Source organism: Colias eurytheme, chromosome 11, assembly GCF_061535395.1.
Source record: "Colias eurytheme isolate Ceu_HAF_F1 chromosome 11, ilColEury1 Martin Lab GWU primary, whole genome shotgun sequence".
Lineage (NCBI taxonomy): Eukaryota > Metazoa > Arthropoda > Insecta > Lepidoptera > Pieridae > Colias > Colias eurytheme.
In genome coordinates this window covers 7,202,144-7,490,501 of record NC_142990.1, presented here as the reverse complement: position 1 = coordinate 7,490,501, position 288,358 = coordinate 7,202,144, and the positions used below count along the sequence as shown (strand labels likewise).

At 32.8% G+C, this 288,358-nt stretch overlaps 20 protein-coding genes and 3 long non-coding RNA genes across 49 annotated transcripts; 13 read left to right on the top strand and 10 right to left on the bottom strand.

Annotated features, from left to right (window-relative positions):
• Positions 1 to 6,272: 6,272 nt before the first annotated feature.
• On the top strand, positions 6,273 to 13,276 carry LOC149904713 (antichymotrypsin-2-like). The gene is made up of 9 exons (XM_090107572.1): positions 6,273 to 6,315; positions 10,122 to 10,219; positions 10,421 to 10,564; positions 11,082 to 11,285; positions 11,403 to 11,501; positions 11,959 to 12,099; positions 12,177 to 12,386; positions 12,494 to 12,641; positions 13,121 to 13,276. The coding sequence occupies exons 1-9, from the start codon at positions 6,294 to 6,296 to the stop codon at positions 13,240 to 13,242; spliced, it is 1,188 nt and encodes a 395-aa protein (XP_089963698.1). The 5' UTR covers positions 6,273 to 6,293; the 3' UTR covers positions 13,243 to 13,276.
• A 4,388-nt stretch (positions 13,277 to 17,664) lies between these two features.
• Positions 17,665 to 37,715, top strand: LOC149904712 (alaserpin-like). Of its 10 annotated transcripts, XR_016457287.1 has the most exons (11): positions 17,665 to 17,776; positions 20,706 to 20,800; positions 21,284 to 21,427; positions 21,579 to 21,782; positions 21,874 to 21,972; positions 22,355 to 22,495; positions 22,663 to 22,872; positions 22,988 to 23,135; positions 35,567 to 35,697; positions 36,382 to 36,500; positions 37,630 to 37,715. XR_016457287.1 is itself a non-coding variant. In XM_090107564.1 (10 exons), exons 1-9 carry the CDS (start codon positions 17,755 to 17,757, stop codon positions 35,695 to 35,697), a joined length of 1,194 nt encoding a protein of 397 aa, XP_089963690.1. In that variant the 5' UTR covers positions 17,665 to 17,754; the 3' UTR covers positions 37,630 to 37,715. The 10 variants fall into 10 exon arrangements, 9 of the variants coding, with proteins under 9 accessions (XP_089963690.1, XP_089963691.1, XP_089963693.1 ...); XM_090107564.1 differs by lacking the exon at positions 36,382 to 36,500; XM_090107565.1 differs by lacking the exons at positions 35,567 to 35,697; positions 36,382 to 36,500 and adding an exon at positions 31,207 to 31,334.
• A 24,770-nt stretch (positions 37,716 to 62,485) lies between these two features.
• Ogdh (oxoglutarate dehydrogenase Nc73EF) lies at positions 62,486 to 97,386 on the bottom strand. 5 transcript variants are annotated; one of them, XM_090107038.1, is made up of 24 exons: positions 97,243 to 97,386; positions 97,066 to 97,135; positions 95,718 to 95,840; positions 94,963 to 95,097; positions 91,840 to 91,990; positions 90,655 to 90,722; positions 86,416 to 86,548; positions 83,280 to 83,358; positions 82,718 to 82,894; positions 82,021 to 82,169; positions 80,098 to 80,183; positions 78,855 to 79,034; positions 78,139 to 78,319; positions 76,922 to 77,140; positions 76,117 to 76,310; positions 75,614 to 75,867; positions 75,114 to 75,226; positions 74,135 to 74,322; positions 73,401 to 73,494; positions 72,673 to 72,865; positions 71,960 to 72,097; positions 71,183 to 71,347; positions 68,624 to 68,719; positions 62,486 to 63,737 (listed from the first exon to the last, which is right to left on the bottom strand). In XM_090107038.1, exons 3-24 carry the CDS (start codon positions 95,802 to 95,804, stop codon positions 63,638 to 63,640), a joined length of 3,180 nt encoding a protein of 1,059 aa, XP_089963164.1. In that variant the 5' UTR covers positions 95,805 to 95,840; positions 97,066 to 97,135; positions 97,243 to 97,386; the 3' UTR covers positions 62,486 to 63,637. The 5 variants fall into 5 exon arrangements, with proteins under 5 accessions (XP_089963164.1, XP_089963165.1, XP_089963166.1 ...); XM_090107039.1 differs by lacking the exon at positions 86,416 to 86,548 and adding an exon at positions 88,165 to 88,282 and having other exon boundaries at positions 97,066 to 97,385; XM_090107040.1 differs by lacking the exon at positions 86,416 to 86,548 and adding an exon at positions 84,468 to 84,570 and having other exon boundaries at positions 97,066 to 97,385.
• Positions 67,035 to 68,143, bottom strand: LOC149904711 (uncharacterized). Its single transcript, XR_016457220.1, has 3 exons — positions 67,614 to 68,143; positions 67,426 to 67,487; positions 67,035 to 67,350 (listed from the first exon to the last, which is right to left on the bottom strand). It is a non-coding gene; the product is annotated as an uncharacterized LOC149904711 (long non-coding RNA).
• Positions 97,387 to 98,486: 1,100 nt separating the features above from the next.
• On the top strand, positions 98,487 to 100,492 carry LOC149904709 (uncharacterized). The gene is made up of 3 exons (XR_016457254.1): positions 98,487 to 99,015; positions 99,246 to 99,545; positions 100,050 to 100,492. It is a non-coding gene; the product is annotated as an uncharacterized LOC149904709 (long non-coding RNA).
• Positions 100,493 to 104,919: 4,427 nt separating this feature from the next.
• On the top strand, positions 104,920 to 115,893 carry MICU1 (Mitochondrial calcium uptake 1). Of its 2 annotated transcripts, XM_090107044.1 has the most exons (11): positions 104,920 to 105,061; positions 105,150 to 105,390; positions 105,636 to 105,768; positions 105,902 to 106,061; positions 106,763 to 106,800; positions 107,910 to 108,024; positions 110,533 to 110,693; positions 111,129 to 111,264; positions 111,418 to 111,523; positions 112,515 to 112,732; positions 115,569 to 115,893. In XM_090107044.1, the coding sequence occupies exons 2-11, from the start codon at positions 105,173 to 105,175 to the stop codon at positions 115,721 to 115,723; spliced, it is 1,440 nt and encodes a 479-aa protein (XP_089963170.1). In that variant the 5' UTR covers positions 104,920 to 105,061; positions 105,150 to 105,172; the 3' UTR covers positions 115,724 to 115,893. The 2 variants fall into 2 exon arrangements, with proteins under 2 accessions (XP_089963170.1, XP_089963171.1); XM_090107045.1 differs by lacking the exons at positions 104,920 to 105,061; positions 105,150 to 105,390; positions 105,636 to 105,768 and adding an exon at positions 106,521 to 106,680 and having other exon boundaries at positions 105,948 to 106,061.
• LOC149904708 (carbohydrate sulfotransferase 11) lies at positions 108,102 to 109,897 on the bottom strand. The gene is made up of 3 exons (XM_090107271.1): positions 109,188 to 109,897; positions 108,862 to 109,117; positions 108,102 to 108,784 (listed from the first exon to the last, which is right to left on the bottom strand). Exons 1-3 carry the CDS (start codon positions 109,386 to 109,388, stop codon positions 108,102 to 108,104), a joined length of 1,140 nt encoding a protein of 379 aa, XP_089963397.1. The 5' UTR covers positions 109,389 to 109,897.
• A 2,210-nt stretch (positions 115,894 to 118,103) lies between the features above and the next one.
• Positions 118,104 to 137,308, top strand: Zasp66 (PDZ_signaling and DUF4749 domain-containing protein Zasp66). Of its 6 annotated transcripts, XM_090106806.1 has the most exons (12): positions 118,104 to 118,258; positions 118,555 to 118,672; positions 123,539 to 123,687; positions 124,336 to 124,425; positions 125,599 to 125,679; positions 126,466 to 126,646; positions 131,754 to 131,900; positions 133,024 to 133,071; positions 133,747 to 133,835; positions 134,809 to 134,926; positions 136,022 to 136,087; positions 136,719 to 137,308. In XM_090106806.1, exons 2-12 carry the CDS (start codon positions 118,583 to 118,585, stop codon positions 136,803 to 136,805), a joined length of 1,146 nt encoding a protein of 381 aa, XP_089962932.1. In that variant the 5' UTR covers positions 118,104 to 118,258; positions 118,555 to 118,582; the 3' UTR covers positions 136,806 to 137,308. The 6 variants fall into 6 exon arrangements, 5 of the variants coding, with proteins under 5 accessions (XP_089962932.1, XP_089962931.1, XP_089962935.1 ...); XM_090106805.1 differs by lacking the exons at positions 118,104 to 118,258; positions 118,555 to 118,672 and adding an exon at positions 119,729 to 119,920; XR_016457205.1 differs by lacking the exons at positions 118,104 to 118,258; positions 118,555 to 118,672; positions 136,719 to 137,308 and adding an exon at positions 119,729 to 119,920 and having other exon boundaries at positions 134,398 to 134,926; positions 136,022 to 136,040.
• A 5,761-nt stretch (positions 137,309 to 143,069) lies between these two features.
• Positions 143,070 to 156,613, bottom strand: LOC149904705 (E3 ubiquitin-protein ligase MARCHF8-like). Of its 2 annotated transcripts, none has more exons than XM_090107187.1 (7): positions 156,136 to 156,613; positions 153,665 to 153,786; positions 152,185 to 152,329; positions 151,637 to 151,757; positions 149,189 to 149,368; positions 145,123 to 145,249; positions 143,070 to 144,749 (listed from the first exon to the last, which is right to left on the bottom strand). In XM_090107187.1, the coding sequence occupies exons 1-7, from the start codon at positions 156,335 to 156,337 to the stop codon at positions 144,558 to 144,560; spliced, it is 1,089 nt and encodes a 362-aa protein (XP_089963313.1). In that variant the 5' UTR covers positions 156,338 to 156,613; the 3' UTR covers positions 143,070 to 144,557. The 2 variants fall into 2 exon arrangements, with proteins under 2 accessions (XP_089963313.1, XP_089963314.1); XM_090107188.1 differs by having other exon boundaries at positions 144,612 to 144,749; positions 145,108 to 145,249.
• Positions 156,614 to 157,898: 1,285 nt separating this feature from the next.
• On the top strand, positions 157,899 to 164,902 carry LOC149904704 (uncharacterized). Of its 2 annotated transcripts, none has more exons than XM_090106859.1 (7): positions 157,899 to 158,150; positions 158,445 to 158,545; positions 159,650 to 159,725; positions 159,918 to 161,357; positions 161,505 to 161,600; positions 161,835 to 161,960; positions 163,992 to 164,902. In XM_090106859.1, exons 1-7 carry the CDS (start codon positions 158,043 to 158,045, stop codon positions 164,145 to 164,147), a joined length of 2,103 nt encoding a protein of 700 aa, XP_089962985.1. In that variant the 5' UTR covers positions 157,899 to 158,042; the 3' UTR covers positions 164,148 to 164,902. The 2 variants fall into 2 exon arrangements, with proteins under 2 accessions (XP_089962985.1, XP_089962984.1); XM_090106858.1 differs by lacking the exon at positions 161,835 to 161,960 and adding an exon at positions 162,116 to 162,535 and having other exon boundaries at positions 157,916 to 158,150; positions 163,992 to 164,129.
• A 1,215-nt stretch (positions 164,903 to 166,117) lies between these two features.
• LOC149904703 (uncharacterized) lies at positions 166,118 to 166,765 on the top strand. Its single transcript, XR_016457248.1, has 2 exons — positions 166,118 to 166,412; positions 166,589 to 166,765. It is a non-coding gene; the product is annotated as an uncharacterized LOC149904703 (long non-coding RNA).
• A 7,705-nt stretch (positions 166,766 to 174,470) lies between these two features.
• On the bottom strand, positions 174,471 to 211,496 carry Zasp52 (Z band alternatively spliced PDZ-motif protein 52). Its single transcript, XM_090107046.1, has 16 exons — positions 211,281 to 211,496; positions 200,552 to 200,656; positions 189,012 to 189,163; positions 188,076 to 188,250; positions 187,541 to 187,671; positions 187,347 to 187,438; positions 186,156 to 186,432; positions 185,063 to 185,251; positions 184,790 to 184,880; positions 182,194 to 182,353; positions 179,681 to 180,398; positions 177,593 to 178,594; positions 175,831 to 176,017; positions 175,623 to 175,743; positions 175,413 to 175,528; positions 174,471 to 174,682 (listed from the first exon to the last, which is right to left on the bottom strand). The coding sequence occupies exons 2-16, from the start codon at positions 200,654 to 200,656 to the stop codon at positions 174,605 to 174,607; spliced, it is 3,594 nt and encodes a 1,197-aa protein (XP_089963172.1). The 5' UTR covers positions 211,281 to 211,496; the 3' UTR covers positions 174,471 to 174,604.
• A 609-nt stretch (positions 211,497 to 212,105) lies between these two features.
• On the bottom strand, positions 212,106 to 222,587 carry Sec63 (translocation protein Sec63). The gene is made up of 12 exons (XM_090106949.1): positions 222,367 to 222,587; positions 221,809 to 222,140; positions 221,444 to 221,614; positions 220,699 to 220,905; positions 220,151 to 220,379; positions 218,784 to 219,077; positions 218,548 to 218,674; positions 218,149 to 218,408; positions 217,483 to 217,682; positions 216,441 to 216,606; positions 215,884 to 216,005; positions 212,106 to 212,259 (listed from the first exon to the last, which is right to left on the bottom strand). The coding sequence occupies exons 1-12, from the start codon at positions 222,488 to 222,490 to the stop codon at positions 212,209 to 212,211; spliced, it is 2,283 nt and encodes a 760-aa protein (XP_089963075.1). The 5' UTR covers positions 222,491 to 222,587; the 3' UTR covers positions 212,106 to 212,208.
• A 4,080-nt stretch (positions 222,588 to 226,667) lies between these two features.
• On the top strand, positions 226,668 to 227,686 carry MagR (Iron-sulfur cluster assembly 1 homolog MagR). 2 transcript variants are annotated; one of them, XM_090107209.1, is made up of 3 exons: positions 226,668 to 226,791; positions 226,977 to 227,268; positions 227,353 to 227,686. In XM_090107209.1, exons 2-3 carry the CDS (start codon positions 226,977 to 226,979, stop codon positions 227,454 to 227,456), a joined length of 396 nt encoding a protein of 131 aa, XP_089963335.1. In that variant the 5' UTR covers positions 226,668 to 226,791; the 3' UTR covers positions 227,457 to 227,686. The 2 variants fall into 2 exon arrangements, with proteins under 2 accessions (XP_089963335.1, XP_089963336.1); XM_090107210.1 differs by having other exon boundaries at positions 226,695 to 226,770.
• A 3,651-nt stretch (positions 227,687 to 231,337) lies between these two features.
• On the top strand, positions 231,338 to 241,222 carry Paip1 (Poly(A) binding protein interacting protein 1). Its single transcript, XM_090107283.1, has 8 exons — positions 231,338 to 231,621; positions 231,906 to 232,120; positions 233,428 to 233,580; positions 234,080 to 234,298; positions 235,298 to 235,402; positions 236,904 to 237,078; positions 239,065 to 239,188; positions 240,562 to 241,222. Exons 1-8 carry the CDS (start codon positions 231,510 to 231,512, stop codon positions 240,659 to 240,661), a joined length of 1,203 nt encoding a protein of 400 aa, XP_089963409.1. The 5' UTR covers positions 231,338 to 231,509; the 3' UTR covers positions 240,662 to 241,222.
• A 1,838-nt stretch (positions 241,223 to 243,060) lies between these two features.
• Positions 243,061 to 248,321, bottom strand: D2hgdh (D-2-hydroxyglutaric acid dehydrogenase). Its single transcript, XM_090107282.1, has 9 exons — positions 247,955 to 248,321; positions 247,312 to 247,459; positions 246,936 to 247,133; positions 246,331 to 246,524; positions 245,906 to 246,074; positions 245,665 to 245,794; positions 244,272 to 244,428; positions 243,890 to 244,055; positions 243,061 to 243,449 (listed from the first exon to the last, which is right to left on the bottom strand). Exons 1-9 carry the CDS (start codon positions 248,051 to 248,053, stop codon positions 243,196 to 243,198), a joined length of 1,515 nt encoding a protein of 504 aa, XP_089963408.1. The 5' UTR covers positions 248,054 to 248,321; the 3' UTR covers positions 243,061 to 243,195.
• A 1,793-nt stretch (positions 248,322 to 250,114) lies between these two features.
• Positions 250,115 to 251,843, top strand: LOC149904697 (ribosome biogenesis protein BRX1 homolog). 2 transcript variants are annotated; one of them, XM_090106795.1, is made up of 5 exons: positions 250,115 to 250,339; positions 250,433 to 250,709; positions 250,801 to 251,084; positions 251,169 to 251,406; positions 251,606 to 251,843. In XM_090106795.1, the coding sequence occupies exons 1-5, from the start codon at positions 250,217 to 250,219 to the stop codon at positions 251,803 to 251,805; spliced, it is 1,122 nt and encodes a 373-aa protein (XP_089962921.1). In that variant the 5' UTR covers positions 250,115 to 250,216; the 3' UTR covers positions 251,806 to 251,843. The 2 variants fall into 2 exon arrangements, with proteins under 2 accessions (XP_089962921.1, XP_089962920.1); XM_090106794.1 differs by having other exon boundaries at positions 250,116 to 250,339; positions 251,594 to 251,843.
• Positions 251,844 to 253,825: 1,982 nt separating this feature from the next.
• Positions 253,826 to 264,384, bottom strand: Ctl1 (choline transporter-like protein 1). Of its 3 annotated transcripts, none has more exons than XM_090106790.1 (12): positions 263,924 to 264,384; positions 263,293 to 263,827; positions 263,031 to 263,203; positions 262,847 to 262,906; positions 262,611 to 262,778; positions 262,399 to 262,534; positions 261,456 to 261,603; positions 260,534 to 260,674; positions 259,384 to 259,546; positions 258,824 to 259,045; positions 258,315 to 258,480; positions 253,826 to 254,961 (listed from the first exon to the last, which is right to left on the bottom strand). In XM_090106790.1, exons 1-11 carry the CDS (start codon positions 264,026 to 264,028, stop codon positions 258,319 to 258,321), a joined length of 2,013 nt encoding a protein of 670 aa, XP_089962916.1. In that variant the 5' UTR covers positions 264,029 to 264,384; the 3' UTR covers positions 253,826 to 254,961; positions 258,315 to 258,318. The 3 variants fall into 3 exon arrangements, with proteins under 3 accessions (XP_089962916.1, XP_089962919.1, XP_089962918.1); XM_090106793.1 differs by having other exon boundaries at positions 261,456 to 261,591; XM_090106792.1 differs by having other exon boundaries at positions 253,827 to 254,961; positions 258,326 to 258,480.
• A 3,487-nt stretch (positions 264,385 to 267,871) lies between these two features.
• mRpL55 (mitochondrial ribosomal protein L55) lies at positions 267,872 to 268,608 on the top strand. Its single transcript, XM_090106887.1, has 2 exons — positions 267,872 to 268,169; positions 268,396 to 268,608. Exons 1-2 carry the CDS (start codon positions 267,975 to 267,977, stop codon positions 268,540 to 268,542), a joined length of 342 nt encoding a protein of 113 aa, XP_089963013.1. The 5' UTR covers positions 267,872 to 267,974; the 3' UTR covers positions 268,543 to 268,608.
• A 1,185-nt stretch (positions 268,609 to 269,793) lies between these two features.
• Cchl (Cytochrome c heme lyase) lies at positions 269,794 to 272,143 on the top strand. The gene is made up of 5 exons (XM_090106886.1): positions 269,794 to 269,932; positions 270,048 to 270,267; positions 270,345 to 270,581; positions 270,804 to 270,928; positions 271,012 to 272,143. The coding sequence occupies exons 2-5, from the start codon at positions 270,097 to 270,099 to the stop codon at positions 271,247 to 271,249; spliced, it is 771 nt and encodes a 256-aa protein (XP_089963012.1). The 5' UTR covers positions 269,794 to 269,932; positions 270,048 to 270,096; the 3' UTR covers positions 271,250 to 272,143.
• A 126-nt stretch (positions 272,144 to 272,269) lies between these two features.
• LOC149904693 (BRISC and BRCA1-A complex member 2-like) lies at positions 272,270 to 274,528 on the bottom strand. Its single transcript, XM_090106885.1, has 7 exons — positions 274,141 to 274,528; positions 273,765 to 274,063; positions 273,266 to 273,441; positions 272,984 to 273,106; positions 272,808 to 272,871; positions 272,568 to 272,721; positions 272,270 to 272,487 (listed from the first exon to the last, which is right to left on the bottom strand). Exons 1-7 carry the CDS (start codon positions 274,223 to 274,225, stop codon positions 272,288 to 272,290), a joined length of 1,101 nt encoding a protein of 366 aa, XP_089963011.1. The 5' UTR covers positions 274,226 to 274,528; the 3' UTR covers positions 272,270 to 272,287.
• Positions 274,529 to 274,819: 291 nt separating this feature from the next.
• On the top strand, positions 274,820 to 280,605 carry LOC149904692 (uncharacterized). Its single transcript, XM_090107593.1, has 7 exons — positions 274,820 to 275,069; positions 275,137 to 275,234; positions 275,611 to 275,751; positions 275,946 to 276,123; positions 276,572 to 276,707; positions 278,735 to 278,964; positions 280,144 to 280,605. Exons 1-7 carry the CDS (start codon positions 274,985 to 274,987, stop codon positions 280,248 to 280,250), a joined length of 975 nt encoding a protein of 324 aa, XP_089963719.1. The 5' UTR covers positions 274,820 to 274,984; the 3' UTR covers positions 280,251 to 280,605.
• Positions 280,606 to 283,309: 2,704 nt separating this feature from the next.
• Positions 283,310 to 287,670, bottom strand: und (methionyl aminopeptidase und). Of its 2 annotated transcripts, none has more exons than XM_090107592.1 (8): positions 287,443 to 287,670; positions 287,010 to 287,201; positions 286,643 to 286,803; positions 286,299 to 286,473; positions 285,814 to 286,022; positions 285,270 to 285,360; positions 284,958 to 285,132; positions 283,310 to 284,356 (listed from the first exon to the last, which is right to left on the bottom strand). In XM_090107592.1, the coding sequence occupies exons 1-8, from the start codon at positions 287,579 to 287,581 to the stop codon at positions 284,104 to 284,106; spliced, it is 1,395 nt and encodes a 464-aa protein (XP_089963718.1). In that variant the 5' UTR covers positions 287,582 to 287,670; the 3' UTR covers positions 283,310 to 284,103. The 2 variants fall into 2 exon arrangements, with proteins under 2 accessions (XP_089963718.1, XP_089963717.1); XM_090107591.1 differs by having other exon boundaries at positions 287,010 to 287,204; positions 287,443 to 287,668.
• Between the last annotated feature and the right edge of the window lie 688 nt (positions 287,671 to 288,358).

Here is a 288,358-nt window from a genome sequence, read left to right as displayed (position 1 = left end):
TTAGGGAGCACTGCAGACAGGAGAAGTGAAATTGTACGCATAGCAATGAATGCTAAACGGAAAATTTAAGCGCACAGAGAGATTATTAAAAGGCTCCCAGGGAAATAATTTTGTATTCGAGTGGTAACTCGTACAACTCAACACTCTAAATATATGAATTTCCTTCTATAATACCACTATCAGACAGGGTAAAAGAAACATTTCTTCATTTGCAGCGCCGATGTAGTTGGCTAGTAACTTCTGTAACCCACATTTTCATTTGCTTTTTATTACCGAAGTAAGAACCAACTCACACAAATATAACATAAAAAAATAAACCTACAATAAAAATTCCTAATTAATGACCAACTAATTAATATTCTACACACTATCCTTTGCGAAAACCTGCGTATTACATTATGCTATAAATAATTATATGTTCTGCACGTCACATTTGTTCCACAGTTCCATTCTTCACGTCATAAACATACGGCTATGACAGCTCCATGTTGTCGCTGGCATGAAACCGACTTTGGACACATTAGTCACCATTACATATCACTGCACTAAAGCTGTTTGATTAGAAATGGAGTTGGCAGAACTATATCTATGTTGTGGTTAAATATAAACACAATGGTTTGGTTTCAGGGAGCAGGCGGTGAGAATTTTCCGTTTTTGGCTTACATGGAATTGTATCGAATAATTGCTTACTCAACTGAAAGCTGAAACTTTGAAAAACACAAATAAAAACCTTTATTTTTCAATTAGGATTGAATTTGACGCTATTGTTTAAACTGTTACCATTTTCTTACGATGTCTTTCCTGCTCGTATTTTGTCCTATTTATTATTGTTACAAAGAAAATTAATTAGCTTTTCCAATTTCTTAGTTAAATATCCACCGTAAATTATCGTCAACAAAGCCCATAACCAAACCTAATATGATAATTCATAACACAATAGAAGGAATGCCATTCTTTGACTGATCCTTTCTCCTATTCAAACAATTATTTTGATGAAAATTTCCCAAGAATGACGGACGGGCGACTGTTAATTCTATGAAACGGGGCGTTATATCGTTAGACGATTTAGTATTGTACCTTAAGGTCGACTTTATTAACAGAGTTTGGAATTTAATTAATCCTTTTCTCAACTTAATTAGATAAGACGTTATGAAGAAGTTTTGGTGGACTGGCCCTTTGGTATGAGAATTCTTATCGTTTACCCTTCTAAATTTTCGACCAACAAAATTTTGAATTAACTTCGTCTTATACATATATTTGTCATTTCCTTATGCTCTTGTGCTAAAAATCTTTCGAAATATAACTTCAAAATTTCAAGTTTCTTAGTCTTACTACTAGTCTGTGCTTGGGGATTGTATTATTTCATTAAGTCACTGACCTTGTTTTTATTTATCTACACTAATATTATAAAGAGGAAAACTTTGTTTGTTTGTTTGATTGTAATGAATAGGCTCATTAACTACTGGACCGATTTTGATGAAATTTGGCACAGATAATCTTTAGACCCTGAGAAATAACATAGGCTATCTTTTATTGCGAAATATGTACCACGGGCGAAGCCGGGGCGGACCGCTAGTATAAAATAAAATAAATCGCGCTATAAATCTGTTAAAATATGTTTAATTTATAAAGGTTTTTTTTATCATTTTGATAAATGTAATGTTCAGTGTTCACCACTTAGGTAAACCATCGATCAAGTGCATGTCATGTTAAATGCAATGTTCCGTCGCCGCTCATAAAAGTTATAATTAGTTATGGTCTAACTATGGGAGAACCTCAAAACATTGGTTTTAATTGAAAAAAAAATGTTGTGTGGTTTTATGAAACCACGGTAAAAGTGAAACTGTTCGAACGGTTCCGAACACTGCTTTGTGTAGCGCATGTCGCGTGTCGGCCGGCTGCCGAGTAGGTATACCAACTCGGCAGCCGCGATACACGCGACATGCGCTACACAGACCAAAAAGTTTGAGACGATGTAATAAAAGTTTCACTTTAATAATAATGAAAGAGTTTTTTAATGATGTTGTATGATAATGTATTGGGCAATAATATAAAATTAATAAAATTGGATGTTTGTTTTCATTAACTAGACTTTGAATAGGAAATAGGAACTGAAGATCTGAATTTAATGTTTTTAGTAAACCTTTTATATATGCGTGGAATTGTTTCTTTAATAATATATAATTTTAGTGAATCAAAATTTTATTTAAATTCATGGTTTACTGGTCATGGCTTAGTTTGCTAGTGTTAAGCATAGTTTATGCAAATCGGTAATGTTCAATGAGTTGACTCATAGGAACTTTTCACAGATATACCTTTCACCTTTGAGCTTGTACGTAACTTCCTTATAGTCCTTATAGAAGCTGTCGGTACAAAGAAAGATTTGTCGCCTTTTTATCTACAAATAGATCGGACAAACCCGTTTCAACCCTCCTAAATCTAGGTCAAACCAATTCAATCCAGAATTCAAATGACATGTTGTAATAGATTAAAATTGCAATTGTTCGTGGATGCATATAGATATTCAGAATATTCTAGAATATGAAAGGTGAAATTATAAGTAGCAAGAACAGCTATTAATCACTAGAATAGTACCTAATATTAAAATTTTAAACGAAAGCAAGCCAAGTCATGTGCATTGTCAAATAGAAATGAATATTTAACTTTGATCTTAAATATTATTTTCTTTATAATTATGTTTATTAATGAATGAACAGAAATAAACTTAATATTTTTCTTTTCATTAATATTTAGCCCACACTCTAACGCAAATGACTAAAAATATAACAAACTAATCAAATTGAGTTCAGTTTGAGTGTGTATAAATATTTTGTAAATGAACGGCCTACATACATTTCACAGCAATATTTAATTGCTATTGTTGATTCGCCACATGAAATCACATTTAAGATGCTTCATAATTGTTGATAATCGAACTGACGTAATTTTACTTATACACATAAAACATTTGTTGTTCGTTTCTAAACCCCTTGTAACATAATAATAAGTATAATACCTACCCTTACCTACCTATTACATAAATATCTTACCTAATTACAAAAGATTTTAATAAACGACATTTATACAAGGGAATAAAACATTAATGTCAAGTCGAAAATATTACCATTTTCGCAACCCTCGTTTCACATGTGTGATAGCCAATAATACAATAATTTATAAATGCAAAAGAAAATTGCACGGAAATTAAGCGTTTATTTAATGAGAAAAGCCGCACAACCCTCGCAAGCTTTACGTGACACGATCGAAAAATAATTTAAACTCACTCACAAGAAAAATAACCTCGTGTGACGCGATCAAGTACAGATGTGTTTCCAAATTAGCTTTATGCTCGAGTGGTTATATAATTTAACTGTTTAATAGTCAGAAAAATAAGAGATCGATTTACTGAGCTCTGAAATTGGAAACGCGTTCGTCAGAACCCGGAAATTATTGGCTCATGGGTTGGAAGCCGCGTCACGTGGACTCATTATCGTGTCTCGCGTCACGTAGCAGACTCGCTAGACGGGACTGTGAACTAAACAGAACTTAGCGCTTGTATTTGTGCTTGTAACAATAAGCTCAACGGTACTACCATCTGTTAGACAAAGCTTAGGTAGCGGCAAAGATTACACATGACATTACACGAAGTTTTACAAAGAGTATGACCTAAAATACATTTATTTTTGAATTGATGTCTAATTATACTAGAGTAGATAATTTTTGAAACAAAAAAAAATCGCAGTCGGATGAAACCCATTAGAAAAGGAGGGGAATATGATAAAAATGTAAGGAAAAATAAATTACGGTCAATCCGAGTTCGGGAAGCGGGAGGGGGGAGCTTTTAAGAGAAAAAAATGGTTTCTCTCGATTTCAGACAAAACTACAAGTCCTATAGAAAAAAGTTCAATGGCAAAGTTGTAGGCAATTAAAAGTTCTACAACTTTTGTATTCACAATTTTTTCACATAACCTAAAAATTTAGGTGAAAAATTCAAAAAACCAAGTTTTTGGTCTTTTATTTCTATCTACTTCCAAATTTATTTTTTTTCTACGAAATTTGGTGGAAACTTACTTTATTATGTCCCAAATACACTGTAATTTATTTGATTGAAAATATTTATTTTTTCGCCTTATTTTGAATGAATACCAAAAAAACAACCTAATTTTCAATCGAAAAGTCACCCGTCAAAATATCAGCTTTTTTCAAAAACTTGGGGTGCCTTTTATTCATTGAAATCTCTACTTTCATATGGTGTAAAAAAAATAAACACCACCATAGTAAATGTTCTCAGGAAATGCATACAAACAGTCTGAAAATTAGCTTTTACTAAATCAGGCACACTTCTCGAACTACCTGAAATGTTTTTATCGACATCATTTTGCTTTTGAATATGCTGTAAAATATAAAACTTAGAACAGATAATTATTTTTCTTTTGAAATATTACCGAAAAGCCGATACAAGAGAAGATATAGAGTTCAAGAAGTGTGCCTGATTTAGTAAAAGCTCATTATCACACTGTTTGTATGCATTTCCTGAGAACATTTACTATGGTGGTGTTTATTTTTTTTACACCATATGAAAGTAGAGATTTCAATGAATAAAAGGCACCCCAAGTTTTTGAAAAAAGCTGATATTTTGACGGGTGACTTTTCGATTGAAAATTAGGTTGTTTTTTTGGTATTAATTCAAAATAAGGCGAAAAAATAAATATTTTCAATCAAATAAATTACAGTGTATTTGGGACATAATAAAGTAAGTTTCCACCAAATTTCGTAGAAAAAAAATAAATTTTGAAGTAGATAGAAATAAAAGACCAAAAACTTGGTTTTTTGAATTTTTCACCTAAATTTTTAGGTTATGTGAAAAAATTGTGAATACAAAAGTTGTAGAACTTTTAATTACCTACAACTTTGCCATTGAACTTTTTTCTATAGGACTTGTAGTTTTGTCGGAAATCGAGAGAAACCATTTTTTTCTCTTAAAAGCTCCCCCCTCCCGCTTCCCGAACTCGGATTGACCGTAATTTATTTTTCCTTACATTTTTATCATATTCCCCTCTTTTTCTAATGGGTTTCATCCGACTGCGATTTTTTTTATCTTTTCATTATTTTCAAAGGCTTCTACCCCAGTCTATAATATACTCTTTTATCATACTTACTATTATTTAAAAATAAACATTCAAGCAATAATGGTATATTATGGAAGTTTGAACATATTTTCGTACACGGCTGGATTCTGAAAGGTAATGACGTATCTAATGGAGTCTTTGTTCAGAAATCTATTTCTGATCATTTTGATCAATTTTTCGCTCATCAATTTGGATTGAATAATATTTTGTCTTTGTTTTGCTTATTATGTATTTGTTATAACATGAGGTACTTAAAAAATACGGAGAAAAATTTTCTGCATTTTGCTAACGTGAAAATTTACGTGTAGTTACCTATTTTAAATTATTAATTATTTGATACATTTGTTCTATTCAATTAGTTTTGTATGTAGGTAATAAATCATAAGAAATAATTGGCTACGAAAGATATTATAATTACGAATACCAACTACCTTATAAGGTTCCGTAGCTATATATAATTAATATTAACTTCATTGGCAGGTAACAATAATCATAAATAAATCTAATAAATCTAATCAATGTTCTCAATCTGTGTTCTTACTTATTTAATGACTGAAAGCTCAAATAAATTTACAGATATAGCTATAATAAGCTATAATACTAGGCATTTTGTATATTATTTATGTTTATTTCCCATGCCTCACATCACAAAGTTGCATTCAAAAACTGTTTCATAAATTGCCATGTACACTTTTAATTAAATACTACAAATTCTCTCCTCTTTGGTAATGATTGTCTTGGCCGATTTAAGCTCATTCAGCCAATATCAAATGTGTCTGCGCCTGAGAATAAAGATGAGCAGAAACAACCTGATTCAGTAAGGTTTTAAAAGATTCTTTCAAAAGTTTACAAACCTTACAAAAAATTAATACACTATAATAATTATTAAGAAACACATACTAACACTGAATAGAGTTTTCTACCAAATATAAAATTTATAATTTCGTTCAACTACCTACGAACAATGAAAATCGTTTTAGAACAAAGTGTATTTTTTTCAAGCTATATTTCGCTAATTATACTTTTAAAATTTCCTAATGAACCCTGGAATAATGAACAATAGTACAATATTTTGTGGTATTTGTAATATTTATCGCTTTTAGAACTACAGTGTACAGAAATCGGTCAGTAGGTAACCGACGATTGATGGAGTCAATAGGCAAAATGAGGCTGACAATTTTTTATAGTAAGTGTACACTTTTCAGTTTTCAATGTAAGGCATTTTTATATATTACATACAGCTGCAGCGTTACGAACTTTAATAGAAATTATGTTTCATATTGACAGATTGAACAGATAGTTGTTAATTTTCTATTTAGAAAATTAATCTATTTAGATGGTGCGGGGTGTCCCAAGACACAAAACCGAAAGGATAAAATAAATAGTGGAATTCGCGGGTTCAAATAAGGTCTCGTGATCAATTTTTTTCTGTTCTTTAAAAATTTATAATTAAATCAAAGCAAAATGTATGCAATATTTTTAGAAGACAAGTTTAGTTTATAAATATCAGTGATTTTCTAAATTAGATTTCTTCTTCTATTTTACTTATTTTTTGTGGTGGACGAAATAAAATTAATCTATGATTGTTTTCTGCCAAAAGCGATCTGGATTATAATAAATACACAAAATTATTTAAGTCCCCTAGATAATGATTAGATAGCTCAAAGCGAAAAACCATTTAGGTAATATATTGTAGTCTAAAAATCCGTTTGTCTGTTTGTAGGTAGGTATGTTACGCTAACACTGTTTAACAAAGTACCGATAAAGATGAAGATGGATTGCGTAAAAAATTGGGATCGTTTAATTCAAAAATCGATCACAATGTTTCTATTCAACATCACGTGATTTTGCCTGTAATTGAACGAGCTTTACCAACCATACCAATAATAAAATTCTAATGCCAATTAATTTCAAATCTGTCTTTCTGTCTTTGAATGTATGCTCTTGAATACATATATTAGTCCATTGTAGTCGGTTATAATTTTATAGTATTCATACTTAGTAGATATGCTTTACGCAAACAAACAATGTACCTTATCTACAATAACACATTAAAGAAATTACTGTATTTATTACCCATGGCCGCACTCATTTATAAATCGTAAAAAGTCTTTAAAAAGTACCTAACATAATTATAAATTGCGTTTTAAATTATTGTAAAATCAATAACTAAACAATTTACCTAGGTATCCTAGGCCACATTGGGTTCAGTCACGTTACATTATAAACATTTTTAATCATTACAAGATGACCTGTTGAACTTCGTATCACCCGATACTTTTTATATGTCTTTCTGTTTATATGTTCCCGCTGAACAGCAGTTATTGATGTATAAAAAGATTATATATTGGTAGAATATAGCACCTTGACTTTATGAACAAGGATATAACCATCATTTATTTTCTCTCAACTGTTTCTATTTAAAAGGAAAATTGACAAATATTAATCAAATCGCTACATTAATAGCTAATTTGTAACCGAATGCAAATCGTAACTTTGGTAATTATTAATATATGCAGGATTATTATTAATATATACATAGTATAAAACAAAGTCGCTTTCTCTATCCCTATGTCCCTTTGTATGCTTAAGGCGTTACCCGGCAATTTCGACTATGTTCAACCTCTATAAAGTCTGGTACAACATAAAGCACAATACCGAAAAAAATATATAAAATAGGATGGTCTTTGATCTTTAATTGCTCGCGAGGACTTTTTTCCAAAGTTAATAGATTTCTAGAAAAAAAATAGTGCCGTGGTCATCGATTTTTCGCAAATACTCTATAAACTTCGTAACCTGCTGACTTAGAGCTCTGAAAATTTTATGTTTAATAAATTATCAGTTACACAACAGTCCCTGACGGGGATTTTTTTTTTCACTGATTAGTATCTATCTATATCTTTTTAAATACAAAATGCGAGGAAAAAAGAAGGTGCAGCGGGAGAGGTTTGAGATCCGTCAAGTATCCTCAAGGTTATTGCATGTAAAAGCCTTAAATCTTTAAAACTTCGCAACGGATTTTGATGCGGTTTCTTTTAATAGATAAAGTGATTCAAGAGGAAGGTTTTAGTATATAATTTATTAGGTTTTAGACAAAGCGGGCGAAGCCGCGGGCGATAAGCTAGTTTATAATAAAAGCTAAGTTAAAGTCAATTTATATTTTCAATTAGCACAACTTATTATTTTTCCATTATATAGAATAATGTTTTTATCTTTTAGAAAGATAAACCTTATCAACCACTTTAGTTTTGAATAACATACGACACCTATAAACACTATTATTATGATAGTGTTTTAGATAAATTGTATTTATCTAGAGAGCTTTTTTGAATAGGAAATATTTGTGTCACCTTCTCTCTTCATAAATTTATTTTTCTTCTCTCACTCATAAATTTAGGCATTTATACTTACATTTTTTTACTAAAGCAAATATTTTAAGGATTGATGTTATTTAATAAGAAAGCACTAGGCTAGTTTGTAGAAAGTTTCGATTTTATTTCGATTATTTTCTCTCAAAATATAATATTAGTATTCGTTATTCCATTAAGTAGGTAGTCAATAGTTAATCAATTAATTTAATTATTTTAGATTAAAATTCGTCCCTTCGATAATATCTAAATTAGACCTCGTTATTGACTACAAAATGTATATACCTACACAGACAACATAAATTGCAGCAGGCATTTATTGACGTATTTTCCAATACGTTATTTCTGTTATCTTTCAGAACAAGAATAAATAGGGCTAAAAATTCAAATATTTACAATCTGCAATTATGACTTAGTTATTGACTGAAGGACGTTTATTTTTAATAACACAATTACAAAATTCGTTACGCATGTACTATAATGGTCAACGTAAAATCGGTTACGTGAACCCATGAAAATACTAAATGCTATTGTATTTTTAATGTTATCAGTATCGGCAATTTAATTTCGACATAAAACGTGAAAAACATAATTTCATACTATTACCAACTTGTTTTCTTTTAATAAGTTCCAATGTTAAATTTTTTGATACTAACTATACCTAATCAATTTTTTTTTTCACATGTAAACAAAAATTGTCATTATGACTTTAAAAATATATTTGAAACAAAACATCCTCTCTATTAAATAAAGTATTACGCATAAATTGTTGACTGAAAAAACATGTTTCTTTTATATTTTACTAAAAAAAAAACTATGTTGTATAATAATTGAAAACAAAAAGAAATTTAAAAATACTTGTATATTATTGATTAACACTCACTTCTACATTTAATCTCAACTGATTAGTTAGAACAATCGTCCTCAGATATTACTTTTATAGTATGTACAATTAGCACTAAACATTTACCGAAGATGCGTCAAAGTCGTAAAACAACCACAACAATGCATGCTGATAAATTGTTATTTGACATCTACTAATGACTACAAGACTGATTTTAACTGTTAACTTGTATTATTATAGAACATGCCTACGTATTTCCTTGTGCAAAAAAGATACAAGTTCATTTAAAAAGTTAATTTTCAAATCTTTTGTTGAAAACATTTCTTAATTATCCCAAGATAGGTCCCTGTTGACATAAAAACGGCAAAACTTTCTCCCCTCAACCCGTTTTAATATAGATAAATTTAGATTCATATTTGCAAAATATGTTGTTTCTTTTTTATTTTATGAGCTAGATACTAGCTGTGCCACGCAGTTTTACCCGCAGTGCTCCGCTCCTGTTGGCTGTTGGTCTTTGCGTGATTATATAATATAGCCTAAAGCCTTCCTCGATAAAATAATGGGCTAACTAACACTGATTTTTTTAATCGGACCAGTAGTTCCTGGGATTAGCGCGTTCAAACAAACAAACTCTTCAGCTTTATAATAATTATAGTATAGATAGGAATATATTTCCTTTAAATATGTATGGAATATAAGTTGTGATACTTTTTCCTTAATTTCTTTATGCTCTATTTTTAAAAGCATTACGAGTACGAGTACCTATTCTTAATTTTACAGTGATTACCTTTGTGGCCCTAACAATAGCAAATGATGATGATGATCTATCTAGTATATTTGAAAGTGGGAACAAAAAATTCACAGGAAATATGCTATTTGTAAGTAAAGTTTAATAAATTTGTATAAGTACCTGATTTTATTACAAGAAGCAAAGGAGGTTCTCAGAATAAAATATCTGGTTTCTATAATTAAGTACACAGTTGGGAATGAGATATATACTAATAGTACATCTATTGCTTCTGATAAAATAAAATATTAGGTTATACAAATCACTCAATTATAAATCTTTATTAATACAGGAAGTGGTGAAAGCAAACCCACAGAAGAGTGCAGTCATATCAGCATACTCCGTACTGACTCCTTTAGCTCAGCTGGCTTTGGCTTCTGAAGGAGACTCTCATGATGAACTACTTGACATTATTGGCATGCCTGATGACGATGTTGTAAGTAAAACTCACAATATTGTGTTCAGTAACTTAGGGGATAAGTCTAGGATAAACATTAATCTTCAATTATTACATATTATTTTTCGATCGATCTCTAATCTAAATGCACGTAAAATCCTTAGATTGGTTATTGACATGGTTTCTTTAGAAAATGGATTGTTAAATGCATCTACGTTTGCTACTTTTGCATAAGGATTGATTATTTAATAATTATATAAAAACTAGCTTCCGCCCACGACTTTGTACGTGCATCCCCGTTTTTTCCCGTTCCCGCAAGAATTTCGGGAAATCCTTTCTTAGCGGATGCCTACGTCCTAACATCTACCTGCATGCCAAATTTCAGCCCGATACGTCCAGTAATTTGGGCTGTGCATTGATCACTATATCAGTCACCTTTGAGTTTTATGTATATAGATTGTAACTTTATTAAATTAAGTTTTATGAATGGCTCAATAAACTAATGTAAATCGTTGAATCTACATAACAATTAAGGGAACATAATATATTTTTAAAGGTTGCAGCAGTGTTTTCGCAAGCAGACGAGAACATAGCATTAGTAAAAGGCGTAGCACTGAAGAAAGCCAGTAAAGTATATGTTGCTCAAGATCTTCAGCTAAATGATGATTTCGCAAACGCCACAAGTGTACTTTTTAATTCCGAAATCGAAAATGTGGACTTCACTCAAAATGTGGAAGCCGCAAGAGAAATTAACTTATGGGTAAATTGAAACAATAATTAATATACATATAATTATGTACATAATATTATGTAAAGATTACGTATTTTTTATTTGTACGTTGGTATTGTAACTTCATTTAATTTTCATTTTTTACAGATTGAAAATCAAACAGATCACAAAATAAAGGATATGGTTAATCCAAATTCATTAAATAGTAACACACGTATAATGCTCGTCAACGCAATTTATTTTAAGGTAAATTTTAATTAAATTTTATATTGATCAATGCTTTGTGTTTTTGCCAGATATAGTTTGGTGATTATATGTATTTTTCTTCTGCCATATTTACATGATTTATCAATTTCAAACTTCCCAATATCTATTAAAACTATATTTTCGTTATCAGAAATCATTGTTCTTAATAACTTGTAGCTTTAATGCATTCCTTTGTTGAAGTGAAACTTCTTTATCGGGGTTGGAAAAAAATTTAGTGTAACATTTTTTCGTTACGCATGACATTTTTCCGTTACGCGCCATCTTTTCCTTATCCCTACCACGCGTGAAGTTGCATATAGTAAATTATTTTATGAAAAATAAGGTCATAAAGAAGTTTCACTTCTTACGTGTGTACGCTATAGTACACGCACACATTTTTTACACATAAGATTAATTTACTACTTATATTAATTAAATCATTTTTGAAAATGTAAAGGGTCAATGGAAAGAACAATTTGAAAAAGAATACACAACTGAGAAAGATTTTTATGTCACCAAGAAAAATACTATAAAAGTACCTATGATGAAACAATTAGCATACTTTAATTATACTGAAGACAAAACATTAAAAGCAAAGGTAAATAAATACCTATATTCCTTTACTTGTATGTAAATAAAATTCAAATTAACTTAAATAATTATGAATTTTTATAGGTTTTAGAAATGATGTACGTCGGAGGCGAGGCCTCTATGGTTATTGTTCTTCCGAATAAAATAAATGGTCTTACTAACGTAGTGAAGAAACTAAAAGACCCCAATGCTTTGAATAGGGCTCTCCAAACTACACAAAACGTTAAAGTCGATGTTCAAATTCCGAAATTTAAAATTGAAACAACGACGAATTTAAGAGATATATTGGAAAAAGTAAGTATTAAAAAATAATATTTGATTTTTTTAAACATACAATAAATTATCGCCTGTTTACTTAAAATAATTAGAAAGGGATATAAAATAATGATATTTAATTGCAGTTAGGTGTAAAGAAAATTTTCTCATCTGGAGAAGCTCAACTATCTAGACTATTGAAAGGAGACGACAGTACTGTATCTATTAATGATGCTGTACAAAAAGCTTACATTCAAGTTAATGAAGAGGGTTCTGAAGCAGCAGCCGCAAATAGTAATTTATTCCTTCATTTAATTCGTACTGACAAACTTGAATCAAATCAAATGAAATATATTTATATGCTCGTATATATAACTTCATTTAATTTTAGGGTGTTGTAGATACAATATTTTTTCTCACATATTATACTGATTATAATTGAACGCCCTTAACCTTAATTAATTACATATCAAAACCAAAAAATATGATTATTTAGTTATAAACAAGCCAATAGCCATACAATATCAGCATAAGTGAATGGTAATAAGTTTTTTTTTTTTTTAATGAAAGAAGGCAAACGAGCATGTGGATCGCCTGATGGTAAGCAATTCCACGGCTCATAGGCATCTACAGACGTGTCCGAAGATGTGTTTCCAAGTGAAAGGCCTATTCAAACGAGAGCGGTAGCAGATACCGCTCGCGCTCTAGTTTAAATAGGCCTCAAATGTGGCTTTAAAGATAACCTCAAATTTACAATGTATAATTTTTTTCAGAATTTCATTTATTCGACTCGTCTCTCTATAGCACTGTGAAGGATTTCAACGCCAACAGACCATTTTACTTTGAAATAAGGGCAAAAAACGTACCAATATTCAGTGGAGTTAAAGCCGATTAAGCATACGCCAAATCTCAATTGAAAAAAGTAGTAAATAAAAGTACCCACTATACAAAACAATGATTTTTTTTGCACGCCTCATAAGCGAAGCGTTGAGGTGGGTACTACTGTCACTTCGCGCAAAACATCTGATTTTTTTTAATTCTTCCTAATTAGTAATTGTTTAAAACAATGTAACTAAAACTGTTTCTAAATATAAAGGAACAGGAATAAATTGATCTCAAGCTTTGTGCTTTATTTGAGATACCAAGTTGATGCATCATGGTTGAGAGGCTCACATGTCTTAATTTTCATTATAAGTTTTTAAAATTCATTCCCCTTGCCGAAGTTTGACGAAATTACAGCCTTTTAACCAATAGTATCCCTGTAATAATATAATAATTTTATAATCATACACGATCGACAGTAAAAAAGAGTGTTAGTAAGTTACAAAAAATATTGTTATATTATGTAATTATTACGTAATATTATACCTACTTTCTAAGCTAGAATATATAATTAATATGATTGCTTGTTGCAAATTGTTTATATCTACTTGTCTACCTGAAGACCCGTAGACAAGGTCAATCACCTCCCTATGCATCAGTATACTGGTTTTATTAAACTTTTATTACTAAGCCATTTTAATACTAAGCAGGTAAGTCATATAAATGTAATTTATAGATTTTATTTTATTACTACTGAAGACCAGCACGTTGCACTTATAAAGCATAATATTATGCTTAGTTGTTACATAGTAGGTATAAAGAATGGTAGTTATCCTCTAATTAGCACTTATAAATAATTATCTTTCTTTTGTTCTCTTTTTTATCTTTTTGAAGTGAAACTTCTCTATGCGCGTGGAGAGTGAAAATTTAAGGTCGCGTCAGGAAGATCCCGTCATGTTAAGAGGGCGACGATTTTGGTATGTTTGAATCTTGCCAAAGAAGTTTCACTTCTGACACGTGTGCTCGGTACACACGCTCTATTTTTATTGCTTTTATCGAAGGGGTCGACACGGGTCAACAGATTATTATAAAATATTCGATATGCTTGTTAAACACGCGGTTAATAGATTGAGAATCTTCAAGGTAATCTTTTTAAAAGCTCAATATTTTTGCACACTGAATTTTGAATTGAATTGAAGAATTTCATAAAAAAACTAAGTAATAAAAAAGTAAAAACTTCCTATACCTAACTATTTTTTCATTCTTGATTCTAGCAATTAATATCAATCTTTTATATTTATTCATTTTTTCACGACTAGATGCAGATGCAAAATTATTATATATTTGTAACCTTTAAACTTAAGTTGTATACCATCCTTCGAAAATACCGGTTCAGTGAAACAGCTTAATTGTGCAACAAGCAGAGGCCAAATCCCATTTTAATTATATAGGAAAATAAACAAATATAGCAAAAAATAGCAGTTTGAACTATGAAAAATCGTATTTTTGTTGAAAATGATTCATTTCTAAATTCATTTTAGACTTGTTTTTTATATTTTACTAGCTTTCCACCCGCGGCTTCGCCCGCTTTGTCTAAAACATAATAAATTATATACTAAAACCTTCCTCTTGAATCACTCTATCTATAAAAAAAACTGCATCACAATCCGTTGCGTAGTTTTAAAGATTTAAGCATACATAGGGACATAGATAGGGACAGAGAAAGCGACTTTGTTTTATACTATGTAGTGACTATAACCCAAAGCTCCTTCACCACGGCCGCAAGTGAAAAAAAAAACCTATGAAACAGATCCACTAAAATGAGTTGTGTTATACCATCCAACATTATTACAACTGTAAGTAAATGTCGACGAACAACGAACTTCCAAATAGCCAGTCTTCATAGTCATAACAATTAATACCTAAAAAGCTAAAGGTCTTATTTCAAACTACAGAGATAACAAAGTTAAATCGATATCTCAATTAGTAAAATTTGCTGTCCATCATATAAACATACAAACATTTACTTGTTAAACAAAAAATCCCATACATTAAACACACACATGAACGCCAAAATAAACAATATTATAATTTCAGCTAAAATAGAACAGCAAATAACGCTTATGTGAAAAAAGCAAGCTGCCAATTAATTTGCTTATTACTTTATTCTTGGAATATAATATTATTATCACGTCCGAAAGTACGTTCCAACTTCCATCGAAGATTTTATCCTTCTCATATTAATAATACCATATAAATAAAGACTACATATTTATCAACAGTTCTGTTGAGAATTACATATTCCGTAATTAATCATACAATATAATATTGTAAGATGATTGTAAGTCTTTCATTTTTATCCGTCTTTGTTTATGCTTTCAATCGTGACCTGATAATACTAAAAGGAAAATAACTCGATGCAAATTAACTCTCAATATGAGGTTAAATATATTTATTGTGTAAATTCATATCGTAGTTCTAATCGTTCTAATCTAATTTTACGGTTTGGCTATTATAACCATGATTATGATATTATTACATCGAAGAATTTGTAGATTACAATGACATTACTATAGATATTCATGCTATTTACAAAAACTTAATTGAAGACTTACAGAACACATTCATTTTACATATTTTAAACAAAATTGTTCGCATTATGCATTGTTATATACAAAAAAATACGAAATGTGACAATTAAATCATGTATCTCTACATATATTTGCGATGTGGTTGGTGATGGTAATGACATAAAATCAAAATGTATTTTTATTTAACTTTACTTTACATTTTAAGCCAGAATGTATATTCAATTAAATTCAGAAACATGACAAAATTCCTGGAATCAGCTCCCAGTCTTACAATTATTTATTTGTCTTCGTTTCAACAACTATGATTTGTTGTTGTTGTTTTTCAAAAAAGGATTTTTTGCTTTCTATAAACTAGTTCGACCTGATCTCGGACCAACATCCTTTGTCGTTGTGGAGATAATGATCATAAACAAATATATACTCCTCAGTTGTCAAACTAGTTATTCGAAACGTTAAAGTAATGTACAACAACCGCATTGTGTTAAATCACGAATAAATTCAAATGATGAAAAATTACTTTTATGTCCTGTTATCCTCCCATATTAAAAGTATTTGTTTATGTTACAATACAAAAACACTAATAGTTTAGTGTCCTTTGTCTGAACAGGAGGTTGGCGATCGCTCCAAAAATAGAACCTACCATCTAAAATATCGTTTTATTATTTTATTAAGACACTCTGGACGAGTCCAGAGTAATCACATGAGAAATAATATAATACAATATCCTAGATTAATTTTTCAATCATAAAGGAGAAAATTATTTTAGTTATACTTAATATTATCCATACTTAATATTATAAATGCGAAAGTAACTATGTCTGTCTGTCTGTTACTCAATCACGCCTTAACTACTGAACCAATTTGCATGAAATTTGGTATAGATATATTTTGATACCCGAGAAAGGACATAGGATAGGTTTTATCCCGGAAATCCTACGGGAACGGAATCCGGAAATCCTACTTCGCCCGCGTTTTTCTTTGAAAACGCGGGCGAAGCCGCGGGCAGAAAGCTTGTAATTTATAAGGCTGAAAGTTTATTTTTGCCTGTTTGCGTGAGCGCGTCCACGCGAACGCGAACCACGGGTCCGATTTGAAAAATTATTTCACTGTTAGATAGTTCATTTATCATGGAAGGCCATAGACACCATCATGGTAATACCAATGGGAACGGAGCAATGCGGATCGAACGGCGCGGCGGGGCACAGCTATAGTGTAATAATAGAATGACACAAAAGTACTCCTCAGTGGACATACCATGTGATAGGATTAACGTTTCGATCATATTTTCCAATGTGAAATTCCAATACCTATTGTTTGACGCCCAACGATGTGGGCATGTGTTAAGTAGTATCAAATAAAATAATAATAACTGAAGATAAGCGTTTGAAAAATTTCCTCCTGAGTATTTTCTTTTAATCCTAAAAAAAAGAAACCTAAATTTCAGCAAACTTCTATAACTATTAATTATGGGTCCAGCAGCAAATAATCAATTCAATTCAATAGATACTGCATTTCTTAATGTATAAGACACAATTTAATGTTCACATGAACATGAACAAACTACTTATTTTAGCTTAATTAGTAGAAAATAAGATAAATCGTACAATGATTTATCCAAGAAGGATTTATCAAATTTTACGTGAACGATAACTAATGTCAATAACAATTATAAAGAAGTCTTATCAATTTAGGAAAATTGATTGAAGGGTCTCTTCACATTTGCTTGTATTAATACCAAACTGTTTGGACGGGATTTAATCGGTCATATAGTTTTAATTGCCCCGAGTTAAGACGTGCATATGTGAATAGTCCCTAAGATCTCGCATAATTTTATTTTAATTGGGACCGTGATATTTCTTTGAATTCCCCAATGACCCAAAGTCGAGATTGTTTACCGTGGCAACAATAACAACCGACTGTGAATTACTTAAGGCACATCACCTTCATGAAACTGGTTAGTGTGTGACCGGCGATTGAACGAGTCAACCGGCAAAATGAAGCTCACTATTTTTTATTGTAAGTCCACTATTTTATGTTATTTTCCTTGTGAATAATATTTAAATAATATTTTTTGGAAAAATACAAATTTATTTTCCTTAATGCTCTAGTATATTACCAATAATTTTGTACATATTCTTCGTTTCAAATTTCAATTACCTGCCTGTTGCTTTACATGGAATTTTATCAAAATATAGTATGCTAATTTCGAATTATATTTCTTTATGCGTGATATTGATTTCTTAGATTAATAATTAATTAATACTTAAAATACAAAACTTTCTTTCCTACCTTCATCAATAAAAAAATATAGGTAGGTACGTCATATTAATAATATCGATTTCATTGCATTAAATGCAATTTCTTTTCAACTCATACATATTTATTGGAGTTTTATCTTGAAAGTAGGTAGGTATATATTTAACTTCTTATCTCAATAAACAAAAGTATTCAAAGTTGTGGGTTTTTAAGCATCTAGTTATCGGTGAACTTGACCTTGACCCCTGATGGTAATCAATGCCGGCTATTAACTCGAATTACTTTGAATAAAAGAAATTAATTTCAACTATTGTATCGTTTATTTTTATATAAATCAGAAAATTAGTAACATTTTATCATATAAAATATTATTTATGTACATTTTATTTTTTATATTAAGTAAGAAAATAATAGTTAATTTCGTTTTACCTAAAATATTTAAGTAGGTATTTGTACTTTTTCCTAATGTTGTGTTTTTCTTAAAACGATTACATCGATCAAAACAAAACAAATAACCAAATCGATTGGGATATAATCGTATTATGTGAAACTAATGCACTGTAATTGTTTGTTATTGGAACCATTCAGATTTTTGAAGTGAAACTTCTTCAAAGGTTAAATTTTCAAGGATTTTGGTATCTTTGAATCTTGCCAATGAAGTTTCACTTCTGAAACGTATGTTCGGCACACTAAAATAATCAATAAATTTTTAATTATCTATATATTAAAACAAATCATTACTTAATGATCTAAGATCATAGCTAAGAACTGACAGAATGTTCAAAAGTACGTGATGTTCTATGAATATTAATTTATATTCCAGTGGGAATCTCCCTTCGAGTCATACCTAAGTAATTGCAATACATTTTCAACGTCACTATATTTATAAATCGATCCATTGTTCAATTTATTTCTATTAAAGAGACCTATAGGTTTTAGCCGACTTCCAAAAACGTTTTATCAATTCGGTTGTATTGTTTCTTTATTATTTTGCTTTAGAACTTCATCAGTATTCTACTCGCTATTGCGAAGTATTTTAAATGTGTTTTGTTGTCTCGTACAAATCACAGGAATTTAACTTTGGATTTTATGATGATATTGATTATATTAACTAATTCCATTTTTAATATTTACATCAGAATATAATGAACTATGGTTAGGGAGCCAGGTGCAAATTTGGTTAACTATTTCCTCTCAAGAGATAATTCGTCAGACGCATGAGAGTATAGTATTATAAAGCCTCGTGAACGTCAGCTGGCGCTCGGTTGGGGGGGTGAGCGGTTGTAGCCTCCCACGCACATAGGAAAAAAAATACATTCATTCATTCATTTCCTCTCAGCTAAAAATTTGTCAAATTGTAGCTAACCCAATATCTCAACGAAAAAAAATAGTCAGCTGGTTACAACATGGTGTATTATACGTCAGCTGGTGTCTTGAACATTAAAGTTAAATTTAAAGAAAAATTTATTTTCCGTTATTTCCTCTCAAACAAAAATTTACCTGATGATAGCTTATATGTAACTGTGGATAAATATATATGTCAGCTGGCTGTATCTTGGTGGAAAAGCCGTCAGCTGATACGGGAGGCTACAACCGCTCTTCCCCCCAACCGAGCTCCAGCTGACGTTCACGAGGCTTCATAATACTATACTTTGATGCATTTTACTAATTACCGCTTGAGAGGAACTTGGTCATAAAATCTGCTGCTGGCTCCCGGACCACTACTACTAAATGAACTACATACTTTCTTTTGAAGTATAGTAAGTAAGAGCTATCATCATTAAAATTTAAAATCATTGTTTAAAATATTACTATTTACGTTAAAATAACATAAATAGAAAACATACTAACAATAACTCCGTAACAAATAATCGCATAAAGATCTGAATAATAAATAACAACATTCAATACTTATATGTTTTATTATTGGTACTTCCCACGTATTTCCTTTAGTCTACGATTTATTTATTTTCAAATAAAATTACGATGATGCAATGTCGTTTAACCAAACAATACATCATCGCATCTAAGTACATAGTCGCTTTGGAAATCCCAGACATAAAAAGTGATAGAGGGAATTTTTTACCTCCTAGACCGGTTTAACATATTTAAAGTTCAATCGAAGTCAATTAATAAACTGTTTTTGTGTACCTTTTATCGAAAACGTTTATACATCTTCTACATGTCGTGTTTAAAATTTTAATGATGCACGAAAAAGCACCGGACTGATGATTCATGTTATTAATATGTTAAACAATTTTAATTTATCTATTCGTAAACACAGTGATATACATTTGAAATTAATTGTAGGTATGTGTGGCCTTTGGGAGTGTAGATATATATCTTTTACTTTTACGAACAAACTTAATGAATCCAGCGAGTACTATTCGGACAATATTGAAATAATTTGTACTGTTTTAAATTCTATTACATTAGACTATCACTTCAATAATTTATAATTAAAATACATAAAATTTGGTGCGATAAGCAATAAAATTAAATATGTAGTTGTAGTTCAATTAGATGTACTACAAATTATTTATAGAGCTCCACAAATAGTAAATACTATAGAAAACATTGTCAGATGAAATCCTAAAGGTAGTGTTTATATATACATATAAACACTACCTTTAATTATAACTGAAACTAAAAATTTCCTTACATTTCAACTCTTATGTTTATTTTTCAGTGATGACACTCGCTGTTATAGCACTAGGAGATAATACGGAATTATCCAGAACATTGAAAAATGGAAACGATCAATTCACAGCTAACATGTTCTCTGTAAGTTATATTATATCGATATGAATTTAAATCTAATGCATTTGAATGTGATTTGAATACATCTTAGTACCTAGCAATGCCCTTATTCTTTCATCTTAAAACATTGTTCAATTCGTCAACACAGAGCAAGCATCTGAAGCAATATCGCGTGCAAATTATCTGCATTATTGGCTAAGATACCATATTGAGGAAACAGGAACATTTAAGGCCAAAGGCATAAGTCATCTAACGTCTAATTCATTCAATATACCTTAGGAACGCCTCTGTTAATAGAACAAACTGATCAAGAAAAAACCAAACGAACAATGACTTTTGAATATCTAAAGATATATTTTTTTTATTGTACAATAGGGGAGTGCTTGACCACGATCTCACCTGATGGTAAGCTGAGCGTGCTTTCCTAGGATGTACCTGTTCACTCTACTCTTAAAAACCTCCATTATTATTAATAAAGTGATCAAATAACATTAACAACAATTTCAGGAAGTAGTAAAGGAGAAGCCAAATGAAAGTTTTGTAATGTCAGCATTCTCCGTGTTGACTCCCCTCGCTCAGCTGGCTTTGGCTTCTGAAGGAGAATCCCACGATGAATTGCTCAACGCTATCGGCATGCCCAACGACAATGTTGTGAGTAAAATTATAATAATAATATGAGAAAATCGTCAACAGGAAAATCCCGTAAGAAAACCGTAAATGATAATAATAACATCGACTGACCATGAATTTTTTAACGCTCATATCAATAATAATAAAAATAAACAACCTTTTCAATTTTCAGACGAAAGCAGTGTTTTCTCATTCCGATGACAGACTGAAATCGGTCAAGGGAGTTGAACTCAAAACTGCGAGTAAAATTTACATCGCACAAAATTACAAATTAAATGACAATTTTGCAGCTGTAACTCGTGATGTTTTCCACTCTGAAGTTCAAAACGTAAACTTCGTTGATAGTGGCCCAACTGCGAATGCGATTAATGCCTGGGTAATTGTGATAATATAATTGTTAAAGTATAATCCAATTTACGTACAAAAAATTTGTTTATCTATGATACCATATTGTTACTTCTTTACAGGTCGAAGACCAGACAAACCACAAAATAAAGAATCTCGTGGACCCTAACTCTTTAAGTTCTGATACTCGTGCATTGTTGGTCAATGCTATTTATTTCAAGGTATTTAATTTTAATTATGATAGAGACAATTTAATGGGTAATGTGATTGAATCAATCCATTATCAATCCATTACTGTGTTTACGATTACGATTTTTATTTATTATTGTATTAGTGCATACAATAATAAATTTAATTGAGTTTACTTTTGATATTTAACAATTCTATTTTAAGATAACCGAATTAAAAAAAAATATTGAAGAAATATGTTCAGTCTAGCTTATCACATTGAAAATAGACAAGACCCGCTATTTAGAACTATTTGAAATATATCCCTAGTGCATGTTTAAAACCATTTCGACCAAAGCAGTATTAGAAAAAAATTTCGATACTAAAATACCTTAAAAATGTCGTTTAATGAATTTACGAAATTTAAATATTCAGGGTCTCTGGAAAAGTCCCTTCAACAAACATGCAACGGCACCAAGAGATTTCCATGTAACCAAAGACAAGTCTGTTAAAGTTGATATGATGTACCAAAAAGGAGATTTCCAGTATGGTGAAAGTGACGAACTCAAAGCCCAGGTAAATAAAAATATTCATATTACATTATTCTTTGTCATTTATAAATATATAATTGTTATACCTAATTGAAAACAATCTTCCCATAAATAAATGTAACATGACAATTCATAATGTACAAACAATAGTACTTACACTGCCCAGGGTAATTTTATTTTTAAATATTTTAGATTTTGGAAATGTTCTATGAAGGAGAAGAAGCATCAATGGTATTGGTACTTCCAAATGAAGTAGACGGTATCAATGAATTGGAACAGAAATTAAAGGACCCTAATGTTTTGGACAAGGCCCTGAAAAACTTATACAAGACGGAAGTTGAAGTTCACATTCCTAAATTCAAAATTGAAACTACCACCGATCTTAAAAAGGTTTTGGAAAATGTAAGTATCGCTGGCCCATATATGTAGTGCGTACAATGTACATGGGAAATAAGAATTAAATTCTTTGTACCAGCCAAATTTAAATTTGTAATTATATTTGATAACTTTGTTGCAGATGGGCGTTAAGAGAGTTTTCTCTGCCAACACCGCTCGCCTTAGCAACCTCTTGGAAGGAACTGATAACGGTTTATATATTTCTGATGCTTTACAAAAGGCCTTTATTGAAGTGAATGAAGAAGGTGCTGAAGCAGCCGCTGCCAACGGTGAGTTTTGCTGTAAAAAAAACGATCATTAGTTTGAGATTATTGATAACCCAATAAACTCAAACATATAACTTTCGGCCATATTAATATCTACTTTTTAACTTTTTACAAATCTTATTAATTTGCGTTTTGCATTTGATAACCTTACCGTGTGATTAAGTTTATTTCTTCCTCTGTGAATAATTCAAACTGTACTAACTTCTATGCAAGAATAAGATATTCAAGAACTAAAATAATCACTGTTACGAAAGTTATAATTATTACTGTGATCTTCCTTCTTCATTTTGTAACAAAAGGTAAATACTATTCACAATATTTCTTTTACTTGTCTGTAAACTAACCTTTTTTGTTATTTTATTTTTCAATGTCTCATCTCTGGGCAGTATTTTTTAAATTAACTTAATAATACTGAGTGCACAAAATTAAAACATATCTATAACAAATAGAACTCAAAAATCATGTCGAACTTTGAGCCTTCTTGTTAGAGATTTCGTAAGTGATGTCAATAAGCCATTTTGGAACTTGTCGCTTCATATTTTCAGTATTCTTACCTCGGAAAGAAAGTTTCGTCATAACGCCAAATCAGAAAATCTTCTTCGCTAATCGACCATTTTATCTCGAAATTAGAGTTAGATCATCGCCAATTTTCTCTGGAGTAAAATATTAATTTTCCGGATTTAGGTATAGTTTTGATGCCTATTTTTATCATTTCCTTGGCATTCATTTCATACTTTTGGGCAGTATCGGGGCAGTATCGCTTCAAGTTTCAAATTATGGAATTAATGTAATGGCCTTTGGTTTCTTTGAGCATATAATTTTCAACTCTAACTCCTAACCTAACCTATTAAAAAGTAATAACAATATTATATTATACCATTAACGCGTAAGCCTAATTTATACCAGATTGTTTTGTTCAACACGAAAATTCTTATTAAAAGAATAAAATTGTATTCCTGGAATAACACCATAAATTCTAGCATTGAATTTGTGTGTTTAGCAATAAACAAGTCTGTTGACAAAGCTGTCGTTTCGCTGATTTTTACAATTTCGTCAAATAAATGTATTTCAGTTCCTTTGCGATCTTTCCAAATTGATTATATTTATAAATGAAGTAACTATTTAATTATTTAATTAATATATTTTTTCAGGTTTCTTTATTAATATGTTAATGCCAAACGTTAAACCACAGCCCAGGATATTTAAAGCTGATAGGCCATTTTATTTCGATATACGGTCTAAAGGATTGCTTTTATTCAATGGAATTAATGCTGGAATAAATAAACAATAAGATAATTATAATATTTGAAATGATGTTCATATTGCACATTGTTTAAAAATTAAACCTGAATACTTGTAATCGTTGTAACATATCAGTACACCAAATAAAGTATCTATCAATGTTCCAAGCTTTGCAAAAAAATGTATGAACTACATGAATTCCTATTTGACTTTTATTTCATTTAATTATAAAAATACTTAATTTTTACAAATATAAACATTGGTTTTAGCGTTTTCTGTCTATCAAAACCTTTTCCCTTCGAAATGCATGAACCTAAACAAGGAGTACTTAATTACTTTTAAAGTCAAAGCAATCAAAAACTGCGGTGTATCACAATATAGATACACAGACACAGACAGTATAGACAACCGGTAGGGAAACTTCATACAACACGTTCGAAATGACTCACACACACAAGTAAGCGTGTTTACGATAATCGTAAGGGTATTGTGACAATTGATAGATATAAGAATACCCACGAAACCGCCTCTGTAAATACTCTGCTCTTTTTGTTTTAAATTTCTATACGGTCATCATCTTAGATCATTAAAGGTCATCATCATCATAGCGACTTCATGCAAACTCTCAAAAATCAAGTAAATTAGAAATCTAAGTAAATGCTTCTTCAATATTTGTCTTGAAAAACAATTTACACTGACCATCTAGTTAAAAAGAAAGAACAATTATTATTATATTTATCATCATAAAAAAACAATCGTGTATACCTCTACATACACTCTTTGAATATCAACATCCATTTCTAATATGCTAAAATAATATTTGATATCAATGTGGTACTACGAAATGTTTGAATTTATGATAATTTTTAAAGAATAGAAAGTTGTACGAATTTAAATCCCTGTGTTAACTTGGAATTATACAAGGCTACAATATATAAGATGTTTTACGTTCATTAATCTATCCTCACCTCTCATGGTAGCATCCAACATAAATATATATACATACTATATTTACAAACAGTTACAAGAAAGGCTTCTTAATATTATATATTGAAGGGTTCTTCAATACAAAATACGAGTAAACAGTATAGGATGCTGCAAATGAAGTAGACTTAGCAAAGTCACTTCTCATTTCTAAGCTTCTTGTCATATAAGAGCGTACATTGCTAGAGATTTCAACGCGTTATCATTTGTTCCATAAAGAAGTACTTACATTCTCTTTATGGAAGCGTTCTGTCGTTAACAGCTAAATAAATAGCTTTGCATCCCGACAAAATAGGATAATACATGAATCTGGCTTTGTTGAGTATAAGTATACTTGTATACAATAATTTCATATAAAGTTGTCATTTTGTTCTTGAGTAAACTATTTATACTAAAATAGGAAAGGAATTAAATCCAATCAGCAAGCTCAAAAATTTTCCTGTTTTCTGTTTCCCAAATCTTCATCATAGATTTCATGTGCTATATATAACCTAAAAATATTGTCCAAGGAATAATATATAATAATAAATATTAAATAATTTTATTCGATGTAACCTCCAAAGTTTATAAAATTCAAGAAAGGAAAAAATAAAATATACGATATTATTAAATAAGGGACACAAAGTTCGGTAAAATCAAGGTCAGAGTATTAAGTTAACAATTAGGTAATCACATAATTAAATAAAGTAAATTTAATAAACCATGAATCTTGCTCTCTTTATTGTTATTGTTCCCGTTCTATATATAATCTTTACGAGACCCTGTTCAAATAAATATATACTTTCTGCATTCAAAATTGTAAAACTACTGGCCGTATATCACACTCATTTTGAGTTAAAGGTTAAATTTGTTTTAGCACAAAATTTATATTTTTTTCGTTATAATTGTAAACATGTAGACTGTACACTATCTGAAAGATTGATCAGTTATAACATCACAAGCACGAAACACTCACATAATTTGCCTACCAGCTAAATAATGGTGAATATAATGAAATCAAATATACATTTTATTTTTTATTTCCATTTTCAGAGTTTGGATTAGTTCTATTTTCACTTTCAAAAATCTTCCTTGCTGATCATCCGTTCCTATTTTATTTAAAAGGAAGCGACACAATTTTATTTAGTGGAGCCTATCACTCCTAGGTATTTATTAGCATTTCCATGTATGTAATGCATGCAGCAAATAAAGTATATATATATATAGATATATAATCTGCTTTTACATAATACTTATAATTATATATCATCTTCATAATAAAACTTCAATAAGTAAATATTAAAACAACTTATTACATTCGTATACTATAGGATCAATTTAAAAACGTAACTCCTATTTACTACGTCCAATTAATAAAAAATAACGGTAAGAGTAATCTTAATAAAATAACAGTTTTAAATTTTATAAAATATTCAATGAAACTGTATTAATAAAGAATTTATCTTTCGTATATTTTTTCGGCAAAACCTTCAAAAAAAGCTTCAAAAATATTCGATGCGTTTTCCCAGAATTAATATTTTATAAAATTACTCGATACATTTTTTCAAATTTTTCTTATCATTCACGTGGATGAAAAATATGGTAATAAATACAAAAAATATATTATTTTTATTTTATTTATACATATTATGTACATGCATTTAAAAGATATGGTAGAATTGTAGACAATATTGCTATGAATGCTTAAAGTTAATGCCGAGTAGTGTTAGTTGATAATATCACAGATAATATTATAATACTATACTAGTAATAATATGTTTGTTCGATTGCATGCTTCATTAAAAGGTTGTTAAAATATGAGTTCGGATTTTTTTCAGTCTTCGGTATCGTCGCAACAAGTCTTTTACTTAACGAGCCTCCTCCGAAGATCTTCCTCGCTGACAGACCATTTTACTTTGAAATCAGAACTGGTGGAGTCACATTATTTAACGGACTGCGAATTCAATAATATTTAAATTATCCCAGTGTTATGTACTAGACGATATTGTCTGACTTTTTAGTGAATAAACAACATCGAACAAACATTTGATACTATTATTTGACCTCACTCTCAAGTTTTTATTTTTTACGATTTTTTTTTATTTTGATGACTTGGCCTGACGAATTAAAAAAGATTACTTTTTAATAATCTCATTATATAATCTTAACGAATTTACCTAAAGGTATTATTGTTTTGTTTGATTGCAAACAAGCAGTACAAAGAACCTTATCCTAAATGCATATTATGGTACTTACTTAAATATATCAAGCATTTTTTATTTTATTTTTATTAATGTTTATTGTTTCCCCTTTAATGTACAAGACATATATATCTTTAAATTACTTTTTCAAACAGTTGTTTTTTATCAATTCATGTTGTAACGAATACAAAAAATTGATCTGAAAAAATGTTAAGGAGTTTGTATCTGCATAATAATATCCTACATGTGATTGTATTTTTCTTATTTACATTAAATTTACGAATAATAAATATTTAAGTTGATCATGTTATTTTTCAGAATTCGGAACTAGAAATGACTGTGACACTTGTTCTAAAACATTCTTGGTCAATCGTCCATTCCTTTTTTACTTGAAAGGATGTAAATACTTTTTATTCAATGGAGCTTTCTACTCCTAGGTATTAAAAATTAGTTTTTAAAATGCGATATGCATGGATATCTTTTTATTAATACTAGTTTACTCTGTCAGATATACAGTATCATAATTGATAATACTTATGTATTTCATAAAACTTTAATGCAATTGAATTGATGAAAAATAAATTAGTCTTTTCTTTAATAATGCTAGGGCAATAGGTAGTTAGTTGTAATCTAGTTTAACAATTATTATATTGCAAAATAATTTCCCTAACAGCTTATTATTATATTATTTTTATATTATAGAAGAAGGATTTTATCTTATTAATATTCACGTACAAAAAAATACGATAAAAGCAAAAACAATTAATAAAACAATTGAAATAATAATACTTTCATTTAATAAAATATACCTAGTGTAGTACTAATAATTTGTTTGCATGCACGCTGCAATTATTATTAAAATATTTATTTCTAAAACTAAAAGGTAATTTCTTTATGGCATGCACGATGCATTATTTATTATTTTATTTATTTTATGCACTAATAATTACTCAATACGCATACATTAACATTGTTTCGAAGTCATTTCATGATACATTAATAAAATGGAACTTATTCTTTCCTTGACAATGTAGTTGTTAAACAAATATATTACGCTCGTATAAATATTATTTATTTAATTTATATGCACATATAATATTGAATGTTCAATATTGTTTCAGCTTTCACTTTATACATTGACAGCATTATGATTGAACTCCCAAGGATTTTCATAGCTGATAGACCGTTTTACTACGAAATAAGAGCCGCTGGATTCAATTTATTCAATGGAATTAAATCTAATTAGAAAAATAATTTAATATAAAATACATGTGTAGCAAACATTTCGATATTGAACAAAATCAATACTCAGTAGTATTAAAGAGTAAGAATAATTAACAATAAAACTAAATAAATTGAATGACCATATAATGTTTCTATTGTAAACTTTTAAGATGTAAGCAAAATTATAAGACAAATAAAATGAAAATAAATCTACTCAAGACATTTTAATCACCCTCATTCCTATACAACCATTTTTCATATGAATGCAAATAATTTTCAAATTATAATAAAATGCCTTAAATGTTTTTCAAAACATTTAATTTCAATTATCTTAACATACGTTTTTAAACAACACAAAAATCTTCATCAAATACATAATATATAATTACATCATAAACCTATTTCATTAACTTTATGATGTAGAAAATGTCTTATTCAGAGAACACAATACAACTATGTTCTAGATACTATTAATTATTACACTTACATTAAATGGATTAACAATAGATTAATTGTATTACTGTAGTAACTACTCTACACCTAGACACAGAAATTCAATGCATTTCTAGCTGGCTGATTTGGGCCTATCTTACGTATAATAACTAATGAGTCGTGATCTTATCAAAGTATTCAATACAGTGCTCAAGTTAATAAACAATTTTTATGTAAAGTATCGACAGTTTTATAAATTATATCTTAATCCATCAGTCCTCGGAATCACAGACACAATAGAAAATCTATTGTGTCGCGCCCCGATCGGGCCTTACGGTGGTCAATGGGTTAAGAGACTTTGAAAAGATCATAACGTAAAAGCTCACTAAGCACATGCTATAGAGTCGCCTGTGCAGAAATTCAATTTACGAAAACGATATTGAAATTATGAAACCATTTAAACTTATTTAAACCAATAAGAAATAATTAATCAGAAAATTATACACCATCCTCAATAAATAAATTACTCAAGTAATGTTGAACACACATAAAGTTTTAAATAAATAATCGTAACGACACTTAAAAAGATATAACTCCAGCCATTCTTATAATACTTATTTTTTTCTACTCATTAAAGATGTAGCTTATTAATCCTAAAATAATTTCAAATCGATAGAGTGGTTTTTGAGTTTATTTGTTATACAAAACGATGTAATATAACGTTGTTTAAATCTCGTAGATATCCCAGAGATGAATACAGTTTTTCCTGTATACTAATACCTTGTTACTAATATAAATTATAATAATTTAATTATAATTTGTCACTGTTTTTTTTATACCTTTAATGTTCCAGATTTCGGAATCACCTATCTCTCGGCAGCGATCTCTCGTCCTAAAAGATTCAATGTAAATCGTCCCTTCCTATTTAGTTTGAAAGTAGGAGATGAAATTATATTTAACGGCGTCTACTTCAATTAGGTATCAATATAAAAATATATTTTTGCTCGCATGTTATTCGGAGTTAATAACCAAAAACTAATGCTCATAATTATTGCTTTTACGGGAAATTTGCTTATTTACTAACATTTAAGATTTTATAGGTTTTGAAATACAGTTCCTTATCTAATATGGAGTAATTTTAAATGCTTCTAAATTCTGCTCATGGAATAATAATCAAGGTTTTTTAAGGATTGTGTACTTTCTGTGTAAAATTGCAATTTGCTACATTAATTATATAATTATGTATTGCTTTGTTTATTTTTTGTTAGAACTTAAATCACTATTTAGCTATTTAGCTTTTTTGTTTTAATTTTTATACGTGAAATTTTATAGTAATAACGGTATTTATGCGTTTCAGATTCAGTTTTCACACCTATCAGCATTAGAAGTGTCTTCAAAATTATTTTATATCCGTCCCGATTATTAAAATAATAAACGACGAGTGAAGCTAATCCATTATATCAAGATAATGTAAATGACGATCAAATATTTAAATTAACGTTTGTAACACAAATAAAATAAGTTATTACATTGTTATACCTGTATTATGTTTTCAATTACAAAATAAATTTTACAAATATTTATGCTTGAGTGTTATTTTATTACACAACGTAGAAATAATAGATCCTTTTCATTACCTTACATTTTGTTTTGTTTTATTATGTTAGTTTGTATTTCATTTTATATTTTCTTTATTCGTGCGGTGCTATAGATAGATACCCTTATTCAGAATGGTGGTATAATTTGAGCTGTTTATAAAAACATTATACCAAGGACTTTGTAAGAATAATGAAGTCGACGCAAACCATATTTATTGCAGTATATTTCCGTCCAGCTGTGTTTCGTTAAAAATATATAGATATCCTACTTTATATTAGAACTTCTTTATATTAGAATAAGAGATCAGATAATTACTTTATGGATAATAATAGCACAGACTAATAATAATATACTACGTATACAAATAATAGTAATACGGAAAGTCTCCTTTAAAGGCATTTTTATGATTACAGTGTTTGCCATACGTAAGAAGATTATGGTCAAATATATTAATCCAAAAAGATTTGTAGCTGATCAGCCTTTTCTATTTTTCTTGAAAGTTGAAAATATACAAATATTCTCAGGGGTCTACACCGCTTAGGTATTTACCTATTTAAATCATCTATTGCATGCTGGCTGAGTCACTTACAGAATAAAATAATATTATTGCATGGTATTTAACACAATATCTGGAGAACATAGCTTTAGTCCCAAAGTTGCTTCGTGAACGTGCTTATGATAGGAAAATGATGTAATACTAAACTCCAATAATAATAAAACTCACACTCTTCTAATATTTAATATAAACTAAAGTCGTAATTGCGTAATATAACCGTTAATATCATGTTAATATACTAATATTATGAATTCGACTAACATAAAATAATAGTTTACTAAAACTATTGTACAGTTATTAAAAAAAGCAATCAATAAAACACACTAATCAATAATTTTAGTAACAAATAAAACACAATGTTTAAATTATTTTGGAAAATTTTCAGATATCAATATCGACTTCCGATTTGGCGGGTTTTCTGAAGTATTTATTGCAAACCATCCATTTATATTCCTTTTAAAAGTTGCTGAACTAGATACGCATGTGTTTATTGGAAAATATGCTGGATGACATACGCACGCAAATATACTAACTACACGAATACATTTGACACAACTATTCTAGACATGATCACCGTAATACAAGTTTTTTTGTTGAAAAATATGAAAAATACATTTGTCCTGATTAAAACGTATTAAACTGTGTTCGAATTGTTTATTTTTTTAGCTTTAATATAATATGTATTTATAATAAACTAATAAAAGAGAGATGGGATTTCGGCGTTATTCAATTTACATTCTTATAACTAGCATAAAATATAAGAATTAAATATTTATTCTTAATTTGTTTATACCTTTTAATTTGTAAATTTTATTATAAAGTATAGAATGGCGCCAACGCCACTTATGTATTTAATAAGCACATTTTAAATACTACTTTGATCTTATCCAAAAGGCCGAAATAATTCATGCATGTTATTAATATCACAAATAACACAAACAATGATCCAAATGGTGCTTGTTCTTTTTGAATTTGTATAATATATTGCAATATTTTAAAATATACATTTCAAATCGATTCGGGGACAAAATAGATATTGGGTAACTGCCAACAGGTAATAAATTTTTATTCCTTAAAGACAAATCGATGCCTCCTAAGTATACTGAGTCAACTAACAAATTTAGGTATTTTCATATTTTTATAAAAACGAACATGATAAATCGTGATCTAAACGTTCGTGTTAAAAAAAATTAAAAAAGTACAATAATTACTGAGATAATTTCACGTATACCAAATCAATTTCAACATCAGTTAAAATCGTACATCGTAAATTGATCTAAATGACATTGTACCAGTGTACGCGGGGCGTGAGAGGGGGTACACAATAAACTTGTATCGATATACAAGTTTATATCGGCTCAGTAGACTATGAATGGCGGCAAGTAAGCACACCATTTAAGATAATAATTGTTCTTTAACATGTTAAATTAATAATATTAACAGAATGCAATCAAACAGGGCGCGAAAATTTTAAAAATTTACATAGGAATCGATGATATTATGATGATTGATGACATGAATGAATGATATTATGGTTATTGTTTTTTATGACAACAGACAGCAAAGAGAGGCGCAAATGAAATTTCCAGCTGTGTTTTCAAGTTTAAAGAAGACACGGTGGGTAATGGTGTCAAAGATTTCCGGTTCAGGTCAGACAACTGTGGAGGCCAAAATAGAAACAGAATTATATTCTTAATCTTAATAATATATCTATAACAAACTTAGAACTAGCTAGTTCAAAGTTTGTTATATATTAGTCATAGCTTTCTATTAGTGGGTCCAAATGAAGGCGACAGTATGCAGGCTATAATTGAAATACAGACGAAAGACAGCTACAGCTTTTAGTTTTGCCAAATCCGATGAAAAGCCATACAAAGTTTAAAGTGTCTCACTCACTTTAAATCAAAGCTATAACTTATAAACAACTGGACAACTACCAATGATGGATCAAAAATGCCTTGGAATAAAGTAACAGAAGAACTAGTTTAAGCGGATTATCCATATAGGCTGTTTTGTAAAACGAGATACCAAGATGTTGTTACAAGTAGATAGATTGTGTAAAGATATCAAAATTCAAAAGCTACACGAAATAGAAAAGAGTTAAATATTGACGTAGATAATAATATTTCTTTAGCTTATCAGATACCCATTCCTGTGGACCAAAATAAGCACAAAGATTTGATGGATCTTTGTAAGACACTGGTAATTCCTAAAGAGTATCATTTATTTTATAATAATTTGATTTCAACGAACTCTAATGCAGCTAACGACAGCGATTCTGACTTATGATTATAGATATATGACTATAATTTGTTAAAATTTATATTTTTGAGTATTAGAAATGCCTTAGACTGTTACGTTATTAATTTATTTCTCTTTGATGATGGAACATTGTTAATTTGTTAAATGTTGATTTGTTTTTACTTGTAGCTTTTAGAATAGATTCTAATGGATCTAACGACTGATTTTTAATTTGTTAAGAACTAGAAATGTCTGGATTACTACGTCATTAATTTCGATAATTTTCATTATTGTTAAACGTAAGTTACCAAATGATATTTTTTAATAGCGTTTTGTTCACGTTGTAGCGTTTAGTAAAGCTATTATGTTAAAAAGATATTCCTACTTAATTATGGCTAAAAATACATTGTGATTCTTCAAAATGAGTTGTTGTTGGTTTCTTATTCATGTTCTTCTTCCTAGCTTTTATTAATCCCACACATCGAAAGGTATTATAAAAAAAGATTCCTAAAAATAAACCTCAGTAAATTACATTGGTCCAGTATACGTTGAGGTTTCAAATGTTAACTTTGCTAATTACTTTCCTAGTATAATGAGTCAAGTGACATAATTTCAGCATTTTATTATTTATTGAGATAAACAAACCCGAAACAAACAAAAGTAAAATTATATTAATAAAATGACAATCATTATTTCATGTGATTTTGGTGTTAACGATAGATTTTGATGAACAACGTACATAAATATAACTGGTAGTTAAACCATTTCACTATTGAGTCCCGCCGGCGTATACCCAGCCATCTACAAAAAAAGCCATTTAAAAACAAAAATCAGCAAAATCATTTTATACCAAAGGAAGGGCTTACAATTTTTATTAAAAAAACATTTACTTTGTTTCGAATTAATTTGATTTCATTAAAATATAAACGATTTGCCTTCAAATCACTCTCCTGTAAAATTACTAAAATGTCAGTTGACTCATTATACTTAGGAGGCATCGAAATTATCTTTACATGCAATTGCCTAATATATTTGCCTTTGCTAAATATTTTAACTCGCTTATAGCACGTTTAAAGTGTTTTATTTATTTAATGTTACAATATTATATAGTATCATCTATTTATGTTTTCAGATTTGTTTTTGTATTATTAATTTTCAATTAATATATCACATAAGAAATATGAATATTTCGGAGAAAAGGATCATGCGCCCAGATAATTTATAATCTTTAATTTTGCATGACCATTCTTTACAAAATATCAAATAATTAAAAATTTTACATTATATTTTAAAAATAAACGATACAATCAATATTTATGTGTTATTTTCTCGTGTGATGCTCCTATAAACAAACCTTTTCATTACCATATACTTACACCTTAGTATATAGATGTTATTACATACATGGTTGAATTAATGGTCGAATTATTCATGACAAATTACAGGGTGAAAAAACGCCTCCATGTATATTTGTACAGTCCTCGTGCGCAGGATTCAATGTCCTATAACAATGGCTAAAATAAACAGCTAATTTATTCAATGTCCTATAACAATGGCTAAAATAAACAGCTAATTTATACTGTGTGAATTCCGTGAAAGCTTTTCTGGTGCTGGTTTACTACCACTCCCGATACACAGATCCATCTACAAAAAAGAAGGGTGCGTGTTGCGTCTTTATCTTTAGCGTAGGTACATAAAAAATCCAATGTTATATTTTGTACATTTTATTGTCCTTCAACACATTGCAGCAATGCGTTGTATGGTGTGACATTTGTATGTTGATATTGAGAGCAAGCTAGGGCACTCTAGGAATTTAACCTGCCTCATACCTCATATCATTTTTATTTTTTACTTTACTCATAAATATTTACATTTGTAATAAGTACTTTTACAGTATTCCACCAAATACGAATAAATTGTGAAAACCACTTGTTTTTTTTTTCTTGAATATAAAATTGTTTATTTTTTCATTGCAGATGTTAGAGTGTACTATAGGTCTATGCGCCAGCACAAATTGCCACCAATAAGATTTATTGCAAATCGTCCTTTCCTATTTTACTTGAAAGCAAAAAAAAATACAATGTTTTCAGGAGGTTACCTCGCTTAGGTATTTTTGTATTTTAAATATATTCAATCGCATCTCACTTCGTCTTTTTAACAAACAATAAAATTAAATACGTATGCATGCTGAACTTAATGCTGAATGAAATAGATGGAAGCAAAAATCGACGTATTTCATTTATAACTGATAAAGTAAAGTTGTCTTTATGCATGAGAAGTGCTGTGCGCTACATTTGTGTACAGAATAGCATAGAAATGAAAAAAAAATGCCGAAAAAAACGATACGTATAAAAAATCGATAATAGCAAAAATTTATGTTAAAATATCATTTATGTCTGATAAAAGTTAGGAAAGTTGTATTTATGTATAAAAAATGCCCGTTAAATTAATGTCCTACGCAAATGTATATTTTCTCACAACAATGGTATTAGATTGTGTTATTAAATTAAATCTACATACCTACATATGCTGGGCTATCTTTTCTAGTTACTAGCTATACTAACGTATAAAACTACATTTCTACTACGCCATTGGGTTTATTAATTACTAGCGGTCCGCCCCGGCTTCGCCCGTGGTACATATTTACGTTTTCTCTACGTAAAAACCATCCTCGTACTTCAAGGAATACAATAAAAAAAGAATTATCGAAATCGGTTCAGCCGTTCTCGAGTTATGCGCTTACCAACACATTTTGCGATTCATTTTTATATATAAGATTTTGATGTTACAGAATTTATTGTCTTTGAAATGGCAATGACCTACAGTGAAAACACAGTAATTGCTGATCATCCGTTTCTGTTTTATTTGAAAACTGCTAATATAATCTTTAGCGGCACGTACTTCGGTTAGGTATTAATGTCTAATTAAATTATTAATAAGCATTTGGTTCATTTTGATACACACATTAATTGGTATATTACAGCCTATCATTATTGATCCTTGTTTTATATTGTACTAGCTGTGCCCAGCGGTTTCACCCTCATCGTATATGAATGTTATAATAATACTGGCGGTCCGCCCCGGCTTCGCCCGTGGTACATATGAAAAATAGATGTTGGCCGATTCTCAGACTTACCCGATATGCACAGAAAATTTCATGAGAATCGGTCCACCCGTTTCGGAGGAGTATGCAGACTAACATTGTGACACGAGAATTTTATATATCCATACTAATATTATAAATGCGAGTTCTGTCTGTCTGTCTGTCTGTTACTCAATCACGCCTAAACTACTGAACCAATTTGCATGAAATTTGGTATGGTGATATTTTGATACCCGAGAAAGGACATAGGCTACCTTTTATTGCGAAATATGTACCACGGGCGAAGCCGGGGCGGACCTCTAGTAAGATATATGTTTATAGTCTATACTTTTTAAAATACTATACTATACTTTTTTTTTTAATTTTGATTTACTCAATTTTATTCAATACAGATTAGCGCGTTCAAATAAACAAACTCTTCAACTAGGTATGTATCAGGTTTAAGTAGAGATTTATCCCCAGGTAAATTATATATCTATTATCCCCAGGTAAATTATATATAAATTTATAGGCAACGACCATTACAAATCCGCATGTTTAATGGGATTAAATTGTTATAATTAATTACTAATTTACAAAAATTTATGACATCCATCATGTAAGGCATTTTTTATGCATGTGCATGCTACTTATGCATGATTTTTTACACGTAAGTACTTTTTTTATTGATTTGTAATATTAAATTAATTGTTAATTCATTGTTATACTTAATTGTAGTTAAAATTGTAATGTTTATTTTATTACTATGTTTATGTCATAATTTGGTTTCAGCCAAAAACTGTAAATATTTTTTAACATTAGCCTTATAAAACTTAATGGAAAATAAGCTATAAACAATTTCACAGTTTTATTCAAGTTTTATCCCAGATGATATGTTTTATTAAGCTCTATAATGTATAAACTTTACACGATATTAATTTAATGTCAATTTTTCAGGTAACGAGTTCCTCGATCGACATATTTGTAACGATGTCTATGATATTATGAATGAAAATGAAATAAACATTGTACAATCAAAAAAATATTGTTTTATTTTTACCCCTATCTCATCTCAGCTAAATTCATTTATTCATTATATTCGTAGGCTTTTTCTAATTATATTAGGGAGTAGGATAATTATACTAATTCTAAAATTTAAATGAGTCCTTACTACTCTGATTTATACGTACATTTATGTTTTTAATCCTCCTGAACAGTTACAGTTAATCAATTGAAGATGATAATATTAAAATGATTTAGGTATTTAATTATGTATATTAATTATGGTTATAAAAATAATATGTTTTAGTGTCATTTACAAAAAAGGTCATCTAGCTATGTAGAGTTTTTTTATTTGATTCAAATTTTAAAGTGTAACATATTATGGCTTTTAACATCCGCTACAAAAGGCAAATAGAAGCGAAATGAATCGACTGGCTCCGACCAGTTACAGTACGGACTTCACATTATCCAAATGTAGACGTTACGCCACCAATTTGTTAAGCCATAGCGCTACGGAAACTAACTGATAGACTATGCTTTTGTGTCTTAATGAACGCTGTCAGAACGAACGGTGGTCCATGCCAAGATTAATGTGGCCCACCTTTCACCGCCCTTGTTATCTTTATGGCCATATTACTTTAGTGTGCCGTGATTTGCATTGTCTTTGGCGTTTTAATAGAATTTGTAGCGCTTTTGCGAAGACGCAAGGTGGAAAATACTTTATCGTGCAATTCCGTGCAAGCTACAACGTAATGAGCTAGATGCTTTTATCACCATCTATACTATGGTTTAGGGTTGAGTTTGCAAATGCGAATGTAGATTTTGAAGTAGAAAATATCACACAAACACAAGTGCGCTCTGCTTTATAATTATATAATTAAAAAGACGAAAATATGACAAAACCAAGCAATCCACAGACTTTCTAGCCAAGCCTCTCAAAGTGCCGACGCTACAAGTAACTATTCTCTAATCTGTGACGCTACCACCTATTAAATTGGAAAAGATATATTATTATTACATATATGTACGATAATTTCTTGTTATAACTAGTAGGTAATGTACAATCATAAAAACTCCGTAGTCGGTAGTATATTGTTTATCCCATAAATTGAAAGAGCGCGTCTCTAGTTTATTAAATTTCTGCACCGAAACTTTTTAATCACAATTTTGTAAAAATGTCATCTCAGCCAACTGTTTTCACAACAGATGAAGTTAACAATTTAAAGTTAGTTGAAGGTTAGTTGGTTTAAATTGCATCCACAATCTTGTATCTAAAATCTATTGTTAAGGCGCTACGTTAAAATTATTTTATTGTGTAGCTTGCGGCGCACAGACAAAGGTTATTACAATTATGCTTTTACTCCCTGGCTTCGCCCGAATACGGAATAAAATGTTCCCAGGACTTTCCAATTTCACGTTAAATGTTCTATGTACGAATCTATCGGCGTGAATTATTTTAATGAAACTGTGTACCTATTGTTCTGTTGTCGTTACCAAAATTCTAATTTTACGTGCATTTACCTCCCCAAACTTATTCACAAAGGGCCATAACTTGTGTATTTCAATAAACATGTTTAAATATAAATAATATTGTGAATATGTTAAAAAACAGACAAAGAAAAAAATAATTGTTTAGATTACGCCCAGACATCGTTAACAGTAATAAAGACAAGTATATATAATATATATATATATATTTTTAAACTATTCAAAATGTGTCTAGCTATTGAAACACATATGACATAACACATATAAATTAATTTACTCGACTCAAATGGATAATTAATAGATTAATAACAAAATACAATAACATCGTTAACTCAGTCTGATTACAGAGCGGATTTGTCTTTGATCCTAATTAACGCAGATAAAGTCGCGGCTAGACCAAATATACATATAACTATTTTATACAGGTAAGCTGTTATCATTCACACTTCTTATTTGTTTTTTCTTTTATTTAAAACTGAATCACACCTTCAAAATAAAAAATGTGGTAAGAGTAGTTAAATGTATTTTTTTATTAAGAACTAGGGAATCGTATGCTTTATATTTTTAAAATCTAATAATTGCTTCTTATAATAAGTGTCATTGAGTGACTTGGAGTAGGTACTCTGTAAATGGTACCATGCGTAGAAGATTACACCTTTTCCAGGCTAGAACAAAACAGGCACACACTAGAGGGAACAGAATTCAAATCCAAAACTAGATTATACAAAGCTCGACCGTGAAACAAAGTTATCATCGCCTGGACGAGAACACGAGTGAATACATAAATACCTTACATTAGTTAGTCGTCTAATGAAGACGTGAAATGTCCACGTTTATTTCAAAGAGTCGTTTTAAGCCTTTAACTTAGCTAGTTTAGTTATTCATTCTGTGGTATAGTTTCATGATGACATTTCTATATATTACGCATTGCATGTTTCTTCGTATTACATTTATTGAGGAGTTAGTTAAGTTTGAAATAGTTAAATTATTCATTTATAAATTCAATATATTCTGTAGTTAAAGCTTAATTCTTAAAGCATAAACATTAGGTACTTTATCTGTACACTATTGCACGACTCGGAGTGCTCTACGATCATAGAGTGACTTATATATTATGTCTACGATCAAAAAAAATTTTTTGCCTCAGTTCTACTTAATTAAATAAACGATTCTTCTATTTAATTAACTACTACGAACTTCTATTTAATTAAATAAACGATTAGCAATTTTAATATTTCATTAATTTAAAAATGTGGTAAGATAAGGTATAATTCGTCTTTATATAAGGGAACCAAATTTCCGCCCGCTTTGTTCGCGTCTTCAAATAAAAACCGGCATAGTTCCCGTTCCTGTGAGATTTCCAGGAAAAATATTTGCTGATGTCTGAATCTGGGTCTTCAGCTACCTACGTACCAAATTTTATTGTAACCGGTTCAGCAGTATTTGCGCGAAAGAGTAACAAACATCCATCCACCCATCCTCACAAACTTTCGAATTTATAATATTAGTAGGATACTAATTTAAATTTGCTGTTAACAGTACAAAACATTGGATTGTTAAACATTAATTTGTGAAACTTTAAACTTCTCTATTTTGTGTGAGCTCAAACCTAAGGGTCAACCCTTAAATTAATTTTACTTCAGATTGTCATCAAGTTTGTTCCCAGAGACATAATTATAACTCAGCACTCAGTTCTATCCACATTCTCAAGACTTCTATATCTCTTTGAAGTTTTGACATAAAAATATAATTATTTTATCTAATTAGGTATAAATCAATAAAAATTTAAACAGACATGACATGTTTTTTGGTTATATGAATATTATATATCTTTTCATAATACCGAAGATTTACTGTAAAAACTTGACTGATGATTTCAAATGAAACTTGCAATCACATATTATTTACTTACGTTCAATGTTCACCCAACATTCAGTATAGTCCCCTGGCAGATATTTGGAAGAGCTAGTTGCAATATAAGCTTGAATTAATAATCAATTGAAAAACTATGTAACTTCAATTGGTTAAAAGTATTTGAATTCACATTTTTATGGTCATATAAACAATAAAAAATATTGAATATTAACCTAGATACCATTTAAATAAACGTTCCAGGTGTGTTTGTATTAAGTGATCCGAATTTGTCATCGCTTTCACCTGTTGGGCAGGCAGGGCCTGTAATCTCGTGATTACAAGGGACGAGTGTTTACCCACATTAACTCTCGTAACAGAACGGTCTCATCTGTTTTTACCTTGGATCCATCTCTAATAATACTCTAGGCATGTTTGCATCTTAGAAATTAGCCTGAATTATTATTCACGGTCTGTGGCACACGATAGTTTTGAGAAATTAAGCCCTGTACTCAGATTATCAAATAGAACCTAGAAGTTTTACACAGACAAAATTATATCACGACACGACCATAGAATCACATTTTTTAAATGTTGTGAATAAACTTTTATTCATTTCATATGTTTTCCTTCCAAGAACTCACTTTATTTCCAGAGTTTGTAGTCGTTTTCTATAAATGATTAATTTCAAACCGAGTATTATTAGAAACAGAGGTGGTACTTACTTCTATTATGCAAAGTCACGTAGGAATTCAAGATCAGTTGTTATTATAGGACATTTAATTAACTTCCAGACTTCATTGGATAAGCTCAAAGACACGTGCATTCATTAACTACAGTCTACAAAGTTTCTTGTTTAAACTTAAAGATAATGAATCATCAATTAATGATTTTTTGATCAAAAGTATATAATTTTGTTTAAAAACAAAAAATCTAGTAGATAAATATAATCTTCATTCTGGTAACGATGTATATCGATTATTGTAAAAACATCAGCTACCAACATGAGCATAAAAAAACAACTTAAAATTTTAAAGAATTACTAGTGGTCCGCCCCGGCTTCGCCCGTGTTACCTACATGTTTAAACTATCCTATCTCTCAAGTTGAATCGAACTGCACATGGAGTGCGAATTTTATTATAATCGGTTTTTAAGAGTCCATTGAGGACAAACATTGTGACACGAGATTTATATATATTAAGATTAAAGCAAACGGACTGTATTATGTAAAATACTACCAAACTTAAACGCTTAAAAATTGTATACGTCCAATCCCATTACGCCAGCTGAAACAATCCAGAAAAGCTAAAATATGAATGACCCAGGAAATATTACGGCGCTACGTTCTGTGTTAATGCCCTGTTTCTACATCACAGTGTCATGAAGTGTATTGTGTTAAATCCGTAGCTAGTACACAAAATCCGAACAATACATGTGTCTATGAAAGTTGTTTGTTGTGAACAAAGGGGCAAAAGATTTCGCTGTATCCATAAAACATTAGCGTATGTTGTCCCTATAAAATGCCAGGCCCTTTGAATACAACCTTCTCATTCCTGCGTAGCTACCGCAAAATTACCTTCACACATTTACGCTTGCTGCTACGCAAGTACGACTCATAACATTAAATTTTCAATTCTCATTGCTTTGCTGTGCGACATTTGCCCCATTTAGTTTAACTGCATGGCATTAGAATCACAGGTTAGCGTTTAAAAATTGTAATATTTATAAGTGAGCATATAATTTAAAGCGAAAGTATGAAATAAAGTTGTAAAATCTCCAACGACATTGGGGTAATAGTAATGGATGAATCAAAACCTACTGAGCAGATTTTAAAATATGTTCTAATATCAATCTAGAGAGGCTTTGCTTTATAAGTCGAAAAGATTTTCATGATGACCATCAATCAGTTCTAACAACTAAGTACTTCAACAAGTTTGCAGCTGAAATGGCACTTCATTAATATTTTAAGTTTTATCTCTTGTTTGGCAGTTCGTAACGAACGTGCTCTTAATTTCGTATATTAACAAAACATACTCAAAATAATAAAATAACACACTGACAAACTATATTAAGTCAAATTATAAATGAAACAGTGTAAAGCGCAAGATAAATCATTGGTATTATGTATTACCTATCCTATTTCTCAAAAAGGTAATCAAACAAAATATAATGCTCTGTTCAATCGGTAAACCGGCAAAATGGAAGAAAAAATTTCATTTACCTAATCTCTCCCTCGTTATATTTTTATTATCTTATTAAACTGTCAGAAAGTTAAAGATTGTAACTTTGCTAAGAAAGATTTACGGTTTATTCGTTCCTTATTCATTTATATTTTACGATTTCATTTGTATATAAAGCTTAAGAGGTATCTTCTACATCAAACAAAATGTAGGATATTCAATATAAATGCTCTGAAAATGTGGAAGCGACGTCAAAGATTCATTGCCAATTAAACAGCTCCAAGCCATAAATAATAAACGAGTATTTAAAAGGCAAATGTTTTGATTCATACAAGGCACTGCAGTGAAATTTATTCAGTCAAAATAACGAGAATTTCCTAGAATGAAGAACCGTACTTGGAGGTATATATGCTTCTTAAGGCTAGATTTGGCTCTACCTTCTTGTTTAAAAAATTAAAGGGTTGACAAAAAAACGTACTGTAGATATTATTTTAACATTGTATTGTTAATTTTCGTTACTTATTTTTAAACGGTAGGTAAATGTGTTAGGATCGGACAATACCCTAAGCCTGAATCCATCTCTGATGAAAACCGTTTCAAATTTTCCCATCCCGGATTTAATTCCATTAACATTTAGTTTCATTTTAAATCGTTGTAATCTTTTGGTCATCAACTCGTTTTTATTGCGGCATGAATTTCCAATTTAACGTTAGAGGTAGTCGTAAATTTGGGAGGGCAAACCTACGGGACCTTTCGATTCCCCTTTCATTAAATCGATTATAGCGCCTCTGTTTGTGCTGCCTTTTATAGAGGTGAGGACTTTGATCACAAAATTGCTTTAAAAACAACAAATTAAGCCCGTCCCGCTTACTCAGGGCTCTTACATAAAACTAATTATAATGCGATAGGATAAATATTTACAGAGTATTATAATTACTTTGTGTTTGTTATCTAGGTGTAACTCCAAATACATGAGGGTTATTGCAACACGGAAAATTAATTAACATAATCTTCCAAGTCAAACCTTTGTAAAACTTTTAGATCTGTCTCTTATAGAAGCTAACAAATATACAATACATAAATATAAAATACTTAATTTTAATTGTACACGCCTAACTGATCCTAGGCACTGGGTAAGTTCAAGGTAGACTGTCCAAATAAAGAACCAAATGTGACGTAAATCTGGCTCTTTGCAAAATTAAACAGAGGGTGATGATAAAAACGTTTCACTGTTATACCTTACATTATCTAAACCCGAACAATTTGTCCTTATTCTGTCATAAAATTTCCAATCAAACAATCAATGTAAATAGGAATTAGTTACTTTGCAGACCAATCTAATTACTTAAATAGAAAATATAAATTTTATTTTATTATTGACTGAGGTGTTTTTAGTGAAAAAATGAACATTTGTTACGAGCATCTAGGAAAATTGGTGGGTCACCATATGTTGTGATCAATTGTTATTGATTATTGTTAAAATATCATAAAATAATGTATCTTTGATTGATATTCTGGCTTAAAGGAGAATGGGCAAATTGGGCCTGAAACTTGGGCTAAGACCAATACACACGAAATATTGTTTTTGTGATAGATCATTACACATACCTTACGAAAGTAATAAAATAAAAAAATATATCAACCGGGTTCTTGTACAGTCAAGGCAAAAAGTTTTATTTATTTGGCTATTATTTTGCGCACAATAACGGTGTTTATAATTCGAGTGAAGTAAGTATAAATCTAAATGGAGTGACTGAGTTTAACCACAAAAAACGTCTAACTACGTTAAATTATAATAAACACGGTATAGGTACCTGTTACAAAACATAATATTAGTGTATTTCGGTTATTAGAAGGCGTATTTGTAAGTGAAAGTGAATTGGAGTAACATAAAGATATTGTCATTGTCTTATAACAGTTATTTATTGCAAAAAAAATATACACAAAGAAATAAAACTTGATGTGACTGTACAAAAACCCGGTTGATTATTTTTTTATATATATTTTTCCCGTTATATAAGTGTTATGATCTATTATAAAAACAATATCTCATGTGTATTGGTCCAACTCAAGGGTTCAGGCCCAACTTCCATAGTAAAATGCCCATTCTCCTTTACCTATGTTCTTTGAAGAACATGTTATGTTCAGATAGCTTCTTGTGGAAATTTCCTATTAGGTGAATGACCGCGAGGTCGGCGCTATAAACAACAATCCACTTAAACATTCTTAAAACTTTGAAACTGAAAATTGTACGAGTCTCAATTTCAGGGTAATCTTGAAAACGGGCGTGTAATACCACTTCGGTATTCGAATAGTTTAGTTTAAAGTTCCCGCATAAAAATACCGGCCTAAGTCGGGATAATGCGACTTTATAGCTTAGTACCGCTAAAATATTCCAAGATATCCATTGGGCCGGAATATCAGAAGAAGAAATTTGCACAATTTAAAACATACAGGTAGATATTTCGCGGGACTAACATTTATTCCTTGTAAATTATTCATGAAGCCATGTCTCCGTAACGAGTCGGTTGAAGAGCAAGCCTACTGTCGATAATGAACTAACGTTTTTATTCAAACCATCCCTTTTAAATAAAATGGAAATACCGTTCGATTCCAAAATAACAAGAGCCAATTAGGAGCTACTTTACCCAATAATAATATGATACTTATTATGTATTAGTGCTGTAGGGATACAATAAAGTAATTGAAGTATTTCGTCTAGTTAATATATATTTACCTACCTAGTATGTATACCCGTGAATATATATGTTTAACACAGACAATGTAGAACGTAATGTTTAAGTAACAATAAAGATTTTTGTATTTTTTTGTACCTATAAACAACACGATGTTCTGGTGATATCTATATACTAATATTATAAAGAGGAAAGGTTTGTAATAATGTTTGTATGTATGTACGATTTCAAAAATTATTTCACCATTAGAAAGCTGCATCTGTACTGAGCAATATAGGCTATATTGCATTTTTTTTTTTAAATTGAGTTCCTTACCAAAAATTAGGGATGTAACGATACATGATTTTGCCGATACGATACCGATACCGATATTTGTAGTAATGTATCGGCGATACCGATACCGATACCGATATCGATGGCTTGGTAGAAAAATAAATAGTGAATTATGCATAAAAAGTTACCAACATTTAACAGAGACTCAACTGTTAATCGTATTCTTTTAAATAAAAATGCCAAATCAAAAAACAACAAAACCATTTATTTTAGTATTATTATTTTACAAAGTCAGTTAAACTTTAAGTAATACACATACAATCAGTACCTAATAAAAGTTTACTATTGGTAGTTTTTTCAGAAAACTAAGTGCGCACGCGCGGGCGGCCTTCCGCATCGTTCATTGGGCGCCGTTTTTTGAATTGTTTGGAATCGGTATCGGTTGTTTTATTATCGGCGATACCGATATATCGGCTTGCCGATTAATCGGCCGATATATCGGTATCCGTATCGGTATCGTTACATCCCTACCAAAAATGCAATAATGTAACCCAAGGTGTAAAAAATTCCTTAATAAAAATTCTGTCATCGCGTGCGCTGCGGAATCTATTCCTTGAAGTACGAGGTTCTTATGAAAAAAACACGTAAACATGTAGGTACCACGGGCGAAGCCGGGGCGGATCGCTTGTTTAAAATATATTCAACATAATCTCAACAAACTTTGTTGTAAACATTTTAACACATTCTCTTTCATTAATACCTACATAATTGACTAGTGTGAAAACTTTGTGAAGGGGATTACATAATTCTGTTTTCCATTAAGCTCAGAAAAGCCCCTTCAAAAACACAAAGTTTCTGTGTTCCAAGTCATACATCTCGGAGCAGATTTTGTAACTAATTAATTAAACAATAGACACGTATGGAAGACGCATTCAGAGAATGTACAACATGATTAGAATCTTGAAGAGCTTTGTCATTATAAATTTCTCAAAGTAGAGCTAGTATAATCGCATTCCTGTAACTTGGCCAAGCGTTTATCTCTTTTCAGCTTACAGTTCCTACCGTTCAATTAGATTTATAATTAAACATTACCTACTAAGAATATAATATGTATTGCTTAAGTAAAATAATTATATCTTAGATTTTTCAATACTAATCATTCATGAAGACACGAAATATTAATAATAACGAATTTCCATAATATTTTAATCGTAAAACGCTCGTTATTAAAAATACCAACTGGAACTGCTAAGTAAATTTTACAGCACCAAGTATTTTCATTATTTAAATAGAATGTCCATCTTATATTTGGGCAAATCGTAAAAAAATCTCGAGTTCTTTCAGTTTTACGATTGTCTGAAGTGATAAATTTAAATGGAAATTTTGCTATTAATTTTATTTATTTCAACTGTAACCAGTGATTGAATTCCCAAGGTTCGATGAAACGTAGAATTTTAAACACGTCTAAAGTTAGCGTTGTAAAGAGGTTATTTTAAAGACTGTTACACTAAGAAGAACGCCTTAATCACAGACTTAATCACACAATAAAGTTTACCAAGCTAACAAAATAGTGCAATCTAACGCTGTAAACAATAGTCCCACATCGGGTTCTCTTTCTAACGGATAGCTTCAATCTAAATTTAATTTCGAACTAAGCGCCCGTACTCTCCTTAATAGACTTTCCTGTTGAATTCTTTTCCACTACATTCAATCTCACTCGCTGCAAGTCACAGTAGCCTTAAGGACTTACACGCGATTAAAAGAACAAATTCGTTTTCTGTTACGGAGTAACACGTACTTGTTCGATACAATTTCCTTCTTTGAGGCTTTTATTTCTTTTGTCATGAACGACGCATTTCGCGATGCAACGCGCTTGCACATACCAACATAATATTATTAACAGAAGTTATAATATAATATTATAATTTATTAGTTATAATAAAACCAGGATCAAATAGTATTTTATGTTGTTTGATGTCGTTGAAAATTTAAATATTCGATTATTACAATTAAACAACCGGATGGATATAAGTTAACTATCTCAATACGACATCGCACAGGATAGTTATAGAAATGAAAAGTATCTTTTCAATGTCATATTAGAAACAGTAGATGCTAAAATCTTCTGACTATTTAATATTGTATGCAGCTACCCACAAAAAAATTGTCTTTGAGTGACTTTTCATCTCCTTTATTGCCTAGTTAGTAAGTCAAACAGAGACCAAGCACCCAAAAATGCAATAACAAATAAACATTTCAAGAACATAGTGGATACAATGCGATAAATGAAACCTACAAAGGAATGTTAAAGTTTCGCGTCTGAATACTTTATTTAAACGCCAACGATGTCGCCGTAACTATTTAAGAGCTGAAATCGTTCATGGCATGGCGGCGGGCAACGACCGAAACTAGCCGTTTAAAGAGTGCGATCCGAGGGACCATGGAGCCGACAGATTAAATTGTCTCACCCAAGTTACAATGGGAAACTACTCCGAACACGATTATCTTGTTATCTCTGTAGTTTATTCTCTTCGGTCTGTTTGAAGCCGTTTACACACGGCCTGTTGGTTTACGGTCCGGATAAGAATTGAGTTTGTATTGAATTATCGCACGAATACGTGTTTCAACTGTTTGTTGTATTTGAATAATAATTTAAGTGCGTTATAACAAATTATTGTATCAATTTACAATGGTGTACAGTACTCCAAAATTAATAATGCGCATGCAGATCTTCGCTAATTATCGTATTTCCAAAAACACCCGAATCACCCCGAATCATTGTATCGTAAGTGCCCTAAACAATGCACTTGCATCTTGCACCTTGTTTGAAAGAAATAGGAGTCAATTCAGAGTCGTACACAATCGAAAACAATTCGGGCGGTAGGTGACGGTAGCCTGTCAGTCAAAAAATTCAAAAATCCGTCAGTCGTCTTTATATATTGGTGATGACCGCACGTATTATCTATGTATGGAATTATATAGAGCTGCTGTTACATACCCTTCTTAGTTTTGTTTCAAAGTTGAATTTTCCGATAAAATGATTATTTACACAGGTAGCAGATAGCAGTGGGGAAAGTGATAGTTAATAAGAGCATAATGAAAGTTCTGATCCTTCTACGATATCAGAAATTGAGATAATCCCTGATTCTGTTATCCTTTGGATTGAGATTTTGATGATTAGATTTCTACAATTTAAATGTAAACCAGTATTTGAGAACCATTTTTGAAGTGAAAACTTCTTTAGCGGCGTTGGGTATAAAATCTTAAACTCGCGTCAGGACACGTGGCCTGATCGAAAAAGCGTAAGACGGATGTTTTTTTTTTAGCTCTTATATTCCATGCGTAAGACGGATACCATTCCAAAATATCAAACATGCTGAACGTTAATAATCAAGTTTTCACTTCTGCCGACACTCCCGGAGTGCAACCCGTCTTTTTTTAATATAAACTTTGTCTTATTTTAACCTTCCATACATCCATCATTACGCCAGCTTCAGTAAGACACTTTAATAGTTCTAAGTAGGTAAATAATTTTCCAAGTAGGTAAATCAATACAACAAATATATATTCGCAATCGTGTGGCTTATCCTCGCTATTAACTTACATTGAATTATCGAAACAAATTTCGTTACTTATCTCTTTTACCATAAAATCACAATAAAACTCATCATTCTAATAAACTATGCACGAAGATTAATGTATTAACATTTAACCACTCTATATACAATATACATATCATCTTCGGAGGCTCGGGGAATATGACAGTTGCCGAACAGTGGCGAATTTTTCTATGCGCATTATCAGTTTGGGAGTAGGTACTGTACAGTCATGTCTGAATGTGAATATGTTTGTAAAATTGCTTCTACATAGAAATTTATCATGCAATTAATAATATATGTCATTATAATTTAAGGGAATTAAATAATTAAATCTTTAAATAAATAGAAAGAACCTAGCTTACCTATAAAATTTCCAGGGGTTACGTTTCTTTATTTTTATTTCTTTATATTAACAGCAATTGTATTATTATTTTTCCATTATAAAATTCAGCTTTGAAGGAAATAAAATAAGAACTGAGGTCGCTTTGAACAAAATATGGCTCATGTGTACCAATGAATTTTTATTCTGAAACTTCTAAACTGTTCATTTATATATTATAAACAATATTTGAAAAGTTTTGAAAGGATATTTTAAAATATTTGCGTATAAATAGTAACTTTTAGCTTTATTTGTATAATATTCATAGTTTTTATTTACTAAAGCTGTTAGTGGCACCATTTAAATGCTTCAAAACCATTTCAACTATTTTTGTTTGTTTGATGGACATAGTTTTCACAAAATATTCAGTTGCCCGAGAAACAAATGACGAAAGTTTCTCAAATATTCCATTTACTGTTGAGTCAATTTTACTCTCAGCTTTCCAGCGATATTTTTTTGTAAAAACACTTTATTACCATTGATTTAAAAGGTTTCTAGTGGAAAGTTTTTTTTTTATTAAATAGTAAATTTAGAAATATAAATTTATAATATTCATTTTTATGATATATTCTCAGTGATATTTTGTTGAATTATGTATCTAAAGCAAAAGATATGAAAGTAATTACATTTAAATGACACGATTCTACGAACCAAGACTTAATATTATAGTTACTCTGGTGATCATTGAAGACTGGGTAACATCAAAAAAATGTTTTATCACTCGGTGCCACCATCAAAAGATGGTACCATGGCATTTGCTTAATTAATTTACCTAGAATGTAGAGCCATGTATATCTATCGATTGTCACAGCATCCGACGCGGTTACCTCCCGCATTATGCTATAAGATTTAAAACGGTGGACAGTATCGTATTATGCACTGCAAAGGGGACTGCAGTTATTTATTAGGGATCGGGGCAGTCGACGCGATCACTCTGTTGTCCCCGGCACCAGGCCAGCCTATAAATTGTGCCAATGCTCGCACTGCACTGCAGTCTCGTGGATTGTTTAATAAATGCAGAATCACTTTGGTAACACTTAACTAATCGGTTATAAAGACTAAGGACACGCCTACGTAACGTGTGTCTTAAATTTGTTGGTGTAATAAAGGGATTTATATCACAAATCGTAAAAAAAAGTTTGTGAATTTATAAATTAAAATTACTAGCTGCCCCGGCATACGTTGTTCTGCCTCTTATCACTTAAGGGTATGAAAAACATGTTGGCTGATTCTCAGAGATATGAGTGAATTTCGTGTTGGGTAGATCCCAACACGAAATTTCATGAGAATCGGACCAGCCGTTTCGGAGGAGTATGGTAACTAACATTGTAACTTCATAAAAGTATAACGATTGACCTCCCTAGCATTTTTTCATTACAATTTTCTAGCCCTTCACGAAAAACGCCATACCGTTTGTACCAATTTATATGAAACGTATAAAATAAAACATAAACTTCAATTTATATGAAACACATAAAACAATACTGCATGTATCGTATATTTTTTTCTATTTTGCGTATTTAATTATGAATCCCATAAATCATAGTTAGTTTGCAAGATAATTTATTTCACATTTATTTATTTATTTATTTATATACATGCATAGAATAATTATTAAGAAATGCGCCTTTAAAGTGAATTTCTTATTTCCTTAGAAATAAAAGCATTACACATTCAATGCGAACAGTAAGAATAAATCGTTACACTTTCTTGTATCTGCGCACTTAGCGCTTGGAACTACCGACCACTATATTTTATCGGCTTTGCCATAAATAGTGCGAAACTTAATGCAACTCGAAGTAAAGCGAGCTGAACCTTGCCGAGTGGAATATAAAATTAGTCACATGTTTATTATAATCAATTATGTGATTTGCTGCATAATTGTTTTTAGCCAAGAACAAATAACTAGGTACGAAGTGCCAAAAATATAACAAAATTATCTTTTGATACCATTTACATTTAGGTAGGTACCTAAATATCCTTTTTTGGTACTACTACTACTATATTGGTTCCTAAATATCCTTTTTTTATTTTTCAAATTCGAAAAAATGAGAATACGTCATGATCTAAATCTTTTTTATACCGAATAGGTACATTCACACAATATCCTTCTTTATTTTTTTCAACAATGTATTTTAATTAAAAAGAAACCTTTCAGGAATAATTATAAATTCTTCTTTAAAATCATTATGTTTAGATTTTACTAATATTAATATTATATTCACGGAGAGGATTACGAAATGGATTGGATGTTATTCGTTATCACTTGCCCCTTGCGGGTCGCTTCATTTGACATTGGGCAGACCTGCGTCACAGATACCGGCTGACACCGTAAATCCTTTACGTTTAACACTGGATATTAAATATTAATTGTAATTATTGTATTTATCAGTTTTTTTAAATAAGAAATAGGGAAATAAAAGAATGGTATTTACATATCGTTCTTTTGTTAAATATTTTATTGGAGGATGACTATAGGAGTATTATTTTAGTTTTATAATTCTGTGTTTTAAACAGATTTGTAGTTTTCGATAAAGTTTATAATGATAAATTCTATATAGTATAAGAATTGTTTAAAATTCGTAATTAAAATGAAAATAGATGAATATCTTAGTTAAAATGTAAAACAATATCAAGAGCACCACGAATTTTGCAGCCGAGATTTTTTGTTAGTCTTTTTCATTTAACACTGTGTTTGTTTATTACAAAGCATTTTAATATGGGTCACAGAAAAAACATACTAAGAGAACAAACTTGGCAATGTCACTAATGTTTTGGGCACGCTCCTCAATGATAATAGGCGCACCTAGATAGCGATTTTATTTTTATAGTCTGTACATATTTTCTTCAATTTAGTATCACTGTTAAACTGCATTATATTTGATTCAAATATCTGATTATTTTCTTTGCATTTAGAAGTGAATTCATATTTTTCTTAAATTCTTAATTTTCACTTGTAGGTAACGATTGACGATCAATCTCGAGGGTCAAAATATTATATGAACGCTGTACAATGCAGCATCTGCAAACCAATAAATGAATGAACGTTCAATTAAACCCTCGTTCGTCTGTTCTATTTTTTGATAGTCCGAATTCTCACAACAATACTATGGAACTCCGTAATATAATATGTAAAACTACAATAAACTGAGACGGACCCTATTTTCTTATTCACGCTTCTACATGAAAGACAACTGGGATTTGTGTACATTAATTAAACAGACCCGAAACGCTAGCCAATACACGAATAGTTTCTTAATAATTAATGGGTAAGTAACGGCAAGCCTGGAGCCCATAAAAATCCGTCTTGATGCGGCTCCATTTCAATACATACATGTAGGCTTACGTGTGGGAATAATTTATTCATTGGTCGGTAGCTCGGTTCTGTGGGAGGTGAAGGTAAATTTAGTGCAAGGACCGCTTTTAAATTTTCAAGAACAGAGTCGAGAACAAAGGACCGCCGCTCTCTATCAGGCGATAAAGAGAGCGAAATGTGTCCACTGCACAAGCGCATAGAACACATTTTATGGCTCCACTACACCGCAGCCACCTGTTCTCTTTTAGACAAGTCTTTAACTAATATAGACGACTTGGTAAAATGTTACTACGGGTCGCGAGTGCATGCTCACATGTAGAATAACTTTATTTAGAACTTGTGTCTATATATATTTTATTTAAGTAATGATTTCACAAAAACCTAAATTAAGAGGCCATAGATTTTCAGTTTTTACTAAAAAGTTTGTTTGCAAAAGGCCGGAAATTCGTAAATCGGAATGATGAAATTAAAAGTCGGCTTGTTTATTTTGTTTCATAACATTTGAAATATTGAAACAATGCTTTATAAAATTTAACTGAATTTTCTAGAATAATATTCGTATTTAATAATGTAAATGTATTTACAAATAACATGTTAACTCATTTTTAATGCGGATTAATGCAGTGTTTATTTAACATGATCAATCAACGCTAAGCTGTGGCCAAAAATATATACATTTAAAATATTAATAACGAAATTTCATTCGGCTTAAAGCAAATATTAAACATAATAAATACAGCAGTCACAGGAGTAGGTACAAAGAAATCTTACCGTGTTTTTACCGCAGGGAATTTACCTAGAAGTTGGGAGTGCTCTTATCTCTATACCTAAAAAGTCTGTCTCTAACCATTCATGAGCATGTCAGGCCATTGCTAATGTAGGATTTTGTGGCGCGAAAAAATCGTACAGAGGCTTAGAGCACTGTGCTGTTTTTGCGGTTTACCCCGACAGTTTCGAGTGCTCGAATAAGCTTAAATTGGTCGAGCATATAAGCCTTTTTGATTCTCCAACGTCATGTTATTTCAGTATTTACGGTACAAGTTAAGTTTTTTAGATTCTACATGTGAATATTTAAAAGTATTCTTGAAGTTTCTTAATCACCAGGACTTCAATAATTTCAAAAGAATTTAGGTATAATATTTTAATTGTTTTCTGTGTTTACCCAATTTTTCAACCTAGTTCGACTCTCTTTTATTTAACAAGTAGGATAAAAATATTCAAGTTTGTGTTCACCCTATAAATACCTACAACAAACTGCAAATACAATTCCAGTCTACCGAAGTATTTTGTCGTTCAAGTTAAACGAGACGTTACTCGAAGCCAAGGTTAAACCGTTCTCGCAAATTCGATTAAAACAACCATAAAAAAGTTGAAACCAAATTGTAGTTAAACTTATAGTAGCTTGTTGTTGCAAACTACTTTCTCTAGGTTATCTAACTTAGCCTCGTTCTTTCGAGGTAAGCCTTAAGGCTGGAGTACAAGGCACGGGCTTATTATAAAACCATGCAGACTTAACCACTTTGCGCCATTTAATGTCTTCAAAGTTCACGCGTTACTTAGGGATATAACATTTCTTATGGAGATCGTGATCTGAACCTATTCAGCTCTTTACTGCAAAGTCAAAACTAATAGTGGTTCCTGTAAAGTTTGTTTGAGATAGCTTGAACACTGGAAAAGGATACGCCACTTGAAAACCAAATGATATAAATTAGGGATGTTTACAGGGCGTATAAATTGAGAGAATGGCTGTTATTATTGATTATAATGTCCAAATGTTTTAGTATGTAGGTATCTTAAGGTAGGTATACTGTATTGGAATAATGATACACTAAGATAATAATTACCTAATCTGTAAAAAAAATATTTCTAACTTGGCAGATAATTTAAAATGAAGATTATTTCATCAAACATCACCTTTATGAAATTTTCCTGGTATCAGCAATTGTCCTGGCGCGTCTTATTAAGAATTATTAAATAAATCCGACCCACAATCCGACCCCTAATAGCGCTAGTATACCTACTGAAAAAAAACGTTAATTTTAATTAACTGCCAACGAGGACATTATTTTTGCACTAATTTATTTTCGGTTAGTCAATGTCGCTCTCAAACCGAGACATTCATTTAAAAAGTTTGAAATCGAATTAAATTCGCCCCTTTAACTGAACTCAATTTTCTTTCACGACTTCATTAAGCGAAGCCATTCCGGTGAGCCTCAGTAATGACCTCAAAGGGCGTTAAATCAAGATCGAAGGGCAAGATAAAAAGTAACTGAAATTTAATACTTTTATCAAATATCAGTTTTAATCTCATTTTTATTCGCGGATCGACCATTTGGTATAGTAATTACCTAAGCTTTAATTTCTACCTACCTACTTACAACAAAGCGCAACGGGAATACAAAAAGATCTCATATATTTTAATAAGCTGGGCTTCAGTGGGTGAATAAAATATAAATACATAACAAGTACACACATCCCGTGTGTTGGAAACATGCTACATCGTTGGAACATTAAAATCCTGCCAACGAGAGCGATAAATATAAAACTTTACTTCATTACAGTCCACGCGTAACATTGGAGTCTTCAATTTGGGAATTATCCTAAAACGATCTCTGAATAATTCAAACCTTGAATTATTGACGAGAAGCTCAAGGCACAATATCTACAAAGAGAATTTATGGTAATACGACTTAGTATCTATAAATATAAAATATTTAGGATTCTCACTTTGAAATGATACTGCCAAGAATTATCTAGCTCACTTCGTAAATTTGAATGATGTTATAAGAAAATTTTGACTCTACGTAATTAGTATCAACAATTTATTTCACTAGTTAATTCAACAGTTAATTATTTTAATTAAGGCCCGATTTTTCAATCCTTGGTTAAAACTTACCCGACCAATAAAGTATTACGCGATGATATTAAAATGTCACGTAAACTGTCTAATACGGGCAAAAATAATACATTTTTGAAATGGTAGTTTAATACGTTATTCAACGAATAAGTTTTAGCCAACGATTGAAAAATCAGCCCTAAGAATCAATGCTTCATTGCGCTTTAGGGAATTCATCAATTGAATTCTAGTCCATTCTATTGAGAGCACTAATCTAAAATATAAAAATGAATCGCAAAATTTGTTGGTAAGCGCATAACTCGAGAACGGGTGGACCGATTTCGATAATTCTTTTTTTATTATATTCCTTGAAGTACCAGGATGGTTCTTATGTAGAGAAAACATAAATATGTACCACGGGCGAAGCCGGGGCGGACCGCTAGTCTGTCATAAAATTACATTTATACATGTAATTTTAGTAAGATTCATCTGTCCGAAGAAATCAAATATAGGTATAAGTGCCTTTATCTAAAAACACTGATATAGTTCAATTAACAAAAATAATACGCACTGCATGGTTTTTATGTTTGGGCTGTAACTCAATTCCGGCCCATTCGGTGCAGGAACCGATATGAAACCAATACTGAATGAAAATTGACAATCAGTGATTTTGAACAATAGCCGTTTCGAAATGATACATGCATAGATGCGTTATTTGCCTAGTACACTATTGAATAAAGATTTATTTTTATGATAGAGATAACAAGGGAAACATATATCTGCGAAATAACTAATACGTTGAGAATTTTTTAAAGAACAAGAAAAAATCAATCACGAAGCTCTATAAAGCTAAATTAAAAATTTCTTGTGGTTAATCATTTAATGCCGCAAACGCTTAAATACTACCAATATAAAATGTAATGTTTAAGTCGGTGTTAACACTTAACACCCCGATTGTGTAATTAATTTAAGTTTAATTGACAACAGGTAATTTTATTATAAATACTTCATCATGAATATCTTCGATATTAACTATTATCACTATTAACAAACAAACTCAAATTATATGACATACGCCCGTAGCACACCTCCGCTGCAGAACTGTAACAGCGGAACCGCAGTAGTTTCGCTCCGTCTTGTCCCGTGTACGAGAAGCGGAACAGTAGCGAAACTGCCTGTTCTAACACATACATCTAACTATTATTTATCTCTTTCTTCGCGCGGTTTCGCCGATCTCTTCTAACGCCAGCCACACTACCGCGCTCACGCCGCTATTTGTTTGTGGTACCGCATTGTTTTCGCGCGTGTTTGTCAAAACCGACAAAAATAAAACGCGGAACTACATTGTTTTTGTAAAAGAGTATGTAAATCATCAAAACTCTGAGGGGTTATTCTAAAAATACATATGTATATGTATAGAAACGATCTTCATGGGACTCGAGTTCTTTACATAGTAGGTTTTCTCCTAATTTCTTTCTTTTTTTATTAATCTCATGCACCCAAATTCTACGAGTTTTATGTCTTTTCAAAGTTAAAGTCCACAATAATATTTCTTCTTCCTCTGACTCCGACAACGACGACATTTCGCTTCAATCGTTGCTTCTTGACCACATTCTTGACTGACTCGCATGAGGTTTCGCCGATGCCGGTTCCACTAATCAAACTACACTTGATCACAGCGGAATTCATCTAGCGGTTCCGCGGTCATGGTATCGCAGCGGAGGTGTGCTACGGGCGTAAACGAGAACAAAGCGATAAATTGGATTTGTATTTACTTCGTTTACTTACCGTGTTCGCTGTTCGCTGTTCGCTGTTCGCTGTTCGCTGTTCGCTGTTCGTTGTTCGCTGTTCGCGTACAACACAAACACAAACACAATTCGAACACGAATTCAAATTCAAATTCAAATTCACATTCACATTCAATTTCACATTCAACATTCACATTCAACATTCACATTCACATTCACTTTCACATTCACTTTCACATTCACGCTTGGCGAACGTTCATAATGCTACATCCACACGCTGGCTGTTTGTCACAAACACCGCAAACAGCAAACGAAGTCCCAAACACCAACCACAATCACCCAACACAAATAGCCATCCACATGCTTGGCGAACGTTCATAATTTTTATGCTCATGTACGAAATTAAACTTATTGACGTGTTCCTTAACTGCTGTAAAACTGCTGAAAAAACCTTTGTAAAACTCGGCGACATTATAACGCTGTAAATCCAAGTCCTTTGTTACTTAACTATGGATAAACGTCACAAGCAGGCTTTCATTCCTGTTAACGTTATGATTTTAGTATTAGAACTTTCTACTCCGTTTCAACTAAAAGGAAAATGAGAAATTTCCTGTTCATTACTTTAAAATATTACTGCCTCATTGTTTTAAGACTCATAATCGAATCATAAGAAATATTTTATCATTATTATGGCTTTATTGTTGTAATTATTAATACAGAATCGAATAATTGAAAAACGTTAGAAATTGTTCTTGCAATACAGGGTGTAATCGTCAAGTGTGCACAGGCGATTATTCCGTAATCCATATATCAAAAAACTTTAAACTGATATAGAAAGCCCTTTACTAATCGCCTGTGCACACAACGATTACACCCTGTATAGGGAAGGGGTTAAGTAGGTAAATTAAATCTTATTTGCACAATAAAAACTAAAACAAAACGTGCATTAAATTATATAAAGGTTCATGTTAATTATAAATAAAGTATTGTAAAGCACAGTTACTAATTAAAGCATAATATTGAACCAATCACGTATTATTTACTCATAACGCTGGCTGTAGTAGCTTTTTTTTTTCATCGCAGAGGATTAATGGGCACGGCTCGATGCGTTCACAAAGGCTTGCGTAGTCTTTTTATAAAGCTTTGAAAGCGCAACACGGCATTGTATTGTGATTTCAACCGCAATGTAGTAAATAATAAAAAAGCCATCTTCACCACAATTTTAACGGTACACTACTCACAATGTGCATTATGCAAAGCTAAGAGGCATTATCAAAGTGCTTTTGAAATTTTTAATGTGAGTTAAACGTATCCTGATTAGATTATGGTAAACTTTTATGAGGAACTATCTTCCTCATATAAATTATTAATTTTATGCGATGTTTAAATTATATGACAAATAAAATAAAAGGTACTCCACTTCTATGGCTCCATATAATACTTTGCTAAGCACGTACTTGTGAATACGGCAAACTGTGAAGATTAAAGATCGTACCTATCTTTCTAAGTATCTGTTTCGCACGCATGCTGCTTCCTATAAGAGAATGACTTCGCTAATGCAAACACCTTCGCGTTGATAGCTTGCAAGTAGAAAGTTTTCTACATAAAATCTTTTAGCATTAATGAAAGATATAATAGAGCTTGGTAATATAACGAAAATTACCTGAAATCCTTGCAAATCAGGAAGAAATGACTAATTATACATTAAATATAGGTATATTATTGAGTAAGTAGTTAAAAGAAATGTGTCTCTGATAATAAACAAACTTCACACAATATAAAAATTATATTTCTTTCTTTTCATTTTGTAAATTGTGGCAATAAATTATTTGGCAAAGATAAACAGTGCTGCACTCATCGTTTTACGGTTAGACTTAAATTTAAACCGCCATTTGAAAATATTAAAGACGCTTGGAAGCTTTAGAAAACAAAGGAGTCAGACGCGAGTGAAATAACAAAGTCCCTCACTAGGTAATACATCCTCGGATTATATTCTCCACGAAAGGCACGAATGATATTTCACATTGAAGTAAAATCATTTTGCAGAGAACACTTAGCAAATTCTATATTATGCAACATTTAACCAGGACAGACTTATACCTTTTTTACGATATGTAAAGGAATTGATAGAAACATAATATAAAGAATCTATTTTGTACGTAGATTGTAGATCGTAATGGTAGGTACTCTATCGAAAGTGACATAAGCTTACGTAGAACATTTAATTGGCTACGTAGTTAAGATTTTACAACAAATATCATTGAAAGCCCCCCCCCCCCCCCTATTAACGCGTTGGCTGTTTCAAACAAAAACTGAATGGCCCCGATCATACCCGTACGAATCGGTTTTTACTGAAAAGAGTATTCACAAAATCTGAAACTTTCCAAGCGTGCGCCAGGTATTTTTCAACCTTACATTTATTTTTAGCATAGGTATTTGTTACATATTATGATCGATATTATATGATATTTTTTGTGCTGTGAATGTGATTTTATTATGATAAAGCACCTGTCAAAGAAGAGATACTACTACATGTTATTATAATAATATAAATAAAATACTAAAAAAATAGTTTTTAAATATCTATAGACAATAGGTACCTATTTAAAAAGATTATCTAATAAATATGGTGAGAGCTTTTTGATGCTTTGTTGTTTTATTTATGATTATAGATTAATTGAAACGCAAAACAACAAACAAACAATTACAATTTAATAGATTAAAATAATATCCACAAAGTGAATTTTTCATAAGTTGCTAAAAAAATTATGGAAAACCTCCTATTAAACCTCCCTCAGCACTCAAACTTGACAAGGTTTCGAAAGTCCCACGAGTAATATAATATCTTGTTCAAAGAAGCAATAAAGTAAAAATTGATTAAAAATAAAAGCGTTTAAAATTGTGTTTGTGAAATATTGACTAGATAGATAGACCGTACATTATTAAATTCCATGTGGTTTTCTATGATAAATTGTTATAGTGAAAGCTCATACGAACTTTTTTTCAGTCGGAGAGTATACCTATGAGAAAATTTTTATTCGATTATTATCATTGGCGATACATGCGGATTTTCTTTACTTTTATTTATGACGAAAACAATAATTTATACAGCTAAATAAAAGTTTTTACTGTAAGTAAAGCCCTAACAAAAAGTTGAAAGCCATCTGGCCTAAATATAATCGTGGAATGGCGCGTTTGTTTTTACAAGCTTCTGAATGACGGTTGGAATGACGCGCAAAACGCACTCAGGGCAGATACAATCTCTAATCTTCGCGCCTTTCGCGTGGCCGGGGCGTTATCCAAACGGTTTATAAATAGAGTGTCGACTTCGCTTTGTAAGCTGAAATGAGACTACCGAAAGATAAGAATCTTGAAAGTGCTCCAAGCGTGTGGTGAGCCGAGTGCCCGTCAACGGGCTGATCTATTGCACTCATTATGTAATGTGAAGATGCCCCGCTTTGAGGCAACTCAACGATATACTATAAATAAAATTTAATTGTTATTTAGTACTAGCTTTCCGCCCGCGGCTTCGCCCGCGTTTTCAAAGAAAAACCCGTTCCCGTAGGATTTCCGGGATAAAACCTATCCTATGTCCTTTTTCGGGTATCAAAATATCTCTATACCAAATTTCATACAAATTGGTTCATTAGTTAAGGCGTGATTGAGTAACAGACAGACAGACAGAGTTACTTTCGCATTTATAATATTAGTATGGATTTTGAGAAACCAATTGTTTTCTCATTTGTAGATTATAATTTATTAAGTAGTGGGTTTCAGGGATTTTTAAGCTATTGCATAGTTATCGCGGGCCTTGAGCGCGGGGACCGAATCGAGAAATTCCGTAACGAAAAAACCTCACGCTCCCCACTCCGACAGGCTCGGAGGTGTGGCTTGAAGGCATGCTATGCAATAGCTTAACCGCGGCAATCCCCGAGTGCCACACGTCTTTTTTTATTCCTTTACGTATTCATACTTACAAAATATGTAATTGATGTAAGTATACTAGGGCATAATCATGGTCCTTGTATTATTAGATAATAATTATATTGCATTTGTTATAAAAACTAATAACACACACACACACACACACACATGCACATGAAAATATGTTTATACATATTTAAATCAATGAATAGTGACCCGATTGTTTTTAATTAGTTTACAAATCAAACTTGTTTGTTACTTGTATGTTTAAAATTAGGTAAACTTTGTAAACCTTTAATAACATGCATACATCGTTTTAACTGAGGTACCAGGACTTAGTTTCTTATTTCAACAGGAATTACGAAACGGGATATTTTGATGTCTACCATACTATGTGTATGAAGTATAATGGTATATTCCCTCGTTTATGTTTATGGCACTAAGATATTTAAAATAGTGCGTAATGAAATGTCAAATTTTACTTTAACCAAAAACTAAGGAGATAAAATAAAACCAGAAAATCCTTCGAATATATATTTATTTGTATAACTAGACAATCTAACGTACGTAGCAATAAATAGCTCAGGGACCTTTCAAACATAAGTCGTCCATCCAAAACTAGAACATCCTTTCACGCATCCCTTCAACCTGAGCATATTAAAAAATAGATAAAGGTTATTTAATAACAATAAAACAGTGCATATAATACATACGAAAAGTGCTACAAAGCCAGTGTATTTGTAATAGCAATAGTTCAAAAGTTACAAGGACGATTTAGATAGACGAATATTTATTACTACCTAAATTTCTACGTTCAGTTTAAGTAACGAGAGACAACGATTATTTTTATTTAAATAGAAAGATAATACGTTTGTTTGGTGTTATTCCTTACAGACAGCCGTGCCGCGGTAACTACGAGCGAATTAAACTATTATGCAAAGATGCAACCAGCTGCAAAATAAAATTCATTTGCACGCTCTACTCGTACGCTAATTCTAATTTTAGTTATATTTATATTGATAATACTATCTAATATCTTGATACAATATCGTCAGACGAGTGTATTTAATATTTATTATGTTACAACAATTCCAAGTTTCTAAACTAAAGTACCGCGATAATTTTATGTTATCACACGAGAGTGTTCTAAACAACGTATATTTTGTACGTGACTGCTCCTAGGTCATTTGCAATATCTAAAGTAATATCGGATACGTAACTTCGTCGCGGTCGTATATAATAACCTTCGACTATTGCAAAAACGTACGTAAGAGTACAATTTGTCAAAGGCAAAAAGACTACAATTTTTTTTTTAAATCTACACTACATTTATTTACATCGCAAAATAATCGAGAACAAATAAACGGGCACGGACACAACGAGATAACTAAATATTTTCAATATCGTTAAAATAAATAGTACCTATGAACAAATTACTCTACAGAAAAATAAATAAGAATTTACCTAAGTTATATGACTATAATTAAACAGAATTAATAAAAATACTGACAGTAAATAAAATTAATTGGATCATGAGATAAAAATTCGAATAATTTTACGTTCAGGTCGAGATGAATTTTAAAAACTTCAGTGATTTTATTTTATGCGGCAAACGATTGATTGTTTCGACGACGGTGGTTCGGGAAAACAGAAAATTTATGTATTTTATTCGTTTATAATACGCAGAATTCGTCGAGAAGATTCTTCAGCTCCTTGTTGTGGGCCGCCTTCGAGCCGGTGGCCGGAGACGCGGCGGTGGCGCGACCATTGTAGCTGTCAAACAATTCATACGTTAAAACAAATACAGAAAATTAAACACAAAACTGTCCAACAACATTTTTGAAGTGAAACTTCTTTATCGGGGTTGGAAAAAAATTTAGTGTAACATTTTTTCGTTACGCGTGACATTTTTCCGTTACGCGCCATCTTTTTCTTATCCTTACTACGCGTGATTCGACGTATTTCTGTATAGATGCATAGAGTAAATTATTTTTTGAAAAATAAGGTCATAAAGAAGTTTCCCTTCTTACGTGTGTACACTAGTACCTACACGCAAGCATTTTTTTTCTATAACATAATATTTTACTGTCACCTTTTCTATTATTTAAATATTAAATTACATCACAAAAAATAGATACCATGATACTTTAATGTCGTTTCAATTTTTCCATAAGGAAAGAAATCTTGAACAAAATGGATGGCTTATACACCTTTTTAGTTAGAAAATTTCGAGCTTAGTTAAACAAGTCTAATTTTAGTTACGTAAATACGAGAAACACCTTGAAACATTAAATCGCTCGAATGTCATAGAAGTTTACTCGAGTGAATTAGGCCAAAGTGCAAAGGTGTCCGCCGACCTGACCATTTAGGTATGTATACTGTATAGTTATGTAGGTAAAAGGTTATTCACACATTATAATTATAATGGACAATAGAATATACATAAATACTATTAAACTCCATTACAACGTGAGTCATATTTTCAGTAGCAATAGAAATTATAATGATAAATGAATGTTATACAGGGTGTACCAAAAAGTAGTGATGAACGGAAGCTGAGAGGTAGAGGACCTAGAGGGCTATCCGAATCACCCCCATGTATGTTATGCGATTTTTCGTATTTTCGGAGTTATGACGTTTTTTTCAATTTTTCACCTATCGCCGAGTACGATGATATTTTCACTCATGCTGACGTCAATGATTGCGGAAGATGCTTGATTTTTTTTGTGTGCTAAGCTGAAAGATAGGCCAATTCAGTTTGGTAACATTTACTATCGTTAGATCTTTGAATGGAATAAAAAAAAGAATTAAATGGCAAGAAAGATAAAATTACCCAGTATGTTCACCACTTCAAGGGCCCGTAAAAAAATAAAATCACATAAAAAAAGTTTTCCGTTTGACTTTTAAAAACTTGCTCTATCTATCAGATAGCTACCCTGAAAATTTCATTTAATTATTCAGAAAGCTTCAATCGAAAAATTTAAATCAAAATGTGGTAAGTGCAAAAATTGAATTTACTTGATGATCATTAAAACCAATAAATAGGTGTTTAATTACCAGAAATTTTTAAAATAACCCCGCTGTTGCTCAATGCAAGTGCGACATCACCGTAAAAAGTTGTCTTTTGAATGTCTGAATGCCCTTTTATCATTTTTAATGGTTTCTTCTGCTACTATGAATTTCCGGGTTATTTCGTCCAAATTGTGGCAGTCTCTCGTCTTAGTAGTATCCCCGAGGAAAAAAATCAATAGGGTTTATGTCCGGGGACCGTGCAGGCTAGGCTAAAGGGCAAAGATACCCTGAAAGATGGATTGGTCGTTGCAGCCTGCGCATGCGCCGGTGATGCCTGCCTTAAAGCCTGGCCTCCACGGTCCCTCGACCTAAACCCCATTGATTTGTTTCAATGAGAATACTAAAAAGACCTCGGCTACTTGAGAAAATGTCACAATTTGGACGAAATAACCCGGAAATTCATAGTAGCAGAAGAAACCATTAAAAATGATAAAAGGGCATTCAGACATTTAAAAGACAACTTTTTACGGTGATGTCGCACTTGCATTGAGCAACAGCGGGGTTATTTTAAAAATTTCTGGTAATTAAACATCTATTTATTGGTTTTAATGATCATCAAGTTAATTCAATTTTTGCACTTACCACATTTAGATTTAAATTTTTCGATTGAAGCCTTCTGAATAATTAAATGAAATTTTCAGGGTAGCTATCTGATAGATAGAGCAAGTTTTTAAAAGTCAAACGGAAAACTTTTTTTATGTGATTTTATTTTTTTACGGGCCCTTGAAGTGGTGAACATATTGGGTAATTTTATCTTTCTTGCCATTTAATTCTTTTATTTATTCCATTCAAAGATCTAGCGATAGTAAATGTTACCATACTGAATTGGCCTATCTTTCAGCTTAGCACACAAAAAAAATCAAGCATCTTCCGCAATCATTGACGTCAGCATGAGTGAAAATATCATCGTACTCGGCGATAGGTGAAAAATTGAAAAAAACGTCATAACTCCGAAAATACGAAAAATCGCATAACATACATGGGGGTGATTCGGATAGCCCTCTAGGTCCTCTACCTCTCAGCTTCCGTTCATCACTACTTTTTGGTACACCCTGTATAGTAAGTAGTTAAGTACCTTATATTGATCAGAAAATTAAAACGTAGCTTGCAGATGATAGCTTAATGTCTAACCGGTAAGCAAAAAATGTGATGACGATAATTGCACATATAAAGATGAAGTGATGAAATTACATGAAACATTAAGACGATACACAAAAAAAAATCCACTGCTTGGCGGGCGGAGTCTAATAGCTCGCTATCGCGAACGCGGGTGTGCGCGAAGTCATTCTTGCAAACTCGCCGCGCTGCCGCTGGCCGACTCGGGACAAACATGTATGGAGTCGTCATTCAGTTATAATATTGTTATACATTTATTTAATTGTTGATTTATTGGTTTTATTTTCTTGCTTATAAACAAATAATCTTCTTTTTAACAACTTCTTAGACATTATTAATAATTATTATTATTTAGTAATGTTTACTTTATTACAAAATAATACAGGTTATAATAGGTGCGGTCGGAATGATATTTTTTTAAATAAAAAAATTGTTTTAAAAAAAACACAAAATATATTGACGCATGTATTTATTTTTTGCACTCTATTATAATTGTAATTATTCATTACAAATAATCAAAATAAAATAGCCAGAACAAAGTTAGGCCCTGGTAGGGTAGGTAGGCAGGTACAGCAATGTGAGACGAACACTGGCTTATTTATACCAATAATAATGTATTATAAACATTAAATTAAGTTTACAACAAAAATACATAATATTAGCTAATGTGAAAACGAATCAACCAATCTCTCTCTCTCTCTCTCTCTCTCTCTTCAGCCTTTCTCCGTCCACTGTTGGACATAGGCCTCTCCTAAGGCACGCCATTTGGCTCGGTCTTCAGCTGTTCGCCGCCATTCTGTACCAGCAAATCGGTTCATGTGATTAGGAGGAGTGACTGCAGCGCCATCTTCCGGGCCCAATTGTGTTTCCAGAGCACCCAGGAACTCAATTTAATATACTTACACAAAATTTTTCGAAATGAAAACTCACATTACTATGTAAATATGAATATAAACCTGTTTTAGTACTAAGCAATTTCCCGCACAGGTGTAGTAAGTATAAATGAAATAAATATCAACATCAAATTCTTTATACAACATACTTATCTACCACCTACTAAGAAATGTAATTCTTGAAATTTTTTCGTATTTTTTTAAATATAATACTACTCCAATGAGCTCCTGTTCCATATTACATCCACCATACTTCCACTAAGTTCACCATGATTTTTTATTTCTTTGCACTTTGTTGCTTTTTGCTAAAAATGGAATCATGCGATAAAAAAAAGTAGAGCGTTGATAACATACATTTTTGACTGAATAAAGGTACTTACGAAGGAGTGGGTTCACATTGTGAACAATCAGTGGGTTTATTTTCCTTCTGGATTCCGGATTTCTGAAAAGATTATCTATGCTATAAATGAAAAAATCTTACACATTCGTTATGTACTTAAAATAGGGGTACATATCAAACATCGTCTATAATACAATTATCATCAAATTTAAAATAAAACCAACTTACTTCATTAATTTGTTCCAATTGTAAGCATTCTTTTTCCTCCAACCTTTATGTTTCTTCTTCTTATTTTCTTTATTGTCCCCATTTGTCTCATTTTGTCTTATCGTGTTGTCACCCTTTGTTACGATTGCGCGAGCGACACAAGTTCCCCGTGTGACGGCCGTAGCGGGAATGACTCGTGCAGCGATCGGGGTAGGAAGGTACAGGGCGGCTCTCGCTATATTGGCTGGTCGCGCGCTAATTTCAAGTATTTCTTGTTTATTTCAAAACCATCGCATATTTCAAAATTCTAAATCGGTAGACGTATAGGTTGTATATTTTATAGTTAATATCCAAAAAGTCGTAACTTTAAGTTTGTTATTTTGAAGATGCCAGAGATTAAAAAAAAATAACAATGACAACTTTGTATTTTTTTTCTATCGAGAAAATATCATGGAATCATGTTTCTAAAACGGTAGACGTATTGTGTTACTATTGAACTTTCTTGTCAAGAATTTCCATCACGACAACTTTAATAATATAAAAATTACGAAGGTTTAAAAAGGGCCGTAAATGTTAGAAAAATTAATTCATCACCTTAAAATGATAAATAAAAGCAAAAAACAACCGTTGTGCGTAAGCAGTGAGTCGCTTCTCGAAGAATTAACCTTTTGAGATACAAACATTTGCGTGTCCCAGTTCAAATTACTTGTAGTTTAATTAAACAGAAAGCAACACAACCATTCATCTTCATATATTATTTATAAACAAACAAAAATTGCATTATGACCAATTTTTGACCGACCCAAAACGTTGATTGACCGTGATCAACATTTTTTATTGCAACCAAATTTATCTAACACCAATTTCTTTGACCGACCCAAAACGACAAAAGGTTTTCAATTCGTATTGTGTTTATTTTTATTAATTTTTTTTTACTTAAATTTTCCACTGACAAACGACAAGAATACAAAATAAGACCACAGTTATGAAAACAAAGTGCGAAGCATCATTACAGGCGGTAATATCCTCACCTAATGACGCGCGGCACAGTCTCAGTGTGTGCGTCTGTCTGTTTGTCCTCACCGCCACCCAACAGTTGGCTAAACCACCCGCCCCCTTGTTTACGCCTGCAACCAATGGCCCTACGTTATGGTTGTGTGCTAGTTAGTAGCTAAATGATTAATCATGCATCTGTTATAGGTGATGTAGGATTTCAACTGCAAGCTACGTTTGTGTTATCGAAGTTCAAATTTTCTTTTTTTTTAAATAAAATTTCAATGGGAAGTATTATAGTCCGGGATCCATCGCCCATTTTTGCAAGTGAACTATCAAGCTAATTTTTCGTGAGTAGCTTTATTTTGATGAGATGCCCAATAATTTCATGTACGAAACTCTCGATTGTGGTAGCTTACAGAGGAAACAAGGATAAAATATTTTGATTTGATGGTTCTCAAATATTAATTACTAACTGAATGTTTTTTTGTTGTTCAATCTCAAGATAATTATCTAAATTATTCGAAAAAATATTTGTCCTACAAAATCTATGGTTTGATCAAAGAGTCCCCCTCTTTCCAATGTGTAGCGATAACGAAGTCATCACAAATGATTACTAACCAGCAGATTTTTTTTATTTTCACTTATTTAATACTTATATAATTCAACAGACATATTGTCCTACAAATTGCGTAATAAATATTTGAGAACCGTCAAATCAAAAATTTTTATCCTTGTTACCTCTGTAAGCTACCACAATCGAGAGTTTCGTACATGAAATTATTGGGCATCTCATCAAAATAAAGCTACTCACGAAAAATTAGCTTGATAGTTATCACTTGCAAAAATGGGCGATGGAGCCCGGACTATTATACTGATCGCTAGCATGTTGTCAACACTTTGCTCTTTGTCTTTATTTGCGTTAAGCTTGTATGCTTCAAGGCGTAAAAAACAATTGAATACTCGTCTCTATATAAATTAACCTAAAATCTTTGATGATATTGACCTATGGATATAATTTTCTGAATAAATGCTCTCAAGGTGCCGTATTTTCTTTATCGACCAAAATCGATATTTCTTACAACTCTTGCAGATTTTAAATAATAAATAATATACATATAATACATGCATATGTACATATATGCATTGCAATCGGTTGTTCCAAACAAAATACCTTACACGAAATAACTAAATACAGCTTTCTTTCCTTAGTGATTCTCAACTATTACTCTACTTAAATTCAACTCAACTATTACTCTACTTAATTACTCTATTTAAATATCTATGTAAGTATAATAATATTGTTTATTTTGTTTTATAATATATATATGCATATTATATCATGTACACAATATGTAGACGTATTTATAAATTTTTACGTTTATTGATAGGAACAGTTATAGATGTAATTTTATTTTATTATTAGTATTTATATAAATGTAGGACCTCGGAAATACGCGGGCAGACTGAAAATCAGCGCTGTTCGGGTGTTAGCCCACAGCATGGCTGAGTCTGTTCCGATTGCCTAATACGTGTTTACTTTTAAGTTAAGTTAGTCTAAGTTTTTGTTGGCAATAAAGCTTTTTTTCTTTCTTTCTTTCTTTCTTTACATCAAGCGCAATACCCACCTACCTCCATTTCACCTGTAGATATTCACATACAACAAAAACTAGATTCACAATCGCGCTCAAAAATTGTCCGAAGCAAAACTCTGCTTAGATTTGTATTAGAAGAGGCAGAGTTTTCTAAACAACGATATAATAGACTTTGAACCTTCCTGCCACGAAATATGATGTTAAACTCAATAACGATTGTAAGTCTACTCGTCTATAGTATGTCAATTCTCCTAAACAATCGTAATATTTTTAAAATATACGTATGTTACGTTCAAAGACTATGATAAACCAAGTAACAAGTAATGCTCATCATTGCCTGTGGCATATCTTCATTACAACAATGCGGTGTGAGCGTTTTCATTAGAGCCGCAACACAAATTTCGCGTTATTTCTCTTTTCTGTACCCACAACTCATTGCAGCTATTTTCTCGCTCAATGAGTGTTTTCGACGTTTGAGCCTAACATACAAACAAATACTGGGACGGGTACCTGAGTGTGCGCTGTGAGTTGTAGCTCAATGAGTGTTTTCGACGTTTGAGCCTAACATACAAACAAATACATTGACGGGTACCTGAGTGTGCGCTGTGAGTTGTAGCTCAATGAGTGTTTTCGACGTTTGAGCCTAACATACAAACAAATACATTGACGGGTACCTGAGTGTGCGCTGTGAGTTGTAGCTCAATGAGTGTTTTCGACGTTTGAGCCTAACATACAAACAAATACATTGACGGGTACCTGAGTGTGCGCTGTGAGTTGTAGCTCAATGAGTGTTTTCGACGTTTGAGCCTAACATACAAACAAATACATTGACGGGTACCTGAGTGTGCGCTGTGAGTTGTAGCTCAATGAGTGTTTTCGACGTTTGAGCCTAACATACAAACAAATACATTGACGGGTACCTGAGTGTGCGCTGTGAGTTGTAGCTCAATGAGTGTTTTCGACGTTTGAGCCTAACATACAAACAAATACATTGACGGGTACCTGAGTGTGCGCTGTCCACGCAGCAGCGTGCGGAAGCGCGGCTCGACGTAGCTCCAGGAGCCCATGTTCTTGTGCTCCTCCTGGCTCCACACCAGCTGCGCGTTCGGGTACTTCGCGATCTCGCTCTTCAGCTGGTCGTACGGGAACGGCGAGATTTGCTCGAGCCTGCACCAATGTTTACGTTTTTACTTTTATAACGTTAAAACGCTAATTGACCAAAAATTATTTAAATTAACATAAGGCGTTTAAATTAAATATATTATGGGAATGAACAATAAGTATAATAATAATTATTATTGTTCATTACTATAATATAGAGTTTGTTTCATTTATTTATAGGACAACTAGCTTTCCGTCCGCGGCTTCGCCCGCGTTTTCAAAGAAAAACCCGCATACTTCCCGTTCACGTGGGATTTCCAGGATAAAACCTATCCTATGTGTTAATCTAAGTTACCCTCTATATGTGTGCTTAATTTCATTGTAATCGGTTCAGTAGTATTTGCGTGAAAGAGTAACAAACACACACACATCCTCACAAACTTTCACATTTATAATATTAGTAGGACATACTAAAGTACATATTATTAGTTCTAGATTTTTTTTCTAATTTAATTCAAATTTTTCAACGGCTATAACATTATAATGTGTTCATTCAATAAAATATTTTAAGCTTTCAAGCTCCCCCCTTCATACATTATCTGTCTCTTTCTATAATGAAGGGACAAGAATTCATAACTATAGACTAAAAACTAAGACCAGTTAACACATTGCATGTACCTGACAATAGCGATGTCCTTCTCTAGTCCTCTATCGCGGCGCTCCTTGAGCAGGTCGTAGTACACTCTGCCGGAGCAGAAAGCGACCTTGCGGACCTTGTCCGGGTTCTCGGACGCCGGGCCTTCTTCGGGCAGCACTCTGTATACAACAAATTTATAATTTAGAATAATAATCAGAGCGAAAGTTTAATGTTTATAATGAAACACACCATATTAAGACATAGAAATCGCTAAAATTGGTATCTATATTTGTAAATACGTCTTGTAACAGTTGTATTGCCAACGTCTTATAGCAGTTGTATTGCCTACGTCTTGTGGTAGTTGTATTACCTACGTTTGTGTAGCAGTTGTATTGCCTACGTCTTGTAGCAGTTATATTATCTACGTCTTGTAGCAGTTGTATTGTCTACGTGTGTAGAAGTTGTGTTGCCTATGCGTGTGTAGCAGTTCGATTATTGAAGTGAAAACTCCTTTAGCGGCGTTGAGCACTTTTTCTGTAATGGGTATAAAATCTTAAACTCGCGTCAGGACACGTGACCTGATCGAAAAAGCGTAAGACGGATAGCATTCCAAAATATCAAACATGCTCAACGTTAATAATTAAGTTTTCACTTCTGACGGCACTTCCGGAGTGCAACCTGTCTTTTTTATGCTTAAATGTGTTTAGTGCCAAGTTCACATTGAAGTCGTGTTGTCTATATGTATGCGTGTTACCTCCTGAACGCCGTGCCTTCAGCCATCTCGTCGAAGGAGGACTTGCACTCGGGGTGGCGCAGCAGCGACTTGGGCGTCATCAGTATGAGCGGCTTGCGGAACGGCAGCGCGATCTGCCGCCGCAGGATGTGGAACAGCGACGCGGGCGTCGAGCAGTTCGCCACTATCCAGTTGCAGTCGTGGAGTTGACGCACTAACAAGGGATATGGATATTATTGTATGTGGAATTATTTCGTTTTTGACGTGATAACGTTTTTAAAATCGTTTTAGTCGGGTGACATGTTCAGAAACTTGTGTCACACCAAAACCTCACGAGCGCGATCGCAGGTATAACGAGAGAGAGACGGACCGATCTCCCGTCTCATCTCGAGCGCTGCCACCAATAAGACGTTATCACGTAAACATCTCGATCGTAAACCTACTTTACAAACAACCATTTTTTTTATAAATTACTAGGTACTAGGTACAAGCTGTTTCAGGCTTTAATCTAACTGCAAATCCGCATTAAGTAAAAGATAAAGAGAACAATAAATATTTATGTCAGTCTTGAAGACAAATGTACATAAATGTATAACTCTTATGATAAATAAGTTGAGTGAAAAATGAAAAAACTTTCGATCACTGTAAACATAAATATGTATATAAAAAACTAAAATATACCGAAAGACGATATTGGAAATTAATAGATTCAACGGTAAATAAGGTATTAGAACAAATTAATTGCATACCTTCATAATCGGGGCTTTCTGGTGGCATGTAGTCAGGGTCATCAGCACTCATCTGCAGGAAGCGCTCCAGGCGGGCCGACGAGTGTTCAGGTCCCTGTCATTCAATTAAAATTTGGTACATTAATTGCGGTAATAAATATTAAATTATATTATGTTCTAAACCGATTGAAAAGCGCTTCTGCAGGAAGTCTATTTGAATGTATAAATTTTAGATGTCAACTGTTTGCAATGGGAGTCCGTTAACCCGATGATCTTTCCGAGTGCCTTGGATATGCGTAAATGCATTCTTCACTCCAAAAAGTGTATAATATAATACATGTAAATTTAAATAATTTGCATGCTGTTAAATGACGGCTAAGCATGCTGTAAATGTAATAAGCATGTGCCATCTTTATATACGATATTTACTTGCAAATATCTCTTATCGTCTCTAGCACAGGTATATTCCTAGTTGAGCCAATCGTCGTGTCTAAATTGCTTTGTACTTATGTATTGTTTCCAAATAAAAGATTTGTAATTTTTTTAAGCTATCGCATAGCTTCTATCGCGGGCCTTGAGCTCGGGGACCGAATCCAGAAATTTAGTAACGAAAAACCTCACTCTCCCTTGAAGGCTTGAAGGCATATCATGCAATAGCTTTACCGCGGCAGTCCCTGAGTGCCACACGTCTTTTTATTTATTTATTATTTATAAATAAACGATTTATTAATTAAAAACCTAGTGTGTGCACCCACCATGCCCTCCATGCCGTGCGGCTGCAGCAGCACGATGCCGGACTGGCGCACCCACTTGGCCTGCCCGCTCGATATGAACTGGTCGATGATGCACTGCGCCACGTTGTTGAAGTCGCCGAACTGCGCCTCCCACAGCACCAGCGCGTTCGGGTTCGTCACTGAGTACCCCACCTCGAAGCCGAGCACGCCTTTGTGGAAAGAGAGACATAGGTTTAATCACAGATCACAGAAACTAAAGGGAGATATGGTTAGGGGGCGGGGCCGGTGTCGCAGCAATATGCCCAAAAAAAGAACAAGCTGTAGTGGTGCTGTATACGTACGTCACTTACAATCTAGTGTGCGAACGAATAGTCGCTCTCATATTTTTGTGTGATGACACGCACACAACGCGAAGTATTGTTTTGATTCTGTTTACTGCAGTTGTGTGCGTAAATTTGTAATGAGACACGGTTTCGTACTCAGCGCAAGCGATTGGCATCTCTCTAGATCTCTATGGGTTTAATGGATCGAAACTATAGGCTAGTAAATAACCATGAACATATCAGGAAGAGTAATGACAGACGAACATTAATATTAAAGAATCGAAAATATAGGCTAGCAATTAACAATGAACATATGAAGAAGAAGTAAACAAAATTCAGATATTTTTTATCAAACAATTTATTCATTACTTTTATCTTATGTAATAAATATGTACTCCAAAATTTATTTATTAACATATTTTTTATCATGTGTATATCAGACTACATATAACCAAAATGGAACGAAGGTACTTATAAGTGGTTTTTCTCAATAAGAGAGAGAGACAGACAGAGAAACACGTGAACGCCGCACGGCTTACAACTATAGCAAAAAGTGACGTTACAACTTTTGGTCTTAATTTTTACAGTCTAGTTCCCTTTCGCAACGCGCGTTAAGGAACTTTATCCCCAAAATCTGGATTATGCAATTCTTACGTGAATATCACAGCGAATCTTACCATATTCAGAAAGTGAACTGTTACACACGGTGTATGGAGCTTGGTCGGGGTAGAGATGCGCCAATGGGCAGTAGGTGGCCTTGTCTACCTTTTGGTGGTGGAGCACGTGATGTCTGCGAAATAAACAGATTATTTTTTGTATAATCATATTCAATGAATCCATAAGAGTTCTGTTATACATTGCGAAAATTAACCTTATTACACTGCAAACATTCAACATCAATTATTCCTATGCTATCTTGCAATTTAGGGCCGATTTTTCAATGCTTGGATAAAACTTATTCATCGAATAATGTATAAAACTACCATTTTAAAAACGTATTCTAATTGCCCGTATTTGACAATTTACGTGACATTTTAATATATCGTGTAATACTTTATTGGACGGATAAGTTTTATCCAAGCATTGAAAAATCGGCCCTTAGATTGATAGCATATCTAAAGTCATCTCCACTGTTAATAATCACAGAGCTATTGGAATTTTCATAAACTTAACACACCTGTGCGAAAACGTGCCTCTTTCAACGTCCTCTCCGGACAGTCTCACATGGATACCCTCCTTCAGCAACGAACCAAACGCCATAGCCTCAGCGAGGGCCCAGTCCACTGTACGCTTCTCGACCATCTCCATACGCGACTTGAGAATACGTAACAGACCCTTGTGGATCTCGAACTCGGCCGCGTTGGGAGGCGGGCTGGAGAAACGCTTGCCGATGTGCACTAGGGTCTCTTCGACCACGCCGGTTGGGGACATCTGCGGAAGTTAGTAGAGAATTATACTATGCAATGTTTATTAATGTCTACATGTGTGACTGATTCTAAACTATGCTAATGTCGAGCATTGTTTTAATCAGAATTTAGTTAGAATATATTATGTATTATATACCAGACATCTTATTAAACAGCAAAAATATGAAAAGATAACAGTAAATTTCATGTTGAATGAAAGAAAGAGATTAAATAAGCCGACATAAAAAATTTGCATATTTTAAATAATTCTTACCTTAAGTGGGTCCTTGCCCTCAAAGAATCCAGACCAGGGTGAGTCGAGCCAGTCCTTGTACTTGATGTGGGTCTCCTGTTTCGCCTGGTTGTACGCGTCTTCGCAGATCTTCTCATATTTGTCTTTTACATCCTTTACTTCCTCAGCGGTCACAACGCCCTCGGTGATCAGTTGGTCGGCATAAATTTCAAGAACTGAACAAAAAAAAATAGAAATAAAATTGACTGTCAGAAAATAACATTGGAGCTGGAAAAGAAGATATACCGTAATGTTCATAACTTAAAAGTCTTAATAGGTTGAAGCAATTTTGTTGTCTTTTATTATTTATAATTCACAGCTGGAAATTCCCATGCACCACATGAGATCTCTATTAATTTGATTCAGATAATTCTCATGCATGTGTGTTTTAAAATTTGATTCAAACATAACAACCAGTTTTGTGTTATCTCTTAAATAATAGCTACTTAATTTTATCTGCATCTGTACTTTTTAAGCTATTGCATAGCTTCTATCGCGGGCCTTGAACGCGGGGACCGAATCCAGAAATTCCGTAACGAAAAACCTCACGATCCCCACTCCGACGGGCTCGGAGGTGTGGCTTGAAGGCATAGCATGCAATAGCTTTACCGCGGCAGTCCCCGAGGGCCACATATATTTTTATTTATGTTTATTTATTTAGTCGTCAAAACGTACCAGGCTTATCACTAATAAATTAATAATTGGTACTGAATTGAATTTACATCTCTCCCACTATTTTTTTAAAGTCAATTATTTAAACGATAGTTAGATCACTTAAATCACGTACCGGGCTTAGTGTTCCGTATCTTCTGGTACATGAGCGGCTGCGTGAACATGGGCTCGTCGACCTCGTTGTGCCCGTTGCGGCGGTACGACACGATGTCGATGACCACGTCCTTGTGGAAGGTCGCGCGCCACTCCGCCGCCACGTTGCACACGTGCATCACCGCCTCCGGGTTGTCGCTGTTCACGTGGAATATGGGGGCGTTCACTACGCGCGCCACGTCTGCAAACATTCAATATACGGTTAATAAATAGATCACAGAGGTTGGATATAGAAAAATGCTTGCCGATGACAAACGTTGTCCATGATACCAGCATATTACTAATTAGTTTAACAGTTTCAAACCGATGGAAAAATAATGTAAGTACTATATATAGTCGTTTATAAGGCATACTCTTTCTCTCTTCTCACACATGAAACAGATTACATATGATGAACCAGCAAGCAAGACAAGGCTTTTCCAATTCAATTCAATTACCCAACTTTCGTATTGTCAATATGGAGCGTGTACAACAAATATACAACTTAAAAAACATCTTATCTATGTATGAAAAATAAATTACGATCGATTGGCATGATGTGAAAAACATTTTTATATGTTCTATTTATTAGCAGAATGTATCTAAGATACTATTTAGCATAAATCCTCAACCTAAGTAACTATATTCAGCAAATAAAGTTTGTAATCAATTCGTCTATAAGATGGAAAGATTAGGCAGTTGACATAAGAATTAGAGCCTGTTACGCCGCTTGCTGATATTGAAGCCTATTTTACGAACTAATCATGATCGAACGTAGTTTCTGTAGTCATGAAAAATCTTGATATTTTATTTATTGAAGTGAAACTTCTTTATCGGGGTTGTAAAAAAATTTAGTGTAACATTTTTTCGTTACGCCTGACATTTTTCCGTTACGCGCCATCTTTTTCTTATCCCTACCACGCGTGATTCGACGTATTTCTGTAAAGTTGCATATAGTAAATTATTTTTTGAAAAATAAGGTCATAAAGAAGTTACACTTCTTACGTATGTACACTAGTACATGCACACATTTTTTTTCCTACAAAACATACTCAACAACAACATTACCTTAAAATAATTTTGATGTATTAATGCAATTAAGCAACTACATATTATAACGTATTTATACATGCTATGGTCCTTATACAGTTACATAATATTAATAAATGTATTTGGATAATTGACAAAACGTCCACTTACCGGTACAATAAGCAGAGGAACGCGAGTGCCTAGGGTCCGTGGTGAATCCGATCTGGTTGTTGACTACAATATGAATGGTTCCGTGTGTAGTGTACGCTGGGAGGTCTGACAAGTGCATCGTTTCGAATACTACGCCCTGGCCGGCGAAGGCTGCGTCTCCGTGGAGAAGGATGGACATTACCTAGTATGGAAATAGTAACCTATTGTGAACATAGATTCAATTTTTAGAAATTAATAAGTTTATTAGTAACTAGCGGTCCGCCCCAGCTTCGCCCGTGGTACATATTTCGCAATAAAAGGTAGCCTATGTTCTTTCTCAGGGTCTAAAGATTATCTGTGCCAAATTTCATCAAAATCGGTCCAGTAGTTTATGCGTGAAAACCATACATACAAACTTTTCCTCTTTATAATATTAGTATAGATAAATAATAAAATATGAAACTTGGTGTAATTATCATAATTGTATCATAAATAATTGAGTGAAAATTAACATTTTGAAGCAATGAGAAAATTTTGTGTTTAGATTGTTATTATGGTTGTCGTTCTACATCGCTTTAATCGCATTTTCTTACTAATGGGGACAATAATTTGCTACTGAATAATTCAAATTCAAACTTTCAACAGAACAGTTTCTTTTTTGCTATTAATTGTTATCACCGTTTTAACTTATTAAGGAAATTAACCAGCCCTTTCTTTTACCCAAATCCCATACATACCTTCTTGCCCTCATTATCTCCCCTATAGAACTGTTCCGCCCTCGTCTTGCCCTGCACCACTGGGTCTACAGCCTCCAAGTGAGATGGGTTAGCGCACACAGCGAGACGAATGTTCTTGTTCGTCACGCGGTTGAGACGCTCGATGTACGTACCCAAATGGTATTTGACGTCACCAGAACCCTGAAATATGTATAGGGAAAAAATCGCTCGAAATGCTTGGAAATAATTATGTTGTATTGGATGAGATGGACTTGAATATAATAGGAAATTCATATGAACACAGAATTTTCCCGGCTATGAAGACAGAGCCGCGTTTTTAATTTTACCATTTTTGTAAACTCAATAAAGATTTATTATTTGCTTATCGTGCGTGAGCAGCTGAATGCGGGTTATGAAAGTGATTTGACATTTAAAATTCAGCAACTTAGAAATTAATAAAATAATAGATTGGAGAGTTTACGAATGTCAAGCGGCAATGTATTCTGTCTCGTTGTGATCATTTTAATTAATTTCAAAGGAGTTATTAAAGCAAAAATTTGGGTTTTCGTTCAATTCAACATTGCACAAGGTTGAATTTATATTTTTTTTTGGTTTTATGGCATTCAAATGCTTTATAAATATAAATTTATAAAGAATAGAAAAAATTCGATCACGAGGCGGGACTCGAACCCGCATCCTTTCGCGTCATTCCGGGAGGATGCCTAACCAACTCAGCCACTCGTGACCCGCCAGAGCAATCGAATTTATTCTATTCTTTCAGTTTTATGTGTCTGAAGGGACACACCGCGCGCCATCTATTGAGATGATTAACAACCATTTCAACCAATATGAAGCACTTTTCAGTGAATACAATATTGTAACGTGGAACACGACCTTTTTTTGTTAAATTTATATTTTTTTTTGGTTTTATGGCATTCAAATGCTTTATAAATATAAATTTCCTTTCGCGCCATTCCGGGGCGGATGCCGAAATTGCGGAAAGGAAATGCGGGTTCGAGTCTCGCCTCGTGATCGAATTTTTTCTATTCTTTATAAATTTATATTGCACAAGGTTTTTCACACATACGTAATCCGGTAAAAACTTGCCACTCCCACGACGTATTTATTGTATGCAAATAGATAAGCTATCATTGCATATAAAAACGTTATCGTCCAATTAATTATTTTATTTATGTAACAATAACAATGTATTCGCGATATACATATACATACATGGTTTTACCCAAAATCAAGTACAACTTACGTCATCCTCGGCTTCTAGACCGGCGAACTGTGTGAACAGCTGGTGTAGTGGCTTACGGCACACGTTAGCCAACACATTGAGACGTCCTAGAAAAACAAAACACATATGTAAATAGGCAAAGACATAGACATACCTTTATATGGCACTAAAAAATAGAAAAGAATTGATTTTGATGCCAAAATGGTCCTCTCATCAGTATAAGTTGCAGAGAAAGTTAAACATCACGAATTATTCGACGTGCGGCTTAAACATCTGAGCATAATTGCCAGTTAATTACATATACTATATCTATAGCGATACATAGCTATACAGTATTTATTATATTTATCTAAATATGCACTTGTTTGCATGCCAGTATAACTGGCGAATGTACTGTATTTTACATTTTCCTTATAGTAATAACTTGTGAACCACATTTGAGCAAAAAAAGATATTTTTATTTATTATTTATTTATTTATCTTTACTTTATACTCCACTTTCATTACTGATGGGCAATAAATTATTGATACAAAGGAGAATGACCAAAAGTGGTCCAAATATCCACCACTAACGAGACCTATGTTGACTTATAGTCCACTAAATATAGAGTAACTTTCAGTTTAGCACAAAAAAAAAATAAGCTGTCAGTAAAAAGTTACGACCATATGAAAAATATTAATATTTGTACCCACAACACCGTGTATTCGTCATTCGTCTGCTTGCTTTCTTTACGTACTGTGCGAATTCTTATGTTTAATTCATTGCGACTTTGGCTATCGTTTACTGGACTTTTTCTGATTCTTTACTTGCGACCTAGGCTATATCACTTCGGACTTTCTGTTTTTGCTGATTGTTTTTTTGTGATAATACAAGTGGAAAGAAGAAACTGTGTTTGTTGCAATCATTCATTGTTACGAAGAAGGAATTATCAGTTAATTGAACAGTTTCTGGATAACTACCCGGGAACCGCTGAGCATATTCAAGAACTTTTGGCTGAACTTCCAGCTGCGAATCTAGACAATATTATTGTTGATGATGGTTGAGATATATAATGTTAATTTTTAATCATGTGTTTTAATTAGACACGAATAAAACTATTGTGTTGCTAAGCATTCTTGCGTTTTATTTCTTCCGGGCCTTTTAACAAAGTCTATTGCAGCGAGAACCTAACATGGGACACCAAGCGTTTTGACACGACATGTGTAGATTAGTTCAAAATGTCCAATGGACAGAATGATTTTTACGATGTTTTCGCATAAAAACGAAAAAAAATATGACTTTTCACTCAGTCATAACTTTTTACCGACAGCATATTTTTGATTGCGGTCTGGTTATAATGAATCAGTATTTAGTAGACTATTTTATTACATAGGTCTCGTTAGTGGTGGAAATTTGGACCAAGCTCCATACATTTTTGGTCATTCTCCTTTATTGCACATTTTTCTTGTTGCTTGCAATCAACACTATAAATTCCGAATGGAAATTTAAATAATGGTTTATTAATGATGTGAAATGATGAATATACATGTGTTTGTTTAAATTTAGTAGACTGAACTTGCTATTGTTCTTGTGTAGAGATAACGAACAGCTTAATTAGTATCAAACTGGAGAAATACCAGTTTGTGCTAAATCATACTGGTTTATGCAATTATATTAAGTGATAACTGTCATCCTTGATAATAATTTGCTGACGCATAATAATTATCTGATAAATCGAATCTGTCGAAACAAATCGTCCAAAAAAATGTAAATACTATATTATCAATTGTCTCTAATATAATTCATACTCTCTTATATTCAATTCAAAATACGTGTCCTTTAAAAAATCGATCAGTGAAACAGATGCATAATGCATCTTCCCCATACTCCAACTAGGGGACACGGGACTACAATTTTCTATATAATTCTGTTTGTAATAATTTCTAAAACAAAATGTATAATACCTCTGTGTGGCATTCCCATGATAATAGATTCAACACCCAGTTTGGTCGACACGTCAATAACTTGCTTCATGGCGGGAATCAAGATTTCACAACCCTCAAGACCGAAACGCTTTTCGGATGACCATTTCTTGGCCAGGAAGTTCTCAAATCTATAAAAAAGGTTTTATTAGCGTTTTATGTGATTATACTTCTACTAATCTACTTAAATGAGGAAATATTTGAAAGGAAAAGCTTTATTTATTTATTTATTCTAGTCTGTTTATCGTTATATAATACAAATAAAATAATTACACTCACAAAGAGATATTATAATTAGCATACAATATTTTTTACAGAATCTATTTATGATTATTTATTGGAACAAGTGTAATGTTTATTTCATTGATACAAGTGTTTATTAAAACAATACTTACTTAAATTACTTATAGTATTGATCCAAGAAATTTTATTGTTGTCATGGCCAATGATAACTTTAGTTTTAATGTGTCTTTATTATTACCACTCTATACTTATATCTTCACTTACCTATCTTGGATTCATAATAGACATATCATTCTAATACTAAAGTAACAATAACATTTTCACATGAAACAAAACTTCCACCCTATTACATAATAATATCTGTAAATTACTCGTCACCTATAATTCATTAGTGTTTTCATTTGACCAAATAAAAGGAAACAATATAAATCCTCACCCGGCGGATCTAGTAAGCCGTGCCAAGATCAGCCTCTTCTGGTCGGGGCTCATCTTGGTGACGTTCGGCGGCTCCATGCGCTGCCGGATCCAGTTGCATTGCTCCAACGAGTTTATGAACATAAACTCGATACCGATGTTGTTGCAATACGCTTGCTCCAAGCGGTTCAGGATCTCTCTGGAGTGGAAAGAAACTTAATGTGTAGGTTGTCTTTGACATTTACGGTATATTTTGACGTTATTGAGGAATTCAAATTACGTATATTAAAGGATACAATATAGAACTTAGAGCAACATTGATGTGAATAAAATTTAGAACTACACAATTTGTATGCTGTTTTAAATAAACGTTTGAGTGAATTATAAAGTCGTGACAAAATAAACTAAATATGACTAGCATTTCAATTGCTTAAATTGTTTTACTAGAAACGTAGCCGTAAGTTGTAATTACAATAATGCTGTAGAATTAACTATTCATCATTTTCCACTTATTTACACGGTAATTGATGATTGTTCAAAAGATAAGTAACATGTACTCAAGGATATATTTCCTTATACATTACCTCAACGGCAAGGCCTTTTCTTTTTCACCAATAAATGTCGTAGAAGGCAGTTTAAAAACTCTGTCCATGTCGGCTTCATCTAAAATTTATAGTGATATATAAGAGTAGGAACCTCAATCGTCAAACGTCATACAATTTAAGTAAGACATTAGGTAACCAAGAACAGAATTATAGAACTATTATAAAGCTTTGTACCAATTTTAACACTGAGACAGAAAATAAGAAAGCACACATAAAAGCAGATTTATAAGTGAAGTAATCATATCCCTTTACTAGCATTTCTCGGAGCATTACATAATAGACCTAATTCGATTACCATTGACTATTTTTTGCTAGCCGTCCCAAGCTCAACGTTAAATCGCAATAAACCAATAAACATATTATGATAAGGATGTGACGCAAAACGAATTTTACATTTTCACTTTTGTAGTCCACCTTGAAATGATAGTGTCCGAAATCAGTTGGAGTCGATCCAGAAGCGAGAAAACTAAATATAAAACACCAAGGTCACTTCACAAATCCCTGCCATAGTTTCAACCGAGTACACAAACAATTGATTTCATAAATAGGCATACCCAAATGGTCTTAAATACTTATATGTAATAAATATAAACAAGTACTTAAATAATAGATAATCATGCATAGTTTTCACATAATATACATAAACATTAAAGTGAAATATCATGCTTGTTACAAACAAAGTTCTAGCCGATATAATATATAGGTACATGCATATGGTGTACATGAATATATACATAATAATAGTAATGGCGTGCCACCGTTTTCTTGTGCATTGTATCACGTTTACGTATTTGTAATTTTGTAGTTACAGCGCTCAACCATTATATAACCAAACCTTAGGTTAGAAATATACTCGAAAATGAAAATTAAATTTACATGTTTTATACTACTCAAAATAAAATAAAGGCCATTGTGTTTAGCTTTTCTGGTGATGTTATTAGGTCTGAAGGAAATTGATTACAAGATGCTAAAAATAAATATGTATATAAAATAACTTATAAATTAAGTTCTTCTTGAAATTAATAACACAAGACAAGACTTTATGCAATACACAGGTGGTCCCCATTTAATTGAGAGTAGCGTATAAAAATAGTTTGGTCACTCTGTCGCCATAACTACGTCGCTTGTGGAGCGGCTAAGGTGCAATGCAGGTTCTAGTCTCCTTACCAAACCTGTAGCTGCTGTGTATCACCTCCCGGGGGTTTTTATCAGCTGTATTGAAGTTTGCTATATCCAATGGGTCGAGTTTTGCTATATGGTGTCCCCGGATCTGTTTTTTTAGGTTGATACTTTGGTTTAATAAAATAACGTTATCGAAAGAGTGGTGAAGTGGACCTCGTTTCAAAAATAATAGATAAAAAGCTTAAAATGATGGATAAATAAATAACGGAATTGTATGTTATTGTTTTGTTACATGATGTAGGTATGTATTATGGAATATAAAATAATAATTTAAAAAAAATCATAAGAAATAAAAATATTTAATAATATTGATGACCATGGAAGCAACAAAACCTCGTTTGTTCGACGAATAATTCAATATTCAGAATTGCAGAACCAAATATTCCTCCTGTTTGAAGATGTTAACAAAAATAAGTTTTACAAGGTTTTTGGACTCATTCTTCTTTGAGTGTAGTTTGTATTGTGTCCGTATGCTTAATATATGAATGTAATATGCCGTTTTTATGTGAATATCATTAAATATAGGAAGAGTGATGAAGCTGATAAGACAACATATCTGAAAATGATACCTGATACATGATTGATGCTTTTTCAATCAAAAAGAATCATAGCACATTATATAAAACATAATTTCCTACATATATCATCGCTATTTTTATATAGGATATTTATTTTCCAGTTTATGAGTATTTATACAAATTATATTTATTTTATTTATAGTTTGTCCACTACAATGACACGCCTTAATTTGCATAATAAAAGTATAACTTAATGTACGTCACCGAAACGCAAGAATCTAATTAACACATACAATAAACTAACTTTAAATTTAATGTCCTAGAATGTCACATATTTAAAACACATTGAATGAGTAAACTTTAAAGATAGGACACGTCCCCGTTCATTGTTCAAGTAAGTATTATTATTAACATAACACTTTAAATTGTACAGTACAAATATGAAATAAACATGGAATTTTTAATTATAATTGTCCCAAATGGTAGCCTAATAACCATTAGGCTAGTAAAGGAATATGGTTAAACACTGCATTATAATTTAATGAATGCTAAATGTTAATTTAAAACCTAATGTAAAGACAATCACAAAACATGAGCTGAATAGATCGATAGTAGTTAAATGATAAGACCGAAAATAAAAAAGCTAGTCTCAAGTTTCATAATGCCTTTGTAATTGCTTTTAATGTTATTGACATTTTATGTGTATTTAAAAAAATGTAAAAAAAATATACTGCTATAAAAAGCCCTGAAGATTTATATACCGGCTGTGTAATATCATACACATGCAAATGTGTATAAATCGAAGCTAAAGCCTTGCAATCTTTCATATAGCAGCACCAGCTTTCTTATTAATTATTAAAAAGTGCATAAAGTAATAATAACAGCATATTATAAGAAAACCCGGCACCGAAATATATCGAGTTTACCAATAAACCATACACCGTATAGTAATATTGTAAGCAACTAAAAGTCTACTGGCAATAAGCTTATAAGGGATTAACCTAGTATTCCAATTTCCCAATAGAATAAAGACGCAATTACAGATTGAAAATTAAAATAACCGCATCGGGTAGATCAATCAATGGATGACCATTTAATATCAAGATAGTCTAACTAGTCGTAAACGTAAACTAGTCTCAGAAAAGTGATCGAATCAAAAAGGACAGTAACGCTCAATTTTCATTAATAACACCATTCAATCTAATAACTGAATAACATAATGAATAAACCACGTTCAACTACTGGAGATCTTTCAATCATAACAATCGCTAATTGCCCACCACATACTTTAAACCATTTAGATTTATTTCATTTTCCTTTACCCACATCCCAAAAATCCTAGCCAGTCATCTAAACCCAAACCAAAAGCGGGTAGTTTAATGATCAATCGCAATGACGTCCGTATGATGGCATACCGAATCGCACGTGCTGCCTTATAACCGCCTCGTTGGCGAACGCGCGCAGGCCGCCGTGCCAGTCGCCGCTCGACACCGGGTCGCCGGTCGTAATGCCGAGCGGGTCGAGGTTCGCCACGAGGTGACCGCGCGACTACCCTCGGATAATTTGTTTGTTTAATTTGGTTAAACACATTGAAGGGACATGTGCAATGTGCATGGACATTGGTTTTATTGCCAATCATTAAATGTCAAAAATTCAATTCAAGCGCCAATAATTTATATGAATTATACTTGAAAATATACGCAAAGTACACATCGAAAGAGACAGGTACGTAAGTATTGTTTTTATTACTAATAATCCAATGTTTTATCAACATCATATAATTTATGTGAATCAACAAGTGAAAACATTACGCAATATCCACATAGTAAGAGACATTTACATGGACATTGTTTTAATGGGTGCTCTTATGTTTACCACCTAATCACTGTATTGAAAAGCACTTTATCAAGATTGTCCGTTAAAACGTGTACAGTCACTAAAAATATGTGTATACATAAGTGTACAAATGCCTACATTATTAGTTCAACGTGTATCCATCTCCCAAAACAACGTTCGGTTAATGAAACATAAGCTTATTAAATAAAAATATTTCGTATCATCAATCCCAGTTAATTAAAGGTTATAACTTATAATGGCTGAATATATTATAAATAAATAATAATAATCAAGAGGAATACGGAGACGTCGCGTCGACTCAAAATCTTGGATAAGTATTAATTGAGACTAGCAATTCTTAAAGGTCGGTCTATGAATACATGATTGCATGACAATGTGGTTAGTATAAAACACAACGTTCCTAGATAAGGTTAATTTAAAATGGTATTTGATTATTTGTTACCATCGTATAATTTCTACACAAGTTGTTATACTTTGAAACGAGACTACAGCAAAAAAATCTGTTGAAAATACTGCTTATATTATCACATACATGCAAGGTACTATAAGACTTATTGGTTTTAACTAATATTGAAACCTTATTCAATACCAAGCGCAACCGATAACTCTACATAAACTATTTGTTAAATTAGTATTTAAAATAATATTGAAAACAATCACCAAGAAATTTATATGAACAAATAATTGAGAATATTACGCAAAATATACTTCATATCGCGTGGTTAACGACAGAATATCAGAATTTGTAAATTCCTTCTATATAAGTTGCAATGTGCTCTACTTTAAAGAATGTAATCTAATTCAAATTTATAAAAAGAAGAATTTTCAAATTCTGAATCCAAAAAGGTGTATGTATGTAATAATATCGGCAAAGACGACAAAGCGATACGATATGCACCCCAGTTATCGCAAGTGATTGCTTTCAAACGCACGGCAGCGACATGTCACTCGTAGTGTTGCAAAATACTCGAGGCACAAAACTTTTCATTAAAACGACTTAACTAAACTGGCTCCACCAACGTAGCCGGTTTAGCAGTCATAAAAACTGGCACAGTTAATATTTTTGCATTCGAATTTCTAAATAAAATGTAAATAAGCACAACAGACATAGTTTTATCAGTCCACTTTCTTCGAACTTGAGTCTATCTTATCATTGAATCGCGCCATTGCTTTGATTCGATAACAGTGCTGCAACGGTGGCACATAGCGACAAGGGCGAAAAACATGTAAATCGTTTAATATTTTGACGTGTGTCTCGAGTATTCGCAACACCAGCCACTCGTGACTCGCGAGCGTATGCTGCGTACCGAAATTGAAATATTTCCTCATGATGAGTTCCGAGTTGGGCGCCCGCATGCCCAGTTGGGGCAGGTTGGCCGTCTTGATGCCCAGCGGGTCCACGTCGGCCGCCAGGTGCCCGCGAGCCTGCCACGCACCCGCCACCACACGTTAGCCCACGAGTCCACGACACGACCCAACGTACACACTAAATCGCCTTCGCGGAAGCGCTTGGGAATATATGGGATAGGGGAATTTTTTGGAGTAGAAAGACAAGAATACTGAGGATTTCCCTTGCCGCCTTAGGAATATATAGGACTGCGTGTATTGGAGCTGTTAACGGTGTTAAAAAGATAGTTACTGTTGACCAGATAGTCTTAAAAAAGCTAAAAGTTCCGTTATAGAGATGAAGATGTCTCTATTACTTACACAGAGAAATTAGACCACATAATTATCAGGATCAGGAACTTAAAGAGAAATGGTTAATGGAATTACCATGGGATATTTTAAATTACATTTTCGATAACATAAAATGGACTCTATATTCTGAATGGATTCTATAATATTATTGCATCAAGGGGGACCCCGGGGAAATCATATTTCAGGACTATATGGTGGATTGCTCGTTGACATGTTTGATGTTCATAAAAAGGGAAAGATTAAAACTTTAGTCAACAAAACTTCGATAGAATTACAATCAAATCGAACAAATAAAGAACCGAATGAATTTTTTTTTGTTTTAGCCCAACTCCTACTTTAATAAATAATTGAGTATTTGAATTAAAAAAAAATATTGATTTTTTTTATGTATTTTGAAACTTTATTATTAATAATATTGATATTTAATACAAATAACTTCAAAAAAATTTTTTTCCGTTAATTATAAGCAATTAAAAATTGATGAAATTTGAATTAGAATCACGTGACTACAAACGCGCCATGACTGGTCACCACAGTTGTGACGTCATAATGTTATAGCTATGTATTAACTGCATACATAGCGTTTACGGCTATTACACGTGACTAGACAATAATATTGAAAGTTTATTGCTAAAATACGATTTGTTAGTTGGTTCCGAATTAGTTAGTTAGTTACGAAAAAAATAAGAATCATCAAGAATAGATGTTGATATATTTATCACCGATTTTTGTCAGGAGTTGCCTTTGTAGTATTCGTACATAATGGTACAAAACGATAACTTTTGAGGTTCGCCATTTTTAATATAAATTTAAGTTATATAATTAACAATTAATATATTTAATATGTAATTTAATAATGACAACAAAATTAAATAGATCAAAACACTGTATTAACACGCTTTTATTAGCTTCACCTGTATGTTTGTATGTAACAGAATCCTTTCGAAGTTTCGACTCGATTTTGACCCACTTAAAACCGACGGATTTTGTTCAAATTTTGAACACTTATCAAGGTCCGATGACAATACAATAATATCATAAATTTATCCTGATAAGGATCGCCAGGATCAGCTTAAAACATATGTTTGTATGTAACCAATTCTCCTTTCGATTCGATTTAGACCCACTATAAACCGACGGATTTAATTTAAATTTTGTATACTTATAAAAACCCGGTAACAATACAATAATTTCATAAATTTACCTTATTATCCTGTTAAGTATTTCAAACTATATTTATTGTTCTATCAACTGCAATGAGTGAAAATTAACATTATGACGTCACACGCGCTTGGGTGACGCTTCGGGAGTTGCCGGCGTGTCTTCGGAACTGGATTCAAAGACTAATTTTTATTTTGAAATAACTTTTGAATTATTGCAAAAAAATAAAAATAAAAACAGTTTTGCTATAAAACTAATATATAATCTTTCCATTTATCACAAAAAAATTTTTAATTCAAATACTCAATTGGAGTGTTAATAATTATTGATTAAACCCATGGACTTAATTTAACTAATTCGCACGTGAGCGTGTCATGAATACCATGTCAATGCCAATGCAAAAGGAAATACGTGACCGGGAAAAGGGATTTTAAAAATGGCTTTGAGCGTTTTAGTGTGTATCGCAATATGAAATTGTAAATGTATTTACATCACTATGTCAATATTATTAATTGTTGAAAGTATCCAATGAACTCGCATTGCTAGGTCGTGTCGATCAATTTGAACGCCCTCGAGAGTGCCAATAAATACCAACATCTAATTCCTCCCAATACTCGCAGACAAACAATCTAATAATGTGTGACCAATTTGTTATTGTGTATAACCATGAGTAAGGTTGCCCCCAACAATTAAAAAAAAATGGCTGAACAACCCATTGTGTTTAAACATTGTCTTTTTCAAGCAATCATACGTGAATGTATCAAGACGTGAATATTGTTATTTCTAATATGTAATCCAAAAGTAATATAAGATAATCTATAAAATATATTTCAACATGTCGTTTAAATTGGACAGGGAACAAAAAGTTTAACTTAAAAAGGTTGCAAATAAAAATAATGTGTGCAATACATAAAATTACAAATAGAAACATTGTTCACCTGATAACTCCTGATGATCGCCTGCACAGCGAGATGGTCGTCAATGATCTTTTCGTTAATTGGTGAACCTGTGGGAAAAATCATTTCAAACCAATTGAAATAAAAAATAATTAAAATTAAACATGTCATGGACGTGTGTCACTGTGGATGCCCTCTGCCCCAGCTAGGGGACACAGGAACAAGTGAAAAAATAAGTCAAGTAAGTCATGTCATGGACGCCATTAAAATGTTATGACGAGTTTTGTATAAAAAATATATTGTTATCTGAAGCCCGCATCTTTCTTTTAATTAAAACCATACATTATGAAGAATTCGATCAGATCTAAACCGGAATTTAATATAGTTAACCGTAAACTGACTAAATTCTTTAGGATAGTGGATTACGGCCCTTACCCCCATAGATATAGCGGAAACAATCTTATATAATTAATATAATATCTTGTTTTTTGGACATGCCATTAATGTGGATTTAGCATGATATGCGATATAGACATAACAAATAGAGATAATGAGATAAACCCAACAAATGCTTAACATGACGTTGATACAAAATAATAACGCCCCAGAACGACACATCGTGGACGCAATGCGGGCAATGATTAATGAAGATAGGTTATCTAAGATAACCGTATAAACAAATCCAAAAAAAAACAATACTAAAAAATGTTAAGGAATATACCAGAAGTGCTTTGATATTTATCTTTTGAAGGGCATCTCTATTTTCTGTACTTTAAAGTTTTTAAACAGTGACTTGATTTTGAAATGGCACTGTGTAACATAATCTGCGTATTCATTATTATCTGTGTATATCGCAAAAGCGATCCATTACGAATCGGAAGCGAAACAGTGAACTATTGAATAACTCTAATTGTGATATGTCATTTAATACAGCATTTTTTTTTTTCATTAAAACCAACTGGACACAATCCCATACAGAAACGAACTTAAAACTGACCTGAAATATGTTTGTCAAATCCCAGTCACAAAACGTTTGAAAAGCGATAAATTTTAACAATCTAAGCATCATAATACATTCAACCTTATTTGGATGAACAACAGTTGGATTTACATTGTTTCTCACTGATTATGTATCTAATTATTATGAATGAGAGAAGACAGCATTAAAAATTTAATAACCAAAGATCATAAAAAATACACTTATAATCAAATTAAAGTTTGACTTACCCGAGGCAATAGAGGGCATACCACCAGCGGCCGGAACGAGTGACGTCAGAGGGACTTCATTTTTAGAGTACGGCGCTAGATTGGGAGGAGGTGTGTACGCGACTCCGGGTTGCGCACCGTTTGTCGCGTTGCGGAAGAATGCGTCCCATGACTATATGAAATGAATTAACGATAAACAAAAGTATGGCGGTAGTTTGAAAAAATTACTAAGCGGAAACATAGGAGTTGTACTTGCTAAATTTTTTGAGTTCGATTTTTTCGAAATCAGATTTAAATTTAATAAATAAATTGAAAGTTATTTTTAATCAGTTTTTTATCAAATATTGGTCACTGACAAACATGGCAAATATCATTTGGGAAACAAAGAAGAATTACCTAATTTTAACATTTTCTTAATTTTACAACATGTCACACCTCCGATTTCATTTCCAGATTTCTTAGATAATAATATATTCGTTAATTACGGTGAGTTTTTGCTTTGTATAACGTCATAAAATTGTATAGTTTCGTGAATTTCATTAAGTTTATTCTATTTATAGAAAAATTACCAAATTTTTTTTCTGCTTTGCGAGTTCTAAAACGTTGTTAATTTTACGAACATGATTTTCTTATAGAAGTTTTATGATAATGTGACTGTAGTAGCGCGACAATCAATAGTGGAACATACGGATCGCAGATGTTATGTAACCGCCGGCGAACTATGTTATACATAGATGTAATACACATGGGTATACCTCAAATGGAATCAAAATGTTTTCACAATGAATTTATTTGTTTATGTTTATCCTATAATTAACGCGACAGTAGCAAAATAAATCGAAACATCTAGACTTCTTTAAGCTCATGTTTACAACGGCCCTTAATGGACTGATGCCAGAGAAATATTTTCATACTTTCCATTTCGTTCCCTGGTATTAAATCACATTAATATCAATCATTGAAAAGCATCAGTCATATAATTTTCAATCAGTCGTTAGACATTCTTAAAGCTCTAAGATAAACATAAAATGCATAAAAAAATAATAACAACACATACAAATAGGTCACGTCAACCCATGGTGTCACTTATTACAATCTCATGGAGGCGAGACGGTCGAAGTCCGGTGATAAGAAAGAGGTAATTATCTTCGCAATTATAATAAAACATTGAGAAAATCTTTCGATAACCTTTAACGCCAATTAAACAACGTCTATCTATATATAGTTTTATATAGTAAAGCGATGCTAAAATGCCAATATTTATTATTTAACTACCTATAGAAAAATAAGAATTGCCTGAACGAATTTCCGCTGTTAAACCTAAGCTTGCGAAATAAATAACGATTTGCTTAAAGTAAAATCAGTCAAGATACACGATACAAAGTAAATAAAGATTAGCATTCTACGGGAAATGAAGATTCTACAATCTACATGAAATATCTCACAAAGCAAATTTATAGTCGTGATGGATTCGTTTATGACAAGGTCATTTAGCTTTAGGTTATTCGAGCGTCAAGTTTAAACTGGATTAAGTTAGATAACTCCTGCAAATGAATAAGGCACGATCCATAATTTCATCGCACTGCTCCGAATATTCAAGAGGAACGATATCGAAGAGAGACAAATCGTATTCTATGTTATAGAAACGAAATTTTAAAAGTCTCAAATGCTAATTTCTATAAACCTATAATTCAACTATAGACCCAAAATTCTTTGTATAAATTAAAGAAATTAAGAAAAGGCATAAACAATTTACGAATGCATTTGCTAAGCCGTTTGTTTATTCAATTGTATGCTATAAAACACCATATTTAAATGAAATTACTTATACATAATAATGTAAAAAGTTTATCTCCAACAGACACCCTGCTAGACAAGTGGACTAGACAGTAGACATATTTATTACATTATTAACACTATCATTGATAAAGTAACCTTATTTGTAAGTGCTATTAAAGCTATAATGAAATCATTTAAAGAACACAAACATTGCAATTACAGTACATATGAGAATAAGAATTAAGTTTTATATTTTTGGTTTTATGGCATTCAAATGCTTTATAAATTTATTTATTTTTTCTATTCTTTATCCACTCAAGTGCGGGACGACCGGGAGCCGGTCGATCCACATTCAGGGGCTTGTGCGTTGCGACCGGCTCCCGGTCGATCAACAGTCGTGGGTTTTGCGTTCGCTTTATAAAACGGTCTAATAACCTTCCTCTTTCTAACTTATATGACATGTTAAGGAAAGAACAGGCTAGCTATAAATCAAGATAACAACATAACCACATGATTTAAGTGGCCCACTTTTCATGACACATTGAGTAGGTAGTTTTTTGTACAAAAAAATAAACAAGGAATGTGTAAAAAAAATGTATGGGAGGGTATGATGTTTTTATTTTCTCGTAAGAAGAGTGTAACAAAGGATCAATAAATATTAAAATCTCACTGAACAGCTGTTTTAATTTTTTATTAGCAGACAAAATGTAACAAAAATTACAAGGGTACATTTGCTTTGACTTACAAGTTGTTTTTATTTATTTATATGTTACCATGTTTTGACAAGGCATAGACTATTTTATTATCTATGAATATACATACTTGCAAATGTGCTATTGATAAAGGAATCTGAGATAATCGACTTTAAAAAAATATTGGACCGCCAAAAACCCCAACTGCGGCGGCACCGGGAGCCGGTTTCGCACATGACCCGATTTTTGCAAAATGGCTCCCGCACTTGAGTGGTTATTAATTTATAAGAATTAAGTTTACAAGGATGTTATGTTTATCATTGAACTTGACTTCGGTAATTTCCTAATTCCACTTAATCAGTTGTTACAGGAAACACTCTTTAAAACCACAAATGTTTGTATTCTTGATCATTTTCCTTATAAGAATTAATATTGATGACCTAAACGATTTTTACTCTATTTTATTTTTACTTTTTTGTTGTTACTACCAGATCATTACTTCAATAACTCAATTTTTTTTACTTTAATAGATATCAACTAATGCAGTGGTTCAAATAATAACTAACATATCATTACCATCATTACAATTCTAACAAAAAAAGTTTTCCTTATATACCTTGGTTATATGATTAGAAATTACTTTGGAATTACTGAAAAAGAGGTAAATACTTACGGCATGTACAGAGTTGGGGTCTGTCAGCCAGTTATTGTACATAGTCTCAACGTACGCTGAGCTTGATCCATTGAGGAAGGGTTCTGCCGCTGTTGAACTTTTGAGCCTGTTGGCGCTTACTGTCATAGCGGCAGGCTGTGTGTCAAGAATTAATTAAAACATTATGAGCCAGCTTTTCTAATAGCCGGGTAAAATTATTTCGTAGTAAATTAACATCATCAAATTTCAAAATCATGTTTTTAAAAAAATAAATCAATAAAACTTAAGCTTTTACAAACTTTCATTTATGAGGTGTAAAAATAGAATTAGTAAGCAAATACAAAAATATATATTTTTATAATATGTTATATTAGTATAGATAACTAATAACATAAAAATTATTATCATACTAAAGAGGCTTGTTTCCTCGTCACTGATTACACAATCATAAGTCAAATGACTCATCAGTTAAAATGGTGGCAATTTAAACTATGATATTGTATTTATTGAGACCATGAAATTTTTTACAAAAATTTCACTGACATTCGTGCTCAGGCTATCTGTTGATAAGGCAATAGAAAAATACATTTTAGGTCAATGTTATTTTTTTTATCATTGATATTATTCATTTAAACATTTGTCAATGTCATGAAAACATATTTTTTGTCTGTTTACACTTCTTTAATATCATTGCCTGATTCAGTTTGATATTTCTAAGTAGAAATGTAAATAAGTTAGATAAATTATTGTAATAGATATGTAACATAAGTAAATACCTGTGGTTTTTTGATCAGCCATGATGCAAATCGTTCTGTACTGCCTATTTTATTTGAAGCCTGAAGCATTAATCTTGCCCGATGCATGTTGTCAAATTTGTGTGTACTTCTTTTTTAATTTATCTGCCACAATAAGAGAAATAATTTCAAATCTGTTAACTAATAAGAAACATGAAGAAAGTTAAAATGCACAAATATGTAATAGTTTGTCTATTTTTTGCAATATTTATCAGAATAAAGTATTCAAAACTCATATTATGTTATTAAAAAAATGTTATTTAAAAAGGTAAGAGAACAACAAAATTACTGTTTAGCCAAATTTAAAAAATATCAGTTTATTTTTTCATTTTATGAAATCTTTTATAGACAGTTATTATATAGAAATGATAAATAATTACAAAGCTTTATGTAAACATTAAGCCTTATCATTTAATATGAATAATAAAGAAATAATTCTATCATATAAGATGAATTTTATGCTAGAAAGTAGGTCATTGTAATGTTTACAATGTCACTATAACTGGCACATTGACAAGTATTCTGATTTATATTTATATTTTATCTGTATTTATAACTTTCTCAATAGGTATAAAATCAAAGTGATAATTAGAATGCAGTTGAGTATTTCATTACTGTTTGTGGACTTACTTGTTAAAAGTATTTTTCTTAAAATTGACTAGAAAATTATCTTAACTACCTTAAAGAACATACTTTTTGCAAATTTTTCAAATAACATAGGATATATTTATTATGACACCAGCTTCATGAAAGTTCATTAATAAACATTTCCTATACATATATTATGTACTAGCGGTCCGCCCCGGCTTCGCCCGTGGTACATATTTACGTTTTCTCTACATAAAAACCATCCTCGTACTTCAAGGAACATAATAAAAAAAGAATTATCGAAATCGGTTCAGCCGTTCTCGAGTTATGCGCTTACCAACACATTTTGCGATTCATTTTTATATATAAGAAGATATGTGTGTATGTATATTTTTTTATATATAGCTTTATTTTTTAATATTTAACACTACTATAAAATTTAAATTTTAAATAGTTCTCATAGGACAGTAGGGTAAAGGCATGAATGACATTCCAAAATAAAGGTTATGTTTTACATGTTATACCTATTGAACATAAAATCTTTACAATAAGTATACATATATTATAAAAACAAAAAACATATAAAAATATTAAAATTACATTTATAACAACCATTAAAGATTAAATAACCAGTCTATTGAGTACCGATATGTGACAGTGATAAGAAATGCAGCAGCTTTATATCGGTCTTACTAAATCGTAATTGAACTTTTAATATTGCAAATATCCTCTTTTTACATACCTGAATTATTTCAAAATATGATGATCAATATCGAGGTCCCGTGATTCAAGGTTACATAACACGCTCCTTTCTATTACGTATAAAATGAAATGTTAGCACTTACACCTTGGCAAAATTGAAATGTTCGTATTTATACACCAATTTCTCTAATAACAGCGTTTTAAAATTTATTGTTACCTCCAATATTGAATATACTATTTGACTAAAAATACTAAATCAATTTCGAATTAGTTCAAATAAAATACTCGAACATCTTTATTTCCAATAAATTCGGGCTTTTCCTCCCCCACAGATAAGGACTGAGACCTGAGTGAACGACACACAGAAAATTGAGAAAGAGAGATAGTGTTGCAAGGTGTAGCCATCTAATTATATTTTCTAGTACTGAGTCAAGATAAACATACACGAATTTTGGAGAGATATTTAGAGTTAATAGCGAGAAAAAACAATGAAAAAATACAAAGTTAGAATGCCATACGTAGAAATTAGAAACCTAATAAATTATACTGATATACTTACAGAATATTTAGTATTTATTTATTGTGAAACGAGTTCTAGCAATAAGAAGACTAATTAATTGTTTTAGCAATTAAGTCTACCTATGCTAGAACTCGTTGCTCATTGCTAAAACAATTAAGTCTTCTTATGCTAGAACTCGTTTCAAATAATTTTTATTCTAGTATTTAGAATTAAATGTTTGTTATGTAAACATAAAGAATTGTTCCAAAAATGCATTCAAGAATGTACACCTCCTATCTTTGAGTATATAAATCTATACTCAATAAACTCCTATTATTTAATTTCTACTCCTATTTTATAATTTTTTGGATTGTCATTTCACTTGGAATTTGGACGCCTTTTAGAGATCAGTTTTTGACAAAGGTTTTTGAACCATCGTTGTTCTTTAAAAAAAAGTTCCTTGACCGTATTTTTTGCAAAATATTTTGCGTCATTCCATAATCTTTTTTTAACACAGTGCACAGTCTAGTTTTGTCTTAATTGACCAATTCAATTCAATTCAATTTCTTCGAAGGGTGGCAATTTTGTTTAAGTACAAATATTTATTACTAATCTGTGATCTATTTGTCATTGTCACTGACAGGGGTCAGTGTCAAATGTCAAATATTCATTATTTGAGAACCAGGCCTGCGACAGCTTAGTTCCAAAAAAATTCGCCAAGCGCTAGTTTCGCGAGCCTTGTTGGCAGCCATTTTGTATCGCTATTTGTCAAACTCAAATGTGTCAAATTTCAAAATGTCAAACAGTTACCTACTTATTTATTTATTTATTTATTTATAAATACTTATTGTGTTACTTATCCACAGTACCTATTGTAACAGAAAGAAGAAGGCAATGAGATATAATATTATACACAACCAGTGAAAACTGAAAAGAATTTGGCGTTGACCATAATGAAGGAAAGCCCGAAAGGATATCGGTTGCTCCAAAAAATATTTAATTTGCCCAGTAAACGAACTTTAAATCGTTTGGCTGAAAATATCATTTTCAATGTGGGGCTAAATGACAATATTTTTCGAGTAATAAAGCACAAAACACAGAAATGGGACACAAAGAAGAAACTGTGTTCTATTTTGTTTGATGAGGTTGCTTTTACACCTCATCTCACTTACGTTGAGTCCCAAGATGAGATAAGAGGATTTAAAGACTTTGGGTATGGAAGAGTACTAAGATTTTGCGATCATGCCTTGGTATTCATGCTAAAAGGAGTGTGTTCAAACTGGAGACAACCTACATTATTCTTCTTTTGTGAGGGAACAACTGTAGGTGCTACAGTAGTTAGAATTTTAAAGGAAGTGGTCACTAAAGTGTCAGAGTCAGGACTGATACCTTTAGCTCTTGTATGTGACCAGGGCTCGACTTTTAGAACAGCCATAAATATGTTGAAATTGGAGACTGCACGCAAAAGGATTTTAAATGATGAATGCAATGGTGAGTAGATAAAATCTCTTTATGAATGAATAGCCCTTGCATGCACATTGTCTGCTTAGAAGTTGGTAAACACCTGGGATAAAAAGTACCCATCAACATTATATCTTAATATCCATCTGTATGTTAGTACATGTCATATGTCACCTGTGTGCTTATTTTCATCTGTAATCTGACCTGTAATACTTGCATCAAATTAACTTGTTGAACTCAATATACTTTTTTGTTTGCAGATGGAACTATTGAAGTGTCAGGACAATAGTTAAGTGTAGTGTTTGATCCCCCACACCTACTTAAGGGCCTAAGGAACAACCTGCTCACGAAAGACATGCTCTTCAAAGGCCAAGTTGCCACATGGAAGGATATACAAACAGTATTTTATGCTGATTGCCAACTAGGTCACACTAGAATGCATAAAAAGCTGACAGAGCACCATGTTTATGCAGCAAAAATGAAGAAGATGAAAGTTAGTGTAGCTGCCCAAACTCTGAGTGCAACAACCAGTGGAATGCTTAAATACACTGCATTGTTCAGTAAGTATTTACTCGGTTATCAATATGCATTAAGTATCTAAAAATACTAAAATTATCCTCTTAATCACTCACTCGCTTTACTTTTATTTATTTATTTACGGTCTCCAACTTAATAAACACCATGAATTCACACTATGTAAATACTTATTAAAGAATTAGGTTCTTAATCATATTTTACAATTTAGTCTTTATGAGTCAATAAGACATTCAATTCAAACTAATGTATGCTTTCTTAAGAGTCTTATAGAATAGAAACAGTAGTTGTTATTTTTGTTTATATTTTTTATGTGTTACTAGTTTTTGCCTGCGTTTATTCTACATATATACCTGCCTCTTGAATCACTTGTACCTATCTATTAACAAAAACCGCATCAAAATCTGTTGCGTAATTTTAATGGTCTAAGGTTCTAAGCACACAGGGACAGACAACGGGAAGCAACTTTGTTTACTACCTATGTAGTGATACTTATCATGTGATACTTATTTAATTATGTAATATTTCAGAAACTACAGCCTCAGGTCAAAATGTCAGTGAGACAATGGCCACAACAGGCGAAGCTGTGGAGTTCATTGACAAGCTATTTGATAGCGTGAACGGTTCTCGAGGAAGCACTGTCCGGGGCAAACTGCGTGGACCTATAAAGCCGAAAACATATCAAATTTTCAGTTTTTGGACAGAAGCCAAACAAATATTGAAAAATATTAAATTTATTGATACAAATAGCAAGAAAGCTCGCAAAAATAATAAAATCTATAAGGTTCGAGTTCCTTCTCTTAATGGATGGGTTACAACTGTAGAGAGTTTTGAAAGGTTGTCTAAACTGTTGTTCGAAAAATATGAAATAGAATATTTTTATCCTAGAAATGTAAATCAGGATCCTCTAGAGAACTTTTTTGGTAGGATCAGAGCCATCAATTATAGGAATGTCAATCCTGCTGCAAATACATTTATGAATTTGTTAAATCCTTACTGATGTCCAATGTTATGGGTCCACATTCGATATACACAAACTGTGAGGATGATGTAGGAGACACAGTAGTTGATTTGTTAAAACTCATACCCTCATCCAATGTTGATGAGAGTTCCTCATCAACATTTGATGAGGATAAAGAAAATGCCATGTGTACTAGACCCATAATATCAATAACAAATAACATTAGCAGCAGCAATTGCAACCAATCTCTAAACCCAGTCAATGAAAGATTGCGCGTGCATTCTTCTGCATATACAGCGGGGTATATGTGCAGGAGAGTGACACAAAAATTTTAGTGTAGGAGATGCTCTGAGACTTATACCCAAAAAAACAGAGATTTATTTCACAAATGTATCGAACAAAGAGAATACACCCTTTTGAATTACAATTTAACCTATCCATCAAAGAAATTTTTAATGATCTATAGGGATATCTTGGGCCTTATACATGATTATTTGAATACAAAAGATGTTTAAAAAAACATTTAAAAATATAAATATTAAAACAATTTGATATAAATTGGTTGGGGTGTACACATCACAAAACAGAAGTAAAGGAGTGGTTGCTCAATTTAATGATGCATGTGCATAATTGGTGCAACATAATAAATAAAATTTTAAAAGGAGGTGTACAAGAAAAACTTGTTAAACAGATGTGTGCACCTCAACAAATTGCCTTTGACAAATATAAAGCCCATGGGCTGAGGAAAACTAAATAAAAAACTAAAATCTTAAATTTTGTTTTATTTTCATATTTCTTTCGTTATATTCGTATCCATTGAACGTAACGAAAGATACTTTGAACCTAGCAATTTATAGAATTATCCCTACTAAAAATTTCCGTGGTACATCACTATGCTATCGATATTCTATGCGTCATCGTGGCTTTTATAGCTCGCTGTGGGTCATCACTAGTAGGTGACGTTACGACACTAGCGCTTGGCGCATATTTTTAGAACTAAACGTCACCCGTAGTACCTCAGAGGAATAAACCTATAGAGTACTTGTATCGAGCGTATACAATTTACATATATTTGTTTCTCTCTATCTAAAGAAAACGTCGTATGAAAGAATGAGATAGCTATAGACTACAAGCTACGTTTCAACATAGTCATGGCACCATTTTTACTATAGGTACGTACATAGAAATCTAAATAACAAGACACTAGAAGTCGTAAGCGTGCGTGACCTTGTCGCCACTCAGGTGATTTGCACATCACCAGTGCATTCGTCACTGTTCAGTTGCTCTGGAGACGTATGAGTGTATACATGGTGTGTTTCAGCAATTCCCATTGCGGAAATTCTTCCACAAGTTGTAATTATACTTATAAAGGAATAATATTTCATCGGAAAATATTTTTTTTTAGAAATAATGCCGTTTTTCCTTAAAATTATAGAATATTTACAAGTATTACGAGTGTCACCATAGTAATCGAAATAACATTGAATGACACAGTCGACCATTCTTATTATCACGTTTGTTCGTATTGGAGCAAAAAGTCTCATATACTTAGGGATGTTATTCTAAAATAAACCGTAAATTCGTGCGTTAGGATACATATTCAAAAGCTTAATTTAATAGATAAGTTAGTTTTCACTCAAATCAAGCTGTCCAATAAAAGGCATAGTTTACTTGTGTGTACTGTTTAGCTTTCGGTTTGAATGTGTTGATTTTGGCGACAGCGGTTTTCATACGAATTATGACATTATAGCCCTTCTATGTGTCTTGTTATTTAGATTTCTATGGGTACGTATTTAGATAGATAGAAGGTGATAGTGATGGGATGTGCTTCCATCGATAAAATCGTGAATGCATTTTGCATTTACGGTTTCGTGAAATAATAAGTAATAAAAAAAAAACAAAATTAATCATTAATTTTAGTTGAATACATTATTTGTTTAATCCTACGAATATAATAAATGCGAAATTATGCGAGAATGGATAACTTTCTCTTTCACTGCTGAACCGATTACAATGAAATTTTGTACATACACACATAGGATAGGTTTTATACCGGAAATCCCACGTGAACGGGAACTGTGCGGGATTTTCTTTAAAAACGCGGGCGGAAAGCTAGTATATTTTAAAATAAATTTTAAAACTTGAAATGTTACTAATTTAAAATAAAGATGGAAATGATGATAAAGTTAAAGGAGTGAGGAGAAAGGCACAGTCAGCATGAATTTTAACAAGTTCATAAAAGGACAGTCTTAAAGAAAACATTTTCCTTACATCCTTGATCCTACTAATAAAGCGAAAGTTTGTGAGGATGGATGTTCGTTACTCTTTCACGCGAATACTACTAAACCGATTACAATGAAATTTGGAAAAATTACTTTTGATCCCGTAAATCCCACAGGAATGGGAACTATGCGGGTTTTTCTTTGAAAACGCATGTATATTAAGTACTAGCGGTCCGCCCCGGCTTCGCCCGTGGTACATATTTATGTTTTCTCTACATAAGAACCATCCTGGTACTTCAAGGAATATAATAAAAAAAGAATTATCGAAATCGGTCCACCCGTTCTCGAGTTATGCGCTTACCAACACATTTTGCGATTCATTTTTATATTATAGATGTATTTCAATTGTAGTTTCTCATCTATGAGAACTGTCATTCAATCAACCGTTTAATTTTCACATAGTTACACATTTAAAGTAACTTATGTGTAAAAAAATTTCCAAATAAAACACAAATGTATTTATTATCTACAGGAACAAAAAAAACGTAAGCGTAAGATTGCACAATTCTTCTAGAGTATCCATCTTGATAACACGCAGGCTCGAAATGCAGTGAACACAATCTAGCAAATTTCGACGGCGTCCAATCTACTCGTCTCATGTTTTATACCCATTTTTTATTTAGCTCTGGAAATCTAAAACAAAATGAATTTATTAATAATCTAAAAGAGAAAATAACAACAAACTAAACAGATAAGTCAAATAAAACAACCACGTGGTATTTTTTATTTTCCTGCTGTAGAAAATTTACATCTATTATTTGCAACAACAACTACATATAAATCTGATATAAGAAACAAAATAAATAAATCAACGTTAATATGAAATAGATTTTTTGTCATAAATCGATAATATACGCTAGACGTGTTACAACACTACGGTGGTAAACAAAATGCCAAACGTGATAATATTGTGACATTTTTTAAAAATTATTTAATTCTTTTGTATTCCACAACCCCATAAAGTGGGTAAATGTTACAGTTACAACATAAACTTATAAAAAAGCGCTTGATAAAACCTTCAAATAGGGTTAGAACATAAATATTTATCAATTTGCTGAAAATCACTTACCGATGGAAAGATATTTTTTCATTGTTTTCATCCAAAACTCCCATTCGACTAGTAATAGCCGGTAGCTAAACATACAATAGTCATTTTAGCACACTGACAAATAAAAAGAAACACTATACACTTTATATTTTCTAAATATTTCGTTAAAAACACTTGACGCACTGAGCCCACCAGCTGGTTGGAAAACAAACTGACTGCCGGCGCGCTACGTTTGAAGACAGTGCAGATACTCTATCGCTATCTCAATCTGACTTATGCTGTTATTGACTAAGAGTAAGTAGATTAGAAAATATGTATTTTGTTCTGCCTCAATATAAGAACTCTATAGCACAGATTAGAGAATAGTTACTTCGTAACAGATACATCACTCCCATACAAAAGCTAAAATACCTACGCTATATTTACCTACAAAATGCGCCGCAACTCGGCTGCAGTAAGAAATGTACTCTACGAACACGCACCGAGAAGCGAGTTTCCCGCGCACGCCGCGTGATTGCGTCATCAAACGAAAACTTTAGGGTTGTACCGAGCGCGTAAATTAAACACAGAGTTGCTGAAACACTTAATTTTTTATTGTTCATTATATTTGTTACATTAAACAATAAAAAAAATGAAATCTTATTGATAGTAGTTGTTTCCTTCGGTTTCACCCGCGTGGACCCGCTATATGTGTCTCCTGGATAAAAAGTAGCCTGGTAGGTTTGTGAGTTTCTTTGTTACTGCGTGGCTCGGGGGCTGCTGACTATATGGCTGAGATTTACGGGTTCATGGGTAGAGGGTTCATTCGGGTGAATCTGCGGCCACAAGACCAATACAGATAAGAATTATATGTGCTTTAATACATCGACACCCGTCCACATCGCAATTATAACCGGGCGTCTTGGTAGCGAGCGCGGGAAACGTGACGCGAGTGCGCAGTCTCGCGTGTGCCAACCAACTGCCGCTTGGGTCGGTACCGACCTACTGTGCGGTAGGCTCTTATAGCGCGACCTTGAGCGAGTGACGGAGGCCTGTCTATAGGTTTATTCCTCTGAGCGTAGTACTGTCCTATCTGTCTCTGACTAATATATAGTTATCTGTGTTGAGAACTGTCAATTCACAATTGTATGAAAAAATATTTTGTGATTTCAGAATTATGATTTATAAATATAAATTGTTTTTATTTCAATAAATGAAACGAAAAGAATTGAAAATTTTGCACTGAACGTTGGATATTTAAAAATTGTTTAGGTATTCAACTAAACAATACGCGACTATTCTCTATTTATAACATTTGATGTAGTATGTAGTGGAATTTTTACTGGTCGTGTTGTTTCAGCTCTGTATTTTTTTGGTATCACAATGTATCCAATTTTTTATAAATTTCCAAGGGCTATACAACCCCTTAAAAAGTTATCTTTGAACCCTGGGCCATCTATCCTCATACCGCCAATTGTAAATAGAAGGTATTTCGGTAGTAACAATACTGCTCGATCTGAGAAGATTAATGAATATTCCAACAAATTCTTAGTATATTCCGTGTTATTCGGTGCTGCTGCCTTTACCTCCTACAAAGTATGGTAAGTGAAATTTTAACTATTTGCTATTTTTAAATGATACCTTCTAATAAAGAGGTGATAAAATGCATGGACATATTATTTATTTGTTATTGTAGTAAGTAAGTAGTTTATGCCCAAAATTAATTTATGACTTAGTTGAACAGTTGTATGAGTAAAAGATTATCTAAGGCAACAAAGTTATAATGACTTTGTAAAAATTAATATTAAGTAAATATATTTATCAACATATAATTATTCATTCAAAGGAAAAAATACACCATTATACCATCCATCAATGCTGCTGAAGAAGTTGTTGACTCAGACTCTGAATCTGAAAGTGAGATAGAAACAAGGAAAAAACGATTTAGAAAAGAAAAAGTTGGCTTTAGAGATCGGAAGGTATATTTTTATTATTATATTGGCATTTTATCTTAAAATTAAAAACACATATGTTTTTCCCTATTGGACACAATTATTATATTTTTTCTATTTTAATGTTACATTTTATTTTATCATTTATTATTTTGTTTAGATTATTGAGTATGAGAATCGTATGCGAGCCTATTCCACTCCTGATAAAATATTCAGATACTTTGCTACAGTCAAATTGACATATGGTGAAAATACTGAAGTATACATGACCCCTGATGATTTCCTTAGAGCCATCACACCAGGAATGAAACAACCTGATGGTATTTTTTTTTGTTTTAATTTTGTTCTTATGGATGTTACCATCCATCATTTATTGTTTTCATTTCATTTTCCTTTTTTTTTCTACGATTTACGATTAAGATTACGCTTATTTATAGAAATTTCTTCAGCAAAATGACAAGACTCTGTAACTGCTCTTTTAAAATCATATACATACATCGCATACTATCTCCTATTAGTGCTAATCAGTGTTACTCTTAATGAATCCCAAATTTTGCTGCTTCATAGGCTAGGATTTGGCCTATGAAGCCACTAGTAAAAACTTAAAGCCAACAACCCCACTTCGCAATTTAATCCCAGGTTTTTTTAAAATATTTATACTGATAGAAATATTTTTTACTCAATATTTTTGCTATATCATAACAGTATGGCACACCATTATAATTATAGCAATAACTTCATATATCATTTTTTTTAATCTTGGACGCTGCTCGGATCAGATCATAGAATACGAAAATCGCATGCGTCAGTATTCCACCCCAGACAAGGTATTCCGTTACTTTGCTACCCTTCAAGCTCAACATCATGACCAACATGAGGTGTTCATGACTCCCGATGATTTTCTACGCTCTATGACTCCTGGAGTAAAACAACCTGATGGTAACTAATAAAATAAAAGCATGTAGTGTTTGCATAAAAAAAATTTAGACGATTTTGTACTTAATTCGTAATGTTTCAACAGGTTTGGGGTTAGACCAGTACCGAAGATATGATCCAAAGGTAAGCTGTAAAAATATAAGATTTAAAAAGTGAATAATGGGCATATTGTATAATGTTTGGGCAAATTGATTAAAGATTTATGTGTATAACTATGTTGCATAAGTTAGTTAATTTAGTGGATGTTTTATGTCAGATATATCATAGACTAAATACAGGAGAAACAGTATTACATAGATTGGAATAATATAATAAATAAATAGATTGTATCATTAATATTACAACTACCATTATTGTGAACATATTTCCTTAGGATAGAAATCATAGTTAGTGAGTTTGTCATATCTATATTATGTACCTACCTTTTAACCACTATGCAAACTAATTCTTAATTTCTTAATTATTATATCTTCGATCCGGACATATATCTTCTCCTATATTTTAAAATATACAACTAAACATGTATCTCTGTAAAATACATAGAATATTCTCTTTAGAAATATCAAAAACTATTGTCTATTCTATGCAATAATAAAGACACAAAGTAGAAGCACATGCACTTTCCAGCCACTCACACCGATTTCTTATCTTTTCAGAACATCAATGAGGTACTGTTCTATCGCCTCTTCTTTTCTACTGCTCACTATTTTGTAAAACTATATATTTCATTACCTCACATGCACAGTTTTTCTTTCAATACTGTGCTAAGATAGTACCTAGATAAATTGTTTAATCTATCCACAATGTAGGATAAATATTTGGTTTGTTTTTGTAGTCCATCAGCTTTGAGCACGTATTTTTTAAGAATATCTAAGATAGATCTAAAATACTTACACCTTTGACATGGAAAAAAGTAGCATGCACAAATACCTTTCTACTTATTTTGTTTTCATACTAATTAGGAGAAATAGAATTTTAATTAGTGCCTACCTAGCCTCATAGATGAGGGAACAAGCTTTTAGAACCTTGAAACAGCGTACTTTCGGCTTTTTATTTTGGTAATATGAGTTTAAACCATAGGAATTATAATTATCTTGTTAGCAATACCCTTGTCCCATTATCTTATAAGCCTTTAGTTAGGATGCCAGATTGTAGACTTAAAACTGCTTATACCTACTTATAAAATTGTTCTTAAGTTAAGTTTAATTTTTAAATTATTATTTTCTACACAGACTATCAGCCAACGACTTAATTTAGACCTTGATGAAGACTCAATATTCTACAAGCTCGGTTCTTCCGGCCTAATTACTTTCAGCGATTACATATTCTTACTCACTGTGCTGTCAAGTAAGTAATTATATTAATCAAGTACCAATAAGTAATTATAGAAGGAAAATAAAACAATGATAATAATTTAATTATATTTATTTTCTTACATATTTATAATAAACATCTGAATCATAACCGAACATATCAAAGTCGATGCCATAAATTTTTAACAAATCATCGAGCATATGTTTATCAATTTGCCCGAAATAATATTTTAACAACGCTGAAGTATTTTTGCCGTCGCGTGACTTATTCATTACAGTGCGAAGACGAGTTCTTCGATCTTGAACCCTGCGACCCAACAGGTGGCCAAGCCCGAGCTGTTGAATAACATACGCCGAGTCTCTCGACAACGTTTCCACTTTAGAAATAACAGTAAAGTTGACCGCGCACGGTGAACAAAAACTATAGTAAGGTGCCCAGTGCTCGTCGAAATTTAAAGTTTTAGTTTTATGTTTCGAAATTAGATGTGCAACGAACTCATAAAATGTAGGTCCAAAACTCTTGATTGTCCCTAATATTTTGGTCGCCGCATCTCTATGCTCCGCTACAATCGCTCTCGCCAATTTCCTATAAAACGGAGGTGTAATATTTTCTAATTTATCCCTGTAAGCAGACAGTAGTCTCACGAATGGTTCGCGCACCACTAAGAGCGATATCACACCCGGTGTATTTATCGCATCAAGGAGTTCTTCCTCACTAGGCCTGGGAAACTTTCGCCGCGCTAATGTTAGAGGCGTATATCTGCTTCGAGATAAGAACTTCTTATCATATCCCGCTGAAATTTTGAAAACTTGTAAAATATGAAATAAAGCCAAATTAATTGAAAGGATTATATAAATATTTAGGCCATACCTAAAATATTAAATTTATACAACCAAGATGAACTGGCAGCTTTAAATATGTTGCACCACACGAGGTTATGCGCGTGGTCAACGAAGAACTCTTTATTATTTATGGGTTGCGATTGTAGAGAATATCGGTGACAAGCTTCTTGGACCCTTAAAGACCGATTCTCAAACTCAATTATAGTTGCGTTGTCTGGTTCTTTCCACTCATTGCTAGATCCATCAACATCCGCTTCGTCGTCTCCTATAACTGGTCCCTGTAACTATAACGTCCGCATTTAAAGTATAAACTGACAACCATTTTGTTATTGTCGTCAACGTGTATTTATTTACCAGCCACTTAGTGTAATTGTCAGGTGCTAATGCCAAATCTTTTGCTGGAGCGTTCCCATTGCCCTTCAGAATCGTCATCTTCATGACTACCACGTATAGAGTCGCCCAAAATAAGAACGTCGCCGTTTTTGCACCACATCGTAAGCAATAATAAACCTTTGTATTTATCCGCGAGCGGAACCTTTTCACTGTATATGTCATTTTGTCGCGTCATGTGTAAAAGAAAAGGATTATAAGTAAGAAGAATAAAATTTAAAGCGGATAAAACAGTTTATGTTGTTGAGTTTAAGAGGATGGCATAATTCGCGCACTTAGAGATAGTTTTATACTTCACTATGGGATTGAGTGACGAGACGCAGCATCCGTACGCACGGAGCATGAGCGAAATTAATGATTTTATAACACTGCCTTGAGAAACGTCACTCCTGCATATAAAACGTTTATAATAGAAATGAGCTGCATTCTTCTTATTAACTTTTTATTTAATTCTTTTTAATGAATACATGAATAATCAAAAAGTAATTTTAATTTACATATTGAAAATAGATAACCGATAAAACTTTTCGTAAATAAGCCATGTCTTTTTTTTTCAGTATATTAAAGTACCTAAGGTATCTACAATCTACATTCGATTAAATAATCCGTAGGAATTATTACTTAGTAAGAATATCAACATTTCATATTTTTGGTTTTTAAAAATAATGCAGCTTTGTAAAGAATTTTAAAATAGTTTTAACTGGGTTTTCAATGTAGGTATACAGTACAAAAACCAACGTTTACTCTCGTATTTATAAAGTTGGTACTTAGGTCGCCGCTTTCTTCTTTTTAAATTGTTTTGATATGTGATGAACTGATGACAATAGCAATGTTCTGATTCACCTACTCTGATTCTACATATTAAGTACTATTTTCGAATTCTTAGAAACAGAGGAAAGTTGTTAAAACTTAACCAATTGTACATGTAGGTACCAACCTTATACTCAAGAATCACGCTATACATAAATGAAAACAGAATGAAAATCGGTCCAGTAGTTTTTGAGTTAATCGCAAACAGACAGACAGACGTGGCTTTAGGACTTTGTTTTATTAGTTTCACCTGTATCTTTGTATGCTTATTTTTAATCGACTCCTTTATATGTACAAATAATTAATTATTGGTACCTACCTACACTTATCATGAATCGGTGGCAATACAATAATTTAATGAGCTTATCTTATTTATTGCGTGTTATTTATTTTTTACTGTAAGTATTATATAATTTATAGTACGTATGATATTAATACGTGAGCAGTTTAAAATACATAGAATAAAAAAACTCCCTATAATTAATACTACGATTTTCAGCGTCACGTCGTCACTTCGAGATCGCGTTTCGCATGTTCGATCTGAACGGAGACGGCGATGTAGATTGCGAGGAATTCGAGAAGGTTGCCGCGCTCATCCGGCAACAGAGCAGCATTGGATCGAGACATCGCGATCATGCCAATACTGGAAACACTTTTAAGGTTTCTAAATATTATACGCTAATTTTTTTTAGTACATATATTATTATGTTATGTTTGCAGGATAATAAAGTGTTGAGAATAGAGCTGACGTCTGCTATGCGACTTGTTTACGTTTACTAAGTTATAACTTCTAATCAAATTTTCCAAAAATATATTACCTATTGCATGTTTTGTTAAATGAATCAATCACTAGACTAAAAAATGGCATTTAAAAAAATCGATCACTTCTATTCAGGAATGAGCAAAACAGAAAAATATTACCCTCTTGATAGAAATACTTTATATTATCAATTATGTATATACTTTCACATTAATTAATTGAATATTCAACTAATCATTAGTTAATATAATATTATGTGATATACTTCGATAACAATTAATTACTTATTTCACAATTTAATTTATATTTTGATTAAAAATTGTTCTTTTCAATAGGGTATAAATTCAGCACTTACTACGTACTTCTTTGGACCAAAACTCAACGAGAAATTGACGATAGAAAAATTCTTAGACTTCCAACAGCAACTACAAAAAGAAATTTTATCATTGGAATTTCAGAGAAAGCAACCAGGTAAGATTTATTCATATTTAATTATTTTTATACTAAGCATAAAAATATAATATTGCAAATCTCAAAAAGATTATAAATAAATTGAAATAATTTGGAATTTACATTTTATTATTCAGAATTAAGTTTAAAAATATCGTGTTTCTCAAATTCCAGATGAAAATGGTCGTATAACAGAAGCTGACTTCGCAGAGTTATTATTGGCATATGCTGGTTACCCCGCTAAAAAGAAGACCAGGATGCTAAAACGAGTCAAGAAGGCGTAAGTCTTATTCTTCCAGTATGTTATTTGAGACTATACTAAAAATATCATAATCATAAAATCTGTTTAATATTATACAGTAAATGATGAATTTTGCATAATTATACCCGGCGCGGCGAATGATGATCCCTATGACAGTTCGTCATAGTGATTGCTCGTATGATGGGTCGTGTCGATACTTTACTATTTTATAGGCAAAGGCGTGGTTTGCATTCAGCCACGTCGGTAAACATGTTTTTAAAAATATTATAAAATTAATTTTTAACGTCTATTATGTTGTTGTTGTATTAATTTAAGTTTTTTAGCATAGATTAAGTAGGTAAGTAAAACGAAAGTTTTCCAAAACATAAAAATGTGCCTTATCATTTTCACGTAATTTTTAACCCGTTTAACACAGTGTATATTATTTTATCATGAAAATGGAATCCCCCATTTAATTTGTCTAAAAAACTTATATTATCATAGGTAAGTAAATTAACGCGAACGGTAATTAATTAATTAATTATGCTGCGATCTTCTGTTCCATTCAATAGTGAATGAACTAAAGCTTAAACATGGAAAAAATGTGAACTCGTTTCCATTATCGAAATTTATTTGTCGATACTTTCCGCACTAGTCGATAAATGCCAACGATGTACGTTTTGTAGGACGTAAACGTAAAGTCAGATTGATATAATTTCTCGTAAATGCTAAGAATTGTTATAATTCCAACGGAATATCGTTGTTAGGGCATAAAGCTACGTAAAAATTAATAAATGCCATTTTTAGACGCCTCCAATACGTTTCTAATTTAATGGTGACGCCATTACAAGTTTGTCTCTTGAGAATAACTGTCAGTGTCATAGGGATCATCATTCGCCGCGCCGGGTATAGTATTAGTTTTTTAGTGAAAAAATTGAATCGTTTGTAAAGGAAAACCGTTTTGTTTGATTTTTACCACATATTATTACATATTAATAAAAACAAACTAAATAGATATTTCCTCCCTCAGTTTCCGGGACCACGGCGTCGGTATAACCAAAGACGACTACCTCAAGTTCTTCCACTTGCTAAACAATATAAACGACGTGGACACAGCGCTAACGTTCTACCACATAGCGGGCGCGTCCATAGACCAGCCGACCCTCAGACACGTCGCCAGAACTGTGGCGCATGTGGACCTGGACCCGCATGTTATTAACGTCGTCTTCACCATATTTGATGACAATAGTGAGTAGTTTTGATATTAATTCCACCTATTAACGCCTTTAGTACACCTACGCATTCGTATGCGGCAGCGAGTCTCTGCGGAACTACTGCGTAGCGAAATATCTGCGGAACGTTCGCCCGTAGCACACCTCCGCTGCGATACCATGACCGCGGAACCGCTAGATGAATTCCGCTGTGATCAAGTGTAGTTTGATTAGTGGAACCGGCATCGGCGAAACCTCATGTGAGTCAGTCAAGAATGTGGTCAAGAAGCAACGATCGAAGCGAAATGACGTCGTTATCGGAGTCAGAGGAAGAAGAAATATTATTGTGGACTTTAACTTTGAAAAGACATAAAACTCGTAGAATTTGGGTGCATGAGATTAATAAAAAAAGACAGAAATTAGGAGAAAACCTACTATGTAAAGAACTCGAGTCCCATGAAGATCGTTTCTATACATATACATATGTATTTTTAGAATGACCCCTCAGAGTTTTGATGATTTACATACTCTTTTACAATAACAATGTAGTTCCGTGTTTTATTTTTGTCGGTTTTGACAAACACGCGCGAAAACAATGCGGCACCGCAAACAAATAGCGGCGTGAGCGCGGTAATGTGGCTGGCGTTAGAAGAGATCTGCGAAACCGCGCGAAGAAAGTGATAAAAAATAGTTAGATGTATGTGTTAGAACAGGCAGTTTCGCTACTGTTCCGCTTCTCGTACACGGGACAAGACAGAGCGAAACTACTGCGGTTCCGCTGTTACAGTTCTGCAGCGGAGGTGTGCTACGGGCGTTAGTACACAGCAATGTTTTCGCAACTTTTTCGCAATGATTGCGATTGCGATGTGAAACTTCACTAGCGGAACGTATGCGTCTGTGGCCCGTAGCACACCTCCGCTGCAGAACTGTAACAGCGGAACCGCAGTAGTTTCGCTCTGTCTTGTCCCGTGTACGAGAAGCGGAACAGTAGCGAAACTGCCTGTTCTAACACATACATCTAACTATTTTTTATCTCTTTCTTCGCGCGGTTTCGCCGATCTCTTCTAACGCCAGCCACACTACCGCGCTCACGCCGCTATTTGTTTGCGGTGCCGCATTGTTTTCGCGCGTGTTTGTCAAAACCGACAAAAATAAAACGCGGAACTTCATTGTTTTTGTAAAAGAGTATGTAAATCATCAAAACACTGAGGGGTCATTCTAAAAATACATATGTACATATATGTATAGAAACGATCTTCATGGGACTCGAGTTCTTTACATAGTAGGTTTTCTCCTAATTTCTTTCTTTTTTTATTAATCTCATGCACCCAAATTCTACGAGTTTTATGTTTTTTCAAAGTTAAAGTCCACAATAATATTTCTTCTTCCTCTGACTCCGATAACGACGACATTTCGCTTCGATCGTTGCTTCTTGACTGACTCGCATGAGGTTTCGCCGATGCCGGTTCCACTAATCAAACTACACTTGATCACAGCGGAATTCATCTAGCGGTTCCGCGGTCATGGTATCGCAGCGGAGGTGTGCTACGGGCGTGTGTAATGGCCATTTCGCAGTTCCTTGCGAAACAATACTGACAAGGACGCAACTATTTCATCTATCTATGTGCTAGAGTGAGACATATCATATGCGAAAACCTGCCATACTACTGACAGATTTTTCGTTGTTTCGCTGCCGCACGCGAATGCGTAGGTGTACTAACGCCCTAAACAATATAAACGACGTAACTAATAACCAGCAAACTACATTATATTCGATGAGGATAGTGAGTATGGTTGATTTTGTTGATAATAATTAAAACATTGATTATAGAGTTTATCAGCCGACAGATGACCAATATTTTTTATTCTATATATTAGTGTCAGATAGTCTTAGTTAACGTTCATCCCACTTCTGAATCTGACAAGTCAATGTATAAACATACTGTTATACTACGGCCACACTACCGTGATATGCCAATAATTATTGCCACAACTTTAACAACACCTAGGTGTAACCACGACTTATGGCCATAATTCTACAAAGCCAATCAATATGACAAATGGCGGTAGGCAATAGCTCGGGCGGCGGTATTCTTTCGCACATCAAAGAAGATTACCGCGGTAATTATTGCGTATGCGGCCACACTACCGTTTGTCCAGTGTGCAATATGAGCTCACCGGCGACGCACGTATCGACCGACATGGAGTGGTCAAATGAAAAAGCGCTCGATGGCGCTAATTTTTGGAATTCTTGGAATTCTTCTCTTTGGGATACCCGACAGAAGCACTATAAAAATCGCAGTGTACACAATGATGCGTGGCATCGGATCAAACAAAATTGATCATTTCCAAGTACAATAGATGATTTGAAAAAGAAAAAATCCTTTTGAAAAAGAAAGAATCCTTGATGAATTATTACAGAAACCATATTATAATATATTAATTATTAACTAATATTTTTTTTTGCTGCGGTAAATGCCAATAATTACCGCCATATCTAGGTAAACTCTAGTGTAACCACATCAGTTCATGCAGTAATTTAGACGGTAATATAATGCCATAATTATTGCGGTAACAGCCCGGTAGACGGTAAGGTAGTGTGGCCGTAGCATTATTAAAAATAAAACGGAATACTTTAATGTTTATCTCAAACTTTTTGCTTACTTTTTAGCAATCTCTTTACGTACCTTAATAGCTACTGCACGATTTGACTATTGATTATAATTAAATCTGTCCTGATCATTATTACTTGAAAACTTAAACAAGGTAGTAGTAAACTTTTAAAATTGAAAGATACAATTAACATTTCAATCTTTTGATTGAATGTATTCCACGACTTGAATAAAAATAAAAATAACCGATATTTTTTACAGTGGACGGACAACTAAGTAACAGAGAGTTTGTAGCGGTTATGAAGAACAGACTGCTTCGCGGCTTAGAGAAACCAAAGGACACTGGATTTGTTAAACTTATGTATTCGCTTATCAAATGCGCTAGGGACACTAAACCTGCTTTGTTGGATTTTTAATTATTTTTGTTAAGTTTTGAATGCATATAGTGAAGCAACCATGAGTTTTTTTTACTAATATTTATGATGTTGTTGTTGTAAAAATTCGTATTCTTTATATGTGTTTTTCACATAGTTTTCCTGAACAAACTGGTTTTGTTCAACATTTTGTTTTGTTCAAATATTACTCGTAGTATTCTACGAGTAATAGTATAATAAGTATAATAAGTTTAAACGACCCGGATTTCTTTTTTTTACGTACATTTAATGCTTAACCTCTCAACCACCGAGCGGCCAGATCCGACCGCGACACAATAGATTTTCTATTGTGTCTGTGATTCCGGGGCCTGATTGATTAAATGATTTTATTCGAATTGATTGTTTTCTAACGTAACCGCTAGAGGCACTGTCTAGAAATATCACGCAAATTCGAAGAACAAAGAAAACGAGTAATGTAAGAAAACTCATGGTTGAATTTCAGAATATGTATGTATATTTTATAAACCAAATATTATCTGATGCTTTATCGCTACAATAAGCGTCCTTGTTATATAATTCATATTATGTCTATGAACAATAAACTTTTAATAACCTTATGGTTTCAAGATTACACTTTTTTATATAAATTTCTTTTTAATTGATAAAATATTTAATAAAATAATTTGTAAATGTTAAAAATTCAAAAAATTATTTGCTACAAATAGGAAATCTATCTCATTGTTTTTCATATTATATTATATAAATGTGAACTAAATTACAGGAATGTAGTTATGGATTTCCAAAGTGTTAGTTACTTGCTTATTATTCATTGAATAGATTTTTATAAAAATTTTCATCACTAAGTAATTATATTTATCATAAATCATATAACAGGTCTATAATAATTCAGTTTTAAGTAAAAAAAAAAATGTTGTGTGGTTTTATGAAACCACGGTAAAAGTGAAACTTAGGCACAAAATTATCGTATTTGTACGATAATTATCGTACGGTTCGACCGTCACGCGACATGCGCTACACAGACCAAAAAGTTTGAGACGATGTAATAAAAGTTTCACTTTAAAAATGATGCTGGAAGGACCTTTAGATAGTATAACATTACTCTACAAAATAGGCATTTCAAAAATATTATAATACGATAGAGGACTTGAAGTGAATTTCACTCTATATAATTATTATCTAGAATCTAAGATCTAATATTAAAGATATATACGATCACTACTCCTTATAGTCCAAAAATCTTGCCAGCTGTGCCATTTTGTTAAAGTAGTTTTTAAGATAGTATAAAACTAACAAATTCATATAATAAATGCCACTTATCACACTTAAAATTACACCGAAATAATAAAGGAAACACTATTCTTTTAAATCTTTGGCTTTTATGGAAATATCATCATATAATTTTACTATTATTAAGTTCAAAATATCGACTTATTATTATAATATAAGCGCGACAAAAGTTAGAAATAATACCTAGTAAATAAGAGTTATCTCCTACATTAGATCTTTGATTTAACATAAATTTAAATAGTATGTATTTCGGTTAAAATAATTTTGATTTATAATAATTAAAAAGCTCAATGTCTTTATTTGCTATTGGAAAAGTTTTCTTATGGGTCAAATTAATTTTATTATGTGTCAAAACATGTACCTACTAACAATTTTCTATGAAATATGTTCAATACAAATTGATTTTGCTTATTGATCAAAATATTACAGGTATCTGTTCTGGTCATTAATTTTAAATTTATTATTTGTTAAGCAATTGTACCGTTAATATAATATTACTTTGTAAGCTTTAATTATGATTTCTACACATTTTATTTTTAGACTTTCAAATATTTGTACTTGACCTGCTATGATTATTATATGAGATTTATTTGATCATTTATAATTTAAGTAACTCAATTATTTACTAATTGCTATATTTTAAGTCATTGTTTTCTATTACAGAATTGTTCGTTAATGTTGTTTTATTCATACACATGTAACCAATTATTTTACTTTTATTTATTAGAGCAATTAGGTTAGTGAGAAAAGATGTAATGCAAGATGACCCAATTTACGTAGCAGTGTGCAGCAGGTGTGAACCAAATCATTTAATAAGAATTACATTATGGTGAGTGATTGTTGTTAGGACCTGAAATTCTGTTTAGAAATTTGTTAATCAAACTAACAAGACGTCCACACTTTTGGCTCGCTAATTTAGGATTAACGGACAATGTTTGAAAATTTGCAGAGTTTAGTACACCCATTCGGAGAAACGATAGCTCATACAAAGCATATCGGTCTAGAAACGTCTTCATATCTCAAAAGCTACGTTCAGATCATTGAACCACACGTAAAACGAAAGAATTATTGCGAATTTCGTATTGGCCCAGAAACAGCGCGGCCGGCGTCTGTCTGTAAATCACGCGAGGCACAACACGTCGAACGTCTCGCGCGCTCTATCCTCGACGCGAAAAATAGACGTTTTATGTTCCCGGGAATAATTCGCCGACAGACGCTACACTGTACGAGTGACACGGTCGGGGAAAAGACGCCGCATCGCGCCCTCTGGTGAGTGTTAGCCCTAATATTTCGCACCTCTGCATATCCTCGACCTTGTCCATCGAACGCCTGATTTATCGCATAAACTTTTTGCCAGCCGCCTACGTTGAAATTCTTCGCGACCGCTCATGGATATAACCGCTCGACATAAGTGGCCACTCTGTTTGCTTTTCGTTTCTTTGATCTCGATGTGTGCCATGCTGTGTTTTTGCAACACGAAATAAACAAACTGGAAATAGCTGCAATACGAATTTCTCTAATGTGCATTTGTTGGATGTTACTTATATAGTTTATTTTTTATATAGAAACAAGATTTGAAGATCGAGTGATAAAATGCCGATGTACCAGCGTCCTCCCTTCTGGCGCGTGCCGCACCAACGACCCGACCCTGACGATGAATCTAGGAAATTTGCCCAGAGAAAAGTGAGTCTGCTTTTTGTTTATTAGAATTGTAATCATTAATTATTCGATTTAATATATAGTTTTTTATTATTATACTGCAGTATTAAATACAATATCATCATAACCGCGAGTTGTTCTAGAAGTAAGTTGTTAATATTGAATTTATATTTTTTTGGTTTTATGGCATTCAAATGCTTTATAAATATAAATATATTTCATGATACCTAGATTTACCAACTTGATGGGAGTAATTATACAAAGCAGTTTGATTTTTATTCTTTTTTAAATCCAAGCCAGTATGAATAATTGTATGTACTCGTGACATTTTTATAATAGAAGCACATATTTTGATTACTTAAATATTTCTATTATTGACTAAGTACTTACCTAGTTCAAGTTATAATTTTTAACAGTTTTTGGTGACATAAAAATAAATAAGTGCCAAAAAGGCGATTTTAACTGAGGTATCTATAATATTGTTTTATATGTATGTCAATTTGCTTTCATATAAAATAATATACCTACATAATTGTTTTAAATGTTATACATAGATATATTCATTCAACCATTTTTACTTTATCATTTCAATTTATGCCTTAAACAGTATAGCAATCACGTCTTAAAATACATTGGACAACGCTAGCCAAATAATGCATGAGTACCTTCATAATGATTAATGACCTAATTATAAGTGAATGACAATCAATAAATGCATTTATAAATCAATCAACAAGTGATAGGCAAATTCTAATTTTTGACCTAAACAATTAAACATATAGAGGAGAGTATCTTAATTATAATTCCACGGATAAATGTACCTTTTACGCAATGTCTAAAAGTGATGTAAAGGAGTACCGCATCTTATCCACTTTACCAAGTCTAAATTACTTCTCAATATAGGCAAGTTTATGATTGATCGGTTGGAAAAACATTGCACCATGGGATGGGTTTTACGAAAACATTGACTTCCGTATCGAATTGGGTCGATCGAGCAGGGTTATGCAGTGCAGGTCAGGGGGGAGGGGCGGGGTGTAGTTTGTGGTGAAGCTAATTTTGCCCACACAACGTTTCGTTTCATCGCCGTGCTCGCAAGTCCGCGCAACCAGCGCGCGCCCGCGCAGTGCATTCGATACGAACCCTACAGGCTACACCGCCATGGGGCGTCTCCATACCTTCGTGGTGACCCTACGGAGGGAAACTCGCGACACCAACTGGGGTCTCCGGCTGGTGGGCGGCTCGGACCTCGCCACGCCGCTCATCGTTACTAGGGTACGCCTGTTGCGTTCACGTCAACAATGTTCTCCGATGTAAACAAACCGCCGTCAATCTATTGTGGAGCTTGATTATCATCTTGTTGTACCGATGGCATCGTAAGAGGTTTCGGGCGATTTGAATCACGATACAATAAAATGCTTCGGTCCGTGGTAACTGCAGCCTTGATCGAATTTAGATTAGCGGAATTTTTTATATTTAAATTCTGTTCTGCTAATTAGTCGATACAATGGCTTCTATTCCGGGATCTGTATCAGTCTCGTGTCATTCGACAGCCGTCTCCGAATTCTCTACTCGACCTCAATAACTTTGAGCTTCTGTCGGCGACATAACAATAAAGTCGCAGTTAATCTTGTAAATTATTTTAGGAGAGATAGTTTTCGGATTTGTTGCCTGTAGCCTGTAGTCATTCCATGCATAACTAGTGATAAAATCAAATAATGCTATGCATTTTAAATGTTGAAAAGTATAGGTTTAAGCTCAATTAACCTGACACTTAAATATAGGAAAAATTCAAGAGATAAGGAATAAACGAGTATTATTAAAAATAGATTAACTTATGTTAAGCAAACTTGCTATGCAAACATGTGCAAATTTTTGCTCAGCAACTACGAAGTCTATGAAGACATTTTAATAGATATGCTTTAGTGATAACTAGCATACAGTTTTTACGAATTTTTATAATTTAACATTGCCCTTCTAAGATATATCAGCCAAATGATTAATCAAATGTGTGAATGCTATTAAATAAAACCTATTCTTTTTAATGATTCAACAGGACCTAAACATTTATATAACTTTATGTTTTATATAACAAGGATCTCACTCACAGTTTTGGTTAGAAACACAATATTTTTAAAGTTTTTTTTAGAACTTAGAAGCTCGAGCTTGCGACCTAACAAAATGGGAAACAGAATTCATAATATCTACACTGCATTAATATACTTATTATTCATATATTTTGTTGGATAAGTTAAACTAAATGAGGAATTCCAATGAATTGAAAAATCAAGAGGTAGAGCTTGTTGCTCAATTTTAAATTTTAGAATTACTTAAAAATATATTAGCTTGCTATAGATTGGTTACCTACTAGTTTATGACAATCTCAAAACTGAAATTTATCATATGTACAATAACATCATATCAATATTTTGAAAGTTTCCGCGAAAATGCTATAAAATGTTTCTAGTAATTGCTAGCATTACATGAATCAGCTAAGTGGCCGAGAGCGGCAGGCTTGTTTATTTATAAACGCCGGCTAGGCTCGAAGTTAGGACGACACCGTGTCTACTGTGTCACGTATCAAAACAACTGGAGTATAAAAAAAGTTTCATGAGAAAAAGTGTCGCCAATGCGCTTAAAAACACTCTCCTGAGTCACTTGGAATTTACATACTGCTGAAAATAATTTTATGTCGAATTTAGATTAGAGATAATTTAAAAAAAAAATGTTTTGGATCAGACTAGATTACATACAAATAACTTACAGAAATATGAATGCGTAAGCGGAGTGGAAAATCTTCTGATTAAACATGTGGTAATTGCAATAATTAGAACAAACTTAGTAATGACATAAAGGCATTTAAAAAAAGGTGGTACACGTCTATGAAAACACAAAACAGATGTTATAGGATGTCGGCATCATAAATATTGGGGCATGGGAATATTAAATTAAATAGATCACGGTTATAACGTCATCGGTGATTTATGGTAGACAAGGTCATGGAACGGATAAGTGCAGTGTGTTTTGAATGAAACATTTTTAAACATAGACGAATTAATCTCTCAATTTTGGTCGGTCTTAATAGAAAACAGATTTTTGAATTCGAATACTCGAATACAATAAATCATTACTTAATTTATACGTATATGTATCTACTTTAATTTATTTTTTTGTCCGCAAATAAATTTACACAGTTTCAGCCCCATACAGATTTCTGATACATGCATGCAGTGCATTAGCATTAGACGGTGATAGGCAGGATAAATTGCATTATTATACCTAAAAAGGTTATAGGACAAAATCACTTCAATCACATATATGGTATCTATACAGGGTGTCCCACTATTGGTATACTAAGCGCGAAGGGACTTGTAGTTTTGCATAAACTGATCACGTAAAAAATACTTAAACAACAAAATTACGTCAAAAAATTTTTGCTTAATTTTTCCTGAAAATTCATGTTTTCTTCTGTAGCTTCGCGCAGCCGGCTTATACCGCTTCGCTAATGTGAGCATTTTGTCTATGAAAACATAATCTTAAACGATATCTCACGTGCGGGTGGCAAAATGAGGCGGGTTGCTTGTGGGGGGGTACACATAGTGTTTTAAGAATTCATCTACTTATTTGAAAAATAGTGCGTCTGGAAGTATTTTTTACGAACTCAGCGTATGCAGAGCTATAACCTCCTTTGAGCTTAGTATACCAAGAGTGGGTACCTATATACAGGGTTACTTGTAAAACACCAGCAACCTTGCAGGACAAGATAGCTAACATCTTAAGTAACAACATTAGATAATGGTAAATACCATTACGTATTATTTTACTTTTATCATCCTCGTATAAATACGATTTTAAATTTGTTAGATATAGCTTTGAATTCGTAAATGCGTTTGTGTGACGTAAAAATGTGCGCAAGCAGCAATATTCAAACACGGACGTAGATATTTATAACGCAAATCTCATCAGTTCCATTACCACAGACAATTTTTTCTTGTGACGTCATATTGATTAAGTACTACCGAAGTACATGTACATCCCTAATAATAGATCAGGTGACAAGTATCAGTTGTAAATTTAGGACGTCCTCGCCATTGACTCAGTGGTTGCGTGATGGATTTGCGCAAATCAGCCCGTCAATTTGTCGGCCTGTAGTAGGTCGATGGTTGTTTTCAATAAAAGTGTCAGTGACGGTTGGCACGACAGCGTCGCTGGCCGCATTTAGCTTGGCCTTTGGCCAAATTCGGTGCATAACACATCCAACCCCCTGCCTAATCACAAGGTCATCCTAGTCATAACGTTTAGCAACCCTCGATAACATCTCTGGGACTCCGGATGATGCAGTATTTAAATACAAAATAGATAGAATTCAATAATTTATATAATCTCGAAAGGAAACCGATTCATTGTCATTAATCGCTAAAACAGACATAACCCCATGTAAACTTAATGTGGAGGATATAGCAACATCTTAAATAGTAACGTCTGTTGAAAAAATACACATTTTACAATTATTATTTCATGAAAATATGAAACAAACGACTTGCCTATACGAAAAATCAGATGACCTAGCTATTGCATAATCCAGAATGTCACGGTCTCATATTTTTCAACCTTTGTAGCAGGTGAAAAATAGTATGACATAACGCATAACAAGGCGTTCATTGCTCATCTGTTTTTACACTTGTTGTTCAAGGTGATTGACTTTTCTTTTCTCGCTTCACTTTGGTTGAATTTAAATAAATACAGGAAATGATTCTATGAAAGCAGAGTTTAGGATCAAAATATGTGTACCTATTAAAAATTCTTGCGTCAATTCTTCCTTATACTTTATACCTTCTATACAATGTTAAAACAAATACACACTTAAATTGATTGATTGTTTGTTACTTCCAGGTCACGCCAGGCACACCGGCAGGGCGGGACCTCGCTAGAGGCGACATTATTGCCAAAATCGACGACTACGACGCAAGGGACCTACGACACGAAGACGCACAGAATCTTTTTAAAAATGCTCAAAACCAAATCAAACTTGTTGTTCAAAGGTAATTTCAAATATTCCAATTCATTTTAACTCTACACCTAAACATTAATAGACTTTACAACAATTTCGATGATTTAATATTACTAGTAAAGATAATTTTAATGGAAAATACTTTGTATGATCAGACAAGTCATAATATATCTAATTACTGTCCGAGTTCAAGAAACATACGTTTTTATTATTTAGTCCGAAATGTTCGACGGATGTAGCGCAATAAATGCACATCCTTGAACTCATTCTAGGTTTATATGATCTAGTTTCTTAATTTCACGGTACTCATTATGTTATTTTCTTTGCGTACCAAATTTAATTATACCGAAAAGAATCTAAAATACTAATTGCGCTTGCGAACTGCCGATTTTGACTTCAGTGAAAGCATTTCCTATTGTATCAATGCTACAGGAGCTCTAATGTGCGCCCTTTAGTGGCATTTATAGCCACATATACTACATATCACAAAAAACAACATGTATCAATTTTGTTTTTGTCAAAAAATTGGCACAAACTAAAATTTACGTGATGAAAACTATAAATTACGCGTAGGTACCAAAAAAAAAACGAAATTTGTAAATCACCTGACCGAGATCGATTGGCGTTTCCTAAATATTATGTGTGTAAGGACTTGTCTAGTTGAAAGCTTGAAATACAGGAGTTCTTCGAGCCCGCATTACTACAGCATGCCGCGGTCGCCGAGCAGCTATATAGGCCGGTCACCCACACCCTCGTTCTATCATTACATGTATGAGTAAGATCTGTCACTCGGTGTCGTTTGCACGATGTAGCTAGATTCACTTCAATGGATATTAATGCCGCTTTTTTCGTTGTAAGTGTAAAAATAGGAAAATATTATGATGTTAAAATAAATTCGAAAATGCTAATTTAACCAGTTAACTTTTAAAATATTAAACTCAGAGTATATGCGTGAAATGTCAATTTGACAGACAGTAGTCAAAGCATAGAACATAATTAATTTTAACAAACAAAAACTGAACATTGGAAATTGACTGTTCTGAAGTTTTGCAATCTAGTTTAATTTATTTTATATCTTTCAAATTATTGTGATCTCTTTAAGTTTATCAGGAAATAATCTTAACACAAATTTTTAAACATACCACAAATTTTCTTGGAATCACTTTCAAAACTATTTTAATTACCCTACTTTAATTTCGGAGCGCGATCTATACGGAGATTCAGTTAAAACTAAGGATGTTGACACATTGAAAATAGCCGATAGAAGCATTATAATTAGCATGGCCTTCTCTGTGTCGTGTCTGATTAAGAACTAGTAGCGTTCTAAGCTTAGTTTTGTGCTATGAATAGCTCATAATAATTATTTATCAAAGGTCGACTAGTCAGGTAAAATATATCTGTTGACGGTTGTAAATTTAGCGAACTCAATTCTGGATCATTCTGTTTCATATATAATATGTAGTCTCTAAATAAATTGACCTATTTCATGTTTTATAACCGGTAGATTTTCTCAAGCACTGTTGTGGCTTTGCTTGATTCCACAAATAATAAAAAACACAAGCTAGGCTTATTACTTACGTAAGATTGAAGAATGCTTATTATATTTGGTAAGTTATAAAACAGAATGCTCTATCGCTGCTTCATGTTTAAATGTTTAGTAGAATAAAACTCCGCTTATTTACTTTCGCCAAAATTAATATAGATAATTCTGTAGAAACTTAAACTACCTAACTAATTTACAATATTCTTAATGTTTTACTATTCAGTCCAATAAAGAAATACTGCACCTAGTAATAATGTTATCCAAACTACATGAATATACAAGTACTACGCACTATACAAAACCGACCTTTTCGGAACTTAAAAATCTTCCTTAACGCTCAAATAACTGAGTGTTCCATATTGCACGTTACGTAGCTATAACAACACACGTTACCTCTAGGGACGCGGAACGGGAAGTCCCTCGAGCCGCACCCATGGCCCAACGCGCGCCTGTATCCAATGCTGTTCCACCACCGTTTAGGTAAGATATCCTTACGTTTGATTGGGTAAGGACTAAAACGTCAATGTAATGATATGTTTGAATGCATGGTAGAACTGTGTGTACAAAAAAGTTTTTGGGTCAAATGTTATTTTTAATCATCCCAATTTTTATGTGCCTCATCAGGTTTGAAGTCACCTTTGAAATTTGATTATATTACAAGCCATAATATCTAGCATTATATGGCCATAATGTTGTGTATAGGGAAATTTTGATCCTTATGTTATCGCTCATCTCTGAAACCTACATATAGTCATCTACATCTACACTAATATTATAAAGAGGAAAACTTTGTTTGTTTGTTTGATTGTAATGAATAGGCTCATAAACTACTGGACCGATTTTAAAAATTCTTTCACCATTCGAAAGCTACATTATCCACGAGTAACATAGGCTAGGTTTTATCCCGGAAATCCCACGGGAACGGGAACTATGCGGGTTTTCTTTGAAAACGCGGGCGAAGCCGCAGGCGGAAAGCTAGTAACTCATAAGTCACTACTTAAATATAGTAAAAGTTTGACACAACACAAAAAGCGGACTCAAGGTACAAGAAAATTTATAAACTAAACTACTACTGGTGGTAAAAAATCACATAACTTTTGCTCAATTTATGGCATACTTCAGTTTCGAATCTTTGAAACGGATTAAACATTTCTGCTGCAAATATCAAACGCCTTAACAGATTTTCAGTTAAAACTTAAAAATTACTCTTTTTTATCGAAATTCTTCAAGAGTAAACCCAAGAGCTTATTTTTTTATTTACACCAGGACGCCAAGCCCAAAATCCGGGCAGAGCAATGCGTGGCGTGGACCTGAATCTCTTCCACGAAGCACTCCGCTATTGCAGCCACAGTTGTCAGTACAGCATGAAGGCGAATACAGGAGCCTAATGCTGTCACCCGTCTCCTCTCGCAATGACGATGTGGTTGACGAGTCTATCGGTAGCCAGGTAAGAGTTGACAAAATTTATGTAGACAAGTAAAAACTGTTTCTTTGATAAAAAAGACGTGTGGCACTCGGGGACTGCCGCGGTAAAGCTATTGCATAGCATGCCTTCAAGCCACACCTCCGTGTCCGTCAGAGTGGGGAGCGGGAGGTTTTTTCGTTACGGAATTTCTCGATTCGGTCCCCGCGCTCAAGGCCCGCGATAGAAGCTATGCAATAGCTGAGTTTGGAAATTCCCATTTTTACACACTTCGATTTTCGAGGTAGAAATATGTTACTACAGAATTGATATCGTATTAAACTCCACAGGTGCGAAAGAGTAAAGTATAGTGCCCATTCACTAGTTACTATTATGATGGCCTGCCAAAATGAATCTTTATAGTTTTTCAAAGCCCTAAATCGTAGAAATCATATTGCGTTTCTGCCAAACAATTTTGCCAAGTGCGTTCCCTTGTGTCATTTTTCATGTGCATATTTCGATAGTGTAACATGGTCTTTACATCTCGAGTATTTGGGACAGAACCTTGTGAAATGATAAATGTTTGTGATTTTACTTCGGTTATAAATTTATAATGAAACTATTTATGTGGTGCTGAAAACGTATATAAGATATTAATCACTAATTTCTTACGAACTTAAATCTTAACATGAGATATCTAGATCATCTTATGTGCTTTAAGATTCTTGTGTGTATAATTACTGCACATTACCATAATAATAAATATATTAGAGGTAATCAAGTATATAAAAGGAGATAATTACTAAGTAGGTAGGTCGACTTAAATATGCGAATATGAATTATACAATACCTTTACTTGTACCTAATTTGTTCTGAGTATGTAGCTACATTGTATTTGAATAGGTATATACTTTACAAATCACTACACAATGTTTGCGTTTTATGTAGTTCTGCTGCCTTTTGCTCCTACGTAAGTATTTGATATAACTTCTGTTGCTGTATACCTCATAATGGAAAAATTGTTTATTATTTTTCCCATTTATCGATCTTCAATATTTTTCGCACGAAATAGGTTACCCAAGTTCTAAACGGAGACGGGCCGTGTAATCTGGCGCTCTGCCAATAACGTTCTTATTACGTTATGTTATTAATTAAAGTGATAGAAGCCGATGATATTCACAGATCGGACGTCATTTTGCGTCCATTATTCTGAGTAATAAGTGATTACCTCAGATGTTCTAGACTGGTCCCAAGTAAAATTATATATCAGAATGTTATTTATTTGTGCATATATTTCTGAAACTTAAACAAAAATTGCATTATTTGTGTTAGACGATTCGTCGGTCCGGGATTTATTGGCCATCAAAGACAATGCGTAGACGTTAAAAACAGGCAATAATAATAATTAATTCGCGCGTCTCCTTCAAGGCCTTAGGGTGCTAGAGATCTCGCCCACGCTGACGCCTATTTTCTCGTCATATTTCCAAAATAGATGCATTGAAATTGGTGTTTACTGTGGGAGCGACTGGAGTCGCAGTCCGCGATCGCACGCTCAACGACACGTCCGTCTAAAACAGTGTTACAATGTCGGTCAATCCTAATTTCTTCCCGAACGGATACCAGGACCCTAAACATCCAGAGGAAGAAGATGTCAGAAATTGGGTGCGTCGATACAAACTTAACTCTTGAATTTGTTAATACTAAACCTGTGCAAAATAAACTAATACAAATGTGTGGAAATATAAAGTTTACATAGTCCTACATATACTTAAACATATCATGAAAGCGTTCAATCTTGTGAAACTTTACGGGTGATTCGTTATCTCGAACATTCAAGCGCAAACTAATTTGGGAGCACTCGAAAAGCGGCTTGTGTTTCACGATTATGTGATGTAATAACTACAGTATAGCGATACAAATTTTAAGAACTTCTAGCACCTTGATTAGGTAATAAAAGTTCTGAAACGTGTGTGGTATGACTGTGTTTATCATTTATTCGGAAGTCGTCCTTTTGGAACTAACAGAACAATAACTAACAAGCAAGTTTATTTGATATAGGTAATAAACATCAATGATACCCAAAGCTTTACATTTGAATTGTTACATTTTTTTTTAAATACATACCGTATATTATGTTTAAGAATAAAAATAATTGCTTATAGGGAAATACAAATTATGTATAGAAGCGTCTAAGTGACGCTTCTCCTCGTATAGCTTGTGTGGTAAAAAAATAGAGTGAGTAGATAAGTCTAATGATAAGATAATGTATAAATACTTGAGTAGTTTTTTAATTAAATCTTAATAAAAAAACAATATTCAAATATGTATTTCCACCTTCTATTGTTAGCATATATAGATATAGTACTAAAAACGAATAATTCTCAAACTCAAACTCAAACATTTATTTATTCAATTAGACTTCTTCTAGAAGCACTTTTGAAACGTCATTAAGTACATATTTTTAACATTTACCACCGATTCGGAAAGCAGTATCTACGGAGAAGAATCGGCAAGAAACTCCATAGTTGCTCTTTTTAATCATGTCAGATTTACAATTTTACAAATTACTTAAGTAATATCCTAATAAGCCAAAGAACTGTCCTGTGGTTTTTACGCGACAACCCTCCATGGGTTTTTATCGTCCATATATTCCTTAATACTGTAATAGGCTCTCTGGACAAGTACATTTTTTATATAAGTTTTAAATTTAGAACTACTAAACTCTTTAATATTATGAGGAATTCTGTTGTAAAAGCGTATACTTTGGCCCATAAATGAATTTTTAACTTTAGCTAGCCGGAAAAATGGCATTTCAATTTTATTTCTGTTTCTTGTGTCATAACAATGTCTATCTCCTACTTTTGTAGTAATCCTAAATATGTCCTAAAGTTTTTCGAATAATTAACAACTGAAAGGGAAAGTCCCCTAGGACTATTATAGGAATATAAACGTAAATATATACTTTTTTTAATATAGGGGACGTTTAATATAATATAAAATTATAGACAAATACGAAAGTTTAATCGTTTCAGAAAATGTACCAATCAATTCTAAAATTTTCCGCTGCCCAATAGTTATTTAATCGTCTACATATTCCAATAATAAGTGCCCAAATAATTTCCACTGAACAAACAAATATCTGGTAAATGGCAAGATCAAATAAAAGAAGAGTTATTATGATACAATTATTTAAACCATTAAAAAGCGCTATGTACTCTAACAAATTTATTTGATGCCCAAACGCCAGCTGTAAAAGCTATTTTCGCTTCAATGTCACAGTACAAACTTGTTGTTGTATGGTTAAATCTGAATTTTATGTTTTCTATTGACCTATTTAATTTATTCGAATACTCCTTTAACTATAGAGTTGAACGTGCAAAATATGAAGCTCTATATAGCTTCATACTTTGCACGTGTGCATTGCGTTCTCATAATAATTCACACGTCGTACATAATGATTAATTTTCTTATCCAATTTATATTGTAACAGATGTAAAAAACCTCATACTTACAGCAATTTCACAAAAATCATCAACAGCTAATGTATTTCAATTTTAAGTCGTTTGAAATTTGTTTTTCTTACAAGAAGCAATAACGAAAAATTGTTTCAATGAGAGTGGGCCAAGAAATTTCTTCGATAAAATTTTGCGGAAAAATTTTATGAAACGGCCGAAGTAATCAATTGCGTCAGCGCTCTAGCTTTGTAAATAGCGAAATGAACGGAAATAAATGTCGAAATTTGTTGTTTGCTCATTGGCACAATTCGCAACGGCGGATATAATCCTTGGAACCGTTAAAATCACGTATGCCTCATTCACGTGAAATTGCTCTAACATAAACTGAGTAAGGTTTTACTACGTTAACCATTCTATCGACGTATAATTCAAATAATGTATTTGATTAAATAAATCGAGGTGTATTTAAATGTTATATTTGTATACCCTTTCGTGAAGGTATGGGGTACTTTGTTTTCTTCATTTTCACATGATACTAAGTGGTTACTCTAATTTATTTTCAACATGAATTATTACGTACATATTTTCGTAATAAAAAGGAGCGTCGTGCCAATCACGCCGACGATCAGTGTTAGTAACTAATTGAAAATGTTTTGTTTAAAGAATGTCACGGTTAATGTTAGAAGGTTATAAACTCAAAAATAGTTTACATAAATAGTTTGTTTAAAGATTGTTAGCCAAATGTTCCTAGAGGTCGATTTACTACCAACTGTACCAAATCACACAGGGTTCTACGTAGTCGATTATGATCAGACTTGTATCTTTGGATTGGACTATTATTGTGTTCGGTCATCGGTTTCCATACAGTAAAGTATACAGAAAGTATACAGAAAGAAAGTCACCAATACATATACAATTACGTGAAAGTAAATTTGAAAAAGTGTAAACTGTAAAAATATCAGGAGTAGTGTACATTTTTCTCAGTTGGATATCCCTCCTAATTTTTACAACATTTCAGACATTTGTTTTTTCAACTAGACTTCTCATAGAAGCGCTTATCAATCGTCAAAATACAAAGAAATTATTTACCTACCCCTGGTTTGGCAAATTCTACGGGCCTGTCAGGCCGGATAAGTTCTTAGTTCCTACTGTTTCACACAAATAAAATGCTTATTTCGCTAAGATATTAAAAGTCACACTAAAGTTATAGATAGATCGTGTTCTAAAAGGGCAATTTAAAACACAGCTGATTGCCTGTGTGTGAAAGAGTGCTTATAAACAGCTATACTCGTTAAAAAAAAATGTTGATGTATGGTCAATCTATACTAATACATATTATAAAGTTCAGCTTTGTTTGTTTGAACGCGCTAATCTCAGGAACTACTGGTGCGTTTTGAAAAAATATTTCGGTGTTAGATAGCCCATTTATCGAGGAAGGCTATAGGATATATATCATTACGCTAAGAAACCACGAAGCGCAGCTAGTCACTACATAGTATAAAACAAAGTCGCTTTCTCTGTCCCTATGTCCCTATGTATGCTTAAATCTTTAAAACTACGCAACGGATTATGATACACTTTTTTTTATACTTAGATAAAGTGATACAAGAGGAAGGTTTTAGTATATAATTTATTAGGTTTTAGACAAAGCGGGCGGGCGGTAAGCTAGTTATATTATAATTGAGCATGTTGTGCAGCCGTACCGCACGACGCCGCTGGTGCTCCCAGGCGCCAAGGTGCGCCGCGAGCCGGGCCCCACGGAGAGCTACCTGCGCCACCACCCCAACCCGGCGATGCGCGCGCCGCCGCACCACGACTACCGCGACACGCTCATGAAGCAAAAGGTATGGCTTATGTTTTGGTGTGGTCACGATGGGGTAGGGGATTCTTAAGAGAAATAGGTATCTTTTGATTTAAGGATGGTTAGGATGGGATAGGGAATTTTGAAGAAACAAAATAACGTATGCCTCATTCACGTGAAATTGCTCTAACATAAACTGAATAATGTCTTACTACGTTAACCATTCTATCGACGTATAATTCAAATAATGTATTTGATTAAATAAATAGAGATGTGTTTAAATGTTATATTTGTATACCCTTTCGTGAAGGTATGGTCTTTGATTCCTTTTAGGGATAGTTAGGATGGGGTAGGAGAATTTAAAGACACTACAAGTTAGCAATTGTTATTTGTTTGTGATGTGATTGGAGAATTTTAAGGAAAATGTAAGTGAATTTAGCGCTTGTTTCGGGTTATTTTGGGATAGGAAATAATAAAATTCTGTTGCTACAGTAGGTATATTCAATATTGGGTAGTTAAGTTTTGCGACCGTCAAGTAGTCTTAAGGAAAAAAATAGTGTAGCAATACCCCTTGAACTATTTAAATAACAACTCTTTCAAAAACATAGAATTGTTTTAAGTTCTCAGAAAAGTTGTTAGTTTTATATTGGGACACATTAGCTTAGATTTTTCAAGAATAGACTTTAAAAGCCCTCAGTAACTATGTTTATTAAAAAGCATGAACAACATGTGGGCTGTAATAAGTACATCATAAAATATGCGATGAAATTTTGTTTTGGCTGTACGAATATTGGGTAGATACACATAATTTTACAGACATTATCCCACTTCTAAATGTGTTTTTAAAACTTGAATTTACAAGACTTTACTTATGAATATGACACAAATGTTTTGGCAACGATGTTATAAATATTTTGAAATAGCATTCACTGATAAAAATAATTTATATGCCACGAATTCGTAAGTATGTTAGGTACATATTATCTACATAGTACATACAGTATGCACGGACGCACAAATCATAACGCATGCACACAATCACACTTGTACAGAATATTTCTATAAAGCTTTAAATGTTGAGCACAATAATTTCACAGATGTATAGTAGCAATTATAATATTTGGGTCTAACGCTAAGTAAAATGGAACTTTTTTGGAAAAACTCAGGTGGCCGAATCGGTGTTGCAGCGAGTGGTCGGTGAAGATGCGAATAAGGTGGTTGTAATAATTGTTTGGAATTGCAAATAACTTTCACGCATGGTTCTCGACGTAAACTTTCATGAAATCACAGTCATCGCATAGATCGTAGCGAAATTAGCTAGCCATTGCAAGTTATAAATATCAAGTTTTTTACTTCTATGATTCATATAGTTAATACGCCGTTCTGTAATCATCCGTTTGTGGATAAAAGAAAATTCATTTCAGTTTTTACATCACTAACTTCATTCATTTCTAGAAATTGAAACAATCCAGGGAACGGAGTACTTAATAGAAAGTTAAAAATTTCAATTAATAAATTAAAATTACATATTACTAAAATAGCGATGTACCTATTCCTTCCAAAAAGTTCAACTACGGAAGTACCAATTTCGTTCTTGTGTGAACTATTCTATTTTGGAATAGGTATTTACCAAAGATACCATAATATTCAGTTTTCTTTTTCTTCTCATAATTACATTCTTTATGCACTTTTATTATATCTTCTTGACATATTCTTGATAAATTTGGTTTTCACTTAATATTCTACTTTCTTAATGGTGTCCAGTTTTATTTTTCCATCGAGCTCAATGATGTCAAATATCATTTTATTTGTGTTTGTTTGGTTTGAAGATCATCGGTGTTGCTAATTAATATTATTTCAGTAATCACAATAACATTAATTTATTCCAGGTTGTGCACAAACAATTTAACTCACCAATCAACCTATATTCAGAACAGAACATTGCTAATTCTATCAGGCAACAGACGTCGCCTCTGCCGTAAGTATTTCTCAATATTATCTAATTTAGAAATGCATTAAATTAGATGATTAATGTTTAGCTCTATAGATTCGGTAAATCTTTCATATTAATTAATCCAGAAGGTTCGAATCCTTGAATTATATCGGCCATTTCGAATTACCGCCAAGGAATCATGTACTATATAGTTTTGTTTTGCTCCTCTAAATATACCTCACTCGTATTTCTATTAAAGTAGGAAGTAAAGTACAAAACAGCATACCGCACGAAATATTAAAGGTCACCATAATTACCTAAGCCACATTCATCTTTGAACTGTTTCAAGAGCATGGCAGTCTGCCAAACGAAAATATCTGAAATTCTCCAAGAGTTAGTCTTCTTTCTAGGCTAAGGTCTAAGCTATATAATTAATTTATGGCTGTATTTGTACGCTAGATTAGATCAGATTGCATTCCCTATAGGTGAAAGATTTCTCGATCAATTTACAATCATATTTATTTAAGGCAAGCAAATAAATGTTATAATTACATTTTGAAGGAAAATAAGTTTGTAATTTAATGGAGGTATTTGTTTCCTCACATAGCGCTAACGGCCATTACGGGCGGTCACACGTTGTCAAGAGGCAGGTCTTTTACTAGAAACTACGCCAAAGCAACTGTCGACGCCCCATCCTAATGACGCATTAATGCTTATTTATTTTAATTTCGCTACTCTCAACTATCCTTCGTCTCTCACACCTTCGGCACGGCGACGACGTCGACACGTTGCCAACTAAAAATTTGCAATCTGACATTTCACGCGTCAAACGCGTGCTAGTATAGCTAATATACGTATATTTCATAGTATTATAATAATATTAGTGTAATCGATTTCACCCGATGCGCTCTATCATCAGTCGTACTAACAGTATCTGTATATGGTATAACGTACTCGTGTATCTATCGCGCCTCTAACCGACTAAACTGAACTAAACGGGGGTTGTGGCGGGGGGCAGCTCGAAGGCGTTCGACCCGGCCAAGTCGGACACGTTCCGCGCGCTGCAGGAGCAGGACCCGCCCGCGCACGAGCAGCCCTCGCCGCAGACCAAGCTCTTCACGGCGCAGCCCGCCAAGGTACTGCTCGCACCACACAACACCCGACACAATACCACACAACAACATACAACACGCATCACTTAATACAACATCAGACAATGCACATAGCACAACACACTATGCAAAACACCATGCCACACAACAACATACAATACGCAACATTTAATACAACATCAGACAATGCACATAACACAACACACTATGCAAAACACCATACCACACAACAACATACAATACGCAACACTTAATACAACATCAGACAATGCACATAACACAACACACTATGCAAAACACCATACCACACAACAACATACAATACGCAACAGTTAATACAACATCAGACAATGCACATAACACAACACACTATGCAAAACACCATACCACACAACAACATACAATACGCAACACTTAATACAACATCAGACAATGCACATAACACAACACACTATGCAAAACACCATACCACACAACAACATACAATACGCAACACTTAATACAACATCATACAATGCACATAACACACTACACAAAACTACATCGCGTCACATATCACTGTGGTGTGTGATGCGCTACGCACCACACATTGCACCCGTCACCAAACATGCCAGTCCATGTAACACCCAAATCCCAATACAACAAATTACATAACACTGCATCTACGCGTCACACAACGTATTATATACTTACGTAAATGGAAAACAACACACATCACACGTAAGAACAAGACATAACGCACCAAGACCGACAGACACTACACACACCATACATAACACAAATCTCCTTCAAACAGACTTACAGACCACAATTAACCAAGGTCCATTATTAGGAACATAACATATTTTGATTCTATATATGAATTATTACTTGAACCTCGATACAAGATTCTCAAAAGCTTACAGGTGATATCAACATTATTAGCATACTTTAAATGTGAAACATTACAAAACCAGGAATCGAACCTGCAATTATTGTTAACAAAATCCTTTAGATGCTTTTGCAGTATTTACAAAATTATACACTATTTATGTTATGAAAAGTTCTTATATAATATTCACTCAGTTATGTACCTAACTATGTATTCTGATTTTTGTTTTTATTTTCTATGCATTGTAGAAGCCTGTCCCTCCGAAATCAAAACAACAAAACGAGACAAAACTCGCAGGAAAACAAGCGACCTTCGTAAGTATATTTTTAACGCGTGCTAATCTTGAATTCAAATCAAATATCTATACATATAATAAATCTGTAGAAGGGTCAATTCTGTACATTGAAAATATTGAAAAAATAAATAGCAGGGGGTGTTACTGGATCGATACCAAACCCATATATGTGATTAAAAAAATTTTTGTCTGTCTGTCTGTCTGTATGTGAAGACATCACGTGAAAACTAACGGTTCGATTTCGATGATACTTGGTATAATTATACCTTATTATCCTGGGCTATTATATAGGATACTTTTTATCCTGAAAAAATACGAATAAAAAAAATAATCTTAATTTTTCAGTTTTATCCATAGACGTTGTTCTGTAGAACAGTGAACACACGTTGGGTATTATTATAGGCCTAGCCGTATTGGAGTCCAATAGATATTTATAAGATGTTATTGTCAGAGTTACTCAAAATAGAGAAATAAACCATCCACGCGAAGACCGACATCCGCGCGGACGGAGTCGCGGGCGGAAGCTAGTGTATTAAATAAATTCAGTAAAATATGTAATACCTGAAATAAATTAAATGTAGGCAATATCTCATTTTTACTTACTTAATTCATAAAAATTCTTGAGACTAATGAAATATTTTGTTTTGCAGGTGAACTCGTTACACGAAGAGCATATTCAGCAATCGAACTCTTTCAAGCGCCTTATGTACAATGTACTCGGTGATACCGAATTTTAAGACAGATATTTGAACAAAATCTGCAGTTCTGAAAGATTATCTTCGGAACCTTTATAAAATCAAAAAAATTCCAAGACATTTTGATTGTAAAATACTGAAGAAACTGTAATGTTTAGTCGGTTTACGTAGAAGTTGTGGCCATCTTGATATGACTGATGATTGTGAGCGATGGAGCGGCGTTACCATCACATTATATTCGTAGTTACAAGACTAACAAAATTAATTTAGGAGACATATTTTATAATAAAGCTCTCGACAGTGTGTAATGTTATTTTCGGTGGATTAATTTTTCTAATACTCGAGTATTAGGCAAGTAATTTATTTTAAGTAGCAACGTAACTTTAATTACTAAGTGTTATCTGTTTGTACAGAAATGTTATTTATGTAATGAATATAAGAAATGTTGAGTGTACAATCTAGTCACAACGACCCGAGCTCTGGTCGAAACCACGAGAATGAGATTCAAACTATTTTATTTAAATAAATTATTTATTTTTATCAAACTGGTTGCTTATTTCATACCCTTTATAGTCTAGTACAGTAGATACAGTGAAACCTGGTTAAGGCCGTGTACGCGGTCCGTGCGCTGTTTGGCTCAAATATGTGATTTTTCAAACCAGATTGTCCATCAACCACTTATCTTACAAACATATGAATTACTAATAATTTTAGGAAATTTTATTGTCTATGTTGTTAGTTAAGAGTTTTTTTCAATTAATACAGTATTTCTGAATACCATCAAGATAACTGAGCCGATGATTACTTGATTTCACTTTTAGTGTCAATTTCGAAGCTAAAAATATCTGAAATTGCTGACAGATCTAACACACAATTATTTTTAACTAACTGTAAAAATCCTTATTAAAATAGTTAGTTAAAAGATTTTTTTATTTTGGACTCCCAACTTACGAAATTAAAATCCGAACAATGTGAATTTTTTTAGAAATTATAGTCGACAAAATGATTATTTTCACCAAGATATTTGACTTTATTGAATATAATTTATACATATTGCAATAAAAGAATGTCTTACTTATAAGATAAAATTTAAAAAATCAACTAAGGTACCTCTATTATTTTTCTACAATTTTTTTAAAGTACTATAAAACACTGCGCGCGACCCGATTAAAATCAGTCGGCAGCGAGCCTTTCCAGAGAGAGGACATGTTGCTCGGCGCTCTCCTGTGGACCTATGCTGTTCATAGTAAAAGGATAGCGCAAGCCGCGATCTATCGTAATAGATCGCGGAGTTTTTGACTTGCGTTAAATAGAATATGCGCTCTTAAGTGAGACATCAAGGGACCGGTAATGTCGTTTCACTTATAGAGGTATTCCACTTACCCAGTGTCTCAGATATACAGGTATAAATAAATATCTGTCTCATTTACAGAGGGTTCCAATAATAATTTAACTTTTTTTTCAAATAAACATCTGTATGATAGCATGGACGAATATTTGTACGTACTTGGAATTACTTGTGGAATTAGTGAATAAGAATAAGTAAACAAACAATGTTATCTCAGTTACAGAGGTTTATGCATATAAAATTTGCTCGCTGTCTCAGTTATAGAGGTAACTATGATGATAAATCGAAAGAACAAATCCCAGATATAGAGGTTTACCTCGTCCCACTAACAGAGGTAATTCAGTGCCAAAGTGTTGGGACCTCAGCATGAGTTCCAGTTATGGAGGTTTCTCACTTATCCAGGTCCCACTTAACCAAGTTTCACTCTACATTGCATATCTGCAGAATCGAGCAGTGGGAGCTGGTACTATGTATTAATGAATAAAATAAAACTTCATTCATCTGAAAATAACTTATATTTATAATTTGGAGTTAACATTTTTCACATAATAAAATAAAAACAGTCTTACAAATTTCATGAACTATAAGTACACGGATCGCAAGGGAGAAATCAAATTTTGAGCAAAAATCGCTTACGAACATAAGTTATATACCTACAGAAATGCATCGATTTTGAAATTAGATAAAACAACACAAACGGAAAAAATACAAAAAAGGAAAAAATATCACAATTAGGAAATAAGGCACAATACATACATAGATAACAAAACACATAGAGTAAGTATGTTTACGTGAACCAACAATACTAAGATAGAGCAATGATAGTTATTTCCCACTTTTATATTCGGAAGCAATTATTTACACTAGTACAAGTAACACGACAAAGTTGTTTCCAACGTGATATGCAGTAATATTTTAAATTCAAACCTTCATTCAAACGTTGAATATTTCTTGAAAATTAAGAGCCTTTTTCATCAACACGATAACGATATGTCAGCGATATTGACGATAAAAATTTAAGGTCATATCGATGTTCTTTGCCAATAAATAATGATTCGTAGGTTACAATAACGGACAGTGTCTATTTTTTGTGCATTTTTACTTAAGTTTAAAAAATTTCAGACTTCTTTCGAATCAGACTCATTGCTAATCCAACATTTAGATTATTTTTATAAGTCATTAATAATAATTAGCAAAGGTTAATGCAACTATTCTTTTCCGTTATAAATTATTTAATACTGATATCTGAAAGATTATTTAATTGCCGATTTGTCTCGTAATTGTCTATTTCATATTATGTAAGTATTCACAACTATTAAATGATTAAAATTGTCGATATAATTATAGGTATTGCAACCAGCATTGAATATGTAACGGTATTATTAAAATTATAGTCCAATGTTGCGAAAAGAGCCTTGATACTTTAGCACCAAATGTCAAATCTATTTTTTTCTCCTATCTAAAGATAACATTATAGGTGTTATAAATAACTACCTAGACACGATTTCATTGACATTCACAGTAACTATTATTTAACAATAAATATATACGAACAAACTAAGAATGCAGCTAAATATTAATTAAAAGAGCCAAATATCAATATCAAGCCAAAATCTAGATTAGTTAGGTTAATAATAGGTCTTACAATAGGTTCAATATATATACATATTCTTTACACATTTATTTTAACCAGCAAATGTCAAGAATAATTACACACCATGCTAATTTAGTGATAATTATATTGTTATGATTTAAGAAAGCTTCAAATTCATACATAATGAAAATATACATTATCAATGCTATTTTACATATTATTATCGTTTTAAAGTTTATTAATTCAAATGTGATTTCTATGTGATGCTACCAAACTAAAATTTTCAATACACAAGAATGATAAAAATTTAAAATTCGAAGCTAATGTTAAAGAAAAGAATTACGTTAATGTAAACCATTAAAAAAAATAGAATTAGAGACAAGCGAGAGATCAAGAGGACGGGAAGTTACCTAAATAATGAGATTCTATTAAGACAGACAGACTGATATTTCAGAAATAACAAAATAATGTCAATGATTGGGCTCAAAATTGCCTAATTATAAAGCATATTGGTTTTATGCAACTTTCTGTTTCTAGACTTATCTAGTTTGTACTATTTATTTAAATGATTGTAGAGAGAAAATATGACTTAATATATGATTAAATCAAAAATAAATAAAGCATCAAGCCTTTACAGAATTCTAAAAAAATATTGTTACTTTCGTGATGAGGACGGACTTTTCATAACAGGAACATGACAAAATCCGAGACAAAAAAATTGCAAACAAATTCAACCCTCGAAAATTAAGTAGAACAAATTTTGCGTAGCTAAGTACTCGCGACGCCAATACAATTTTTTATAAGCAAAACATTCACAATGCTCCATAAGAAACAAATTCATTACAAGACCCAGACATACTCAAAAAATGGGGCACATGTTTTATCATTACCATAGTATATTACACAAATTATTTACACGCACTAAATCCTATGAACATGACTATTTTATATGTAAATGTGATAGTTCACTGTAATATGAAAGATGAAAAATGGCACATCAATAAAAAACACATTTTTTGCTAAGTTGTAAGATATCAAGGGATAATGATATTTATACACAATACATTTTATTCATTACACAATACATTTTGATTGTTGAAATTTAATTTAAACATATAGTAGAATATGCTTAAAAATTGCAAAAATAATTTTTAAACCATCATTACCTAGCAATTTTTTTAAGTTACCTGATTATTGTCCTCTGTCTAAATTGTCATGCCTTTTTTTAATTATGTTTTATTATTATTACACGCCAATTACATTTTACAAAAAATCCTTTACTGAATAATCTATATATATATAAAACTCAAAGGTGACTGATATAGTGATCTATCAACGCACAGCCCAAACCACTGGACGTATCGGGCTGAAATTTGGCGTGCAGGTTGATGTCATAACGTAGGCGTCCCCTAAGAAAGGATTTTAGGAAAATTCATCCCCTAAAGGGGTATAATAGGGGATGAAAACTTATACCATGAAAATTTATCTTTTCCACGCAAGCGAAGCTGCGGGCAACAGCTAGTTATAAAATAAAACTGTTACCTATACTTGAAAATTCAAGATACTCATTTCTATACCTTGAGGTACGTAGGAAAACGCCTTTAGTTATATATATCAGAAAATATGTAATAATAATAAACATAACTAATGCTCCATACAGCTTTAGGTAATGATGGTTGCAAAAACCTATCAGACTAAACTTCATTATTCAACACAGCTAAATCAAAAAACTTGATTGATTGTTACTGTATACAGGGTGTACCAAAAAGTAGTGATGAACGGAAGCTGAGAGGTAGAGGACCTAGAGGGCTATCCGAATCACCCCCATGTATGTTATGCGATTTTTCGTATTTTCGGAGTTATGACGTTTTTTTTCAATTTTTCACCTATCGCCGAGTACGATGATACTTTCACTCATGCTGACGTCAATGATTGCGGAAGATGCTTGATTTTTTTTGTGTGCTAAGCTGAAAGATAGGCCAATTCAGTATGGTAACATTTACTATCGTTAGATCTTTGAATGGAATAAAAAAAATAATTAAATGGCAAGAAAGATAAAATTACCCAGTATGTTCACCACTTCAAGGGCCCGTAAAAAAATAAAATCACATAAAAAAAATTTTCCGTTTGACTTTTAAAAACTTGCTCTATCTATCAGATAGCTACCCTGAAAATTTCATTTTATTATTCAGAAGGCTTCAATCGAATAATTTAAATCTAAATGTGGTAAGTGCAAAAATTGAATTAACATGATGATCATTAAAACCAATAAATAGGTGTTTATTTACCAGAAATTTTTAAAATAACCCCGCTGTTGCTCAATGCAAGTGCGACATCACCGTAAAAAGTTGTCTTTTAAATGTCTGAATGCCCTTTTATCATTTTTAATGGTTTCTTCTGCTACTATGAATTTCCGGGTTATTTCGTCCAAATTGTGGCAGTCTCTCGTCTTTGTAGTATCCCCACGGAAAAAAATCAATAGGGTTTATGTCCGGAGACCGTGCAGGCCAGGCTAAAGGGCAAAGATACCCTGAAAGATGGATTGGTCGTTGCAGCCTGCGCATGCGCTGGTGACGCCTGCCTTAAAGCCTGGCCTCTACGGTCCCTCGACCTAAACCCCATTGATTTGTTTCAATGGGAATACTAAAAAGACCTCGGCTACTTGAGAGAATGCCACAATTTGGACGAAATAACCCGGAAATTCATAGTAGCAGAAGAAACCATTAAAAATGATAAAAGGGCATTCAGACATTTAAAAGACAACTTTTTACGGTGATGTCGCACTTGCATTGAGCAACAGCGGGGTTATTTTAAAAATTTCTGGTAATTAAACACCTATTTATTGGTTTTAATGATCATCATGTTAATTCAATTTTTGCACTTACCACATTTAGATTTAAATTTTTCGATTGAAGCCTTCTGAATAATAAAATGAAATTTTCAGGGTAGCGTTCTGATAGATAGAGCAAGTTTTTAAAAGTCAAACGGAAAACTTTTTTTATGTGATTTTATTTTTTTACGGGCCCTTGAAGTGGTGAACATACTGGGTAATTTTATCTTTCTTGCCATTTAATTCTTTTTTTTATTCCATTCAAAGATCTAACGATAGTAAATGTTACCATACTGAATTGGCCTATCTTTCAGCTTAGCACACAAAAAAAATCAAGCATCTTCCGCAATCATTGACGTCAGCATGAGTGAAAATATCATCGTACTCGGCGATAGGTGAAAAATTGAAAAAAACGTCATAACTCCGAAAATACGAAAAATCGCATAACATACATGGGGGTGATTCGGATAGCCCTCTAGGTCCTCTACCTCTCAGCTTCCGTTCATCACTACTTTTTGGTACACCCTGTATTTAGCATACAATCAGTCATGATATTGCACAAAACAGCACATTATTAATGTATATTTTGTTTAGGACACATGATTTCGATAGTGTGCTAATAAGCATTGATTATAAGTAGCCATGGACAAACTTTATTTTATGAAAAATCATTTAATTTATATAATAACTTTATAGCAACACAAAAATTTATGCAACTTATTATACGCATAACTTGAGAATGATTTACAATAAACTGCTCTCATATTCTAGTGCTTGGTAGATACTAAGCGAATGACAACAAATTACACTATAGTCATTCTAGAACACAAATTTGACCACTTTTGACACTTTTACTGGACGATAGATACCTTTTGGACTGAAGTTAACAAAACATACTTTTCATTACAATACTGTATCAATACAGTCCGATCACTCTTTGGTTGTAGTTCATTCACAGTCTTAAACTATATTTATGTGTGGAGTATCATTGTCATGACTGTTTCAAGATATCTCACCATCATAATTAATGAAGTAGAGAACTGCAAAACTCCACGACCAAAGCCCTTCCAATACTTTTTGATGTATCCATAATAAACATATTTCATTTCATTTCATTCATTTCATTTTTATTTCATTTCATTCATTTCATTTTTATTTCATTTCATTTCATTTCAATACTTTTTGTCCTTTCTCTTTTAGTTTGTAAAAATTATTCCTTCATTCTCACAGTTCTTACATTATGCCTCATTATTTCATTTCCAGTCTATTCAGAGATCACTGTACCAATGGGATATCCATTCAGACCAAGTTTAAGAGTAATAGCTTCATTCCTTTATTAAAAATAACCATTCCATCAACTGCAGTTGCTTATGATTGTGTGCTATTTTGGACAGTTCACATTTCTGACACATTTTCTCCATATATTCTACAAAAACACATAGTTCACTCTAATGCAGACCAACCATGTTTACTATACTTGGTTCTAGTGGTCATTTCAGCTAGTTCACACTAGTCTATCTATACACCATATTCCACATCATAGAAACAGTTCAAAACTTAATGGTTGGTATGATTTGTATACTCAATAACCTACTGTCTATTTTATATGGTTAAAAGTCGGCTTCTATGTCGATGTTTGATTCACACTATTAAAAGCATAATCCAATATTCAACAGTCACTATGGGTGGTTTTAGAGGACACAGTTAACTCCTAATCGATCACTACAGGTGGTTGATACAATTCAACATACACATCATATTGGTCACTATGGGTAATTCCCGACATCCACAGGATATTTAATTTATTTTTAATTTATTTATTTGCACACGTCCACAGTATCGGTCACTATAGTATCCCACTATGTAACGCACTATTCACTACAACGGCCTCTCGGTTCACACTATGTAGCGCACTGTACGCGACAGTCGCTCCGGTTCACATTCACAGTGGTTCGGTCACCCGGTCTCCATGGTCTCCTAGTACACGTTGTCGTCCAGGTAGAGGGTGAGCGCGGGGCGGGCTCAGGAGGGCGGGCGGGCAGAGGGCGGCGGTGCGGGCAGCAGGCTCTCCCGGCGCGCGGGCAGAAGGCTCTCGCGGCTCGCGCGCAGGTTGGGCAGCGAGCGGGCAGCGCGGGCCTCGCGCCGCGCGTCCAGCGCCAGCAGCGACCTGATGTCTGCCTCTAGCGGGTCCACCGTTATGTGGTACACGCCCGTCTGTGGACAACCCACACAATGTTACACTTTCATTATGTGTGCACGACTTAAACTAACATAAGTATGTTGTAATTGTGTGATAAATAGCCGAATCTTTCTATATGATGACAGACACATAAGACAGAAATCAAAACAGAACAGCAGAAGAATACAGAAAATGTTATTTACGCTGTACGCATTCAATAGTATTGTGGATATTTAAAATACATAGAGATACTATAAACAATAACGGAATTTTGATAAATTAGCATCAAATTTTCACATAACTTGAAGGTCATTTAAAAATTTGGTATTCTACCCCTGACATTCAACAAAATATTTCTAGCAAACTAAAGCAAAGAAAAAGCACGCAACTCACACACTAACCCCCTACCTCAGTGGGCTGCGCGTCGTCCGCGGCGGGCGCGAGGCGCGTGTCGGAGTAGCGGCGCGTCTCCTCGTGCGGCTCCGCGCGCAGCCGCTCCGCGTTCAGTGCGGACAGCCGCCTGTGCGGGTTGCCCCTGGAAAACAAATGTACTTATTGACGTGATAACGTTTTTAAAATCGTTTTAGTCGGGTGACATATTCAGAAACTTGTGTCACACCAAAACCTCACGAGCGCGATCGCAGGTATAACGAGAGAGAGACGGACCGATCTCCCGTCTCATCTCGAGCGCTGCCACCAATAAGACGTTATCACGTAAACATCTCGATCGTAAACCTACTTTACAAACAACCAATTTTTATTTAAAAATGTAATGTGTCACACGAAATTAAAAATATGAAAATACGAGATAGACAAACTCTTTGAATGACTAAACGTAAAAGTAAAACGGTAAATAAGTAAAATTGACTTGATAAAATTGCAATTAATAATTGACAATAATTACCACCTACATAACACTATAACGAAAATTGCGTTAACATGAAATTTGGCACACAGTTTGTATACAAAAATAAAGCTAATATTTTTCTAACGATATATCCATGCAAATAAAGCAGCGAACAGAAGGTAGTTAAAAAATTATAGCATATTGAACTTGTTAATAAACATACTTATCATATTGTATACAACACTTATAAATAGAATACAATGAGTCAGAATTCACATGGTAAACAGTAAACACTATAATCATTACAAAATATACAGGTTAGCAAGTTACCCGGTACAACCTTGATTGTTAGTAATTAGACCAATGATTAAAATTTAAATTTCCTAAAAAAGTCTTATCACATGATTAATGAACTACATTGTAGTATTATAGGTAACAACTAATGAATAATTAAGATTATTAACCATTATTAAAAAAAAAAAAACATTTCTGGCGAAGTCGTGAGGATGTATATCTGTTTGTATGTTTGTTCGTCTTTCGCGGGAAAATCAGTGAACGGGTTTTGAAAATACATACTTGGCAGTGATTTATTTATTCTTTATTGTACATATAATTATAACAAGACGGAAATAAAACTAGACAAAAATTTGATACAATAATAACACACGTACATAAATTCAGCCTTATTGCTCATAAACAATCTCTTCCAGGCAACCCTGATGTAGCTTATGTACCAAAATAACACATGAGCTAAAGAAATACACTTGCATTTACCCTCAGGTTCTAACGCAACTTCATAGTCCGTAAGTACTAATATTATAAATGCGAAAGTAACTCTGTCTGTCTGTTACTCAATCACGCCTAAACTACTGCACCAATTTGCATGAAATTTGGTATGGAGATATTTTGATACCCGAGAAAGGACATAGGCTACCTTTTATTGCGAAATATCTGTGCCTCCAGTGAATAAGGGAATAACTCAAAAACAGCACTTTTCAGGAGAGACAAAAAACTGTATATCAATACTAAATCTTTAGTAATTCAAAATTTTAAGCTTGTATGTGTAAGATATGATGTTAGACTATATTTTTACATAGGAACACATATTGTAACAACCCCATAAATATACTTTTTTCGTATTTTTTTGTAGTTGTGGCCTTATGAACGAGTACTTCATGGAATAACTCAATGTATTCACATAATTTTTATTTTACTCTTTGCAATATAACGACTTATGCCCTTATGCACTATGTTCATAATCGCACAACACGACTTATATTATTGCCAGTTTTGGTTTTATAGAAATGATGCGACTTATTATGCTTGAAATTTGTGTACTTTATGACTCAATTGAGGCATTTTAGTGGAAAAACTATGCACGTAGCTTGAAAAACGAATGAAATCAACGGGTTTTTTTTCGTTATTAGATAATAAAAACAAAGCAACATTTAGGTATTTATGCATTTAACCCTAGAAGTCCAATCTACGTAAATTTGACGTATGAACTCTTCTATATTTACCATCGAAATCCAGAACCAACTTATTAGCAAAATCCAGAACCAACTTATTAGCCGTCGAGACCTTGTGCACCTTGAGCAGTACATAGTTGGCTCATCCAGGTAAATTCCGCCATTTGGTTGTAAAGAGGATGTTGTGCGTCATTTTGACGTATAATTGGGCTTTTCGTAACTTTTAAGATTGTTTCAAATTTTTATTTTGTGATTTATTTGAATAATTTTTTTCCAAGTCACGTTTCACATGATATCTATAGTATTATACTATAGATTGTGTATAAAATGGGATCCAGACAACTTTTATACTAGGACGAAAAACCTTCAATTTTAGTAAATGACGATTATTGTCCTCCGCTGGATTTGGACTTCAAGCAAGGGGATTGGGTGGCTGAAGATGTTGTCCGGAGTAAAACCGAATATGTTATGGGGTTTTGTTACCCATGTATAATGAAAGTCGTAGATTGTAAAATAAACGTTTAATTGATCTTTCAATAATACAGTACTATGTTGTTAATGCTATACAATGTTTCACCAGTCACCACAATGAGTCTAGTCTGTACAGGTTAGCAGGAGACAATCATTGAGTATTGGTATTAAATACGTATCAACTGCGTATTGCGTTTTGCGTATTAACTATTGTCCTAGTGAAAATTAATCGTCGAATCAATTTAAAATTCGATCAAGTGCGTTCCGTTTCGTAAAATATAGATAATAAAAGTGGCAACGCCACAATGTCATGGTGGTATACATTGAGGATACAAGCACTATAAAGAGATAAGAGAAGACTGAAAACCATATTCCTGTATGTTCAGTGAATACAGGAAAAGTTATAGGTGGTCAGTGGCGATTTTTTACGGCATGATATAGAATTTTAACAATGTCTATATCATATAATATCAATATAATGTAGATAAATAAAGAAAATACAATGAGCCGCAAAGATTTTATGCAAAAATTAAGCACAGATTTGAAGGTGCCTTGGATGCAAATACGACTTGTGGCACGCACTTTGAAGAGACTCTACGTGACAATAGCCCAATTTTTTCAAAATATGTGGTACCAGAGTATCCATAAAATGTTTACGAAAATGCAGGACCAAAGAAGTATCGATATTGCGGATTTTTTTCCTATAAAAAAGGCAAATTACCAAAGCACAGTGGCTAAAACGCTTATATAAAATGCGGAGAAAACAATATTCATAATTATTGTCAAGCCTGGTTATAAATACTTTTTTTTATGCGACTATTATAGACTATAATATTATTGTAGTTAGATAATTTAAAAAAAAAAATTAAAAACGAGTTTTTTTTTTAAAACTTACCCAATTATTTAAGAAGAAAATATAAGTTTAACATTTTTGTTGGCTTTTTTTAGATGATTCAATTATCGTTCTGTATTTATATTAACAAAGAGTATAATATCATTAAATGCACTTAATGTGTTAACTGTATTTTTAATATCTATTGCAAAAAATAGTTAATTTCCATAGAAATATATTAGTATCCCAAGTTAACTGATACCTTTTTTAAATACCTTTTTTAAAAAATATAAAGATTTGTTGTTGGAGATTTATTGAAAAAAACGATTTAAAAATAATAAGGAATAGGTATGGTGTGTTGTTTCCGTGCAGTATTCAATTAATAGACCAATAGCAACACGGCATTAATGCCAAACTGTCTCATGTCGTCACTTGAACCAATGACACTAAAAGAGCTTATCCTTTATGCTCATGTTAGAAAAATGACACAAATGATTTATATACTAAAATAGTGTTAGGACTGATGGAACAAAATGAATTAAGCCTTTATTCAAAAAGTATAACTACACATACGTCTTTGTGTTCGTGGGTACTTTTGACTCGAGACGAATAGTTCCTTTGCGATTGCCTAAAATGATGGATAAGGTAACTTATACCGTTAATCACACCCTACTTATACCGTTTGGATCATTCGAAAAAATGGGTTAGGACGCAGCTAGAGATATGACCTTTTGATATGTTGTGTATTTTGACGAGCTGAATCCAATGGTGCAATAAAAACCAAAGGGAATAACTCGTCTTACTCCCTTATTCACTGGAGGCACAGATATGTACCACGGGCGGACCTCTAGTTACCTATAAGTCTCGAAGCCGCCGCTCTCGTCCTCCTCGTGGTAGGCGACGGGCGGCGGCGGCGGCTCGATGTTCGCCACCACCTGCCCGCGCGCGCTCCGCTCGCGGCGCTTGCTGCGCAGCGGCGCCCGCGGCGACGCGGCGATCGGCAGCTTCTCCGGCGCGTTTTGGATTAGCAGTATACTGGAATGTGGGAAACTATTTATTGACAAAACATAATGTTGTTCTCCATCTTAGATTGAGTTTTAGTTAAATAATGATAAATGTAGAATAAGTTATTATAATAAGGAAGTAAGTAATCGTTTGACTTTCGCTATTTTTCCGACGAGTTTGACTAACGCACACGCGACTAAGCCGCCGGTACCAACGTTCACACCATCATTTTTCTTTTTGTCATTGCGTACTAAGACCCCTGTAGAACCGCCATCCTGTTACAAATGACTCGAAATTTTGTGTCAATATCTCCCGGTCTATGTATGAATTGATGAATCAAGAATTTATCGATTAGTTGTAATTAGATGTTGAAACGAATTTTGATCACGTACTCGTGTACAATTTCGTGTCTGCATATTATACGTGCTTGGAGAATAGATAAACAAAAACATCTCATACCTACGTAATTTGCGTAATTTGTTATTTAATTCAAATTATTTTTTCCCAATCTAATTTTATAGTGAATGACACAGATTAATTATATAACGAATATATTTTTATGCAAAAAAAATTGTAAATTATCTACCACATTATCATATTTTTTAAATAAATTATAATAATAAAGACTTAATAAGTCAAATTCATTTGAACAGACAATTTATCGATTTATCAAACAATAATCATGTTTTTAAATAACAGGTCCAGTCTATTAATTATTTATGAACTAGTTGTCGCCTTATTTAATCAAAATTTAATGGGAGAGTAAGTTTGAGAGATTTTGTGAAAATTGCTTGATTGCCTTTACAAAATGCAAATACCAATAAAATTCCAAACCTATTGTAATCGACATTCAGATTGCTTTCGTTCATTTCGTTAAATTATATGTTGAAAAAAAAATAATATCCGATTGAGATTTGAAGACATATGACTACACGGAGATAATTACGTATGTGTTATACAATTATATTTAGGCATATAAGAACGGAAATTCATAATTGTATTTAAATGCAAATATTGTAAGCAACGTACTTAAATTATTATTATAATTTTGATGACCTATTGTATGCAAAAACCACACTATTTCTATTTAATCGGTATGCTTCTAGTATTAAACTCGAAGACTTTTGTATGACGTAAATTTTACGACGGATCGTAAATATGCAATAATTCTATGAATTCGCAAACATTTATTACATTCAACGTAACTTCGCTTTCTAATTTCATATTATCAAACTCGTGATATACCAATCTTCTAATTTTTAAAAATGCAATAGTTCAGGATCCATCAAGAAATTATTGGGCGTCTCATCAAAATTAAAGCTACTCACGGAAAATTAGCTTGATAGTAATCAAGTGCAAAAATGGGCGATGGATCCTGTATCAGTATCCATTCTCATAAAATTTATGTTTATGCCTAGGTATTTGACATTTTAGCAATTCAAATTATGTTACTTAATTACTTTGCTAGATTCCCTATACGTTTTATATGTTTAAATTATGCTTAAAACAATCTAGTCCAGATGACTACATAAAAATAAAAATATAAGTACTTATGAGATATTTGTAAATGTAAATGTTAATAATCGATGGAAAATTGACTACTTTTATGATTTACTTATTTTGTTTTACGTTATTAAGTATTAATATTTTTATAAAATGTAATTGTAGGTATAGTTTCAATTTCAATTCAATATCAAATACATACAATATTTTATGGTATAAAACGACCAGAAAATTAAATATAAACATGTCGATTTTACGCAATAATCCTATTTTTTATAAAAGTAAATTTCCTGTTGAGAAAAATAAAACATAATAGTTATTAAACGGAAAAATTACCTACGTCTAAATATTTATATTTTCTATAATAAGAAAATCCGCATACAGACAAACCGGACTCACACCGAAAGTCAATCTGGTAGCATTGCAAATCATCTGTTGCAATATTCTAGAATACATGAGATTGGGAATAATTTGCGTCACAGAAACCTTGATCTTACAAAATTCACGTGTATATAGTTCGAGTGACCTTAACTTGTTGTGTGAAATCGTTTATTGTACGAGAAAAGTATTTATATCATATAAAAATATTATAATAAACTGCAATGAGTTTAAAACTCATTTTGCGCAATCGATTGAACAAATGGTTATAAAAAGTGGCTGTAAAAAAGTAACAAGATTAGAATGTTAATTATAATGATAATGTTTTAATAGCGCTAACTTGGAAACCATGTGCGTACATATATGGTACAGTTTAAATGGAATGAATAAAGCTATTAAAATTTCCTTGTCGCTTACCGATTGTGCGCCCGCCATCGATTGCAAAGGTGTAAATATTGTCGACACTGAATGTACATAAACACAGCGCCGCCGGTGAACCCCACTGCGACCACCACTAATTTCGTCCAAAACGGCCACGCTGAAATAGTCAAATTACATTAGAATGTTACAAATTATTCAATGCTATGCAGTATGCCGATATTAACATGCAATTACACCGAAACAAACTGACTCTGTTACTGGAAATGAATCATCGAAATTCCTCTGTTATCTTCAAACAAAACATAGGTGTAATATGTATTAATACAAACATTCATACGCATATTTTTAGCTCTCGTATCAAACATTTTAATCTGCAGTATAACGGAACTAACTTGTTTTTATTTTATTTTTACTTTCGATTAATAATATTATCGATACGGCATTGTCGTCAGACAGCTTTTTTGGGTATAGTTCCTAGATTTGCTTATATGAATTGAATAATGTTACGCGGTGTTATTTAAATGGATCGTGTATAGCAATGCGGTCGAGTAATGTGTTTAACACATGGCCGTGTAGTGAATTACCAATCTGTCCCTTGTTGACCTCCTCGACGGCTCGCTCGATGAGCACGAAGAGCGACCACATGACGCAGAGCGCGGCTACGCAGTGAAACAGCACGGCGCAGCACAGCCGCCGCCTCTCCACACCGGACATCTCCAATAACCGCCACTGAAATAGAACCATTTGTTAACAAAATCCTTATCTTCATACTAATCTATCACAAAGCTATCCTCGTTATCAATCCCAAGAACCGTTATTATAAACCGATTGGATCCGGTGTCCCATTATTTTGGGGTTACAGATTATTTTGACCCATAACAAACACGCGTACATCTCTGGACTTGTACACTTCAGGTTATCTGAAGACTGTTTTCCCCTAAACAAAGTTTAAGCACTTTTGGCCATAACTAGCCGTGCTTAAACAGATGGTTTTCTTTCAAGCCGTGGTTTTCCCGTGAAAGAGTAACACATCACAAACGTTCGCAATTGTAATATTCCGATGATATCAAGCAAAAATATAAAATTAGCTTAGCCATTTCGCCCTATGTACGAAACCTGTACACATTTCTCACTACAATTATTTAAATATGTATAGTATCATATTTTTTAAATAAATTAGAATTAAATCTCTGTGATGAAAACTCCTATGTAAGATTGCATTGGTTCTCCAAGGCCTAGACCACTTCAGAAAACAGATAAAACTAAATATCATAGAAGTAGACTAGGTGATAGCTAATAGGGCAATGAATAATGAATTTAGATTGGATGGTAAATATGTTGTTGAACACTTAGACTCCTTCTAATACTGCTTGAATTTACATAAGTGCAAAAAATAACTCAAATCCTAATAGCCACTTATCAAAGTATTAAGTATTTTTAAAAATTGACACCCAAGACTATGTTAAATTATCAAATACATTTCTTTATTTATAAATATACATATTTCTATAATTTAGCTGAAATATTTGTAAGAGAGCATTGATATTAGATCAGTAAATTGAAAATAACTGGGTTTATCAGTTAATATATTGTAATACATACTTAAAGTCAAATATATAATTCTCAATGACTCAATGCAGTAATAAAATGGGAGTCTTTCTTTTTCTGACTGAAAATATACTTTTTTAGAGAAAAGCTCAACTGTAGATTGGTGTGATTTACATGAATTCAAATGACCATCTGTGTTTATTATTATTGTGCATTCGTAGATAAATACCAGCAGCATCTTATAAATAATTGCTACAAAAAATTTCAATAGACATTCATAAAGACATCCAGAGCATGAAACATATAAGAAAGCCAGGTTCAAGCTCCCTATATTATTATGAAATTATTATCTCATATAGTGTTAAAATAATTGTTTCAACATTAAACATTCAACAGGGCCAGTGATATTGTCATAGTGTGTTGGATATGTTGAAATCTTATACTTAAATATGTAATACATAGTTCAGCTTGAAACAGTATTTATTTTTATAATTATATTATTATTTTAATACCCACCTCACTGAATGGCTTTATTTTTGTGTGCATAATAAAGTTGAATTTACACAATTCACATGATCTCGTCTCTGAGGCTGTCAGCCATTGTTGTAAACAGCTTTGATGAACATATTTCAAGCTGCCTGCAAAAGAAAATAATTTGGAAAATCCAAAAGTGCACGCCTCATAATTTTTTTTTAATAAATATTTATTAATTATTATTTTTGTTTATTTAATAACAATTAAACCACATCGAATCAGACCCTGAAAAATGAAAGGGTTCTATTCCTGAGCATACTCAAGCGTAAGAGAAAAAAAAAGACTCGATTAGTAAAGTATTTCGGTCGCTATCGTGTTAACAAGAAAAAGGATCCGCACATACAGACACACGGACGTCCAAGACAGAACTTTTTTAAACTGTTTTTTAACTAGTTTAAATAACAAAAATGACATCAAAAATATCATGAACGATAAAAAAAGTGTTTTTTCTTAATATGTGTGTGTATGTATTATCTTACAAGTGCAATGTATGATACATAAAGACATTTTAAGTTTGAAAAATCAGACGTTTTGCGCGAAGTGACAGTAGTACCCACCTCAACGCTTTGCTTATGAGGCGTGCAAAAAGGATACAACTCACGTTATTTTACTCAAAAAAGTAAAGAGGTACAAAGGTTTTAAATATAAGGGGTGTAAAAATTATTACAGATTTCTATCTATACTTTCAATCATGTGAACATTATGTTATCATGTGGCAGCTGCACGGTGCACCCCATAATTGATAACAATCGTTTAGTCATTTCACAATGATTAAAGTTCATTTGTAGAGACACCAGCAACATCTTATTGCTACAAAAAATGTCATAAAGACATCATGAGCATGAAACATAATATAAGACAGCCAGGTAAAAACTTATTTAAATAGAATTTAATTTAATTTAAATACTTTGTCCTTTCTGCTATTGTTTGAAAGAAATGCTTTTAAAATTGTACAAAAAACATTTAGTAATATTGTTTTAAACTACCTTCAGCACTAAATTAAGTAAATAATTCACAAATAATTTCTTCAACTTACAATAATAAAAAATGTCTTAAGTTCACAAAAATTAAATCATAAAAGCTGTTATTAAGAAAAATATAATATACTAATCACTAATTATACTCAGAGCTACTTATTGTACAATACAGAGTTGTTACATGAGCAATTCAAATAATATTCATTTATGTATTTATTAATGCTTAAGAGCGCTTATTCAATTTAACGCAAGTCAAAATCTCCGCGATCTATTACGATAGAGCGCCGCTTGCGCTATCCTTTTACTATGAACAGCATAGGTCCACAGGAGAGTGCAGAGCAACATGTCCTCTCTCTGGAAAGGCTCGCTGCCGACTGATTTGAATCGGGTCGCGCGCAGTGTTTTATAATACTTTAAAAAAAAATGTAGAAAAATAATGGACCTTAGTTGATTTTTTATATTTTATCTTATAAGTAAGACATTCTTTTATTGCAATACGTATAAATTATATTCAATTAAGTCAAATATCTTAGTGAAAATAATCATTTTTTCGACTATAATTTCTAAAAAAATTAACATTGTTCGGATTTTAATTTCGTAAGTCCAAAATAAAAAAAATCTTTTAACTAACTATTTTAATAAGGATTTTTGCAGTTAGTTAAAAAAAATTGTGTGTTAGATCTGTCAGCAATTTCCGATATTTTTAGTTTCGAAATTGACACTAAAAGTGAAATCAAGTAATCATCGGCTCAGTTCTCTTGAAATAAATCTCTCTCTTAAAATTTAAAATATTGATAATAAGTTTAACAAGGATTTAATAAAATCCCACTAGAATCCAAAGTTGCTTTGCATATGCAGTGATTCTCATGCTGACTCAAGTACTTGTTATGTAAATTAAGAAGCTGTATATGTGTTTCAGATGCATTACAATAATGTAAAATATATTGTCATTTCATTTTATATTATTCTTTTCTAAAATTAGTTACTCTTTCTACAACATTGAACATTTTTTTTAATTACATGCTCCAAACTTATCAACAGTGATAATGATTATAAGCACATAATATAAAAAATAGCAACTGGTTATAATTGTAATTTATGGAATCATCCTGATCTTACATTCATTTATTTATTAGATGGTTGTATACTTTAAATTAAATAATAACAATAGTGTTTCTATTCTAGTAGACTGTACAGAAAAAAGAAACAGTACAGAAAGAAGTCAGTTAAAAACAAATAAGTAGGTAAGTAATAAGAAATCAAGGTTTTTTTTTTTCAAATAACAGAAGACCAGATTATATTAACACAATAAAAGTATACTGTAATTCTTTCACTTGATAAGACTTGCTTAAGCACTATACTACTTCAGTGTATTAAAATCATTAATTTCCAATATGCTATACAATTATGAACCTATTTAAGTTTTATTTTTAAGGCCTTAAATGTTATATAGACTACATAAATATAGTAGCTTACCAGAACAATAGCATGGAGCTAGAAGAGGATTATGTATTTCACTCTCACAATGACAAATCCTGCAGATATCACCACTTGAATTACTACAAGATGTTTGACTACTACCAGACCCTGCACGAATTGTTTCTTTGCCACAACCACCACCCCATTCCCAACTCTCAATTTCTGATGAATTCTTTACGTTTATTTGTTGAAGGGGCATTATTGCACCTGATAATTCACTTTTACAGTTTTATATAACTACTCGATGCCATAAAATAATAATGCTTTTCACATTCGACAAAGCTAATAATAGGAAACATATCAGCTTTTCAATTAATAATAAATCAAGCAACTTCGCCTAAAAATATACGATGAACCCTCAACAACATATCAACTATGGATGTGGTTACTTATACAAATTACAAAGATATTTCAACTCAAAATAAAAAATGATAACGAAAACATGATCGTTCTCAAGACTCAATTCTCAAATCTCAATTCTTGCTCAATTCTCAAATCTATGTGATGTCTGTTCAATTCATGGGCAACAGAGTAAAAAACATAGATGACGGCCGTCAGCCAGCCGTCAGAAGCCGTCAGCCCATAATAGATTTTATTTAATTGACTTTATAAAAAAGCTTAACAAAATTGAAAACGCATTTAATTATTATGCATAATTTATTTACAAATAATTGTGTTGTTTCATAGTTGTAAAAAAATTAAAGAAAATAAATAAACTTGCGAAAAGAAATAAACTACCTGATAATAGAAAAAAATATAAAAGAGATACTAATTTATATTGTCATAGTGTGGTCATAAGCTTCTTGGTCATAATCTAAGGTCATAATATTATGTGGGCTCTAAATTTTAAGTATGCTAAACGTGAAGTTTATGTGGGTCATAGTGTACTAGCTTCGCCCGCGTTTTCTAAAAAAATCTGCATAGTTCCCGTTCCAGTGGGATTTCCGGGATAAAACCTATTATATTATGTGTTAATCCAAGTTACCCTTTAGATTATATGTGCTAAATTTCATTTTTATTCGGTTCAGTAGTATTTGCGTGAAAGAGTAACAAACATACATACACCACATACACATACATCCATCCTCACTACATCCTCACAAACATTCGCACTTATAATATTATTTTGACTCTAGTAGGATAGGATGTGGATAGGATAGGATTTTTTATTTACGATTTTATATGTGAACTAGCTGCTCCGCGCAGTTTCACCCCCGTAGCTTCACTCCTGTTGGTCGTAGCGTGATGATATTTATCATATATATATGCCTATAGCCTTCCTCGATAAATGAGCTATCTATCACCGAAAGAATTTTTCAAATCTGACCAGTAGTTCCCGAGATTAGCGCGTTCAAACAAACAAAGAAACAAACAAACAAACTCTTCACCTTTATAATATTAGTATAGATTTAATTTTGACGAACATGATACAAGGGTAATTGATAAAATAATAAACATTTTTCAAATGTGAAACCAAAAACTTTTGTATTAATTAATAATAAATATCCTAAGCTAAAAACAAATATGAATTTCTATTTCTAAGGCCGCGTTACCGTCTGCAAGAAAACTTCCGCGAGAAATGTAAGACAGTCTGCAATGACAGCAACTTGCAAGTCTACTTGCAGGTGGAAACGCAGAATTGCAAGACTTGCAAGCTACTGTCAGACAGACTGTTGGACATTTCTTGCGGAAGTTTTCTTGCAGATGGACAGGCGGCCTTATAAACATAAAATTGTCAAAAGCATTTATTAAATATGGAAACACTTTTTTATACTTCAAATCATCTTGAATGTTGAAATTCGAACACTAATTTTTCTTTTAATCTGTGACAAAGCAGGCGTGTGGCCGCTGCTCGTGCCCGGTCTCGGTTATACATACTTTTTATAGCGAAATAATTATTAGAAATGAATAATTCTTCTGAAGTTCACCAAGAAACCTTAGGAATTGTATTCCAATACCTATTAAACATAGACAAAGCACTAGCGCAAAATTTCCAAAAGAAGACTAAAGCGGTAAGTTAACCATGTACCAAACCACGTGTGTTTCGAATATAATGATGGCCACGCGTGTTATTTTTTTTTTATCTTAGCATAACTTTGTGAAATTAATATTATGTCTTTCTTTCTTTTAAATTCGTCGATCTAAAACTTTAATTTCTACCTTTTTGAAAATAAATCTATATTTTTATTAACTTTGTACTATTCATCTTTCATGTCCCAATTTATATTTTTAAGTTGATTAATATAATAATTTATATTTAAAATTATGTATACATTAAATTAAGTATAAAGTGATGTTGGTTTTAGAAATCTATTCCAAGTTCACCATCACTTCTAGACATCATCTCCGAGTATATAAAACTGAAAAAAAATACCACGCCGGCTAAGCAGGCTAAAAAGGCAGAGAGGTTTGTATACATTTTTAAGAATTAACAAAATATTTCAGAGCATGCTTATTCTTATAACCTTATAGTTTATATTGTTTATATCTTATTAAATGTATCTTACTAATATTATAAAGAGGAAAGGTTTGTATGTATGTATGAATGTATGGTTTTCACGCCTAAACTACTGGACCGATTTTGATGAAATTTGGCACAGATAATCTTTAGACCCTGAGAAAGAACATAGACTACCTTTTATTGCGAAATTTGTACCACGGGCGAAGCCGGGGCGGACCGCTAGTTATTAATAATTTATACTTTAAAGCGTTTAAATAATTTCTACTATCTCATTATAGTATAGCAATAATAAAAAGTAATTAAGTCATTTAAGTAACTCTGCATCTGCTACGGCAAAAAAATGTCCCTCAATCCATCCAGCCATTTATTAACAAAAGGCCAAAATATTAAATACCAATTGTTTCTTTTAGTTGTATGAACTTTATTGTGCATTAAGAAAAGCTATTAATTTGAAATTACATACATATAAAACAGTTTAGTTTTTAATTTATTAATAAATGAGTAAAAGTGTGGACCAAAAGCACAGAATACATAATAGTAGCTAAATGCTACAGAATGGACACTCTCCGTCTCCCGCCAAAATTAAACACTTAGGTACCTCACCCAGCACAATCAGGCTAAATGGTCCATATTTTTCTACAGGGACGATACGCAACGAAGATTGACAACATTAATCAAATTGACAAGTAATTTAATTATTTTAGATTTGTGATTATCGTTTTTCGTAGAAAATGGTTAGATATTGTGCTGTTTACGGATGTATTTCATCAGAAAAACACGAATTTTTTTACGCTAGTCAAAAATGTGCCAACCATAAAGCGTTAACACACATATTTGCAGTCTCTACAGTGTGACTGTCAAAACAATAATTTTGTATGGAGTGTCCGGGGTGTGCCAAAAGTTAATTCCTGAAATGGTTGGGGTTTATTTTTGGGTTTTATTCACATTTGACATGTATACTTTTTAATTAAATTTTTTTGTCATATCAAAATATTATGGATATTAAATTCTTGATATTTTTAGTGATCAAATACATTTATATGGTTTTAGTTCTGATGATTCAAGTGATGAAGATGAAGCACCGAAAAAGAGCACCCCACAGGTCAATGGAAAATTACCATCAAAAGTAAGTTACAAAATTGTAACAAAGCAACACTTATAAAATTCAAACAAATACTTAAAATGATGTAAATTAAAGTAATTGATGCACTATGATAATTCTTTGTTATCGTCACTACCTCTGATTATTAAAAATACTGACCTATTAAAATGTTGTGAAAAAAGTATGATTTTCAAAACATTCATTTTAAATTTATAGGCCACCCCTGCTAATGCTAAGAAAGGAACCAATAAAAAGGAAGAATCCTCTGATGACTCAGATAGCAGTGAGGATAATGCTACAACACAACCCAAGAAGCAACCTGTTAAACCACAAATTAATAATACACCAAAACCAGTAAAAAAACAAGAATCCTCTGACAGTTCAGATTCTGAAGATGAAAAAACAAAGCCACCACAGAAAAATATTCAAACAAAAACACCAGTATTAAAAACAAAAGATTCATCATCTGATGATGATTCTAGTGATGATGATAAGCCCAAAGCTGTGCAGAAGCAAACACCAAAACCTGTTCAAAATAAACCAGTTTCAACCCCTGCTAAGCCAAAAACAGCAAAGTCATCTTCAGACAGCGATGATAGTAGCGAAGATGAAAAACCTAAGGCAGCTCAAAAGCAAGCTCCAAAAATCCCTCCAGCTAAACCCAACAAAGCGAACGCTGCTAAATCTTCTTCAGATGACAGCGACAGCAGTGATGATGATAAGGCTAAAGCTATTCAAAAGCAAACACCCAAGCCTACACCAGCAAAACCTTCTGCAACACCAGCTAAATCAAATGCTAAGAAATCATCATCTGAAGATAGTGATGATAGTAGTGAAGATGAAAAGCCTAAAGTACCACCCAAACAAACACCAAAAGCTACACCAGCTAAGCCTGCACCTAAACCACAGGCAAAAGCTGCAGCTAAACAATCATCTTCAGATGACAGTGATAGCAGTGAAGATGAAAAACCAGCACAGAAAAAGGCAAAACCAACACCTGCTACCACACCTGCGAAACCAGCAGCAAAGAAGTCTTCTTCAGAAGACAGTGATGACAGCAGTGATGACGATAAGCCTAAAACAGTTCAAAAACAAGCACCCAAACCCACTCCTGCTAAACCTGCCCCTAACACAACTAAATCTAAAGCCAAGGAATCATCATCTGATGACAGTGATGATAGTAGTGATGATGATAAGAAAACTTCTCAGAAACAGCCAGCTAAGGCAGCTCCGACACCAGCCAAGAAAAATGCAACACCTGCAAAACCAAAAGATAAAGAATCATCTTCAGATTCCGACAGCAGTGAAGATGAAAAGCCAAAGCCAGCTCAAAAGCAAGCTGTGAAATCAACACCAGCAAAGCAGAAGGCAAAAGAATCATCTGATGATAGTGATGACAGTGATGATGAGAAGCCTAAACCTGCAGCTCAATCCAAACCAGCTGCAACACCAGCTAAAGGAAAGCCTTCAAAATCATCGTCTGATGACAGTGATGATAGTAGTGACGACGATAAGCCTAAGGCTGCTAAAATGCCAAAGCTCACGGCTACCCCTGCAAAGTCTATAAGCACACCAGCTAAGAAACAGGATGCTTCATCATCTTCAGATGATAGTGATGACGACAAGCCTTCCACAAAAGCAAACAATGAATCGCAGGTAAGCTAAACCTAACCCAAATTTTTCCTAAATCTATATATTATACTATGAAATCTATATAAAATACATATTATGATGCCAAGTTTCATATTAATAAAAACATTACAGTTGTGCTGAGATTACTACTAATTATATGCAACATTTCAGGCTGCTGAGAATGGTTTTAAAAAAGGGAAGAAACGAAAAGCTTCAGATGGAGAAAATGATACTCCAGCAAAAAAACCCTACAGCAATTTTGTTAAGGTATGAAATATGCAATATTTTTTTGTACAAGCCCTTTATAAAACCCATTGTATATGAATAATTAATTTAAATGAATCATAATATATTCTTTAATGTGTTATAATGATGACAATTACTTCTACTAATTAGAAAAATATAGATATATTTTTCAACTGGTACAATAACTTTAAAAAACAATGTTTGAACTTTGTTCTATAAAAATAAAATTAATTTGTTTGAAATATGTAATTTTAGGGTACAGATGTAGTGTCTACGCCCAAAGAGAATGAAAAAAATAATAAACCAGTGCCATTTAGGCGAGTTGTATCAGAAAAAGTAGAAGTGGATCCTAGACTTAAAGACAATTCATTTGAAGCCAAGGTAAATGCCCTAAAATTTAAAGAGCCAAGGCAACTCCATGTATTAAATTTTATTAAGCACATGGCTAACTATTTTGGGCATTTACTTTAAAATTTTTACTGCTATAAATAAAATACATAGGGTTGTCTTGGTTTTAAATATTATCTCTCCACCAGGAGGGAGAAAATGAAGAAGAGAATGGTGAAGATGAATCTGGGAACGGCAATAATGGATGGTCTAACCGGGGTCGCGGTGGTTTTAATCGGGGTTCGTTTAATAATCGCGAGGGTCGAGGGGGATTCAGAGGTCGCGGCGGTTTCAACGATAGAGGAGGGAGAGGGGGTCGTGGAGGGTTCGACAGGGGAGGTCGAGGCGGCGGTGATAGAGGAGGCCGAGGGGGGCACGGCGGCCGGGGCGGCTTTGGAGACAGAGGGGGGAGAGGGGGCCGGGGGGGAGACAGGGGAGGCCGGGGCGGTCGCGGAGATAGGCACTCGTGGGGCGGCGGGGACAGAGGAGGATTTAACAAGAACTTTAATGATAGAAAAAGCTTTGACGGTGGCGAAAACAAACAAAACAAAAAGATTGTTTTCGATTAGGTAAGGAATATTTTTGCTTTACATCATAATTTCTATTAAAAACTGTGCAAGTAAACTTTAACAATAACAAGACAATGATCAGTAATTTATTTATTTATTTATTTATTTCTTTTTAATCATACAGCATTACAATAAGTAACAATTTCTAATATATTAGTACAGAACTAAGAGCCAATTAAGATTACTACTTAGATAAGTTAATTTTTTAAATGACATATTATCAGAAAAGAGTGTATTACATGTTTTGGTGAATTATATAATATCTTAAGAAAGGTTAATGAATAATTAAACAGTTAAATCTGAAATCTCCCTTTGTGTGCGTGTGTGTATGTGTGTGTGAGTGTTAGTGTGATGTGAATGTGTGGTTGTCTGGACTTGCATGTTAGTACTAAAGCCGAATTGTATGTGAATTTTGTTAATTTCTTTTATAAATCTTTGCTTTGATAAAAGGAAAACATCTAGTTCTCTATAGTCTTTATTATATATATGAGAAATTCTACACATAATTCGATTCTTTGCGTAATTACTACTAGAATTAGGAGTGTAAAATAATGATGTGTGACGAGTTCTAAACTGAGGGGTGTTGAAATACACCAGTTCTAGGAGTTCCGAAGAATCAATTCTTCCATTGCATAAAGCATGAAGAAATAATAAGTCATTTTTAATACGTCTAAGTTGTAATGGTTCTAATTTAAAATATAAGCAAACATCCGTATATGTGTTGAAGCAGTGTTTAGCTTTAAAACACAAAAACCTTAAAAACCTTTTTTGGATAGATTCTATTCTATTTACGTGTTTAGCGTAATATGGAGACCAAATATTTGAGGCATAATCGAGTATACTCCTGACAAATGTAGAATACAAAACTTTGATACAACTAATATTTTTGAAACTTTTACATGTGCGTTTGATAAACCCAAGTTGTTTAAGCGCCTTATTCACGACTACGTCCATATGCTGTGTCATACTTAATTTTTGATCGATAATTACACCAAGATCTTTCACCCAGTTGACTTCTTTTATTGGATCGTCGTGGAGTAATTAATTTTTTTTGAAGTGAAACTTCTGTAGGCGCGTTGAGAGAAAAATTTCAAGGTCGCATCATGGCAATATCGCACGTCATGGAATAAGGCGACGATTTTGGTATCTTTGAATCTTGCAATAGAAATTTCACTTCTGAAACGTCTGCTCGATACACGCTTTTTCATAATTTAAACAAGTCATCCCCTTTTTTTGTCAGAATAACAAATGCTCAAAATTATGAACAAAAATTGACATTTTTTTCGATAAAAATATCCTCATCAAAATGTGATTTAATATTTATACATTTATTAATTAAAATTTAAATACATTTTGGTATTTCTTTAATGAATATAAATCCTAGATTATTCATTATGTAAAAATCAAGTTCAAATCCAACAATTTACTTATACATAGTATATTATTATTGTTTCAGAGTGGAGCACGTGGATCGTGGGGTGAGCGTGCAAATATAGATTTGAAACACACACGAGGCAAGTCTTTCAAACATGAAAAGACTAAGAAGAAGCGAGGATCATACCGAGGTGGTGTCATTGATATGGGTGTACATTCTATTAAATTTGAAGATTAGCCATACATAAGTGTTTATCATATTGCTTCGCACTTTCAATATTTAAATTTTCAGTTATTACATGCATTTAATTTTAACATATTTTTCTTTAACATATTTATATAATGATTATATGAGTAATGATTTAGCAGTAGAGGTATGATAATTTTTAGTAGGTATGATTTACCTAATCATATGTCTTTTGACTATCTTTTATCCAAAAGAAAACTGATATAAAATGTTTTATAGGCATAAAAACATAACATATATTTTGTAAATATTTTTTCTAGTGTTAAGCTTTAACCACAAACAGATGTTTGGTTATTTTGTACATAATAAGTGAATATATAATAGTACTCTTACATTTGTGTTATAATTTTAGTTAATATGATGGAATATTAGACGTAAGTACTGTGGCAAGGACCGCCTTTTGTAATACCCCAGCCACACTATGCTACTCGTCCTGCTCATCGCGCTGTCGTTATTCGCCTCGATATTGCCGTCTGGCCACACACTGCTCTACTCGCGCGATTAAACGCGACGCTTTTCATTTCGCACTCGTATTGCCGGTCCTTTGACTCGCGCGCAAAAGCCGACAAAATGGGGAGCAGTGAGCAGGACGATGAGTACGACGAGTGGCATGACGAGTAACGTCGCCACACTATGTCCCTGCCTACTTTCCTCGTTACTTCCCATACCATTCGTCGAGTCGTGTGGCTGCGGCATAAGATTGATGTTTCACATTTTTATTTTAATAAAGAAGTATGAATGCGAAAGGTGTCTATCATTTATTCCCAAAATGTTATTTTAACGCAAATGATACGATCACAACCAATACCTTGGTAGGCAGGGTAGTTATATCCATCTCCATCATGTAATATGTCTTAAAATATAATAATACTAGCTTTCCGCCCGCGTTTTCAGAGAAAAACCCGCATAGTTCCCGATCCCGTGGGATTGCCGGGATAAAACCTATCCTATGTCCAGGGGTAAAAAGTAGCCTATGTCCTTTCTCGGGTATCAAAATATCTCTATACCAAATTTCATGCAAATTGGTTCAGTAGTTAAGGCGTGATTGAGTAACAGACAGACAAAGTTACTTTCGCATTAGTATGGATTAATACCAAAAAACAACCTAATTTCAATCGAAAGGTCACCCGTCAAAATATCAGTTTTTTTTCAAAAACTTGGGGAGCCTTTTGTTCATTGAAATCTCACCTTTCATGTGGTGTAAAAAAAAAACAGTACCATAGGAAATGTTCTCAGGAAATGCATACAAACAGTGTGATAATGAGCTTTTACTAAATCAGGCACACTTCTCGAACTCTATATTTTTTTATTATTATTTATTGAAATTATTCTTAAAAATTATTACAATAACTTAAGTCTAAGTCCCACAAAACTGCACATGCAGTTTGTCTGTGGAGTTCTATGGATTATCTTCTCTTGTATCGGCTTTTCGGTAATATTTCAAAAGAAAAAATGTTGTGTGGTTTTATGAAACCACGGTAAAAGTGAAACTGTTCGAACGGTTCCGAACACTGCTTTGTGTAGCGCATGTCGCGTGTCGTTCGGCTGCCGAGTAGGTATACCTACTCGGCAACCGCGATAAACGCGACATGCGCTACGCGCTACACAGACCAAAAAGTTTAAGACGATGTAATAAAAGTTTCACTTTAAAAAAATTATCTATTCTAAGTATAATATTTTTCAGCATGTTCAAAAGCAAAATGATGTCGATAAAACATTTCAGGTAGTTTGATTTGAATAATTCTCTACATATGTAGAGAATTAAGCAAATTATATTCTCTTTTTTTTTTCGTTACGGAATTTTTACATTCGGTGGCCGCGATCAAAGTCTTAGATAAAAGCTATGCAATAACTTGAAAACAGAAATGATATTCGTTTATTGACACATGCGTCACTGCGTAAACTGGAACACTTGCTGGAACATGACAAACCAAGCAAATCAAACGTCAAAATGATGTCAATTATGTCTAATGTCATAAGTCATTACAAAGTTTTCACAATTCACATTTGGCAGAAAAATAAAAATAAAATACTTGAAATTTAAGATTGAGAATTACTATATGCACACTGTGCGGGCTCTTGAATTTTATTTTATGGTGATTTAATTATGTTACGACTGTTCAGACAAGTATTACGTGTTGACCGAAGAACATATAAAAACTTTGGCCATAAAAGGGAGCCTGAACCACGATTTACAGTAATTTGGCATGGATTTCTAACATTTAGTTTCATTGGATTGGGAGTGGAATGGAAAAGGTGCAAATTCTTGCCTTACCCATATTTTTCATTGATATTATGAAATTATTCTTTGTAGTCTTTGTGGTAGCTGCATAGTCTATTACTTTATAATTATTATGCATGCATATATAACAGATATGGAGCAGTATTATTATTATTTTTATTTTTATTATTTATTAATACTATTTTTTCAGAGTTTTAAAATTCTTTTTTGGGGACGATGATCTACCACATCCTCTTAACTTAGAAGCACAATATGAAAATCCATCAGAAGAATAAAATATATGTAAATAATTATTATGAAATTAGCTATATGTTGAGTAGATATGTCAATATTTAGGAAATATATTAATTTAACTTAATATAACAAATTTTATTTACTATAATATACCTAGTACATATATATACCTTTCAATCCTTCACATTCTCAAATATCTATAATAATTTTTTTATTAGAATCATAAAAGAATATACATATTATATTATGTAACTAGGTAGGGTCATTGCGCTGGTTTTCGTCCAGTTATGGGAGTTGCCAACTTTGTGATGCGAAATAAATATTTTGGAGCACCCTTACTTAAACATATAATATTTTTATTTAGTCCTTATATAGTCTTCTTTAAGATAATATTAAGTGAAAATAAATCATTTTGACGTATCTTTTTATTTAAATTATTTTCTGCAAAAGTAGGGTATATGCTAGTTTTCGTCCTAGTGTAAGCTAGTTTTCGACCACCGTGTAGAAAAAGGAGGGTAGGTCAACTATTAAGTTAAAAACCAATTACAGGTATATATATACTTTTATTTAATCACCATCAATCAATTTCTCACTACCTTACAGGTTTAGTTTTACTAATAATAATCAATATAACTAGTCAACACTGAGATCTATGTGGCACTTGGCAGTCTTTATATGCGTTAGTGATGATTGTTTAATCATTCGTAATAAAGAAAGGAATGCGTTACTTACAATGTAAATGAATAAAGTAATAATTATAGGACTGAGAAATTACATCAAAAAGCAGAAATATTCATTCTAATACTTTGTTTATCAAATGAAACGTACTATATTAAACACAGCCATAATAATACGTTTTAGCTACTAAAATAAACTATACTATACTGAACTGAACTATGAACTACTAACTACTAATACTGAACTATGCATTATTGTCTTACTGATGCCTTTATTAAAGATTCTTCAGTGTATGTAGCGTTGTTTTTCTAGCTTTCTTAGACTCCTTCGAGGCCATCTAAAAACAATAAGATCTTTCTTAGGATACGTTGAGTAAGTAGAATAAAAAAATATTGCATTGGCAAAACAGACCTAGAATAAAAGATGATACTCAAGATTATCATTAATCAAGAAAAATACAGTGTATTATGTCTGACCTACCCCCATTTATGCTACGAATAATTGACTACTTCACATAAGGAGAATGATACATGACTGAATGAATGACAATATTAGGTACCTACAGCACTCTGGCCCTCACCAATTATTTATAAGGAAGATACTGAATAGAAAACTTTTCAATACGTAAAAAAGACGAAAAGTAATGCAAAAGAATAGCTATTTTTAATTTTTGTCCACTCCAATACTCATTCATGGACGAAAACTAAAACGTTTAAAGCTAAATTTAGTTTTCGTCCACTTCTTTAAATATTTTTTTTATTTTGGCAGCACTGACAAAGCAGTGGACGGAAACCAAAAAATCACTAATAGTTGTATACACAGACATAGATATTAGATAGACTACGCAAGTACCGCGATCTGTATGAAAACCAAGCGTGTCATATTTTTTGTACTGACCTTGACGCGTTATGACGTCACGAGCGCTTTTTAGTGATGGTAATTTCATTTTACGCTTAATCGATTAGGAGGCCACTCGCGCGGCGATTCTAGTATCGTCCTATGCCATCGAAGTAAATCGAAAGAAATCAGATCAAACTAGATCTATGTCTAGGTAGTCAAATAAATGAATCGTAATCGATTACTAAATCGATTCAAGACAGAAAAATGATAATTACCATAGACAGAGGAATGATAAAATAAAGTTATAAACCTTTTAATATTCTAACAAGTAAACTAATGTGTTTTAGCTTTTTCTTACATATGCCCATTGTGTTACCATGTACTACGTACTAGAGAGGCCATCGAAAGAAAGTAATGAAACTGTCAATCAATCAATCTTTATGTCCCGTTGCATCGATCCATTTTTCTTTTATGTTCGGGTTACTTGGAAAACTGAAAAAACAGACATAGTCTAAGCAATAAGGAGTTTTCTTAAAAAACTCCCAAGATGACACTTTAACTAATGGCGTCCATGTCATAATATTTATTTTTAGTACCTTTGTATTAAAATACTTAAAAGTTCTAGGTCAAGTCGTATTCTAGACAAAAAAAATCTATGCCTTTTTTTCTGAAAAATTGCTCCTTCAAATTATCATTTTTCTGTTCGATTATAAAATCGATTAGAATCGAGAACTGTTGCATCAAATGAACATCACTAACCACAAAATTGGACAGAAAAATGAGAAGACGCTATTCATTGCTTGTTATCATACGACGCGATCTTTACCGTGCCAAGTAAAAGCCGCAATGTATTCCGAATCATTCCGTATGGTTTGGTATCCATGTTTGTCACGATCGTTTTCCACAGATATTCTTTATTTGATTTTAAAATAAATAGTGCATATTCTGATTAGAAAATTACTTACCGGTGGAAGGATCAAGGAAACATCTCCGATAACTCGGCCACTCACAGCTGTGGAGTTTCTACAGTTTATAACGGCGCAATTCGGCATTTTACTTTATTCAGCTTCACGTCTTTCCTTGGCGAACTGCAAGCGCGGACTGAGTGTAGGCCAGCGTCAAGTAAGGTTTATAAACTTAGTTTGGACACGGGAAGTACATACACTCGCTTAGTCTATCTTGATACATGTCTGTGGTTGTATACGTAGTACATATATTATTATTAGTCTGTGCTAATAGCAATAAAGATCACTTCGGGAGAAACTATTCAGTATTTTAAAGGTCCGATAGAGTAAAAAGAACCTAACAAATATTCACGTAGCTGTTTGAGTTTTCGTCCACTTGGACGAAAACCAAATATTTTGAGAATTTGGTAACCTAGTATCCGTCCACTTAATTTTTCGAAGAGTATTATAAAAAAAAGTATAATAAACACTTCTAATTGCGTTTAATAGGCTTATAACTAAACATACGTACCAAAAACATTACGTAAACTAGCTAAAACAGTGATATATCTTACCATGAACTTTTCTCGCCGGCAAATTTTTCTCGCGCGATGACATCTGCAAGGCACGGATGGGAAGCGGCCACTTTTACGTTAATTTTTTGAATTCTCTTCTTGTCAAATCAAATTTTCATGTTGATAGTACTGTTGCTTACACATTAAGGAACGTAAAAAGTGCAAACTTGCGCGGGAAGGTAGGTTTGTATTCAAGTTTTACGCACGTGATTGTAGCAGGTCAGTCAAATGGACGAAAACCGAAACGGACGGCAAACCAGCGCAATTACCCTACATAATATTAGTTACTAAGTATATAACAATAAAATTGTCTGTGTTTGTGGTGTTAGTTACGCCAATTAATTTTCCACACTCAAGAATGGGTGAACTCATTTTAAAAATAAAAAAAATTGCTATAATATATATATATATATAGTTATATATATATATATATATATATATATATATATATATATATATATATATATATATATACTAATATATAGATACACTATACACTATATATATATATAGTGTATAGTGTATCTATATATTAGTGTCTTCAATGTTGATATATAATGCCAATAAAATAATTTTGTATAAAAACACATCCATAATGGATGTTTGTAATATTAAAAATGACTCATCCGCATCCTGTTAAAATGTAGTGGCCCTCATGAGCATCTCTGTCAGGCGCAGAAGGCCTACATTGAGACTCATATTTTGTCATTAAAAATATCAAACTGTTTTCGTACTACATAAGTATTTCTTCTTCTTTTCTTCTGTATTTTTTTGTACCTATTAAAGAATTTTGTATTATGATAAGACTTTAATCTTTATATGTATACCCTAAAGATTAATGTCTTTTCATCAGAAAAGCCTCTGCTCGCTATATTTTAAAATGAGCGTGTGTGCACACGTACATACACGTTTCCGAAGACCGAAGTAAGACTTCTTTGGCAAGATTTAAAGATACTAAAATCGTTGCCTTACTCCATGACGTGATGTTATTGCCATGACACGTGACCTTCTTTTACTCTCACCACACAGAAGTTTCATTTCAAAATGAAATTATCTACTTTGTAGGGTGTCCCTGATCACGTAATAAATGACTAATTTATTATATTACTAGCGGTCCGCCCGGGCTTCGCCCGTGGTACATATTTCGCAATAAAAAGTAGCCTATATTATTTCTCAAGGTCTAAAGATTATCTGTGCCAAATTTCAAAATCGGTCCAGTAGTTTATGCGTGAAAACCATACATACATACAAACCTTTCCTCTATAATATTAGTAGGTAGGGTCATTGCGCCTGTTCGCGTCCACTTAGTGCAGTTGGAAAGTTTGAAGGAGAAAATAAAAATGTTCCAGAACAAATTTCAACGCAAAATTTATGTAACGTGTTCATTACATAGTCTATTTTAAGATTTACTTTCAATTGTGTTGGAAATATCATGTGGTTTTTATTTATCTAGACAAATAGCAGAATTAGGCGTTTTACCCAGATCGCGTCCAAAAATTCCAGTTTGCGTCCACCCGTGGACCAGTTCGCGTCCACCAGCTTAGAAAAGGAATTAAGAGTGTATTGGGTGATATTTTATCAGATAAATGCAAATAAAAATTAGATTTTAATAAATTATTTATTTACGAATATAGTTATTTAATAAAAACCGGCCAAATGCGAGTGGGACTCGCACACCGAGGGTTCCGTTTTAACCTGTTTTTTTTATATGTTTTAACTGTAAATGATTATTTTTTCAATGTTTCCCTTATTTTTGCTATAAGACGTTGCTTCGTACCAAACTTCAAGTGTCTGTGTTCACGTAAAGTACCCTGTAGGTTTTGATTCCCTTGCGAATGTCGAAATTTGCGAAAATTTGCAGCATAAACGGCTGTATCTTTTGATTGCTTTGGCTTATAAGTTTGATTTTTTCACTGCTTCAAGGAACCGTAGACTTGAGTATTCAATATAAATTTCAGCTTTATACCTCCACGCGTTACTGAGAAAACAGACCGGCAGACGGACATACAGACGGATGGATATCAAAGTGATCCTACAAGGATTACGGTTTTTCCTTTTGAGGTTCGGAACCCTAAAATCAACATTATTATTAATATAATTCACTGTAAGGAAACTGGAAAAACTTATTTATATTTATCTTCTCATCATTAATAGAACTAAAAATTAAGTTACGTTATGTAAATAAATAATAATCAGTTCTATTAAGATTACCTACCTATCCTATTTTTTAGTTTCTAATGAATTAAATTAATTTTTTGTTTATATTACTCTCACTCTCATTCTCAAAGATACTAGGTCTCATTCTTAGAATACCCATTTTAAAATGAAAAAATAGCAAAAAAAATTGCTAATTTGAATGAAAATTTAAATTATCAACTTGTAGTCTTAGTCAAAAATTTACAATCTATTTTAAATTACATATTTTAACAAACAATTCATTGCTACTTAATGAAAAACAATGTGGACGCAATTTGTTCTATTGTTATGCACTATAGGTATAGTTTGCGCCCACCGTGGACGCAAAATGGAAGTTGTACAAATTCGGTGTAGTAATTCGCGTCCACCTTATTTTAGCTATTAATTGTAAAAGAAATAAGCTGATTTATAATCCATACTATTCCATGTTTTGTTAGCAAAGTAAAGAAACAGTTACATATTCAAAAATTCACATTTAACAATAAGATACTTACCGTGAAACGCGACGCTGCGCACTATTTTTTTCTCAAAATACCGCGCGTTTTAGCTCTCTCGTCTAATAGCCAAAATTAAATAATTTTTTTTAATAGGATAGGCGGTGCGCAGGCATATTTTGAATATGTGTGCATGTCTCTTATACATTGAGGTATTATCGGAAATTTTTCTTATTACAATTTTACTTAAAGTATACTTATTTTCGTGAATTTTCTAAAAGATATCCGCAAAATGGACGCGAATAGGCATGTGGACGCGAACAGGCGCAATGACCCGTATATTGTATAGATTACAAGTTGTCAATTTTCCAGACTTATAAGTAGAAACACAGGTAGAAATAACAAACAGGTAGACACTGCATCATCTTGAATACTATGTTTTAAAGACGAAAACTGAAAAGGGTAAGAAATAATTATTTAAAGCAGGTTATAAAGCCGCCAAGCGCATGCTTGTGCTCATAAACCGAATTTTGATAAAGTGTAGTAATTTAGAGCTAGTGGGGAAATAAAATAAAACTAAATGAATTATGATAAAATACTTTATTTAAGCTCACATAATTATAAAATTGTTCTTATGCATTAATTCTAACGGCAATATAATAAATCTAAATAAATAGTGTATAATTGTTGTAAAATAAACAACACAGTAATTATTAAAATCAATTACCATTAAAATACAAGGTGAATCCAAAAAAGAAGAGAAGAAAATAAAGATACATAATAAGGGTATTTTAAATTTCAAGTTAGGTTAAAATAGTATTTCGTAATAATAATAATCAATCTATACACACTATACTTAGTAGGATTTATTATTATTATTGGTGCACCATTTGGTTCTCTAACTCGATAGAATTGCAATAACTTTTTAAATATTTTCCGCATTTTTTTTTATAATCTGTTAATGTTAGTTTATTAAAAACATTCCGGAAGCTGTGTACAAAGCCTTAAGTAAAATTAGAGGAAACGATTTATCACAATATTGCGCGCAAAATTCAATAAAATGAAAGCACCCAATTGTTAAATAAGTATTATTAAAAACATGGTATGCAAATTATCAAAGCATATTTAGTATTACAATTATTTACAGTTATTAAAATAATATAATGTAAATCAGAATAAATGATTTCCGGAAAATATATTTTAATATCCAAAATTTTTGACTAGTATACAATACCTACAAATAATTTGATTAGATGATAATTTCATCTACATTGTAGCGTTATTTTTATTGCCGTGGCAATTTTGTTTGATGTATTGGTAAACAAGATTATATACAATTAAAAATAAACATAAGATTGCTGCATGATAATGCATTGGCAGGTTATATATAGCGCTTATAACTCCCGGATTTATTTGCTCGACACTGTTCAATTTTGACTTTATTTTAAACGCATCCTCAGCAGAAACAGAATAGGTTGTACAAGATGACCTCCATACATCTTCCGCTTGATCTTCCTTCTTATCCTTTGTAACTATAGTTTTTGCCTCTTCTAGTATTTTCTCTTGACTAAGTCTAATAGAGGCATCTTTTATTACGGTCTCTCTTTCTTCCTCCAAATTTTCCATACAAGTATTATCCTTAGTTTCAGATAATCTATTTAAAGATTCTTCTAAGTAACTGTCTATGTTTATCAGTTTAATTGGTATTTCTGTGTTAGCTAATGGACTATGTTCGCGCTGAATTGAATTTGCCTCACTCTGATTTGATTCGCTTTCAATAATTTTCCCATCTGCAGGATGCAGAAGATGCATTTCTTTGCACAATGAATTGACAATTTGGTAACTTGTAAGATCATCGTAATCGTTTCTTATGTAATTTATTGGAGTCAGAGATCTGTTCTTAAGGAAAGGCGAAAGTCTTGAAATCGAATCAATTTCAGGAGGAACAGGAGTAAATTTTACTTTTATCACATCCTCATTAATAATTGTTTCAGTTTTGATAATATCGTCAATAACAGCTTTATGTCCTTCAGGTTCAAAAGTTTCTGACAAATTAGGCGAATCAGTCACATCGTGTTTTGTAGTGCTGTGAATATGATCTACAGTTACTTTACTCAATAATTTTCCATCCGTACTTCTTATATCGGAAAACAGTCCTCCATCAAAGTGGAGGGGTGTTTCCAATTTTCTGGTCCTTTGTGGTGGACTAGTATTAGCAGATGGTTTAGGAGGAGAAAGAGAGACTGGGCGAAAAGTAACAGTCGAATAAACAGTATCGGAGTTATAAATAATTTTTGGTGGACTTTTAGCGGGCGTGAATCTTACAGAAAGGTCGTCCTCCCTTGGCGAAGAAACTCTGTCCTTCGAGATTCTTTTTGCACACCTTTAACAAAAAAAAAATAAAACATTTAATAAGTTTTATGTTGACTTATTCAGTTATAAACTATAGACACAAAAATAAATGGACAATAAAATAAAGTACTTATACATTTTAAACATAAAAAACACTGTACAAAATATAAAAAAAATTCTACATATAATAGCCAAAACATTTTGTCCTCCCAATACAACACTCAAACGTACGATACATAGCAATCTCAGGCAATACCACTAAAACTACTCTACAACTACGAAATCACAAAAAAAAACCTTCTGGAGTTTATAGAAGGTATGTTTATATATATTTTATTTAACAAACTTGTGTTAATTTTCACGAGGATATATTTCACACATTAGTTGGGAACATAACACTGAATGGCAGCGTATGACGAGCTGTGTGTAAAAAATGATTAAGAAGATAATATGTAATGAATATAGAGCATGTTTACCTCAATAAAACCCTTCGATTTTTGAATAAATGAATGAAAAGTGTAAGTTATTCATTAAACAAAAATATCCATAAGGAACATCGCGGAATATAGAAGGGAGATATTTTTCATAACAGGAATCGCACATCTCACGTTAAAACATTGTTTTGACTATTTTATGTTTTAGAAATAGAAACATTGATTTCATATTTCAAAGTGGTTTGACAAAATATAACGGTAAAGTTCGGGGGGCCAATTATTGTTTATCATATTGTATTGTTTTAGTAGGGCTCTCATCATACGCACCGTGCAGTTGAAGCACTGACTGTGGTAGTTATTGTTGAGCGCCTCGACCCACCTGTCGCCCGCCTCCACGGGAAAACCGCATGCGAAACATTTAGTCGTAAATAACTCGTTCCAGTCTAAAATGTATATAAATTTATGAATATGATAACATGGGCATACTAAATACAAATTATTAAATCTCAATTGTTTGTTATAATCCAATTGACTTGCCTGTTTCACAATATGGTAGACCGTCTTCTAAAAAGAATGGATTATTTCCAAAAAGTTTACCGCAGTAAACGCAGCTGAAACACTCGGGGTGGAAGTGTTTTCCGATAGCATTAAGACAATCCTGGGAAAATCAACATCAATGTTAGGGTCATGTGTTCTGCTTCAGTTATTTCGTCCTATTTACCTGTATTCTATACTACCTACTTACCCCTTTGATTTTAGCGTGGCACTTATCGCACGATGGTGCAATATATTGTTCGAAACAGAATTCGCAATACAGTTGACCATTTTCTTCAACGAACCCGATATCTTGCAAGGGGCGACGGCACGTAGCATTGACGCAAATGAAGTGCTCTGGACACCATATGCGACCCAAAGCCGTTATGAATGGACCCCTGATACAAAATAAATCCAAAATGTTAGTCATGGTACCCGTTTCGCAAAAATATTAATGAATATTTATTTAAAATTAAATTATTAAATCGTGCAGTTATTTTGTAACAGTAAACAAATGAACCATGCTATCAAGACCATGCCAAATAATTTATATATCAAATATATTTAGAATTGTAAATTATAATGTAAATGTAAATGAATATGTGGTTACCTGGTAATAGCTTTGTCACATACGTGACATATGTAATGTCCATCGGCAACATCAAGTGAGGTCATGGTACTTAATGGCCTAGCAATGATATGTGAATCCCTTCTACCGTCATCTTTTTTAATATTTTTCTTTTCCCGCCGTCTTACAACGGTCTCCTCTGTATTATCTTTATTAGTATTAATTCGATTCAAATATTCATCGTTATTTAAGCTCTGTCCATTCGATAAACCATTTTCATTTTTAGTATTTTTATAAGTATAAAGTGTATTATCATATAAATTACTAGGTAAATTTTGAGACTCGTCTGTACCTTCTGAAGATTTTTCTTTCCCATTTTCTACAGAATTTATGATCTTGTTATTAATTTTATTTCCTGTTTTATTGTATATATTATTTTTGTCTGATATGTTAATATTTGTGTCATTATTTTTGTATTGTAAATAACTGTTATCTGCTGAGAAATTTGAGTCATTAATGGCATCACTCCTTTCAAATACTTTCCTTTTGCTCATGGTGTTTGAAAAGTTTGACTCAATTTTAGCGTCACTTTTGTTAATTTCGTACGAAGGTGAATCATTTAAAAATGCCGATTTATTGTAGTTGGACCTTTGATGTAAATTATTTGTGTAAATATTGTCTACTTTGTCTTTTTTTGAATCTTCACAGCTTAAATACGTGTTTCCATTTTGAACTTTCTCTCCAGAAGTTAAATCTTTTGTTATTTGAAGTAAAACAGGATCATCGGTTATCATCGAATTACTCATTGCATTATGACTATGAAAAACTGGAATTGGAGTCGTTGGTAAAGGCGGTGGAAGAGGAGCTTCGCCATTGGAATTGTTTACTTTTGATGCATTTAATAGCGGTAGATTAATTTCTGCTTGTTTAAATACTCTGTCTGTTACTTTGGCTGATGGTCGTTTAAGTGTATTATCACGACTGTTTTCACCAGATGATGTGTTTTCTGAATTTAAGGGGTGGTTTGTGACGATCGTATCTTGTATTCTATCGGCCATAGATTGTATGTGATCTGCGGGTTTGATTTTCCTCTGTATACCAATTTCATATCCGTTTAATGCCATTTTTGCCATTTTTCTTATTAACCGTTCTTCAGCTGGACTTTTAAATTCCATTTTATGTGTATTGGCGATATTTTGTGTTTCATTAGCTGTTAGAAAATAAAACATCTATGTAAACAACACTCGTTAAAAAGCAAAACACTTGTTATGATAAAAAAAAAACATTTAAAATACACGCCTAAAATATAGTAAAAGACCACATTCATAAGTGACAGTTATCCCTATATCTACATAAACATGCAACACACAAATCAAACGCATAAACGCATTTTACATCTATTCACCTAATGTTGCCGTTGCAAGAAGCGCAAAGAGGAACGCGAGAGCCAGGTAGAACAGCTTTGTTCAAAACTCCCCTCCCTCGTTTAGGAGCCGATGACACGCCAAATGTTTTGCCACGAGCGGCAGCCCCTACACTGGAACCTGTTGACGGGGGAGGATCACACACCGGACCACGGTTAGCACCAGAAATAGAAGGACTCATTTCAAACGCTGTTTTATGAGTTTGTCTAGTGGTATCCACATTTTCATTAGTAAGATTAGAAGATAAACTTGGTGTAGTAGGAGTAAAACTCATGGCAGAAGAAGATTTTTTAGAGTTAATAGCAGATGGACGAATTAAAGCTTCGACAGGTTGGTATGAATCAGAAGACAATGAAGCACCTTTTTTTATTTCTATCATTTTAGCTGACTGTATTTGTTCATATTCTTCGAATGTTTTTCTAGTTGTTTGCACCGTCGTGTTACCATATTCAGCAACATTCTGTGTTTCCATCTGTCTCTGTCCATAATTCTGATTCATCATGCTATCTTTTTTTACTGACATATTTCCTTCTTTGTAATTTTCAGATTGGCGTTCAATATTTGAGCGTTGTTCTTCTTTTAATAAAGGATGTTTTGTTTCATTGCTAAGCATGTTTGTTTGAGTTAAATTTTGCTCTTGTTGAAATGTTGAGGGTAGTTGGTGTGAAAAAGGCTGATTTTGATTTAAGTAAGATTGTGGGGCATTGTCTTTTATACGAGGAGCCTGAGCTTTGAAGGTTGGACCCTGGGAAGGTGTTCGAGGCCTTGGCTTTGGAGTTGGTGTACGGCTTCCTTCCCCACCCGAGGGTTGATAAATATGGCTTTCTGGCGCATAATGTTCCACAGTAGCTAAATTCATTTGATAATGTGGTATTATAGGCGCAGGTTTATTTATAAGGCTTGGAGTCGAAGGACGACTTCGAGGTGGTGATCCTCGTGAAATATTTTCATCTGAAACAGGATGAGAAGCCGTAGAAATATGACTATTATTAAATTTTATATTTTTCGTGTCTTGTATAGAAACTTTTGTTTCTGCCAACTTAGGGTGCAAAGGAGAGGGAACCACTAGAGGAGAAGATATATTATGATAATTGTTTGACAATTTATCTTCAGGATTTACTACTGGCATAAATGATTCTTGACAACTATTCGAAACGTGAATAGGTTCAGATGTTTCAGGTTGTTGAAACTGATGAATAGAATTGTAAGTATTAGTATCATTTATTCTAGAGTTCATGTGGTGAAATCCTGAACCAAATTGGGCAGTCGATGAATACATTTCATTTTTATTTAAATGTTCATAGTAACTTTTAGTAGATTTTACTGAAGATATTCCTTGAGTATTTATGCAAGTGGTAATGGCGGAATTCTCTGAATTTGTTGATAAATGTTTAGAGTTAATATGTGACGATTGGGGGTGTGTATATTTACCTACAGGTCTAAATGCAGATACTTGTGAAGATGATTGGAAATTATTGGATGAGTGTTTATTGGAATGAATAGACGTATTGATAGTCTTTTTGTTATCGAGGCGTTGAATATCGGACTGACTTAATACCTGTGTGGAACTGTTTACAATTTCTTTGTTTTCATAATTTGTCGAATAAAGTTGTGCATTAGTAGATGTAGATAATGCAGTTTCCTTCAAATCGTTCTCATTACCTGTGCAAATATTATTTATACATTTAAATGGTTTTTCTGGAATAGTTGTTAATGCATTTACCATGGGCGACAAGGTTGGACAAGAAATATTTAAACCCGATGCTATGAAAGACATTGGTTCCTGGGATATAGAAATATTACTTTTTTGCTCGCATGTTTGACTAACGGATGTTTCTGATGTTGAGTTATGAGATTTCGTTTGAAAATGTTGAATTTCATTTAAGCATGGATTGGGGTCACTAAAAAGGCATTGCTGAGTTGTTTTAAGTGGCGGATAAGACATTTCCTCATGGGAAGTTTGTAAAGGAGAATTATTTTTAATAGGGTTTGTGATATTAGCGTTATTAATAGAACATTCTGTAGGCTGTATTGCAATTTCATCATTACCTTTTTTTCTATCAAAGTACGTGTTCGATTCTTGTTGGGTTTTGTTTTCTTTAGAATGAATTAAAGTGTTGTTTGTTTCAGTAAAGTTTGTGCTTAAAGGATTTCTTGTGTTTTGAGTATTTGAAAATTGAATGGATTGAGCATCAAATTTATTTCCTTTCCCTTCATCGGCAATGCCTCCTTTTGGTTGCAATATTTCTGTGTTCATGACAGATGACGATGGTTTCAAATTATCATTTTGCTTTAATTCAAAACCTGTAACATCATGCATTAATTTCTGGTCCATGCGTGAAATGCCACCAATGGTTGGAATGAACGTTACTGGGCCAGGGCCTTCTGATTGGTAAAGCACATAGCTTTCTTCTTCAGATGTTGCTTGTTCCGAAAATGATTGGACGGTGCAATTGGATACTTCTTGCATCATTTGAGTCTGTTCACTTTGTACTGATGATTTAGAAAATGAAGACGCTGTGGTAGCAGCTGACGTAGAAGCGGATGAAAATGAAACGGAAGAAGAAAATGCTGTTTCTTGTGATGTTGATATAAATTGGTCACCTGATGAAAGTTGTTCTTTTGCTACTTTAGATTCAGCAGTAGCTTTCGTTGACATACTTTCAGTGGAAACGAAGGTAGTTTCTGCTAAATGTTTATTAGAAACATTTTCTGAAGAGTTCGCCAAAGGTGTTTCGTCTTCTGGAGGATTCGGTGGGGGCCACACAATGCTTTTTACATTTTTGGCTGTTAGCGTGTTATCAATAGCAAACGTTAAGAATGGAGGGAGGGAAAAAATAATAAAAATATACATTAGTTATTTTGAAAAATTCTACGTTCTCTTAAGTACAAAGAAAGCTTAAAAATAGAAAATAATTCTTACGAAAGCATGACGGTTATTTAATCCAGTTGACTAGAATTCAAAAGTTTTGATCTATAATGGGCATAAGTGAAATTAATTAGAGTGCTGTGCCTGGCATTGGCGTTCCGCGTAGAGCGCATTTACTGTATTTACAACCTGTTTGCTTTATGAAGCTGTGTTGCTGTTATTTATGCTTTCTATTTATATTATTACCTTTAAACATTGAAACAGGTGCCTCTGTCAAAAACAAACCAAATTTAATACACCCAATATTTGCAGTTGCGTTTAAATATAATATTTTAGATTAATTTCCGTATATTTTTTATCTTAGTATAAATGTAAAATAGAATATCATGCAAAAATAAAAATCTAGAGTAGGTACCTAATAAAATTTGAAAAATTTAAAAAACTAATTAAGTATAAAGGCAATGTGGTCTTCAACAAAATGATTTCTTATAACAGATCTAAATGTACATCTGGTTAGGGAGCCAGGTGCAAATTTGGTTAACTATTTCCTCTCAAGAGATAATTCGTCAGACGCATGAGAGTATAGTATTATAAAGCCTCGTGAACGTCAGCTGGCGCTCGGTTGGGGGGGTGAGCGGTTGTAGCCTCCCACGCACATAGGAAAAAAAATACATTCATTCATTCATTTCCTCTCAGCTAAAAATTTGTCAAATTGTAGCTAACCCAATATCTCAACGAAAAAAAATAGTCAGCTGGTTACAACATGGTGTATTATACGTCAGCTGGTGTCTCGAACATGAAAGTTAAATTTAAAGAAAAATTTATTTTCCGTTATTTCCTCTCAAACAAAAATTTACCTGATGATAGCTTATATGTAACTGTGGATAAATATATATGTCAGCTGGCTGTATCTTGGTGGAAAAACCGTCAGCTGATACGGGAGGCTACAACCGCTCTTCCCCCCAACCGAACTCCAGCTGACGTTCACGAGGCTTCATAATACTATACTTTGATGCATTTTACTAATTACCGCTTGAGAGGAACTTGGTCATAAAATCTGCTGCTGGCTCCCGGACCAATCCTTAGAACTATAAATTAAAAGTAATAACATAATATAAATTTCAGCAAAACAAACAATAAATCCATTACCCAAATAACTAGGTATAAAAAATATAATTATGTAAGTACCTACTTGTTTTTTATTAACTAGACTCAAAATGTGAAAATATTAGGACCATTCAAAATTTTTAGGATCTACCTAAGATAGATTGGTCAAATATTATCCTTCTTGTTTAGATCATTAATGATCTAAGGCCGCGTTTCCATCTGCAAGAAATGTCCGACAGTCTGTCTGACAGCAACTTGCAAGTCTACTTGCAGGTGGAAACGCGGATGGACAGGCGGCCTAAGGGTATCGGTATTATGTGCGCATTTATATACAATACTTCCTCACGGGGCTATTACTATTGTAACATTGGTTTATTATTCGATTATCATAATATATAAACAACCCAAAAGGAAATAAGTGACACCACGTTATTAATCTTTTATCTAGGTTGTATTCGATTCACAATTGCACATATAGGTACATAGTAGATACACAATTTAAATTTAAGGTTTTACAAACACAAGTGGTCTGATTTCCTTTCGAGTGCTATAATATGTTGACATAATAATGTAACAAGAATTAAACAGCAAAAGTGACTCTCTTACTCGGTGCGAAGGGAGCAGAGAGGGGTGCGGGGGGCGCGGGCGCGGGCGCCGCGACGGGCCGCGCGGGCGACAGCGGCGCGGAGCGCGGCGACAGGGACGGCGAGTACGCCGAGCCGATCGACGAGCCGAACGGCTTCGGGCCTGACAAGTTGCTCGATGGCTGCAACAATAGTTTTATATTAGATACCCTCAGTTTATTTATGTTTTCTAAGTTAGATACAATGTCACCACAGAATTTAAATACCTAATATGTCGCGTTATAGTATAATATATTTTCTGTGGTCTTTTCTGTGGTTATCAATGTCACAGGTCACTAGTGAACGTTGGTTCTTTTTTCTCTTTCTTAAATGGCAATTCCCGATCCCAGTGAGGACGGATTCTGCCAACGGTGGTTCTTGAAAACTAAGTTAATAGCTGGTTCGTTGAAAAACGGATGTAGTACCATTGAGGAGAGGTGAGTATAGAGGAAACACCACAAACAAAATCTGTGCTGCAACCGCGGCGGCGCGGGGCGGCCAAGGGGGCGGCTTATATATGAGTCATAGATTAAGCGATGTCATCGACTCACCGCTATAGAGACGAAACTTTGTAAATATTTTGCCTATTACTTATCAATTACGAACAATCAATGTAACAAAAAAAATATAATTAACGTAATATGTAAATAAATTATTAATAAACTTATCAATTAAAAACTTTTCAATTAAAACCAATCAATGTAACAAAAATAAAATTTATACGTAGGTAATTTATTTCATCTTTCATGATTTAACCTTATTTCAAATAATATTCACAGCACAATCTTTTCTAAATGTGTAAAATGATTATTTTCCACTATAAAAATTTACGTTATCTAATATTACTATCTAAAAATCTTTCATACCCAATGCCGTTTCTTAAATTTTTAGTCTATGACAAATGATGCAAAATGGCGCCCGCCAAAAATTTTGCTCGAACCAAGTTTTAAAATGATTATCTAATTAATTACCGATGATTAGTGCAATATTGCAACACACTCGAGGGCATATTTGATGAGTTTCTTGGTTTTTTGCTTTAAAACAAACAAAACATGAACGCGACCATCGCGCTAAAGCGACTGAGTGCAGTGAGGCCATTTGACCTATGAGCGGAACATAAGTGATGTAGGCGGTGTCTTCTCCATACGTCGTAATAGCACGACAGTATTACCATTATTTCCTACAGTAGTGCGACGAATGTACTTGTGCAGAGAAACGGAGGGGAACTGGCGGGGGTCGGGCGACGCGGGCCGCGTAAAGCAAACACGCTTAGTTTGCTTTACCTAGCGCGAAAGGATGATGCAGTCGTATTTTTTGTGTAATAATTTTATTATACATAGGTACTTACATATTCTATTATGGCGCGCACAAACTGTTCGGTTTACGGATGTTAATCTACATTGAAATCCCAGAAGGAAACAATATTTCAGAAAGATTGTATTAATTGTAACTGTTGAATTAAAATCAAAGCTATGTATATGTTGTCCTCATTATTTTCTCATCAGATTGTACATCCCAATGCGAATGCATTACTTATTTAAATGTTATAATATACAATTAGGAACATCCAAAAATAAAGTGTCCACGTAAATAATATTTAGTAGTGCAATATCTGTAATTACTAATTATATATTTATGAACAAATAATTACATCAGATTTAATAATCGCAATTATTTTGAATGTACATATGAATAAAGATTTCATTATAATATTAATAATCACAATTGTTTTATTTCCCATTTGTTGCAACCCTAGCGTATTTTCGTGTGGCAGCGTAAGTACCTACGCTGGCGGCGGCATCGCGCGACATCAAAGGCGATTCCTTACTGTAGGAAATAATATTGTAATACTGTGGTAATAGTATCTCAATGTGTACCTAGTACTGAATTAATTATGTTGCGTAGCATTCTTGACAATGACTATGTTATTGCATGTTGCGTAGCATTCTTGACAATGACTATGTTATTGCATTTTGTGTATTTTGTAAATTGTTTATCAAGCAATACCTTGGTTTTATAATTTGAACAATACGATTATGTTTATGTTGAATTAAAGTTATGATATATATAAAATAATCAAATAATATACCATTGGGCGTTGTTAACAAACAATAATTATAATAAAATTACTAGAGACGAAAACAATAGAAAGGCACTTCTAATAGGTATATGAAATAATTTACAAAATAATTTAATTAAAAATAAAAGAATAAAATTTTACTTAACTGTAAACATTTTAACTTTGAATCACCGACACTTGTTTACCTAACTTGTCCACTGAGTGTGTATCCTCTGGTGGTTTAATAGGTACTAATCCATCAATTACCAATAATAGATATTATTTTGATTACTACATCAAGGTCAAATATAACATTCCCGAACTGCAATGCTATGTGTGTGCCAAAACGTCGTCACTGGTTCGCAAACACATGGAGTAGGTATTTATTAGTTACTAATTTTATATTATGATCTTAACAAATAAAGATAAAAATAGCACAACTACCTTGGGGTAAAATGAGCGAATGGCTAATAATAGAAAAATATTTTTATCTAGTTGAAAGCAATTTTAAATAACTCACGCTAAATAATGACGAAGAACCATTGGTGTAATTTCCAGTTGACAACGGAGGAAGGGGCGTTGTGTATGTGTTTGTCGGAATGCGACCACCACTGCAAATAAAATACATACATATGAAAGAACGGCAATTTTGCAAATCTATCAAACTAGCTTGAACTAGCCAATAAACTTTTAGCAAAGTATAACCTTTTCTTTAACGTAAAATGCTTAGATATTGGGATTATGTGCTCTTAATATTCATAATCATAAAAATTAAGATTAAACAAATACTTACGGTGGCACAGTAACTGGCTCCATGTTCGCGGCTGGTGGGTTCTGGCGAGCCACTAGCTTGGCGTGGATGTCGCAGTACAGTTTACCATTTATGTTGTAGTAGCCCTGGTTCTTGAGGGACGTACCACAAGTGGAACACTTGAAACACTCCACGTGCAAGTTCTTGTCCTTTATACGTACGAAGACACCACTGTTGAATTAAACACATTAATATATGTAGTACCTACGATATTCATGAAATATTTTAAATTATAGTGGAGAACGTGAGTCAAAAATATATGTAGGTAATGAAAAAGTTTTAAAACCTAATATTTAAATGCGTGGACGGTGGATTCATATTCATATGGGTACGAACAAAATATTCTTCTAGCGCATCAAATATGCTACTAAAACTAAAACTATTTAAAATGCAAGAATAGCTTTATAAGCGATCCATTTTAAATGGTTCTCGTCAAGTTAACGTGATATTTCGCTAAACAATTACAACTAAAACAGTAACCTTGCATAACTATGATTATTACATAACATTTCATGCTGTTCATGTATATGATACGTGCTTCAATCTACAAGGCGAGTTGCGCGTCGTCTACACGGTGCAGCCTATTGACACCATGCCAAGTGCACATACTACATTATATTACTACTTATAACTATGAATACATGAGAATTGACGACATGAGTTATTGAAATGATGTATCATTTGTGTACACATATATGCGAGTTATGATTATAAAATATGATAATGAGCAATTAACGATAATCTACCATTAGATATCGCGATCGTGACGATAAATGAGTAAGGTGATCGAGTTATTTCGGTCCACGGCATCTTTAGCGTAGTTCCACGTAGTTCATTCCACGGAACGGAAAGAGGCCGCCATACCAACATATATTACAATAATGCCTTTGATACAAAGATTTTTGTATTCATAAATATTATTACATTATTCGAGTATTAAATATCGAGTATTTAATAAACGTTCATTATTAGACTAACGCTCTGTGTATAAAAGGCACGACTACGGTACCACATTTAAACTAATGCACAGTTCGACACGGGCGCAAAAACTTCAGGCATTCCGGGCTCATCTTACACTATCTGGGCGTTACACTCGGAGCAGTACGGCGGGTCGTGGACGACGGGCAGATCGTCGGGGAGCGGTTGCGGGTGCGCCGGTACTCCCAGGGCTATCCGGCCGTCCGGCAACACCTGGTGGCAGCCGACGGGGATGCTGGGCCGGTGCGGCGGCTCGGGCGCCAGGCCCGCGGGCACGGCGCTGGGCCGCACGGCGCGGGCCGGGGGCCGAGCCACGCCGCCCGGTGCCCCGGCACGCGTCACGCTTGCACGTGAATAAAACGTGTTGGACGCCTCTGCTGATCCCCCAATTACTATTAAAAACACTTGTATGCCGTCGAAAGTCTCTCAAGAATTTCTCTCTTGATGCGGAAAGATAAAAGTCGATAAACGGGATGACTTAAATAAGGCGGGTTAGTAATTTATATTGCATTAATTACCATTTTTATTACCTTTTTTACAATAGCTGGAATCAATCGAACCACTTAATCGCACGATTTCGCCAGGCGAGCGATTAACAACGACATAAGTCGAAAAAACAAAAAATATTTTTAAAGATTTTGACAGGATGCCGAAAAGAGCCCTAGAGCTGGAATGCATAGAAACGTTTGCGACCGTGTCGAACGATGACCGTTCGACTCACGTTATGAGGCGTTCGCAATCCTCACAAATGTTCTGTCCGACCGGCAGGCCGCCCGTGTTGTTGAGCGGCGCGTCGGGCTTGGTGACGGGCGCGGTGACGTGCCGCAGGCCGCTCACTGGCGCGGGCGTCGTCGGAGCGGACGGCGCTTCAGCTTTTTATCAATTTTGATTCTTATTAATCATTGCCAATTCGTTTATGAACTATAATATCTACTCACTCAAATAAATAAATTAATCCCCAATTTTTCAATGAAAATACATAGTTTAATTTATTTATCTTGGAGATCATTTTATGATTTTAATCTTATTAAAGTTATATACATAGAGGACTGAATACCCGCGTATAAGTGTGGTATAAGTAAACTTTTAGAAGTAAGTAGATTTTAAAAATAATTACCGATCCCCCTTTGTTTTTGATTGCTTTCACTTTATATGCATATTCATTCATTCACATGACAGTCGCAATCCAAGCAAATGTATGCATATCCTTCTACCAAAGAATTCCATATATCTTTGGTGAACTTACTTTCAATTATTTTCGACTTTATTTATGTTATTGCCATTTTACCTGGTTCAGGGTCGTTTTGTTCTTCTTGCAGAACTTTGAATACAGCGCTTTTCTCGGCATCATAGGTTTTCTCGTTTTTCTTGAAGTTGACTCTGTCATGATTAAAAATCAGATTATGTGTGGATCAGATATAATTTTATTTATTCTATCAAACTTTATTATTTCTGTAATTTATTTATGGACGAAGCACTTACCCGAGTACGCCTCCAGCCAAAACTTCAGTTTGGGCAGATAGAGTTTCGGCAATGGTTTTGTCACTGTACATGTTGACAGGCGTATTGTATTGCTTGTTCACGATGCCTTTTACGGAGTCAGTGCCGTTCATCTTAAAAATAAATAAGCTGTTATAAATCAAAGCTTTCGTGAGTTTCTAGACAGGCACGTAAATAAAAGCAATCTATTATCATGCAGCAGGGAAAACCGTGACATATTACAAATCTACAAGTCCTACACATTTTTATATTTTCTAATATATTTTCAGCGAATTTATCGTTGGTCATCTTTCATTAAAAATCTATGAAATATAAAAATAACTTATTGTTTGTAGCCCCTATATTATGCCTGAATTTATTGACGAATTATAACGTAACCTACAGTGGCAGAAATCTGATTCTCTCTTGATCTGAGAGGTAGGTTCTCATAAAACGCGGACAAAATCTAACTTTAGCTGGCTTATAATAACTAATGATTATGATGAAAATTATGATAATGACAATAACTAATACTTACGTAACCAAAAGGTTTGGCGACGTTGTTGTGTCCAGAACCAAAAGCGCGGGAAGTCTGTTGGTTTGCTTTGAGTGATGTGTTGGTGACGGGCGTCGGGTTGGCGCCCAGCGGTCGAGTGCCCGGCCTCGGCAGACTGCCCGTCGGAGTCACTGATGGCTTCCAGGTGCCACCACCGCTGCAATGTTACAGGCAAATCTATATTATCCTCACTAAATTCGAAAGTGTGTTTGTTTGTTTGTCTTTTTTTGGTGCGCGGTACAATTTTATCACTTATGTTATGATTTTTGTTTCTGGATAATTAAGAAAATAATGAAAAATATAACTATAATGAAAGATCAAAGATGACAAGAATAATGATTAAGTAATATAATAATTCAAAATTTTTATTTTTTTTACAATATCAATTTTGTAGAGCACCATATCTTCTAAACCTATTTATAACTTAGGTAATAGTAAGACAATGTTTTTTGCAAGTCTTCCATTACGCAAGTGGCTTGCATAATGAAGATAAGCAGCTGGCTACCATATAAGTAGCATTCAAGTCAATAAACAAGAATGCATCTTGAATGTCAATATCGTTATTTAATGCAATGCGGCGGAAGCTGGGCGCCGCCTTCAGAAGGTTGGAACAACCGCAATTACCTTTTTTATGCCGACATTGAAATATATTGTTTCTAATCATCATAACTTCTTATTAAAATTAATCTTTTATGTACCTAAGTAATTTGCATGATTATTTAAATTACATCCAAATGCCGTTGAATTGAATTAACTGTTTTTGTAATTATTCTTTTTATGCTGCCAATACCTGCATCGCGGAATCGAAATATGTCGTGGTCGCAATTTATCTAAGCGTGGCCACTCATAATAGTTACCTAAAGTTATTGTACAAACAGTTAGTCTCTGCCCATTGGACGTCACAAAAGCTTTACCTACCGTTGTACAGTGAGTTCCAGCATGGGGCCAGCTGCTCTGATTGCGTCCTGTGCTTCCTGATGACGCAGAGCGTATACTTCAGTGTTGTTCACACGAATCAGTGCATCGCCAGCCTGCAGCCCCGCGCGTTCAGCTGCGCTACCACCGTTAACCTGAAAGAATAATAAGTTATTTTAGAATAGCAATAATAGTCATATTAGATGTTACAGTCTTGGAGGCTGCAGATTATGTGACATCTGTAGATACTTTAAAGATGCTTGTTATAAAATATTACCTATCTTAAGTACCTAAGAATGTAATTAGCTAAGAAACCTAAGAACTTAATTATAACTTAATACTTAGATATTTTAAGTATAAATTAATCATGTTTTGTTTCGTGTTCGTCATCGTGTTTTGTTTCACCCTACGTAGGTCTCACTAGGTCAGTCAAGTTTAGGTTAGTGTTATACTTATTTATTGTGATAACCACACTCTACCTAGACCTAAAATAAACGAAGTCAAGGTTCAATACCTTGGTAGGTTTTGAGTATCTCAAGACTAACACCTAAATATACATTATCTAAATGTTTAATGGATGTAGTTTAACCGTATAATAACTAAACGAGGACAAACTTCTTTTGATATGGTCCTTAACATTGAACGTTACTTATATAAACATACCATATGGTAGATAGCAGCAAAAGCTGGCTTATCAAACTAAATATGTACGTACCTAGTTGTATATATTATTAAGTCCGTAACTTAATTACAACACAACAAATACAATTTGATAAAAATATATATTTATAGTCATTGTCTAATCTTTACGCAATATCAATGAATACAAAATGAGTGTAATTTCATTAACCAATAAATCCTTATTTATGAATTACTGTCTGAAGTCTCAATGTTTAATGTTTATAACTTTATATGTATATACATATATTATATAGTTAGCTACTTTAAATCATTTTGTAATTTTTTTTCTGTTATCATCACTTTATATTTAAATTATTTATTCACATAAAATATATTTAGAGAGCATAGAATGAATTCAAGCCAACTACTAAAAACAACCTACGAAATACCACCATGAACCGTGTACGGTCATATTAATGGATGTTTTATTGGTCATACGAACATCCATTACACACCTGCTCTATTCTCCTTCTCACTATTATAAAAAAATAATTTGGAAAATCCAAAAGTGCACGCCTCATAATTTTTTTTTAATAATTATTTATTAATTATCTATTATTTTTGTTTATTTAATAACAATTAAACCACATCGAATCAGACCCTGAAAAATGAAAGGGTTCTATTCCTGAGCATACTCAAGCGTAAGAGAAAAAAAAAGACTCGATTAGTAAAGTATTTCGGTCGCTATCGTGTTAACAAGAAAAAGGATCCGCACATACAGACACACGGACGTCCAAGACAGAACTTTTTTAAACTGTTTTTAACTAGTTTCAATAACAAAAATGACATCAAAAATATCATGAACGTTAAAAATAGTGTTTTTTCTTAATATGTGTGTGTATGTATTATCTTAAAAGTGCAATGTAATATGATACATAAAGACATTTTAAGTTTGAAAAATCAGATGTTTTGCGCGAAGTGACAGTAGTACCCACCTCAACGCTTCGCTTATGAGGCGTGCAAAAAACAATTAGTTACCGTTTGACCTTTTTTGACAGAACACAATATTATTTCATTTATTTTTTCATATGTAACGAATATTGATATGTGACATTTTAAATGTAGGTAAAAGTCCTAAAGTGGTCCCTCGACCGCCGCAGCTGCTTTTCAAATACATGGAATTCTTTGCGTTTTTATATCTTTTAAAAAGTTCTCAAAATATTATATTGCACGCCTCATAAGCGAAGCGTTGAGGTGGGTACTACTGTCACTTCGCGCAAAACATCTGATTTTTCAAACTTAAAATGTCTTTATGTATCATACATTGCACTTGTAAGATAATACATACACACACATATTAAGAAAAAACACTATTTTTAACGTTCATGATATTTTTGATGTCATTTTTGTTATTTAAACTAGTTAAAAAACAGTTTAAAAAAGTTCTGTCTTGGACGTCCGTGTGTCTGTATGTGCGGATCCTTTTTCTTGTTAACACGATAGCGACCGAAATACTTTACTAATCGAGTCTTTTTTTTTCTCTTACGCTTGAGTATGCTCAGGAATAGAACCCTTTCATTTTTCAGGGTCTGATTCGATGTGGTTTAATTGTTATTAAATAAACAAAAATAATAATTAATAAATATTTATTAAAAAAAATTATGAGGCGTGCACTTTTGGATTTTCCAAATTATTTATTATTTTTACCGTCGCGGTGCGCATTATCCATAACTAATATTTATATAACAAACAGCTGATATTGCTTACTTTATCAAATTGTAAATAAACCAATAAGCAAATGGAATCGTTTCCAATAAGAATAACAAGTTCACCGTCTCTACATAATAATTTACTGCATTAACTACGGTATAGGAAGGTATTAAAAAAGTATGAGCTCAGAATATTACGAAGGTTCGCGTAATCGCTTAAAAAATTAAATCGCCTTGGTTTAATAACGAAGTCTAGGGTACGTGGACCGGTTATATTCTAGGCTAAACAAGTATTTTTTGCAAGAATGCAATGAAGTCTGGAATGTGGGGAGGGCGCGGAAGGAAACGCCAGTGACGTCACGAGAACCAGCCAACCGTCTGCTCTTCATTGCACGTGTGTTCATTTTTAAAAGTACCCATAATATTCAAACAAAACCATCTAAGTCAGCAGATTTAAATATGCAGCTAAAATATTAATAAGTATTAAACGTATAATAGCTATTGTTAAATTGTTAAATACCCGCATTAATCCACTGCAGTTTTATAACGGGTTAGGAAAAAAGTTAAAAATTTTAACATCAATGTTTTAACAATTTGTCATTTTAAGTTTTATGCTATCAAGGTTAGACGTTAAGTGAAGCTTTACACCGAGAACCTCGAAGGATTTTTTTAAATACATAATTATTACTTATTATTTCCGTAGGATAACCTTAATTAAGATTTAAGTTGATGTATCTTTATAACTGTTTAAACTTTAAAGCAACATTTATTTAAGCACACGAGACAATTCAAAATAATGCACACTCACTTTAAAACCGTTAAACACAGAATACAGTTTTGGCGAACTCGTAAATAGGTAATGATTGACATGTAAGTATTGTACCTACAACAATACAGGTTATCGTTGAACTAAAGCCTGGCTGTCTCTATGTCATACTTTTATTCGAAACCCCACCCAAGTATCAGGTGCAAGTAAAAATTTTAAATAACCCAAGTTTTTCCAGCCATTGATATTGACCCTGTACGTTAATTTTGTCAAAGACTACTGAGTTAAATATACAGAGAGTTTGAATTAACTCTTATGGATGAAATTATGAGTAAAATATTTGGAATATGTTTATTAATAAACTAATAAACCACATCACCAAATATTTTACTCATAATTTATATATACATAACTATAACACTTAAAAGTAATAAGTTTCATAAACTAAATTCCTAGTCTCGTGCATCAAAACAAAAACAAAAGCATAATGAATTTAACACATAAATGCAAAAAGTTCAGTCTGTTGTACAAATCATGATTCTCAAATTAATTCATTTAAGAGTCATTCTAATGACCTAGAGAAGCGAATCAATGTTCTCGGACGCGCGAGCTTTGACTCATCGGTCGTGATGCAGATAACAATTTACGTTTCATAAATAATTAATTGCTGCCATTTTACCACGGTTTTAAATAAGTTTGTCCTTCCATTGTTAATCAATTTACATATTCAATCATTCGTTACCCTACTTGTGATAATAACCATCTTCATAATGGATTGAGAGTTACCTAAGTTTAATTTAAATTCTCATATAAAGTGTCGCGTTTCATGTGTTATTCTATGGCAATGCCCTTAGTGGCTCTGAGCACGCGCATGCCATATATGGCAGCAGAAATACAAGAACTGGAGATTAATGCAGTCCCGCCCGCCGTGCGAGGTCATACCATATTATATTTTCTTTATTGTTTATTTCTTTCAAAATATAACGCCTGAGCACACGCGTTGCCTTATTTAGCCTAGGTATGACCAGTAACAATAACACAGCTGTTATAGCCTGTAAGAACTAAAGTTAGGTCATTGTCATTTAGTGTAATAACTAATAAAAAACTATTAAATAAAAATTTACCAAGCTTTCATAAAATAATAGTTATAACTTATCATAATCATAATCATAATACTATTATAAAGGCGAAAGTTTGTAGGTATGGATGTATGGATGTATGGATGTTTGTAACTCTTTCACGTAAAAACTACTGAACCGATTACAATGAAATTTAGCACACATATAGAGGGTAACTTGGATTAACACATAGGATAGGTTTTATCCCGGAAATCCCACGGGAACGGGAACTACGCGGGTTTTCCTTTGAAAACGCGGGCGAAGCCGCGGGCGGAAATCTAGTAAGTAAAATTTTTAAAAGATTTCCAAATTTCTTTATGGTCAAGAAATTTCATAAAAAATATTAAGATGCAAATTGTAAACCTTGAATCTTTAATCTAAATTGTTATTCTACTATTGGGCATTTAAATAACCATTGCAGAAATGCTATTTACAAATAGGTAAGTATTTAAATGTTTATAGGATATTACCTAATATTTTATGTGTAAAATATAAATAGATATGTCAGCATATTCGTTTAACAACACATAAAGAAAAATAAAAGAACTCCACATTAGATGACTTTATAGTTTAAGTATACCTTATACAATTTCCTGAGGCCATCTTCCGACTTCAAAACCTTTTTAAAATAATGTGATTTAAGATTAATGCAACCGTAAAATATTTCCTGTTAGTCAATCGGTAATAAGGAAATAACAACAAAATTAATGCTTAAGTAGATACCTAGTCCTTTTCGTTTAGTTTGTTTTAAAATGGCCAAGAAAAATTATTTACCAATCCACTAAAGTAAAATAGAAAAGGCTATGATATCTAAACCTTCGATGATTAAAAAAACAAATGAAAATACCAATGGCGATAATCCACAGAACGCTGTCGCCGCACGGTGTTCTAATTTCAAAACAAATCCCTGCCAGTACGTGACTCAGATTGTGTTCGAAGTCCGAATCTACAAAACCCGACCAGTTATGCAACAAAACTCTCCAACTCTAGGCTTACCATAACGAAATAATTATAAACAGTAAAATTGGTAGCTCACACATCCTAGTTTTAGTGTATACGTAGTATATTATTATTAGTCTGTGGTTTTAGTCTCTGATGAAATCATTTAATTTCTTTGTACTGAATGATACATACATATTTGGAGCAATTTTACCCATTTATGGTGTTGTTTTGCTATGAATGTGGTCTTTTCATATTATATCATTATTTTACTCAAAATATTTATATTGTCAGATCGTATAGGAGCTACCAACGTTGACAAGAGAGCATTTTAGTATAGTTGGTTCTTTGATATACTGTTCCTCTTGAGTCTTGCTATTTCGGTTAGAGTCCGGGCTGTCTGGCTGGTCGCAGTGGTTGCGTTTATTAGTGCGCATCTTATCTGCACAGGAAAATATCCTTAATTTAAAGTCATTATTTAACGCCTAATTTTTAATCTTTTGCCTTTAGATAGATCCATGAGACATAATTTTTTTATTGCAAGACGTTTTTTTCGTTGTTAAATAGGTGCCAGACGCAATTTTTTATTTCAAAATCATTAAAATGTCATCGAAATAAGTGAAATTCCATCAACATGATTCCGCTTAAAAGGTAAGTAATAATAGCTAGCTACCAAGAGTTAGCGAAGTGTTCATCCAATTATCTAATATGTCATTACTCATTAGTCATTCTCCAGAACCATTACAAAACCAAAAAAAATCATATCGTATGCACTTAAGTGTGTATTGTTTTGCATCCTGTAAGGTGATTCGACGTCAGCCGCAAAACCAGGACCAAATACGAAAATGTTATTAAAAGCTAACAATAAATATCAGTTACAACGAAAAGTTAACACACTTGATACTATAAAATTAAATAATGTGTTTAAATAAATTATACAATATGTCCTCGAAATCCTAAAGCATAATTTTTGTAGAGCTTTTCGTATATTTTTCCATACAATCAACGGAAAACAAATAATTTTATGGAGTTTGTGTTTGTGTTGTGTTTGTTTTATTTACAAGAGAAAGTAAAATACAACGGATAGGTAGCACAGGAATGCATCGCGGTGCTAAACCTGCTTCGATTAAAGGACCTGTCCCGACGTCTAGGAGGATAGGATAAACTAGCAATTTTCCTTATGACTTAACAACTACTCTCGATTTCCTTCATTTTAAATAGAGAAACACGTTTTATTGCTCCATATACGTTAATAATAAATATAATTAATTTCTATGTAGGTCGTAGGACATTTGTCTATCAGGGAAGGTAGAACCAGGAATAGTGAAACAATTTTTTTCATGCAATTACTTCTGCCGATAGGTACAAATTATACTTATGCAAAGAAATTCACATAATCAATGTTTGAATTGTGACTTGGACAAGATTAAATCTTAATCCTTACTCTATTTTTTGCAGCAGACACCCACGCATCTATCCAAGCCATTCATCAGAGATAAAAACGAACACGTTACCAACCGCTCCATTTAGTACACTTATAACATTAAATAAACAAAGCGGTTTCGTTATGATTAGGCACAACCATGCAGATCCGGGAATTAACAGTTCATTGAACTGTCAGAAAGGATAAAATATCCCATCAATGCTTAATGTGAGTATAAGTAACAAGGCATGCGAAAGTACCGCTACTTCGGATCATCATCATTACTTTTAAATAGTTTAACATTCTTAACATCGCGATTGATGTCAGTGTGGTTCTCGAGAATTAGGTTCCGATAAGTAACATAATGATATATTATAATTTACAATATGTACACGACGAGTACAATAAACCAACATACGACGCTCATTTATAATGTTTTGTATGCCACACAAAAAATCTAAAGAGAGTATTTGTAGAGTGTCTTAACACATTCAAATATGCTAATTTGAACACGTTCATATTTGTTATGTGCGCTGTTAAATTAATGGAGATGTTGTCATTTAAAAATAATAAATCACTTCTTTTTTCAATCAATTTTAAGTGTGTATAGATCCGAACGGTAATAGATTTTTCTGAATAGAATACTTCTAAGTGTGGGAGTGGGAAGTCAGATATACGATCACAGAGTAATTTATTTTCTTTCTCATATCAAACAGAATACAGAATCTTACTGGAATCTTGAAAAAGTTCCATGGAACATATCCATTGTTCATGCATGAATATTTAAATTGTTTTATTTTCTCGAGTAGCTTGTATGTTGGGTATATGAACTTAACTGTACAAGTACTTTAACATGTAAACGACCTGCCTCTTAGTAATTTGCTCATCATCTTAAATATTCGCTGAATCTGCAAGCACGTTATTCGGTGCACCTTTCTCCATTTTTAAAGAATTTATTGCGCTACCTACCAGATGTCAGTTTTATTTTTGGTAGAATGTTTATAAGATGTTCACTGGGTTGTATTGCTTCCTCTTTAAAATAGTTTTCTAGAGAAACTTTCCTTCAACCTTCATTTTACTCTGATGTATCTAGTGTCTGATAAATACTGTAAAACTTTACCTACTTTTTTTTTATTCAAGAAAATTTAATTTCAATAAAATTTCACGACTACTATAAGCAGTAACTAGACAAATGAACGAGAATAAATATTTTTGCCATATTATATCAGGCATTCCTATTATTTAATCCAATTCATGGAAGTCTACCTATTCCTTATGTAAAAAAAAAACAACATTGAAATATTTATATTTTTTGGTTTTATGGCATTCAAATGCTTTATAAATATAAATTTATAAAGAATAGAAAAAATTCGATTGCTCTGGCGGGTCACGAGTGGCTGAGTTGGTCAGGCATCCGCCCCGGAATGGCGCGAAGGATGCGGGTTCGAGTCCCGCCTCGTGATCGAATTTTTTCTATTCTTTATAAATTTATATTTATAAAGCATTTGAATGCCATAAAACCAAAAAATATAAATTCAACAAAAAAGGTCGTGTTCCATCGTTACAATATTGTATTCACTGAAAAGTGCTTCATATTGGTTGAAATGGTTGTTAATCATCTCAATAGATGGCGCGCGGTGTGTCCCTTCAGACACATAAAACTGAAAGAATAGAATAAATTCGATTGCTCTGGCGGGTCACGAGTGGCTGAGTTGGTCAGGCATCCGCCCCGGAATGGCGCGAAGGATGCGGGTTCGAGTCCCGCCTCGTGATCGAATTTTTTCTATTCTTTATAAATTTATATTTATAAAGCATTTGAATGCCATAAAACCAAAAAATATAAATTCAACAAAAAAGGTCGTGTTCCATCGTTACAATATTGTATTCACTGAAAAGTGCTTCATATTGGTTGAAATGGTTGTTAATCATCTCAATAGATGGCGCGCGGTGTGTCCCTTCAGACACATAAAACTGAAAGAATAGAATAAATTCGATTGCTCTGGCGGGTCACGAGTGGCTGAGTTGGTCAGGCATCCGCCCCGGAATGGCGCGAAGGATGCGGGTTCGAGTCCCGCCTCGTGATCGAATTTTTTCTATTCTTTATAAATTTATATTTATAAAGCATTTGAATGCCATAAAACCAAAAAATATAAATTCAACAAAAAAGGTCGTGTTCCATCGTTACAATATTGTATTCACTGAAAAGTGCTTCATATTGGTTGAAATGGTTGTTAATCATCTCAATAGATGGCGCGCGGTGTGTCCCTTCAGACACATAAAACTGAAAGAATAGAATAAATTCGATTGCTCTGGCGGGTCACGAGTGGCTGAGTTGGTCAGGCATCCGCCCCGGAATGGCGCGAAGGATGCGGGTTCGAGTCCCGCCTCGTGATCGAATTTTTTCTATTCTTTATAAATTTATATTTATAAAGCATTTGAATGCCATAAAACCAAAAAATATAAATTCAACAAAAAAGGTCGTGTTCCATCGTTACAATATTGTATTCACTGAAAAGTGCTTCATATTGGTTGAAATGGTTGTTAATCATCTCAATAGATGGCGCGCGGTGTGTCCCTTCAGACACATAAAACTGAAAGAATAGAATAAATTCGATTGCTCTGGCGGGTCACGAGTGGCTGAGTTGGTCAGGCATCCGCCCCGGAATGGCGCGAAGGATGCGGGTTCGAGTCCCGCCTCGTGATCGAATTTTTTCTATTCTTTATAAATTTATATAACATTGAAATATGCCAATTCTGGATTATTATTGATATACTGTTACGATTTAAATAACGTTTAGAATAAGCTTATAGCTCAGGGATCACGTACCTACAAATCAAGGTGCAAGAATTTTTGAAAATCTGTCCTGTAGTTCGTGAGTATAGCGCGTTCAAGCAGACAAACTCAGTTCACTCTTCAGTCTTCAGCTTTACAATATAGAGCCATAGAGGTATACATAGTAGAAAATAATAATAATAATAATAATTCAGGCGTAGGGATGTGACGACCCCATCGCCCCCGGTTGGCATATCTACAATAGATATCCCAACCGTGCAGTCAGTCACCCCGCAGGGCACCTTGTGGCGAGGTGTCGGGGAGTAGCGACCCCGCGGGAACCGAGCGCTCCCGGGGGAGGTCCCTGTCCTCACCTCTGGACTGTCCCAGTGGCAGTTCGGAGTGAACAATGACGAGGTTCAGGATCCCCCACCTCTGGCTTGCCTTTGTTGGCCGTCCAGAGTGGAGCCGCCAGAGCTATATGCTCGGGGGTGGAAGTGTCTAATGGCGTAATAGCGGGGAAACCCGCTCCGGGCCTGCGGGCCCGCGATGGTGAAACCGGTGCCGCACCTCTCTACACCCCTAGCCGTTCAGCTGATGTTGCCCCCTTGTTGCCATTCTCGGTAACCTTTTTGGGAGCCCATCGACCGAACTGGCGAGTCACCGTCTGCCATTATTTTCAATTTTTAATATTGAAAAGGCAGACGTCCATAGTCCCCATAGAACCAGTATACCAGTCCATCTAACACCCCCTTCCATAACCCAGTTTTGTTCATTTCCATTTTTCTGCAATAGTCCTACATTGGCCGCGGACTGCCCAGGGCTGTATCTCTATAGTGCAGTCATGGGCAGGCTGCGGCTGGTGTCCCACAACACATTAAATTCTCTAAAGGGCCTCTGCGTGTTGGACCTGTGTCCCCACGTAAGCCTTCCAAAGGACCGGGTATCTTCCTTCTGGTGGTACCCGTGTATTATGGAGAGAGACATAATAATAATTCTACCTATAGGTTGATTTATATTTTACGCAACAACTATACACGGGCTCTCTGAACTGCAGCGAACACAAACATTTATCTTAATAATATTAATCGACATACTCTCAATCAACGCCGTGTTCGCAGTTCTTACTTCTTATATAAACCTGTATGATCAGTCGCTACTCGCTAACTGCGCCAAATAGGCCGTTATTCATGAATTAAGATGGAAGATAAATAATTTATTGCGTGTTATGCAAGGCTGACATGAACGAATTCAATAAGGTTCTCATCTATTTATCACATCGGTTCATAATTAATTTTAGCTGAATCAATGATTTTTATTTTTTAGTATCTGTTGAAAATTGTGACTGAATTTATTAGCATGTGGAAATTTAAAATTTAAACTTTGATTGATGATAATCACCTATAGTTATTACTGTAGTAGTTAAATGCAAAGATTTAAAACAATTAATATTAAAAATTCTAGACATAACAACCTTGCCTTGATTTAGTACAAGTGATGCAACAACATCAACGAGGTCACCTAACAGTTAATGAGTGGTAAAAGCTCCTTTGGATAACTAATCACCCACTTAAATAGTAACTGGAAGTTGATAAAACGTGACAAATGTTTAAACAAAACGGTTTCTATCACATAAAAAACACAATACTCAATAGATAGTGTGCTATCGCTTGTAACGGATTTTAGGCACCCACATAAGTTAAATAAAATAAGTCTCTTTTGGGAAAAATCTAAACCGTGGCTAAGCTATGAATATAAAATTAAAGAACTAAACTTGGAACTTAGTTACGTTAATTTTCCTTCTTTTATCTGTATATAATTGAATTATTTTCAATTATGAGTAATGTGTTTATTGTAAATGCATAACGTTTAGTTCCAAGAATTACTGTGGTGTTTCTTTTGATAATATAACACATTAAACCTAATATGAGGTGTCTGCTTTTATGTCGTCTCGACGCTTCGATCGGTCGATAGCCGCGTGTGGGCGAATGAATATACATTAGCAGAGTTACTTTGGAAATTACTATCACATAATTAAATTATACATTTATAAATTGTGCATAACAACTATTGTAAATGCTAGATATTCTTGTAGTTGCCTCTACATTGAAACTAAGAATAACCTGATTCTCCTTCATCTTTATTCAATTTGCTCTTATCATCTTATGAAAATAATGTGAATTGTTTAGTTTACCTTTTGTACGACGAGAGGCGTTCCGAAGTCCTTGCCGCCTTGCAGCCTGAAGCCAAGTGGCTGCTGATCGGACTTGTTCAAACGCACAGATATTAACTGTGCCATCTGAAAGCATAACATTTCATAAATATTTATGTATGTATTTAAATTTTTAAGTATTTTACCATTTCACCCTTACATCGAATTTAAAAATAAAATCTCTCGGAATCGATGCGAATTTTTAAATGGTTTAATGCTGTAATGTAAGTTAAGACTTAAGACCCATTTAGATGCAAAGAAAATTTACAAAACAATAGAAAACCGTTTTTAAACCGACTTCCAAAAAAACGAGGAGGTTATCAATTCGGCCGGTATAATTTTTTTTTTTTTTTTTTTTGGATGTATGTACACCGATTACTCCTAGGTTTCTTAACCGATTTACGTGATTCTTTTTTTGTTCGATGCGGGATGGTGTCGAATTGGTCCCATAAAAATTTTATTCGGATAAACCCAGTAGTTTTTATTTTATGAGCATTTTTGTCTGTACTCGATGACTTCATTGAAATGTAGCAAGTAACTTTAATTCACTTCCCGGTAACCGATTGAGCTGAAATTTTGTATACTTATGTAAATTGGATAGCGATGAAACATTATCATAGACATAGAGCTGATTTGATGATGGAATCGGAAGGTGGCCTTAGGAACTCAGTAATATATTGACTCAATTATATCGAGATTGGGCTCGTTTGCTTCGTGTTGATAAATACACTAAAAAGTATTAAATAAAAATAACTGCGTTAAAAACAACCGACTTCATAAACAGAAAAGTAAAAAATAAAAAAGATTTAAAATTATTAATTACTACATATTATTTAGATGTGCTATTTATTAAATAGGTTTGAAGTCGGTGCCAAACACTAGTATTAAGCCCGTGCACCGACATCAAACCTTTTTAGTAAATAGCACATCTAAAGAATATGTAGTAATTAATAATATCAAATCTTTTTTATTTTTTACTTTTCTGTTTATGAAGTCGGTTGTTTTTAACGCAGTTATTTTTATTAAATTTCCCCTTCATGATAATGTAATAAACCTTACATTAACGTGTCCGGAGTCCGGACGTTCATGGAGGATGCAGCCTTGTAAAATTCTAATATTGTATACGCAACTACGCCAAGATAAAAAATATATTATAATATTGCTGGCGTGCTTGGCATTTGATTGACCTAATTGAAGATTTATTTTCACTCAGGCATAGCTTCACTGACCGCACTCAGCGTATTCGGACATTGCGGTCTATTTTATCTCGCGGAAGATCTTCTGCGATTCAAAAGACATTAGTGAAAGGCTGAGAGCAAAACTTTCGTTTAGATTTGTTACAAGGAACAAACAATAACCTAATCATTTATCAATTTTTGAACGTTGATTTCTCCTTACGGCACTATTTTTTGATAAAACAAATTTTGATGTAGAGTACCTAATGAGAACAAATGCAAACAGGAGCAGACAACGCAACGGAAAGGAAACTTAGGTTGGTTTGATGCCGGGCTCGGATGGCAAATATTTTACTTCCTATACATCGTTCACCACCAACGACCGTTCTAATTTCAATAACTTACCTACCTGAACAGTGATCACACAATATTACAGGCCTACAAAATCATATTGATTTGTGTAAAATACTTTGGCAGTGAAAAGTCTACCAGATAAGACCAAAAACCGTAAAGCAACCACGTCGCGGATAAAAATGCATAAGTTTATCGAAGTCCCACGAAAAACAAAAACCATACTAGATACAGGTTGCGCGAGCGACGAGCATGAAATGCAAAATACTTTTTATTTCTACCTTGCATTAATGTGTTAAGATTGTACTGTCTGACATGCCTTGGCCATTGCAGCGCCACCAATCAAAAGGTCGTGGCACTCTTCAGTCGACACACGCATCCCATCAATTCAATACACAATAAAAAACGATAAATAGCAAAGGCAAAGTAAGTAGTTTCTTACTACTAATGAGATACTATTCATTTGAATGCTGTATTGGGTACAAAAGGTGTATAAAAAGAGTAGGATGAAAGGGGATAATAACGAATGTTAGCGCTGACTATAGTTACCTACTGAAAATGAAAATAAAATATTGTAATAATACAGGTGTTATATTAAAATATATCATATACAAAACCCATAACAAAACCATTATTACTTTATATAACTACTTCATGTCTATGTTAGGTACAATATGGGTATTGTTTGGTTATTGTTGTCCTTTTCAGCGTACAATGTCGTTTCCCGGCCTTCGCTCGTGATTGACGGTCATGTTCTCGAATGCAATCTATGAAATTATTATTATAGCATAAAACTATGCCATCTTATCTAAATAGGTATATTTGTACACATGTCTTCGGTTTTAGTTCAAAATGAAATACAAATTTCAAATTTTGCAAGCTCTATGCACTATCTATAGTCTACCTACACAATTATTTGGTTCCAATTATTTTTTATATTGGCATGTATGTTTGCTTTTCTTTTAAGAAGGCATGTCTCAGTTCTCACGTTACATATATTTCCCTTAATAGATGCCCATTCAATAATCAAATGTTGTGACCTCATCTCAAAGAGAAACGAAAGTAATGGTAAAGGCCCTAGGGGTCAGAGGAATCAACAAACAAACCAGTGACGAAACAGAATCTTCCAAAACCGATGACTTGTACGATTTCTTCAATAATTCTACGTAACACTTCCGTGAACTATCGATGTCCACATCGGCTGGTGGTATGTGTTTAATTTTACCGGATTGTTAGTCATGCACCATTCAATGACGTCACGCACATGAGTAAGAAGGAAGGTATGACAAAACATCTCAACGGCACAAAAAATGTATATAAATTAGTTCATACTGAGATTTTGATTTTATTTACATAGTATAACGAAGTAACTATTCTCTAATCTGTGGTATAACCGTAAGATTGTTTTGTTACTAATTGATATTAAAAGAATTAAGATGTAAAACTATATGTAGTTTACTAAAATTTTTATTTGAATGGTTGTTCATATAAAAAAAAATGTTGTGTGGTTTTATGAAACCACGGTAAAAGTGAAACTTAGGCACAATTATCGTACGGTTCGACCGTCACGCGACATGCGCTACACAGACCAAAAAGTTTGAGACGATGTAATAAAAGTTTCACTTTTATAAAGAACGAACGAACGAATATGCTAAATTTTTGCAAACAATTTATTACAAAACATAAAATGGGAATAATACTGCCGTCCTCAAAACACAATGCGATTTTAAATATTTTTTTAAATCCTAAAAGCGCGTTTTATCGGTTGTTACTGAAATCGTATATTTTATGAATACATATATGGATGTGACATTGGCAAAACATCTGAAAGTTAATGTCGACTCCGTTTGACTTAAAATAGATTTTTTGGCAAACGTTGACAAAGTAGGCAGTTGCAGATTTAGCAAGCACGAATAATGTTCTACGAGTAGGTGTTAAAATAAATATTTGCACCTGCGCACAGAGCAAAGTTCCGTTGAACGAAGACGTTATGGAAACATAAACCACCAAACAACCCATGGTAGGCGACAGAAATACCAAATACCTACAATATATTGGCGAATGAACTGTGAACAATAAATAAACCCTCTGATATAGAGCTGATGTCATTGTTACTCCTTTGATTGCAACGTATGACGAGCTTATTTGCCCAGCTGTGGCCTTCTGAGGTCGCTCTATTGTTCCCTCGCTGTACGCTCATACAGAGTACAGACTCAAGTCAAGCCAAAGAATAAATGAAATGGAATTGCTTTCACTGTTTCGATGCCGCCCAGCTTGTTACATTGGGTTGCGTATGAGACAAACGCATATTGCATGCCAGAGTCCAGTCGCGGTGTCGCAAGCGTTGGCGTCAGCTGCACTCGAATATTCAAAGGTAACAGCAACATGGCGCCATCCAAATTACACTCTGTTTATCATATCACATAAGGGACGCTAATGCCTAATAGGCAATTCATATAGTTAACTATTGCAATTATAGAAATTCATCTAATTACTAATTATCGTCTTGTTATGAAAAAATAGTTTAAGGCTTATACATGCGCTAATAACCTTGAGTATACTTGACGGATCTCAAACCTCTCCCGCTGCACCTTCTTTTTTCCTCGCATTTTGTATTTAAAAAGATACTAACCAGTGAAACAAAATATCCTCGTCAGGGACTGTTAGGTAACTGATAATTTATTAAACATAAAATTTTCAGAGCTCTAAGTCAGCAGGTTACGAAGTTTATAGAGTATTTGCGGAAAAATCGATGACCACGGCACATTTTTTTTCTAGAAATCTATTAACTTTGGAAAAAAGTCCTCGCGAGCAATTAAAGACCATCCTATTTTATATATTTTTTTCGGTATTGTGCTTTATGTTGTACCAGACTTTATAGAGGTTGAACATAGTCGAAATTGCCGGGTAACGCCTTAAAGATTACTTCCGGCATTTTCACAGGTTTTAATTCCACATCTTCAAACTATACGCTGCAGTAATTAGATACGACCAACTGCCCGTGAATTTGATACGAATGATAAAAACCTATGAACACTACTAAATAAAATTAGGATAATAGGTACTATGATAATATTGACTTATTATGATTCTGTTTATTGAATGTTATAATGTCTAGATGCATTTAATTACAAGTGAAACAATAGGTTAATCACTAACATTGAATTATATAAAAGATATTTTGAATTCAGTTTAAAAATATGCACGAAACTAGTTTCAGATAATTTATATTTTCTCAGTCAGCATTATCACGACCTCGCGGTATTTCTGTATCCGTGGGCGGCGACGTAAACTTGGCACTTCTCGAGCGTCACCGGATCGTCCGCTCAGACTCAAGCTCCCCGTAAAATTCGTTGGGAATTTTATATTATCGTTGGATAACTAATTGTGTAACGCTATGTTAATGTCAATAACCCTCAAAAAGCAATGAAAGGACCTTGGTGACTGGGTATATAAAGAACAGTTGCGAAACTATTGGCCGACATCCATTTTACGACGGACGTTGCTCGGACGCATCACTGATAACACTATACCTACTGAAATGATTAACCCTGTTTATAGTATATCTCATATCTCAATGTTAGTTCCTATTGATAAATTCCACTGGAATTTATCGATCGGGTAAAGTAAATAGTAAATACTAAGTGTTATAGCTACGCAATATTATAAAAAAAATGTATGCGTGTACTAGAGTACACACGTAAGAAGTGAAACTTCTTTATGACCTTAAAAATGTCACGAGTATGGCGTAACGCAAAAATGTCACGCGTACGGCGTAACGCAAAAATGTCACGCGTACGGCGTAACGCAAAAATGTTACACTAAATTTTTGTCCAAACGCGATAAAGAAGTTTCACTTCAAAAAAAATGTGTGCGTGTACTAGTGTACACACGTAAGAAGTGAAACTTCCTTATGACCTTATTTTTCAAAAAATAGTTTACTATAATATGCAACTTTACAGAAATACGTCAATCACGCGTGGTAGGGATAAGAAAAAGATGGCGCGTAACGGAAAAATGTCACGCGTAACGAAAAAATGTTACACAAATTTTTTTTCCAACCCCGATAAAGAAGTTTCACTTCAAAAATCGTGTACCTAACCTTGAACGATTATAAACAAAATATTTCTTAAATATATTGCGGGTATATTGTTGGTATTCTAATAAAAACTAAAATAATAAAATGTAAAGTAAACGAATAAACGATCGCTATTAAAAACTATTAACATACCATACAATACATTATTTGAATAAATGGAACGTAACATTGAATGGATCACAAAACACAGCAATGACGTGAACGAAGTCGCAAGCAAAAGCTAGTGAATGAATTTAATTATAGATACCGTGCGTCAAAGAATTTACAACTAGTGAATGAACACGGTTTCGCTCGTGTAGCGTAAACGTAATACACGTAACGCCGACGATCAAAACAATGCGGAATCTGAATGGAATAAAGTATATATAAACACTTGTAATAATCGTAGTAACTATGTTGTACTTACTACTTAAATATTCTCTATGTGGCGTCGTATTTAGTGCCGTAGCCATTCTTTAATTTGTTTTACACTAGTAATTACACATTCTGAATCCTTAAGTTTTTGTTTAAAATGATGCTTCCTTTTGAAAATCTGACACGTTCTCTTCTTTCGCCTAGAAATGAATTTGAACTTAATGATGATTTTCACCTCCGGTTAAAATGCTTTTACAGATATAATTAATTAACTATGGGCAGTTAGCTAGGCAATTTTTTCTGAGTAGGTATAATTAGATAAACGAATATAGGTTAAACTTGTCCTTTTGAAGAAAAAGTAGATATTATTATCCCCAATAATATCTTGATAACTAATTTGCCTCGCAACCAAAACCTAGTTTTTTAATTTCACCAAAATTTATTCCAGTTTTAACTTAATCTAACAACTATGTACTAGTTATTAAAAATCATATAAAAATCTTCTTGATATGTAATTATGTAGGGCTAGCACGCATGTAAATTTGATTAAACCCTTTTCTCATATTTTCCAGTTTTTACTTTTTACCTACCTACATAATGATTTCATTTAAAACTATTTGAGATTTGAATATGAGATAAGGTATACTTAATCACAAAACAATAACTAACAAAGTTCAATTTAATTTGATTAAAAAAATATCCTAATTTTCCATAGAAAAAAATCTGTAGGTAATTAATTAATTGATAATCTTAGAATAATTATTCTAAGTTGATAATGTTACCTTCTGGCGAATTCACTATTGTTATGGTTCTTATTGACTTTACGACTTTTCTTTGATAGGAACCGGTTAAACAGGCCTTTATGAAGCCTAAAAACTATATTGTTTTGTTTTATAACATTATAATAATAATAACTGTGAACAAATTATCCAAAGTTGCGTATCCAAGTGATGGGTCACTGATGATGTCATTGTTAATGCCGCATGCGGGTAGTGATGCATGTAATATTTTACATACATATTATTGTTCCAGGCGGAGAGTTGGCTTGCGACCTAAGAATGAGCAAAACGGATGTGCACGATTGATCCCGGTGCCATATTGGCATGTTTATGAATGGCACGCTCAACTAAGCTCTCCTTATTCACCCACTGACTTCGTCTGCTACGTGTAAACGACGACAATTATTTAACAATACTTCTAGACATGCTTTTTTAACAATTGAAAGGTTCAAAAGCTGATGTCAGAAAAAATATTTGCGTGTTAAAAATAACATCAAATACGTTTAAATATCATAATAACAAAGCAACAGTGGGTTAGAGGGCTATGTTAAAGTTAAAGTGTAAACCCTGACCAACCGACCTCTGAGTCATCAACAGATTCATATGGTAACGAAAAAAATAAATAAAAGTGATCCCTTTGTGTTCGACTAGCGAGCTGGAAGTTATCGTCTCAAAGGTATAAAAGTCATTCGGAGTCATTGTTACCTAAATATCGGGTGGGTTTACTGGAATGGTCTGAAATGAAACCTTTCAAAGGTTGCAAGAAAAAACGTGTACGTTAATACTGTGTACAGGTGATGTTAATTACAGCGACTTAAATGGGGTGAATTAACAGGGTTAAATATAAACTCTATTGAGAAATGATATATAAATTTAAAGTGAATAGCTAGCTAGGTACCTTTTTAGCCTGAAAATTAGAATGACCATAATAAATTAATATTAAAAAATACCTTGTTTAATTTATAAAATATGTATAAAATAGTCTTGACAATAACTAATATATGTATTTTAGATGAAGTAAAGGAATGCATTTGCGTCTTTTCCTCAGAAATCAAGTTAACATATCCGATAAGGGATCTTGACTATTTAATGTAAATAAAACATCTAGCTAATCAATTAGTCATTGCAGTGTGATATCTTATGAAGATTCTTACAATACGTGGAAAGTTAAATATATGGTAATAAGAATAATTTCAATCAATTGTTTTATCAATATTTATTTGACGCAATGAGTAACATAATGAAGACGAATCGTCTCAAACTTTTTGGTCTGTGTAGCGCATGTCGCGTGTATCGCGGCTGCCGAGTAGGTATACCTAGTCGGCAGCCGCCGACCGTCACGCGACATGCGCTACACAAAGCAGTGTTCGGAACCGTTCGAACAGTTTCACTTTTACCGTGGTTTCATAAAACCACACAACATTTTTTTGTTTTTATTTATTATAGGAAGGACTATTTATTATAGGAAGATTAAAATTAGTAGATCATATTCGTAGATATAAAAATAATAGGTAATAGATGTATGAAGTACTTTCCTAGACATGTATTATAATACTTACATATCAGAATTATCTAGCAGTAAATATCAGCAGGCGAAGAAAATTGAAAATAACAAAAAAAATAAGTTTGTCGCCATCCCTGTAGGAAAATTCATCAATACAGGACTGAAGTAATATCCTACTATAAATTCCAATGTAAATCAATCTTTACAATTTTCTATGGATACTTGTTATCATGTTTCTATTGTAGTCTCACGTGTCTTTGTTTTTCACTAAACAATCATTGTCACGGTCTGACTTTAAGTTCTCACTCCCCACTTATCATCTTGGGTAGCATCCAAAATTAATAAAACTAATGTATTTTTTTAAAATTCATGTTTACAGTAATAAGTTAATATTTTCACATCTTATTTTACTATGACAATAACCAATGTTAGTGTCGAAGTATCATTATTAGGTTTGATATTAATTCATGAATGAGCCTTTTTAATGTTAAGTATACCTACCTTCCTATCATATCATAATATTGTGTAGAAGGAAAAATAATAAGACCAAAAATTAAATTAGACCAGAAAATTAGGCATTCCGTATTGGCTTAAATTTTGTTAATTTCACAACGTGAAATTATTGACTTTTAAAACCGGGTTAATCCTTAATGGTTTTATAATGTCTTACAATAATTGAGATAGGTACCTACATCAAAGGCGACATCGTTGAATATTCGTAATAATACGAGATCAGAAATATGTTTTGCATATAGGTAAGGCAAATCCAGCATAAACCTACATAACAATACAGACTTATACTAGGTATAATTTTATTCGTTTGCCAAGAGAGTTTATTACCATACCTATTCCAAAGTTTCCATGAAGATAAGAAGGTTCTACACAAAATGCATAATGCGATACCACATTAAAATAACTACGCAGTAACGATTCTGTGAGGTAATTACCATATTAAAGATATGAAGCGTATTTTCTAAAGGAACTATCAACGAGTATGTATACGGCTTCTACAGTACTATAATATTTATAAACTTATAGCATCATTAATTTGCATTTCCCATTTCCTTATAGGTAAATTCCTTTGTTTAAGCAGGCAATAACAAAGGACGAAATATTATCATTCTCCCATTACTATCCATGGTTTACCGTTTACGTAAATGTAAGGTGCTGGTCGTATGGATTGGCATATGTTATGGTATAAAACTAAATTTAGCCGAAGAAAAAAATGGTTTTGAATGTTCTTTGAAGATCAAAGGGCTTGCAAGATTCAACGTTTTAAAATTCCCTTTAGTTTGGGCCGTTGCACTCTGGCTTGGGACTCGTCTAACCGGCCCGCTATCAGTCCGTGGTTCGATTCATCGCGCAGCAACCCATAGTCAACGTTGGGATATCACCAATCGTAACTACAGGCTATATTCGAACCGTGAAAACCACCAACTTTACATAGACTATAAAAGATAAGATGTAGTATAAGCATTATATAGACACTGCGAATCCAATTCCATAATATTTTCGTGAACAGAATAATCCATAACTTGCATCATTTAATTACCCATCAATTATCATAATCTGAACGTATCGATTTCGTAACAAATTGTAAAATTTTAAATTAATTACCTATAAAATGAATAAAATACTTATATATTGTCACGTCCTAATAGAAAAGGTTTGTACAATAATGTAGCAACTAAATAGGTACCTACATGATTATGTCTATCAAAGATATGTATTTGTAAATAAGTATGCATTACCTATTTGATAGGATGACCTTTTGCACCTTAATAATTATCTGCGTAATAAAAACTATTATTTATTAATGCCTATTTAATATAATCTGTGAATAGGTCAGTTTGAGATTTGTAATTTAATAAGTCTTGTCTGCTCCTGTTTCATAATTGCCAATTAGATTCACATTGTAGGTGCCAACACAAATTTTATCGTAAATCAGTAAACCACACAATTGACTCACTGCCCACGACTTTCGGACCAATAAGCGCTTATGCAATATTCCTGGTTTAGGGACCAGTTCTAGTTTGTCAGAATCCTTAATCACATTTGCCCTACTGTACAATGTACATTGTACATATTTCCGTTGTGCTAATTATTATGTTGCTAAATTATTGTTTTGTTAGCTGTAATTTTAATGAGATTTAATATTTTATTCATTATGTTTGTAAACGTTAGTCACTGGTTTTGTGTACGTATATAAAGAGGAAAACCCATAACTCTGAATGTTTAAGTTATTTTTTTATAAAAAATTTGCGAGCCCTGAAAAAAAATTGAACCAAACATGATCTCATATTTCTCATTTTTTCCGCAACGGGGTCCCAATTTAGCACGTTACCAACGCTATCGATTCCGAGAAACAGCTGTTTATTTTAAAACCGCGATGCGGTAATACAATATTCGCGGGCATCTTCATCGCAAGGTACATCTCGAGGATACTCACGTCGGCGGCGAATGCTACGTCGATCAGAAAATTCTTCACTCGGCACTGTCAATCACTGGTTCAAAACACGGCGCGCGACGGTTTCCAAATAGGCGATCGCGCTCGCGAGATATATTTAGAGCGTAATACGACACCGGGCGTGAGTGTCGGTCGTTCGGTCGTGGGTCTGTTGTGAGATTCGGCGCGCGAGTGCGAGGCGGCGCTGGCCGGCGATATAGCGCCCCGCGCCCTCCGCCGCGCCGCCACACCGCCGCGCCACCGCGCGCCGCCAGCGAGGACGATACCCTCGCTGCGGCCCTCCAGCACACAGTACACCCCAACCCGATACCCTTTGTTGTTCTTCAGTAGAACAACACATTCGATACTACCTATACTTGACACATTAGAGCATCGGTCATCACCTCTTGTCTCTTGATCAATAGGGATTTGCATTGCTTTAGTCTTTCAAAATCAATTGATATTGAAATTGATATTAAGAATATTTACTGCAGTCTGCAAGGATATCACAATTCTTTAAAATAATAATGAAATTTATTGTTTTATAATGATGATTGTTACTTTAATCGAAATGTTTGCCTTAGATATTATATTCATTCGTATATCTGATAAATTCATATTTAGTCTAAAAGGTATGTAAGGTACTAAGAGTAAGTTTTACTGCAATTGCAATTTCTTGCACGTTTCGAACAGCACTCTAAGTGTTATCGAAATGGACAGCGACCCCGTCACTAAGCTCCACCATTAGCACCGTTGTAAACATCCATATGGTACCTTTTAAAACCATTAAAACCCAGCACGTTACTAAGTAAGGATAATAAAACAATGTTTGAATATAAAAGATACTATATTCATTCGCTCTCAAACCATACAACAATAAATGCCGTGTACACCTCATTAAAAACTCTATAAAAATAACTTAATATTTAATTTACTCTTCCTCGACCTCGTCATCTGTTGTGAATTCACTCTCGTTGCCTCCCTGTTGAACAGAAAATACCCATTAAGAAAAACAAATATGCTAAAATGTTTGATTAAGTATGCAACTGAATTTTAAATGCCATTGTCGTCTACCGCAGTCCGCAACTCGAAGACAATAAGAAAACAAGAGAAATTAGTTTCCGCGCTACCGTTAGCCGATGCGGATATTGATATATTTAGACCCATACAGCCGTACAAATAAACGAGTTATAACATTTTATGCAAAGAATAAACTAAGACTAAGGAAAAATCATACAAATAAACACGAAATAAATGTAACCTAGTATAACTTCGTAATAAGTATTCATACTAATGCTATTCCGTCCTTATTACGGCTACCACCCTAGTATAAGTCTGACATAACCAAGTTATAACATATCTTTTAGTACATTGTGCTGTGTTTTACAAGTTTTAGAAGCAATTTTCAATCTAAATTTGAGATAATAGCAATGAGAGTAATACGAGAAGTAGAAAAAGTTGAGCAAATTAATAATTTCATTACGTACCTATTGAAATGGAAAATTTTGTATGAAATGTCAAAATATACGAAATTATGAAAAACCCTTTTGATATTTATAATGATTTATTTATTTACAACATGCGCCAAACCATACATACATAAAACTTATTTCTAAACTTATCACAATAATATATACACTTTCGTTGAAAATATAAATCTTCTAAGCCTGGAGTTGTATGTTTTGAGTACCAGTTATTTGGCAACTCTCTATCTCAAGGTGGGTTTATCTTCGTATAGCGGATCGCGTTATCTATCATTTGCTTGCATATTTAATGATATATTTTAATTATTTCCAATAAATATTTAAAAAATAAATAAACAGAACATCGTATGATGAAACTTCACAACAATTTCGACGAAGTCAAACGTCAGCAAAATGACAGCACCAAGGCTTAACCGTAGACAATTTCACAGCCGTACAAATAAACGAGTTATAACATTTTATGAAAAGAATAAACTAAGAATAAGGAAAAATCATACAAATAAACACGTAATAAATGAAACCTAGTATAACTTCGTAATAAGTATTCATACTAATGCTATTTCGTCCTTATTCCGGCTACCACCCTAGTATAAGTCTGACATAACTGAGTTATAACGTATTTTTTAGTACATTGTGCTGTGTTTTACAAGTTTTAGAACCTATTTTCAATCTAAATTTGAGATAATAGCAATGAGAGTAATACGAGAAGTAGAAAAAGTTAAGCAAATTAATAATTTCATTACGTATCTATTGAAATGGAAAATTTAGTATGAAATGTCAAAATATACGAAATTATGAAAAACCCTTTTGATATTTATAATGATTTATTTATTTACGACATGCGCCAAACCAAACATACATAAAACACTATTTTTATTTCTAAACTTATCACAATAATATAAACTTTCGTTGAAAATATAAATCTTCTAAGCTTGGAGTTGTATGTTTTGAGTACCAGTTATTTGGCAACTCTCTATCTCAAGGTGGGTTTATCTTCTTTTCTCCGGATATTGGATAGGGTTCTCTTTCATTTGCTTGCATATTTAATGATATATTTAAATTATTTCAAATAAATATTAAAAAAATAAATAAACAGAACATCGTATAATGAAACTTCACAACAAATTCGACGAAGTCAAACGAGCGTCAAAATGACAGCACCAAGGTTTAACCGTAGACAATTTGAATTGTTTTTCATAATTTTGTGAATGAATTGCTACGTTGCCGCTCCGCGCCTATTGCATAGCGTGAGCATAGTTACATCGACGTTATTCCAAATTTATTTGTAAGAAATTATGACATCCTTATTCTTTATTTATTCTTATCATATCTATGCATTGCACAAGGTTTGAATAAGCAAGTTTTTATTTGTACGGCTGTCAATGTTTTTCATAATTTTAGAATGAATTGCGACGTTGCCGCTTCGCGCCTATTGCATAGCGTGAGCATAGATACATCGACGTTATTCCAAATTTATTTGTAAGAAATTATGACATCCTTATTCTTTATTTATTCTTATCATATCTATGCATTGCATAAGTTTTGAATAAGCAAGTTTTTATTTGTACGGCTGTTACTCTTTTAGCAAACACAGAAACGGAACACATTTTTCCTTCCGAATCCCGCTAAATATATAAACTTTTTAAGATAATATTTGTCAACTGATCAAATTGACCTGGTAATATTTTTTAAGATTTTGTCCATAAAAAGATACATATATACATACTAATATTCGATATTTCCAGAAAAACATTGTAGTCAGTGATAAGTGACAATTTCACAACATAACTGTAATTAAGTTCTTGAAATATTGTTGGAAAGTAAAGATTCTACTTGTAAAATTGTCCTTATCGGGAATCCCTATACGTATTTAGCTATAAATAAACAAAATATGTACCTACTTCTTTCTACTGCAGTGGTTTTATATGTTGTTTTTATAATATGTTAAGGATAAGTTTTTAGGTTGTATAACCCAAGAGCTTAAGGTGTAAGACCAAGGAGGTTGTGATAAATTATATAAAAGAAATTTAAAAAATAAACGAATTTGAATTAAAACACGGTACTGACACATAAAAGCGCTCGCGTTGCGCAAGGATTGAGGTCCTCGTGACTCACTAATTACGAAAAATCGAGTTTTGTCATTTGTTTATAACGATAATTAATCGATTACAAAATAGCGGAATACTTGTTTTGAATAAGACCATTAAGTCGCAATAAGAAACGCGTTGAATAATATGTTACCACAAAGTCTCAGATTTTCTTATTAATTATGTATACTTAGGTATCACATTCTACACACAATAAATATAAAATATGAATGAAGATGAGACTTCTAAAGCTTTCAACAATTTTATTCAAATTATTCCACCCATTTAGCATAACAAAACAATTTAAATTCTTTTCTTAATTAAATGGAGTTAGATAACTAATTTTAAAATTTATTTGCTTTACGAAGTCCAGTTATTTGGGTCATTTCCGTAAACAAATAAATATTACAAATCGAATGCGCGATGTTCGCATCCGACGTTTTGCATAGGTACAATGTTTATTAAATATTTTTTTGTACCATATTACATAGGTACACTATATTTATAAGTGTACCTCCTTCAATAAAATGAAACGAAAATAAAAATTACAATTTTAACAACTTAATATGCTGGCAATACTTAACTCATATTTTTTTTGTTTTCTAGTACTTCGTAGAAGGCCCATCAAATGAGAATTAACTTACGCAGTAAATTAGAAAGAAAGCTGTAATTATTAAAACTTTCTCTGTGTAACACTTATACACATACATACATATGCATATTATTTTTAAGAAATTTAATATATTTTAAATACAAAATATTCACAACGATTTTATCAAGTAAAAAACATAAAGCAATAAAAGCAGTGGCTGCTAAAAATTGCTAAACGCAACACGTCACTAATAGTATGGCGCGCATATCGATGACGCATCACGCAATCGACAAGATTCTTTTTTCAAAAATGGATACAGCTTAAAAAAGTTTTTACTTAAAAAAAAGTGTAAAAGTGGCCAGTGTACGTGTCCTACAATCGACACAGCTAAAAATTGTTCATTTAAAAAAGGAAAAAAAAAACAAAAGTGGCCAGTGTCCTACCTGGTCGTTGTTATCCGTGTCGGAGTCGCTGAGGTCCCACTGCGGGTGCTCAGCAGGCACTGCGGCCGCCTCCTTCACGTCCAGCTTCATGTCCTGCTGCTGGTCCATACCGATGTATGAATCTGGTGGGAGGGGGATTATTATAATTTTAGGCTTTTTATGTGGATAGTTCATATTTTAAAGATGACTTAGGGGGCTTTGAGTTTAATAGAAGCTGTTCGATTCGGGCGATAAAGGAAATTAGTGACTTTTTTACATAATAGTTTCTAATTTCTAAACAAGGATAATTTAGTAATGGTTGATAAAATTTTTTTAATATATTTCTGGCTTGTAGGTACAAGTAACAAAAGGTATAAACTATAAACCGAAATTGTATGGGATTTTTTTTTCTTATTTTACTGTTTCACACAATATTGAATTACGTATATGTGCTAATGTACTACGCTATTAAATAACCTAAATATGCCCTATTCTTTATTGCTTCAAATACGGAAACTGTAACCAAACGACGCATTATTTGCAAAATCATTCATGTACGAAAATCATAAAGCTATTACCAGAACGGAGGCAGCAGGCGAGCGTGTAGAGGCCGGGCCAGCGCGGCGCCGTGAAGCGCAGCTGCAGCTCGTGCGAGTCGACCAGCGCCGTCACGTGCGCCGGCGCGGTCAGCAGCGTGTGCGACTTGCGGTCGCAGATGTAGCACCACCAGAACTCTTGCTTCTCCTGTACGACGTGGTAAATTTTGAAAATATGTAATGACGTTTCAAAAGTGCTTTTATAAGAAGTCTAATTGAATAAATAAATGTTGAGTTTGAGTTTGAGTTTGACGTATACGATACAGTTCATTTTTTGGAGTGAAAATTTTTTTTGCCGCGTTGAACACTTTATCGTAGGAGTTTTTCTAAGTTATATATGGTTAGATGAATTTTTAACAGATTTTAAACGCGGTTTATGTATATCTATTCATTTCATATTATAATTATTATTATAAAATTATAAAGCTGAAGAGTTTGTTTGTTTATTGGTTTGAACGCGCTAATCTAAGGAACTACTGGTGCGATTAGAAAAATTATTTCGGTGATAGATAGCCCATTTATCGAGGAAGGCTTTATCATCACGCTAAGACCAACAGTAGCTGATCACTGTGGGTAAAACCGCGGGGCACAGCTAGTTCATAGAATAAACATAAGAAAATATTAGTTAAAAGTTTTCACTTCAATCAAATATAGGAAGTCCTAATAATTAGTCGGTTGCTTCATTTTTTTTCTTCAAACTGTTATATTTTGCTCATTCTTGTCAATTCGACTATATTATAGAGCGTTAATATTTTGAATTAAAAGGAAATCACGTGATTCAAAGGCGACCTATGAAAATGTATTCAAATCTTAGCTCAAACAACATCAAATCTTTATCTCATTTCCAACACTCACCAAATTTAGCACAAACTAAATCAAATCTTTATCTCATGACCAAATTTAGCACAAACTAAATCAAATCTTTATCTCATCACCAAATTTAGCACAAACTAAATCAAATCTTTATCTCATCACCAAATTTAGCACGAACTAAATCAAATCTTTATCTCATATCCATACTCACCAACGGGAAGTACGGGCAGTGCACGGGGTGCGAGCTCTTGGACCTGCCCTCGAGTCGCTCGCGCTTCTGCAGGCGCTTCTGGAACTTCTCCCACTGGTCGTCGTCGTCGTCCACCGCGGACGACTTGTCGCGCGACTCGTTGTCCGACAAGTCGCTGTGCGTGCCCGACTCGTCGGAGCTGCCCGCTTCGGATTCTTCGCCTGTGTAATTGAAGATATTTTATTGTGCTCAATGTACGAATGAAATCGAACTACTGGTGTGATTTTTCAAAAGATAAGATTGAAAGTATTTTATCAATAGTGTGTGCAATAGCCAATACACATAATAGAATGAAGGTATGATCGTTTATTTAATTAAAGTTCTTTTGGAAGTGACCTTGAAACGCATTATACAGACTACGCGATTATACAGGGAAGGCAGGAAAAAATACTCGTCGAAACTATGCAATAATTTAAATAACTTAAATTTGAAAATAATATATTAACATATAAATTAATGCTTTCCATTCTATATCTTCATATTAAACAATAAAATATTTATCAATTACGAATAAAATACAAAGGTTCTACTCTTATTTATGTGTCGCAACGTAAATAATAGCGTATCCTAGTGTCCAACAAAAACTCTTAATTATTTATTAACTTTTATTAATATTTATTAACATACCATCCTCATCCTTTTTCTTTGGTTCCTTCTTCTTAACATCGGCTGGCGGCGGGGAGGGCGGCGCGGGGGCGGCGGGTGCCGCTTTCACCTGTTGCTTAGCAACCGGTTTTTTTGTTTTTTTAACCGGCTTCTTGCCCTGCTTCATCCACACCGGCCGTTTGGGGGCCGCGTCCTTCTTGTCGTTCTTTTCATTCTTTTCGGTCTTATCGTTCTTGTCATTCTCGCCGTTTTCACCCGCGCCCGCGCCGTCTTCCTCGTCCCTAGTTGTTGACATTAGTATTTCATTTAGTAATGTAAAATGATAATATTTTATGTAAGGTACATAAATTAAAAATATGTATGGTATGGTATTAGAATGCTATTTTTTCCTATTAGTGAGTATAAAATATGTAGACTTACTTTATATTATTCTTCTCTTTTATAGTAGTATCTCCGAAAAGTTCTTTCATATTAGTTCTCTGTAGAAGTACAGTTACTGTTACAATAGCTCCTGCTGTTACAACCGTTGAATTTTCATCATCAATTACTGCAATAATGAATAAATATTATTAGTATACTTAATTTTTATTTATTATTTAAACAAATGTTTTACAGTAACAATATGGAATTTTATTATAATTTATTCAATAACTTACCTTCAGTGTTTACTTGGAAATGAATATAAGGCATATTTCCTAAGACTTTCATGACATCATCATATTGTTTATCATTTAAAAACCGTAGCACCTGTCTTCTCTCTTCACCTGGCAATTGTGCGAGTTGTAACAGAGACTTTATATGCTTCTTTTTGTTTGTGAAATACTTTAGGTGATCTTCGGTGATGTATGGTAATTGTAATAGAGGTGATTTGTACTCCCAAAGACCTTGCACTATAGTTGGGGACATTTTCATACAATTTTCGATTGTTTCAATCGTTGGTAAACGGGGGACTAAAAAGAACAGACAATACATATTAGTACAAATATTTTATATAAATCTGAATTTTAAATATTTTTTTACACATGGCGCATTTCACGCGAAGCGGACTCAGATTTCAGGGTCAGGTTTCAGATTTCGGTTATATTTTAATATGTTACGAATCATGTATACGAAAAATGTTGTGTGGTTTTATGAAACCACGGTAAAAGTGAAACTGTTCGAACGGTTCCGAACACTGCTTTGTGTAGCGCATGTCGCGTGACGGTCGGCTGCCGAGTAGGTATGCCTACTCGGCAGCCGCGATACACGTGACATGCGCTACACAGACCAAAAAGTTTGAGACGATGTAATAAAAGTTTCACTTTAAAAATTTTTGCATTTAGATGCTTAGTTTTCAAAATACAGGTCTTTGAAGATGTCAGTAAGCATGAGGTATGGGGGACTTTGAATGTAATTATCAGTTCAAGAAAAGTAATTTTTAAATAAATTAATGACTGAATAATATACCCCATTAAATAAACTTTTATCCTCATATTTCGAATTTCGAATCCCATGCTAGTATGGGGATAATGCAGCGCTTCGCCATTATAATACATGTAGCTTCTAAACTCCTGCGATGACCACTCTAGAACTTTGCATAAAGTTTAAACATAATATAAGCCATTTATTTAATGATCTTAAAAAATATTAAAAATACGCAAAGTTTGTAAAAAATGACAAAGAAAAATATTTTTTTATTTTTCTAAGGAATTTAAATATAAATTCGAAATTCGAAATATGAGGATAAAAAGTTTATTTAATGGGGTATATTATTCAGTCATCAATTTATTTAAAAATTACTTTTCTTGAACTGATAATTACATTCAAAGTCCCCCATACCTCGTGCTTACTGACATCTTCAAAGACATTTTGAAAACTAAGCTTCTAAATGCAAAAATTTTTCGTATACATACCGAGGCTATATACAGGTGTAACATACTAAAATATAACCGAAATCTAAAACCTGACCCTGAAATCTGTGTCCGCTTCGCGTGAAATGCCCCACATACATCATATCAATTATTTATTAATCAATTATACTCACTTCTTCTAGCGTATGCTAATGCAATAAGTTGATTAACACAATTGACCATCTCCACAATGAGATCGGGACATCTAGACACAATATACCGTCGGTCAGCTTCCAGCGTCTCCTCAGGAAGCTTCATTCGTGACAAATGCGCGTGTAGTAACGCACGAGCTTTCACACTGTAGGGCCGGCACAACGGTTGCTCTTTATTTTTTTCTCCTAGATTTGGCAGGTCTCGTAGCAGCTACAATGTATATTGGACAAGATATAAATTAAATTTTTGAACAATTTTCAGTTACGAAAATTAGATCCATCCATGCAATTTATTATTTTCCTAAAATTTTATAACTACATTTTTACTAGACTTTACCATATTTTAAAGCAAAACATGATTCGTAATAAGCAGTTATGACTATTGAAATATTCACCTTTAGTAGTATCAACTTCATTGATCACTACAGATGTATATTTTATACTTAAGTGTTTCAATTTATGTAAACTAAAATGCAATTAAGAATAAAAGCCTAACACATTAATTACAGACAGAATTTTAAAATACTTACAGCAGGCACTTCTTCATTATCTGTACTCCTCTCAATAATTTCAGAGTTATGTCTACGGTCAAACTCACAAGAGGCAGCGAGAATCATAAGAGCCCGTTTGAGCGGCATAGATGGTGTTTTATGACAGAAATAAAAATACATTTGAGTTGTATCAAGTAAAACTTGCTCCCCTGAATATCTAATGGAACGATACCACCAAGTACCAACCTAAAACAAAATATTATAATATTATAGATAATTAATATTAATAAAAAGATAATTAAAAAGAATAAAGTATCATAAAATATTTTTCATAATCATTAACAATAAACATTAAACACCTATCTACAAATAATACATAATGATTAAGCTTTAGATTTGTTTTGATTATGGAAGTATTAGGCTTGTAGAAGTAAAGTTGCCCAGTTATTTTCCATATCTGAATATGATCAAAGATTAAGAGACATAAAATAAATATAAAATATAATTCTGCCTTAAATCAATGAATTAACAAAAAAACCTTACTTTTGGTTAAATATCTAAATACATTTTTGTTTGAATAATAATAAATAAGAGAATTGTATTTGTGTAAGTACGTAAATTAGAAAATTACAAAACTGTATTTATTTAAAACTACAAGTATGTATTGTACAACAGTAAAATTTTTCTAACAAATAAGCTATGCAAGACAATAAAAGATTAAGAGTAATACAGGAAAAAAAAGGTAAAATTTAGAAAAAAAAATGAAAATGGCTTTGTAACTTACAGCTGTTGGTAAGGCCACCATGAACACAAGAGCGTAAAGCCCCAGCACCCACACACTGTTCTCCTTCTCCACAATCCAACTCGGCAAAGCAATACCAAAACTCATTGCCCCCGGCCCATCTGGATTACCATATTTCTCCCAGTTTCTCCTAGCCTCATCATCTGTAAGAGCCTGAAATTATTCATACACAATTTATAATATTTTTTTTAAATAAATACTGCATCATTGTTGGCAAATCGCAATGCAAATTTCATACATGAACATTAATGCAAAGTTTATCAGTGGAAATAATTGATTTCCTCAATAATAAATTTCTATTTCAAGTTTATATTAAAATAACAGTCATTTGAATCCTTAATACTTACTTGATAGGCCTTTGTGAGTCTCATAAAAGCCTTCTCGTCACCAGTCTCCTTATCAGGATGCAGGATAAGTGACTGCTTACGATATGACTTCTTAATTTCTGCTTGAGTTGCACCAGGTGGTAAACCCAAAATGTCATATGGATCAAAATTGGACATTTCATAATCAAACTGTGATACTTTAACTGCTAAAAATCCTAATAGCACCCATCCGGACACTATTGCTAACATTACAAAGAAATTTTTAACATTTTTGTAAGGTTGTGATTGTTCTATAATTATTCTTTTTTTTAAACAACCCGGACATTGACATTGTTCTGCTAATTTGACTGGATCTGTAAAGACAATATAACATTCAAATTTACGTTTACTTTTTAAAATTGTGCTGCGTGTGGCGGATGTAGTCCAAATTGAAACATAACTGTACTTGTACCATGAAGTGATTCTCAAAAATGAATGAAATCACGTATGATATGTACATAAATTTATTGATTTTAAAATATTATACATTTAGGAATACAATATTTACTTGGAAATACTCAATATTTTATGAAACTTTACCTTCTTTTCGCTTTCTTGGCCAGTAGTAAAATGTCGCTGGAATCAATATTAATGCAAGAAATGATAAAACAAAATAGAAGAATGTCGAGCCGCTTTCATCATATTCAAACTTTTGTCCTCCCATTATAAATAATTCACATTTACATTATTTTCTTTCATACATAAATTGGATTCTTCAGCTGACACCACACAACATGAACTTGTGACAATTTAACAACCTGACGTGTCATTTCAGCCATTTTTTTTTAACTTTTATTTTCATGTCTAGAAGACCGCAAATTTGATCATTTTCCTAAGAATAATAATTTAATATAATATTTAAAATATATTATATTTATATTTCAATTACTCAAAATTAAGTTATGGGTATAACCGCGAAAAATTGTACATGAATTATTTTTTCAATGTTCCCATTTTATTTCTCATATGGTATCAACGTTTTTTGACAATAAGTGTTTTGTTAGATATGTAATAAAAGGTATGCTTGTGTTCTTTTAGATTATTTCATAAAACTCAATCTATCTCTTGCAGAAATATTTTATTTTATATTTTTTTTACTGGCTCCACTTTTATGTCCATATAAAAAATATTTGTCCACCTAACACCCTTGTGACAAAAACTGATAACCCCTACGAAATGGTATGACTGACTCGCATTTTTATGAAAAAATTAAGTTATTCGGTTCTTATTCAACATGTACATAAAAATATTTTAATGCACAAGGCCTTAATCGATTTTTTATTATTATTTTAAAAACTGTCCACTTTTTTTATACGTGTGTAACGTCACGTATAGTACGACATAAAAGAGATGAAATTAATTATTTTGGAACTAATTCGTTTTTCATTACCTGGCAACCCTGAATTGGCAATGTAGCTGTCAAGTTGAATAAAAATTTGTTGTTTTTTTCGTGAAGTGGAGAATTATTGAGATAAAATTGTTATTTAGAACAAGAAATTTATATAAAAAAGGAGACATCATGAAAAAGGTTAAACGTAGCGGTGTCCGTGATGTGGTGTATAAAGTTTTTATTCGGTGTTTGTCCGAATTTCAAGCTGGAAATTTATTGACTGATTTGGAAAACGTTTACAAACGTACAGCAGAATATACCGGTGAGATTCCATTTATTTTTGCTCAGTACTACGTAAAATAGAATATTCCATTAGTGACGAGTGTTTAATGTATGTATGTATGGCGATTATTACGTTTTCGCAATTTAATTTGAGGTTATTTGTATGTAAACAAAAACTAGTTTTTATAGTGCGACCAGCACAATTTGAGTCAAGAAGTTATATCCCATCCAACCAGCCTCAAATAAAGTACCTAGTTTAGATTTTACTACATAGTATAGTGATAACTGTTTTCATACAGCTATCTATCTATTAATCAATCAAACCATAAGAAAAAAAATCATATTTACTGTATCATATTTACAGATACTGAAGATGCCCCGTACCCTCTTGCCAGTACTTCGAAACAGAGTGATGATCAGTCCTTTGAAGGAGTAGAATATTTAGATTTTGATGAATTATATTAATGTACAAAATTTATCTACAAAAAAAATAAAAATATGTGGTTTTCAAATCGCCTTGTTTTTTTCTACCCGACGGACCCAGAAAGAGGGTGTTTGAGCTGCATGTATGCTTGTTTGTTTGTATGTTTGATTCTTTGTGCGCCTCTGCAGTCTAAGCACTTGACCGATTTTTATAAAATAACTAATTCCAAATACATTTAAGTAAAATTTGACCTAGGTAGGTCAATTAAAATACTAATGTATTTTTGTCTTAAATTTACACTATTGCTACAATGAAACAATTATAACGGTTTAAATCGCGGTATTTATTTTAGATTATATATACAGATTTTTGGATTTTTATTCTATAGTATCAAGATCGCTTGCGTCGCAGTATCAGTGTTGCTATATGAGCGACGGTGGCGCCCTCATTTATTTTCATCTCTTTTGTGTCGCACTGTATGTAACGTCTCTAACTGCCATACTATAAGAATTATCAGAATCCTTCTCTTATTTTCTTGAGTGGCAACACTATTTGGCATGCTGGCAATATTTAAAAAACAAATGCAGCCATTTTTTCTTTGAGAGAAATGGTGTTTTGTGTTGATGTGAGATTTGTCGCTCGAAAAAAGGGTATTTAAAGTGTTCGATTGCGAGGTAAGTATATTATATTCTGTCTTATTATTATAAATCTTTACGTAGGTTTACTATAAAACTAAAGAATCAGACTACTTCGTGGTTCTTAGCATTCACAATCGAGTAGTAATTTTAATTTAAGGTTATGTCGCCCGCATTTTTTGTCATGATTGTAACGATGTGTAACGAAATGTGTTACGTTACAGTCATGACATATTGTTAGGCTTAGAACACATAGGTCTATTAAAAAATTGACGATAATATTTTCAAATCGAAACGGCTGAACGGATTTTGATGTGCAAGGTATCATTGGATTGGTCTTTATCTATAGTTTTCCATTAGCTTAATATGTTTTACCTGATTGTACAAAAAAAGAATAAAATAAAATAATTAATAAAAAATGTATGCGTGTACTAGAGTACACACGTAAGAAGTGAAACTTCTTTATGACCTTAAAAATGTCACGAGTATGGCGTAACGCAAAAATGTCACGCGTACGGCGTAACGCAAAAATGTCACGCGTACGGCGTAACGCAAAAATGTTACACTAAATTTTTGTCCAACCCCGATAAATAAGTTTCACTTCAAAAATATAAAAAACTGACACTGCAAATTCATAACACGCAGTCGGAGGCTATATTATATAAGATGTATAGAATGGGTAGAGGCCAGTAATATTTTGTAGCCGTGTAGCCTCCGACTGCGTGTTATGAATTTGCAGTGTCAGTCGGGTTTTTTTAAATTTTTTTTATTAATTATTTTTTCAAATGAGAAATCAAATTACAGATGGCGTTGACGAATGCCGAAAGGCAAAAAAAATATCGAGAGAAGTTACAAGTTCAAAATCCCGAGAAATATAAAGAACTACAAACGAAAAATGCAGGAAGGAATAAAAAGCGGAAAAAATATCAATTTTTTCAATACAATTTTGATTTATGCATCTTTTTGTTTTAATTCATTATTTTATGATATGAATTGGTCTTACCTACCTATATCTCCATTTTTTCTGGTCGTGTGAGTGTAAGACACCGTGTCGACGTTAATTTTTTAATGCTAGGAAGAAAAGATAACTGTTATATGTACTAAGCTTTATAATGGTCATGTAAGTAACATTCAGTCATGTATGTAACGTTTGTTATGATGTCATGAATGTAACGGTACAATTTTTCGCGGTTTTACCCTTATAAAATATATATATTTTATTACATACAGCATTTAAACTATAATTGCCACTTTAACGTAAAAATTAAGAAAAATTACTAATTATATTATTTTTTTTTAAATATTGCTGTACAATAAAAGTCCATATTTATATTAATAAACAGTATCAATACCACATTTTATTATACAAGTACTGTGCCACACCGTGGACGAACCCGCGTGCAAAATCAAGTATCATAAATCAAATTGTAATCATATTATTATTAATAAATCCGTCTACATACCAAGTACTTTTAAGGGATAGAGTAACAGACATCCATACTTTACATCCTTCCAGAGTATAATTCTATTTCAAAAACAAAAAGAAGATTCTATTTGTCCCCGTTTTCCAATTACAGAGCATAATGCGACTCAGTGCCGCACAATGCCGAATTATGCTGATGCTTAATTGGAACGTGAAACGCACCAGCAGGTTGCGCTAAGTTCAGTGTAGAAAAAAAAAATATTCCTAAAGTTAGCAATAACCTCATTAATGTGTAAATAAAGTGTTATACATAATAATTGGTTGAAAAATATTTACGGTTATTTTAAGTAATTTGGATTTTGTTTTTTTCAGTAACATTTTTTTCAATGTCTGTACCTTCATCCATACTTATATTTATTTTTTTAACACAATTTGAATTAACTTTGATTATTTCGAAAAAACTACAATTAAACGAAAGCTTTAAATTTTTTTCAACAATTAATAATTACCAATAATTACTAACGATAAATCCATTGCACGCATCAATTCACGCGCATTACTTTTTCTAGTGCTCGATTGTGCGAAGCGTTGCTGTAGTTGGAACATTCAACGTTAAGCATTATGCCGCATAATGCGCTCTAGTGCTGTAATTGGAAAACGGGGTCTATTTCCTACTGTGTTCGTATAATTCTGTGCACCTAAACATTATATTTTGACAATGACATTGGATATACTATTATATTTTCAATTTTGACAGTCAAATGCGACAAATGAAATGACGGCTGTCGCATATTTTCAAAAATGTCACCAAATTCCAAAATAAATTAATTGTGATGAAAAGAATATAAAAGTAAAAATATCAAAAAATAAGGTAGTGGCTGAATAAACTATATTATTTTATATTTAAATACTACTGAGAATTATGTACCAGGGAACCATAGTAATAACAAAAGAAAAAAAATAATTGTCTTGCTCTTGTCTAAGAGCGCAATTAACTTTTTACAGCAACTCGAAAATTTCTGATGACCACTGTTAAACTCTTTTTATTTATTGCAGATGGCTACTAGATCAATAGCGAGTGCAACTGTAAGAGCAGTAAAAAAACGAGTTTTACCATCGCGAGCAGCCCTTGTTTTAACGCAGTCAGCTGTTCAGAAGGTAAAAGAAATTATGTCAAAGGAAGAGGCAAAAGGCTTTGTGGGCCTTAAAGTTGGTGTACGACAAAGAGGTTGCAACGGGTTATCTTATACCTTAGACTATGCAAAAGAAAAAGGCAAACTTGATGAAGAAGTGAAACAAGATGGTGTGACAATAATTATTGACAAAAAAGCCCAGTTAACATTACTAGGTTAGCAAAACCTTTATGTTGTTGTTCCACATCATTTATATTTAGCATATAATTTCTTAATTAATTTCCAATTTGTATTTTCAGGTACTGAAATGGATTATGTAGAAGATAAATTAGCAGCTGAATTTGTTTTCAACAATCCAAATATCAAGGGCACATGTGGATGTGGAGAATCTTTTAGTATTTAAAATAGAAAATGTATATGTATATTTTAAATAAAATCTATTGTTAGTCTTATGATTTAGCAATCTTCTGTTAATGCTTACTAAGTTATTAGTGTTACGAAGAATAGTATGTATATAATTAAAATATTTTTTATTATTATTTGTAGATATTAGTAGAGATTATGTTAAATATGACTGCACATTGTTAAAAAATCTTGTGTTTCTATTGTCATGAATAAAATGAACACATCAATAATTGATAAGTATTAATGAATTTTTATTTTTACTTTGCAATTTCCATTCATGTAATATTAAATATTATATACTATAATATTTCTGTCTAAATAATAATATAGACATAAAATTGTTAAAATCTAATTACATAATAACAAATAACTGATATGATATTATTCATCAAATTTTAGTAGATAATTCAAAACTTATAGCTAAGTGTGGCTAAATACATTATTTTTATTATTTTGTGCTAATACAACAGTCTTTGGTATTAGATATTTCCTTAGGATATTTCTTTTATTTTGTAGTGCTATATTAATGCTACATAGTTCTTTTATCTCTCCAATATTATTTATTTTAATATTGTAATTAGTAGTACATAAGCATAAGTGTTATTGAACTGTTTTAAAATGATTGTTTGATTTTTCAAAAAGTTACGTAACTCGGGATCCAACGTCCACACAACGACCAATGGGAATAATTAATAAACCTTATTTTTAAGGCTAGAAAAAAATTGTGAAAAAAATACATATAGTCCATTGAATGAGTCCCTCCAAGGGGGGTCTAGAGTGCGTGAGTTAGTAACGTAAGATGTTTCTTCGGAAACATGTCAAGAGTCCCTAGGTAATAAACATACTAAAACCCCGGGCCACTAGGAGGAGCCCCGGAGTGGGGGGAGGGGGGAAATGGGTCCATTTTTTCATTTTTCGCTTAAATCTCAAAAACGGTACATGTTAGAGAAAAACTTTCAAGGAAAAATTGAAAGGCCATAAAATTATCTACAAGTTGTACCTGAATCATTTTTTCCTATATCCTACCGTTTCTGAGTTATACGCAGTAAAACATGATTTTGGCTCAAACAATTTCAACATCAATCGATCAAAAAATATTTCTTTCTTCCAAAAAACTCAAATGTGCAACTTGTGACCAGTACTGATAGATTGCTCTTAATTAGTTCTATAATTGGTAAAATAAACACATTCCTCCATGGAAGCCTTTAGGAGGAATCGATTGTCAAAATATTATATTAGGGCAGTTTGAGTTACTGAACTTGATCTTTTTATTTTTTTCTTCCAAAAAACTCAAAAGTGCAACTTGTGACCGGTACAGATAGATTGCTCATAATTAGGTCTATCATTGCTAAAAATACCAGATTCCACCACGGAGGCGTTTACGGGGAATTGAATTTTATCAGGGTAGTTACGATACATGAACTTTTTATTTTTTTCTTCCAAAAAGCTCAAAAGTGCAACTTGTGACCGGTACAGATAGATTGCTCATAATTAGGTCCATCATTGATAAAAATACCAGATTCCACCATGGAGGCGTTTACGGGGAATTGAATTTTATTAGGGTAGTTAGTTAAAAAGTTCATGTATCGTAACTACCCTAATAAAATTCAATACCTCCTAAAGGCCTCCATGGTGGAATCTGGTTTTTTTATCAATGATAGACCTAATTATGAGCAATCTATCGGTACCGGTCACAAGTTGCACTTTTGAGTTTTTTTGGAAGAAAAAAAATAAAAAGTTCAAGTATCGTATCTACCCTAATAAAATTCAATTCCCCGTAAACGCCTCCATGGTGGAATCTAGTATTTTTATCAATGATAGACCTAATTATGAGCAATCTATCTGTACCGGTCACAAGTTGCACTTTTGAGTTTTTTGGAAGAAAAAAATAAAAAGATCAAGTTCAGTAACTCAAACTGCCCTAATATAATATTTTGACAATCGATTCCTCCTAAAGGCTTCCATGGAGGAATGTGTTTATTTTACCAATTATAGAACTAATTAAGAGCAATCTATCAGTACTGGTCACAAGTTGCACATTTGAGTTTTTTGGAAGAAAGAAATATTTTTTGATCGATTGATGTTGAAATTGTTTGAGCCAAAATCATGTTTTACTGCGTATAACTCAGAAACGGTAGGATATAGGAAAAAATGATTCAGGTACAACTTGTAGATAATTTTATGGCCTTTCAATTTTTCCTTGAAAGTTTTTCTCTAACATGTACCGTTTTTGAGATTTAAGCGAAAAATGAAAAAATGGACCCATTTCCCCCCTCCCCCCACTCCGGGGCTCCTCCTAGTGGCCCGGGGTTTTAGTATGTTTATTACCTAGGGACTCTTGACATGTTTCCGAAGAAACATCTTACGTTACTAACTCACGCACTCTAGACCCCCCTTGGAGGGACTCATTCAATGGACTATATGTATTTTTTTCACAATTTTTTTCTAGCCTTAAAAATAAGGTTTATTAATTATTCCCATTGGTCGTTGTGTGGACGTTGGATCCCGAGTTACGTAACTTTTTGAAAAAGTTCAGTAACTCAAACTACCCTAATATAGTATTTTGAAAATCGATTCCTCCTAAAGGCTTCCATGGAGGAATGTGTTTATTTTACTCATTATAGACCTAATTAAGAGCAATCTATCAGTATCGGTCACAAGTTGCACTTTTGAGTTTTTTTGGAGAAAAAAAATAAAAAGTTCAAGTATCGTAACTACCCTAATAAAATTCAATTCCCCGTAAACGCCTCCGTGTTGGAATCTGGTATTTTTATCAATGATAGACCCAATTATGAGAAATCTATCTGTACCGGTCACAAGTTGCACTTATGAGTTTTTTGGAAGAAAAAAATAAAAAGATCAAGTTCAGTAACTCAAACTACCATAATATAATATTTTGACAATCGATTCCTCCTAAAGGCTTCCATGGAGGAATGTGTTTATTTTACCAATTATAGACCTAATTAAGAACAATCTATCAGTACCGGTCACAAGTTGCACTTTTGAGTTTTTTGGAAGAAAGAAATATTTTTTGATCGATTGATGTGGAAATTGTTTGAGCCAAAATCATGTTTTACTGCGTATAACTCAGAAACGGTAGGATATAGGAAAAAATGATTCAGGTACAACTTGTAGATAATTTTATGGCCTTTCAACTTTTCCTTGAAAGTTTTTCTCTAACATGTACCGTTTTTGAGATTTAAGCGAAAAATGAAAAAATGGACCCATTTTCCCCCTCCCCCCACTCCGGGGCTCCTCCTAGTGGCCCGGGGTTTTAGTATGTTTATTACCTAGGGACTCTTGACATGTTTCCGAAGAAACATCTTACGTTACTAACTCACGCACTCTAGAACTTTTTATTCAATGGACTAATAGAATCGGAACGTCATCACATGATATCTACCAAATATCTACTTATGTACTGTGTCATGTGTACCTGGTACCTATATGTATAGCGTATCTATCTAATAATAGGTAGGTATATATAAGATTCATTTGCATATTTTCATTTTTCACCTTAATATACCTAGGTATTTTGTGATAAGATTTTAATAGGAATAGAAAATTACCAAATGTACGTAGGAATGTTACATACACTCTGTTGCAATAAACTGAGAACCTGAGAAGAATCTTTCAGTTGCTTTCACGTTATATAATTTAAAATAGGTTACTGTTCCAGAATCTATTACGTAAATATTATATTTACTGGTCTTATTATAAAATAAAATAGGAATAAAAAATATTTTTATAAATAAATATTTAAGATTACAAGGAATATTATATGCCTAGCTGCTTATGTAATATTTTTGTTCAACATTCCTGGAGCTTGCGAAGTTGCGAGTTGCGTGTTGAGAAACGTGACACATGCAAAAAAATCGTCTATCTCACTCACACAAATAACATGGAGGTGGTTCAGTGAAGTGTTTGCCTTTGTTTACGTGTCGGACGAATTCAGAATTACGAAAATTTTCATTCTGTTTCGTTTTATGGAATTGATTTATGTTTTATTCATCAAAATAAAGTTCAAAAAGATAATTTGTGCCTAATTGAAATGAATAACGGGGATATCGGTGGGTCTAGAGGAAAAGGTCGCGGATGGAAGCAATCCGAAAATCCTCCCAAGGAGTTGCGTCGTCCTAAAACTTTAACTGAGGATGCGAAAGGTATGAATAATAACTTTTGTATTATGTTCGGCTTTCACCGACTTCTTCTTCATCAACTCGACGACGTCATTGCTAGTTCGTTAACATTTTAAGTCAAATCTTAAGTGAAAGTGCTCTCCTGAGGATTTTCATTGGTGATGACGTCGACGTGGTTTGACAGAAAGTGGCCGGCCGTGCGGTAAGTTATGGTAATTGGTTAAGTACCAATTTAATGAAATTCAATCTGTTTCAGGTCACTTCTATAGTATTATCATAGGTTATATTTTATTTATCTCCTTTTGCAGTTGAACCACCCAAGTCAAATCTATCTGCAGAAGCCAAGGAATGGTATCCCCCAAATTATGTACCCCAGTCTCCGGTAACATATGCACCAGATGCACAGTACCGAGTTCCACGGTTTTCAGTCCAGGATCGCCTACGTCAAGCACAAGATCAAGATCCTTACAACTTTGAAGACATGTCAAACTGGCTTGATGAAACAGAAAATGTGGACTTAAGGGTATGCTTCAAACAAATAAAAAGACAGTATACATAATATATTATGTATATGTAACATAAACGAAGAATGGTCTTTGTTTTATAAATCAAAATCATTTACCACATTTTATAAGGTCTAAATTATTTTGAAACACACCATTCAAAAGAAAAATAAAGTACTATTACAGTACTCCAAAAGTGATATTGCACATAGAAATCTTCATCACTGTTCGGCAAATGTCATATTCCCGGAGCGTCAGAAGACAATATGTATATAGAGTGGTTAAATGCATTTTCTTCATGCATAATTTAGTATTCGTTTTGTGCTAAAAGAGATTAATATTGATTTAAAAAGCGAGGATATCCCTATGATTTGCGTTAATTATACACTTAATATGTAAATGCGTAAAATATATCTTTATTGTGTCTGACTGAAGCTGGTGTAATGATGGAAGAAAAGAAGGTTAAAATAACACTAGATTATGTTGTAAAAAATATGGTTTTAAAACACAGGTTTATATTTAAATTGTAGAAATCTAATAATTAAAATCTCAGTTCAAAAGTATTTACAGTATTGATCATTCCTCAATATTTATACAATTACAAAAAACAATCAGCATCAGGGATTATCTTTTACATTGTAGATACATCGGAACTATCATTATGCTCTTCTTCATTTTCACTTTCCATACTGCTATCACCTGTGTAAATAATCATTTCATCAATAAATTCACCTTTAAAAACAAAACCAAAAAGGGTATGTAATAGCAGCTCTATATAATTCTACACAGACAGAACAAGTGCAGTCACCACCAATATATTATAAAGACGACTGACGGATTTTTAGTTTTTTTAGGTTTACATTAGCATTAGGTTCAGCATTCGGTTAGCGTTATTTAGGGCTCTTACGATTCAATGATTTGGGTGTTTTTGGAAATACAACAATAAGCGAAGATTTACATGCGCAGTATTAATTTTGGAGTACTGTATATTAATATATAGCATGTACATTATTAGTGGTCAAGCAAGTTTCACCATGAATTAGGTTACATTATTGGGGACAGCTATCACTTCCTCACACTGTTTTGTGGTTGAAGTGGAAACCTAAAACCATCTGTTTAGTAACTTGTTGTAAAATGTTTCTACATTTGATCAGGAAACTATACATTTATCTTAGCAACATAATGTATCATCAATTCTCTAAATAAGTCAGTTCATAAACAAATTGTGATCTAAACTTAATCCTTATTAATGTAAATTATTAATGTATAGAAGTAACAAGGTTATTATTCTGAAATAAATGATGAATGACACAAATATTATCAACAGGAGCACATTGCATATCTAATCACGGTTATGTGTGAAATAACATTTGACCCCGGCAAGTTTGACATCTTGTGTGGCTCCATTGTGGATTTGTTTGCATCGAGTTTACACGATGCTACCTACACTAGAGCCCTTGTGGAAGCCATTGTCAATCAGGTAAAACAGTTAATAGATATAATTATTGAAATGAGACATCAAATAAATGAACCAATTTTTTGTTTTGAGAAAAAAAGGTGTAAAATTACAAATAGCAATAGAAAAAAGGGTTTATTTTAATTTAGATTTTTTTGTAGTAAAGTAAGTAAGTACTTCCTTAAAGATTAAAGAAATATTAAAAATAATCAATACATAACATTAGAATTGGTAATGTATTATAATTGACTGACGACGCGGTTGGCGCAGTGGTAAAGTAACTGCCTACTGAGCCAACGGTCCCGGGTTCGATCCCCGGTCAGGGCAAATATTTGTGTGATGAACTCAATTAATTGTTCTTGGGTCTGGGTGTTATTATCTATATATGTATTTATTAAATATTATATTTATCGTCGCCTAGTACCCACAACACAAGCCTTAATTTGAGCTTACTGTGGGACTAGGTCGATTTGTGTAATAATGTCCTATATAATATTTATTTATTTATAATTAATTTGAATAGTCAATCGGCGAGTCGAACTTCCGATACAATGGTGCGCGTCTATGTTCGATGTACGATTCCGTCGCCACGCCAGAAGAGTCGACCTTCCGAGCGTGCCTGCTGGAGCGGTGCTCTGCCGAGGAGAACAAGATCATAAGCGGTGTTGAGACGTCTGAAGAAAATATGCGCGGCTTTGCCATGTTCTTGGCTGAGATTTACACTCAGCTGGAAGACAACCAGGTAAATATACATACACTAGCGGTCCGCCCCGGCTTCGCCCGTGGTACATATTTCGCAAAAAAAGGTAGCCCATGTTCTTTCTCAGGGTCTAAAAATTGTCTGTGCCGAATTTCATTAAAATCGGTCCAGTAGTTTATGCGTGAAAACCATACATACATACAAACCTTTCCTCTTTATAATAATTAATATTAATTAATATTAGTATAGATTGGTTTTAAATCGAGACGTTTTGTTATTATTGTTAAGCAGAGTGGTAAAAAATTACTCTGCTTATTCTATTTATTTTTATAATTATTTGTATTCATACACGATAATTGAACCTATTCTGCTTGATTGTCTAAGTTCAACTAAATTAATGATTTCAATTGTCTTCAAAAGTGTAAGCCATTAAAAAATGAAAAGTAAAAAAAAAAAACAATATTATTTTCATTCATTTTCAACACTTTCAGGAGAATCTAAAAAAAATCCAGATGAATAAACAGTTGCATATTTATTTTAATATTTCTTATGTCTATAACTACATAATTAGTTAAAGAGGGAAAATATGAATATAAATTAAATGAAATAAAGAGGGAAATCATCACACCCAAAAGATTGTGGGCGAAAAATTGGATAAATAGAAGAGATCAGTACCATGCACATTCCACAAGCATTCTCTCTTCAAATATTCTTCCACAAAATTTACAAAAAGAAACACAAGCAATCTTTTTTTCAATTTTAACTAAATTGTGGCTGTCAAGTAATAACTACCGCCCTGCCCACCAACTTAACAGAACAATAGACAAAATTCTAAGTATAGAGTTAGTTGTCAACTAAATTTTAACTTGCAACTTGCTACTAAATTGTGTGTTTACACGCAAATAATCACTCAAAATTAAGTTAAAATTTAGTTAAATATTTATCAACTTAATACATGTAAACCTGCCAACAAGTATAAAAATAGTTACATCCTTACAATCAATTTTGTGTGTTTAATTTTAAATCATTCAATCATTTTAGGGTGGAAGAATAAAATCGTTAGGTGAAAGTCTCTGTAAGGTGTTATTGCATCTATTAGACACTGACAAAGAAACCAACATTAAAGCAGTGTGCCAGTTGTTAAAGGTAAGCTTTATGACAAACATTGTTTTGCATCATTTATTGTTTAAATTTCCATATATTAAATTAACATTGAATAATGTTTGTATTATACAAATCGAATGGCACATCTGTTGCCAGGTTGACGAGAAATGTGATTTATGTATTAACAAATAATAAGTCATAATTCAGATATTGGAATGTTCACGTTATTGAGTATTTCAGTTTCATCATTTCATGTTATTTGTAGATATTAGAAGTTCATTGGCCTTTAATTACTCTCGTGAATAATTCATTAATGTGCAGTTTACCAATCTTCTATAAATAGCATACATAGCTATACTTGCTAGTTCTTATGAAGACAAGTTTAGAAAACAAGTTTTGTGATAGATGTGTATGTTCTTAATTACAGGTTTCATCTTAAGCATACATATTGTTTGAACTAAATACATCATTTTATTTTAAACCGTCTTCTATATAAAACGTTAAACCTAGTTAGGCAATAATTAAATATCTTTCGTTATAGTATGCTACATCGTGATAATTTTATAGGCTGCCCTAATTCGTTGTTTTTTAAATTATTTTTATTTAATAATTCATGTCTTACATTCGATGGCTACACTTAAAATATTGATTGATCACCATATATGTATGTATGTATTTAGGAAATATTTTATCAATTTCTATAAAACATGCTTCCATGTCTATTTACCGTTATATTTCTCCATATATTATTTACTCTGGTTTCATGTATGCTTATACTTTGTAAATAAAAACGTAACTTTAATTAATTGGTATTTAATTAGCCCAAGATTGCAATTTATGGGATCTTTGCCCAGTATTGGGACATAACATGCTTGTATAAACAATACAAAGACTGATGCGTATTTTTTGAAGTTTTTGTGCAATGTGTGTCATCCAGTTTTTGGGTCACGACAGATTATGTTTTATACAAAGTCTGATGCGTATTTTTTTAACACGCATATATCAGTAACCGAATCCTTTAAGCGCGATTTTGACCCACTTAAATGAACAGATTTAATTCAAACTTTATAGTTTGTATACTTATCAAGGATCGGAGACAACAAAATAATTTCATGAGTTTAACTTTTTGAAGCATTTTAAGCGTTTTATTCTTTTATTCTACATATTTTTATCATTATATTTCACAATGTGTGTCATGAAGTTTTCAGGACACGACAGTATGTTTATACCAAGTCTGATGCATATATTTTTTGAATGTTTAACAATTTCTATAATGATATAACGCGAATCATGTAAAAAGAACGCTGGATGAAAGTGATGGGGTGTGTTATGGCATGTATCGAGTTTAGCACGAAAGTTATTTGCTGCTTATTTTATTTTTGAAGTAGGCTCTCGAGTCGTGGCTTCGCATACATATTTGTTATTCTTATACCACCTCATAACACCAAATAGACCAATAAATCGCCAATGCGCAGCTTAACCGTCAGCGTTTTTTTTACATGAAGCGATCTATAATACATTATGTTGTTGTGTGCGTGTGCAGCTGTCGGGCATAGCGCTGGACGCGGACTGTCCGGCGGGCATGCACGCGGCGTTCGAGCGGCTGAAGCGGCGCTCGCAGCTCGGCTGTGTGCGCGCCGTCGTGTCGCTGCGGGCCGCGCGCTGGGGGCTCGCCGACACGGACGCGGGGAACAACGGGGACGCGAGGCGCCGATACAGTGAGTCTTGTGTTTTGTGTGCTCCTGTACTTTTAGCTTTATAGCATTAACACTGGCTGACCGGTTGGCTTCGTTGGTAGTGGCCCTGCCTTCCAAGCCAGAGGTCGTGGGTTGAACATGGATGTTTGCTCTGTGTCTGGGTGTTAATTATCTATAGGTATAAGTATTTATTTAAAAATTATATATTATGTATGTTTATCAGTCATCTGGATTCCATAACACAAGCGAAAGCTTAGTATGGGATCAGATTGTGCCGTGTGTGAAAATTGTCCTGAAATATATAAAAAAAAAAAACACAGACGCGGGGAACAACGGGGACGCGAGGCGGCGATACAGTGAGTCTTGTGCTATGTGTGGTCCTGTACTTTCAGCTTTATAGTATTCACACGGACGCGAGACGCCGATATAGTGAGTGTCAACTTGTCAAGGGAATAGATTGGGGGGTCTTGTGTGTGTTATAGTATGTAAATTGGTAGGTATCTGTCCAAAAAATTAAAACTGCTAAATGCTGCTGTTTTTTGTCATTCCTTTTCTGATGGGTAGCTTTAAAATTTCTTCAAAATATTTTAAAAGATATCATATATATAGTTTGTCTCAGGTGAACCGTGTACATACGATTCAGCCAATGTGAATCTGCATTCGCGCCTTTTGATTTTGAATAAAAAGCTTGTTTACTCAGAACTCTAGCGATATAGTAGCATGAATATGGTACTCAACTGCCTTTAAAATAGAACATATTATATTTCGCTAGCTTAGTGACTCAGTCTTGACCGCGTAAGGAGATTTGATGTTCTTGAATAAAATTGCTTATTTTAGTCGATGACATGATGTTTAAATTCTTAATAAATAGCATTAAAATTTTTATTTTTAAATGTTTTTTCATTCGTTTATTTTATTGTAGTCAGTTATGTTTGTTATGATACAAGTTTAGAATTCAGGGTACTTGTATTCGAGACATAATATCCTAATAATATATAGATCAGTAAGTCAACACTTTGTATTGAATTGTTTCTTCACTGATTTCACATAATGTATCACAATACATGATTATAGATTTAAATTCCAATTGTATGTAACACCTCGAAAACGCAAACCAGAAGGTCGAATGTTGTCACCAAGGCCAGGGGCCGTATTACGACCTCTTATTTCCAGACAGTTTACGTAAATTGAACTGGCATATTATAAACGTAATAACTAGAATAAACTAACACGAAGGCACTTGTACGAAAAGGCGGCCTTATTGCTAAAAAATTGGTTGTCTGTAAAGTCGGTTTACTGACGATAGTTGAACGTGACAACGTCCGATTGTGCTTCTTTGTCGCTCGTTCCGCGCTCTCGCTTGCACTTCAAACCTACATGGAACGCCCCAGAGCGAGGTAACGCCGCATGAGTCATGTTTTTTCGTGCGTGCAGCCGGCTCTATCGAATTATAAGACGTTGTCACGTCAAAAGCAATCGCTTCCAGAAAAATATAAATATAGGGTTATATTTTTAAGATACACTCGTAAGAACTTTATTATAACAACTAGCTTCCGCCCACGACTTTGTACGTGAGGCCCCGTTTTTCCCCGTTCCCGCAAGAATTTCGGGAAATCCTTTCTTAGCGGATGCCTACGTCCTAACATCTACCTGCATGCCAAATTTCAGCCCGATACGTCCAGTGGTTTGGGCTGTGCGTTGATAGATCACTATATCAGTCACCTTTTAGATCACTATAGCCCGCGTTTTCAAAGGAAAACCCGCATAGTTCCCATTCCCGTGGGATTTCCGGGATAAAACCTATCCTATGTTTTAATCCAAGTTACCCTCTATATGTGTGCTAAATTTCATTGTAATCGGTTCAGTAGTTTTTACGTGAAAGAGTAACAAACATCCATACATCCTTACAAACTTTCGCCTTTATAATATATATTAGAATCTTAATCTTATCTTAATCTATCTATTTATAAAAGTATTAAGATTAAGATAAGATAATGTTTGCCCCAGACGGCATGGTGAGCCCCGAGGGCGGGTACCTGGCGGACGGGCACGCGCTGACGGCGGAGGAGTGCGCCTTCATGCAGAACAACCTGCCCGCCGCCAAGGGCGCCGCACTAGAGGAGGACATCCTGTGAGTATATACTCTACACTACACGTTATATTACACTAGCGGTCCGTTCCGGCTCCGCCCGTGGTACATATTTTGCAATAAAAGGTAGCCTATGTCCTTTCTCGGGTATCAAAATATCTCCATACCAAATTTCATGCAAATTGGTTCAGTAGTTTAGGCGTGATTGAGTAACAGACAGACAAACAGAGTTACTTTCGCATTTATAATATTAGTATGGATAACCAAAATATCAATACATTCGAGAAGTCCTATGAGTAGTGTTGCCGCTCGATAGTCCACTATCGATAGTCTATCGATTAACTATAGATAGTTGGGGAAAAGCAATAGTATCGATAGCACTATCGATACTATCGATAGTGTCGATACTATCGATAGTATCGATAGTCCTATAAGCGTAAATACTATCGACACATAGCAATACCATCGATAGTATCGATACTATCGAAGCTCAATATCGAACGAACTATCGATACTATCGATAGTGTCGATACTATCGAAGCTCAATATCGAACGAACTATCGATACTATCGATAGTGTCGATACTATCGATAATATCGTCCCATCGATAGTGACCTTTTTCTCGATAGTATTGCTTTATCAATAATATTATAGTGGATGACAGAGAACTAGATGTTAGAACTAGATGTCTCTTTATTACAACGATTAAACCAAATACTAGTCTTAACTTTTAAACTGAGTATATATATGGGTCGGTGGCACTGACTGACCCATTATACCAAGAAATCGTGAACAATACTTTTGCACAATTTACTACTATCGATAGCTCAAAACTATCGATAGTATCAGTACTATCGATAGTATCGATTGTAGTTGCAATATTCAGTAGCAATAGTATCGATACTATCGACAGTATCGATAGTATAGCAACTATTGGCAATCAATACTATCGATTTTATCGATACTATTGCAGTTCATCAATAGTATTCCATGATTAACGCTATCGATAGTATCGATAATATCGATAGTGCTATCGATATTCTGACTTATTTTCAAGGTCAACTATCGATAGTCAAACTATCGATAGTTCGGCAATACTACCTATGAGTATACATGTTACACTACACTACATCACACATAACCAATATATGATACATGTGACAGCGATCCTGTGAATATCCACTACATATAATCACAATTCATATACACGCACACACACGCACAAAATATACGAGATGTATATAAACTCAAAATTAATTCGACTAGATTTCCTTCAGAAGCGTTTTTGAAACGTCAATATAATTTAACATTTAAAGCCGGAAAGAAACTATTCGCTATTTGTAAATCATATCAACTTTACATTTTAGTTTTTCACAATGAAATAATAATATTTTATAATCTTGTTTCAACTGTAGCGAGGAGCTCGAAAACGATGCGTGGGAGACTGGCATGGACGCGGAAATGCAAGAGGGCTTCCTCGAATTTCTCAAGATGTCAAACCAGATCAAGCGATAACCGCCCAGCGCTTCACCGGATCAGACCAGCGTCTTTTCTACGATATTAGTTTAAAAGAAAAAAAAATTACAAAATATATGTAAAATCACAAAAAGATTTCGCTGTCATAGCACATAGTACGCGAGTCCATACGGCAATACTAACACAAAATCCAATGTATTTGTACAATTCATAGCAATAATACGTAGGCTTACTACTGATACTTACATACGTTATTGTATTGTCTCAATTTTACGCATTTGTTACATAGTAAAGAAACTATTTTAACGGATTGTGGACGTGTTGTTCTGTAACGGAGTAGCGCTGTATGTTCGCACGAGGCGTGCCGGTTCGTAATTAGTAATTGTGTAAGTTATATGTTTGCTGTGTTGATCCGTTAAAGTTGTTTATAATGTTAACAGCCGATTCGTTTATCTTGCATGGATTTATTGAAATTGATATTTAACTTGTATTCCTCTATCTGCTTTCATAACAGGTAAAAGTAGATAAGACGACTCTGTCTTGAAATAATATTTGGTCTGCGATCCGAAAATGTATGAATTAAATTGACAGTGACTCTTAGATGTAATTATCATTTTATAAACATTTCTATAGTTTAAACGGTGAAGACTAAATGTAAACAAGTTCATGTAATGGAGATAATTTGAACGTGAATGCATAATAATTGACTGGATAAAAATATATTTTAAAATAATAAATTATATGAGGCGCGGCAAATGATATATGAATATTTATTTGCTTGATAAATAAATAGAATAACTATTTTAAGCACGTCAAAACAACCGAAGTTTTTTTTTTATTCAGTTTCTGCGGTTTTTTTTAACATATAAGGACAAGATATATTTAAGTTACTCGGGGGAGTTACCGATGAGAGTGTAGTTTATACATTCTAGTTAGCTCTAACCGCAGTTGTTTAACTTTATAACTTCTTGTTTACATTTCGTCTGTATATTATGTTAAAATTATTTAGTGATCTCATTATGGTTCCATTTATTTCGTCTAATTCATGACAATAAATTACAAATATCCATACTGCTTCGTCAGGTCAAATTACATCTTCCAACAATTAAAAAAATGTTTAAAACGTTACGTCGTTTCAGAGAAATTATTATTAAGTATGTAATATTAAAAAAAAGTCCAGATACCAGACGTTAATGCTCGCTACTTTTAGAAATAGGAAAAAACAATAATTTAGAAATAGACGCGTATAACTCCTTATAGATAATATTAAATTTCGAATTTAAAGTACGAACGAAACACTTTCCCATAAATCGAACTATATTTTTTAACGAATTTCGAGTAATAGACGCTTGGTCGCATGCGTTGGCATCATCAGAACATACCTTAATTCCGTCAATGGCATTTGATTAAAGACTTGTGTGTGTGGTGATTTTTTTTTTTCGTGTTGGAATGACGATATCTTGTTAGTATGATATTAATGCAATTTAGTAAAATATTAAAAGTACGAAATTTGTTGTGGCATTTCAATATCGAGCCTCATAAAATGATTTATTTTTGGAATGATTATTAGTCCGGGATCCATCGCTCATTAATTTTGCAAGTGATTACTATCAAGCTAATTTTTCGTGAGTAGCTTTATTTTGATGAGATGCCCAATAATTTCATGTACGAAACTCTCGATTGTGGTAGCTAACAGAGAAAACAAGGATAAAATATTTTGATTTGATGGTTCTCAAATATTAATTACTAACTGAATGTTTTTTTTTGTTCAATCTCAAGATAATTATCTAAATTATTCGAAAAAAATATTTGTCCTACAAAATCTATGGTTTGATCAAAGAGTCCCCCTTTCCAATGTGTATCGATAACGAGGTCATCATAAATGATTACTAACCAGCTGATTTTTTTATTTTCACTTATTTAATACTTATATAATTCAACAGACATATTGTCCTACAAATTGCGTAATAAATATTTGAGAACCGTCAAATCAAAAATTTTTATCCTTGTTACCTCTGTAAGCTACCACAATCGAGAGTTTCGTACATGAAATTATTGGGCATCTCATCAAAATAAAGCTACTCACGAAAAATTAGCTTGATAGTAATCACTTGCAAAATTAATGAGCGATGGATCCCGGACTATATGTAATATGTTAATTTATAATTTTATTTCAAATGAAATATTAGTGGGCGTTTATAATTAAAATAAAATTGTTATTATGACTGCTGCAATACAGACTGGTGATTCTTTAAACTCATATTTTTGTCACTCTTTTTATTTCGTTACTTCCAATAGCCTTGAAAACGCAATTTTTTTAAATATATTTTATGCAACACTGGACATATTTATTTTAGGCAATTAGGCGGAAGTTTATAATATTTCATTGTATTTTTGTTGCAGTGATATTATGAATGTTATAAGAATAAATGGATATTTTAATAAAAGTCATTTAAATATATTGCTGTTTTATTTCAACATTTTATAAAAATAACATAACAAAATATAGTAATATAGTGACATTTTTATAAAGAATACACAGAGATACAATATAGGTCAATTTATACAATGATTCAATCGGGTAACACTTTGTAAGGGTTAAGAATTCCGTTGGGATCCATCATTTTTTTCAAGTCGCCCATCAGTTGCAATGCGGATTCGTCTTTGCTATAATGTATGAAGTTTGGTTTGCGGAAGCCGACCCCATGTTCTGCGCTAATGGAACCTCTCAATCTTGAGACTTCCTCAAAAATATATGGTTCCAACATGTCGTACATTTCTTTACTATATTCCGCCACGGTAACATTTATATGGATATTGCCGTCACCTGAAAAAGATCACTAATTTAAAAATTGTGCTTATGTACAGGGTGGATTTTCAATGCGTACTAGAGGGCAAGTGCCTAAAATACTGGAGACAGGAATTAGAATAGCTGAAAGGAAACATTCCCTTTATATTTTAAAAAGAAATAGAACTGCATATTTGCAAGGATTTTCGAAAAACACACTTACCACGACAGGGAATCGAAATAACTAAAAATTAACAGTATTTCATTCTTCAAATTAACATAAAGATAATTAGGTAACTTTAAATATCTCGTTAAAAGCACGGGACAATACCTAGGTATGTAATTAAAAAAAATTAGACCAATATAGTATATATTGGTCTGTTGTTAATCTATAACTAACATTGAGTGACTATGTACTACGTACATACGTAGTACAGAGTAACTCCATGATAACTAATGAAATAAACATAAATACCTACCAACATGCCCATATCCGTAAACATTCACAGCCTTATGACCTAATCTTTCACGAAGCGAGAGAACTATATCGTAATAGTTTTTCTGCGGTATAGAAACGTCGTATTTGAACACGTAACCATCTACTAAACCGGCTCCTGCTATACTTTCTCGAATGTTCCATATGTTCTGTGGAAATAATATTGATTAATTCTTATAACAATAATTAAGAAAGTGATAGTAATCCAATTTAAGTATATTCATATTAATTAAAAAATTATTACGTTATCATAATGAAATCAACGATTTAAAATTTACGTCATCGGTCATCTTACATCTATAAATGTGAAGAAATACAGTGCCTTCTTAATAAAATAAAAAATTTATGAAATCTCTATAGAGTACCCGCATTTTAGCTGGTTCCGAGGTGACAGTGCCGTCTACGATTAGACCTCGTTCCATTTCTTTAGAAAGAAAGCGGTTTAGTTTTTCATTATCATGTTCTTCATCGCTGCCACTCGTTTCTATCAGTACATAGAAAGGAAAATCGTCCAAGGGATTACTAAAAAATTATCAAATGTAGTATTTATTTTTCAAATATTTTTTAAAATGCATCTTAAATGCTACAAAAATAATAAATATATAAAACATTAGTCCATCCTCTTTCCTCAACATTTAAATTGACCGTAAATTGTTAATCTTATTACATAATATTATGTTCATATTATTATCTTAATAATTAACATTTTTAAAATCAACTAGCGGTCCGCCCCGGCTTCGCCCGTGGTACATGTTTACGTTTTTTCTACATAAGAACCATCCTCGTACTTCAAGGAATATAATAAAAAAAGAATTATCGAAATCGGTTCAGCCGTTCTCGAGTTATGCGCTTACCAACACATTTTGCGATTCATTTTTATATATATAAGACTATCTAACTTTCAACGTAAATATCACAAAATCAACTTATATTTATTCTTATAAAATCAAATTTTCATTTGGCAAGTAATCAGTCCCCTCGTCCCGCTGTCCCCGCGTATATTTGGCGCAGTCGGATTGTATAATCCGCCGTATTACATTACGGCTAGCTGTTTTAATATGCCGAAAATTCGTCTATTTCCAAAATTCTACAAAAAGACGTCGCGAGCCGACGGAGCCCCACTTCGTGGGGCTCCTATTTCTGTGTAGTTTTAAAAAACACGAACCTAACCTAACACACCCCCTTATCCAAACCAAAAATTTCTGATTACGAATTATCGGCATAGTTACTACAAAATGCCGACTGTTTGTAAACGGCCAGATTATATACAATTTGCCTGCAACATATCAATATCTTAAATGTTTTACATTTCCGATCGCTATTTAGGAAATGTATAGATTTCCTAGGAAATGTGTATAAAATAATTTATTTCACACATTTCCGTGCGATTTTAGGAATTACATACATTTCCTAGGAATTGTATACAATGACGGATTACATACATTTCCGATAACATATATACAAAGACCTAACAAAAATATATTTTATTAGACAGTAGCAATGTGTACCAGTATTTGGCTCTTTATCAAACGCGAAATAAGATAAGAATATTCCATTACAAAATAATAGGTAGGTATTCATGATAAAAAAACATCTGCATCCTCCATGGACCATGATGTACAAATTATCTTTTTTATCACAATACAATTTATCATATAGTTTATTTTCTTTGCTCTTACTGTAAAATATTAGCGCATAATACTTATAAATATTCTTATCTTTCTTACTTGTAAATATTCTTTTTTAATATGTACTTACGAAAGTTTCAGATTTTGTACAGTAGAACTAATTGCTCCTCTATCTGCCATTTCAAATGCAGAAAGTATTTCACCTAGTGATGATTTAGCGCTTTTATACAATTCCAATACATTATCAAATGTTTTAACACCTAAAAATCATCAAAAACATTAGGGTAGGTACTTTTTCATTTCAAAATGTACGAAATATTGAAAAGATTATATTCAAATAAAAAAAAATCTCTTAAATACCTTTTACGTACCAAAATATCCAAGCGATACAGATTTTGATAATGGTGGGCAATGTATAGCAACCTTAGTCACAATACCCAAGCTGCCTTCAGATCCAATGAAAAGGTGTTTCAAGTGATATCCTGTGTTGTCTTTCTTGAGAGTTCGCAAACAGTCAATAACAGTACCATCTGCTTTGACCTAAAAGTAAAAATTCATTTACTTATTTATTATATAATATATAATTTACTATGATTTATTACCAATTTATTTTATAAGTAAAATTTATAACAAAAAATACATCAGGCAAAGGACAAACAAGGGAGATTTCTACTAGAACCAATCCTTACTATGAAAATAATTAACTTCAGATGCCTTATTAGTATCAAATCATTTTAGAAAGCCAACAAAGTATAATTTGTATTATTGTTATTGTATATTTAATATTTATACATACAGCTTCAAGGCCCAAAACAGATCCATGTAGATTTCCGTATCTCAATAATCTCAAGCCTCCAGCATTTGTGCTTATGTTGCCACCAATATGACAAGACCCCTTGGCGCCAAGGTCCAGGGGCATTATCAGATTACGATCTCGCACATAGTTGTCCAAATTTTCTAAGATGCATCCTGCTTCACATACAAGAGCACCTAGAAACAATTTATTAATTAATTTATTACTCCAATCTCATCAGATTATTAAGCTATCATGATATATTAAACAAAAATGTTGTGTGGTTTTATGAAACCACGGTAAAAGTGAAACTGTTCGAACGGTTCCGAACACTGCTTTGTGACGGTCACGGTCACGGTGGGCAGCCGCGATACACGCGACATGCGCTACACAGACCAAAAAGTTTGAGACGATGTAATAAAAGTTTCACTTTAAAATTTAAAATTAACTTTATTGCTTGTCATGTTCTCTTTATAAATTAGAGCATTATGAATCTTATTTTTTTTAATTTGAAATAACCCTTTTAATAACACAAGAAACTAAAAATTCTTACATAAAAAATATTTAAAAGTTCTTGTTTACTGTAAGCAAATATACATAAAACATACCTGATATTTCATCCAAACTAATAATTTGATTCATGGAACTAAGGCTAAGAATAATTTCATCAAAAACTGGCACTGATCCTCCCACCAGTCCTGTGTTTCCACCTTGAGGACATACTGCTAATTTTTTACCATTGCAGTATGAAAGTATTTGTGACACTTCCTCAGTTGTTTTTGGTTTCAACACAACTTTTGATTGACCTTAAAAGTACCAAATTTTATACTAAACACATAAAAATTGTTAAATATAAACAAGTCTATAAACAGCTGTTGAAGATTTCCAAAAGTATAAAATGTGCATTATGAGTTTGAAAGCCAATAGCCAACTTACAAAAAATAACACTTTCTTAATTAATAATTTTACTATATTAATACAAACCTCGGCAATTTTTTATCCAATCTATGTTAAATGGTAAAACATCAGATTCGTCAGTTATAACCCGATCTTCACTTAATATTGATTTAAAATAATTTATATCTGTTGTGTGTATAGTACCAAAGCTTTTTCGTTTTACATTATATTTTTCCTGAAAATTTAATGATGTATAAGTACATAATATTACATATTCTATAAATAACTTGAAGAATGGATAAATGATACATTAATGGAAAGTTCAATGCAATTATGTAGTAGGTTAGCCTCCCCATTTTGCAACTGCACTGACAATGCATTGCAGTGTAGAATGTAGTGTATTCAAAATTATAACATTTCAAATAGTAGTATATTTATAAAATTAGAATAATTGACTGTATAAACCTGTTAAAAGTAATCAGCTCATCTTTTTTTTAATATACAACTCAGAATACTAATGGCTACTTAATTTATATGTATTTCATTACAAGTTTACCATTGCCTTATACTGTGATATAAGGCAATGGTTAACTTGTAATTAAATATTGTAGTGTAATAATAATTTAAGTATTTACAAGTAAGTTATGAAATTATAATAATTATACCTACTGTTCAAGTACTGTTCTTATCATAATAGCCTTATCAAAATATAAACACATATGGGACTTACCGACGACAATCTTGGAAGGGCTGAAGAGGAGTATTTTGCGTGATTGGAAAACACATTTTTGCATATATTAATAACAATTATAGATCGTGGATTTATCATCTTGTTAGTAAAGTAATATTGTTACTAAAACTATTTAAGCTTTACTAGCATAAGTGCGATTTTATAAAAAAATCTCACTATTTTATATTATTTGAGACAATGCAATAACCAAAGAGTATAATGTATAATGCAACAACTAAAAATAGAGTTGTTTGTTAATACATCGATCGCCGATCTCGCCGTGATCTCGCTGTCGCCAATAAAATCTGAGAATAAAATTAAAATGATACTGATACGGATGACGGATACAGCAGCTGTGCAGTGTGCACTAAACTATCTTCTGTCACTGTCAGTTGTCAATTATATGTCAATATAGCTATATGTCGTCAGCTCAGTATTATGTATTCTGTGGTTTAGATTTCTGCTTCTTGTGTGTCTGATACTGGTCTGATACAAGAAGCTTATATGTATCTAATACACTGGAGATTTCAGTATGAACATTAACTTGTAACAAGAAAATATGACGTTGAATGACGCCTGTATGTTTTTTTATCCCTTTCACCCTTAATGCTAGGCGGATCGGGCCGGGCCGCATCGCAACGCAAAAATATGTTTTGTATGAAACATCGTCCATTAGCGACGGATTGGGTCGGGGCGGGCCGCAACGCATTGGCGGATATCGCTTCGCAGGCGGATTTCTGCCGGCGGTGCGCTGCGGCCCGGCCCACCCCGACCCGTCTAGTGGACGCAGGCAGGCGGATGTGAGCGGCGAGCGTCTGTTAGATAAAATCCGCCTAGGCGGTCCGCCGCGCCCCGTACAAGTGGACGCAGGAGCAAACAGCGCGTCCATTAGAGACGGCCCGTTGCGATGCGACCCGCCCCGATCCGTCTCCAATGGACGCGCTGACAGTAACTCTATATTTCTCTCTATAAATGTTTTTATACCTAAACCCAAGAAGCTTATATCTAATACACTGGAGATTGCACTATGACCATTAACTTGTAACAAGAAAATATGACCTTGAATGACGTCAGTGTTGTTTTTTGTCTCTTTCTATGGAGTGACCACGCTGGTTTGTATATTCAGGATTTTTCGAAATAGAAAAAACTAAAAATCATGGTCTATAAATAATAACGACATATATTTTTAACAGTATTTATATTATAATATTACTGGTCATACTTTATAGGTACATACAATTTTAATTGGTATAGAATGATAGTTTTAAATAACTTTTGGCTACAAAGCTTGCATATGAACCAATATATAGCATTAACATAAAAGATGTTATAAATAAAGGATGTTGTAAATAGAGGAAAGTTGTGTTTTGCATCAGATGGTGTTTACCAAATTGTTAGCTACTCAGATCTTCTTTTTAAACGCGTTGCTTCGACGGGTTAATTTCAACTTTCAAGCCAAAATCATCAAAGAAAAACTGTATATAGCAACCTTGCAGAAATTTCAGCTAACTTTACAAAGTTTATTTTTCTAAAGGTATGTTTTCTGGGTCGTAATTCTCAGTAATTTTACCCTTGATGGGCACATATATTTCTTTTTATTTTACTTTTTGGAAAGCTGAAATACGTCAAACAAAAAAATATGAGGTAAGTTAAAAAAGTATAAATTTCAATGTAAAAACGAACAATCTTATAACTACATGTGAGTGCAATACCGATGTCGTGTGTTGTACTAGTAACAATCTTGAAAATGATTTAAAAAAAAATTTTATCCCTTTCACACCAACTTGCCAAGTTAGGTGTGAAAGGGATAAAAAACATACAGGCGTCATTCAACGTCATATTTTCTTGTTACAAGTTAATGTTCATACTGAAATCTCCAGTGTATTAGATATAATATAAGCTTCTTGTGAAAATGGTGTTCTAAAGGAGAATGGCGAACTCCCATAGGACTCTGGGCCTGATCGTTACACTGATGATTTATGGGGGATTAAATAGATAAAATATACAGATTCTATAAATTTAATAATTATAGATCTGTTCAGAGAAGAAGGTGGAGAAGAGTGTGACACTGGCAAATAGTTATATCTTCTTGCCATATCTGAAAAAAAATTAAGATTGTCAAAATGTCAACTGTCAACCCTACGTCAATTCAATTTTCATGTGTCACATGTGTGTTGTAAACTTTAAAGTTCAAGTAGGTATCAAAGAGGCAAGAGTCCTAGCACGTGTTTTTAGGTTATTGCGTTAAAAATAATAATTAAAATGGTGAAAATAAAAGTAAAGAAGGAGAAAAAAAAGGATGTAAAAACACAGGAACCGGTCAAAAGTGAAAATATGGTTACTTTACCGCCTGTTCGAATGTCTGATGATCCTACCCCAAAACAAGTAAGTTTGGTTTTGGGCCAAATATATATTTAAAATGTTATTTTATTTGTATCTAAAGAACAGTTTAACCGTTATTTTTTACAATAATTCTAGGTAAGATGGATAAATAGACAAAGAGTTTTAGTATTTGCTGCACGAGGTATAAATCATCGCCACCGTCATTTGATGGAGGATATTAAAAAACTGATGCCCCATCATAAAACAGAATCTAAAATGGAAAGAAGTAAGAACTTATATGTGGTTAATGAAATTAGTGAAATGAAGAATTGCAATAAATGCATTTTATTTGAAGGAAGAAAGATGAGAGACTTATACCTTTGGATGTCTAATATTCCCAATGGACCAAGTGTCAAATTTTTAGTGGAAAACAGTAAGTGTGATTAGTTACACAGTATTGTAATTAATAATATGTATAGGTATATCTTTATGTATCATGTATAATATTTTGGTAAAATTTTCAGTTTACACAATGGGTGAGCTCAAAATGACAGGCAACTGCTTGAGAGGTTCCAGACCATTGTTATCTTTTGACCCTCAGTTTGCTAAAGATGCTCATTACTCCCTGTTGAAAGAGTTGCTAATTCAAATCTTTGGTGTGCCCAAACACCATCCAAAAAGCCAGCCCTTCTTTGATCATGTATACACATTCATGATACTAGATAATAGAATTTGGTTCAGAAATTACCAGATTCTTTCAGAAGATGGAGCATTAGCTGAAATTGGACCAAGATTTGTACTCAATCCTGTAAGCATTGTTTATCAATCAATACCATCTTAGTTGAAATTATTAAAAGTATGATTATAATGAATCACAATATTCAATTTATAGGTGAAAATATTCTCTGGCTCCTTCGGTGGTTCAACCTTGTGGGAAAATCCTAAATATGTTAGTCCAGCTAAACTTAGACAAGCATTCTCCAAGAGAGCTGCAAACAAATATGAAAAGAGAATTGAAAAGAAAGCCCTCAATGAAGCTACTAAACCAGCTACTGGATACCCAGATATAGAAGATGCTTCCTTCTTCAAAGGCGATCCAGTAAAGAAAGCTCAGGATGTGGTCATAAAAGGTAATTTATCTAGCAAACATTATAAAATAAAGAATATAGTGCATTATAAAAATACACACTTAATTAAGATTAAAAAAAATGTTTATTAATGACAAATCATTGATTTTATGTATTAACAATCAAATATTATTTTAATATTGTTTTTACTCATTGATTTTATGTATTAACAATCAATTATTATTTTTAGATGAAATAAAAGATGAACCAATGGATGAAGAAGAAGATGATGAAGAAAATGAATCACCTGATACTAGCATCATCGAAACTGCCAAGAAAACCAAAACTAAACCAGACATGGCTATCAGACGGAAGCAACTCAAAGCTAAGAGCAAAAAGATTTCTGATCAAATTAAAAAGAGAAAACAATTCAAAAAGAAGAAACCTCTGAAATCGAAATGATGGAATCAAATAAAACAAATTTATTATTGACACTCCAATTATGTTTTATTATTTAAGATCAACAATCCAAAAAAAATTAATAAAAATACACTATCAATTATACATACTTGGAAGAAAGATTTGATTCATAAGCATGATTTAATAAATGCATAATTTAAATATATGGTAACATAATATGTATAATTTTAATGTTACAATAAATATTAAAGCTAAAATGTTAAAAATGGAGTCACCATGTTATAATTGAAATTGATGAATTGTTTCAATTATAGTAAATACCTTTTCAAATAATACCATTTTGCCTTAAAATAATATACAATTACAGCATTTGAGCATAAATCACTCTATGGACGGTTTCTTGACTAAATTCAGGATAAAAACAAAATTAAGTCTTAACATTGTAACATTTCTATATGGATGAAAATTACAATATATAGGAAGGATAATGTTTTTTTCGTCTATTCAAGTGAAATTAAACATTTAATTGTAATTTTTAAACATTATTGGGAACAATAATAGTATAATATAGTATGTAATAGAATATACATTTGTAATAATGTTCATCATAAATAATTTCTATCAGAATAAATACTATTTTAATTTAGCTGCGAACATTTTTTAGGCAATCGTCTTAGCTATATAGACTGGGGTAGCCTTTAAAAATAATGAAAAGATAAAAAAAATCGCAGTCGGATGAAACCCATTAGAAAAGGAGGGGAACATGATGAAAATAAAAGGAAAAATAAATTACGGTCAATCCGAGTTCGGGAAGTGGGAGGGGGGAGCTTTAAAGAGAAAAAAATGGTTTCTCTCGATTTCCGACAAAACTACAAGTCCTACAGAAAAAAGTTCAATGGCAAAGTTGTAGGTAATTAAAAGTTCTACAACTTTTGTATTCACAATTTTTTCACATAACCTCAAAATTTAGGTTAAAAAATTCAAAAAACCAAGTTTTTGCTCTTTTATTTTTATCTCCTTCAAAATTTATTGTTTTTCTACGAAATTTGGTGGAAACTTACTTTATTATGTCCCAAATACACTGTAATTTATTTGATTGAAAATATTTATTTTTTCGCCTTATTTTGAATTAATACCAAAAAAACAACCTAATTTTCAATCGAAAAGTCACCCGTCAAAATATCAGCTTTTTTCAAAAACTTGGGGTGCCTTTTATTCATTGAAATCTCTACTTTCATATGGTGTAAAAAAAAATAAACACCACCATAGTAAATGTTTTCAGGAAATGCATACAAACAGTGTGATAATGAGCTTTTACTAAATCAGGCACACTTCTCGAACTCTATATCTTCTCTTGTATCGGCTTTTCGGTAATATTTCAAAAGAAAAATAATTATCTGTTCTTAGTTTAATATTTTACAGCATATTCAAAAGCAAAATGATGTCGATAAAAACATTTCAGGTAGTTCGAGAAGTGTGCCTGATTTAGTAAAAGCTAATTTTCACACTGTTTGTATGCATTTCCTAAGAACATTTACTATAGTGGTGTTTATTTTTTTTACACCATATGAAAGTAGAGATTTCAATGAATAAAAGGCACCCCAAGTTTTTGAAAAAAGCTGATATTTTGACGGGTGACTTTTCGATTGAAAATTAGGTTGTTTTTTTGGTATTAATTCAAAATAAGGCGAAAAAATAAATATTTTCAATCAAATAAATTACAGTGTATTTGGAACATAATAAAGTAAGTTTTCACCAAATTTCGTAGAAAAACAATAAATTTTGAAGTAGATAAAAATAAAAAACCAAAAACTTGGTTTTTTGAATTTTTCACCTAAATTTTGAGGTTATGTGAAAAAATTGTTAATACAAAAGTTATAGATCCTTTTATTACCTACAACTTTGTCATTGAACTTTTTTCCGCAGGACTTGTAGTTTTGTCGGAAATCGAGAGAGACCATTTTTTTCTCTTAAAAGCTCCCCCCTCCCACTTCCCGAACTCGGATTGACCGTAATTTATTTTTCCTTTTATTTTTATCATATTCCCCTCCTTTTCTAATGGGTTTCATCCGACTGCGATTTTTTTTTGTTTCAAAAATTATCTACTCTAGTCTAATACGTAAGAAGCTGCCTTTATGAAATATAATTCAGGGGACACACAAAAAGTCATAGCCAAAATATTCGAAATTTTGAAATCACACTTGAAAATTTTAAAACAATTAGTGTGATTTAAGTGCTCATAAGTCATACCCCCGTGACGGCGCCGGAGCTAAGCCCTGCATCAAATCGTCTCTATGTCCGGTCAGTCGTCAGCAACATTATTACTATATAATTGCTTACTAATGCACATCAAATAATATAGACAATAGATATAATTACTTATAGCATGTTGGTATAATTGTAAAAATATTAAGATGCAAAATTTATATTTTAACTGAGACAATTCACATAAGTAAGTATTATGCTTAAATAAACTTTTAATAAAAAATGGAAGAGAAGTTATTCTATTAAATATGAATTACTTAATGAGTATAATTAATTACTTACATATTATTAATTTCCTTAAATGTATGGTTGCGATACATCATACAATACATTCACACCATGTATTTTTCGACGGCAAGACTTTAAAAAATGTGAAAAGTTCATTAAAAAGCCACGAGTGTCATTAGACTGTTCAAATATGTATTATAAAAAATAAAAGATCTTATCAAAATATTTTTTCTTACACACTAGTCATGATTGTACCGAAAGTTCATGATAGGTACAATTATTAAAAATTAAAATTACATATTGAGATTAAATTCATTCGAGATTAAACCAACATACGTAATTTGTATAATTTTAAAAATACATAGTAAAAAAATAATATTAAAGCTGAAAAATGATAAAATATGTAACATGCTTGTATAATATTAATTTGTAAACCGCCGTAGTTGTAAACTTATGTAGTTACCTATTTTAATACTTCGAAAATTATTTGTGTATCATCTATCAACATTAAAAGTAGTTACTAAGTAAACCTATTCGTCATTTCAACAAAAAAAAAATAAACATAAAACAACAGTTAATAATTGCAATAAATAGGCAACTTCATTCAGATCATTATTATATCTTATTATAATAATATTATGTTGAGATTTGAGATATGCAGCCTTTGAAAGTCATAATTATATTCCGGGTTATGTCGGTTTTTATCTGTAACAAAAATATTTTGCATTATATATCAGAATAAGACATAATCTGTTACTTTCTTATTTTGCTTGCGGCTGAAATCGCGCGGTATAAAGTAGAGCCATTTTAGGCGCGGGACATATACATTATATATTTTATACATTATATTTTTCAGCTAAACAGGTGGCGAGTGTCATAAATAAGATGACGAGAGGTAAATCACCGGGCTATGATAGCCTCAGTGTGGAGCATTTGAGACATGCAGGTGTGCACCTGCCTCGAGTGCTTGCTAAGTTTTACTCTCTTTGTGTAAGTCATTCTTATATTCCCGCTGAGATGATGAGAACTATTGTGGTCCCTATTGTCAAAAACAAAACTGGCAATATTTCGGATAGGTCAAATTACAGACCAATATCACTGGCCACCATAGCAGCTAAGGTTTTGGATAGTTTGTTTGATAAATGTCTTGGCGAAGCGCTAAACCTGGATGATGCCCAATTCGGCTTTCAACCAGGTCTATCAACAGAAAGTGCGATACTCTGCCTAAAACAAACTATTCAATACTATACTAGCAGAAGAACCCCAGTGTACGCCTGCTTTCTCGATCTTTCTAAGGCTTTTGACCTTGTATCTTATGATATACTGTGGGAAAAGATGGAGAAGGCGGGAGTACAAAGGGAGTTGATAAGTGTACTGCAATTTTGGTATGCAAATCAAGTGAACAATGTCAGGTGGGGGACAGAGTTATCCGATTCATATAGGTTGGAGTGTGGCGTGAGGCAGGGAGGTTTAACCTCGCCGAAGCTTTTCAACCTATATGTAAATGAACTCATATTAGAGCTCAGGAAAAAGGGAGGCTGTTGGATAGATGGTGTATGCGTTAATAACATCAGCTACGCAGATGATATGGTCCTGTTAGGACCCACTGCAGGTTCCATTAGAGAACTACTGAATTCCTGCCAGGAGTATGCTGCCAAGCATGGCTTATCATATAATGTCGCAAAAAGCGTTTATATGATCTTTGGAGTCCCCCGAAAGCACATTAGTTACGAACCCGTAATCAACTTAAACCAAATAGCATTAAAGAGGGTAAAACAGTTTAAATATCTCGGACACTGTGTTTCGGAGGACTTGAATGATCAAGTTGACATTGAGCGTGAGAGGCGATCCCTGGCGGCGAAATGTAATATGCTGGCCCACAGGTTCGCCCGTTGTAGCAAAGAGGCAAAAATAACTTTATTCAAAGCCTATTGCCAAAACTTCTACACGGGAAGCCTGTGGTTCAAGTACTCCAAAAAGAGTATGAATGCATTACGGGTGCAATATAATAATGGGTTTAGGATGTTGATGGGCTTGCCGAGGCATTGTTCAGCGTCTGAAATGTTTGCGCAGGCTCATACTAATGATTTTCATGCCATTTTGCGAAAAAAGACAGCTTCTTTACTCCAACGGTTACGTGAAAGTCCCAACGAAATCCTAAATGCATTATCGCAAAAAATAGACTCACCAATACTCGAACATTTTATTAATGTGTTGGTGAGGCGTGAAGTTTTTTAAATTGTATACCTAATAATTTGTATTTTTAGATTCATTATTTATTGCGTATTTTAATTTTAATTTTAATTTTTTGTTTAATTTTTCTGTGATTTTATGTATGTTTCATTGATTATTATTATTTGTGACATGTCAATTTTATAATTTGAATTTTTAGATTAATTATTTATTGCGTAGTTTAATTTTAATTTTAATTTAATTTTTCTGTGATTTTATGTATTGATTATTATTAATTGTGACATGTCAATTTTATTACCCGACTGCCAAAGAAGGAGGGTAATGTTTTTCGAGTGTATGTAAGTATGTATGTATGTCTTTTCCTTTGTGACCACCTGTAGCCTAAACGGCTTGATGGATTTTGATGTATGAGGTATCGTTAGATTTGTCTTGATTACGGGAGTGTCATAGGATACATTTTATCCTAAAAGTCCCACGGGATAAAGACATAATAATATTTTTTCTAAATTTCCCTTTAAAAAAATATGTATGCGGTATCATTAGATTCATTTCAATCACTCTTTTTTTAGTGTGCAGTCGGGTATTTTGTTTTTTTAATAATTTACTTGTATTTTATGATTGTGAGCTTAATTTTATATGTGTATTAGTGATTTTTGTGTATTGTGTGTAAAATGGGTCTCTGTTACTCTTAAATAAAGAATTTATTATTATTATTATTATTTTATATAAGCGGCGCGGCGCGCATCCGGCGCACCGCGGGCGCGCATCGGGCGCACTGTCGGCGTGCATCGGGTGCGCTATTGGCATTTTGTATGAAATAACTTAGGAAAGACGGCGCAACCGTGGCGTGCCGTCTCGACGCCTTTCCAAAATTCTTTCATACAAAATGTATAAGAAGGACGTGGTGCAAAACAGATTCAAGAGGTGCGCATATGGCACGCCCGCGCCCGCGCCGCTTGTGTTTGACCCGCGCCTTAATAGGCAACATTTGACAGTTCAACAAAATTCTACAACGTAACCTAGTAACGACGACATAGAATAACATGATATTTCGTTTTGCTAGAACTGCACATTTGCTTAACTTTTTTCAATTACGATTACATATTTATAATAATAATGACCGATAAAAGTAATTTTAAGATTTTTTTTACTAATAAACCATTCTAAACATAATAAACAATTTCTGATTTAAAGAACTGACGTCGCTACAATTTTATGTCAATAAACCTTTTTTCTTTTTAAATACAAGAGACGTTACTCTAAAAATCGAAATCTGAGATCTTGAATCGAATACATTTCTTACTTAGGAATAAAAATCATCATTTAAAATTAATAAATGTGTTTAAAGTTCGATTGACAAATGTTTCAGGTCCGTATCAATTAATTCATTTTAATTGATGTTTTTAAGCAGGTTACCTTTCTTCGAAGATAAAATTGATAGACGTCAAATGTTGCCTATTAAATTGGCTCGACTATAGTTTGTATTACATAAAATAACTACAGATTAAATACATGACTAGTTAGTAGTTACAACTGAAATGTCAAATTATTATATTTTACCGTTTTACCACTTGGAGTTGACTCAATATGTAGACAAACATATAAGCATTAGATACCAGCCACTAATGGGACATCTTACTTTATATTATTTAAGTTAACTCATAAGCATTAGCCTTGCTTACTTATATCATGCCAAAGTTATAATAAATTAATAGCTATAAGAAGCTCGCACATAACGTCAGTCTTTAAAATATATGTATTTTGAGAGAAAGTTAAAAGACATAAAAAATTTAAACCGAATTTCATTCTCCCAACGATACCCATGCAGAAGATAACAGAGAAAAGTTGCGCATGCTAAAACTCACAAATTTAGTACTTTTCCTGCAATTCCTCAATTTCGGCGCTATTTGGTTCCTGTCTGTTTGTTTTGTGCCCTCCAAGTTCTGCCAATCTTGAATTTTTCCACTTTCCATTGTCACCGTTCATGTTACGATCCTCGCAAACGCACAAAAATAGAGAATCCACTACCATCTGGAAAAAAAAGGAAAAATCATTGTGAACCTTCAACACTACAAAACAACAATAAATTACACAAGAAAGATAAATAAACTACCATGATATACTTAATTTATCGCTTACATACACATTTCACAAAGTGAAAACAAATAACAGATAATGAAATAAAAGAAGGTTGATTGGCTGAAGGTCGAATGTCTGTTATGATAGTTATGGCTGACAAGTCCTCGCTTAGCGTAATACTTATATTGTATATGAACAATCAATAAATACAAATTTATCAAGATTGTTCTTAGTTCATACTGACAGGAAAGAATTAAGATACTGCCTGGTATTTAAAAAATACAAAAAAACTTACCTCGTACAGAGATAGAATGCAATGCGCTATGAAGAATGAATAAATACATATAACGAGTGTAGGAACTGCGAAGAAATGTAAGTCGGAGTTTCGTTTCAGCAAAAGTAAGCCTATTATGCCCGTTATGGCTGTAACTATACACTTGCCCAGAAATAGAATGAAATCACCCACACTGTTTATTGTGGCCACTTGCAAGGCGTTGTTCACAATAACACTGAAAGCCTGGAATATTAATATTAAGGATATCAAATATTCCAAAATGAATGAAAAAAACATAATTACCTACAATTATAATTAGAAACACACACTTCAATATATACTTTAGCGACTCCAGTGCATATTTAAGCATATTAATTAGATAATGGGTAATTTTAAATATAAGTAATTTATTTATATACAGTAACAAAAAATTAAGCCACCTTGAAAAAGTCGAAAATAATACCAACATAATTTTTTGCAAACACAGTGGAATAAAGAAGCTCCTTTTTAGAAGTCAATTATAAGTTATAGCAACTGCAATCCAAAATTCAACATAAGGATAAAATAAACTGTATGGGTACCTTAGCTGCAGCCTTACAGAAATGGCATCTTTCAATGGTAATTATTGTGTATGCATTATGGTTCAAATAGCGAATGAATTTTTCAAGACAATAAAAGCAACAAATACCACATTTTAATCCACACTTAGCACATTCCGAACCTTTTTCTGCTCTTGACGAAAGTCTAAAAAATGTTTTATTAAGTTGTTAGTCAGTTTTTTTTCCTAGTACACATTATTCATGAAACATAATTATGCAACTCAAAACCTATTGAACGTATTTTCATGCGATTCTCATTAATAATAATAATTTGAGCCACAATAAGATAAGAGACACTGGGGAGGTTAAAACAAAAAAAAATAGTTGTCGAAATCTCTGTTAATAATTTTTTGTTTTCGTATTAAAAGTCTCATGTCCCCTAGTGGGGTAAGGGGCAGATGCATTATACATCTGTTTCACTGATCGATTTTCTTTAGGGGCAAGTAGGTGATCAGTCTTCTGTGTCCTGCCAGACCGAGACATTTTTTTTTTCTTCGTCTCCACCGGGAATCGAACGCAGGACCCCTTGGTGTTACGCTCACGCGTCAACCACTGTACCAAGGAGGCGGTCTGTTTTCGTATTACTTGCTTATAAATATTTGAAAAACTTTAAAGAATAGGAAAAAAATACGATGGCGAGACCGGATTCGAACCCGCGACTTTTCGCCGTACCGTTGCGCCACCTTCACAAATTAAGCATGAAATTTTGCAACCTTTGATTGTCTGTGTAAAAATAGAACTTTCATTATATTAGGTGATTAGCGACTATTCTTATTTGAAATAGTCCCAAAACACCTAATGAAAGGTAGATTTAATCATATCATTTAGATGTAGATTTCTATATTATTTAAATTAAATTGTTATGTTATTTAGTTATTTACTTCAAAGATTTGATAAATATTACAGAGCGATAACATCAACAGACCTATCTGTTTACAGCTCTTAGTTTGTTTATCCTCATTTACGTCAAGACAGAGGGACTTATTATTTATATGCTAGTTGATAAGTAATACCTGCTTGATACATCTATTATTAACGACAGTGGGAAAAATCCCGCAAAATACCAACAAATCAAACTGACAACAACTAGACTTACATGCAATAATTAATAATATAATAAAAAATTGCTTACTTGGCATGCAGATATGTTAGAATAAGGCGCGGCACTTTGAATAATGTAATCAAAAATGATCCTTTAGCTACTGAACCTAGATGATATTTAAGGAGTTTGCCAACAGAATAAAGCACTGGCGACGAATCACTGTGAGGACCTCTGAAAAAAAAGTTAAAATTTCAGTAATAAAATAATAAAACACAATTCATTATCTTCAATAAGTTAATCAGTAATATAATTATTTCTTAATGTTTCATAATGCATAAAGACTAATAGCACAAAAAGTATCTCAAAATGTGCTTCAATAAAAGAAATTGGCATAGAAAAATAATACAGGTATATTACAATACTAGCTGCTCCGCGCGGTTTCACCCCCGTGGCTCCACTCCTGTTGGCCGTAGCGTGATGATATACAGCCTATAACCTTCCTCGATAAATGAGCTATCTAACACCGAAGGAATTTTTCCAATCGGACCAGTAGTTTCCGGGATTAGCGCGTTCAAACAAACAAACTCTTCAGCTTTATAATATTAGTATAGGTAAAGGTATTCACATTATTTGACCAAGCCAACTAGACGCTCGGGTGGAATGCGGCCTCCCCGCCCTCTTACCGCCTCAGGTACCGCGTTCGCCTTAGTACGGTTCGCAGCATCGACGCATCTACGTTTCGCATCGCTAGTTATTTCTGTACTTTTTATTGTTATATCGTTAAATCTTGTTGTTGACTGTTAAGTTTTTTGTTGTTATTTGTTTAAGTTTTTACCCTTTCCTTTCATTCATAGACAGCCCTCGAAATGGGGAAAAATAAGACTATTCATAGCGGAGAGCGAACAGTGATATTATTAATATTTTTTTTTGCTATCTGTACCCGAGACATGGGCGAATGACGTCACAGTTGAAAAGGGTCTAGTTGGCTTGGTCACGTAGTAAAATAAATTACCTGAAATACCAATGCGACACAGCCCCCGCAATGGTCATTTGTTGGCAGCCCAGTATGAATTCACTGCCCCACACCAAGCAGATCAAACACATCCACCACATGCTCCTCACCCACATGGGGTTGAACTCTATCGGATCTAGAATATAGCCTAATGAATACAATCAACATAAGCATAAATAAATAAATAAAAAACAAAAATATAATATGTACATACCTAAAATAAATACATATGTATATCTAATGTATCTCTAAAATAAAACATAGTTTAACATACTTAAAATAAAAGTGATGTAAAATTATTATTTTTTTACCTTTTAGGTGCAGTATGAAATATAAATTTATATAAATATTTATTCGATATTTCATTATGTACCGACTTATAATAGTAATATTAAATATTGAATAAAAAAGGCACATTTACTAATCAAAAAATTAAATAGGGCAATCTAGAACTTGTCAAATATTAAAAAAAAAACAACACAAAAATACCTATAAAATGTTATTCTTTGAAATGAGGTCAGCAAAGGAAACATTGTTTTGCATTTAATATAATAGCCTTCTGTGTACATGGTATGACTCATCAAGACTATGACAACATTTCAAGAAATAAAGTAGGGCAGTCCGCAGTAATGATATATGAACATTAACTTAATAACATAATTACTAAATCAATACTTTTTAATCTCATATAAAACTACTTTTATAAAGGTAACTAAAAATAGTACAATACTATCTAATAATAACTACTCAATACCACTAAGAACAAATTACCAACAAAAAAAATAAGCTTACTATATCTCAATAAAATTTCTTATAACACAAAATTTGATAGTTGTATTCTCCTAATTCCCACTTTGCACTCCTGCTTTTCAATAAAAAGAAAGTTAATCAAACATATACATAATGTAAAATTTATTAAAATTATTTTTAAGAAGGTACTCACTCTTGAAACTTGCACTGCTGTTAATCTTCTGAGCCTGTATGGCTGCACTATCGACATGGTCTGGTAGTTGTGTACCATTAATAAAGAAGTTTGTTTTATAAGGTATACCAGGATAGTTTGCTGTAGCTAAACAAACCTAGAACATAATTTTTGCTATAATAAAATACAAGCTTTGCATATAAATATAATATTTAAAGGTGTTTAAATCTTACCACAACAGATGACCAAAATGTAAAGAACAGCACCAAGAAGAAAAATGTAATAATTGGCTGGAGGAAGAGAGTTGGTATGGATCCAAGGCAGTGTGCTGTTTCTTTGAACAAAGCTGCCAAAAATGACACCCGCGATCTCATCACCCACACGAGAAGGAGCAAAATGACCTAGAATTATTATTTTTACATAAATAACAAGCAAAATACAAAAATCTGAAAAAGTTGTAATGACTTACAGTAATTATAGTGGCTATAATGGAGTACCAAAGGAAGGCTTTTTCATTTTTGAAGGATTCCTGAAAACAAAATTTGTTAATGTGTTAGTTTCTAAAATTTAATTATGTAGTGTCACTGAGAAGACTGACCCAAAAGCATGTAAAAAATTTTTTTGTTAATAAAAAAATTGCCAATTGAACTTACAGCTAGAAACGCAGACGAATCAGAGAAGTCTCTCTGTTTAGTTCTAAGTTCATGATAGGTGTACCATAGCAAGGCTGTACCCGCCACACTTGCAATTGATACTACGATCATAAATATCCATGACACTAATGTTGCCAACAAATGCAAAATGGAAACCATTATTAAAGAGCAAACTGAAAAAAATATAGACATGGAAGTAAATAAGTTTATATAATAGATATAGATATTATTATTATATGTATATATTATAAGAGTTACTTACTAAATGCTATAATAACACATATTATCATTTCTTTCCAAGAGTTATAAAGATCAGACAGCATTTGCTCTATTGTGTCCCAGCTGTTAAGCAAATCATAGAAATCGGTGAAAACTTTCTGAGCAACTTCTTTTGCTGATTTTGGAAAGCATCGGTTAAGAAGTGGAAATGATTCATAAACTGGTAAGACAGGACAAGGGCCTATGAAGTTGTTAATATCTCCAGTATTTGTAGTAGTATTCAAGTTTATATCATATCTACATAAACTAGATCCAGTTTGCTTGTAGAAGTTTTGTATATCAGTTAAAGTCTCCAATCTTTTATTTGGGCATTCTTTAACACATATTTTGAGAGATCGACGCAATTGCTTTACATCCATAAAAAACAAATAGCTTTTGTCAGCAGTGCTTATGCCAGCAAGTGGGAAGTTAATTAGTTTCTTGTTATTTTTTACACCACATGTATTACCAAAAGAGTCGTATCCATTTATAAGACGTTGCGGATTTCCATATACAAAAGAGATTGCAGCAACAAATATCTAGAAATAAATAAAAATAAATTCATAAAAGTTTTGATATAATCAATAATCACAATACTACACTGAAAGAAACTCATTATCAAAATTTTACTTTACCATTGCTATCCAAAATATCACATATATAACCAGCCACAAGACGTCAGTACATCCCTTTTTCGGCGTTTCATTTTGTGGTGATATTTCACTTTGCGTGCACCCCATGACTACTCCTCGCAAGAAACCTTTTTAAAGTATTTTTGTATCAAAGTCGTAAACGGGTAAATTGCTTAGATATAAATTAAACGCCAACACAAAAGGCGCGGCTACTGCATTGATACCTCATACGGCATACCATACGCTCTTTGATTTGATTGGGTACCTTGTTATGGACGCTCTAAACTATGTTCCACTATGATTTAATAATATTTTTCTAAATCTATAAAATATATTCGATTCTGAACTTTCAATGCAATAAATATAAAAAAATGCCGAATAAGATTCGGTTTATTATCGAAAATATCAACAATAAACAATAAACATTGGCATTTCGACAAAATAGTGACCTGAGCATTCACCAACACCAAACAAATTATTTAAAACCACAGAAAATAAACTTGGTTAAAAAAATGTATACCACAGATTAAAAAAAAACCGATAAATCCAATAGCTGGTGCGTTTCACGTTCCAATAGGCATGACGAAAGATTTTCAAAACCTCTTCCATAATGTGTGTATACGTTTATTAAACAAGAAAAACCCTATATTTCGCTAATATACTTAAATTTAACGAAGATAAAAGCCATTTTTCAAAAAATATTTATTAACTGTGCTAAAACAGCTCACAGGTGTCATGGCGTAGGCGTGACGTCACTCTTACGTAAATACGTAATTATCTGTATGCATAGCGAAGTAAAATTAAACAAATATTTAATTATAAAGTGTTATAGAATCTAATTTCAAAGTTTATAAGTGGTGTGCAGTATTGCAATGTGAATCTACATAAAAATAATACCCAAAATAGTGTTAGTAATTGTTTAAAGTGAGAAAATAATATGAAATGATTGTATAAATTTGACGCAGAGAAACCCGAACCACATATTCGTGAATTCGCAATTATATTTCTGTTCTGAGTCGATAAAGCTCATAAAGCATACGTGAAAAAATAGAAAATAAATAAAAATGCGTATTCTCAGCATATTCATAACAACAAAATACACCTGCCGCGAAGTTGTTGTGAGTTGTTTACGTAGACGTGACGTCACGCGTGTTTCAGTCAAAATGGCGGACTGCAGAATTTCAATAAATAATAAATCATTTATTTGCACCATTCTTAGATCATTAAGTAATGGATGGAGTACGCTGGCAAATGTTCTAACTAAACTTTCTGCTGATTTTGGTGCGGGGAGGGTAACTCACACTGATGAAACACAATGAAACATAATCACACATTCACAAAAATAATTTGTGTCACGAAAGTCGTAAAAATTTACGACCTTTTAAGCGACGAGTTTTTAAATTCAACTCTATCACTAAGATAATAAAGATTAAATTTGTATTTCATTCCAAGATAGTCATGTGGAGTGGGGTTCAATATCGCGTTCTAAATTCAACTTTATCACTTAGGTCATAAAGATTAAATTTGTATATTTTCTTTCCATGATAGTCTCGTGGGGCCGCATCAATGATCGAGTAAACATGACTCGATTATTTTTCTTGATCATATCGCTAAACGATACATTGACGATTATTAGAAATTGCATTTTATTAGAAATGTACGTTAAAAAAATAAAAAAATATACACAAATGAAAGGTTATTCCATCTTTTTTAATATTCGACATGTTTGAATTGCTTCTGCAAGACTTGACAGTACAAAACGGCATTTTTAGCGGAGCACTCGCAGACGTCCGTTCGACGTTTTACGAATACGCAGAGTGCTTGTAATCGATTACGCAAGTAGTTTTTATGAAAGGATAAGATTTTTCGATGAAAATAATCTTATACCTCGGCAAAAGGGGAAACGCCTGCGAGTGTTATCCATTACTTAATGATCTAAGGCACCATTAGATATATCTTACAAAAATTTAATGACCCAGGCTCCTAATATAGTTGTAAACTGTTTTTCAGGAGCCTGTGTTCACACTAATTTATATTACACTGTTACAATGGCGTATGTACACGAATTTATTCAGCTTTAGACATAATTTATTATAATATTATTTGTTACATTTCAACATTTGTTCATTATACATTATTATTAATTAATTACCTATTTAATAATTATGCATGCATTAAAAAAATAAAATAATAAAAAATAATGTTTTATTTTATTGATAATATCATTAATCTTAATGTTTTTAATATTTCTAAGTCACTATTTTTAATGTATATATTATACATTTTCCCTTAAAAACACTAATTCGAACATTTATGGATACTGTCGTCATGCCTGCGGCACTCAGATTGCACGCATCAATTCACGCGCATTATTTTTTCTAGTGCTCGATTGTGCGAAGCGTTGCTGTAGTTGGAACATTCAATGTTAAGCATTATGCCGCATAATGCGCTCTAGTGCTGTAATTGGAAAACGGGGTATATTTAATTTATTTATATATAATCATATAATATACATTTCCCTTAAAAACACTAATACGATCATTTATGGATACCGTCGTCATCCCTATTGGAAAACGGGGGATTGCACGCATCAATTCACGCGCATTACTTATAAGAGTGCTCGATTGTGCGAAGCGTTGCTGAAGTTGGAACATTCAACGTGCATTATGCCGCATAATGCGCTCTAGTGCTGTAATTGGAAAACACGGGTTTTTTCCTTAAGCGCGAGTCTAGTCGCGCGGTTTTTAACGAAATATATCTATAGAGGTAGTGCCTGATTTAGAAATGCCTTTGAACTTTGAATTGGCTTATGCAATGACATTCAAATGCTTTACACACAGGCTTTACAAATATAAATTTTCAAAGAATAGTAAAAATTCGATCACGAGGAGGTATATAGTGCTTATCTCACCAAATCAACGATCCACATATTATCTTAAATAATTTACTCCTTGCTCTTATTTCCACGTTAATCGTTTTTGTTTCTATTATACCCAATTTCATGTGTTCTTTTAACCTCGAGATGCAGAGTAAATGAGGAGGGTCGGAACAAAAACCGATAAACGCCATGCTGTATTATTTTTTTTTTTTGTAATTTCGATGCTTTTGCATAATTTTACATGATAAGCTTATTGAATCTGTTCTAAAGCCGATGAATCTAGTAGAAAAATGCGCTTCAAGTTAAATGATCTATACAGATACCGATAAATCCACTGATGAGGTAAAAGAAAATTGATATCTTAACAGAAACCGATAAATCCTACATAAATTTGATAGATTTTTATAAGGTTGAGACAAAAACCGATATATCAATTTTTTATTTTTAATTATTTAATTCCTCATATACTTAGTTTTAACCAAAAATGTTAATGGTTTTTTCACATAGCGATAAATCCTTAGTTGATTTTTTCAAAAAACGATAAATCCGGATAGTCTAAGCAAAAACCGCTATATCCATTTTTTTTTATTTTTTTTTTTCGTTTATTACTTCACACACGAATCTGTTGTTTTGGCCACCAAACAATGTTGCTAATGTTGATATATTAAGATTTTCTACTCTCTTTTACCTAAAAAAACAAAGAAATAAAACGTTTTTTCCGATTTGTCAAAAATCTTAGAAAGTGGATTTAGCGGTTTTTGTTCCGAAGCTCCTCAAATGTTAAAATTACGCTTATACATGAAAACCTAAGCTTCGACACCAAACCCACAGACCAAACCTTTATAACTATTCAAAAACCGAAACGAAGGGTGTTTCATAGCAATAATTTTTGAGGCGAGCGAATTGCGTAGGTTTGCCTCCCGCCTCTCGTATGTTATTCGTTTCGTATCAGTTTGAACGTACCGTTTAGTACATTTACAAATGACACTATTTTGTCACTGCCAGATGTCAATTGTCAGTTATCAAATGTTAACAGCGTAGAGTGAGAAGTACATTCTCCCTCTACGGTTAACAGTCACACTGTCATTCAACTGAAAATTGAAATTGGGAATTGGGATTGAGAAATTTTTGAAAATAAGAAAAGTGACCACGTTTATTCAATATCAATATTGCACTATGTTTTTGAAATGCTTACTAGATAGTAAAGCACTATTCTTACAATATTATTGTAAAAGAACCTTAAACAATAATGTAGCCAGTATTACCAAAATACATAGGGAAATTTATACAAGAATGTACCCTACAAAAGTAGTTCTAGCTAATGGTGCATCTATAAATATTAGGTACCATGAACCCCGTAAAATAATAAAGGTAAGTTATTAGAAAGATATTAAACCTGTGTACTATTGTATATTTTATATATCATCATATGTCATAACCTATTTTCTTTAGATAACAAGTTATATCAAAAAAGTAACATAAATAATGTTCATTTAACATTACTGTGTTTGTGTGTTTAATATGTATTAAACATAATAATTCATAACATAGTATTTACCTGGCTGATTGTTTCATATCTATAATAATTTGGTTACAGCTACCTTTAGATCTATCTCTTTTATCGGAAGCAGAGAAAAAGATGCGACTGGATAGAAGGAAACCTAAAAAGAAGGTTAAAATCACTGAAACGATAGAAGATAACTTTAATGCCAAAAAGTACCTGAAATATTTGAAGAAGAAGTGATATGCTACATTTTTTTTGTAGATTTAAATAATATAGAAAGAATATTAATTATACTGGTAATGTAGACCACCTCTATTATTTCTTGTTCCTTAATCAACTGCACAAACCATTAACCAAGTGTAGTAGAAAAGATTTCCTTCACTTCACTTATAGTTATACTTTACCATAATGAGTGATGATACATTACCCAAACATGGGACTTGTTGTTTGTGAGGATCTGTTAGGTATCTAAACTTCTGTGCTTATAATATAAAGCAGAAGAGTTCGTTTGAATGTGCTAATTTAAGGAACAACTGGACCAATTTAAAAAAATGCTTCTCTAACGGATGTGTATGTGATAACCAAGTGTTCTAGGCGTGCCGTAGCGGATCGATAGATTGTTGTATAAAAACTTCCATTTCCTTGATCCACCCTCTAATTCAAATTCGTCCGTCGATTTGTTTCTTCTATATTATTAATAATATTTTATAGGTGAAATATTTTTGTTTGTTTAGTGCTAGAGTCTGGCCAGCCAAAGCTGAACCCAGTGATTTTTGTAGCGGCCACACTATCTGGAATGTCATCATGGCGTTCCTGCCAGTTTCTGCGTAGTTAGTTGTCAGTTTTGTTGAAAACGGTTCAAATTATTTGCGTTTTTATTGGTTTTAGTGTTGAAATATGGGTAAAACTATAAAGAGTGCTGTATGGCAGCTTTTATTTATAATGATAAGTAAATACAAAGAATTACAATGATTAGTAAATACAAAACAAATAATATAAGTCAAATGTTTTATTGACAGGGCTACCACATCCTTTAATAACTTTTAAATCCTGATTTGTTGTGTACATAATGTACCCATATACTATGATCACCTATAGGAATATCAAAAGTATAAAAAAAAATTCCTATTTAAGCCGAAGGTACCAGGTCTATATTTTTTAAATTTGCCACCCTTTACTGGATTTAGCTTTGGCTGGCCAGACTCGAATCTTAGGAACTGCAGGTATAATTTGAATAATTCTTTCAGTGTTAAATTGAATAGCCCATTTATCGAAGAAGGGTATAATATTTTATATTATATCATCACGCTAGCTATGTTATATTTTAAATTTAATTAATTATTTTAAGTCTAACTCAATAGTATACAAACCAAATTACGCACATTATTAAAGTTAAAATCGAAATATTTGAAAAAAAATCAGATTTAGCACTTTCTATTGTCCAGCGCATGCACAAACCAAATAGAGCGCAAAGAAAATTTGATAATATTAAATTTAATCATCCCCTAACTAAAAGCTAGGAATCCTAACATTCTGATTTAGAATTGTCTATTGTTATATCATCTGTCAAAATGACCAATTATATTTTTAATTTTGACAGTCCTGTCTTGGATCTTTCCGTTCTAATCAGGTGCTTTTTATTTTTGAATACATACCTATATTGAGTTTCTTAGAACATGTGATATCGTGATACCAAAAAGCTTCCAAAATTTAATAGTTGTAACATTATACATTATCCGTTTCAGGCATATCATGTTAAGATAACCTCGCAGCCTTACGTAAGGCACCTACGAAATGGGTAGTACAGTATCAACAGAGGCGGAGAAGCCTAGAAATTTTGCCAAAAATGTTAATCCACCCGCAGAATGCCCTATGCACAATAAAATGGAAAATCAAGAGAAAAAGGCAGAATCACGCCCATCGGAATGTCCCATCCAAAGGGATGATGTTAATCCTTATAACATGGTATATTAAGAACATTTGATTAAGAATTAAATCGAATCTATAAACGTTTATACTATAAAATGTGTATAATTTTATAGATGCCTCCAGCTAATCAACAACCTGCACCAGACCAACCATTTGAGCTTCCTACTCAAAGACAAGTATCCAGTATCCCTCGTGCCATGCCTGATGGATCCACCGAATTCTGGGTATATCCAAGTCAACAAATGTTTTGGAATGCAATGTTACGCAAAGGTTGGCGTTGGAAGGATGAAGACATCAAACCTAAGGATATGGACGATATCATCAAAATACATAATGCCAACAATGAACAGGTAATTAATAGATGTACTGAAGTCAAATTTTTAGTTGTATTATTTTTTTTAAATATAAGTGACTTTTGTGTTTTGTTCCCTTGTTTATTTCTCACATAATGAACACATATAATTAATTGTAATTAATGTTAACTATGGCTGACTCAGAACCAAAAGTATATAAAACTGTTAATTATTAATGCTGATTATTTTTATACCTTCTAAAAATCCCTAATTTTATAGGCATGGCTAGAGGTCTTGAAGTGGGAAGCCTTACATGCCAAAGAATGTGGACATCCCAGACTTAAGAGTTTTGGAGGAAAGGCAACCCAATACAGCCCTAGAGCACGTATTCGATCAATGCTTGGGTGAGTACATGATGCAATAATATGCAATTATATTTGTGTAACATTATAAACACACTTTTTAATGTGATTTTATAACTTTCCAGATACGAGTTGCCTTTCGATCGTCATGATTGGATTGTAGACAGATGTGGTAAAGAAGTTCGATACATTATTGATTATTATGATGGTGGTGAAGTTGACAGTAAAAATGAATTTGCCCTGTTAGATGTCAGGCCAGCCATGGATTCATTTGAAAATGTCTGGGACAGAATGAAAGTTATGTATATGAGATACCGGTTTGAGTTGTTGGAAAATAAAGAAAACCCCAAAATTACAAATTGACCTTAATATGTTGCCGTCTTTATATTTTTGAGAGAGTAAAATCTTGTTTCTTTTGTGACTGTAAATGGAATACCTAACAAAATAGCTATGAAACTAATATCCCTACTTAATTTCCCATTAAAGTCACTGAAAATGTGTTATATTTGAATTCTTATTGTTTTTAATTAAGATTGCTCACTGATCATACAAATTCTCTACTTGTGATCAGTTGAATATAGAGGGGAATTAAAATTTAAAGTTAAAGACAGATCACTTGAAATTAATTTTATTAAATATGTATAGAATTTCCCAAAAATTCTTATTGTGTGTCTAATTTTGTCAATTAAAAAGCAATAGCCTTTTCACTGATAAGTAATTACTTCAAAAATACATAATTCATCACCTGCTTTGCAATTGCTATTCAGGTGATGAATTATGTATATGTATTACTTACCTGTTCATTGTTGGCATTATGTATTTTGATGATATCATCCAAATACATAATGCAAACGAAAAAGGTATACCTACTTATTAATTTCTTATTAAATCCCACCACTGTGATGTATTACTTAAATTATTCTTATTAAATTTCTATGTGGAGTTGTTCTGTGAACAGAAATAATTGTTACTGCAGTGACTCTTTGTGATTTAACATTATTCACTTCATTATTTCACAATAATTTTCACTATGTACTAATCAGTAGTTTAATTGGAAGTAGATTATAGACATGTTGGTAATTTATTATTAGAGTGGATAATCACAATTGACTTGAGGTCTTGAGATTGTTTGTAGATATGCATGTTTCAAAACCTGAGTAGGTACTTCATAGTGCTTACAAAATTTGTGAATAATTTTGAGGAGTGTTGAAAATATTGCTTTTTATCTTACCATATAATAAATTATTAAAATTGTAATTTGTTTTATTTATATTTTTACCATACATTTTTCATCAAATAAAATTTAAAGATATCATTTGAAATTCGAAATAGCGGATATTTAATAATTTGTATTCTCCATAAAGGTATGAAATTAAAAATAAGTTTAATATTTCATTTTATTTAATTATCCAGTGTAAGTATTGGGTGACTTGCTGTAATTCCTTTGCATTCATTTTTAAATATTTCCACTTGTTGTTCAATATATGCTTCAAAATTAGTATGTGGACAACTTGGTAGAACTTTTGACTTTGGCTTTCCTTTGGCGCTATGATACACAGATCGCAGAGTCAATATTGGTGATTTTTCAGGAAAATTTGCACCTGCAATTTAAAACGATGATCAATAAACATCATCCATAAAGTAATGAGAAAATTTTTATGAGAAAAACAAACTTAATTACCTATATCTATCTGTAATATCCAATGAAAATCATTCATTTGAAATAGTAATGCTGCACTTGTAGCATCATGTTCGAGAATGGCTCCTTCATATTTAATAATCAGCTGAGCTAACAATTCTCTCTTTAGCCTATCATTGTTTACAATATCCTGTATCTTTAAAGAAAAACATCTTATTATTTATTAAACATATCATTAAAAATCAATAACCTGTATTAAATATTACTGTAGAAATTAATTACCTTACTATTAAGTAAATCTGTTACCATTGGTACATAGTCCATAAGAACTCCTGATTGATGCATTCTAAAAAAAAGGGTTTTTTTTAATATAAAATATATGTATCATCATAGTGTGTTTTTACATCTCAATCATCAAATTACATTCCATATAATAAAATAAAAATGTATATACTTACAATGGCAATGTAATATTTCCCAAAACTTTAGATAGAAATGGAGAAAGAATTAATTCTGCATTAGTGGAATTTGGGTATCTCACTAATAAAAGAGCTGTGTCAATCCCAGGATTTATGTCAATGCTGTAATTCAGGTAATATTATAATTTATAAACATATGGTTTATTGCATATTTCTATTTCCAAAGAAATTCTTTAGATGATAACTATGGTAATTTAACTATTTATAAGTTAAAAGTTTTAGTATTATTTCAAATATCACATAACTACATAAATGCTTTACCTTTCGTTATACAATTCGGGGAGCTTAGATGTATTCACTTTTAACTTAATCATAAATTCTACTATATGGCCTCCCACCCAGACTTCAACATCTTGTTCAGTTGTTAGAGCATTGCCAAGTAATGCACTATACTCAAAAGAAGCACGAGAATTATCATCCTCATTCAATTTCTTTACCTGAAACCATCAATCTGTAAAATATTTCTAACTTCGTTAGTATATTTGTATGTCTTGTTTATGGACATACTAGCTTTCTGCCCCCGGCTTCACCCGCGCAGTCAAAGAAAAACCCGCATAGTTCTCGTTCCCGTGGGATTTCCGGGATAAAACCTAGCCTATGTCCCGGGGTAAAAAGTAGCCTATGTCCTTTCTTGGGTATCAAAATATATGTATACCAAATTTCATGCAAATTGGTTCAGTAGTTAAGGCGTGATTGAGTAACAGACAGACAGAGTTACTTTCGCATTTATAATATTAATAGTATGGATATCACTATTTACCTGATGAAACTTATATAATTTGATAAGTTCTGTTAGTACTCCACACAAAGCTTTAGGGTCACTTGAATTCCACTGACAAAGACTTGGGACTTCTTTAATTAGATTTTCTTCGTCAATATTACTAAGAAAGCTTTCATCATCAAATCTGAAGTCCGGTGCAAACCACGGTGTTGAAGGATCAAAAATCACTTCCCATTTTAATTTTTTTGAGCAATATGGGAGCACCACTCTTAATTGACTTTCAACTCCTTCCATATTCCCAGATATCCTTTCCAAGTCAATTTTAGTTTTGCATAGTCCTGAAATATTAGATATCATATTAAAAATAATACTGTGCACGGAATTAATAATTATAATATAGCATCAATTTGTTCACCTAGTTTTAAGTCTTGGTAAATACACTGAATATATGGACGGAAAACAGGAGAAATTTCACTAAGGATACTCATATTATCGGTCATGTTATTTTACAATTTTACAATCAATCCCTTCTACCCGGGAATCAAACAAGGTTCACTTCAAGTATTTATCAAAATTATCACGATTCATTCACCGGTGAATTATAATATTATAATTGGTTGGATTAAAGCATATTTTACATTATATTCAGTCACTACGTTGAATTGTTTAATGATAAGAATTAAAATGTAATAAAATTGTAATAAACAATATTATTTGTTGAAAATAAAAATGAAATTTGTCAACAATAGAATAATAAATTATAGCCTTGTTGTTTTTGACGTTGACAAACGACTGCTAATGACAGCTAGTTTTAGACACTATATATGCTATTTTTTTCGATTGAAGGTTCTCTGTTTACGGTTTGTGGTACGGTTATGAATTGCATTAAAAATATTAAATATCCGTTATCTTGAAAAGGCTCAATTGTTATTATTAAATAGCCCGCTAACCGGGCAATTACTAGAATAAGGAAGTGAAATTATAGTCGATATGAGCCAGTGAACCAATTCAATAGCAACATTATCTATTTAACCTTGTTTTGTCTTGCATCTATCTTTTTGTCTTTATACATTTTATCACATCCATAGCACATCACCACAGGCACATCACTATTGGACACGGCAGGGCAGGACGGGGATTGACGAGGGGATTGAAATCAAACAGCAACAAAATAGCGAATTGCAATCTAATTTGAGTTTTTCAGTTTTCGGAGGTTTGAGAAAAATTATTTCTCTGATTGCTCATCGTAACAGATTAGCATGAAAGACATGAATTCTACAATTAAGAGCAACCTTTCAGAAATAACAAAATTAGCAAGAAAATTTAATTGTTTCTATTTATCAGGTACGTTTATAACAAAAATATTTAACTAATTTTAAAATCGATTGTTATTGTTATTGTTTTGTTTAAGGATTACATCAAGGTACCTGTAAACCGTTTTTGGTTGGAGGTCATCAAGTAGGTCTTATTCGGCCCGATGTGCAGAAATATTTACAAAGATTTCCCGAGGTAAGGCGTTAAGTTAGAAGATCGCACGGTCGCACCGCACCGATAAAACAATCTGTTTTAACTGTGTTACTACTTACATTTCCTGTAATAAATGTTCATTTTTGATCATCAGTTAAATTTAATTAGGCCATCAATAACCTCATTTATGTACATTTCAAAGGACTTAAATAAATCTCATGTTATAAAAAAATTGCTCTCTCCGATTAAAGAACATAGGTAAAATTAATCAGTAATTAGTGGTTTTTATTCAAATATTATTTTTGATTAAAAAACCTTTATCCATTGATTGATTTATACAAGAGGCAGACATTTTATTATTTAAATAGGTATTAGTTTTTATTTGGTAGAACTATCAATTTTAATATTATTTATGCAGGTATTCAGAGTTACTGGAAAATATGTGGAATTAAATCCAGCATTTAGGGACTATCAAGAGAGAACTACAAGAATTGCTGAAGTTCTACAGTTTTTGCGCAAGGAGGGGGAAATATGTGCTTTGAAAGGTTGGCGAGATGAGGTATGAAGGCTATTTATATAAACCAATTAAATTTGTTTAGTTTAATATTTTTAACATAATTACTTAGTTTATAGCAATAGTTATGTAGCGTTTATTACATATATTAATTGAATTTGGTATACAAGTTTAGTATTTATTGACCACACAATAATAATAAGACCATATAAAAATCATATTTTTGTTGTGTTCTATAGTGCTTTGAGGTTAGTACACCATTTTACCATGAGAGCCTCTTGGAGATGGATAGGAGCGCTATATGTCTGTTTGGCATCAGGAACTATGGTGTCAGTATAAATGGATACCTATTCCATCCTACCAAAGGTCTGTGCATTTGGCTGCAACAGAGGAGTTTTACTAAACAAACTTGGCCAGGTATGATTAATGTTCATATAATATGCTTGCATAATTTAATGTTACCAATATATATTTTTTTATATATAAAAATAAGTCGGGTTTTCCTTCCTGACGCTATAACTCCAGAACGCACGAACCGATTTCCACGGTTTTGCATTCGTTGGAAAGGTCTCGGGCTCCGAGAGGTTTATAGCAAAGGAAAGGTGTCTCTGGTGGTGAAATGGAGTTGCCGGGTTTGCTAGTTTTTTTATAAATTTCTAGACTTTTCTTACAAGCACAAAAAAGTGGATGGTATAGTATTGGTTCTTTAATTACCTAGCATAGTTAGTCGATTGAAAACAATAAAAGCAATTTAACCTCTATAGTCTACTCAAATGATATATTAAATTAGATTAGAAATGGAGCAAATATAAGTAAGCTGTCCTTGTTCCCGACAGACATATTTTACCGTCTTAAATTAATATAGGAAAATGGGATTGCTTTGTGAGTGGAGGTCTGGCCGTTGGCTACGGTATTCTTGAAACTGCCATCAAAGAAGTTGCTGAAGAAGCATCTGTGGTCGGGGATTTAGCGAAAAAACTGGTTCCAGCTGGCTGTGTGAGGTATGTTTTACTATCAAACTTTATCTGTAAATTTTTTATGCCCATATTCTGCCCAATTTATGAAATGATGATGTCTTATATAAATGGATATAAAATTTGATAAAACTTATCAATGATATCACTTTGACAAAGTCCAAATATAGTTATAGTTACACATTATTTCACATTATAATAAAACAGCACAGTAGATAGTCTAAGATCCCACCGCAGGATCAGTGCGTTCATCGGTTTTTTGCTGAAAACCGAATTTTTATGTATATTTATAATTAGGAGAATATATATCGACTAGGTTGCCAGTCAAAATTTGGCCGCAAGCATGTTTAATTAAAATTTTTCAAATCGATTTTTGGGAAAAAAATTCGTTCACTTGTTTTTTGAATAAAATGTAGTCTACATCACGTCAAATGATATAAAAATTCTAAAAAATCACGGTTGCCGCTTTTCACCTGGCCGCAACATCTTGGCAACCTGGTGCAAACTGGTATGATTTCGATTCATTTTTACGTTCATGACGCACATTTATGAATCATATATCAAATTAAAGCTAATTTTTTTCTATTTATTATCATATATGGTTGCCTAATTAAATACCGCCGCAAATAAGGGTTGCTGGCTTTTAAAAATTATAAATATACATAAAAATTCAGTTTTCAGCAAAAAACGATGAACGCACTAATCCTATATTTATAATTTTTAAAAGCCAGCAACCCTTATTACATTTTATTCAAAAAACAAGTGAACGAATTTTTTTCCCAAAAACCGATTAGAAAAATTTTAATCAAACATGCTTGCGGCCTAATTTTGACTGGCAATCTAGTCGATATATATTCTCCTAATTATAAATATACATAAAAATTCGGTTTTCAGCAAAAAACCGATGAACGCACTGATCCTGCAGCCGGATCTCGTACTAAGACGAGATGTTTTCAATTCCAAAACCAGAATAGAACCATTAAAAATTATTTGTCTTAAAATTTTAATGCATAAAAAAATGTTCGAATTATGTTCATTATATTGAGCATAAATACAATTTTAGTCTTCTCATAAAAATAATACCAATCCTGTAGCTAAGAATCATGTTCTGATAACATTGCAATGATATGTGCTATATAAATAATGGCTAAGCTTAAGTTGTACTTTGAATTGTTTTGTAATTTATTTAGTTTATATATGCCGTATACCTACATAATTGAATTTTATTACCATATAAACCAGTTTTGTAATATGTTATTTTTAGTTAAAAAGCAATCTATGTTTAAACAGGAAAAACATTCTCTATACACGTAACAATAAGGACCCACAAGGTTCTTAATAAGTACCTATTTCCTACTATATTTCCAGTTCTGACTGATCCAAATCAGTATTGCTTTTAAAGTTTTTAGCTTGAAGTTTATATAGATTCATGAAAATTTACATAATTTCTGTGTAAAAATCACAGTTATTTACAATGACCTACTAAACTAGTAGACGCGGCATACGCCAACATCATTGCACTAAAAAACAGCGTAATTAATATATACCTACTTATACTGTGCGACCGCCTCCTCGGTACAGTGGTTGACGCGTGAGCGTAGAACCGAGGGGTCCTGGGTTCGATTCCCGGTGGAGACGAAAAAAAAAATGTCTCGGTCTGGCAGGACACAGAAGGCTGATCACCTACTTGTCCCTAAAGAAAAATCGATCAGTGAAACAGATGTATGAATAATGCATCTGCCCCCTACCCCACTACGGGGACACGGGACTTCACTTTTTACTTATACTGTATTGGTGATAATGCCTAACGCATTGTTCTCTCTTTCACTCTCACGCACGAGACATAATACATATCTCACTCATGTACTTCGTAATAACAACTGCCGATTAAAATATAAAAAGAACGTCCAGCCATGACGCTGAATGGTGCGTGATTAAGTGAAACTCGGGCACTTAGCTGAGTTTTTTCTTGCCAAAATAGAGAGCGGGTAACGTATCTAGCTTTTTTATATACCTATCATAGGTTATTTAATATAAAGTTTTCTGTCTTCTAGTTTCTACTTCGAAAGCGAGAGAGGTCTATTCCCGAACACGGAATATGTATACGATCTGGAGCTTCCCATGGAGTTTGTGCCTGAAAATGCAGATGGGGAGGTTGAGAAATTCGAGTTACTAACTGCAGAAGAATGTGTGCAACGAGCGCTTACACCACAATTTAAAACAACCAGCGCTCCCGTTTTACTGGACTTCTTGATTCGGCGGGGATACATTAACCCAGAAAATGGTAAGATAAAATATATTATGTAATGTGAAACTAATAGAGTCATCTATTATTATTTCCCATCTTATCTATATCTATGATATGAAGTTAAAATAAAAATCTAAACATGAAATGCTTTTACCTCATACCCAATAAGACATTTTAATGAAACTCATGCAATAGCGTTCGCATTATTTAAATAACTTTTTAAATAAAACATTTGGAGCACCGATTGTTTATGTACCGACTCTAGTTAAAATTTGGTATATACATTATACATATTTATATATCAAATGTAATACAATACTGATACATTACAAATATGTACTATGCTGTTTACTCTGTATTTGATAATATTAAACTAAATATGTATAAATAATGTAAAAGTTGTGTCAATATGTAACAACTTGTTTAATTAGATATGACTCAATATAATATACTAGCTTTTTGCCCGCAGCTTCGCCCGCGTAAATTTAAACCCGCATAGTTCCTCGTAAAACTATCCTATGTTAATTCAAGTTAACCTCTATGTGTGTGCCAAATTTCATGAAAATCGATTCAGTAGTTTAGGTGAAGGAGTAACAAACCAACATACAATTTTCGTATTTATAATATTAGTAGGATTACTGCGATATGTACAATACACGATTGTTTCGTCTAAATTTTAAGTACATAATATGGATTTCTTCGATAGATCTTTTTTGAAACGTATTTCATATTTGTAAAAATAATTTTATTTTATTTGATAGTTTTGAATTTATGTTTCGTTCATTTCATATTACAATTTTATCTTTATTAGACGATTACATAGATCTTATTATAAGTTGTATAATGTATATTCTCAAAAACATATTCTTATCTCAGATAAGTTAACAATAAGAATAGTTCTTAGTATTAATCATTCAATTTAATCTAGTTTAATACATGTAGGTATATTAATCTATACTAATATTATAGAAGAGTTTGTTTGTTTTTTTGTTTGAATGCGCTAATTTCAGGAACTACTGGTCCGATTTGAAAAATTGTTTCGGTATTAGATAGCCTGATAACCCATTTATCGAGGAAGGCTATAATATATCACCCTTAGACCAACATGGGCGGAGCAATGCGGGTGAAACCGCGGGGCACAGACGACAAACCGATTTTAATTAATGAAGGGTTCTATTACATTGTATTAATTAATTATTTATTTATTTTTCGTAGAGCCGAATTACCGACACATCATAGAGTTGCTTCACGTGCCGCTGCAAACTATTTACAAGTGGCCGCAGACCGAAGTAACAACCAATGGCGAGGAACTTCAGCGTTAAGCAACGATTAGTCACAAATATTATAATTTTTAATTTGAGTGGATTATTTATAACTTATTTTTGTATTTTATTGAAGACATTTATTGTAATGAAATTAGGTATTCAATTTGTGCGTGGTGTGATATTTATACATTCACATTTATCTTAATTTTGGAGTAGACAGAGGATGAGTCCCGAATAGTTTATTTAAATTAATATCGTCTTCCCGATTTTAATTGATGACAGAGGATTTGATTGATTTTCCTTAAAATATTCAGTACGATATTATTTATTTACGATTATATTATTTTTATTAATTTAGCTTCACTAATTCCTTAGTTATAAAAAGTGCAAGACGCCAACGACCAATGACACACATTTATAGGTCTACCAGAATCTGATGGCATATTTATATTTAAGAAATAAAAGATTTTTATGTGGCAACTTATTTGACAACTATCAAATTGGATGTCAAATTATTTGTCTTTTTTGCAGTTGATGAATAATTTTTAGGATTTTGTCTAAAAAATCTTCGAAAATGTCGAAAAAGCCGCTGCGATCACAAGCAAGAGGTGTTGTTTATAATGTGTATAGAAAAACATTCGATGAAGAAGGGTCAAACACATCACAATTTTCAATTTTGAAGATTTTATTAGTAAATTGGACTTACCCGTTTTGATACTATAAATTAAAAAATATTATATGTAGGTACTTAACTATAATATTGTTTGTTGATTAGAATATTTTTATGAAAACTTATTACATGAGTTTCCAATACGGCTATTCGTCAAGTCCAAGCTGTCCAAGTCAATTTTATAATGTGTGTCTGTTAATACTTACGAAAATAAACATAATTTTATTTTATTTTATAAAAAATTATAAGCAGTTTTGATCTACATTATCATTATATCGATATTTTCACATGGCATACTGGTAATGAATATACAAATATAGGTATGTGTAAATAATAATATGTATTACCTGTATAAAAGTAATTTGTATAATTGTATATTATACATGTAAGTACATACTTACATAATATTAAGTGGATATCTCATTTTTAAGTACAGTATTGTCCACTTATGTAATGTGAGTAATGATATTGAGGACAAAATAAAAAATAAGCAGTATCAAGATCGGTCAGTCCATTTTCCCTAGGGTTGCACACTCAAAATTTTGATTTCCCTAATTGCCATCAGATTCTGGTTTACCTATAATTAGATTTTATTAACTTCCATAAATTTAATATTTTCCTTATATTCGTATAATAAAATAAAATTTTAATTAAGTATTTGTCTTACCCTCAATAAGGATATTATGTAACTTAATCTGGAGAAGTAGTCACTTTGAAAACTTATTAGAAATCATAATAGTTTAGCTAGGGACATTTAATTTCTGTGATACTTTACCAATTTGGTATAAGCGATGTTAGTGGGTTAATTATGTAGAGACGTGAATTTGAACAGAAAGTTATGGGAATCCGTACCGCAGGAAGGAATTAAAAGTGTAAACGGACCTACCGATAAAAGTAATAGCAGAGACAATCGCAGATACTTATTCTAAATTCTATTTAAAAAGGTAGTATTTGCATTTTTAACGCGTGGGTATGGATCCTGTCATGGGCAAGTTGAACTTGCAGATTGAATGGTTAAAGTTTGTGGCCTGATGTTAAAAGCTCCTTTCAGACAACGGACTACATTACGGAAGATTACGTGTTTTTTCATTTCAATAATATTTATACAAACAAAAGAACTGCAGTCCTTTTAGCACCAAGCCATAGGTTTTAAAATTATTTGTATACGTGTTTTTGTGCCATTAGTATCCTGCTTTCATTTAGAGTTAAATTACGGATGAAATAATTAATAATTTTAATACTTTATATTCGATATCGGTTTTTTATTTGTCACTTAATATATGTATAATGTTGCATCCTCTAGTCAATATAAGGTTCAAATTGTTTAATAATTTATGTATTATAATATGTATTACCTAACAAAAGCTTAAAGCTATTTCAGTTGCAGCATTTTTTTAATATTACGTATATTTTTACGATACGACTCATCAACATCTGAGTATTTGACGACACTAGATAGATATTGAACTACTAAGAAAAGGAATCAGACGTAAAAAAATAAAGGTTTCTACAATAAGTAGGTATATTATGTAAACAAAAAAAGGTTCATGTTGTACCATGTTATTACAATTGAATTATAGACATTAACAGTGAGGCACATAAGTTTTCCCTGTTGTATGTCGTTTGTTAGACCTAATTCTATTTTATCATTAGACTGTTTTGGCTTACAATATATAAAATATTTACTAAAATGTTATATGGATTACTTATGTGCGTTGACAGAATATGTGTTATTCAGAGCACCTACGGTTTCAAATCACTTTCGTGCGTTCGTAATTTCCAAGTACAAAATAATCCAGCTTAAAAGTTTTCATTTCATATACTATGGAAACCCTTTTATTAGTAAGTCAATATAATTATTGTATAAAGTCAGTATTTTTACCACTTAATTTTTTAGTTTTCTTACAATGAAATTTAGTGCACAGCTTGCTGTTTCTTTTAAATTAAATGAACGGTTTATTTGAAAGTCACTTCATATTAGTATTGCCAGTTACGTTAGATAACTCTTATTCGTACATCTTGTTGAAATATGTACTCGATTCTAAAGCCTTCTAAATAAAACAATTATAAATGTTAAATTGTGCAGCGAATATTGCTTTTTCATAATTTTTCTACAAAGATATTAGTGATCGTAGTTATATGTAGATATTATTATGAAACTATGTAAAATGCTAGAAAAATTGTAGGAAGTCAGAAGCCTTAGAACGTTTTTTACATTTCTATTCACGATTGTTATGGGCGAAAGACTTTTTATCCATTTTACATGTTATATATAATCGTTTACATTTGTGATTTTTAGGATGATACTGCTTTCCTAAAAATGGGTAATAAATTTTAAGTAAAATTATAAGTTGTTTTCTTTCTACATTCCCTAATCTCTTAGTTTAACTAAAATATCTCGAAACTTTTGTTGAAATAGTCAACTATAAATAAAAAAAAAAAAATATAAAATACATAACTTTATTTAAAGGTTAATTTGTATCGACAATGGTCAGAATACACAGCTGTATCTTACACTCTACAAAAACTGATACATATAGTTATAATAAACAAAGTTAATTAAAATAAAACGTGTAATCAGGTGTAGAAAATCACATAAAATGAGTTAATATTGACATCAACAAGTTATACTTAAATAATTTAAGTAAAAGTTTTAAAGCCGCGGGCTTATTGCAAACTTGAATTGTTAGAACGTAAAAATATAGCATGTATAAATTATTAGGACTGATTAACACCCAGCAAAGCAACACTTGGTTTTCACAACATATAGTTCAATTATTAAAAAGTATCAGATGTTATTTTAGCCTGATTACATCAGTCTACTTGATAAACGAAATTTATCAACATAATTCAACCACCAAATCACCGAAACAATAAAAACACACCACTTTTCATTGAATGTGTCATCTGTCACAGCCGGGGATGCCAGCCCTAAAAATTCGTCGGAAGAAAGAGCACATGTCTGGACCGTTGTTAAGCATGCATTACGCTACACCGTGTCGCTGGGCTTGTTCAAACATTACTTTTTAAAGTGAAACTTTTATTACATCGTCTCAAACTTTTTGGTCTGTGTAGCGCATGTCGCGTGACGGTCGAACCGTACGATAATTATCGTGCAAATACGATAATTTTGTGCCTAAGTTTCACTTTTACCGTGGTTTCATAAAAAAACCACACAACATTTTTTTGTATGGAGTAAATTGCGCCTGACTGTTGCTCGGTGTAGCGTGAATCATGTATTTAATAATCGTCTCCCCTAGAGACGACTTCTTTACAGGTCGGTCTCAGAAGTATTGTATGCTCGAACTGCGCCGTGTAGCAGCCCTTAATATCGCATAGCGGCGGGTAAGCGTCCACCACGCCCTTATCGCAGAGGTCTTTGAGCGCCATTGCGTATCGCGATGCACCGGCGCGCTCTAACCACCGCTTGCAGAACGCGAGCGTGCCGAAGTTCTTGTTGATCAAGTTCAGCAGCTGTTTGGATGATTGTAATCTGTGAAAAATAATAATAATAGTTAAAAAAACTAAAAAACACGCTTTTTATAGAAAACCGAACTAAAAAATAGAAAATTTTATCAAATTAGTGTATTGTTATCGGTCCTCAATAAATCTACAAAGTTTGAACGAAATCTGGCCGTTTAAAGTGGGTCAAAATCGCGCCCAAAGAAGCCGGTTACAAACAAACATACAGGTGAAGCTAATATAAAGCGTGTAAAAACCATTTTATGTTAAGAAAATACATAGATTTTTAAGCTATTGCATAGCTTCTATCGCGGGCCTTGAACACGGGGACCGAATGCAGAAATTCCGTAACGAAAAAACCTCACGCTCCCTCCCCACGGGGACAGGCACGGAGGTGTGGCTTGAAGGCATAGCATTCAATAGCTTTACCGCGGCAGTCCCCGAGTGCTTCACGTATTTTTTTTATCATTTCCCAAACTAGTAATAAGTTACATAACTAAATAGAAAACAACACGTTGGTTTTTTTTTTTCAAATAGGAACACTTTGTTTATTGCAATAGGCTTTTTGATGCAGTACACTAATTTCAGTGAAAGAGCTAGAATTTAATATTAATAAAATAATAGCTACTAACCTTAAAGGCACAAATTGTTGATCAAAGTTCTTCATATAATGAGAGCAGTCCATGTCATCATGGACTTGTCCCCGGCCAGTGGAGCCAAATGTTTCAATTGCATAAAACTCATTTTCTTCCATACGAGTTGTCTCACCACCCTTAACTATTGGCACAGTCTTACCAGCATGAATACCTGTAAAATTGTTAAAATATATAATATTCAATCTTTTCACAATAATTTCGTATGGAATAATTTGCAGTATTATGTGTAAAATTAATATAATTATTGAATATACATGTAATTCAGTGAAAAAACGAAATTTTACTTACGATATGGTCCAATGGAGTGACCATTAAGGTTACGGATTGGTTTCACTTGATAAACTGTACCGTCTAATTCTACTTCATGTGATTCCATTACCTAAAACAAATTGCGTGTAAAGGAACTGTACATTACATAATATATACAAACATAACCTCAATGATAACTGGAAATATTTGTTAGAATTAAAACATTCAACTTGTACAATGTTGATTCAAAATTGTACATTATAATATGAAAACTAGCTGCTCCGCGCGGTTTCACCCCCGTGGCTTCTCTCCTGTTGCCCGTAGCATGATGAAATATAGCCTATAACCTTCCTCGATAAATGGGCTATCTAACACCGAAAGAATTTTTCAAATCGGACCAGTAGTTCCCGAGATTAGTGCGTTCAAACAAACAAACAAACAAACAAACTCTTCAGCTTTATAATATTAGTATAGATGTTAAATAATTTTTTAAAGAAAAGTTATCTATACATCATGCTTCCTTTTTGGAAAGCAAAAGTTTTATGAAAGAAATATAAGTAAAACAGTAATAAATTAAATTCACCTCTTGCACAGCAGCACCAACATCACATAGCCTCACATCAATACCAGATGCCTTAATACCAGCCTCGGTGGCTTCCTGCACTCCCTTCACTAAAGGATCATAGCGTGGGTTAAAGTGCAGTGTGAACGCACAGTCAATGATTCGTCCGTTAATATGTGTACCAAAGTCAATCTTTACAACATCATCGTATTCAAGGACGGTATTATCCCCTGTATAAAAGAACATGTTAAATGTTTATAAATGTTAGTTATTTTAGAAGAATGGAATTCCATCATCTAGTATGAAAGTGATATCTTTTCCTGCACAGTAATGCTTTATAATGATAGGCTTCAACTAAACAACTACAATCAATAAAATATCATCTACATACAATATTGAGGGCTTTATAAGAAATAATGGCGAATGATAAAATTCTATTATCTAATATAGACCTACTAACCTATTGTTGTTTGCAGTATGTATTTAAATTATTTTTAAATATAAACCTGTATTTGGTGTGTAATGTGCAGCACAATGATTACGACTGCAGCCAGTAGGGAAAGCCAACCCTGCTTTTAAACCATCTTCACCGATGAGACGTCTAGCTGTAGACTCCAATTCTTCACATATTTGTGTCATAGTCATGCCAGGTTTGATCCAATCTCGCATGTATTGTCGAGTCTAAAATAGATTAACTTGTGAATTAAAATAAGTTACAAATTACACAGAGTTCAAATATTAGCGATTGATTTTTTTATTAATTAAAGTCAAAACTTTTTAATTATTATTTTTTGAGCAGTTCCTAAAAATGTAGTATTCAACACAACCAATTTTTTAAATCTCTCATTACTTGTCTATGTGCTTCAGCTGCATGTCTAATTTCCTGGTAGATATCTTGGTGCATTCTGTCTAATGCTCTCTTTTCTTCACTAGAAAATCTATCTTTAGCTGTTCTCTCATCAATACCTTCAGCTGGACCGTGCTCCATTATCTGTCCCTCAGGGAAATTACCTGAAATAATTCAACTTATAACAAAATTGGTCATACATACACAAGTAATATTAAAATCATTACAAATTTAGGTAAATAATAAAGCTTTTTTGATAATATTTTTGTTGTGATGATGTTTTTTTTGTGTGTGTATATAATAATGTATACATCATACAGTGTATACGATTGCATTATTCAACTGCTAGTTATTGGTATTGTGCACTTACCGTCAGGGAAAAGTTCGGCAATAGGAATAGTTGGTGGGTTTGTTTGAGCCTTTGTGGCGTTTTTGTTTTTATTTTTATTCTTTTTCTTCTTCTTTTTTTCTTCTCCATCACCAACATTGTTTTCAACCGACAATGCTTGTGCTTGTTTTTCTAACCCCTCTTCATTATTCTCAGCTGGAACTTCTTCGGTTCCTGCTATTAAAGTTAATCTTATATTTATTAATATGGTATGGTCTCTAGCATGACTATTATTATTTTCATATCAGATAAAGCTTAAATTTAAATTATAATTAGAGCCAGAACTGGCAAAAATATATTGAAGACTTTGCCTTTTTTATATAAATTGCGTCTAAATGAAGAGATTACGGATCAACAACTATTTAAAGGTGAATCAAGGTGAATAAAAGCATTATCAAGTCAAGTGAAACCTAACCTGTCTTCTTCTTCTTTTTTTTCTTTTTCTTCTTTTTAGCGGGATCTTTGGTATCTCCATCTTCTACGGCATCAATTTCCTCATCCTCTTCATTTTCCGCTATTTGCTCTGTCTCTTCAATAGTTTTTACGCAATCCATTTTAATTTGTTCAGTGCGAATTAAATAAAAACACCTCTAGTCATAAGCATGCGATATTTATTTTTAAAATTTGAAGTTCCCTCATGAGTCGTGGTGTGAATTCGTGTCTTTTGGTTACTGCCAAATTCTAACTAGCAACACTACTAGTGTTGCTAGTTAGAATGTTTCTTCCACAGTTTCTTCATATTGTCGTTTCAAAAAAGTTTATGTCTGATCTAGATATTTTATCAATCATTTAACATTATAAGCTTAAGTAGATGGACTTCTCACTTTTCTTGTTTAAGTTGATATACTGTACGCAACGGTGTGAAACTAATCCCGTATAGTTTGGAAATAACTTTTTTACAAAGTTCTTCCAATCTATACAGCAGTAGTACGCAAATACTCGCGTATATTTTGTAGTGAAGTAAGTAAGAATAGCGCTCCAAAATATACAGCGCCAGTACGCATGCGGACTAATCGTGTATGTTTCGGAGTAAGCACGGCCGCGGCGTCTTTCCATTGCTCGCGTTTATATTATTGTATTGCTGTTTTGAAATCTATTATTAAAATGCATGTGTATTGTGTATATAATGTTGCGTACTGATCGTATATTTTTTGTATCGAGGATGCTTGTGTCTTCGTTCCCGACTATACTGCACGACTTACAATAATTATTGACAATATGTAGTGCTAAAATGTAAGAATCTAATAAGTCCAGAAGAAGACGGTTGCGAGGCGACGATGCTACGACGACGACGGCGACGATGTTGTACTTACGGAAAAAGTCACCCGTCA

Excerpts from the sequence above, each read along its gene's own strand:
- LOC149904704 (XM_090106858.1), top strand. The coding sequence starts at position 158,043 with ATGAATAATTCTTCTGAAGTTCACCAAGAAACCTTAGGAATTGTATTC. Across the intron at positions 158,151-158,444 it reads TCCAAAAGAAGACTAAAGCG|AAATCTATTCCAAGTTCACC; the intron begins GTAAGTTAACCA and ends TGTTGGTTTTAG. Across the intron at positions 161,358-161,504 it reads AAGCAAACAATGAATCGCAG|GCTGCTGAGAATGGTTTTAA; the intron begins GTAAGCTAAACC and ends GCAACATTTCAG.
- LOC149904712 (XM_090107562.1), top strand. The coding sequence starts at position 17,755 with ATGAAGCTCACTATTTTTTATT. Across the intron at positions 22,496-22,662 it reads GTGACGAACTCAAAGCCCAG|ATTTTGGAAATGTTCTATGA; the intron begins GTAAATAAAAAT and ends TAAATATTTTAG. Across the intron at positions 23,136-24,283 it reads TGAAGCAGCCGCTGCCAACG|GTTTCTTTATTAATATGTTA; the intron begins GTGAGTTTTGCT and ends ATATTTTTTCAG.
- Sec63 (XM_090106949.1), bottom strand. The coding sequence starts at position 222,490 with ATGGGAGGACAAAAGTTTGAATATGATGAAAGCGGCTCGACATTCTTC. Across the intron at positions 220,906-221,443 it reads TGGTGGCCTTACCAACAGCT|GTTGGTACTTGGTGGTATCG; the intron begins GTAAGTTACAAA and ends ATTTTGTTTTAG. Across the intron at positions 216,607-217,482 it reads ACTGCCCGTACTTCCCGTTG|GAGAAGCAAGAGTTCTGGTG; the intron begins GTGAGTATGGAT and ends CACGTCGTACAG.
- MICU1 (XM_090107044.1), top strand. The coding sequence starts at position 105,173 with ATGTATCCAATTTTTTATAAATTTCCAAGGGCTATACAACCCCTTAAA. Across the intron at positions 106,801-107,909 it reads ACCGAAGATATGATCCAAAG|ACTATCAGCCAACGACTTAA; the intron begins GTAAGCTGTAAA and ends TTTTCTACACAG. Across the intron at positions 112,733-115,568 it reads CACCATATTTGATGACAATA|TGGACGGACAACTAAGTAAC; the intron begins GTGAGTAGTTTT and ends TATTTTTTACAG.
- Paip1 (XM_090107283.1), top strand. The coding sequence starts at position 231,510 with ATGAATAACGGGGATATCGGTGGGTCTAGAGGAAAAGGTCGCGGATGG. Across the intron at positions 237,079-239,064 it reads GGACGCGAGGCGCCGATACA|ACGGCATGGTGAGCCCCGAG; the intron begins GTGAGTCTTGTG and ends TGTTTGCCCCAG. Across the intron at positions 239,189-240,561 it reads GCACTAGAGGAGGACATCCT|CGAGGAGCTCGAAAACGATG; the intron begins GTGAGTATATAC and ends TTTCAACTGTAG.
- LOC149904705 (XM_090107187.1), bottom strand. The coding sequence starts at position 156,337 with ATGCCCCTTCAACAAATAAACGTAAAGAATTCATCAGAAATTGAGAGT. Across the intron at positions 149,369-151,636 it reads CGATGGCGGGCGCACAATCG|TATACTGCTAATCCAAAACG; the intron begins GTAAGCGACAAG and ends CCCACATTCCAG. Across the intron at positions 145,250-149,188 it reads GGCGGCTTCGAGACTTATAG|GGGCAACCCGCACAGGCGGC; the intron begins GTAACTAGAGGT and ends TTTGTTTTCCAG.
- Cchl (XM_090106886.1), top strand. The coding sequence starts at position 270,097 with ATGGGTAGTACAGTATCAACAGAGGCGGAGAAGCCTAGAAATTTTGCC. Across the intron at positions 270,582-270,803 it reads ATAATGCCAACAATGAACAG|GCATGGCTAGAGGTCTTGAA; the intron begins GTAATTAATAGA and ends CTAATTTTATAG. Across the intron at positions 270,929-271,011 it reads CGTATTCGATCAATGCTTGG|ATACGAGTTGCCTTTCGATC; the intron begins GTGAGTACATGA and ends ATAACTTTCCAG.
- Ogdh (XM_090107038.1), bottom strand. The coding sequence starts at position 95,804 with ATGCATCGGGCAAGATTAATGCTTCAGGCTTCAAATAAAATAGGCAGT. Across the intron at positions 77,141-78,138 it reads TTCCTCTGCTTATTGTACCG|ACGTGGCGCGCGTAGTGAAC; the intron begins GTAAGTGGACGT and ends GAATGTTTGCAG. Across the intron at positions 72,866-73,400 it reads AGAAAGCCCCGATTATGAAG|TGCGTCAACTCCACGACTGC; the intron begins GTATGCAATTAA and ends ATCCCTTGTTAG.
- LOC149904708 (XM_090107271.1), bottom strand. The coding sequence starts at position 109,388 with ATGACATATACAGTGAAAAGGTTCCGCTCGCGGATAAATACAAAGGTT. Across the intron at positions 109,118-109,187 it reads ACAATTACACTAAGTGGCTG|TTACAGGGACCAGTTATAGG; the intron begins GTAAATAAATAC and ends CGGACGTTATAG. Across the intron at positions 108,785-108,861 it reads GTATAAATTTAATATTTTAG|CGGGATATGATAAGAAGTTC; the intron begins GTATGGCCTAAA and ends TCAAAATTTCAG.
- Ctl1 (XM_090106790.1), bottom strand. The coding sequence starts at position 264,028 with ATGGGGTGCACGCAAAGTGAAATATCACCACAAAATGAAACGCCGAAA. Across the intron at positions 263,828-263,923 it reads TGATATTTTGGATAGCAATG|ATATTTGTTGCTGCAATCTC; the intron begins GTAAAGTAAAAT and ends ATTTATTTCTAG. Across the intron at positions 263,204-263,292 it reads ATGTGTTATTATAGCATTTA|TTTGCTCTTTAATAATGGTT; the intron begins GTAAGTAACTCT and ends TATTTTTTTCAG.
- LOC149904693 (XM_090106885.1), bottom strand. The coding sequence starts at position 274,225 with ATGACCGATAATATGAGTATCCTTAGTGAAATTTCTCCTGTTTTCCGT. Across the intron at positions 272,722-272,807 it reads CAGATTTACTTAATAGTAAG|ATACAGGATATTGTAAACAA; the intron begins GTAATTAATTTC and ends TTTTCTTTAAAG. Across the intron at positions 272,488-272,567 it reads GATATTACAGATAGATATAG|GTGCAAATTTTCCTGAAAAA; the intron begins GTAATTAAGTTT and ends TTTAAATTGCAG.
- und (XM_090107591.1), bottom strand. The coding sequence starts at position 287,581 with ATGGATTGCGTAAAAACTATTGAAGAGACAGAGCAAATAGCGGAAAAT. Across the intron at positions 286,474-286,642 it reads CAGCTGAAGCACATAGACAA|ACTCGACAATACATGCGAGA; the intron begins GTAATGAGAGAT and ends AATCTATTTTAG. Across the intron at positions 285,133-285,269 it reads TCACTCCATTGGACCATATC|GTATTCATGCTGGTAAGACT; the intron begins GTAAGTAAAATT and ends ACAATTTTACAG.
- mRpL55 (XM_090106887.1), top strand. The coding sequence starts at position 267,975 with ATGTTTTTGAAATGCTTACTAGATAGTAAAGCACTATTCTTACAATAT. Across the intron at positions 268,170-268,395 it reads AACCCCGTAAAATAATAAAG|CTACCTTTAGATCTATCTCT; the intron begins GTAAGTTATTAG and ends ATTTGGTTACAG.
- LOC149904713 (XM_090107572.1), top strand. The coding sequence starts at position 6,294 with ATGAGGCTGACAATTTTTTATA. Across the intron at positions 6,316-10,121 it reads GAGGCTGACAATTTTTTATA|TGATTACCTTTGTGGCCCTA; the intron begins GTAAGTGTACAC and ends TTAATTTTACAG. Across the intron at positions 11,502-11,958 it reads TCAACGCAATTTATTTTAAG|GGTCAATGGAAAGAACAATT; the intron begins GTAAATTTTAAT and ends GAAAATGTAAAG.
- LOC149904692 (XM_090107593.1), top strand. The coding sequence starts at position 274,985 with ATGAAAGACATGAATTCTACAATTAAGAGCAACCTTTCAGAAATAACA. Across the intron at positions 275,070-275,136 it reads TAATTGTTTCTATTTATCAG|GATTACATCAAGGTACCTGT; the intron begins GTACGTTTATAA and ends GTTTTGTTTAAG. Across the intron at positions 275,235-275,610 it reads ATTTACAAAGATTTCCCGAG|GTATTCAGAGTTACTGGAAA; the intron begins GTAAGGCGTTAA and ends TTATTTATGCAG.
- Zasp52 (XM_090107046.1), bottom strand. The coding sequence starts at position 200,656 with ATGGCACAGTTAATATCTGTGCGTTTGAACAAGTCCGATCAGCAGCCA. Across the intron at positions 184,881-185,062 it reads GAGCCAGTTACTGTGCCACC|TGGTGGTCGCATTCCGACAA; the intron begins GTAAGTATTTGT and ends TTTTATTTGCAG. Across the intron at positions 178,595-179,680 it reads ACCCAACAAGAATCGAACAC|TCATATTTCTACGGCTTCTC; the intron begins GTACTTTGATAG and ends ATTTAATAATAG.
- LOC149904697 (XM_090106794.1), top strand. The coding sequence starts at position 250,217 with ATGGTGAAAATAAAAGTAAAGAAGGAGAAAAAAAAGGATGTAAAAACA. Across the intron at positions 250,340-250,432 it reads ATGATCCTACCCCAAAACAA|GTAAGATGGATAAATAGACA; the intron begins GTAAGTTTGGTT and ends CAATAATTCTAG. Across the intron at positions 251,085-251,168 it reads CAAGATTTGTACTCAATCCT|GTGAAAATATTCTCTGGCTC; the intron begins GTAAGCATTGTT and ends TTCAATTTATAG.
- MagR (XM_090107209.1), top strand. The coding sequence starts at position 226,977 with ATGGCTACTAGATCAATAGCGAGTGCAACTGTAAGAGCAGTAAAAAAA. Across the intron at positions 227,269-227,352 it reads AGCCCAGTTAACATTACTAG|GTACTGAAATGGATTATGTA; the intron begins GTTAGCAAAACC and ends TTGTATTTTCAG.
- Zasp66 (XM_090106805.1), top strand. The coding sequence starts at position 119,807 with ATGGGGCGTCTCCATACCTTCGTGGTGACCCTACGGAGGGAAACTCGC. Across the intron at positions 123,688-124,335 it reads ATCAAACTTGTTGTTCAAAG|GAGTTCTTCGAGCCCGCATT; the intron begins GTAATTTCAAAT and ends CTTGAAATACAG. Across the intron at positions 134,927-136,021 it reads TCACGGCGCAGCCCGCCAAG|AAGCCTGTCCCTCCGAAATC; the intron begins GTACTGCTCGCA and ends TATGCATTGTAG.
- D2hgdh (XM_090107282.1), bottom strand. The coding sequence starts at position 248,053 with ATGATAAATCCACGATCTATAATTGTTATTAATATATGCAAAAATGTG. Across the intron at positions 247,134-247,311 it reads TTGGATAAAAAATTGCCGAG|GTCAATCAAAAGTTGTGTTG; the intron begins GTTTGTATTAAT and ends GGTACTTTTAAG. Across the intron at positions 246,075-246,330 it reads CTGTTTTGGGCCTTGAAGCT|GTCAAAGCAGATGGTACTGT; the intron begins GTATGTATAAAT and ends TTTTACTTTTAG.